At 43.5% G+C, this 247,690-nt stretch overlaps 23 protein-coding genes and 1 long non-coding RNA gene across 38 annotated transcripts; 23 read left to right on the top strand and 1 right to left on the bottom strand.

The window, feature by feature from the left end:
* The first annotated feature begins 5,263 nt into the window (after positions 1 to 5,263).
* On the top strand, positions 5,264 to 7,675 carry LOC139365804 (protocadherin gamma-A11-like). Its single transcript, XM_071102879.1, has one exon. The coding sequence runs from the start codon at positions 5,264 to 5,266 to the stop codon at positions 7,673 to 7,675; it is 2,412 nt and encodes an 803-aa protein (XP_070958980.1).
* A 2,985-nt stretch (positions 7,676 to 10,660) lies between these two features.
* Positions 10,661 to 14,501, top strand: LOC139365803 (protocadherin beta-16). Its single transcript, XM_071102878.1, has 3 exons — positions 10,661 to 13,075; positions 13,204 to 13,269; positions 14,493 to 14,501. Exons 1-3 carry the CDS (start codon positions 10,661 to 10,663, stop codon positions 14,499 to 14,501), a joined length of 2,490 nt encoding a protein of 829 aa, XP_070958979.1.
* A 10,597-nt stretch (positions 14,502 to 25,098) lies between these two features.
* Positions 25,099 to 27,525, top strand: LOC139365802 (protocadherin beta-16-like). Its single transcript, XM_071102877.1, has one exon. The coding sequence runs from the start codon at positions 25,099 to 25,101 to the stop codon at positions 27,523 to 27,525; it is 2,427 nt and encodes an 808-aa protein (XP_070958978.1).
* Positions 27,526 to 28,221: 696 nt separating this feature from the next.
* LOC139365801 (protocadherin gamma-A5-like) lies at positions 28,222 to 30,678 on the top strand. Its single transcript, XM_071102876.1, has 2 exons — positions 28,222 to 30,561; positions 30,673 to 30,678. Exons 1-2 carry the CDS (start codon positions 28,222 to 28,224, stop codon positions 30,676 to 30,678), a joined length of 2,346 nt encoding a protein of 781 aa, XP_070958977.1.
* Positions 30,679 to 31,594: 916 nt separating this feature from the next.
* On the top strand, positions 31,595 to 34,049 carry LOC139365800 (protocadherin gamma-A8-like). Its single transcript, XM_071102874.1, has 2 exons — positions 31,595 to 31,984; positions 33,272 to 34,049. Exons 1-2 carry the CDS (start codon positions 31,611 to 31,613, stop codon positions 34,047 to 34,049), a joined length of 1,152 nt encoding a protein of 383 aa, XP_070958975.1. The 5' UTR covers positions 31,595 to 31,610.
* Positions 34,050 to 35,013: 964 nt separating this feature from the next.
* LOC139365799 (protocadherin gamma-A6-like) lies at positions 35,014 to 37,575 on the top strand. Its single transcript, XM_071102873.1, has 2 exons — positions 35,014 to 35,497; positions 36,785 to 37,575. Exons 1-2 carry the CDS (start codon positions 35,116 to 35,118, stop codon positions 37,573 to 37,575), a joined length of 1,173 nt encoding a protein of 390 aa, XP_070958974.1. The 5' UTR covers positions 35,014 to 35,115.
* Positions 37,576 to 38,552: 977 nt separating this feature from the next.
* Positions 38,553 to 41,221, top strand: LOC139365798 (protocadherin gamma-A6-like). Its single transcript, XM_071102872.1, has 3 exons — positions 38,553 to 38,992; positions 40,280 to 41,048; positions 41,183 to 41,221. Exons 1-3 carry the CDS (start codon positions 38,613 to 38,615, stop codon positions 41,219 to 41,221), a joined length of 1,188 nt encoding a protein of 395 aa, XP_070958973.1. The 5' UTR covers positions 38,553 to 38,612.
* An 826-nt stretch (positions 41,222 to 42,047) lies between these two features.
* Positions 42,048 to 44,513, top strand: LOC139365797 (protocadherin gamma-A10-like). The gene is made up of 2 exons (XM_071102871.1): positions 42,048 to 42,427; positions 43,715 to 44,513. Exons 1-2 carry the CDS (start codon positions 42,048 to 42,050, stop codon positions 44,511 to 44,513), a joined length of 1,179 nt encoding a protein of 392 aa, XP_070958972.1.
* A 1,036-nt stretch (positions 44,514 to 45,549) lies between these two features.
* LOC139365796 (protocadherin gamma-A6-like) lies at positions 45,550 to 52,818 on the top strand. Its single transcript, XM_071102870.1, has 4 exons — positions 45,550 to 46,032; positions 47,317 to 48,092; positions 50,509 to 50,691; positions 51,757 to 52,818. Exons 1-4 carry the CDS (start codon positions 45,660 to 45,662, stop codon positions 52,816 to 52,818), a joined length of 2,394 nt encoding a protein of 797 aa, XP_070958971.1. The 5' UTR covers positions 45,550 to 45,659.
* Positions 52,819 to 53,781: 963 nt separating this feature from the next.
* Positions 53,782 to 56,266, top strand: LOC139365795 (protocadherin gamma-A10-like). The gene has a single exon (XM_071102869.1). The coding sequence runs from the start codon at positions 53,819 to 53,821 to the stop codon at positions 56,264 to 56,266; it is 2,448 nt and encodes an 815-aa protein (XP_070958970.1). The 5' UTR covers positions 53,782 to 53,818.
* A 1,145-nt stretch (positions 56,267 to 57,411) lies between these two features.
* On the top strand, positions 57,412 to 59,821 carry LOC139365794 (protocadherin gamma-A8-like). Its single transcript, XM_071102867.1, has 3 exons — positions 57,412 to 57,416; positions 57,469 to 57,756; positions 59,044 to 59,821. The coding sequence occupies exons 1-3, from the start codon at positions 57,412 to 57,414 to the stop codon at positions 59,819 to 59,821; spliced, it is 1,071 nt and encodes a 356-aa protein (XP_070958968.1).
* Positions 59,822 to 60,966: 1,145 nt separating this feature from the next.
* LOC139365793 (protocadherin gamma-A8-like) lies at positions 60,967 to 63,458 on the top strand. Its single transcript, XM_071102866.1, has 4 exons — positions 60,967 to 60,971; positions 61,024 to 61,311; positions 62,599 to 63,367; positions 63,453 to 63,458. The coding sequence occupies exons 1-4, from the start codon at positions 60,967 to 60,969 to the stop codon at positions 63,456 to 63,458; spliced, it is 1,068 nt and encodes a 355-aa protein (XP_070958967.1).
* Positions 63,459 to 64,551: 1,093 nt separating this feature from the next.
* On the top strand, positions 64,552 to 68,061 carry LOC139365792 (protocadherin gamma-A8-like). The gene is made up of 3 exons (XM_071102865.1): positions 64,552 to 65,063; positions 66,351 to 67,118; positions 67,966 to 68,061. The coding sequence occupies exons 1-3, from the start codon at positions 64,680 to 64,682 to the stop codon at positions 68,059 to 68,061; spliced, it is 1,248 nt and encodes a 415-aa protein (XP_070958966.1). The 5' UTR covers positions 64,552 to 64,679.
* Positions 68,062 to 68,220: 159 nt separating this feature from the next.
* On the top strand, positions 68,221 to 70,677 carry LOC139365791 (protocadherin gamma-A4-like). The gene is made up of 2 exons (XM_071102864.1): positions 68,221 to 68,598; positions 69,868 to 70,677. The coding sequence occupies exons 1-2, from the start codon at positions 68,221 to 68,223 to the stop codon at positions 70,675 to 70,677; spliced, it is 1,188 nt and encodes a 395-aa protein (XP_070958965.1).
* Positions 70,678 to 71,563: 886 nt separating this feature from the next.
* On the top strand, positions 71,564 to 183,171 carry LOC139366188 (protocadherin gamma-C5-like). Of its 14 annotated transcripts, none has more exons than XM_071103391.1 (5): positions 71,564 to 74,129; positions 170,739 to 170,797; positions 177,037 to 177,134; positions 180,351 to 182,404; positions 182,449 to 183,171. In XM_071103391.1, exons 1-4 carry the CDS (start codon positions 71,625 to 71,627, stop codon positions 180,650 to 180,652), a joined length of 2,964 nt encoding a protein of 987 aa, XP_070959492.1. In that variant the 5' UTR covers positions 71,564 to 71,624; the 3' UTR covers positions 180,653 to 182,404; positions 182,449 to 183,171. The 14 variants fall into 14 exon arrangements, with proteins under 14 accessions (XP_070959492.1, XP_070959486.1, XP_070959483.1 ...); XM_071103385.1 differs by lacking the exon at positions 71,564 to 74,129 and adding an exon at positions 81,141 to 83,540; XM_071103382.1 differs by lacking the exon at positions 71,564 to 74,129 and adding an exon at positions 81,141 to 83,540 and having other exon boundaries at positions 180,348 to 182,404.
* Positions 74,822 to 77,560, top strand: LOC139365759 (protocadherin gamma-A2-like). Its single transcript, XM_071102842.1, has 2 exons — positions 74,822 to 77,209; positions 77,555 to 77,560. Exons 1-2 carry the CDS (start codon positions 74,831 to 74,833, stop codon positions 77,558 to 77,560), a joined length of 2,385 nt encoding a protein of 794 aa, XP_070958943.1. The 5' UTR covers positions 74,822 to 74,830.
* LOC139365758 (protocadherin beta-16-like) lies at positions 77,965 to 80,462 on the top strand. The gene has a single exon (XM_071102841.1). It carries the CDS (start codon positions 78,048 to 78,050, stop codon positions 80,460 to 80,462), a length of 2,415 nt encoding a protein of 804 aa, XP_070958942.1. The 5' UTR covers positions 77,965 to 78,047.
* LOC139365756 (protocadherin gamma-A2-like) lies at positions 87,902 to 90,334 on the top strand. Its single transcript, XM_071102840.1, has one exon. It carries the CDS (start codon positions 87,920 to 87,922, stop codon positions 90,332 to 90,334), a length of 2,415 nt encoding a protein of 804 aa, XP_070958941.1. The 5' UTR covers positions 87,902 to 87,919.
* LOC139365755 (protocadherin beta-16-like) lies at positions 91,015 to 93,426 on the top strand. The gene has a single exon (XM_071102839.1). The coding sequence runs from the start codon at positions 91,015 to 91,017 to the stop codon at positions 93,424 to 93,426; it is 2,412 nt and encodes an 803-aa protein (XP_070958940.1).
* On the top strand, positions 99,105 to 101,888 carry LOC139365754 (protocadherin beta-16-like). Its single transcript, XM_071102838.1, has one exon. The coding sequence runs from the start codon at positions 99,468 to 99,470 to the stop codon at positions 101,886 to 101,888; it is 2,421 nt and encodes an 806-aa protein (XP_070958939.1). The 5' UTR covers positions 99,105 to 99,467.
* LOC139365937 (protocadherin gamma-C5-like) lies at positions 131,822 to 134,441 on the top strand. Its single transcript, XM_071102995.1, has one exon. The coding sequence runs from the start codon at positions 131,948 to 131,950 to the stop codon at positions 134,420 to 134,422; it is 2,475 nt and encodes an 824-aa protein (XP_070959096.1). The 5' UTR covers positions 131,822 to 131,947; the 3' UTR covers positions 134,423 to 134,441.
* On the top strand, positions 138,495 to 141,183 carry LOC139365753 (protocadherin gamma-C5-like). The gene has a single exon (XM_071102837.1). It carries the CDS (start codon positions 138,709 to 138,711, stop codon positions 141,181 to 141,183), a length of 2,475 nt encoding a protein of 824 aa, XP_070958938.1. The 5' UTR covers positions 138,495 to 138,708.
* Positions 150,054 to 152,683, top strand: LOC139365752 (protocadherin gamma-C5-like). Its single transcript, XM_071102836.1, has one exon. The coding sequence runs from the start codon at positions 150,215 to 150,217 to the stop codon at positions 152,681 to 152,683; it is 2,469 nt and encodes an 822-aa protein (XP_070958937.1). The 5' UTR covers positions 150,054 to 150,214.
* Positions 157,361 to 160,504, bottom strand: LOC139366190 (uncharacterized). Of its 2 annotated transcripts, XR_011626727.1 has the most exons (4): positions 158,337 to 160,500; positions 158,203 to 158,242; positions 157,997 to 158,115; positions 157,361 to 157,582 (listed from the first exon to the last, which is right to left on the bottom strand). It is a non-coding gene; the product is annotated as an uncharacterized lncRNA (long non-coding RNA). The 2 variants fall into 2 exon arrangements; XR_011626726.1 differs by having other exon boundaries at positions 158,203 to 160,504.
* Positions 183,172 to 247,690: the final 64,519 nt, after the last annotated feature.

Raw genomic sequence — 247,690 nt, 5'->3', positions numbered from 1 at the left:
CTACAGCAAAGCACCCCCACAACATGATGCTGCCTCCCCCGTACTTCACGGTTGGAATGGTGTTCTTTGGCTTGCAAGCCTCCCCCTTTTTCCTCCAAACATAACTATGGAGGACTGGCCAAACAGTTCTATTTTTGTTTCATCAGACCAGAGGACATTCCCCCAAAAGCACAATCTTTGTCCCCATGTGCAGTTGCAAACCGTAGTCTGGCTTTTTTATGGCGGTTTTGGAGCAGTGGCTTCTTCCTCGCTAAGCGGCCTTTCAGGTTATGTCGATGTAGGACTCATTTTACTGTGGATATAGATACGTTTGTACCTGTTTCCTCCAGCATATTCACAAGGTCCTTTGCTGTTGTTGATTGATTGATTTGCACTTTTCATCTCTAGGAGACAGAACACATCTCCTTCCTGAGTAGTGTGATGGCTGCGTGGTCCCATGGTGTTTATACTTGCGTACTATTGTTTGTACAGACGAACGTGGTACCTTCAGGCATTTGGAAATTGCTCCCCAGGATGAACCAGACTTGTGGAGGTCTACAATTTTCTTTCTGAGGTCTTGGCTGATTTCTTTTGATTTTCCCATGATGTCAAGCAAAGAGGCACTGAGTTTGAAGGTAGGCCTTGAAATACTTCCACAGGTACACCTCCAATTGACTCAAATGATGTCAATTAGAAGCTTCTAAAGCCATGACATCATTTTTGGGAATTTTCCAAGCTGTTTAAAGGCACAGTCAACTAAGTGTATGTAAACTTCTGACCCACTGGAATTGTGATACTGTGAATAATAAGTTAAATAATCTGTCCGTAAACAATTGTTGGAAAAACTACTCGTGTCATGCCCAAAGTAGATGTCCTAACCGACCTGCCAAAACTATAGATTGTTTACAACAAATTTGTGGAGTAGTTGAAAAACAAGTTTAGGACCCTGTCTTTCAAAGTTGATTCATAAAAATCCAAATATCTTCACAGATCGTCATTATAAAGCGTTTAAACACTGTTTGCCATGCTTGTTCAATGAACCATAAACAATTAATGAACATGCACCTGTGGAACGGTCGTTAAGACACTAACAGCTTACAGACGGTAGGCAGTTAAGGTCACAGAAAACTTAGGACACTAAAGAGGCCTGTCTACTGACTCTGAAAAACTAAAAGAAAGATGCCCAGGGTCCGTAATCATCTGCGTTAATGTGCCTTAGGCATGCACATTCTACCATTCCAGTGTTTAATAATTGCTATATTGTAATTACTTCGACACCATGGCCTATTTATTGCCTTACCTCTCTTATCCTACCTCATTTGCACATGCTGTATATAGATTTTTCAACTATATTATTGATTGTATGTTTCTTTATTCCATGTGTAACTCTGTGTTGTTGTATATGTCGAACTGCTTTGCTTTATCTTGGCCAGGTCGCAGTTGCAAATGAGAACTTTTTCTCAACTAGCCTACCTGATTAAATAAAGGTGAAATAAGAAGACGTTTCAAAATGCTGCATGGAGGCATGAGGACTGCAGATGTGTCCAGGGAAATAAATTGCAATGTCTGTACTGTGAGCGCTACAAGGAAACAGAAGCGACAGATGATCATCCTCGCAGTGGCAAACCACAGGTAACAACACCTGCACAGGATCAGTACATCCGAACATTACACCTGCGGGACAGGTACAGGATGGCAACAACACCTGCCCGAGTTACACCAGGAACGCACAATCCCTCCATCAGTGCTCAGACTGTCTGCAATAACGTTGCCTATGGGCACAAACCCACCGTTGCTGGACCAGACAGTACTGGCAAAAAGTGCTCTTCACTGACGAGTCACGATTTTGTCTGACCAGGAGTGATGGTCGGATTCGCGTTTATCATCGAAGGAATGCGCGTTACACCGAGGCCTGTACTCTGGAGCGGGATCGATTTGAGGTGGAGGGTCCGTCATGGTCTGAGGCGGTGTGTCACAGCATCATCGGACTGAGCTTGCGGTCATTGCAGGCAATCTCAATGCTCAATGCTGCGTTACAAGGAAGACATCCTCCTCCCTCATGTGGTACCCTTCCTGCAGGCTCATCCTGACATAACCCTCCAGCATGAAAATGCTGTGCGTAATTCTGCGCATAATTTCCTGCAAACAAGGAATGTCAGTGTTCTGCCATAGCCAGCGAAGAGCCCAGATCTCAATCCCATTGAGCACGTCTGGGACCTGTTTGATCAGAGGGTGAGGGCTAGGGCCATTCCCCACAGAAATGTCTGGGAACTTGCATGTGCCTTGGTGGAAGTGTGGAGTAACATCTCACAGCAAGAACTGGCAAATCTGGTGAAGTTCATGAGTAGGAGATGCACTGCAATACTTAATGCAGCTGGTGGCCACACCAGATACTGACTGTTACTTTTTACTTTTTTACTTTTTTCTGTTAGTCACATGTCTGTGAAACTTGTTCAGTTTATGTCTCAGTTGTTGAATTTTGTTATGTTCCTACAAATATTTACACATTTTAATTAAGTTTGCTGAAATGAAATACAGTTGACATTTAGAGGACGTTTCTTTTTTTGCTGAGTTTATTTAAACGTTCTTATTCTTATTCCATCCCTTTATATTTGTGTGTATTAGGTGGTTGTTGTGGAATTGTTAGATTACTTGTTAGATATTACTGGATTGTCGGAACTAGAAGCACAAGCATTCCGCTACACTCGCATTAATCTGCTAACCATGTGTATGTGACCAATAATATTTGATTTGATTTGTACAATAACCTTTTTTCCCCTGGATTAATTCAGTATTCTCAGAGGAGTAACCTAAGTCAATGCCCCAGTTTGCCCTTTTCAAGACAACTTGGAACTCGGAAAATTCGCACATTTCCTACTTGGAAACTCATTGTAGAAAGATGAGCTCCGAGTTTCCCACTTCGAAAGTATCAGAATCAACCAATAGGAAGCTCTACGCAAAGAACATACCAACATTTTTATTCAGAGGATCAGAGTTTCCGAGTTGTCTTGAAAGCACCATATTGATTAACTTGTTCATGCTTTAGGTTTGATTATATTTATGATAATGCTAATTGATGACAAAATTGAAGTGAAAATGTTTTATGCTAATCTATTTTGTTGATGGAATTCTTTTGATTTGAGTATGTGCTTTGAGCTGTAATGTCTATGATGTGATTGATTGATTTAGATGTTTTTTTTACATATGCCTACACGCTGTATGTTTAAGGTTAAAATGACTTAGTAGCCTTGTTTGCCCTGTTCGAGTGCAGGCCTATTTGGAAAGGGTTTACAAAATATAAATACGGTATGAAGAGAGCGACTAAGACAGAGTGATGAGAGAAGCGTGGAGCAGCGGCATGTGTATGTCGCTGTCCATGGTGCTGAAATGAAATTTTTACAACCTTTAGGGTTTACTTTTCATCGCATTTTGACTGTCATTACTTTCATTCATTGCCATACTCTCTGTTTTTGTATATTGCACCTCAAATATGATACCTGCAACGTAGACCTATACCTTTTTGGATATGTGTTCACTTTGCAACGTATTTCTTTCAATCTATATCTTAACTCGTGAAAATAGTCTGATATGGATTTTAATGCCTGGTAAATCCATTTGAACTCAATCACTTTTTGACGTCACCCGTTTTGATTTGAACGAAACCTTCCATACATATTTGCCTGTTGTAGAGGTGTTCGGTAAGTTACTTTTTGGACCGGAATTCCAAAATATTCAAGAGATAAATGTGCTCAAAGTTGACTGATGTTACATACCACGCCACACCATGAGACAACCATGTCTTCATCGCTGGAAAAGATCAACAAAAGGTTTAGATTGATATCATATATAAAAAGCTTACAAACAGGGTTGTTAAACTATATTGGGGGGGAGTAAAAAAATGATATATATTTTCTTAAACCTTTAACATTAATTATCTAAAAAACGCGTAAATTCAGAGTTTTTTCATGTTCACTTTTGTTGTATCTTAGACCCTATTTTGAATGTGGGTGTCATGTTTTGGCTGATAAATGTACAAAAAAAATTGCAATAACATTTACATTTCAACTTTGAAATAGTACCACAAAGATGGGTGGAGGCCCACATATCAGAGAATGTTGACTTGAATGGGAATATCTGTTGTTTTAAATTATACTGCCAATTCTCAATACACTGTAAACCTATTGATATCATAGAAATATAGATCATAGAATAGACATGACCATTCAAGTTGACATTCGACAGTGGCCTGTCTACAAGCTAAATTACTGTGGTTTGAAGGGATAGTTCCGTTCTATTAAATGTATGTCTATGATTGAAATGACACCCACCCAGTATTCAAGAGCATGTTGTATCTCAACCGATAGCGGGCACAGCGCAGAATATGGTCTGAGCTACAACATATGCAAATATTTTTAAAAATCACAGTTGACACATGGTTAGATACTTGATGTTAAAGGTTTATATCTAACAAAATCGAACAACTAAAGGCTATCCAAAACAAATATTATGGGTTATATTCTAGTCACTCAAAAATGCTATTTTACATGGGAATCAGAATGATTTAAAAATATATATATATTTTTAGAAATAATAACGTGGTTTGAAAACACTGTTTGTAAGCTTTTAAATGATTTCCAACTCAACCGTTTGTATCTTCCAGTTAGGAACTCATGGATGTCCAATGGTATGAAACATGAGTCAACTTTGAGCACCTTTATCTCCTGAATGTTATGGCCTTCAGGTCCAAAAAGTCCCTTTCTGACCTCTTCTCCACGGGAAAACATGACCAGAAATTTTTGTTTCAGGGATGCTGTCAAAAAAGGGATTGAAATCGAATGGATTTACCCTTCCGTGATTGATGTGTTGTGCGTTTTACTGCCGTTGACTGTTTTTCTATATATTTGTCTTATTTACGTAATTACAGTAGTAGTCTACCTATTCAATCATGCAGCCCCCTTATATAGGCTACAGATTCCTATGGTGACTTTTCGTGAAATATACTGTAGATTTAGAAGGTTTGTTACCATATGTCATTTCTAAAGAGTACTCACTGTGTCGCTATTCACCAGCTGTGTTTTTATAGACCCAGTTCTCCACCCACTTCGTTCTGTTTCCAGGCCAGTGTGCTCTGGTGCCATTTAGCGGAGGAAAAGATTTGGAAACGGTCAGATTTCTGCCACATTCAGTGGATATTATTTTAATCAGACTCCATATTTTTGTGGAACACTATTTCTTTACATTCCAGTATCTAATCATATGCTAGTTTGCAGTTTATAGTCCAAGGATGGGTCACAAAGGAATATCGGTGACAGGCCTGGTCTGCAGATTTGCTTTCTTTCTCCAAACGCTGGACACCGCCTTTGGAGACGTGAGCTATTCTTTTCCGGAGGAGATGAAACGCAGATCTGTAATTGGAAATCTAGCCAAAGATCTCGGTTTGAAAGCCAGCAGACTGTCCGCTCGTAAGGCCCGAATTGATACCGAGGGGAACTATGAACGTTATTGTGACATTAATCAGAGTACCGGGGATTTGATTGTTGCGGAAAGGATTGACAGAGAGGAGCTATGTGGAGATAAGGTTTCGTGTATGCTTACATTCGAGTTGGTTCTTGAAGGTCCTTTGGAATTGCATCGTGTATCACTACTGATTGAGGATGTCAATGATAATTCACCCATTTTCCAGAAGGACACAATCAAATTGGAAATTAGTGAGTTGGCAGTCAAAGGGGCTCGCTATCGTGTTAACGAGGCACATGACGCAGACATGGGACAGAACACAGTGCAAAGGTATACATTACAAAGTAATGAACATTTTGTGCTGTCTGTTCACGATTACACAGATGGAAGAAAGAACGTAGAGTTGGTTTTAGATAAAGAACTAGATCGTGAAGAAAAACAGGACATGAGTTTACTGCTAACAGCAATAGATGGCGGCACTCCGCAGAGATCAGGTACTGTAGTCATACACGTCACTGTACTGGATGCTAACGATAACGCCCCAGTGTTTAGCCAGGCCGTCTATAAAGCCAGTCTGCCTGAAAACTCTCCTTTAGGTACTGTTGTGGTTACAGTAAGTGCTACAGATGCAGACGAGGGAGTGAATGGGGAAGTGACGTATGAATTCAGTCGCATATCTGACAAAGCAATAAAGGTATTTTCTTTGGGCCACAATACTGGAGAAATTAAGGTGATAGGTCCGATAGATTTCGAAGGCGACCCAAAATATGAAATGCGCATAGAGGGTAAAGATGGCTATGGTCTTTCATCTGATTCAAAAGTCATTGTTGATATCACGGATGTAAATGACAACGCCCCTGTAATATATCTGAAATCTCTGAGTAACCCCATACCTGAGAACGCGTCACCTGGCACAGAGGTGGGCATCATTAACGTGCAGGATAGAGACTCTGAGAATAACCGACAGGTCCACTGCTCCATTCGGCAAAACGTTCCTTTTAATCTGGTGCCATCCATCAAAAACTACTATTCTCTGGTGACCACGGGCGAACTGGACCGTGAACTAGTGTCTGATTACAACATTACAATCATTGCCACCGACGAGGGCTCTCCACCTCTGTCCTCCTCTAAAACCGTTCAGTTATCTGTAGCTGACGTCAACGACAACCCACCTGTGTTTGAGGAACAGTCCTATAGCGCCCACGTGACCGAAAATAACAAACCAGGCTCCTCCGTGTGTTCTGTTACTGCTCGAGACCCAGACTGGAGACAGAATGGTACAGTGATTTACTCTATCTTACCCGGTGATGTGAACGGTGTCCCGGTGTCCTCGTTTTTATCCGTTAACGGAGACACTGGGATGATCCACGCTGTGACGTCGTTTGATTATGAACAGTTCAGGAGCTTTAAAGTCCACGTTGTGGCCAGGGACAATGGTTCTCCTCCGCTCAGCAGAAACGTCACCGTCAGTGTGTTCATAACGGATGTGAATGACAACTCTCCTCAGATACTATATCCCGCTCCGGAGGGGAACTCCTTCATGACCGAGCTGGTCCCCAAAGCTGCACACGGGGGCTCTCTTGTTTCCAAGGTGATAGCGGTGGACGCGGACTCCGGCCAGAACGCCTGGCTGTCCTATCATATAGTCAAATCCACTGATCCGGGACTTTTCACTATTGGTCTCCACAGTGGAGAGATCAGGACACAGCGGGACATTTCTGAATCTGACAGCATGAAACAGAACCTTATTGTGGCAGTAAAAGATAACGGACAGCCCTCTCTCTCTGCGACCTGTGCAATGTATTTAGTGATTTCTGACAACTTGGCTGAAGTGCCAGAACTGAAAGATATATCTTATGATGAGAGCAATTCCAAACTCACCTCTTATCTGATCATTGCGCTGGTGTCCGTCTCCACCTTTTTCCTTACCTTCATTGTTGTCATCCTGGTCGTGAGTTTTTGCCGCAGGAGAAAGCCTAGACTGTTGTTTGATGGAGCTGTCACCATCCCAAGTGCGTATCTCCCTCCAAACTACGCAGATGTAGATGGCGCGGGAACTCTCCGCAGCACCTACAATTATGACACCTACCTGACGACGGGTTCGCGCTCCAGTGACTTCAAGTTTGTCAGATCTTACAATGACAACACGCTGCCTACCGACCAGACTCTGAGAAAAACTCCAACTGACTTTGCTGAAGCGTTTGATGACTCTGATAGGTCCCCAAAGGTAGGTAAATAATAATAAATTACATTTGTTTTTGGCCTACATATGATAGAATAAAGGCTATACTTTCAATATAATAATTTAATTTCAGCTAAAATGCCTTGTGCAATCACTTTTTCCCCTGGAGAAATTACAAGGCTACACCCACGAATTTACTCATTCCCTATTAGGTATCGATTATACATGCTCCAGGTTTCATACAATTTGTGATGTTTTAGATCATTATTTCTGCCCCATGCAATATAAATGATAACCTTCAGCTTGATTTGATATTACATGTGTATTATTATTTTTATTTTTTTACTTACTTCTGATGTGGTTCGTTTATGTTTGTGATTGATACACTACGTGACCAAAAGTATGTGGACACCTGCTCGTGGAACATCTCGTTCAAAAATCATGGGCATTAATATGGAGTTGGTCCCCCCTTTGCTGCCATAACAGCCTCCAACTCTTCTGGGAAGGCTTTCCACTAGATGTTGGAACATTGCTGATGGGAATTGCTTCCATTCAGCCACAAGAGCATTAGTGAGGTCAGACACTGATGTTGGGCGATTGGGCCTGGCTCGCAGTCGGCATTCCAAATTATCCGAAAGGTCTTCGATGGTGTTGAGGTCAGTGCTCTTTGCAGACCAGTTAAGTTCTTCCACACCGATCTCGACAAACCATTTCTGTATGGACCTCGCTTTTTGCACAGGGGCATTGTCATTCTGAAACAGGAAAGGGCCTTCCACAAACTGTTGCCACAAAGCTGGAAGGAGAGAATTGGCTAGAATGTAATTGTATGCTGTAGCATTAAGATTTCTCTTCACTGGAACTAAGGGGCCTTGCCCGAACCATGATAAACAGCCCAAAGCCATTATTCCTCCTCCACCAAACTTTACAGTTGGCACTATGCATTCAGGCAGGTAGCTTTCTCCTGGCATCCGCCAAACCCAGATTCGACCGTCTGACTGCCAGATGGTGAAGCATGATTCATCACTCCAGAGAACCACGTTTCCACTGCCCCAGAGTCCAAAGGCGGTGAGCTTCACACCACTCCACCCGACGCTTGGCATTCTTAGGCTGCTCGGACATGGAAACACATTTAATGAAGCTCCCAACGAAAAAGTTATTATGCTGACATTGCTTCCAGAGGTAGTTTTGAACTCTGTAGTGAGTGTTGCAACAGAGGACAGACGGTTGTTACACGCAATGCGCTTCAGCACTCGGCGGTCCCATTCTGTGAGCTTGTGCGGCTGAGCCGTTGTGGCTCCTAGATGTACATAACAACACCTACAGTTGACCAGAGCAGCTGTAGCAGGGCAGAAGTTTGATGAACTGACTTGTTGGAAAGGTGGCATCCTAAGACTGTGCCATGTTGAAAGTCACTGAGCTCTTCAGTAAGGCCATTATACTGCCAGTGTTTGTCTTTGGAAATTGCATGGCTGTTTGCTCGATTTTATACACCTGTCGGCAACGGGTGTGGCTGAATAAGACGAATCCACTAATTTGAAGGGGTGTCCACATATTTTTGTATGTATATTGTATATTCGGTGGATATTTCACTCATGCTTCACATATTTGAGGTTACAGAAAATTAGTTGATAATCGGAATTTGGCACTTTTTGAATGAATGTTTGTTTGGAAAGGGTTTACAAAAGAGAATTGCTGTGTCTGGCTAGCTTTTTGTAAAATTATGAGAGAATCAGTGTGCGAGTTTTTAAAGTGCAGTGCCGCTGAAGGCCTCTCATTGTTTCTGTCCATGGTGCTGAAATGTGGAAAATGTCTATAAACCAGTAGGGATCATTCATCATTGATTGACTGACGTGTCAACACTTTCCTTTCATGCCATCTTCTCTGTTTTTGTAGATTACATTGGGTGTGCTGGCTGTAAAACCAGGATTACACATCGTACTTGCCTTGCACCTTATATTTCAGATGTGTGGTCCTAAACGACTCTTTTGTAATGAATGTATTTTTCGCCTGAGTATGCGGACTGTATTCGTGCGACGATTTATATGTTGTGGACATACATCGTGGCATTTCCTATCCGTCTATTTGGTTATGCTTATTTCGATAAACGCAGGGTAAAAGTTATTCCCAATAGCTATAAAGCAGGCTATAGGTATTATTCACGTTTTGTAAATCATTTTGAAAAATAGTTGCTGTGTGTCATTTTGAAAGGTATACTCAAAGTGTCGCTGTTCACCAGCAGTGTTTTAATAGATCCAGTTCTCCACCCACTGGTGTTGTCATAAAGCTCGGGTGCCGTTGAGCTGACGTGTCTTAACACTCAGCACATCGTATGCGATCCGACAACCTGATTGGTGCAGTTTGCACATGTGTAGGCTACATGTCTGTTGTTGAAGTGACAGTATAGACTTTTACAACAACTTGTTGACAACCTTACTTGTCGAACTACTTTGACATTCTCTTAGGACACAGTAATCAGAGGACATGACCTAATCAGTAACATGCAAACACGATAGACATTTCTAATGCAACGTATTTTGTAGATCAAGTCACATCATCAGATATTATATAATGCAATTATTACCTAGGTCTCTGGGTGACGCTATTTTATCGCGCTGAATTGGAATATGGCTTAATACAATCCAATGCTCTCCCTCCCCATCCGTATAATTGTTACAGGAATTGTGTGTGTGTGTGTGTGTGTGTGTGTGTGTGTGTGTGTGTGTGTGTGTGTGTGTGTGTGTGTGTGTGTGTGTGTGAGTGTGAGAGAGAGAGAGAGAGAGAGAGAGAGAGAGAGAGAGAGAGAGAGAGAGAGGGGAAGAGAGAGCAAGAGAGCGAGAACTTTGGTAGCCCAGTCATAGTGAGAGTGAGTGCACGCGATTGAGGCGGGAGGAGAGAAATCCAAACTGACACGAGCAGGCTCCGGAGTAGGGCATGCTCTACTCGGCTCGAGACGAGTATAAGAAGGTCACTGCGTCGCTTTGATGCTATATTTATTTTCAACCAAACTATATATTTTATAACTAATCTTAGTCGTGTTTAAACATGGTTTTACTACTAATAAATCGTATTACCAACAAGGGATTTACCATAGAGCAACTGTGCGTAAAACGGAGTAGCTGGCTGCGATTTTGGGGGATTGTGCTTCTCTTCGGCGCGTCGTTTGGAGATGTGCGCTACTCCGTACCAGAGGAGATGGAGCGCGGCTCGGTCATTGGGAACCTGGCTCTGGATCTGGGGCTGAAATTAGTTGAGATTGGTGCACGTCGAGCCCGCATCGTGGCGGAGGGCACTCGGCAGCTTTGTGAGCTTGACTATGGTTCGGGCTCTCTGTTGGTCAGCGAGAGGATAGATAGAGAGGAGTTGTGCGCGCAGGCAGCTGTCTGCGTCCTACAGTATCAGCTGCTGCTGGAGGATCCGCTCAAAGTATACAGTCTTGTTTTGGACATTCAGGATATGAATGACAATAGCCCTGCTTTTGCTACTGGGTTAATTGATCTGGACCTGGTCGAGTCGACGGTGCCGGGGAGACGCTTCCCTCTGGAGAGTGCGCATGACCCTGATTTGGGAACCAACTCGGTTCGTGATTATAAACTGAGTCACAATGATCATTTTGCCTTAGAAATGAACACTCAAGTGAATGGAATAGCATACCCAGAGCTGGTTCTGAAAAAAACTTTGGACCGGGAGAACCAGGCCGAATACACTCTGACCATCAGTGGGGTTGACGGGGGTAATCCTGCCAGGTCAGGTACCGCTTCTGTTCACATCCATGTTCTGGATGCCAATGACAATGTCCCCGTTTTCAGCCAGAGGACTTACAGAGCCTCTCTGATAGAGAATTCTGCCACGGGCATTTTGGTGGCGACGCTGAACGCCACTGATTTAGATGACGGTGCATATGGGGAGATAACCTACTATTTCAGCCACGTGTCTGACAAAACTAGAGGCATCGTGGAAATTGACCCTGTGAGTGGGGAGGTGAGGGTGGCGGGTCAAGTGGACTATGAGGAGGCGAGTGCGCATGAACTTGATGTCCAGGCTAAAGATGGCGGGGGTCAGGCATCACACTGTAAACTCATCATTGAAGTGATTGATGTGAACGACAATGAACCAGTTATTGCAGTGAAATCAGCCACGGCTATCATTTCTGAGGATTCTAAACCCGGTACCATGGTTGCTCTGCTTAACGTGTATGACCTGGACACTGGAAACAGTGGTCGGGTCAAGTGTGCCATCTCAAATGACATACCTTTCAAGTTGATATCAGAGGTTAAGAATTACTATATGTTGGTGACTGATGGTATATTAGATAGAGAGATGAACCCACACTATAACATCACAGTGACAGCTATCGACTCTGGTTCTCCCGAACTGTTCAGTAGAAACGTGATATCCATCACAGTGGGTGACGTGAATGACAACCCCCCTATTTTTACGCAGAGCGAGTACACCGCCAACGTTTGGGAAAACCAACACAGAGGCACGTTGGTGATAAGGGTGAGAGCCGAGGATCTAGACGCAGGACCCAATGCGAAAATACTGTACTCTTTATCAGAAGGCATGACCCCAGAAACATTCTCTTCCCTCTCCATTAACGCGGAGACCGGAGAGCTCTTCACCTCGCGCCCCTTTGATTATGAGCAGGCCAGTCACTATCAGGTAGGAGTGACAGCTCAAGACGGTGGTGACCCTCCTCTTTCCAGTACTTGCACTGTGAGGGTGTTCGTCGGTGACCATAACGACAACACACCTGTTGTTCTGTATCCTGTCCAATCATCTGGCTTCATCGCTGAGGACCTGGTGCCACTGGAGGCACCTAAAGGTTACCTGGTTACCAAAGTGCTTGCTGTAGATGCTGACTCTGGCAATAACGCGTGGCTCTCCTACCATGTGGTCAAAGCGTCACAGCCCAACCTCTTCACTGTGGGCCTGCACAGCGGGGAAATCAGGACTGTGAGGCCATTTGTAGAGCAGGACGAGCCTAAACAAACTCTTGTCATCATGGTAAGGGACAACGGGCCTCAGTCTCTCTCAGCCACTGCCACAGTCAATGTAGTCATTGGCGATGACATGCCTGTTTTAAATGAGCTTTTTGAGAACACGGACGATGACTCACAGGCGAGCTATAACTTGACGCTTTATTTGAAAATCGCCCTGGCGACCGTGTCTTCTCTCCTCCTTGTTCTGATCAGTGCGGTCGTGTACTTCAAGATGTGTCGACGCGGGTTTGTGTACCGCACGTCTAGCCTCCCAGTCTTCCCCGCGGCCTACGGCCCCCCGAGATACGCTGACGTCAGCCGGTGTGGAACTGTCCTGAAAGATGACCAATACGACTCCTTTCTGACCACTGGCTCGTGGAAAGGTGACTTCCGTTTCGGGCCCTCCATAGACACTGACCCATTGAGGAAAAGCGGCCTGGCCTATCAAAAAGGCACACTCAGACGCACAAGTCTCAAGGTGAGCTTTTGGGAATGGACTTCTGATGACGTAGTTCATTAAGTGTCAGCTATGGCAAAGCATTGCATCGGTTGAATGCGTTCAGTTGTGCAACTAACTGGGTATCCCCTTTCCCTTATATCTTATAGCTCTGCTCGTCTACCAGCAACTGTCTGGTTAAGTTGGTAGAGCATGGTGCTTTCATCGCCAGGGATGTGGGTTCGATTCCCATGGGGGAATTTGACCAGTATGCAAATGTATACACTCAAGTCGCTCTAGATAAGAGCATCTGCTAAATGACTAAAATGTAAATGTGAGAGTGTCATCATCTCTTGTGTAGGCTATCATTATACTGCCCTGTCTGTCCTTTCTGGGTACTCTGTTTCTCTGTGTGTGGTTGTCTATCAGGCTGATCTCTGTGTTAGTTGGTTTGTTTTGGGAGCTAAAACCAGTTTGCAAGCTGCTATTTCTTTTATCTTGATATCATCACACCTACAGTGGGTATGTCACACCTACAGTGGTTATGTCACACCTACAGTGGTTATGTCACACCTACAGTGGTTATGTCACACCGACAGTGGTTATGTCACACCTATAGTGGTTATGTCACACCTACAGTGGTTATGTCACACCTACAGTGGTTATGTCACACCTACAGTGGTTATGTCACACCTACAGTGGATATGTCACATCGACAATGGTTATGTCACACCTACAGTGGTTATGTCACACCGACAGTGGTTATGTCACACCTACAGTGGTTATGTCACACCTACAGTGGTTATGTCACACCGACAGTGGTTATGTCACACCGACAGTGGTTATGTCACACCTACAGTGGTTATGTCACACCGACAGTGGTTATGTCACACCGACAGTGGTTATGTCACACCTACAGTGGTTATGTCACACCTACAGTGGTTATGTCACACCGACAGTGGTTATGTCACACCTACAGTGGTTATGTCACACCGACAGTGGTTATGTCACACCGACAGTGGTTATGTCACACCTACAGTGGTAATGTTACATCTACATTGGTTATGTCACACTATGTCACCTCATATGACCTCTCATTGAAACGGTTATAAGGAAAGGTCAGAGGTTGCTACTCTGATGGCCTCTAATAGAGCTTCACTGTTGCTGTGTTCAGTTGTCCTGGTCAGTAGTGATCTGGCTGTACTCAGGTCAGAGGTTAAACGTTGTAATGGTTATCGTGTGTGTGTGTGTGTGTGTGTGTGTGTGTGTGTGTGTGTGTGTGTGTGTGTGTGTGTGTGTGTGACTGTGTGTGACTGTGTGTGACTGTGTGTGACTGTGTGTGACTGTGTGTGACTGTGTGTGACTGTGTGTGACTGTGAGTCCTCAACGCAGAGCGGAGAGCTTGTCACATTGGTTAGATTTCCATGTGAACCCATGTGTGCTCATGTTATGGCTGCAGGCTCTGTAATGGTCCACATTTCAGTCATGGGAGAAGAAGAAAAAATGTGAAGCATAAACAGCATTATGAAATCCCAATTTGTCTGCTATGCTGTGTTATACTGTAGCCATGGCCCAGCCAATGGGATATGCAGTGCGTTACAGGGATTTAACTAGTGCCCGAGCCTTTTCCTGCTCAGGTCATCAGGAAACACTCCTGGGCCTAAGTGTGTGCATTGTGTTGAGTTGTGTGGTACATTTCTGTTTACTTGCTTTTGATATCTCCACACTCTGGTTTAGTGATCACATTCAGAATAGTCCTATTAGATGTTGCATTGATCAGGAATCGACTGCAGTTCTGTTGAGAGCCTGTACCTGCGAATAAGGCCCCACTGTAGTGTTGGGTTCATGCAGATGCCCTGGTACAGAGACTATGATAATTCCTTCACAGAACACTGCTTTCCGATTTGTCTGGTCCAATTTTGTGTCGGCCAACAATATCAAATATCAAACGATCATAGGAATGTCTTCCTAACGGTTTGCTTTCCCCCCTCTCTTTCCCTCTCTCTCTCTTTGGCCTCCCTCTCCCTCTGAATGGACCTCCTCTACATATATGACAGGTGAGAAACGTTCACTTTTCTCTCTCCACTTGTCTGCCTTCAAAACGGCAACTACATTGTATTTTCCTTTGTATAGCTCCAAAGAAAGAACCGTGCATCAATCTAAACTAATTCCAAGTGGCTTTGTACTCACAACAAAGCACGTAAGGTCATTTTATTTAACCTTCAATTATCCAGGGTAGTCTCACTGAGATAAAAATCTGTTTTTCAAGAGAGACCTGGTCCAACCGAGACTGCAGCAGGGGGGGAACAATAACAACTTACAGACAGAGACACACCATGAACTACATGTTGATGTAGACACATACAATACAATTACAGAAACATACAAGCGTTGTAGATTTTTTTTTAATTGATCATATGTACCACTGCATCAAGTCCTACTGACAATCACATTCCTCAGTAACATGTGAGTCAACCAAACTTTTAAACAAGACCCTGGAGTTTCCAGCTGGTCTGGAGAGAATTCCAAGACCACGGAGCTGAGCAGCTAAAACACCATTTGCCATGATCTGATTTTAGGAACCGTTAAATGTAAGTAAGAGCCCGTGACTGGTATTTATTTTTAAGACCTTCAAAGAAGAACAGAGATAAAGCTGCAGTTTTCCAAAAATGGCCTAATAGATCATAGTAGACCAACGTTTAAGCCTACGTAGAGTCAACGAAGACCAGCCAACAGCACTTTAGAGATCACAGTGGTGTGTCAGATGCTTTTGGTTGGTAATAAACCTACCCATTATACATGGAATCAAGTGTCTTCAGGGTAGTGCTTGGGGTCTGCCCATAAACGACATCATTTTTTTAGCGTTGTAAAATACCATGCACTTTGTTTTTGAGGAATTCGGAACAAGCTTCAACTCGTACAGATTCTGTTGAATGATGGTAAAAGCTACAGTATGTTGAGCTTTTTCAAAAGCCAAAGTAAAACTGCTGCCACTTGAGTAGAAAACAGTGTCATCTGCAAGACAGTGTGGTCCACAGCGTCAAATGCCTTTGACAAGTCTATGAACACAGATGCACAATGCAACTTCTTATCCAGGGCACGGTGAATATCACCCAAAACATTCAACGTTGCTGTAACAGTGTTGTGGCTTTACCTGAAAGCTGATTGCGTACCACTCAATATATTGTTTTCCTGGTGGTAGGCTTTAAGCTGCTTATTGACTAGGGACTCCAATACTTTTGCCAAAGCAGAACATTTAGATATGGGCCAATAGTTGCTCAGTAGTGTGGGATCACCTCCGTTCAAAAGAGGTAGGTCAAATGCTGTTTTCCACAACTTGGGGATGACATGACATTCTAGGGTGAGGTTGAAGATGCATGTTCAAGGTTGTCTAGATCATCAGGGCCAGGGGATATGTATATACAGTGCCTTGCGAAAGTATTCGGCCCCCTTGAACTTTGCGACCTTTTGCCACATTTCAGGCTTCAAACATAAAGATATAAAACTGTATTTTTTTGTGAAGAATCAACAACAAGTGGGACACAATCATGAAGTGGAACGACATTTATTGGATATTTCAAACTTTTTTAACAAATCAAAAACTAAAATATTGGGCGTGCAAAATTAATCAGCCCCCTTAAGTTAATACTTTGTAGCGCCACCTTTTGCTGCGATTACAGCTGTAAGTCGCTTGGGGTATGTCTCTATCAGTTTTGCACATCGAGAGACTGAATTTTTTTCCCATTCCTCCTTGCAAAACAGCTCGAGCTCAGTGAGGTTGGATGGAGAGCATTTGTGAACAGCAGTTTTCAGTTCTTTCCACAGATTCTCGATTGGATTCAGGTCTGGACTTTGACTTGGCCATTCTAACACCTGGATATGTTTATTTTTTAACCATTCCATTGTAGATTTTGCTTTATGTTTTGGATCATTGTCTTGTTGGAAGACAAATCTCCGTCCCAGTCTCAGGTCTTTTGCAGACTCCATCAGGTTTTCTTCCAGAATGGTCCTGTATTTGGCTCCATCCATCTTCCCATCAATTTTAACCATCTTCCCTGTCCCTGCTGAAGAAAAGCAGGCCCAAACCATGATGCTGCCACCACCATGTTTGACAGTGGGGATGGTGTGTTCAGCTGTGTTGCTTTTACGCCAAACATAACGTTTTGCATTGTTGCCAAAAGTTAAATTTTGGTTTCATCTGACCAGAGCACCTTCTTCCACATGTTTGGTGTGTCTCCCAGGTGGCTTGTGGCAAACTTTAAACGACACTTTTTATGGATATCTTTAAGAAATGGCTTTCTTCTTGCCACTCTTCCATAAAGGGCAGATTTGTGCAATATACGACTGATTGTTGTCCTATGGACAGAGTCTCCAACCTCAGCTGTAGATCTCTGCAGTTCATCCAGAGTGATCAGGGGCCTCTTGGCTGCATCTCTGATCAGTTTTCTCCTTGTACGAGCTGAAAGTTTAGAGGGACGGCCAGGTCTTGGTAGATTTGCAGTGGTCTGATACTCCTTCCATTTCAATATTATCGCTTGCACAGTGCTCCTTGGGATGTTTAAAGCTTGGGAAATCTTTTTGTATCCAAATCCGGCTTTAAACTTCTTCACAACAGTATCTCGAACCTGCCTGGTGTGTTCCTTGTTTTTCATGATGCTCTCTGCTCTTTTAACGGACCTCTGAGACTATCACAGTGCAGGTGCATTTATACGGAGACTTGATTACACACAGGTGGATTGTATTTATCATCATTAGTCATTTAGGTCAACATTGGATCATTCAGAGATCCTCACTGAACTTCTGGAGAGAGTTTGCTGCACTGAAAGTAAAGGGGCTGAATAATTTTGCACGCCCAATTTTTCAGTTTTTGATTTGTTAAAAAAGTTTGAAATATCCAATAAATGTCGTTCCACTTCATGATTGTGTCCCACTTGTTGTTGATTCTTCACAAAAAAATACAGTTTTATATCTTTATGTTTGAAGCCTGAAATGTGGCAAAAGGTCGCAAAGTTCAAGGGGGCCGAATACTTTCGCAAGGCACTGTATATACAGTATATATGTATATATATTTTTGTACATAAATTGCTTATATGGCTCTATGCACCTCTGATACAGAGAAGGTGAGAATGAGAACCTGGAGAAGAAGTGCTCAGGAGTGTCAGTATTTTCGGTGTTACGTAGACCCTTGAGTTGATTGGACTTGGATGTCAACCAGTCGAGGTTCAGGTCACCCATTAGCACAAATTCAGTGATAATAATGTGATATTACTGTGATAATAATTTAAAAATACAATCCACAGAGCCAGCAATAGCAAATGGGGTCTTTATCAACAGGAGACAACACGATTCGAGGACGCGCAGAGATGTTTTCTAAGACAGATTTGCTCGGGTTTGGTAACTGAAGTCAGAATGACCGCAGAGAACATGTCTTTTATGAACATAACAACACCACCGCCAATGAACAGCTCCGGTGGTTGTCGTACAAACAGGGTTCTTGTTTCAGTGCAGTTCTAGACCTACTTTCATCTGGCATGAATATTTATCCTGCTGCCTCCCGATGTGTAGCCGCCAACTGAATAATACACCGTCGTAATGTTGTGAGTGTTGTGGTTTGCGGCTACATATCATGCTAATGCTTTGCTCTGTGCCACAGCAGAGCACAGCAGGACTGGTGAAGTCAGCTGTTTTAATGCTGACAGCCGGGGGGGGGTCCACCTGTGTGACCTACTAAAAGCACACTCTCCTAAATGTAGTTCTGTCCTTGAGTTGATAGTGAAGTATGTACAAATGTGTGACTGGTGGATGCTGCTGGGTGTGAATGTGGTACATTTGATTGATTGATTGACTCTGATCGTGGTGGCTGAGGTGAAAGCCTCAGCTAACCCGTCATGCATTCAGTAGCCTCTATGAATCACATGACTATGAAGGCATAAATGTAGGAAAGCGTGTATTCTGAATTGAAATGCATTTGCCTTGTGCTGTACTTGTCTGCTAATGTTCTGTATTATGTCATGTTTTATGTGGACCCAAGAAGAGTAGCTAAATACACATTAAGCTGATCAACCTTGTGCATACACACAAATCTCTGTGGTAGCTTTGAGATTAGAAGGCAGTATTAGTGTGATTTCTGTGTCAATAGGGCAGTGTTGAACTGGCCCTCTTTCTGCCGAATGATTGTGCTCCCATCTCAGATGTAGGTCACTGGATTTATCAGATTGGATCATGAATCATATTCATACAGGGATGACTACTGAACCACACATATCGAGAGAGAGAGAGAGAGAGAGAGAGAGAGAGAGAGAGAGAGAGAGAGAGAGAGAGAGAGAGAGAGAGAGAGTGATAAAGTGCGTCTCGGTGAGAGGTGTAGGAGTCAGGCGCAGGAGAGCAGGGACTTTTTGAGAAGCGTGTTTAATGTAGAGATCTGTACACATAGTCCAGCAATACAAATTTGGCCCAGATGAATGTCCAAACAACGCTCTCGAAGGAATGCAAACTCGTGTCAGTACATGGAGGAACAACCACAGTTCCGACACTACATACACATACGTCAATGCGAAAACAATAAAACAGCATAGAATACTGAAAGCTAATACTCACAAGCTTAATCCTGCATGAATTACGGCAGGTAACAGGGCCAGCATTGAGTTGCACCTCCTACATATAGGGCACCTATATACCCACAGAAATCAAAGCAATTGAAACCAGGTGTGAAAAGGAACACAGACAAAACAACCAGAAAAGGGATCGATAGCAGCTAGTAAACCGGCGACGCCGAGCGCCGCACGAACAGGGAGAGGAGTTACCTTCGGTAGAAGTCGAGAGAGAGAGAGAGAGAGAGAGAGAGAGAGAGAGAGTGAGAGAGAGAGAGAGAGAGTGAGAGAGTGAGTGAGTGAGTGAGTGAGTGAGTGAGTGAGTGAGTGAGTGAGTCGGACGGACGGACAAGACAGACAGACAAGCGACGTGCTTGTTTGCTATGGATTTTAGACCTGTGGCTATGTTTTGTTGTAGTTGTACATACAAGCGTGTTCATGTGGATCATACAAGCCATTTCTGAGGGAGGGAGGGTGGAGTGTGTCTGCTCACTGTAATTTTGTAGTGCCGAGATCTAAAACTGACCACACAATGGCTTTGTGACTGTGCTATAAATGGAACCTGTCTTAACAGGATTTGTTTTGCTGGTTGATTTGCTCTGCTCGTACATAAATTGAGTGCACAAAACATTAGGAACACCTTACTAATATTGAGTTGCACCTCCTTTTCCCCTCAGAACAGCCTCAGTTTGTCGGGCCAAGGTGTCGCAACCGTTCCACACTGATGCTGGCCCATGTTGACCCTGATACTTCCCACAGTTGTGTCAAGTTGGCTGGATGTCCTTTGGGTGGTAGAACATTCTTGATACACACAGGAAACTGTTGAGCGCACTTACACATACCACGTTCAAAGGCACTTCAATATGTTGTCACCCTGAATGGCACACATACACAATCCCTGCCACAATTGTCTCAAGGCTAAAAATCCTTCTTTAACCCGTCTCCTCCCCTTCATCTACACTGATTGAAGTCATTTAACAAGTGACATCAATAAGGGATTGTAGCTGTCAGTCTGTTCCTAATATTTTGTCCACTCGGTCAGTGTACATAGTGTCAGTGTACATAGTGTCAGTGTACATAGTGTCAGTGTACATAGTGTCAGTGTACATAGTGTCAGTGTACATAGTGTCAGTGTACATAGTGTCAGTGTAATATACATCAGTAGTCTATACTATGGCTGTTTATTGCCCTCCTGTGGTGGTTATTTACTATCAAACAAGCATTACCATGTCGTGGCTCAGTGGTATCCAATCTCTAACCCACTTGACAAATGACTTCATAAGCTGCTGTTTTACTACCAACAAGTCAATGTAAAATGTTTGAAATGTGTTGGTAACAGACATATTGCTAGCTCCCATTAGTGTCCCATTAGACACATTCAGGGCTGTGTGTACCTAGGTTTTGAGACAGCACTCACTTCTGATCTTAACCCTGAGGTGCTGCTCCCTTGACGCGATACGTTCTGTTTCATGATGTATGAGACAACATTTGGTGGGGTAATCATTCATTGGTTAATCATTTCAATAGAGGGTTCATCGGCTTATGATGTCGTTCTGAACACTCACTCTGAGTGGTGCTGTTGTCCAAGAGACCTATCTCGGCTCAGGCGCATATAACTGCTGCTCCAAGGCAACTATGCGTCAGTGACAAGACCAAGGAAGGATTATTGCGCACAGAACCATCGAAGCAGTTTTAACGGAGTACAACAATATCTTCTTGAGCTTTTCTGTTGTATGTGAGTTTTGGATTGCATTATATATTTCCCAGTTTTGGGTAACGTTATGGATATTTTTAGGAGGATGAGCGCTGGAGAGGCTGTGAATAGCGCAGTCTGGGGTTTGAGATGGCAAGTGCGAGTCTCCATGTTGCTTGTCTGCGTACTGAGTGCGGTGAATGGACAAATTCGATATTCTGTACCAGAGGAAATGAGAAAGGGCTTGTTTGTCGGAGATGTGGCGAAAGACCTGGGTTTGGACGTGAATAGGCTGATTTCAGGCCGGGCGCGGTTAGTTATAGACGGTAATAACCAATATGTAGAGCTGAATCAGAACAAAGGACATCTGGTTGTTAAGGAAAGGATTGACAGGGAGAAATTATGCGGTCAGAAATCTCCGTGTAGCTTCAGTTTAGAAATGATTCTTGAAAGCCCACTTGAATTATATTCGATTACCATCGAAATTGAAGACATAAACGACAACGCCCCGGTGTTTTCAAAAAAGGACATTCATCTGGAAATTGGGGAGTCTTCGCCGATAGGGACTGTTTTCTTATTAGATGGAGCCGCTGATCCTGACGTGGGTATGAACTCACTGCAAAGCTACACAGTTAAACCAACCGATCATTTTGTGCTCAAGCAACACAGTAGAGCTGATGGAAGTAAATACGCAGAAATGGTGTTGCAGTCTGGACTTGACCGTGAAAAACAGAGCGAACACTCCCTGATATTAACTGCAGTCGATGGCGGGGACCCACAAAGGTCTGGAACTGTTAAGATACATATCACTGTTCTGGATGCAAATGATAATGCGCCTGTGTTCACAGAGTCTTTGTACAAAGTCACTGTTGTAGAAAACGCTTTGGGAAGCACAGTTGTAGCCCAAGTAAGTGCCATCGATGCAGACCAAGGGTATAATGGAAATGTGACGTATTCATTTACGCATATGGAGGAGGGTACACCACCTTTGTTCCATATAGATCCACATACTGGGGAGATAAAGCTCACTGGTGACCTAGATTACGAAACTGTTCAGAATTACGAAATTAACCTTCAAGCTAAAGACCCGTGGGGTCTGACGGGCGCGAGTAAACTAGTCATTGAGATTCTAGACGTTAATGACAATAGTCCGATCATAACCATGACATCATTTTCTGGTAAAATCCCAGAGGATAGTATTCCTGGCACAGTTGTGGCATTGATAAGTGTCCAGGATGTAGATGCTGGGCAAAATGGACAGGTGCGTTTAAGAATCGACGAAAACCTCCCATTTAAGATAAAGACCTCTCTTAGAAACTACTACACGTTGGTAACTGAGAAGAGCTTAGACCGAGAGAAAGTGTCTCGCTACAACATCACCCTCACTGCCACTGATGAAGGTTTGCCGCCGATATCAAGCATGACAACTATTGTTTTAGACATCAGTGATGTTAATGATAACGCACCAGCCTTTAGTCAAAATGTGTATAGTACGCACGTTGTGGAAAACAATTCTCCCGGAGTTTCTGTGCTTGCGATCCAAGCAACGGATCCAGATAGGGGCCAAAACGCACGCATCTCTTATTATCTAATTGACAGTGAGCTAAACGGAAACCCAATTTCCACCTACTTTTCAATTAACTCAGAGAAAGGTGTCATTCACTCAGTGCGTTCACTTGACTATGAGCAGGTTAAAGAGTTCAAAATACTAATCAAAGCGCAAGATGGAGGCTCCCCACCCCTTAGTAGTAATACTACTGTTCTCATTTACGTACAAGATCAGAACGACAACGCGCCTCAGGTTCTGTACCCAGTCCAGACTAGCAGCTCTCTGGTGGCTGAAATGGTGCCTCGTTCAGCAGATGTGGGCTATCTTGTAACTAAAGTGGTTGCTGTTGATGTGGACTCAGGACAGAATGCCTGGCTCTCGTATAAACTGCAGAAAGCGACAGACAGGGCGCTGTTTGAAGTGGGATTACAGAATGGAGAAATAAGAACTATACGCCAAGTCAATGATAAAGATGCTGTGAAACAAAGGCTCACTGTTGTAGTGGAGGACAACGGGCAGCCCTCTCGTTCAGCTATAGTCAATGTTAACGTGGCGGTGGCGGACAGCTTCCCTGAAGTGCTCTCGGAGTTCACTGACTTTACGCACGACAAAGAGTACAACGACAATCTGACTTTTTACTTAGTCTTGGCTTTGGCTGTAGTCTCATTTTTGTTCATTACATGTTTAGTGGTTATTATATCAGTGAAAATATACAGATGGAGACAGTCTCGCATCCTCTATCATTCCAATCTCCCGGTTATTCCGTATTATCCACCACGTTACGCAGACACTTTGGGGACAGGAACTCTACAGCATGTGTACAATTACGAGGTGTGCAGGACGACTGACTCCAGAAAGAGTGACTGTCAGTTCGCCAGACCCTGTAGTCAGAACGTACTGATAATGGACCCCAGTTCTACAGGGACGATGCAGCGGATGCAGAACGAACAGAACATCCTGGATGAACCAGACTCTCCATTAGAGGTGAGTTTATTTGCACTTTAAATACAATTTTCACCTATCTTCGCCTGGAGCCTCGGGGCTCATTTTCTCAGTATCTTTAACCTTTTATATGGCATTTTTAAAGATGATGTGTTTTTAGTACCGTAAAAAAATAGCTCTAGGTTTGCTTTTTCCAATTATTTCCAACCGAGCAAAGGCTAAGTGCTGTAGTTGTTTCAGCACCACACCGTGTGGCCTGCGCCTATTTTTGTCTTGACAGCGACAAGTGGCCTGCTCCGCTCACTCATACAGTGTATACTTTGCCTCTTTTCAGCTGTCTATTGAGCAAGTGTTCTTTTTGAGTGATGTAGGCCTACTTCATACGTAAGAATGGCTACCCTACATAGCATGCCGTTTTCAAGCGTCTATGTAGTAGAGAAAGACTTGCATTGGTAGTTGGCGATTGAAATGAAAGCCGACGTACTAATACAGTTTTTTACAAGTTATATTTTCTTGTACAATGTACACAATCAGCCAACAACAACAAAAAATATTGGTCTTCCATTTTTACATTACAATCGCCATTGTACGTATAATTATTTTTTCCTTACAAACAAAAAATAAAAACAGACCAGGTATTTATGAGGAAATGGTATGTGGAGGTTATTTTGTATATGTGACTTGGAAACGAAAATATTGTCGTTGAGCTGGGGTTGCTCTGACACTTTTGATCAGTCGTCCTGTCGCTGTCCACCGCACTTGTGCTGGACCAGTGGTGCTTATAGTGCATTTACAATAACCCTACATAATCTGAGATTATATGATTCGGGTTTTTTTTTCAATTCATTATTTTGTCTTTTTCCTGAAGCACTGTAGAAATACTGTAGTTTCCAATACTTTGTTTTGTTATCAAATCTTAATTTCCCTGTGCTGTGCGGTATTGAACACCTATTGACGTTTTGGCGCATGTGAAACGTGGATTTGTGTGTTTCTGCATTGCGTTTGCCATGTTTGGACTCCGAGTGCCGCTGTTGATCAGTGATACACTCGATACGTTAATTAAATCTCTGAGTGGCGCAGTGGGGCCCTCCTATATTCTCTCTCTCACTGACAGACGCAGATAGACCTTCTGAAACGGACAGAGAGCTCTTGGCATAGACATCCCACGGATTATTTTCATTCGTTTCTTTCGGAAATACAGTCGTTTTTTTCTTCACTTCTGGATATACAGACGAGCCATATTGTATAAGTAAAGGAGTAAATATATCAGGTATCAGTTTTTTTCGGTGGAATGGGTGATTGGTGGTCGACAGGCCGTGGAGGCGGATGGCAAGTACTGTTTTTCATTCTTTGTCTATGCGCCCTAGATTCCGTGACTGGGCAGGCACGGTATACCATACCCGAGGAGCAGGCAGAGGGGTCGATCGTTGGAAACATTGGTAGAGATTTAGGCTTGGAGGTGAAGAGGCTAGTGTCCGGTAAAGCTCGTATTATAACCAGAGGAACTCGACAGTATGCAGATCTTAACCGAGACAAAGGGATTCTCGTTGTTAAAGAGCGAATCGACCGAGAGGAGCTATGCGGACAGACTACCCCGTGTAGCTTCAGCTTTGAGCTTATTATAGAAAACCCCATTCAGTTATATCGGGTTACAGTCGAGGTTCGCGACATTAACGATAATACACCATCATTTCCAAAGGAAGAAATCAGTTTGGAAATCAGTGAATCTGCCGTGTCAGCTACGCGCTTTTCCCTGGAGAGCGCCGTCGACCCAGACGTTGGTGTTAACGGTATACAACATTACTATCTCAAACCGACAGATCATTTCCAATTAGAGGTACACAGCCTATCCAACGGTGGTAAATACATCGAGATGATTCTACAACACCCCCTGGACAGAGAGAAGCAGGAGACCCTCTCGTTGGTGCTTATAGCTACAGACGGAGGCGAGCCTCAGAGGTCTGGTACTGTCCGCATCCATATTACAGTGCTGGATGCTAACGACAATGCACCAGTGTGTGGCCAACCAGTTTATAAAGCAGATGTTAAAGAGAGCTCTCCGAAGGGGACTTTGATAACCACCGTCAGTGCAAATGATGCAGATAAAGGAATAAACGGAGAAGTAACTTTTGCTATGGCTCATGTCTCCAAAGAAGCTAAAGAACTGTTTGAGCTGAACGTTAGCACCGGAGAAATTAAATTGGTAGCTAAAGTAGATTTTGAAAAGACAAACAATTATCAATTAAATGTACAGGCAAAAGACCACTGGGGTCTTGCCGATACTTGTAAAGTAGTTATACAAATTACTGATGAAAACGACAATGTCCCCACAATACAGCTCATGTCATTTTCTCATTCGATTTCCGAGGATTCTCCCCTTGGTACCACTGTAGCTGTTATTAACGTAGAGGATGCAGACTCGGATGGGAACGGTATCGTTCTGTGCTCTATTAATGCAGATATTCCATTCAAAATAGAATCATCGTTAACTGATTATTATACAATAGTCACCGAAAGTCCTTTGGATAGAGAAACGGTGTCGGAGTACAACATCACTATTAAAGTTTCAGATGAAGGCTCTCCGCCTCTCTCTAGTAGTAAGAACATAACAGTTAAAGTATCAGATGTCAATGACAACCCACCCAAGTTTGTTCAACCTGAATATAGTAAATCTATTCAGGAAAACAACTCGCCCGGGTTTTCGATATTTGCAGTGAGGGCAAGTGATGCTGATTGGGGCCAAAATGCTCGTGTTTCCTACTTTCTTGATGATAAACAGGTTAACGGGTTGGCTGTGTCCTCTTTCGTCTCAGTAAACTCAGAAAATGGTGCCATCCATGCTGTTAGGTCATTCGACTACGAACAAATCAAGTCGTTTGACTTCAACGTCACTGCACGTGATGGGGGGTCTCCCCCTCTCAGTTCAGTGGTGGCTGTCAGAATTTTGGTCCAGGACCAGAACGACAACGCGCCTCAGGTTCTGTACCCAGTCCAGACTACCAGCTCTCTGGTGGCTGAAATGGTGCCTCGTTCAGCAGATGTGGGCTATCTTGTAACTAAAGTGGTGGCTGTTGATGTGGACTCCGGACAGAATGCCTGGCTCTCGTATAAACTGCAGAAAGCGACAGACAGGGCGCTGTTTGAAGTGGGCTTACAGAATGGGGAAATAAGAACTATACGCCAAGTCAATGATAAAGATGCTGTGAAACAAAGGCTCACTGTTGTAGTGGAGGACAACGGGCAGCCCTCTCGTTCAGCTACAGTCAATGTTAACGTGGCGGTGGCAGACAGCTTCCCTGAAGTGCTCTCGGAGTTCACTGACGCTACGCACGACAAAGAGTACAACGACAACCTGACTTTTTACTTAGTCTTGGCTTTGGCTGTAGTCTCATTTCTATTCATCACATGTTTAGTGGTTATTATATCAGTAAAAATATACAGATGGAGACAGTCTCGCATCCTCTATCATTCCAATCTCCCGGTTATTCCGTATTATCCACCGCGTTACGCAGACACTTTGGGGACAGGAACTCTACAGCACGTGTACAATTACGAGGTGTGCAGGACGACTGACTCCAGAAAGAGTGACTGTCAGTTCGCCAGACCCTGTAGTCAGAACGTACTGATAATGGACCCCAGTTCTACAGGGACGATGCAGCGGATGCAGAACGAACAGAACATCCTGGATGAACCAGACTCCCCAATAGAGGTGAGTTAAACTAGTTTAAATTATAGCAAATTGCGTTTGAATACATCTCAACATGTCCAATTGTGTCCTAGGAAAACATCAGTGAATGTTGAAATGTCACTAAACTTCCTTTGGTCATCGGTGTCATCTGGCATTTTGTGCCTCCGGTTTGTAGGAACATTTGAGAAGTGGTATATGCTTTTTTTTTTACATCATCTATCCCTTTGTGTTATTTCTCCTCATGCAAATAACCTTTTTTTATTTGTAATATTTGAAAGGTCGGTTTCTGATTCATAACTTTGAGAAAATATGCATGCGTTTCTCACGTCTTCACATTGAGTGACGACCAGCTAGCTGTTCCTATTGTGGGCTCCGAGGGCCGCTGTTGGTCTTTAAAAGCAAACTTTAGTCGATTTAAATACTGCTATACTTCCTCTGTACCGCCCATATTCTCTCATTTTGTCAGTGATTGAGGGACCATCACGAATGCACTCTTGGATCTCCTTTTTTCAGTATTCTGTTTTGTCGACGCCAGCTTTTTACATTGATGGATTCTAAGACCCTCAACATTGACCAGCAGTGTTTCATCGCATTTGTTTACAGCTTGTGTGGACTTATTGTATAATGTGGATTTCGATGCGTTGGTTCGACGTCACGGCTTCTGCCAGAAATGAGCGCTGTATCAAACGGCAAGTACAGGCCTTTATTCTTGTTAGCCTTTTCCAGATGATGCTCGGGCAGATTCGTTATTCTATTCAAGAAGAGATGAGAAAAGGCTCGTTTGTTGGAAATGTGGCGGAGGATTTAGGAATGAATGCTAAACAAATGAAATCGGGAGGTGCTCGCATTGTTAGTGGTGATAGCAGCGAGTATATCAGGTTGGATGTAGACAAAGGGACCCTGGTCGTGGGAGAGAGGATAGACAGGGAGCAGCTTTGCGGGCAGACATCGCCCTGCAGCTTGAGCTTCGAGATGATTATGATGAATCCGATGCAGCTGCATAGTATTCTAGTAGAAATACTAGATGTTAACGATAATGCCCCCTTTTTCAACGAAAAGGAAATCAAATTAGATATCTCTGAGTCTGCTCTGCCGGGGACACAGATATTGCAGGAGAGTGCGACAGATCCGGACGTTGGTATCAACGCGCTTCAAGGCTACACATTGCACCCTACCGATAATTTCAACATTAAAATCCAGACTGGTCCCGACGGCAGTAAATATGTGGAGATGTATCTGTATGCGCCTTTAGACCGAGAGAAAAATGATAACCTGCCTCTGACATTGACTGCTGTGGATGGCGGGGAACCGCAGAGATCTGGGGCACTTAAAATACAAATATCAGTACTTGATGCCAATGATAATGTCCCCGTTTTTACACAACCTAATTTCAAGGCAACAGTAACAGAAAATGCACCTAAAGGAACTTTAGTGACAACCATCCGCGCAACAGACAGAGACGAAGGCTTATATGGTCAAGTTACTTACTATTTTACTCGCATGTCGAATAATTTTGCTGAGCTTTTTGCATTGCATGAAAATACAGGCGATATAACAGTCATTGGACCAATTGATTATGAAAAGAATAAACACTACGAACTTGGCGTACAAGCCAAAGACCAAGGAGGACAAAGTGCGTCCACAAAAGTAATAATTGACGTTATAGATGTGAACGACAATGTCCCCTTGATTACACTGACGTCATTCTCTAGTCCAGTATCCGAGGATGCGGTTAGTGGCACTACCGTGGCTATAATAAATGTCAAAGACATAGATTCTGATAAAAACGGAAAGGTAGATTGTTCGATAAATACTAAGATCCCGTTTGCCATCCAGTCGTCTTTAAAGAGCTATTACACCCTTGTCACAGATGGTGTTTTAGACAGAGAGCGCAATGCCGAATATAACATCACATTCACAGCCGTAGATGAGGGTACCCCGCCCCTCTCGGCAAGTAAAACCATCACACTGAGAATCTCAGATGTTAATGACAATGCGCCCGTTTTTGAGCTGAGTTTATACACTGCTACTGTGATGGAAAACAACTTTCCGGGGGTCTCAGTGTTTTCTGTGAGGGCCCACGACTTAGATTGGGGTCAAAATGCACGCGTGTCCTACCTGCTCATAGAATCTCAATTAAATGGAAATCCAATATCGTCTTACATCTCCGTTAATGCAGAGACAGGTGTCATCCAGGCGGTGCGCTCCTTCGATTATGAGCAAACTAAATCATTTGAGATGTATATCAAAGCACAAGATGGAGGCTCTCCTCCTCTTAGCAACAATGCTACAGTCAAAATTAGTATCCATGATCAGAATGACAACGCACCTCAGGTTCTGTATCCAGTCCAGACTAGCAGCTCTCTGGTGGCTGAAATGGTGCCTCGTTCAGCAGATGTTGGCTATCTTGTGACTAAAGTGGTGGCTGTTGATGTGGACTCCGGACAAAATGCTTGGCTCTCGTATAAACTGCAGAAAGCGACAGACAGGGCGCTGTTTGAAGTGGGCTTACAGAATGGGGAAATAAGAACTATACGCCAAGTCAATGATAAAGATGCTGTGAAACAAAGGCTCACTGTTGTAGTGGAGGACAACGGGCAGCCCTCTCGTTCAGCTACAGTCAATGTTAACGTGGCGGTGGCGGACAGCTTCCCTGAAGTGCTCTCGGAGTTCACTGACTTTACGCACGACAAGGAATACAATGACAACCTGACTTTTTACTTAGTCTTGGCTTTGGCTGTAGTCTCATTTCTGTTCATCACATGTTTAGTGGTTATTATATCAGTAAAAATATACAGATGGAGACAGTCTCGCATCCTCTATCATTCCAATCTCCCGGTTATTCCGTATTATCCACCGCGTTACGCAGACACTCTGGGGACAGGAACTCTACAGCACGTGTACAATTACGAGGTGTGCAGGACGACTGACTCCAGAAAGAGTGACTGTCAGTTCGCCAGACCCTGTAGTCAAAACGTACTGATAATGGACCCCAGTTCTACAGGGACGATGCAGCGGATGCAGAACGAACAGAACATCCTGGATGAACCAGACACCCCACTAGAGGTGAGTTAATTGGAATTCAAACGAAGTAGCTCATGTTGTTTGAGTAGGTCTTTACAATATGCCTTCATTTACACGTTAAACTATTTCCCCCGGTGTTCTTACTCTTTTTAGCGGTAACGCGGAGATTGGGTTACTCTCTCTTTGTAATTTTATAGGGGTAAAGCAAGGGTTATGTATGGTTTCTGCTAACATTTAAAAAGGTTTAGGTTCCTGTTGTATGTGTGCCGAGAGGTATGTCTGGTGAGTTTTAATAATTGTAACCTATTTCGAACAGAGCATAAGTACTTGTGTGATATTAATAATTCTGTAGCGCTGTCATGCCGTTTCACCACCTCCCTGTATGGACAAGAACACATGTCTTTATTGCAGCAGACCGCTGCTTCACTCTCTCACACTGTGTTATCCCTGGATCTTACCTTAGTCTATGATGTCGCTATAGATGTTAGCATTTACCAAGCATATTTCAGTCAGCATATATAGGTATTGGTTTGTTGTATTGAGTCATGGTTTGGATTGACTTGTTTTTACGCACGATCCAATCTGAAGTTAATGAGTTAGTATACTTTCCCACCCTAGGTCATAAAATGGCAGTTTATTTCTTTCGTTGGTCAAAGCTTTGGAGTGATGAACCTTCATGTATTTATATTGAACAAGTGAAGTGTTTAGTGATTTGTATATAGATACTTTTGGAAAGAAAATAATTCTGTCCAGTCTTTAATCAGTTCGGAAAAGTTTTAGATGTCCAAGTGTCTTATGATGTTCATGTTTTGGACTCTGAGGGCCGCTGTTGATCAGTGAAATAATTTATGTCCAGTGTTGTCAGTCAGTGGAGTCCACTCCCCCCCCTATTACTGCGCTTCACCAGAGGAGACGGAGAGACTACGCTTAATACAAGGCGCGGAGAGACAGACACACTCGTTTTGATCCATAGATAAGAAAAGGACAGTGAAAATAGTCTTGATTGAAACGAACCATCGAATAGTATTTGCTCACCATTTTTGAGGATATCATATAAGAAATATTCGTGTGGATGTTATTATTTGTTGGCTATGGAATTTAAAGGATTCCTTCAACCTACAACATGGCGTTTGTGTGGGCTGCAGTGGCAAGTACTAATTTTTCTCCTGTATCTAAGTCATATTATCAGTGGCCAAATCCGGTATTCCATTCCGGAGGAGATGAAGAAAGGCTCTCTTATCGGTAACGTGGCTCAAGACCTGGGGTTAGATTTGAAACGGCTCCGAGCGGGCCGGGCCCGTATCGTGACCGGAGAAAGCATTCAGTACACAGAGCTGAAGACAGACAAAGGGATTCTAGTCGTGAGTGAGAGAATAGACCGAGAGCAGCTTTGTGGCGACGTCACACCGTGTAGCTTCAGCTTCGAAATGATTCTAGAAAATCCAATGGAGCTCCATCGTGTGACTGTAGAAATAATAGATGTAAATGATCATGCCCCTGCTTTTCCAAATAAAGGCATACATTTTGAAATCAGCGAATCGGCTACCGTTGGATCACGATTTCTATTAGAAAGTGCAGAGGACAATGATGTAGGCCACAACGCTCTACAGAATTACATTTTGACTCCGAACGATAATTTCATTCTCAAGCAACATGCGAATCCTGACGGTAGTAAATATGCTGAGATGTTCCTCCAGAAACCATTAGATAGAGAGGAGCACCCTTTTCTCTCGTTAAAGCTAATTGCTGTAGACGGTGGAGATCCGCAGAGATCTGGCTCAGTAAATATAGAAATCACTGTCCTGGATGCCAATGACAATGCGCCTGTGTTTAACCAGTCAGTGTACAGGGCTGCTGTGGTGGAAAACGGTCCAAAAGGCACCTATATTACAACCGTGAATGCCAGTGACGCAGACCGCGACGCAAACGGACAAATAACATACAGTTTTTCGAAGTTGAAGGGTAGTATAGAGGATATGTTTGTCATAGATCAAAACTCAGGAATCATATCTGTTTCGGGCCCGATAGATTTCGAGAAAGATAAAAAATACGAAGTTAGAGTAGAGGCTAAAGATCAGGGTGGCTTAACAGACTCGAGTAAAGTTGTAATTGAAGTTATTGATGTTAATGACAACGCACCCGTTATAAACGTCATGTCTTTCTCCAGCCCTGTGTCTGAAGATGCTCCTCCCGGCACAACTATTGCTATTATAAATGTTAAAGATGCTGATTCTGAGAGAAACGGACATATTACATGCTCTATAGATACTAACCTTCCATTTAAGATCAAATCCTCATTGACTAATTACTACAATTTGATAACAGATTCGATTTTTGACCGAGAAGCGGTGCCCGAATACAACATAACAATTACAGCAACAGATTCTGGTTCGCCTCCTCTCTCTAGCGTCAGGACATTACACCTTAGAATCTCTGACGTCAATGACAATGCCCCATTGTTCGATAAAGGACCCTACTTTGCTTACGTCACAGAGAATAACTCTCCTGGAATGTCCATATTTACTGTCAGCGCCCGGGACTCTGATTGGAATCAAAACGCGAGAATATCGTACCTGTTGGAGGACACGCAGATCAGTGGAAGTCCAGTCTCTAGTTATATATCAATTAACTCAGAAAACGGAATATTACATGCGTTGCGCTCCTTTGATTATGAACAAATAAAACAGCTTAAACTCGTGGTTAAGGCGCAAGACGGAGGCTCTCCTCCACTCAGTAGCAATGTTAGCATCAACATCTTCATCCAGGACCAGAATGACAACGCGCCTCAGGTTCTGTACCCAGTCCAGACTAGCAGCTCCCTGGTGGCTGAAATGGTGCCTCGTTCAGCAGATGTGGGCTATCTTGTTACTAAAGTGGTGGCTGTTGATGTGGACTCTGGACAGAATGCCTGGCTCTCGTATAAACTGCAGAAAGCGACAGACAGGGCGCTGTTTGAAGTGGGCTTACAGAATGGGGAAATAAGAACTATACGCCAAGTCAATGATAAAGATGCTGTGAAACAAAGGCTCACTGTTGTAGTGGAGGACAACGGGCAGCCCTCTCGTTCAGCTACAGTCAATGTTAACGTGGCGGTGGCGGACAGCTTCCCTGAAGTGCTGTCGGAGTTCACTGACTTTACGCACGACAAGGAGTACAACGACAACCTGACTTTTTACTTAGTCTTGGCTTTGGCTGTAGTCTCATTTTTGTTTATTACATGTTTAGTGGTTATTATATCAGTGAAAATATACAGATGGAGACAGTCTCGCATCCTCTATCATTCCAATCTCCCGGTTATTCCGTATTATCCACCGCGTTACGCAGACACGTTGGGGACAGGAACTCTACAGCACGTGTACAATTACGAGGTGTGCAGGACGACTGACTCCAGAAAGAGTGACTGTCAGTTCGCCAGACCCTGTAGTCAGAACGTACTGATAATGGACCCCAGTTCTACAGGGACGATGCAGCGGATGCAGAACGAGAAGAACATCCTGGATGAACCAGACTCCCCACTAGAGGTGAGTTAATCGGAGTTTAAACAAAGTAGCTCATTTTTTTGGAGTACATCTCTACAACATAATTTATTTTATATTTGCAGCTATTTTAATCGGGTGCTTGACTCTCTTTTTTTCGGTGTCTCAGAGGTTGGGGTTGCTCTCTCTCTTTTCGCAATATTACAGCGTTAATTCAAGGATAATGTATTTATTTATTTTTTCCCATGCAAAGGATTAGGCTCGTGTTGTATGTCTGCTGAGTTGTATGTCTGCTGAGCTTGTAGAAATGTATTTCGAACTGAGCAGAAGTGCTTGTGATATCTTGGTCGTTCTGTAGCGGTGTAATGCTGTTTCAGCACCACCCTGTGAGGACAGCGACACTTCTGTCTTTATTGCAGAAGGGGGCTGCTTCTCTCTCTCAGGCATTGTATTATTCCAGGTTCCCTACATCAGTCTGTTGGACAAATGTTGCTATAGATTTTAGAATTTACGAATCATATTATTTTCAACATAGGCCCTATCAGTTTTGGTTTGTTGTGTTCTGTCGTAGTTCGGACGGTTGTGGAATCCTCTTTTCGCACGATCCATTCTGAAGTTGGTGGGGTGGTGGAATTTGTTAGTAGGCTATAAAATTGTAGGTATTTATTTTTTGTTCATATAATTGTAGAGATGAAACTTGTATTTATTTCGATTGCAGAAAGTGAAGTGTTAAGACAGTATAATTTATATACATTATTTTTTGGGGAAAAATACTGTACTTGTCTAATAATTTCTGAACGGTTTTACATGTTCAAGTGTCATGTGGTGTTCATGTTTTATACTCTGAGGGCCGCTGTTGATCAGTGAAATAAATTCTGTCCAGTGTTGTCAGTCAGTGGCGTCCCCTCCCCTATCATTGCGCTCTACCAGAGGAGACGGAAAAACTCTCTGCGCTTCATACGAGGCGGGGCAAGACACAGACACAGACACACTCGCTCTGATCAATATGAAATATTACGCAAAAATAGGCTAGGTTAAAGCGAAACATCTACTTATTTCCTCACCGTTTCTCTGGATCCAGTATAAAGAATATTCGTGTTGGATTTATTATTTCTTGGCTATGGCATTTGAAGGATTCCTTCAACCTAAATGCCTAAAATGGCGTTTGTGTGGACTACGGTGGCAAGTACTGGTTTTTCTTCTGTATTTTATTCATATTACCAGTGGCCAAATCCGGTATTCCATTCCGGAGGAGATGAAGAAAGGCTCTCTTATCGGTAACGTGGCTCAAGACCTGGGGTTAGATTTGAAACGGCTCAGGGTGGGCCGGGCCCGTATCGTGACTGGAGAAAGCATTCAGTACACAGAGCTGAAGACAGACAAAGGGATTCTAGTCGTGAGTGAGAGAATAGACCGAGAGCAGCTTTGTGGCGACGTCACACCGTGTAGCTTCAGCTTCGAAATTATTCTAGAAAATCCCATCGAGCTGCATCGTATTACAGTGGAAATTCTAGATGTAAATGACCATGCTCCTGCATTTCCCATAAAAGACGTACAATTTGAAATTAGCGAGTCAGCTACTGTCGGTGCGAGATTTCTACTAGAGAGTGCAGTGGATCCCGATGTAACACTTAACGCCCTACAAAATTACATGTTAACTCCCAACCATAATTTTGTTCTAAAGCAACATACGAATCCAGACGGTAGTAAATATGCAGAGATGGTTCTCCAGAAACCATTAGATAGAGAGGAGCATCCTTGTCTCTCTTTAAAGCTAATCGCTGTAGACGGTGGAAATCCACAGAGATCTGGCACAGTAAATATAGAGATCAATGTCCTAGATGCCAATGATAATGCTCCCGTGTTTAACCAGTCAGTGTACAGGGCTACTGTGATGGAAAAAGCTCCAACGGGCACTTATATTACAACCGTGAATGCCAGCGATGCAGATAGTGGATCGCATGGACATATTTCCTACTATTTTTCAAAGTTGAAAGGGAATATAGTTGATATATTTACCATTGATATGTCGACCGGTTCTATTTCTGTTTCAGGCCAGATAGATTATGAGAAAGATAAGAAATACGAGGTCAGAGTAGAGGCTAAAGATCAGGGTGGTTTAACAGACTCTAGTAAAGTTGTAATTGAAGTTCTTGACATAAATGACAACGCACCAGTTATAAACGTCATGTCTTTCACCAGCCCCGTGTCTGAAGATGCTCCTCCTGGAACTACGGTAGCCGTTATTAACGTCAAAGACGCTGATTCAGAGAGAAATGGGCAGATTACATGCTCTATAGATACTAACCTCCCGTTCAAGATCAAATCTTCTTTAAGTAGTTATTATACGTTGATCTCAGATATCGGTTTTGACAGAGAAACAACACCAGAATACAACATAACCATAACAGCGACCGATTCTGGTTCGCCTCCTCTCTCTAGCGCCAGGACACTACACCTTAGAATCTCTGACGTAAATGACAATGCCCCATTGTTCGATAAAGGCACCTACTCTGCTTACGTCACAGAGAATAACTCTCCTGGAATGTCCATATTTACTGTCAGCGCGCGGGACTCTGACTGGAATCAGAACGCGAGAATATCGTACCTGTTGGAGGACACGCAGATCAGTGGAACTCCAGTCTCTACTTACATATCAATTAACTCTGAAACAGGAGTTTTACATGCTGTGCGCTCCTTTGATTATGAACAAATCAAACAGCTCACACTAGTGGTTAAGGTGCAAGATGGAGGCTCTCCTCCACTCAGTAGCAATGTGAGTGTCAACCTCTTCATCCAAGACCAGAATGACAACGCTCCTCAGGTTCTGTATCCAGTCCAGACTAGCAGCTCTCTAGTGGCTGAAATGGTTCCTCGTTCAGCAGATGTGGGCTATCTTGTAACTAAAGTGGTGGCTGTTGATGTGGACTCTGGACAAAATTCCTGGCTCTCGTACAAACTGCAGAAAGCGACAGACAGGGCGCTGTTTGAAGTGGGCTTGCAGAATGGGGAAATAAGAACTATACGCCAAGTCAATGATAAAGATGCTGTGAAACAAAGGCTCACTGTTGTAGTGGAGGACAATGGGCAGCCCTCTCGTTCAGCTACAGTCAATGTTAACGTGGCGGTGGCGGACAGCTTCCCTGAAGTGCTGTCGGAGTTCACTGACTTTACGCACGACAAGGAGTACAATGACAACCTGACTTTTTACTTAGTCTTGGCTTTGGCTGTAGTCTCATTTCTGTTCATCACATGTTTAGTGGTTATTATATCAGTGAAAATATACAGATGGAGACAGTCTCGCATCCTCTATCATTCCAATCTCCCGGTTATTCCGTATTATCCACCGCGTTACGCAGACACTTTGGGGACAGGAACTCTACAGCACGTGTACAATTACGAGGTGTGCAGGACGACTGACTCCAGAAAGAGTGACTGTCAGTTCGCCAGACCCTGTAGTCAGAACGTACTGATAATGGACCCCAGTTCTACAGGGACAATGCAGCGGATGCAGAGTGAACAGAACATCCTGGATGAACCAGACTCCCCACTAGAGGTGAGTCTTTTGGATTTTAAATAACTTAGCACATTTTGTTGGAGTACATCTTAACAATGTGCCCATTTTCCATTTCCAACTATTCTCCTCTGGTGCTTGAATATTTTTATCTGTATCTCAGAGGTTGGGGTTGCTCTCTCTCGTTGCAGTATTATAGCGGTAAATCAAGGATTGTGCATTTTTTTTGTTACCTATGAAAAGGTTTAGGTTCGTGTTGTATGTGTGCCTAGTTGTATGTCTGCTGAGCTTCTAGACATGTATTTCGACCTGAACAAATTTGCCTGTGATAGAGGCCTATTCGTTACTCTGTTGCGCATTCATCTCGTTTCAGAACCGCCCTTTGCGGACAGCGACTTTATACAGCGGATGCCTCGTTCTCACGCGCTGTGCTCCTCCCTCCGTTGTTCTTATACCTCTGTCTATTGAACAAATGTCTCTGTAGATTTGAGTCTTTACGAAGCATGTTACTTTCAACCTACATCAATGTTGGTTTGTTGTGTTCAGTCGTGGTTTGTACGGTTGTGGAATACACTTTTACGCATGATCCAATTAGATGTTGATGGGATAGTGACATTTTTTTTGTAGGCTATAAAACAGTAATTTGCTTACTTTGTTGGTCATAGTATTGTAGCGATGAAACCTGCATTTATTTAGATTCCAGAAAATTAAGTGTTAAGACAATATTATTTGGATTATTTTGGAAATCAAATAATACTGTCCAGTGTTTAAAATAATTTATTAACGGTTTTGCATGTTCAAATTTAATCTGGTGTTCATGTTTTATACTCTGAGGGCCGCTGTTGATCAGTGAAATAAATTCTGTCCAGTGTTGTCAGTCGGGGAGTCCCCTCCCCTATCATTGCGCTCTACCAGAGGAGACGGAAAAACTCTCTGCGCTTCATACGAGGCGGGGCACGAGACAGACACACTCGCTCTGATCAGTTTATAAGAAAGATATAGTGAAAATTGGCCGGGTTAAAGCAAAACATCTACTTATTTCCTCACCTTTACTCTGGATCCAGTATAAGGAATATTCGTGTTGGATTTATTATTTGTTAGCGATGGCATTTGAAGGATTCCTTCAATCTAAATGCTTACAATGGTGTTTGTGTGGACTACGGTGGCAAGTACTGATTTTTGTCCTGTGTTTTAGTAATGTTGTCAGTGGCCAAATCCGGTATACCATTCCGGAGGAGATGAAGAAAGGCTCTCTTATCGGTAACGTGGCTCAAGACCTGGGGTTAGATTTGAAACGGCTCCGAGCGGGCAGGGCCCGTATCGTGACCGGAGAAAGCATTCAGTACACAGAGCTGAAGACAGACAAAGGGATTCTAGTCGTGAGTGAGAGAATAGACCGAGAGCAGCTTTGTGGCGACGCCACACCGTGTAGCTTCAGCTTCGAAATGATTCTAGAAAATCCTATTGAGCTGCATCGTATTACTGTGGAGATTCTAGATGTAAATGATCATGCTCCTGCTTTCCCAAATAAATATATACATTTTGAAATCAGCGAATCGGCTACGGTTGGGTCGCGATTTCTGCTGGAAAGTGCAGAGGACCCCGATGTAGGGCTCAACGCCCTACAGAATTATGTTTTAACTCACAATGATAATTTCATTCTAAAACAGCATGCGAATCCAGACGGTAGTAAATATGCTGAGATGGTTCTCCAGAAACCATTGGATAGAGAGGAGCATCCTCGTCTCTCTTTAAAGCTAATCGCTGTAGACGGTGGAAATCCGCAGAGATCTGGCACAGTAAATATAGAGATCACTGTCCTGGATGTGAATGACAATGCGCCTGTGTTTAACCAATCAGTGTATCGGGCTGCTGTGATGGAAAACGCACCGAAAGGCACCTACATCATAACCGTGAATGCAAGTGATGCAGACAGTGGCACAAATGGACAAATCACATATAGCTTTTCGAAGTTGAAGGGGAGCATTGCTGATATTTTCATAATAGACGAGAAAGCAGGAATCATATCTGTTTCGGGACAGGTAGATTATGAGAAAGATAAGAAATACGAGGTTAGAGTAGAGGCTAAAGATCAGGGTGGTTTAACAGACTCTAGTAAAGTTGTAATTGAAGTTCTTGACATAAATGACAACGCACCAGTTATAAATGTCATGTCTTTCTCCAGCCCTGTGTCTGAAGATGCTCCTCCTGGAACTACGGTAGCCGTTATTAACGTCAAAGACGCTGATTCAGAGAGAAATGGGCAGATTACATGCTCTATAGATGATAACCTCCCATTCAAGATAAAATCATCCTTAACTAGTTATTACAATTTGATCTCTGATAAAGGGTTTGACACAGAAACAACACCAGAATACAACATAACTATAACAGCGACAGATTCTGGTTCGCCTCCTCTCTCTAGCGCCAGGACTTTACACCTGAGAATCTCTGACGTAAATGACAATGCCCCATTGTTCGATAAAGGCACCTACTCTGCTTACGTCACAGAGAATAACTCTCCTGGAATGTCCATATTTACTGTTAGCGCGCGGGACTCTGACTGGAACCAGAACGCGAGAATATCGTACCTGTTGGAGGACACGCAGATCAGCGGAACTCCAGTCTCTACTTATATATCCATTAACTCTGAAACTGGAGTTTTACATGCTGTGCGCTCCTTTGATTATGAACAAATAAAACAACTTAAACTCGTGGTTAAGGCACAAGATGGAGGCTCTCCTCCACTCGGTAGCAATGTGAGTGTCAACATCTTCATCCAAGATCAGAATGACAACGCGCCTCAGGTTCTGTACCCAGTCCAGACTAGCAGCTCCCTGGTGGCTGAAATGGTACCTCGTTCAGCAGATGTGGGCTATCTTGTGACTAAAGTGGTGGCTGTTGATGTGGACTCTGGACAGAATGCCTGGCTCTCGTACAAACTGCTGAAAGCGACAGACAGGGCGCTATTGGAAGTGGGCTTGCAGAATGGGGAAATAAGAACTGTACGCCAAGTCAATGATAAAGATGCTGTGAAACAAAGGCTCACTGTGGTAGTGGAGGACAATGGGCAGCCCTCTCGTTCAGCTACAGTCAATGTTAACGTGGCGGTGGTGGACAGCTTCCCTGAAGTGCTCTCGGAGTTCACTGACTTTACGCACGACAAGGAGTACAACGACAACCTGACTTTTTACTTAGTCTTGGCTTTTGCTGTAGTCTCATTTCTGTTCATCACGTGTTTAGTGGTTATTATATCAGTGAAAATATACAGATGGAGACGGTCTCGCATTCTCTATCATTCCAACCTCCCTGTTATTCCGTATTATCCACCGCGTTACGCAGACACTTTGGGGACAGGAACTCTACAACACGTGTACAATTACGAGGTGTGCAGGACGACTGACTCCAGAAAGAGTGACTGTCAGTTCGCCAGACCCTGTAGTCAGAACGTGCTGATAATGGACCCCAGTTCAACAGGGACGATGCAGAAAATGCAGAACGAACAGAACATCCTATATGAACCAGACTCCCCAATAGAGGTGAGTTAATTGGACATTTTATAATTTAGCACATTGTTTTGGGATACATTTCTGGAATGTGTCTTTTTTCAACTATTGTGCTCTGGTGCATGGCTAATTTACTCAGTTGGCTCCCTTTCTGCTCATCTCTGTAGGGTTACACTTACATCAGCTACTACGCGTTTTATTGTTAGATTTGACTTGTGTATGTATGCCTGCTGAGTTGGTAGGAACTGACTTCGAACTGAACAAGAATACCAAGTGCTACAATAGTAAGGATGTAGCGTTGAAATGCCAATTCAGAACCACACTGTATGGACAGCGACACTTCTTTCGCACGGTGTATGCTATACCTTTTCCAACTGCTTTCTAAATTGATCAAGAGTCACTAAACATTTTCATCCGTGTTTACGGTTAGTCCTATACCAACCAAAAAGCTATCAATATAGGTATTTTACTGTATTTTTCAGTAGTGGTTTGTACGTCTGTTCCATGGAAAAGTTTTATGCACGATCAAATCTAGGGCTTAGAAGATATAGTCTCATGTTCCTGTATCAAATGATTAGGCTATGTTCCCTGTTGGTGTTATTTTAGTAAATTGGACATGGCATGTTTTTAGATAGTTCATGCACGTACCACATTGCTTTTAATTGTGACAATTTGGAAAGAAAATAGTGCTGGACAATGTTGAATCATTTCTACACAGCTGTACATTTTTTTTTACATGTTTTGGACTCTGAGGGCCGCTGTTGATCAGTGAAATAATTTCTGTCCAGTGTTGTCAATCACAGGAGTCCCCTCCCCTATCACTGCGTTCCACCAGAGGAAAGGGAGAGACTCTGCTCTTCATACGAGGCGGGGCTCGACAGAAAGATTTTCGCTCTGATCCATTATTAACATAGATCAGAAAAGGACAGTGAAAATAGGCTCGATTGAATCGAAGCGTCAGCCAGTATTTGCTCACTGTTTCTGAGGATACCCTTTACGGAATATTATTGTGGATTGTATTATTTGTTGGCTATGGAATTTGAAGGAATCATTCAACCCAAATGCGTAAGATGGCGTTTTAGTGGACTACGGTGGCAGGTACTCATTTTTCTCCTCTATCTCAGTCATACTGTCAGTGGACAAATCCGCTATTCCATTCCAGAGGAGATGAAGAAAGGCTCTCTTATCGGTAACGTAGCTCAAGACCTGGGGTTAGATTTGAAACGGCTCCGAGCGGGCCGGGCCCGTATCGTGACCGGAGAAAGCATTCAGTACACAGAGCTGAAGACAGACAAAGGGATTCTAGTCGTGAGTGAGAGAATAGACCGAGAGCAGCTTTGTGGCGACGCCACACCGTGTAGCTTCAGCTTCGAAATGATTCTAGAAAATCCTATTGAGCTGCATCGTATTACTGTGGAGATTCTAGATGTAAATGATCATGCTCCTGCTTTCCCAAATAAATATATACATTTTGAAATCAGCGAATCGGCTACGGTTGGGTCGCGATTTCTGCTGGAAAGTGCAGAGGACCCCGATGTAGGGCTCAACGCCCTGAGGAATTATGTTTTAACTCACAATGACAATTTCATTCTAAAACAGCATGCGAATCCAGACGGTAGTAAATATGCAGAGATGTTCCTCCAGAAACTATTAGATAGAGAGGAGCATCCTCGTCTCTCTTTAAAGCTAATCGCTGTAGACGGTGGAAATCCGCAGAGATCTGGCACAGTAAATATCGAGATCACTGTCCTAGATGCCAATGACAATTCGCCTGTGTTTAACCAATCAGTGTACAGGGCTACTGTGATGGAAAATGCACTGAAAGGCACCTATATTACAACCGTGAATGCAAGTGATGCAGACAGTGGCACAAATGGACAAATCACATATAGCTTTTCTAAGTTGAAGGGGAGCATTGCGGATATTTTCATAATAGACGAGAAAACAGGAATCATATCTGTTTCGGGACGGGTAGATTATGAGAAAGATAAGAAATACGAGGTTAGAGTAGAGGCTAAAGATCAGGGTGGTTTAACAGACTCTAGTAAAGTTGTAATTGAAGTTCTTGACATAAATGACAACGCACCAGTTATAAACGTCATGTCTTTCTCCAGCCCCGTGTCTGAAGATGCTCCTCCTGGAACCACGGTAGCAGTTATAAATGTAAAAGACGCTGATTCAGAGAGAAATGGGCAGATTACATGCTCTATAGATACTAACCTCCCGTTCAAGATAAAATCATCCTTAACTAGTTATTACAATTTGATCTCTGATAAAGGGTTTGACAGAGAAACAACACCAGAATACAACATAACTATAACAGCGACAGATTCTGGTTCGCCTCCTCTCTCTAGCGCCAGGACACTACACCTGAGAATCTCTGACGTAAATGACAATGCCCCATTGTTCGATAAAGGCACCTACTCTGCTTACGTCACAGAGAATAACTCTCCTGGAATGTCCATATTTACTGTCAGCGCGCGGGACTCTGACTGGAACCAGAACGCGAGAATATCGTACCTGTTGGAGGACACGCAGATCAGCGGAACTCCAGTCTCTACTTATATATCCATTAACTCTGAAACCGGAGTTTTACATGCTGTGCGCTCCTTTGATTATGAACAAATAAAACAGCTTAAACTCGAGGTTAAGGCGCAAGATGGAGGCTCTCCTCCACTCGGTAGCAATGTGAGTGTCAACATCTTCATCCAAGATCAGAATGACAACGCGCCTCCGGTTCTGTACCCTGTACAGACTAGCAGCTCCCTGGTGACTGAAATGGTTCCTCGTTCAGCAGATGTGGGCTATCTTGTGACTAAAGTGGTAGCTGTTGATGTGGACTCTGGACAGAATGCCTGGCTCTCTTACAAAGTGCAGAAAGCGACAGACAGGGCGCTGTTTGAAGTGGGCTTGCAGAATGGGGAAATAAGAACTACACGCCAAGTCAATGATAAAGATGCCGTGAAACAAAGGCTCACTGTTGTAGTGGAAGACAATGGACACCCCTCCCGTTCAGCTACAGTCAATGTTAACGTGGCGGTGGCGGACAGCTTCCCTGAAGTGCTTTCGGAGTTCACTGACTTTACGCACGACAATGAGTACAATGACAACCTGACTTTTTACTTAGTCTTGGCTTTGGCTGTAGTCTCATTTCTGTTCATCACGTGTTTAGTGGTTATTATATCAGTGAAAATATACAGATGGAGACAGTCTCGCATCCTCTATCATTCCAATCTCCCGGTTATTCCGTATTATCCACCGCGTTACGCAGATACTTTGGGGACAGGAACTCTACAACACGTGTACAATTACGAGGTGTGCAGGACGACTGACTCCAGAAATAGTGGCTGTCAGTTCGCCAGACCCTGTAGTCAGAACGTACTGATAATGGACCCCAGTTCTACAGGGACGATGCAGCGGATGCAGAGTGAACAGAACATCCTGGATGAACCAGACTCCCCAATAGAGGTGAGTCTTTTGGACATTTTTTTAACTTAGTACATTATTTTGGGATACATTTCTGGAATGTGTCTTTTTTCAACTTATTGTTCTCTTGTGCTTGGCTAATTTACTCGGTTGGCTCCCTTTCTGCTCATCTCTGTAGGATTACACTTACATCAGCTACTACGTGTTTTACTGTTTAGATTTGGCTTGTGTATGTATGCCTGCTGAGTTTGTTGGAACTGACTTCGATCTGAACAAGAATACCAAGTGCTACAATAGTAAGGATGTAGCGTTGAAATGCCATTTCAGAACCACACTGTATGGACAGCGACACTTCTTTAATCAAATTAAATCAAATTGTATTTGTCATATACACATGGTTAGCAGATGTTAATGCGAGTGTATTGAAATGCTTGTGCTTCTAGTTCCGACAATGCAGTAATAACCAACGAGTAATCTAACCTAATAATTCCACAACTACTACCTTATACGTACAGGTGTAAAGCGATAAAGAATATCATACGGTGTATGCTATACCTTTTCCAATTTGTGTCTAAATTGATCAAGCGTCACCTAACATTTTCATCCGTGTTTACGGTTAGTCCTATACCAACCAAAAATCTCTCAATACAGGTATTTTACTGTATTTTTCAGTAGTGGTTTGTACGTCTGTTCAATGGAAAAGTTTTATGCACGATCAAATCTAGGGCTTAGAAGATATAGTCTCATGTTCCTGTATCAAATGATTAGGCTATGTTCCCTGTTGGTGTTATTTTAGTAATTGGACATGGCATGTTTTTAGATAGTTCATGCACGTACCACATTGCTTTTAATTGTGACAACTTGGAAAGAAAATAGTGCTGGACAAAGTTGAATCATTACTACACAGTTGCACATTTAAAAAAACATGTTTTGGACTCTGAGGGCCGCTGTTGATCAGTGAAATCATTTCTGTCCAGTGTTGTCAATCACTGGAGTCCCCTCCCCTATCACTGCGCTCCACCAGAGGAAAGGGAGAGACTCTGCTCTTCATACGAGGCGGGGCTCGACAGAAAGATTTTCGCTCTGATCCATTAACATAGATCAGAAAAGGACAGTGAAAATAGGCTCGATTGAATCGAAGCGTCAGCCAGTATTTGCTCACTGTTTCTGAGGATACCCTTTACGGAATATTCTTGTGGATTGTATTGTTTGTTGGCTATGGAATTTGAAGGATTCATTCAACCCAAATGCGTAAGATGGCGTTTTAGTGGACTACGGTGGCATGTACTCATTTTTCTCTTCTATCTCAGTCATACTGTCAGTGGACAAATCCGCTATTCCATTCCAGAGGAGATGAAGAAAGGCTCTCTTATCGGTAACGTAGCTCAAGACCTGGGGTTAGATTTGAAACGGCTCCGAGCGGGCCGGGCCCGTATCGTGACCGGAGAAAGCATTCAGTACACAGAGCTGAAGACAGACAAAGGGATTCTAGTCGTGAGTGAGAGAATAGACCGAGAGCAGCTTTGTGGCGACGTCACACCATGTAGCTTCAGTTTTGAAATTATTCTGGAAAATCCAATCGAATTGCATCGTGTTACAGTTGAAATTGTGGATGTAAATGACCATTCACCTATTTTTAAGAATAATCATATCAAATTTGAAATCAGCGAATCTGCTACTCTTGGCTCTCGTTTTGTGCTGGAGAGTGCAAAGGATCCCGATGTGGGAGTTAATGGTCTACACGAGTATGTTTTAACTCAAAATGACAATTTCGTTCTGAAACAACATTCGAATCCTGATGGAAGTAAATTTGCAGAAATGATTTTACAAAAGCCTTTGGATAGAGAAGAGAATCCTCGTCTCTCTTTAAAGCTAATCGCTGTAGACGGTGGGAATCCGCAGAGATCTGGCACAGTAAATATAGAGATCACTGTCCTGGATGCCAATGATAATGCCCCTGTGTTTAACCAGTCAGTGTACAGGGCTACTGTGATGGAAAACGCACCGAAAGGAACCTATATTACAACCGTTAATGCTAGTGATGCAGACAGTGGTTCCTATGGTATAGTGATGTATTATTTTTCGAATTTGAAAGAAAACTTGGCAGATATATTTGACATTGATGAGACAACTGGCAAGATATCTGTTGTTGGACAAATCGATTTTGAAAAAGATAAGAAATATGACATTAGAGTTGAGGCCAAAGACCAAGGTGGTTTGACAGACCTCGGCAAAGTTGTCATAGAAATAGTTGACATAAATGACAATGCCCCAGTTATAAACATCATGTCTTTCACTAGCCCTGTGTCTGAAGATGCTGCTGCTGGAACCACGATTGCTGTTGTAAACGTTAAAGATGCCGATTCAGAGAGAAATGGACAGATTACATGCTCTGTAGATACGAACTCGTTCAAGATAAAATCGTCGTTAAGCAGTTATTATACGTTGATCTCAGATGTAGCTTTTGACAGAGAAACAACACCAGAATACAACATAACTATTACAGCGACAGATTCTGGCTCGCCTCCTCTCTCAAGCGCCAGGACACTACACCTTAGAATCTCTGACGTAAATGACAATGCTCCATTGTTTCATCAGAGCTCATACTCTACTTATGTCACAGAGAATAACTCTCCTGGAATGTCCATATTTACTGTCAGCGCACGGGACACTGACTGGAACCAAAACGCTAGAATCTCGTACATCTTGGAGGACACCCAGATCAGTGGATCTCCAGTCTCTACTTATTTATCCATTAACTCTGAAACCGGAGTTTTACATGCGGTGCGCTCCTTTGATTATGAACAAATCAAGCAACTTAAACTCGTGGTAAAGGCACAAGATGGAGGATCCCCTCCTCTCAGTAGCAATGCGACGGTGAAAATAATGATCCAAGACCAGAACGACAACGCGCCTCAGGTTCTGTACCCAGTCCAGACTAGCAGCTCTCTGGTGGCTGAAATTGTGCCTCGTTCAGCAGATGTGGGCTATCTTGTTACTAAAGTGGTGGCTGTTGATGTGGACTCTGGACAGAATGCCTGGCTCTCATATAAACTGCAGAAAGCGACAGACAGGGCGCTGTTTGAAGTGGGCTTACAGAATGGCGAAATAAGAACACTACGCCAAGTCAATGATAAAGATGCCGTGAAACAAAGGCTCACTATTGTAGTGGAGGACAACGGGCAGCCCTCTCGTTCAGCTACAGTCAATGTTAACGTGGCGGTGGCGGACAGCTTCCCAGAAGTGCTCTCGGAGTTCACTGACTTTACGCACGACAAGGAGTACAACGACAACCTGACTTTTTACTTAGTCTTGGCTTTGGCTGTAGTCTCATTTCTGTTCATCACATGTTTAGTGGTTATTATATCAGTGAAAATATACAGATGGAGACAGTCTCGCATCCTCTATCATTCCAATCTCCCGGTTATTCCGTATTATCCACCACGTTACGCAGATACTTTGGGGACAGGAACTCTACAGCACGTGTACAATTACGAGGTGTGCAGGACGACTGACTCCAGAAAGAGTGACTGTCAGTTCGCCAGAGCCTGTAGTCAGAACGTACTGATAATGGACCCCAGTTCTACAGGGACGATGCAGCGGATGCAGAATGAACAGAACATCCTGGATGAACCAGACTCCCCACTAGAGGTGAGTTAATCGGAGTTAAATTATATTGCACCTTGGCTTGGAATATATATTTATCTACTAGAAAGAGGAGGAAGGGAAGCGCTACTAAGGTAAACAATAGTACATTTTGGTAGATAGAAGGTGCTCTTTGGTAAAAGGGGTAAATTGGTCATCAAAAAGAAAGGAGGACCAAGGCACTCTTCATATAATTGATTAAAATGCCTTTATAAGTATGGCATGTTCAATAGAACAAAGTTTTTTTTAAACCGACGGGTTTCGGCTGCATGGCCTTCGTCGGGGAGTACAAAAAAAGAGGAATAGAAGGTCCTCTTTTAAACAGCTTATCAATTAGCCCTAATTGGAAGAGGGAGTGGTTACACAATTGATTGGATACACCTAGTAAGCAATACTATACACATTGAAATACTGTAGCTAAGTTATCATAAAAATACAACTCCAAACTAAAAGTATCAGAACACTAAAAGGTAGTTCTAACCTTAAATATGACTGGGAGAAGTGTCAAGAATAAGAAAGCTAAATATATCATAGTACACTAGAACACAGCAAAACATGAACAACAACAGTCTAACCACAGCTGAGGGCAATAGAGCAAAATGTTCACTAGATGACAGCAAATGGACCCATCACAACCCTACAGGAAGAGTGAGAAATCCATATCTTCATTTAAACCAGGGTATTTAGTGGCCTGTAGTTTGTAAATCCAAAGACGTTCCCTTTGGTTTAACTGTTTAAGACGGTCCCCTTTTCTAATAGAGGCCGGAATATGACCAATACCCATAGCTTGTAGGGTTGCAGGGTTGCCATGGTGTAGGGACTTGTAGTGCCTTGCCATGGGGTAGTCTTCATTAACTACCCGTCTAGTGGACATTTTGCTCTATTGCCCTCAGCTGTGGTTAGACTGTTGTTGTTCATGTTTTGCTGTGTTCTAGTGTACTATGATATATTTAGCTTTCTTATTCTTGACACTTCTCCCAGTCATATTTAAGGTTAGAACTACCTTTTAGTGTTCTGATACTTCTAGTTTGGAGTTGTATTTTTATGATAACTTAGCTACAGTATTTCAATGTGTATAGTATTGCTTACTAGGTGTGTCCAATCAATTGTGTAACCACTCCCTCTTCCAATTAGGGCTAATTGATAAGCTGTTTAAAAGAGGACCTTGTATCCCTCTTTTTTTGTACTCCCTGACAAAGGCCATGCAGCCGAAACCCGTCGGTTTAAAAAAAACTTTGTTTCTATTGAACATGCCACACTTATAAAGGCATTTTAATCAATTATATGAATAGTGCCTTGGTCCTCCTTTCTTTTTGATGACCAATATATTTATCTACATTGCCTTTTGTGAAAATGTCAACTATATTGTTCTGGTGCGTTTAGGTTAATGAATTATGTCTAGTCAACAGTGTACAGTGTAAGGCTGTAGTATCATTTCTGATTAGCTGCGGATTTTATACTATGCCTGCTGATTTTCTTTTTTTTACATGATTTTGAATTTATAATTCTAAGTTCTATGGTGTAATTTTAACACTCCTGCGCTTTATGAGCATTTCAGCACCACTGTGTGCTGACAGCGCTTCTTCTGTCATGAGCAGCAGAGGTCTGCTCCGCTCTCAGGCAGCGTATACTATCTCTCGTTCAAACTACTGTCTTTAGCTCAATAGTCATTGTAGAGCCAGTGTAGCCGTTTTTATAGCTAGTTCTGTACCAAGCAAAATACTCTCAACCAGTGCGACATACTGTATGCATGTTACCGTACTGTTCAATAATGGTTTTGTGCGCCGTATCCATGGAACATCTTTACCCACGATCTAAACTAAGGTTTAGATGATATGGTGGCATGTTTTACAATCAAGTGATTACCGTTCACCCTGATGGTCATCGTTATTTTAGTAATTGCACATGGCGTTTTTGTATTATTATAGATAGCAGTACAGTGCTGTACAATTATGAATCATTTCTACCCAGTTGTATATGTCCACGTATCTGGTGTTCATGTTTTTGACTCTGAGTGCCGCTGTTGATCAGTGAAATAATTTCTGTCCAATGTTGTCAGTCAGTAGAGTCCCGTCCCCCCCTCTCCTATCACTGCGCTCCAGAGTAGAAAGAGAGACTGCGCTCCATACGAGGCGGGGCACTACAGAGAATCACTCGCTCAAACAGATACGTTAAGAAATAGCCTGGATTAAAATAGCACTTTCAGTAATCAGTAATCTCTTTTCTCACCGTTTGAGGATACAGTAGGCTATAAGGAATATTCGTGTTGGATTTATCTTTGTTGGCTATGGCATCTGAAGGATTCCTTCGACCTAGATGCGTAAAATGGAGTTTGTGCTGTGGACTGCGATGGCAAGTACTTTGTTTCCTCCTGTATTTCAGTCATATTATCAGTGGTCAAATCCGTTATTCTATTCCGGAGGAGATGAAGACAGGCTCTCTTATCGGTAACGTGGCTCAAGACCTGGGGTTAGATTTGAAAAGACTCCGAGCGGGCCGGGCCCGTATCGTGACCGGGGAAAGCGTTCAGTACACAGAGCTGAAGACAGACAAAGGGATTCTAGTCGTGAGTGAGAGAATAGACCGAGAGCAGCTTTGTGGCCACGTAACTCCGTGTAGCTTTAGCTTTGAAATGATTCTAGAAAATCCAATCGAATTACATCGTGTTACAATTGAAATTGTGGATGTAAATGACCATTCACCTATTTTTAAGAATAATCATATCAAATTTGAAATCAGCGAATCTGCTACTCTTGGCTCTCGTTTTGTGCTGGAGAGTGCAAAGGATCCCGATGTGGGAGTTAATGGTCTACACGAGTATGTTTTAACTCAAAATGACAATTTCGTTCTGAAACAACATTCGAATCCTGATGGAAGTAAATTTGCAGAAATGATTTTACAAAAGCCTTTGGATAGAGAAGAGAATCCTCATCTCTCTTTAAAGCTAATCGCTGTAGACGGTGGGAATCCGCAGAGATCTGGCACAGTAAATATAGAGATCACTGTCCTAGATGCCAATGACAATGCGCCTGTGTTTAACCAGTCAGTGTACAGGGCTACTGTGATGGAAAACGCACCGAAAGGAACCTATATTACAACCGTTAATGCTAGTGATGCAGACAGTGGTTCCAATGGTATAGTGATGTATTACTTTTCGAATTTGAAAGAAATCTTGGCAGATATATTTGACATTGATGAGACAACTGGCAAGATATCTGTTGTTGGACAAATCGATTTTGAAAAAGATAAGAAATATGAAATTAGAGTTGAGGCCAAAGACCAAGGTGGTTTGACAGACCTCGGCAAAGTTGTCATAGAAATAGTTGACATAAATGACAATGCCCCAGTTATAAACATCATGTCTTTCACTAGCCCTGTGTCTGAAGATGCTGCTGCTGGAACCACGATTGCCGTTGTAAACGTTAAAGATGCCGATTCAGAGAGAAACGGACAGATTACATGCTCTGTAGATACGAACTCGTTCAAGATAAAATCGTCGTTAAGCAGTTATTATACGTTGATCTCAGATGTAGCTTTTGACAGAGAAACAACACCAGAATACAACATAACTATTACAGCGACAGATTCTGGTTCGCCTCCTCTCTCAAGCGCCAGGATACTACACCTTAGAATCTCTGACGTAAATGACAATGCTCCATTGTTTCATCAGAGCTCATACTCTGCTTACGTCACAGAGAATAACTCTCCTGGAATGTCCATATTTACTGTCAGCGCACGGGACACTGACTGGAACCAAAACGCTAGAATCTCGTACCTCCTGGAGGACACGCAGATCAGTGGATCTCCAGTCTCTACTTATATATCCATTAACTCTGAAACCGGAGTTTTACATGCTGTGCGCTCATTTGATTACGAACAAATCAAGCAACTTAAACTCGTGGTAAAGGCACAAGATGGAGGATCCCCTCCTCTCAGTAGCAATGCGACGGTGAAAATAATGATCCAAGACCAGAACGACAACGCGCCTCAGGTTCTGTACCCAGTCCAGACTAGCAGCTCCCTGGTGGCTGAAATGGTGCCTCGTTCAGCAGATGTGGGCTATCTTGTAACTAAAGTGGTTGCTGTTGATGTGGACTCAGGACAGAATGCCTGGCTCTCATATAAACTGCAGAAAGCGACAGACAGGGCGCTGTTTGAAGTGGGCTTACAGAATGGAGAAATAAGAACTATACGCCAAGTCAATGATAAAGATGCTGTGAAACAAAGGCTCACTGTTGTAGTGGAGGACAACGGGCAGCCCTCTCGTTCAGCCACAGTCAATGTTAACGTGGCGGTGGCGGACAGCTTCCCTGAAGTGCTCTCGGAGTTCACTGACTTTACGCACGACAAGGAGTACAATGACAACCTTACTTTTTACTTAGTCTTGGCTTTGGCTGTAGTCTCATTTCTGTTCATCACATGTTTAGTGGTTATTATGTCAGTGAAAATATACAGATGGAGACAGTCTCGCATCCTCTATCATTCCAATCTCCCGGTTATTCCGTATTATCCACCACGTTACGCAGACACTTTGGGGACAGGAACTCTACAGCACGTGTACAATTACGAGGTGTGCAGGACGACTGACTCAAGAAAGAGTGACTGTCAGTTCGCCAGACCCTGTAGTCAGAACGTACTGATAATGGACGCCAGTTCTACAGGGACGATGCAGCGGATGCAGAATGAACAGAACATCCTGGATGAACCAGACTCCCCACTAGAGGTGAGTTAATTGGAGTTTAAATTATATTGCACATTGGCTTGGAATATATCTTTATCTACATTGTCCTTTGTGAAAATCTCAACTATTTTGTTCTGGTGCGTTTAGGTTAATTAATTATGTCTAGTCAACAGTGTACAGTGTAAGGCTGTAGTATCATTTCTGATTAGCTGCGGATTTATACTATGCCTGCTGATTTTCTTTTTTTTACATGATTTTGAATTTATAATTCTAAGTTCTATGGTGTAATTTTAACACTCCTGCGCTTTATGAGCATTTCAGCACCTCTGTGTGCTGACAGCGCTTCTTCTGTCATGAGCAGCAGAGGTCTGCTCCGCTTTCAGGCGGCGTATACGAACTCACGTTCAAACTACTGTCTTTAGCTCAATAGTCATTGTAGAGCCAGTGTAGCCGTTTTTATAGCTAGTTCTGTACCAAGCAAAATACTCTCAACCAGTGCGACATACTGTATGCATGTTGCCGTACTGTTCAATAATGGTTTTGTGCGCCGTATCCATGGAACATCTTTACCCACGATCTAAACTAAGGTTTAGATGATATGGTGGCATGTTTTACAATCAAGTGATTACCGTTCACCCTGATGGTCATCGTTATTTTAGTAATTGTAGTTTAGTAATTTAGTTTTTTGTATTATTATAGTACAGTGCTGTACACTTATGAATAATTTCTACCCAATTGTATATGTCCACGTATCTGGTGTTCATGTTTTTGACTCTGAGTGCCGCTGTTGATCAGTGAAATAATTTCTGTCCAATGTTGTCAGTCAGTAGAGTCCCGTCCCCCCCTCTCCTATCACTGCGCTCCAGAGTAGAAAGAGAGACTGCGCTCCATACGAGGCGGGGCACTACAGAGAATCACTCGCTCAAACAGATACGTTAAGAAATAGCCTGGATTAAAATAGCACTTTCAGTAATCAGTAATCTCTTTTCTCACCGTTTGAGGATACAGTAGGCTATAAGGAATATTCGTGTTGGATTTATCTTTGTTGGCTATGGCATCTGAAGGATTCCTTCGACCTAGATGCGTAAAATTGAGTTTGTGCTGTGGACTGCGATGGCAAGTACTTTTTTTTCTCCTGTATTTCAGTCATATTGTCAGTGGTCAAATCCGTTATTCCATTCCGGAAGAGATGAAGAAAGGCTCTCTTATCGGTAACGTGGCTCAAGACCTGGGGTTAGATTTGAAAAGACTCCGAGCGGGCCGGGCCCGTATCGTGACCGGAGAAAGCATTCAGTACACAGAACTGAAGACGGACAAAGGGATTCTAGTCGTGAGTGAGAGAATAGACCGAGAGCAGCTTTGTGGCGACGTCACACCGTGTAGCTTCAGCTTCGAAATGATTCTAGAGAATCCGATGGAGCTACACCGTTTAACTGTTGAAATCCTTGATATTAATGATAATGCACCTATTTTTCGAAAGAATGAAATTAAATTTGAGATAAGTGAGTCGGTTATACTCGGGTCGCGTTTTATGTTGGCCAGTGCCGAGGACGCAGATGTAGGTAACAATGGTCTGCAGAAATATATTTTAATGCCGAATGATAATTTCGTTCTGAAACAACATTCAAATCCAGATGGAAGAAAATATGCTGAAATAATTCTTCAGAAACCGTTAGACAGAGAGGAGCATCCTCGTCTCTCTCTAAAGCTAATCGCTGTAGACGGTGGAAATCCGCAGAGATCTGGCACAGTAAATATAGAGATCACTGTCCTAGATGCCAATGACAATGCGCCTGTGTTTAACCAGTCAGTGTACAGGGCTACTGTGATGGAAAACGCTCCAAAAGACACCTATATTACAACGGTGAATGCCAGCGATGCAGACAGTGGATCGAACGGGCTCATTACATATTATTTTTCCAACTTGAAAGAGCACCAATCAGATATATTTCACATGGATGAGACAACTGGCACAATGACACTTGTAGGGAAAATAGATTATGAAAAAGACAAGAAATATGAATTGATGATTGAGGCTATGGACCAGGGAGGTTTAACCGTCTCCAGTAAAGTTTTAATCGAGATTGTTGACGTCAACGATAATTCTCCCGTTATAAACGTCATGTCTTTCTCCAGCCCTGTTTCTGAAGATTCCCCGCTGGGAACAACCATAGCGATAATCAATGTGAAAGACGCTGACTCAGAGAGTAATGGTCACGTTATGTGTTCAATAGACAACAACCTCCCATTTAAGATCAAATCCTCATTGACTAATTATTATACTGTAATCACAGATTCAGCTTTCGACCGAGAGACTATGCCAGAATATAATATAACCATAAAGGCGACAGACTCGGGTTCGCCTCCTCTCTCAAGCTCCAGGACAATACACCTTAAAATCTCTGACGTGAACGATAATTCCCCATTGTTCGCCAAAGGCACCTACTCTGCCTACGTCACAGAGAATAACTCTCCTGGAATGTCCATATTTACTATCAGCGCGCTGGACTCTGACTGGAATCAAAACGCAAGAATCTCGTACCTCTTGGAGGACACGAAGATAAGTGGAACTCCAGTCTCTAGTTATATATCAATTAACTCTGAAACCGGGGTTTTACATGCGGTGCGTTCCTTTGATTATGAACAAATAAAACAGCTTAAACTCGTGGTTAAGGCGCAAGATGGAGGCTCTCCTCCACTCAGTAGCAATGTGAGTGTCAACATTATTATCCAGGACCAGAATGACAACGCACCTCAGGTTCTGTACCCAGTTCAAGCCAGCAGCTCCCTGGTGGCTGAAATGGTACCTCGTTCAGCAGATGTTGGCTATCTTGTGACTAAAGTGGTGGCTGTTGATGTGGACTCTGGACAGAATGCTTGGCTCTCGTACAAACTGCAGAAAGCGACAGACAGGGCGCTTTTTGAAGTGGGCTTACAGAATGGAGAAATAAGAACTATACGCCAAGTCAACGATAAAGATGCTGTGAAGCAAAGGCTCACTGTTGTAGTGGAGGACAACGGGCAGCCCTCTCGTTCAGCCACAGTCAATGTTAACGTGGCGGTGGCGGACAGCTTCCCTGAAGTACTCTCGGAGTTCACTGACTTTACGCACGACAAGGAGTACAATGACAACCTTACTTTTTACTTAGTCTTGGCTTTGGCTGTAGTCTCCTTTTCGTTTATTACGTGTTTAGTGGTTATTATATCAGTGAAAATATACAGATGGAGACAGTCTCGCATCCTCTATCATTCCAACCTCCCGGTTATTCCGTATTATCCACCGCGTTACGCAGACACTTTGGGGACAGGAACTCTACAGCACGTGTACAATTACGAGGTGTGCAGGACGACTGACTCCAGAAAGAGTGACTGTCAGTTCGCCAGACCCTGTAGTCAGAACGTACTGATAATGGACCCCAGTTCTACAGGGACGATGCAGCGGATGCAGACTGAAAATAACTTATTGGATGAACCTGACTCCCCGCTAGAGGTGAGTTAATTTGAGTTAAAATGACGTAGCTCATTTTGTTGGAGTTAATCTCTGCCATCTGTCCTCTGTATCTATTCGTTTTCTATTGTGCTCTGGTGCGGATTTATTCGGTTTGCTCCCTCTGTGACTAACTAACTTGTTGGGCTAATTCAGCTACTGGGCATTCTTTATGGGCTTTCTTTTGTCGCTATATCCTTAAACGGCTCAGTTTTCCCCAAGGAACATGTTTTAATTATGGCAAAAAACAAAAACAATTAGAAGTTGAACATGATCTGCCCGTTGAGTTGGTGGGAAATTACTTCAAAATTATCATGAATGCTGAGCGCCACTATAGTAAGTAAGGCTGTATCGCTGTAAGACTATGTCAGCACTGCTCCGTGTGTACCGCGCCACTTTTAGTGCGCAACAGTATGCTCTCCTCTCTCTCACTCTCTATGCTGAGCCTGGTTACAACTTCCCTATATGGATCAAGAGTAACTGTACATTTGACCCATGTTTACAGGTAGTCATGTAACAAACAACATCACTTTTAATACAAGTATTTTGCTGTATTTATCAGTGATGCCTTGGACCGCTGTTTCGTTGGCATGTTTACGCACGATCCAAACTGGGGTTGAGAAGATAGGCTGGCGTGTTTTACTATGAAATGACGAGGCTACTATTTCCCTTCTGGTCATATTATTTTAGTAATTGAACTGTGCATTTATTTCGATTGCACATACCACAGTGTTTTTATTTGTGACACTTTGATAAGAAAATAGTGCTGGAAAGTGTTGAATCATTTCTGTGCAGTTCTATATTTTTACATAACATCTGGTGTTCATGTTTTGGACTCTGAGGGCCGCTATTGGTCAGTGAAATTATTTCTGTCAGGTGTTGTCAGTCAGTGGAGTCCCCTCCCCTAACACTGCGCTCTACCAGAGGAGCTGGAGAGACTGCGCTTCACACTAGGCGGGGCAGAGAGACAATCGTTCTGGTTCTTACATGTAGCTTACAAGTACGAGAACGGTTAAAGTAGACTGGATTAAGATAATACGTCGACTACTACTGTTCTCTTTGCTCCCCATTTACGGATACAGTATAAGGACTTTTCGTGTTGGATTTGTTTTGTTGGCTATGGAATTTGAAAGTTTCATTCAACCTATATGCATAAGATGGCGTATGCGTTGTGGACTGCGATGGCAAGTATTGGTTTCTCTTCTGTATCTCAGTCATACTGTGAGTTCCCAAATCCGGTATTCCATTCCGGAGGAGATGAAGAAAGGCTCTCTTATCGGTAACGTGGCTCAAGATCTGGGGTTAGATTTGAAAAGGCTAAGTGCGGGCCGGGCCCGTATCGTGACCGGAGAAAACATTCAGTACACAGAGCTGAAGACAGACAAAGGGATTCTAGTCGTAAGTGAGAGAATAGACCGAGAGCAGCTTTGTGGCGACGTCACGCCTTGTAGCTTCAGCTTCGAAATGATTCTAGAGAATCCGATGGAACTACACCTGGTCACTGTAGAAATATTAGACGTTAATGATAATGCACCCGTGTTTCAACAGAATGATATACAATTGAAAATCAGCGAATCTGCTTCTGCAGGGGCGCGCTTTGTCTTAGCAACTGCAGATGACCCTGATGTAGGCCTTAACGCCTTACAAAATTACATTCTAACACCGAATGATAATTTTGTCCTAAAACAACATACAAATCCTGACGCTAGTAAATATGCCGAGATGGTTCTCCAGAAACCGTTAGACAGAGAGGAACATCCTCTTCTCTCTCTAAAGCTAATCGCTATAGACGGTGGAAATCCGCAGAGATCTGGCACAGTAAATATCGAAATCACTGTCCTAGATGCCAATGACAATGCGCCTGTGTTCAACCAGTCAGTGTACAGGGCTGCTGTGGTGGAAAACGCACTGAAAAGCACCTATATTACCACCGTGAACGCCAGTGATGCAGACAGTGGCTCCAATGGCTATATATCGTACATGTTTTCTAATTTAAAAAGCACAGTTTCCGAAACATTCACTATTGATGCAAAGACTGGTGTCATTTCCGTGTTAGGGGAAATAGATTATGAAAAATATAAGAAATACGAAATTCGAATAGATGCCACAGACCAAGGTGGCTTGACTGATTCTAGCAAAGTCATTGTTGAGGTAATTGATGTAAACGACAATGAGCCTGTAATAAGTGTCATGTCGTTCACTAGTCCAATCTCTGAAGATTCACCTCACGGTACAACCATCGGAATTATCAATGTTAAAGACCTTGACTCGGGTGAAAACGGACAGGTGAGCTGTAGCATAGGCCAACACATTCCTTTCAATATAAAATCCAATCTAAGAAATTACTACACCTTGCTAACAGGCGCTGTTTTAGATCGTGAGAAGGTGTCAGAATATAACATCACTGTAGTCGCCACTGACGCAGGGTCGCCTTCTCTCTCAAGTAAGAGAACCTTTCACCTGAAGGTGTCCGACGTCAACGACAATGCCCCAGTGTTTCCACGTGGCGTGTACACCTCTTATATCGCAGAAAATAACTCTCCAGGTGTTTCTATATTTACTGTTAGAGCTAAAGACACTGATTCCAATCAAAATGCCCGTATTTCCTATATTCTAGAGGATACTGATGTCAGCGGGACTCCTGTGTCTGTTTATGTTTCCGTAAACGCAGAGAGCGGGGTCATAAACGCAGTGCGCTCCTTTGATTATGAACAAATTAAGCAACTAAGACTCGTGGTTAAGGCGCAAGATGGCGGCTCTCCTCCATTCAGTAGCAATGTGAGTGTCAACATCTTTATCCAAGATCAGAACGACAACGCGCCTCAGGTTCTGTACCCAGTCCAGACAAGCAGCTCTCTGGTGGCTGAAATGGTGCCTCGTTCGGCAGATGTGGGTTATCTTGTCACTAAAGTGGTGGCTGTTGATGTGGACTCTGGACAGAATGCTTGGCTCTCGTATAAACTGCAGAAAATGACAGACAGAGCGCTGTTTGAAGTGGGCTTACAGAATGGGGAAATAAGAACTATACGCCAAGTCAATGATAAAGATGCTGTGAAACAAAGGCTTGTTGTTGTAGTGGAGGACAATGGACAGCCCTCTCGTTCAGCTACAGTCAATGTTAACGTGGCGGTGGCGGACAGCTTCCCTGAAGTGCTCTCGGAGTTCACTGACTTTACGCACGACAAGGAGTACAACGACAACCTGACTTTTTACTTAGTCTTGGCTTTGGCTGTAGTCTCATTTTTGTTTATTACATGTTTAGTGGTTATTATATCAGTGAAAATATACAGATGGAGACAGTCTCGCATCCTCTATCATTCCAACCTCCCGGTTATTCCGTATTATCCACCGCGTTACGCAGACACTTTGGGGACAGGAACTCTACAGCACGTGTACAATTACGAGGTGTGCAGGACGACTGACTCCAGAAAGAGTGACTGTCAGTTCGCCAGACCCTGTAGTCAGAACGTACTGATAATGGACCCCAGTTCTACAGGGACGATGCAGCGGATGCAGACTGAAAATAACTTATTGGATGAACCTGACTCCCCGCTAGAGGTGAGTTAATTTGAGTTAAAATGACGTAGCTCATTTTGTTGGAGTTAATCTCTGCCATCTGTCCTCTGTATCTATTCGTTTTCTATTGTGCTCTGGTGCGGATTTATTCGGTTTGCTCCCTCTGTGACTAACTAACTTGTTGGGCTAATTCAGCTACTGGGCATTCTTTATGGGCTTTCTTTTGTCGCTATATCCTTAAACGGCTCAGTTTTCCCCAAGGAACATGTTTTAATTATGGCAAAAAACAAAAACAATTAGAAGTTGAACATGATCTGCCCGTTGAGTTGGTGGGAAATTACTTCAAAATTATCATGAATGCTGAGCGCCACTATAGTAAGTAAGGCTGTATCGCTGTAAGACTATGTCAGCACTGCTCCGTGTGTACCGCGCCACTTTTAGTGCGCAACAGTATGCTCTCCTCTCTCTCACTCTCTATGCTGAGCCTGGTTACAACTTCCCTATATGGATCAAGAGTAACTGTACATTTGACCCATGTTTACAGGTAGTCATGTAACAAACAACATCACTTTTAATACAAGTATTTTGCTGTATTTATCAGTGATGCCTTGGACCGCTGTTTCGTTGGCATGTTTACGCACGATCCAAACTGGGGTTGAGAAGATAGGCTGGCGTGTTTTACTATGAAATGACGAGGCTACTATTTCCCTTCTGGTCATATTATTTTAGTAATTGAACTGTGCATTTATTTCGATTGCACATACCACAGTGTTTTTATTTGTGACACTTTGATAAGAAAATAGTGCTGGAAAGTGTTGAATCATTTCTGTGCAGTTCTATATTTTTACATAACATCTGGTGTTCATGTTTTGGACTCTGAGGGCCGCTATTGGTCAGTGAAATTATTTCTGTCAGGTGTTGTCAGTCAGTGGAGTCCCCTCCCCTAACACTGCGCTCTACCAGAGGAGCTGGAGAGACTGCGCTTCACACTAGGCGGGGCAGAGAGACAATCGTTCTGGTTCTTACATGTAGCTTACAAGTACGAGAACGGTTAAAGTAGACTGGATTAAGATAATACGTCGACTACTACTGTTCTCTTTGCTCCCCATTTACGGATACAGTATAAGGACTTTTCGTGTTGGATTTGTTTTGTTGGCTATGGAATTTGAAAGTTTCATTCAACCTATATGCATAAGATGGCGTATGCGTTGTGGACTGCGATGGCAAGTATTGGTTTCTCTTCTGTATCTCAGTCATACTGTGAGTTCCCAAATCCGGTATTCCATTCCGGAGGAGATGAAGAAAGGCTCTCTTATCGGTAACGTGGCTCAAGATCTGGGGTTAGATTTGAAAAGGCTAAGTGCGGGCCGGGCCCGTATCGTGACCGGAGAAAACATTCAGTACACAGAGCTGAAGACAGACAAAGGGATTCTAGTCGTAAGTGAGAGAATAGACCGAGAGCAGCTTTGTGGCGACGTCACGCCTTGTAGCTTCAGCTTCGAAATGATTCTAGAGAATCCGATGGAACTACACCTGGTCACTGTAGAAATATTAGACGTTAATGATAATGCACCCGTGTTTCAACAGAATGATATACAATTGAAAATCAGCGAATCTGCTTCTGCAGGGGCGCGCTTTGTCTTAGCAACTGCAGATGACCCTGATGTAGGCCTTAACGCCTTACAAAATTACATTCTAACACCGAATGATAATTTTGTCCTAAAACAACATACAAATCCTGACGCTAGTAAATATGCCGAGATGGTTCTCCAGAAACCGTTAGACAGAGAGGAACATCCTCTTCTCTCTCTAAAGCTAATCGCTATAGACGGTGGAAATCCGCAGAGATCTGGCACAGTAAATATCGAAATCACTGTCCTAGATGCCAATGACAATGCGCCTGTGTTCAACCAGTCAGTGTACAGGGCTGCTGTGGTGGAAAACGCACTGAAAAGCACCTATATTACCACCGTGAACGCCAGTGATGCAGACAGTGGCTCCAATGGCTATATATCGTACATGTTTTCTAATTTAAAAAGCACAGTTTCCGAAACATTCACTATTGATGCAAAGACTGGTGTCATTTCCGTGTTAGGGGAAATAGATTATGAAAAATATAAGAAATACGAAATTCGAATAGATGCCACAGACCAAGGTGGCTTGACTGATTCTAGCAAAGTCATTGTTGAGGTAATTGATGTAAACGACAATGAGCCTGTAATAAGTGTCATGTCGTTCACTAGTCCAATCTCTGAAGATTCACCTCACGGTACAACCATCGGAATTATCAATGTTAAAGACCTTGACTCGGGTGAAAACGGACAGGTGAGCTGTAGCATAGGCCAACACATTCCTTTCAATATAAAATCCAATCTAAGAAATTACTACACCTTGCTAACAGGCGCTGTTTTAGATCGTGAGAAGGTGTCAGAATATAACATCACTGTAGTCGCCACTGACGCAGGGTCGCCTTCTCTCTCAAGTAAGAGAACCTTTCACCTGAAGGTGTCCGACGTCAACGACAATGCCCCAGTGTTTCCACGTGGCGTGTACACCTCTTATATCGCAGAAAATAACTCTCCAGGTGTTTCTATATTTACTGTTAGAGCTAAAGACACTGATTCCAATCAAAATGCCCGTATTTCCTATATTCTAGAGGATACTGATGTCAGCGGGACTCCTGTGTCTGTTTATGTTTCCGTAAACGCAGAGAGCGGGGTCATAAACGCAGTGCGCTCCTTTGATTATGAACAAATTAAGCAACTAAGACTCGTGGTTAAGGCGCAAGATGGCGGCTCTCCTCCATTCAGTAGCAATGTGAGTGTCAACATCTTTATCCAAGATCAGAACGACAACGCGCCTCAGGTTCTGTACCCAGTCCAGACAAGCAGCTCTCTGGTGGCTGAAATGGTGCCTCGTTCGGCAGATGTGGGTTATCTTGTCACTAAAGTGGTGGCTGTTGATGTGGACTCTGGACAGAATGCTTGGCTCTCGTATAAACTGCAGAAAATGACAGACAGAGCGCTGTTTGAAGTGGGCTTACAGAATGGGGAAATAAGAACTATACGCCAAGTCAATGATAAAGATGCTGTGAAACAAAGGCTTGTTGTTGTAGTGGAGGACAATGGACAGCCCTCTCGTTCAGCTACAGTCAATGTTAACGTGGCGGTGGCGGACAGCTTCCCTGAAGTGCTCTCGGAGTTCACTGACTTTACGCACGACAAGGAGTACAACGACAACCTGACTTTTTACTTAGTCTTGGCTTTGGCTGTAGTCTCATTTTTGTTTATTACATGTTTAGTGGTTATTATATCAGTGAAAATATACAGATGGAGACAGTCTCGCATCCTCTATCATTCCAATCTCCCGGTTATTCCGTATTATCCACCGCGTTACGCAGACACTTTGGGGACAGGAACTCTACAGCACGTGTACAATTACGAGGTATGCAGGACGACTGACTCCAGAAAGAGTGACTGTCAGTTCGCCAGACCCTGTAGTCAGAACGTACTGATAATGGACCCCAGTTCTACAGGGACGATGCAGCGGATGCAGAGTGAAAATAACATTTTGGATGAACCAGACTCGCCGCTGGAGGTGAGTCTGTGGAGTTTAAATGGTATTGCTCATTCGGTTGGAAAACATATTTGCAACATGTCCTTTGTAACAATTTTGGCTGCAGATGTAGGATCTTCATTTGATATGATCACACTGTTGGAGGACAACTTTCGTGTAGTGTAAATTGAGGTTTAAGACGTCTTCTGAAGTTTGTGATTTACTTATTTTTTTAAAGTGTATCAACCCAAAAACATGTTTTATGAATCATAACCCACATAATACTTCAAATGTCCTGTTTCTGCAGGATTTCTTTCCTGCTGTAGCAAATTGGCTCAAATGAAGATCCTACATCTATGTTGCCTTAAGGCTATTTTAGTCAGTATTTGTCTAGTTAAAAGTATGGGCATAACAGCTGTTACATATTGTTGTGGTTAGCTATGTTTTTTTTTTAATTGAATGTCATTGTCAGCTGACTGTGGTTTCGAATGCAGCTTACTCAGTGCTACAGCAGAAGCAATTACTTGTTTTCTGGTTAGTTTTGGCTTTCATATTATGCCTGGTGATTTTTTTTTTAAATGTAGCGCTCCAAGGCCATTTCAGCACCACTCTATATGGACAGCGCCTCTTCTGTCATGATAGCAGCAGAGGACGGCTCTCCCTTCTTCCAACTGCTGTGTTTTGATAAAGTCAATATAGAGTCACTAAAGAGTCGCTTAAGCAGTGTTAACTGCTTGTCATACGTCAAATAATTATCAACATTAATATGTTGCTGTGTTGTTCAATAGTGATTTAGAGTGAGTAACCATGGGCATGCTTTTACGCACGTTCAAATCCATGGCTGAGAGGCTAAGGTGCCATGTTTTAGTATCAAATTATTGCTGTTTGCCTTGCTGGTCGATTATAATATTATAGTGATTGAACGTTGCATTTATTTATATTTGACCTTGCACAGTGTTCACCTACCTGCTATATGGGAAGACGGAAGTGCTCTAAAGTATTGAAATATTTCTACCTTTTAATGAATTCAAATATAATCTGGTGTTCACGTTATGGACTCTGAGGGCCGCTGTTGATCAGTGAAATGATTTCTGTCCAGTGTTGTCAGTCAGTGAAGTCCCCTACTTTATCACTGCGCTCTACCAGAGGAGAGGGAGAGACCATCTGCATTTCATACGAAGCGGGGCATGACAGAGAAACACTCGGCTCTGATCGATGTTACAGATAACAAAAGGAGACGCTGAAAATAGCCAGGATTGAAAGAATAGGTCGAATATCAGTCTCAGATTTTTTTTCATGGTTTCTGAGAAAACAGTATAATACATTTTTGTATTGGATTTATTCTTTGTTGGCTATGGCACTGGGAGGATTCCTTAAACCTAAATGCGTAAAATGGCGTTTGTGTTGTGGACTGCGGTGGCAAGTACTTATTTTTCTCCTGAATCTCAATCATATTGTCAGTGGCCAAATCCGTTATTCCATTCCGGAGGAGATGAAGACAGGCTCTCTTATCGGTAACGTGGCTCAAGACCTGGGGTTAGATTTGAAACGGCTCCGAACGGGCCGGGCCCGTATCGTGACCGGAGAAAGCATTCAGTACACAGAGCTGAAGACGGACAAAGGGATTCTAGTCGTGAGTGAGAGAATAGACCGAGAGCAGCTTTGTGGCGACGTCACACCGTGTAGCTTCAGCTTCGAAATCATTCTAGAAAATCCAATGGAGCTCCATCACATAACTATAGAAGTCTTAGATGTTAATGATCACCCTCCGATATTTAAGAAAACGGATGTTAAATTGGAAATAAGCGAGTCTGCTATCCTCGGTGCGCGCTTTGTGCTAGAAAATGCAGAAGATCCTGATGTGGGAGTTCACAGTCTACAAAATTATGTTTTAACCCCGAATGATAACTTTGCCCTGAAGCAACATGCGAATCCAGACGGTAGTAAATACGCTGAAATGATTCTTCAGAAACAATTAGATAGAGAGGAGCATCCTCGTCTCTCTTTAAAGCTAATCGCTGTAGACGGTGGAAATCCGCAGAGATCTGGCACAGTAAATATCGAGATCACTGTCCTGGATGTGAATGACAATGCGCCTGTGTTTAACCAATCAGTGTACAGGGCTACTGTGATGGAAAATGCACCGAAAGGAACGTATATTACAAATGTAAACGCGTCTGATGCAGACAGTGGTTCTAATGGCTATATAACATATTCGCTGTCTAACCTGAAGGGAAATCTAGCAGATATGTTGACTATAAATGAAAACACTGGGATACTGTCAGTTGCAGGCCTGATAGATTATGAAAAAGACAAAAAATATGAATTACGGATTGAAGCTAAAGATCAGGGAGGTTTAACAGATTCGAGTAAAGTTATTGTTGAGGTCATTGACGTTAACGACAATGCACCTGTCATTAGTGTGATGTCATTCACTAGTCCAATATCTGAAGACTCTCCTCCCGGTACAACCATTGGTATTATCAACGTTAAAGATGTCGATTCAGGTGAAAATGGACAGGTTAGCTGTAACCTGGACCAAAACATTCCGTTCAAGATCAAATCAAATTTAAGAAATTACTACACCTTGGTAACAGACGCTGTTTTAGACCGTGAGAGCGTGTTAGAATATAACATCACTGTAGTCGCCACGGACGCTGGGTCGCCTCCTCTCTCGAGTAGAAGAACCTTTCACCTGAAGGTGTCTGATGTCAATGACAACGCCCCATTGTTTCCACATGTAGTGTACAACTCCTTTGTCGCAGAGAATAACTCTCCAGGCGTCTCTATTTTTACTGTTACAGCTAAAGACACTGATTCCAATCAAAATGCCCGTATTTCCTATATTCTAGAGGATGGTGATGTCAGCGGGACTCGTATGTCTGCTTATGTTTCCGTAAACGCAGAGAGCGGGGTCATAAACGCATTGCGCTCCTTTGATTATGAACAAATTAAACAACTGATACTCGTGGTTAAGGCGCAAGATGGCGGCTCTCCTCCACTCAGTAGCAATGTGAGTATCAACATCTTTATCCAAGATCAGAACGACAACGCGCCTCAGGTTCTATATCCAGTCCAGACTAGCAACTCTCTGGTGGCTGAAATGGTGCCTCGTTCAGCAGATGTTGGCTATCTTGTGACTAAAGTGGTGGCTGTTGATGTGGACTCTGGACAGAACGCATGGCTCTCGTATAAACTGCAGAAAGCGACAGACAGAGCGCTGTTTGAAGTGGGTTTACAGAATGGAGAAATAAGAACTATACGCCAAGTCAATGATAAAGATGCTGTGAAACAAAGGCTCACTGTTGTAGTGGAGGACAATGGACAGCCCTCTCGTTCAGCTACAGTCAATGTTAACGTGGCGGTGGCGGACAGCTTCCCTGAAGTGCTCTCGGAGTTCACTGACTTTACGCACGACAAGGAGTACAACGACAACCTGACTTTTTACTTAGTCTTGGCTTTGGCTGTAGTCTCATTTCTGTTCATCACGTGTTTAGTGGTTATTATATCAGTAAAAATATACAGATGGAGACAGTCTCGTGTCCTCTATCATTCCAATCTCCCGGTTATTCCGTATTATCCACCGCGTTACGCAGACACTTTGGGGACAGGAACTCTACAGCATGTGTACAATTACGAGGTGTGCAGGACGACTGACTCCAGAAAGAGTGACTGTCAGTTCGCCAGACCCTGTAGTCAGAACGTGCTGATATTGGACCCCAGTTCTACAGGGACGATGCAGCGGATGCAGAGTGAAAATAATATCCTGGATGAATCAGACTCGCCGCTAGAGGTGAGTCTATTGGAGTTTACATGGTATTGTTCATTGGGTTCGAATACATCTTCACAGTATATCCTTTGTAACTATTTTAACTTTTTTGCCTTAAGGTTCATTTACTTAATATTTCTCTAGTCAACAGTATGGGCACGTCAGTGTTACGTATTGTTGGGCTTTTATTGAATATCATTTCCATCTGAGTTCTTAGAATTGTGGTTCCGAAGTTAGCGCATAAGTGCTACAATACAAGCAGCTACTTATTTTCTGGTTAGTTTTGACTTTCATAGTATGCCTGATTTTTTTTTAAATCACGTGCAATAAAGTAGCACTGTAAGGCCGTTTCAGTATCCACTATGTGTGGACAGCTCCTCTTCTGTCATGATAGCAGCAGAAGTCTGCTCCGCTCTATCGCACTGCTCTCTCTTCCTCCAACTGCTATGTTTTGATTAAGTCAATATAGAGCCACTAAAGAGTCGCTTAAGCAGTGTTAACTGCTTGTCACATGTCAAATAATTATCAACATAAATACTTTGCTGTGTCGTTCAATAATGGTTTAGATTGCCGATCCATTGAAATGTTTTACGCACGTTCAAATCCATGGCTGAGAGGATAAGGTGCCATGTTTTAGTATTAAATTATGTATGTTTGCCTTGCTGGTCATCAGTAGTATTATAGTGATTGAACGTTGCATTTATTTAGATTTTACCCTGTACAGTGTTCATCTACTTGCTACTATATGGGAAGACAGTTGTGCTCTAAAGTGTTGAATTATTTCTAAATTTTTATGAATTCAAATTTCATCTGGTGTTCATGTTTTATACTCTGAGGGCCGCTGTTGATCAGTAAAATGATTTCTGTCCAGTGTTGTCAGTCAGTGGAGTCCCCTCCCCTATCACTGCGCTCTACCAGAGGAGAAGGAGAGACTATCTGCACTTCATACGAGGCGGGGCACGACTGAGACAAGCTCACTCTCCACATGTGTATGTAGATTACAGATACCACAAGAGGACGGTTAAAATATGCTTATTTAATATTATACATCGACTAACACTCTTGTCTTTCCCGTTTGAGGATACAATATAAGGAATATTTTTGTGGGATTAAATCATTGTTGGCTATGGCGTCCGATGGATTCCTTCAACATAAATGCGTAAGATGGCGTTTGTGTTGTGGACTGCGGTGGCAAGTTCTTGTTTTACTCCTGTATTTCAGTCATATTATCAGTGGCCAAATCCGGTATTCCATTCCGGAGGAGATGAAGAAAGGCTCTCTTATCGGTAACGTGGCTCAAGACCTGGGGTTAGATTTGAAACGGCTCCGAGCGGGCCGGGCCCGTATCGTGACCGGAGAAAGCATTCAGTACACAGAGCTGAAGACAGACAAAGGGATTCTAGTCGTGAGTGAGAGAATAGACCGAGAGCAGCTTTGTGGCGACGTCACACCGTGTAGCTTCAGCTTCGAAATGATTCTAGAGAATCCGATGGAACTACACTTAGTCACTGTAGAAATATTAGACGTTAATGATAATGCACCCACATTTCAACAGAACGATTTAGAAATGAAAATCAGTGAATCGGCTTCTGTGGGGGCGCGCTTTACCCTAGCAACTGCGGATGATCCGGATGTTGGCTCTAACGCTTTACAAAATTACATTCTAAACCCAAATGATAATTTCGTTGTAAAACAACATTCAAATGCACATGGAAAAAGATACGCAGAAATGGTTCTCCAGAAGCCTTTAGACAGAGAGGAACATCCTCGTCTCTCTCTAAAGCTAATCGCTGTAGACGGTGGAAATCCGCAGAGATCTGGCACAGTAAATATAGAGATCACCGTCCTAGATGCCAATGACAATGCGCCTGTGTTTAACCAGTCAGTGTACAGGGCTACTGTAATGGAAAATGTACCGAAAGGCACCTATATCATAACGGTAAATGCCACTGACACGGACAGTGGATTGAATGGTTTAGTACATTATTCTATTTCAAAAATGCAAAACAATGTGGACAATGTGTTTGATATTGACAAGAACACTGGCTTTATATCGCTTGTGGGACAGTTAGATTATGAAAAAGACAAGAAATACGAAGTGAGTATCGAAGCCACAGACCAAGGTGGATTGACTGACTCCAGTAAAGTTGTTGTCGATGTAATAGATGTAAACGATAATGCCCCTGTAATCAGCGTCATGTCTTTCACTAGTCCGGTCTCTGAAGATTCGCCACTCGGTACAACCATTGGTATTATTCATGTGAAAGATCTTGATTCAGGTGAAAATGGTCAGGTGAGCTGCAGCCTGGCCCAAAACATTCCTTTCAATATAAAATCTAATTTAAGAAATTACTACACCTTGGTAACCGACGCTGTTTTAGATCGTGAGAGTGTGTCAGAGTATAACATCACTGTAGTCGGCACGGACTCAGGGTCGCCTTCTCTCTCAAGTAAGAAAACCTTTCATCTGAAGGTGTCCGATGTCAACGACAATGCCCCAGTGTTTCCACATGGCGTGTACAACTCTTATATCGCAGAGAATAACTCTCCAGGTGTTTCTATATTTACTGTTAGAGCTAAAGACACCGACTCTAATCAAAATGCCCGTATTTCTTATATTCTAGAGGATACTGATGTCAGCGGGACTCCTGTGTCTGTTTATGTTTCCGTAAACGCAGAGAGTGGGGTCATACACGCCTTGCGCTCCTTTGATTATGAACAGATCAAACAGTTTAAACTCGTGGTTAAGGCACAAGATGGCGGCTCTCCTCAGCTCAGTAGCAATGTGAGTGTCACCATCTTCATCCAAGATCAGAACGACAACGCGCCTCAGGTTCTGTACCCAGTCCAGACAAGCAGCTCTCTGGTGGCTGAAATGGTGCCTCGTTCGGCAGATGTGGGTTATCTTGTCACTAAAGTGGTGGCTGTTGATGTGGACTCTGGACAAAATGCCTGGCTCTCATATAAACTGCAGAAAGCGACAGACAGGGCACTGTTTGAAGTGGGTTTACAGAATGGGGAAATAAGAACTATACGCCAAGTCAATGATAAAGATGTGAAACAAAGGCTCACTGTTGTAGTGGAGGACAACGGGCAGCCCTCTCGTTCAGCTACAGTCAATGTTAACGTGGCGGTGGCGGACAGCTTCCCTGAAGTGCTCTCGGAGTTCACTGACTTTACGCACGACAAGGAGTACAACGACAACCTGACTTTTTACTTAGTCTTGGCTTTGGCTGTAGTCTCATTTCTGTTCATCACATGTTTAGTGGTTATTATATCAGTGAAAATATACAGATGGAGACAGTCTCGTATTCTCTATCATTCCAATCTCCCGGTTATTCCGTATTATCCACCGCGTTACGCAGACACTTTGGGGACAGGAACTCTACAGCACGTGTACAATTACGAGGTGTGCAGGACGACTGACTCCAGAAAGAGTGACTGTCAGTTCGCCAGACCCTGTAGTCAGAACGTACTGATAATGGACCCCAGTTGTACAGGGACGATGAAGCGGATGCAGAACGAACAGAACATCCTGGATGAGCCAGACTCGCCGCTGGAGGTGAGTCTGTTGGAGTTTTAATGGTATTGTTCATTGGGTTGGAATACATCTTCACAGTATATTCTTCGTAACTCTTTGAACTTTTGTGCCCTAAGGTTAATTTGCTCTGTATTTCTCTTGTCATCACAGTATATCGGTCAATCAGTTAAGCATTGTTGCTGTTCGTTTGGGTTTTATAGAATTCCATTGCCAGCGGGTTTGGACAGTGGGTAGCAATACCAAGTGCTACAATAGAAGCACTAACTTGTTTTCTGATCATTTGGTTTTTTTATAGTATGCCTACTTTTTTCCCTCGTAACTCGGCCGTTTCAGTACCACTCTGTGTGGACACCGCAAATTCTGTCATGATTGCAACCGAGTTCTGATACGTTCTCTTACACTTTTCTCCCTAATTCCAACTACTCTGTATTTACTAAGTCACTATGGGGTGGCTTTTAAAGTTGACTGCTTTTCATTTCAAATAACTCTCAACATAGGTATTTTACCGTATTGTTCAATAATGGTTTGGATGGTGGATCCATGGAAAATATTTACGCACGTTCCAATCTAGCGCTGACTGGATAGTGTGACATGTTTTAGTAGGCTATCAAATTATTGCTGCTTGCCTCGCTGGTCGTAGTATCATAGTGATTGAACGATGCATTCACTTATATTGCACCACAGTGTTCAACTACCTGTTTGGAACGGGAGTAGTTCTGTAAAGTGTTGAAAAATGTATACGTTTAAATGAAATCAAATATAATCTGGTGTTCATGTTTTAGACTCTGAGGGACGCTGTTGATCAGTGAAATAAATTCTGTCCAGTGTTGTCAGTCAGTGGAGTTAACTCCCCTATCACTGCGCTCTACCAGGGGAGAGGGAGAGATTGCGGTTCATACGATGCGGGGCGCGACAGAGAAACACTCTGATCCATGTTTATTACTGTTAAGTGGAAGGGACGGTGAAAATAGCCTGGATTGAAACAAAACATGACATATTACTCCTCTCTTTGCTCAACATTTCTGAGGAGACAGTGTAAGGAATTTTCGTTGGCTATGGCAACTGAAGGATTCCTTCAACCTAAATGCGTAAGATGGCGTTCAAGTTGTGGACTGCGGTGGCAAGTACTTATTTTTCTCCTGTATCTCAGTCATATTGTCAGTGGTCAAATCCGCTATTCCATTCCGGAGGAGATGAAGACAGGCTCTCTTATCGGTAACGTGGCTCAAGACCTGGGGTTAGATTTGAAAAGGCTCGGAGCGGGCAGGGCTCGTATCGTGACCGGAGAAAGCATTCAGTACACAGAGCTGAAGACAGACAAAGGGATGCTAGTCGTGAGGGAGAGAATAGACCGAGAGCAGCTTTGTACTGACGTCACACCGTGTAGCTTCAGCTTCGAAATCATTCTAGAGAATCCGATGGAACTGCACTTAGTCACTGTAGAAATATTAGATGTAAACGATCATGCGCCCATTTTTCCAAATAAAGATATTAATTTTGAAATTAGCGAATCGGCCACAGTTGGAGCTAGGTTTCCACTAGAGAGTGCAGAGGATCCCGATGTAGGTCTCAACGCCCTACAAAATTACATTTTAACTCACAATGATAATTTCATTCTAAAACAGCATGCGAATCCAGACGGCAGTAAATATGCAGAGATGTTCCTCCAGAAACCATTAGACAGAGAGGAGCTTCCTCGTCTCTCTTTAAAGCTAATCGCTGTAGACGGTGGAAATCCGCAGAGATCTGGCACAGTAAATATAGAGATCACTGTCCTGGATGTGAATGACAATGCGCCTGTGTTTAACCAATCAGTGTACAGGGCTGTTGTGATGGAAAACGCACCGAAAGGCACCTATATCACTACCGTGAATGCAAGTGATGCAGACGGTGGATCGAACGGAGAAATAGCATACAGTTTATCAAAGTTAAAGGGCAGCATAGCAGACATATTTATCATTAATGAGAACACCGGAATCATATCTGTTTCGGGTCAGATAGATTATGAGAAAAATAAGAAATACGAGGTTAGAGTAGAGGCTAAAGATCAGGGTGGTTTAACAGACACAAGTAAAGTTGTAATTGAAGTTATTGATGTTAATGACAACGCACCAGTTATAAACGTCATGTCTTTCTCCAGCCCTGTGTCTGAAGATGCTCCTCCCGGCACAACTATTGCTATTATAAATGTTAAAGATACTGATTCAGAGAGAAATGGACAGATTACATGCTCTATAGATACTAACCTCCCATTTAAGATCAAATCCTCAATGACAAATTACTATAATGTGATAACAGATTCGATTTTTGACCGAGAAACGGTGTCCGAACACAACATAACAATTACAGCAACAGATTCTGGTTCGCCTCCTCTCTCTAGCGCCAGGACACTACACCTTAGAATCTCTGACGTAAATGACAATGCCCCAATGTTCGATAAAGGTCCCTACTCTGCTTACATCACAGAGAATAACTCTCCTGGAATGTCCATATTTACTGTCAGCGCACGGGACTCTGACTGGAATCAGAACGCGAGAATATCGTACCTGTTGGAGGACACGCAGATCAGTGGAACTCCAGTCTCTACTTACATATCCATTAACTCTGAAACCGGAGTTTTACATGCTGTGCGCTCCTTTGATTATGAACAAATAAAACAGCTTACGGTCTTAGTTAAGGCGCAGGATGGAGGCTCCCCTCCTCTCAGTAGCAATGTGACGGTGAAAATAATGATCCAGGACCAGAATGACAACGCGCCTCAGGTTCTGTACCCAGTCCAGACTAGCAGCTCCCTGGTGGCTGAAATGGTACCTCGTTCAGCAGATGTGGGCTATCTTGTCACTAAAGTGGTGGCTGTTGATTTGGACTCTGGACAGAATGCTTGGCTCTCTTATAAACTGCAGAAAGCGACAGACAGGGCGCTGTTTGAAGTGGGTTTACAGAATGGAGAAATAAGAACTGTACGCCAAGTCAATGATAAAGATGCTGTGAAACAAAGGCTCACTGTTGTTGTGGAGGACAATGGACAGCCCTCTCGTTCAGCCACAGTCTATGTTAACGTGGTGGTGGCGGACAGCTTCCCTGAAGTGCTCTCGGAGTTCACTGACTTTACGCACGACAAGGAGTACAATGACAACCTGACTTTTTACTTAGTACTGGCTTTGGCTGTAGTCTCATTTCTGTTCATCACGTGTTTAGTGGTTATTATATCAGTGAAAATATACAGATGGAGACAGTCTCGTGTCCTCTATCATTCCAATCTCCCGGTTATTCCGTATTATCCACCGCGTTACGCAGACACTTTGGGGACAGGAACTCTACAGCACGTGTACAATTACGAGGTGTGCAGGACGACTGACTCCAGAAAGAGTGACTGTCAGTTCGCCAGACCCTGTAGTCAGAACGTACTGATAATGGACCCCAGTTCTACAGGGACGATGCAGCGGATACAGAGTGAACAGAACATCTTGGATGAACCAGACTCGCCGTTAGAGGTCTGTTGTATTTTAATAATTATCTTGTCCCTAAAACTATGATTTCCGTGTGTATGTTTTAGGACTATCGTGTGATTTGAACTATTATAAATTGAACTTGCATATCTGGTAAGTTTCAATGGTCAGAAATGCTGTTTATTTCAATAATATGTGGCCATTTCAGCACCAAGGCCACGGACAGCTTTATTTCAATATGTTGCCTGTAATACATCTGTTTCACTCTTATAGTAGCGGTTATACTCAACGCGTATATCTTGTTTGTCCACATCTCACTTACATATTGGTTTCCGTTTGTCATTAATACATTTGGCTTATTTTTTGATAATAGCATAATATTATTTCCCAAATATGTTGAATCTTTTTTCTTATGAATATCAGTAGTTCAGTGGATTGAACTCAGAGGGACGCTGTTGGTCAGTGTCTTACAATTTTAGAGCGGATTGTAGCAGATCCTCCCCCAATATCTCGATGTATTAAGAGAGAGAACCTGCTGCACGCAGAGCGCAAAGTCCAGGTCACAGAGGACACCAAGCACGGAGACGATGCTGCGATTCTTTTGTTCCAGAATTTTTTTCAGGATTGTTGAGGCATTTACCTTTTCTTTTTTTTTTAAACTAAAAACGAATGGAATATTACTGACTTCTTAACGGACTATATGGTTTGTATTATTTGATATCATACGGAAAATATCGGACAGAACAATGGCTCGGCAAGTACTGTTGTTTATCTCGGTCCTCTCTCTCAGTTCAGTGCACGGGCAGGTCAGTTACTCCATTCCGGAGGAAATGGCGAAAGGCTCTTTAGTCGGTAACATCGCGCAGGATTTGGGTTTAGATATAAAAAGACTGAAATCAGGTAAAGCTCGTATTTATACTGGAGACAGCGCTGAATACATCGAGTTGAATAAAGAAAGGGGAGTTCTCCTTATCAGAGAGAGAATAGACCGTGAAGCTCTCTGCGGACAGACGACGCCTTGTGCATTGCATTTGCAAATCATTTTAGAGAATCCCATGGAATTTTACAGCATAACAATTGAGTTAACCGATGTAAATGATAATTCGCCTATTTTTGAAAAGAGTGAAATGAAATATGAAATAGGCGAGTCCGCTTTAACGGGAACCAGGATTGTCTTAGAAAGAGCAATTGATGACGACGTTGGCGTTAACGGCCTTCATAGCTATTCTCTGAAACCGTCCGATAATTTCATTTTAAAAACGCAATATTTGCCAGACGGTGGTAAAAATTTTGAAATGGTTTTGCAGAAAGCTTTAGATCGAGAGAAACAGGAGCAAATATCTCTGATATTAACAGCAGTAGATGGAGGAGAGCCTCAGCTATCAGGAACAATGCAGATAATCATCACTGTGCTTGACGCCAATGATAACGCACCTGTCTGTTCCCAAGCGGTTTACAAGGCCAGTGTATTGGAGAACGCAACTCAAGGCACTGTTTTAACCACAGTCACTGCATTTGACGCTGATCAAGGTTCATATGGAACAGTTACCTATCACGTTCCAAAATCTGGAGCAGCCCAACTATTTGAGATTGGTAAAGAGGATGGCGTAGTAAAATTAAACCTGAATGTTGATTACGAAAGAACTAAACATTATCAAATTGACGTTCAAGCCAGAGACCAAGGAGGTAACACCGATTCTTGTAAAGTAATTATTGACGTAATCGATATAAATGACAACAGACCTTCCATTAACATTATGTCAAAAACAAATATCATATCTGAGGATGCTAAACCTGGCACAGTCGTAACAATGATGAATATTCAAGACCCAGATTCTGATGGAAATGGTAAAGTGCAGTGCTCTATTGAGGACAATATTCCCTTTGTGATGAGATCGACCTCAAACAATTTCTATAGTCTTGTAACTGATAGTGACTTGGACCGAGAGAGAGTCTCTGAGTACAACATCAGTGTGACCTGCTCTGATGAGGGCGTGCCCTCGCTCTCCAGCAGCGTCACTCTCACATTACAGATATCAGATGTGAATGACAACGCGCCTGTCTTTGAGAGGAGCTCATATGAGGCCTACATTATAGAAAACAACACACCGGGCCTCTCTATATTCACAGTGAAAGCCAGAGACGCTGACTGGAACCAGAATGCCCGTGTTTCTTACATACTGGAGGACTCCTCGGTTAACGGAGTGCCTATCTCCTCATATGTGTCCGTTAGTGCTGACAGTGGAGTCATACATGCAGTGCGCACATTTGATTACGAGCAGATCAAGGATTTCCAGTTCCGTGTAAAAGCGCAGGATGGAGGCTCCCCTCCTCTCAGTAGCAATGTGACTGTGAAAATAATGATCCAGGACCAGAATGACAACGCGCCTCAGGTTCTGTACCCAGTCCAGACTAGCAGCTCTCTGGTGGCTGAAATGGTGCCTCGTTCAGCGGATGTGGGCTATCTTCTCACTAAAGTAGTGGCTGTTGATGTGGACTCTGGACAGAATGCCTGGCTCTCTTATAAACTGCAGAAAGCGACAGACAGGGCGCTGTTTGAAGTGGGCTTACAGAATGGAGAAATAAGAACTGTACGCCAAGTCAATGATAAAGATGTTGTGAAACAAAGGCTCACTGTTGTAGTGGAGGACAATGGGCAGCCCTCTCGTTCAGCTACAGTCAATGTTAACGTGGCGGTGGCGGACAGTTTCCCTGAAGTGCTCTCGGAGTTCACTGACTTTACGCACGACAAGGAGTACAACGACAACCTGACTTTTTACTTAGTCTTGGCTTTGGCTGTAGTCTCATTTCTGTTCATCACATGTTTAGTGGTTATTATATCAGTGAAAATATACAGATGGAGACAGTCTCGTGTTCTCTATCATTCCAATCTCCCGGTTATTCCGTATTATCCACCGCGTTACGCAGACACGTTGGGAACAGGAACTCTACAGCACGTGTACAATTACGAGGTGTGCAGGACGACTGACTCCAGAAAGAGTGACTGTCAGTTCGCCAGACCCTGTAGTCAGAACATACTGACAATGGACATCAGTTCTACAGGGACGATGCAGCGGATGCAGAACGAACAGAACATCCTGGATGAACCAGACTCCCCACTTGAGGTCTGTTATATATTTCCATTTGTATCCATTTACATCTTTAAATGCATCGTTCGAGTTGATTTCATTCCCACTGTCCGAAGAGCTCTTCTTTCCATTGTTATTGCACTTTCAGCACCACAGTCATGGACAGCGGCGCTTTGCAAATGGGGTGACTTGCATTGTAGCTGAATCATCGCCGAGGGTAAAGATAATACCGTCCTTATGCATATCAAGCAAGCATATAGTTTGTAGTTCATAACATTCTATGATAGGCTACGTGTATTTCATGCACAACATTCCATTCATTTCCGGTTTTACCTGCAGCCTAACATTGTGTTCTGTTGTATTGTAATTCCATGTGTGAAGGGATAGGCTCAGACTTTCTTTCTCCACATCTTTCCGGGATCTTGGTGTACATTTGGCCTACATTCATTGACCAAGATAATGAATTGACGTAGTCTAGATGGTTACCTTAGTACTCTCTCTTATGTGGGGCCCTAACATCCCCATCTCTCCTGGGGTGTTTCTCTTTCTTTGTTCAAGTCTGTCATTTAATAGTCTGAACTCTGAGGGACGCTGTTGGTCAGTGTGTTGCCGTTTTAGAGCAGATTTGCAGCAGTACCTCCCCCATCATCTCGATATGTTAGAGAGAGAAAGAGTCGCACGCAGAGCACTAAGTCCATGTTACGGAGAACACTCAGTACGGAGACACGGAGCTGCGATTCTTTTGTTCTGGCGGCACGATTTTTTTTGATTTTTTGGACGCGTTGCGCTTTGTTTATCAGCACTGATACCAAACTGAACATTACAGACTGTTTTACGGATTATAACGTGATTGATTTTTCATGTGCAGGGGAAAATGTCGGACAGAACAATGGCACGGCAAGTGTTGTTGTTTATCTCGGTCCTCTCTCTCAGTTCAGTGCACGGGCAGGTCAGTTACTCCATTCCCGAGGAAATGGAAAAAGGCTCTCTAGTCGGTAACATCGCGCAGGATTTGGGTTTAGATATCAAAAGACTGAAATCGGGTAAAGCTCGTATTTACACCGGAGACAGCGCAGAATACATCGAGTTGAGTAAAGAAAGGGGAGTTCTCCTTATCAGAGAGAAAATAGACCGCGAGGCGCTCTGCGGACAGACTACACCTTGCGCGCTACATTTTCAGATTATTCTGGAGAATCCAATGGAATTTTACAGCATCACAGTTGAAATAACGGATACCAATGACAATGCTCCGGTTTTTAAAAGGAATGCAATGACATTTGAAATAAGCGAGTCTGCTTTAACGGGTGCTAGATTCGTCTTGGAGAGAGCGATTGATAATGATGTAGGTATAAATGGCCTTCAAAGCTACTACATTAGACCCACTGATCATTTTATTTTAAAACCGAATAGTAAAATTGGTAGTAGTAAAAACGTAGAGATGGTTTTACAGAAACCTCTAGACCGAGAGGAACAGGAGCATATTTCTCTGACATTAACAGCGTTAGATGGAGGAGAGCCTCAGCTATCAGGAACAATGCAGATAGTCATCACTGTACTTGACGCCAATGATAACGCTCCTGTTTGTGCTGAGGCAGAGTATACGGCCAGTATATCAGAAGGTGCTCCCAAAGGCACCGTTTTAACCACAATCAGTGCATCTGATGCTGATCAAGGTCCTAACGGAAGGGTTACATACTCTATATCGAATACTGCTGAGGGTGCTGCTGAATTATTTGAGGTAGACGAAAAATATGGCGTTGTGAGATTAGTTGGGAATGTTGATTATGAAAAAATGAAACATTATGAGATAGACGTTCAGGCTACAGACCAGGGAGGACACTCTGACGCGTGCAAAGTGATTATTGAAGTAATGGATACAAATGATAACAAACCATCCATTAATACCATGTCAAAGACAAATAGTATATCTGAGGATGCTACACCTGGGACTGTAGTAACAATGATGAATATCCAAGACCCTGATTCTGGGGAAAATGGCAGGGTGCAGTGCACTATGAACGAAAACATTCCTTTTGCGATGAAATCAACATCGAATAATTTCTTTACTGTAGTAACTGACAGTGACTTGGACCGAGAGAGAGCCTCTGAGTATAACATTAGTGTGACGTGCTCTGATGAGGGCGTGCCCTCGCTCTCCAGCAGCGTCACTCTCACCTTACAGATATCAGATGTGAATGACAACGCTCCTGTCTTTGAGAGGAGCTTATATGAGGCCTACATTATAGAAAACAACACACCGGGCCTCTCTATATTCACAGTGAAAGCCAGAGACGCTGACTGGAACCAAAATGCCCGTGTTTCTTACATACTGGAGGACTCCTCGGTTAACGGAGTGCCTGTCTCCTCATATGTGTCCGTTGGTGCTGACAGTGGAGTCATCCATGCAGTGCGCTCTTTTGATTACGAGCAGATCAAGGATTTCCAATTCCGCGTAAAAGCGCAGGATGGAGGCTCCCCTCCTCTCAGTAACAATGTGACTGTGAAAATAATGATCCAGGACCAGAATGACAACGCGCCTCAGGTTCTGTACCCAGTCCAGACTAGCAGCTCTCTGGTGGCTGAAATGGTACCTCGTTCAGCGGATGTGGGCTATCTTGTGACTAAAGTGGTGGCTGTTGATGTGGACTCTGGACAGAATGCCTGGCTCTCTTATAAACTACAGAAAGCGACAGACAGGGCGCTGTTTGAAGTGGGTTTACAGAATGGGGAAATAAGAACTATACGCCAAGTCACTGATAAAGATGTTGTGAAACAAAGGCTTGTTGTTGTAGTGGAAGACAACGGGCAGCCCTCTCGTTCAACTACAGTCAATGTTAACGTGGCGGTGGCGGACAGCTTCCCTGAAGTGCTCTCAGAGTTCACTGACTTTACGCACGACAAGGAGTACAATGACAACCTGACTTTTTACTTAGTCTTGGCTTTGGCTGTAGTCTCATTTCTGTTCATCACGTGTTTAGTGGTTATTATATCAGTGAAAATATACAGATGGAGACAGTCTCGCATCCTCTATCATTCCAATCTCCCGGTTATTCCGTATTATCCACCGCGTTACGCAGACACTCTGGGGACAGGAACTCTACAGCACGTGTACAATTACGAGGTGTGCAGGACGACTGACTCCAGAAAGAGTGACTGTCAGTTCGCCAGACCATGTAGTCAGAACGTACTGATAATGGACCCCAGTTCTACAGGGACGATGCAGCGGATGCAGAACGAACAGAACATCCTGGATGAACCATACTCCCCAATAGAGGTCTGTTGTATTTGAGTCATTATCTTTTCGCTAATACCACTTCTCTAATGTGTATCCTATGTCTAAATGTGTTGTGCGATTTTTGTTTGAAATTGAATCCGTCACAAATGCTCTTCATTCCACCAATAAGTGGTTATTTCAGCACCAAGGCCATGGACAGCAACAGTTTCAAAGACGCTCTATTTCAATAGGTAGCCTGTAGCTTCCTACATTAACATAATATCACTGAACGTGTCTTTCGTTAGACATTCTTTCTCCACACCCCTCAGGCATGTTGATTTGCTGTTGTAATTCATTCATGAGGCTACGTGTGTTGATATAGCATCATAGTGCTATATTTGATCCCACGGACAATCAAACCATCTCAAATATGTTGGAATATTTCTCGTTTTCTGTAGTTCATTCCATTGAACTCAGAGGGACGCTGTTGGTTAGTGTGTTGCAGTTTTAAATTTACAGCTGTACCTCCCCCATCATCTCGATGTATTAGAGAGGGAAAGAGCCGCACGCAGAACGGGCAGTCCGGGTTACAGAGAACAGTAAGCACCCAGACACCGAGCTGCGATTCTTTTGTTCCAGAGATACGGATTATTGGCGGAAGATTGTGCTATTTTCTGGATTTACGTGAAACTGAATATTGCAAATTGTTTATCGGACCTTTGCGGTATTTGTGATTTAATTTTGCAGTGGGAAATGTCGGACAGAACAATGACACGGCAAGTACTGTTGTTTATCTCAGTTCTCTCTCTCAGTTCAGTGCACGGGCAGGTCAGTTACTCCATTCCGGAAGAAATGGCGAAAGGCTCTTTAGTCGGTAACATAGCGCAGGATTTGGGTTTAGATATCAAAAGACTGACGTCGGGTAGAGCTCGTGTTCACGTTGGAAACAGCGCAGAATACATCGAGTTGAATAAAGAAAGGGGAGTTCTCCTTATCAAAGAGAGAATAGACCGTGAAGCGCTCTGTGGACAGACGACGCCTTGTGCTTTACACTTTCAAATTATTATGGAGGACCCAATAGAATTTTATCGAATCACAATTGAGATCATCGATATCAATGATAATGCTCCTGTTTTCCAAAAGGATTCAATAAAATTCGAAATAAGCGAATCAGCTGTGACCGGAGCTAAATTTGTACTAGAAAGAGCTTTTGATTCTGATATTGGAATAAATGGACTTCAAAGCTACTCCCTTAACCCAACTGATCATTTCGTTCTGAAATTACATGGGCAAGATGACGGAAGTAAAAAGGTAGAGATGGTTTTGCAGAAGCCTCTCGACCGAGAAAAAAAGGAGCAGATATCTTTAGTGTTAACAGCTATCGATGGAGGTGAGCCTACGATGTCTGGAACAGTGCAGATACACGTCACAGTCTTGGATGCAAACGACAACGCTCCGGTTTTTACACAGGCAATATATAAGGCGGGTGTCGTCGAGAACTCGAAGAGGGGTACTTTATTAACGACAGTTCGTGCAACTGATATAGACAACGGATCAAATGGTTTAGTCACTTACTCAATATCAAGTAGCAAAGTTGGTATTTTGGACTTATTTAAAATAAACGAGAGTAATGGCGAGGTGCGTTTGATAGGCAAGGTCGACTATGAAACAGCTAAACATTACCAGATTGACATAGAAGCAAAGGATCAAGGCGGTCTTTCAGATTCCAGTAAATTAGTAGTGGACATTGCAGACGTTAACGACAACAACCCTTTGATTGACATGATGTCAACTTCTAAATCAATACCAGAAAATTCCCCTTCCCGGACTATTATCGCTGTAATGAGTGTCCACGACCCAGACTCTGATAATAACGGAGACGTGAATTGTGTTTTAAGTGAAAACATTCCCTTCACCATTAAATCTACATCTAACGGCTTCTATAGCCTAGTAACAGACAGTGATTTGGACCGAGAGAGAGCCTCTGAGTATAACATCAGTGTGACGTGCTCTGATGAGGGCGTGCCCTCGCTCTCCAGCAGCGTCACTCTCACCTTACAGATATCAGATGTGAATGACAACGCGCCTGTCTTTGAGAGGAGCTCATATGAGGCCTACATTATAGAAAACAACACACCGGGCCTCTCTATATTCACAGTGAAAGCCAGAGACGCTGACTGGAAGCAGAATGCCCGTGTTTCTTACATACTGGAGGACTCCTCGGTTAACGGAGTGCCTGTCTCCTCATATGTGTCCGTTAGTGCTGATAGTGGAGTCATCCATGCAGTGCGCTCTTTTGATTACGAGCAGATCAAGGATTTCCAGTTCCGCGTAAAAGCGCAGGATGGAGGCTCCCCTCCTCTCAGTAGCAATGTGACTGTGAAAATAATGATCCAGGACCAGAATGACAACGCGCCTCAGGTTCTGTACCCAGTCCAGACTAGCAGCTCTCTGGTAGCTGAAATGGTTCCTCGTTCAGCAGATGTGGGCTATCTTGTGACTAAAGTGGTGGCTGTTGATGTGGACTCTGGACAGAATGCCTGGCTCTCATATAAACTGCAGAAAGCGACAGACAGGGCACTGTTTGAAGTGGGCTTACAGAATGGAGAAATAAGAACTATACGCCAAGTCAATGATAAAGATGTTGTGAAACAAAGGCTTGTTGTTGTAGTGGAGGACAATGGGCAGCCCTCTCGTTCAGCTACAGTCAATGTTAACGTGGCGGTGGCGGACAGTTTCCCTGAAGTGCTCTCGGAGTTCACTGACTTTACGCACGACAAGGAATACAATGACAACCTGACTCTTTACTTAGTCTTGGCTTTGGCTGTAGTCTCATTTTTGTTCATCACCTGTTTAGTGGTTATTATATCAGTGAAAATATACAGATGGAGACAGTCTCGCATACTCTATCATTCCAATCTCCCGGTTATTCCGTATTATCCACCGCGTTACGCAGACACTTTGGGGACAGGAACTCTACAGCACGTGTACAATTACGAGGTGTGCAGGACGACTGACTCCAGAAAGAGTGACTGTCAGTTCGCCAGACCCTGTAGTCAGAACGTACTGATAATGGACCCCAGTTCTACAGGGACGATGCAGCGGATGCAGACTAAACAGAACAACCCGGATGAGCCAGACTCGCCATTGGAGGTCTGTTATATTTAAATAATGAATTTTCCCCTAAAACTATATTTTTTATGTGTAATGCATTCTATAATTGTCTTTGACTGTTTTTAAATCGAGTCTTTACTTTTGGAAGCTTTCCGTGGACAGAAATGCTGTTCATTCCCCTGATGTGGCCAAATCAGCACCACTGAGATGTACAGCGGTGCTTTGCAAACAGGGAGCTTTGACATAGGAAATGGTGAATTGTATTGACGTCTTCACCATTGTCAAGATCATGCAAACATCTAATATAATAAGAATTAATTTCATAAATTTATATAAGTATTTGTGTATTTGTATAATAAACCACGCTACCATGCGTCCAGTTTTCTGAAGTCGTGTTCGGTTGTGATGTAGGCCTATAGTTTCATAAACGTTTTTCTTATTTGAGATTACTTGTACACATCCTGTGGTATCTATGTTTACAGTTGTTCATGTGTTAATATTGCCCACATGACTGGGTTGTGTAAAACATGATTGGGCTGTACATTCTATTTTGGAGACTCAACCCTTCCCAAACATTTTAGAATTGTTTATTTTTTAAGAATAGCTGAAGTTCAGTGCATTGAACTCAGAGGGACGCTGTTGGTCAGTCAGTGTGTTGCAGTTTTAGAACAGATTGGCAGCAGTACCTCCCCGTCATCTCGATATTTTACAGAGAGAAAGAGCCGCACGCAGAGCGCGCAGTCCGTGTTATAGAGAACACCAAGCTGCGATTCTTTTGTTCCAGCGATAAGGATTATTGGAAGACATTATTGTTATTTTCTGGATTTGTATGGTGGCTGTGGTTTAATGGTGAAGGGAAAATGTCGGACAGAACAATGACACGGCAAGTACTGTTGTTTATCTCGATCCTCTCTCTCAGTTCAGTGCACGGGCAGGTCAGTTACTCCATTCCAGAGGAAATGGCGAAAGGCTCTTTAGTCGGTAACATAGCGCAGGATTTGGGGTTGGATATAAAACGACTAAAATCAGGTAATGCTCGTGTTCACGTTGGAAACAGTGCAGAATGTATTGAGTTGAATAAAGAAAGGGGAGTTATCCTTATCAAAGAGAGAATAGACCGTGAGGTGATGTGCAGACAGACGACGCCTTGCGCACTACATTTTCAGATTATTATGGAGAACCCAATAGAATTTTATCAAGTCACAATTGAGATTACCGATATCAATGATAATGCTCCTGTTTTCAAAAAAGATGCAATGAAATTCGAAATAAGTGAATCAGCTGTGATCGGTGCTAAATTTGTATTGGAAAGAGCTTTTGATTCTGATATAGGAGCGAATGGACTACAAAGCTACTCCCTTAATCCAACCGAACATTTTATTTTAAAATTACAAGGTCAGGCTGATGGAAGTAAAAAGGTTGAGATGGTTTTGCAGAAGCCTTTAGATCGAGAGAAACAGGAGCAGATATCTTTAGTGTTAACCGCCCTCGATGGAGGTGAGCCTAAGATGTCTGGTACAGTGCAGATACACGTCACTGTGTTGGATGTAAATGACAATGCTCCGCTTTTTACGCAGGCAATATATAAGGCCAGTTTGGTGGAAAATTCACAGAGGGGTACACTATTAACTACAGTTCGTGCAACTGATATAGACAACGGATCAAACGGTTTAGTCACTTACTCAATATCAAGTAGTATCGATGGTATTTTAGATCTATTTGAAATAGATGAAAGCAATGGCGAGGTGCGTTTGATAGGCAAGGTCGACTATGAAACAGCTAAACATTACCAGATTGACATAGAAGCAAAGGATCAAGGCGGTCTTTCAGATTCCAGTAAATTAGTAGTGGACATTGCAGACGTTAACGACAACAACCCTTTGATTGACATGATGTCAACTTCTAAATCAATACCAGAAAATTCCCCTTCCCGGACTATTATCGCTGTAATGAGTGTCCACGACCCAGACTCTGATAATAACGGAGTCGTAAATTGTGTTTTAAGTGAAAACATTCCTTTCACCATTAAATCTACATCGAACGGCTTCTATAGCCTAGTAACTGACAGCGACTTGGACCGAGAGAGAGCCTCTGAGTATAACATCAGTGTGACGTGCTCTGATGAGGGCGTGCCCTCGCTCTCCAGCAGCGTCAATCTCACCTTACAGATATCAGATGTGAATGACAACGCGCCTGTCTTTGAGAGGAGCTCATATGAGGCCTACATTATAGAAAACAACACACCTGGCCTCTCTATATTCACTGTGAAAGCCAGAGACGCTGACTGGAACCAGAATGCCCGTGTTTCTTACATACTGGAGGACTCCTCGGTTAACGGAGTGCCTGTCTCCTCATATGTGTCCGTTAGTGCTGATGGTGGAGTCATCCATGCAGTTCGCTCTTTTGACTACGAGCAGATCAAGGATTTCCAATTCCGCGTAAAAGCGCAGGATGGAGGCTCCCCTCCACTCAGTAGCAATGTGACTGTGAAAATAATGATCCAGGACCAGAACGACAACGCACCTCAGGTTCTGTACCCAGTCCAGACTAGCAGCTCTCTGGTGGCTGAAATGGTACCTCGTTCAGCAGATGTTGGCTATCTTGTGACTAAAGTGGTGGCTGTTGATGTGGACTCTGGACAGAATGCCTGGCTCTCTTATAAACTGCATAAAGCGACAGACAGGGCGCTGTTTGAAGTGGGTTTACAGAATGGAGAAATAAGAACTATACGCCAAGTCAATGATAAAGATGCTGTGAAACAAAGGCTTGTTGTTGTAGTGGAGGACAATGGGCAGCCCTCTCGTTCAGCTACAGTCAATGTTAACGTGGCGGTGGCGGACAGCTTCCCTGAAGTGCTCTCGGAGTTCACTGACTTTACGCACGACATGGAATACAATGACAACCTGACTCTTTACTTAGTCTTGGCTTTGGCTGTAGTCTCATTTTTGTTCATCACCTGTTTAGTGGTTATTATATCAGTGAAAATATACAGATGGAGACAGTCTCGCATCCTCTATCATTCCAATCTCCCGGTTATTCCGTATTATCCACCGCGTTACGCAGACACTTTGGGGACAGGAACTCTACAGCACGTGTACAATTACGAGGTGTGCAGGACGACTGACTCCAGAAAGAGTGACTGTCAGTTCGCCAGACCCTGTAGTCAGAACGTACTGATAATGGACAGTTCTACAGGGACGATGCAGCGGATGCAGAACGAACAGAACATCCTGGATGAACCAGACTCGCAATTGGAGGTCTGTTACGTTTAAATAATTAATTTCCCCCTCAACGCTGTATTTGTATGTCTAATTTATTGTTTAATCGTGTTTAACTGTTTACAATCGAGTCTTTTATTTTGGAAACTGTCCATGTACATAAATTCTATTCATTCCACTGATGTTGTAAATTCATCAACAACTGACATGGATTGTTCGCTGTTATAAGAATTCAATTCCTAAATTTATATCAGTCATGTGTATAGATTGTATAGAATGCACACTAGCGTCCATACATCCGGTTTTCTATTCTGTCGTTTCAGCAACGTGTATCTTGTTGGAGATTGCTTGTCCACATCCTCTGGGATCTATGTTTACAGTTGTTCTAAATGTGTTAATATATTCCACATGACAGGGTTGGGTTAAACTTGATAGGACTATACTTTTGATTACGAGCAGATCAAGGATTTCCAGTTCCGCGCACGATTCCCCAATATAAATCTGTTATGTTTTAGTCATTAGATTTTCCGTAAAACTATATTTTTTCATCTGTATCCTATGTTTACATTTTATTTTGTATCGAGTCTGTCAGAAATGCTCTTCATTCCACTGATATGTGGCCATTTCAGAACCACTATCATGGACAGAGTTGCTTTGCAAAGAGTGTGAATTTCAAAGGGGGGCTTGTTGTCTCCCACAGTAGTCTAGTTTCACGCAACGTGCTTTTCGTTATACATTATTTGCCCATATCCCCCTGACATATTGGTTTACATTTGTCATCATGCATTGGCCTATATGTGTTGATTTCACCTAATAGTATTCTGTATTCTATTCTACGGATACTCAAACCTTCTCATATACAATATGTTTCGATTCGTTTATTGTTTTAAAGTAATCTGTAGTTCAGTGGATTGAACTCAGAGGGACGCTGTTGGTTAGTGTGTTGCAGTTTTAGAGCAGATTTGCAGCAGTACTTCCCCCATCATCTCGATATATTAAGAGAAAGAGAGAGCCGCACGCAGAGCGCCCAGTCCGGTTACAGAGAACACCGAGCACGGAGACTCCGATATTGGATTATTTTGTTCCAGAGAGACGGATTATTGGCAGAGAATTGTGCTATTTTCTGAACTTACTTTTAACGGAACACTGCAAATTGTTTAATGGATTATATGGTGTTTATGGTTTAATTGTGAAAAGGATATGTCGAACAGAACAATGATACGGCAAGTACTGTTGTTTATCTCGGTCCTCTCTCTCAGTTCAGTGCACGGGCAGGTCAGTTACTCCATTCCAGAGGAAATGGCGAAAGGCTCTTTAATCGGTAACATAGCGCAGGATTTGGGTTTAGATATCAAAAGACTGAAATCGGGTAAAGCTCGTATTTATACTGGAGACAGTGCAGAATACATCGAGTTGAATACAGAAAGGGGAGTGCTCTTTATCAAGGAAAGAATAGACCGTGAAGCGTTGTGTGGAGAGACGACGCCATGCGCTTTACACCATCAAATTCTACTTGAAAACCCATTGGAATTTTACAGCTTAACGATTGAGATCACAGACATCAATGATAATTCACCGGGTTTCAAAAATAATGAAATGGAATTCGAAATAAGTGAGTCATCACAGCCCGGAGCTAGGTTCGTTTTGGATAGAGCAGTTGATAATGACGTTGGTGTGAATGACCTGCAGAGCTACACCCTAAAACCAACCGATAATTTCATATTAAAATCACACATTTTACCTGACGGTGGTAAAAATGTGGAAATGGTCTTGCAGACGCCTCTAGACCGAGAGAAACAGGAGCAGATATCGCTGATTTTGACAGCAGTAGATGGAGGAGAGCCTCAGCTATCAGGAACAATGCGGATAATCATCACTGTACTAGACGCCAATGATAATGCACCTGTCTGTTCCCAAGCCGTTTACAAGGCCAGTGTAACCGAGAACGCGCCTAAAGGCACCATTGTGGCTACAGTAAGCGCGACTGATGCTGATCAAGACTCATACGGAAAAGTGACATATTCTATGTCAAACATCGTCGAAGGCGGTGCTGAATTATTTGAAGTTGATGATGATGACGGTGTAGTGAGTCTATTAGGAAATATTGATTACGAAAGAATGAAAAAATATCAAATTGACATTCAAGCAAGAGACGCCGGAGGACTCATAGATTCTTGCAAAGTAATCGTCGATGTTTCTGATTTAAATGATAACAAACCAATCATTAATATTATGTCTAAGACAAATGCAATATTCGAAGATTCTGTGTCTGGCACAGTTGTAACAATTATCAATGTTCAAGACTCAGACTCGGGTGATAATGGTAAAGTAGAGTGTTCCATAAATGAAAACATTCCATTTACAATTAAATCAACGTCGAATCATTTCTATAGCTTAGTAACTGACAGCGACTTGGACCGAGAGAGAGCCTCTGAGTATAACATCAGTGTGACGTGCTCTGATGAGGGCGTGCCCTCGCTCTCCAGCAGCGTCACTCTCACCTTACAGATATCAGATGTGAATGACAACGCGCCTGTCTTTGAGAGGAGCTCATATGAGGCCTACATTATAGAAAACAACACACCGGGCCTCTCTATATTCACAGTGAAAGCCAGAGACGCTGACTGGAACCAGAACGCCCGTGTTTCTTACATACTGGAGGACTCCTCGGTTAACGGAGTGCCCATCTCCTCATATGTGTCCGTTAGTGCTGATAGTGGAGTCATCCATGCAGTGCGCTCTTTTGACTACGAGCACATCAAGGATTTCCAGTTCCGCGTAAAAGCCCAGGATGGAGGCTCCCCTCCTCTCAGTAGCAATGTGACTGTGAAAATAATGATCCAGGACCAGAATGACAACGCGCCTCAGGTTCTGTACCCAGTCCAGACTAGCAGCTCTCTGGTGGCTGAAATTGTGCCTCGTTCAGCAGATGTGGGCTATCTTGTTACTAAAGTGGTGGCTGTTGATGTGGACTCTGGACAGAATGCTTGGCTCTCTTATAAACTGCAGAAAGCGACAGACAGGGCGCTATTTGAAGTGGGCTTGCAGAATGGGGAAATAAGAACTGTACGCCAAGTCAATGATAAAGATGCTGTGAAACAAAGGCTCACTGTTGTAGTGGAGGACAACGGGCAGCCCTCTCGTTCAGCTACAGTCAATGTTAACGTGGCGGTGGCGGACAGCTTCCCTGAAGTGCTCTCGGAGTTCACTGACTTTACGCACGAAAAGGAGTACAATGACAACCTTACTTTTTACTTAGTCTTGGCTTTGGCTGTAGTCTCATTTATGTTTATTACGTGTTTAGTGGTTATCATATCAGTGAAAATATACAGATGGAGACAGTCTCGCATCCTCTATCATTCCAATCTCCCGGTTATTCCGTATTATCCACCGCGTTACGCTGACACTTTGGGGACAGGAACTCTACAGCACGTGTACAATTACGAGGTGTGCAGGACGACTGACTCCAGAAAGAGTGACTGTCAGTTCGCCAGACCCTGTAGTCAGAACGTACTGATAATGGACCCCAGTTCTACAGGGACGATGCAGCGGATTCAGAACGAACAGAACATCCTGGATGAACCAGACTCCCCAATAGAGGTCTGTTATATTTGAGTCATTATCTTTTCCATAAAACTATATGTTTCATGTGTCTGTCTAAATGCATCGGCGATTTTATCTGTTTAAAATCTAGTCTGTTTCGTACCTGGGGACTTTCCACGGTCAGAAATGCTCTTCCTTCTACATGTGGGGCCATTTCAGCACCATGGTCATGGACAGCGGCTCTTGGCAAATAGCGTTTATTTCAATGCTTAGCAAATAGTTTCCTATTGTAGAATATTTTCATGCAACGTGTATTTTACTAGACCCTGTTTGTTAATATCTCACTGACTTTGTTTTGTCATATTTACATTGGCTTAGTTGTTGATATAAGAACAATACGGTAGTTTTTCGTTTGTAAACTGAAACCTTAAGTATGTTGTACTGTTTTTATTTCATGTAGTTTAGTGCATTGAACTCAGAGGGACGCTGTTGGTCAGTGTGTTACAATTTTAGAGCAGATTTGCAGCAGTACCTCCCCCATCATCTCGATATATTAGAGAGAGAAAGACCCGCACAGGGCACGCAGTCCGGGTTGGAGGGAACACTAACACGGTGACTCAGGACTGCGATTCTTTTGTTCAACCTTGGTGGATTTTGGGACCATTTTTTTACGTTTTGCACTGGAAACCAGTGGAATATTACAGACTTCTATACGGATTATAACGTTTGTGTTGTTTGATATCGCAGAGAAAATGTCGGACAGAACAATGACACGGCAAGTACTGTTGTTTATCTCGGTTCTCTCTCTCAGTTCAGTGAAGGGGCAGGTCAGTTACTCCATCCCAGAGGAAATGGCGAAAGGCTCTTTAGTCGGTAACATCGCGCAGGATTTGGGTTTAGATATCAAAAGACTGAAATCAGGTAAAGCTCGTATTTATACTGGAGACAGTGCAGAATACATCGAGTTGAATAAAGAAAGGGGAGTTCTCCTTATCAAAGAGAGAATAGACCGTGAAGCGCTCTGCGGACAGACTACACCTTGTGCACTGGATTTTCAGATTTCTCTTGAAAACCCGATGGAATTGTACCCGGTAACTGTTGAGATCACAGATATAAACGATAATGCTCCCAGTTTTAAAAAGGCTGAGAGAAGAGTGGAAATCAGTGAGTCGGCGGTGATAGGCTCTAAATTTGTGTTAGAGAAAGCAGTAGATCCAGACATTGGTTTAAACAGTCTCCAAACCTACTCGCTGAAACCCACAGACAATTTTATTCTGAAATTACATAGTCAGGCCGACGGAAGTAAAAAGGTAGAGATGGTTTTACAGAAACCTTTAGATAGAGAGAAACATGAGCATATGTCGCTGTTGTTAACTGCTTTGGATGGAGGCAAGCCTCAAATGTCTGGGACGATGCAGATACACGTAACCGTGTTAGATGCAAACGACAATGCGCCGGTTTTTACCAAAACAATTTATACGGCAACAATAACAGAGAATTCACAAAAAGGAACGGTTGTCACTACAGTTAGTGCTTCTGATGCAGACAAAGGCACAAATGGTGAAGTGTCCTATCTAATTTCGAATAGTATGGACAGTGGTTCAGAATTGTTTCATATGAATGCAGATGGGGATTTGATATTAGATGGCCCAATTGATTATGAAAAAGCCAGAAATTATCAGATTGATATAGAAGCAATAGACAATGGAGGCCTTTCAGACTCAAGTAAAATAATAATTGATGTTATTGACGTGAATGACAATAGTGCTCTTATTAATTTGATTTCCAAGTCCGGTTCAATACCAGAGGATTCCCGTCTGTACACAGTAATAGCTATGATGAGCGTGAACGACCCTGATTCAGAAAATAATGGTAAAGTTCACTGTGGCATAAATGAGAACGTCCCATTCACTATTAAATCAACATCTAACGCCTTTTACAGTCTAGTAACGGATAGCGACTTGGACCGAGAGAGGGCCTCTGAGTATAACATCAGTGTGACGTGCTCTGATGAGGGCGTGCCCTCGCTCTCCAGCAGCGTCACTCTCACCTTACAGATATCAGATGTGAATGACAACGCGCCTGTCTTTGAGAGGAGCTCATATGAGGCCTACATTATAGAAAACAACACACCGGGCCTCTCTATATTCACAGTGAAAGCCAGAGACGCTGACTGGAACCAGAATGCCCGTGTTTCTTACATACTGGAGGACTCCTCGGTTAACGGAGTGCCCGTTTCCTCATATGTGTCCGTTAGTGCTGACAGTGGAGTCATCCATGCAGTGCGCTCTTTTGATTACGAGCAGATCAAGGATTTCCAGTTCCGTCTAAAAGCGCAGGATGGAGGCTCCCCTCCTCTCAGTAGCAATGTGACTGTGAAAATAATGATCCAGGACCAGAATGACAACGCGCCTCAGGTTCTGTACCCAGTCCAGACTAGCAGCTCTCTGGTGGCTGAAATGGTGCCTCGTTCAGCAGATGTGGGCTATCTTGTCACTAAAGTGGTGGCTGTTGATGTGGACTCTGGACAGAATGCTTGGCTCTCGTATAAACTGCAGAAAGCGACAGACAGGGCGCTGTTTGAAGTGGGCTTACAGAATGGGGAAATAAGAACTATACGCCAAGTCAACGATAAAGATGTTGTGAAACAAAGGCTCACTGTTGTAGTGGAGGACAACGGGCAGCCCTCTCGTTCAGCCACAGTCAATGTTAACGTGGCAGTAGCGGACAGCTTCCCTGAAGTGCTCTCGGAGTTCACTGACTTTACACACGACAAGGAGTACAATGACAACCTGACTTTTTACTTAGTCTTGGCTTTGGCTGTAGTCTCATTTCTGTTCATCACATGTTTAGTGGTTATTATGTCAGTGAAAATATACAGATGGCGACAGTCTCGCATTCTCTATCATTCCAATCTCCCGGTTATTCCGTATTATCCACCGCGTTACGCAGACACTTTGGGGACAGGAACTCTACAGCACGTGTACAATTACGAGGTGTGCAGGACGACTGACTCCAGAAAGAGTGACTGTCAGTTCGCCAGACCCTGTAGTCAGAACGTACTGATAATGGACCCCAGTTCTACAGGGACGATGCAGCGGATGCAGAGAGAACAGAACATCCTGGATGAACCAGACTCCCCAATAGAGGTCTGTTATATTTAAATAATTTTTATTTTCCCTGAAACTGTATGTTTCATATACACTGCTCAAAAAAATAAAAGGAACACTAAAATAACACACCCTAGATCTGAATGAATAAAATATTCTTATTAAATACTTTTTTCTTTGCATAGTTGAATGTGCTGACAACAAAATCACACAAAAATTATCAATGGAAATCAAATTTATCAACCCATGGAGGTGTGGATTTGGTGTCACACTCAAAATTAAAGTGGAAAACCACACTACAGGCTGATCCAACTTTGATGTGATGTCCTTAAAACAAGTCAAAATGAGGCTCAGTAGTGTGTGTGGCCTCCACATGCCTGTATGACCTCCCTACAACGCCTGGGCATGCTCCTGATGAGGTGGCGGATGGTCTCCTGAGGGATCTCCTCCCAGACCTGGACTAAAGCATCCGCCAACTCCTGGACAGTCTGTGGTGCAACGTGGCGTTGGTGGATGGAGCGAGACATGATGTTCCAGATGTGCTCAATTGGATTCAGGTCTGGGGAACAGGCGGGCCAGTCCATAGCATCAATGCCTTCCTCTTGCAGGAACTGCTGACACACTCCAGCCACATGAGGTCTAGCATTGTCTTGCATTAGGAGGAACCCAGGGCCAACCGCACCAGCATATGGTCTCACAAGGGGTCTGAGGATCTCATCTCGGTACCTAATGACAGTCAGGCTACCTCTGGCGAGCACATGAAGGGCTGTGCGGCCCCCCAAAGAAATGCCACCCCACACCATGACTGACCCACCGCCAAACCGGTCATGCTGGAGGATGTTGCAGGCAGCAGAAAACGTTTTCCACGGCGTCTCCAGACTCTGTCACGTCTGTCACATGTGCTCAGTGTGAACCTGCTTTCATCTGTGAAGAGCACAGGGCGCCAGTGGCGAATTTGCCAATCTTGGTGTTCTCTGGCAAATGCCAAACATCCTGCACGGTGTTGGGATGTAAGCACAACTTCCACCTGTGGACATCGGGCCCTCATACCACCCTCATGGAGTCTATTTCTGACCGTTTGAACAGACACATGCACATTTGTGGCCTGCTGGAGGTCATTTTGCAGGGCTCTGGCAGTGCTCCTCCTTGCACAAAGGCGGAGGTAGCGGTCCTGCTGCTGGGTTGTTGCCCTCCTACGGCCTCCTCCACGTCTCCTGATGTACTGGCCTGTCTCCTGGTAGCGCCTCCATGCTCTGGACACTACGCTGACAGACACAGCAAACCTTCTTGCCACATCTCGCATTGATGTTCCATCCTGGATGAGCTGCACTACCTGAGCCACTTGTGTGGGTTGTAGACTCCGTCTCATGCTACCACTAGAGTGAAAGCACTGCCAGCATTCAAAAGTGACCAAAACATCAGCCAGGAAGCATAGGAACTGAGAAGTGGTCTGTGGTCCCCACCTGCAGAACCACTCCTTTATTGGGGGTGTCTTGCTAATTGCCTATAATTTCCACCTGTTGTCTATTCCATTTGCACAACAGCATGTGAAATTTATTGTCAATCAGTGTTGCTTCCTAAGTGGACAGTTTGATTTCACAGAAGTGTGATTGACTTGGAGTTAAATTGTGTTGTTTAAGTGTTCCCTTTATTTTTTTGAGCAGTGTATGTCTAATGTAGGCTATCGGTGATTTTATCTGTTTGAAATCAAGTCTGTGTACCTGGCAAGTTTCCATGGTCGTAAATGCTCCATATTCCACTAATATGTGGTCATTTCAGCACCACGGGGTTGGACAGCGGTGGTTTGCAAATAATCTGTATTTCAATCAGTGAGCCTGCAGTTTTCTAAAGTAGCAGTTTCACTCAACGTGTATTATCTTTAGACCTTGTTTGTTCACATCTCAATGACATATTGGTTTTCATTTATCATTAATACATTGGCCTGTTTGTGTTGTTAGCATAGTTGTACTGTGTTTTATAGTTTGGAGACTCAAACTTTCTCAAGTGTGTTCGAATATTTTTTTTTTCAGTATATCTGTAGTTCAGTGGGTTGAACTCATAGGGACGCTGTTGGTTAGTGTGTTGCAGCTTCATAGCAAATGTGTCGCAGTACTTCCCCCATCATCTCGATATATTAGACAGAGACAGAGCGGCACACAGAGCGCACAGTCCGGTTTACAGAGAACACTAATACCAAGATACAGAGCTGCCATTCTCTTGTTCCAAAATGTTTCATTGTTGAGTCGTTTACCTTTGATGTTTTGAACTAGAAACGAATGCAATATTACTGACTTCTTTACGGATTTATAACCTGCTTGTTGTTTCATGGTGAAGTGAAAATATCGGACAGAACAATGACACGGCAAGTACTGTGGTTTATCTCAGTTCTCTCTCTCAGTTCAGTGCACGGGCAGGTCAGTTACTCCATTCCGGAGGAAATGGCGACAGGCTCTTTAATCGGTAACATAGCGCAGGATTTGGGTTTAGATATCAAAAGACTGAAATCAGGTAAAGCTCGTATTTATACTGGAGACAGCGCAGAATACATCGAGTTGAATAAAGAAAGGGGAGTTCTCCTTATCAGAGAGAGAATAGACCGTGAAGCGCTCTGTGGACAGACGACGCCTTGCGCACTGCATTTTCAAATTATTTTAGAAAATCCCATGGAATTCTTTCGAGTAACTGTTGAGATTACAGATGTAAACGATAATTCTCCTAGTTTTAAAAAGAACGAGAGACGTTTTGAAATTAGTGAAACCGCTGTTACTGGCTCTACGTTTATGCTGGAGAGGGCGATGGATCCTGACGTTGACGTTAACGGTCTCCAGACCTACATCCTTAAACCCACTGCTAATTTTCAGTTAAAACTAAAAAATCAACCTGACGGGAGTAAAAAAGTAGAGATGGTTTTACAGAAACCTTTAGATCGAGAGAAACAGGAGCAGATATCTTTAGTCTTAACCGCCCTTGATGGAGGTGAGCCTCAGTTGTCTGGAACAGTGCAGATACACGTCATTGTATTAGATGCGAACGACAATGCCCCGATTTTTACGCAGGAGATATACAAAGCAACCGTTGTTGAAAATTCTCCGAAAGGAACCTTGATGGCAAAAGTCAGCGCATCTGACGCGGATAAAGGATCAAATAGTCTCGTTAGCTATTCTTTGTCCAGCAGTACTGATCTGTTTGAGTTAGACAGCGACAGTGGTGAACTTAGACTCATTGGTCAAATCGATTATGAAAAAGCTAAACATTATCAAATGTTTATTGAGGCAATGGATGAGGGAGGACTATCCGATTCGAGTAAAATAATCATCGATATTATTGACGTCAACGACAACAGTCCCGTTATTAATATAATGTCAAAGTCTAGGTAAATAGCTGAGGACTCAAGCCCAAATATGGTTATAGCTATGATCAACGTTAACGATCCGGACTCTGACCACAACGGTCAGGTAAACTGTGGGATAAATGAAAATATTCCCTTCACCATTAAATCTACATCTAATAGATTCTATAGCCTTGTGACTGACAGTGACTTGGACCGAGAGAGAGTCTCTGAGTATAACATCAGTGTGACGTGCTCTGATGAGGGCGTGCCCTCGCTCTCCAGCAGCGTCACTCTCACCTTACAGATATCAGATGTGAATGACAACGCGCCTGTCTTTGAGAGGAGCTCATATGAGGCCTACATTATAGAAAACAACACACCGGGCCTCTCTATATTCACAGTGAAAGCTAGAGACGTTGACTGGAACCAAAATGCCCGTGTTTCTTACATACTGGAGGACTCCTCGGCTAACGGAGTGCCCGTTTCCTCATATGTGTCCGTTAGTGCTGATAGTGGAGTCATCCATGCAGTGCGCTCTTTTGACTACGAGCACATCAAGGACTTCCAGTTCCGCGTAAAAGCGCAGGATGGAGGCTCCCCTCCACTCAGTAGCAATGTGACTGTGAAAATAATGATCCAGGACCAGAATGACAACGCGCCTCAGGTTCTTTACCCAGTCCAGACTAGCAGCTCTCTGGTGGCTGAAATGGTGCCTCGTTCAGCAGATGTTGGCTATCTTGTGACTAAAGTGGTGGCTGTTGATCTGGACTCTGGACAGAATGCTTGGCTCTCGTACAAACTACAGAAAGTGACAGACCGAGCGCTGTTTGAAGTGGGCTTACAGAATGGGGAAATAAGAACTATACGCCAAGTCAATGACAAAGATGCTGTGAAACAAAGGCTCGCTGTTGTAGTGGAGGACAACGGGCAGCCCTCTCGTTCAGCTATAGTCAATGTTAACGTGGCGGTGGCGGACAGCTTCCCTGAAGTGCTCTCGGAGTTCACTGACTTTACGCACGACAAGGAGTACAATGACAACCTGACTTTTTACTTAGTCTTGGCTTTGGCTGTAGTCTCATTTCTGTTCATCACGTGTTTAGTGGTTATTATATCAGTGAAAATATACAGATGGAGACAGTCTCGTGTCCTCTATCATTCCAATCTCCCGGTTATTCCGTATTATCCACCACGTTACGCAGACACTTTGGGGACTGGAACTCTACAGCACGTGTACAATTACGAGGTGTGCAGGACGACTGACTCCAGAAAGAGTGACTGTCAGTTCGCCAGACCCTGTAGTCAGAACGTACTGATAATGGACCCCAGTTCTACAGGGACGATGCAGCGGATGCAGAACGAGAAGAACATCCTGGATGAACCAGACTCCCCACTAGAGGTTGGTGTTAATTAAAATTATTTGTACCATTTACTCAAGTGTTCTTGGTAACAGCCTTTTCGATGGTCTGAAATTCGTCATATGCCGGTTGCATTTTCAGATCGCCTACTCGTGTCCTTCTCAGCACCAGGGCTGTGGACAGCGCCGCTTTTCTTTCATTGCGCTCCAGTGAGATTTTCATTCAAACGTCAAAGTGTGATGTAGAACTAAAGTCAGAGAAGGTTCCCACTGCATAATTCACATCTACACGAGTGTGTCAATATTTTCCCGCTTGTCTAGAACTATTTAAATCTATTTTGAGCAACGACTGATAGGCCTATGTACTTGCAGTGTGTTATGTTGGTGACATGATTCAAGTGAAGACGTGTTGCTGTTTGACTCCGTGGTAACATTCAATCGCCCTACCTCACTCACATTCATCTCATCATACTCCTCTGATGTAGTGTGTTATCATTTATTTTAGATTCTGCATTAGCTTCTTGTTTAATATTTCATGTAATTTGCTTGCCATAGGATATGCTCTATATCATCGACGGTATCCTTATGTAATACATGTATCACTAGCCACTTTATACTATACTATGCCACTTTGTTTACATACTCATCTCATTTGTACATACTGTACCCGATACCATCTACTGTATCTTGCCTATGCTGCTCTGTACCATCACTCATTCATATATCCTTATGTACATATTCTTTATCCCCTCACACTGTGTACAAGACAGTAGTTTTGGAATTGTTAGTTAGATTACTTGTTATTACTGCATTGTCGGAACTAGAAGCACAAGCATTTCGCTACACTCGCATTAACATCTGCTAACCATGTGTATGTGACAAATAAAATTTGATTTGATTTGATTTGATTTGATTTGATTTGATGTTACTTTAACTTAATAGAAAGCTGAAGCATTTCAGAGTATATATGGCAGTCGATTTCAATTGACAGTGATGAGAATTAAGGTCGTGTACTGTTTGATATTTTCTGTCAGTGGGCTAATTTAAACTTGAAATTGCCATTGTTGACTGGAAATACCTCTACATTTTCTTGAATTCATTTTGTGTAGTTCATTGCATTGAACTCAGAGGGCCGCTGTTGGTCAGTGTGTTGCAGTTTTAGAGCAGATTTGCAGCAGTACCTCCCCCCCGTCATCTCGATATGTTAGAGAGAGAAAGAGCCCCACGCAGAGCGCACAGTCCGGGTTATAGAGAACACTAAGCACGGAGACAGCAGCCTGAGATTCTTTTGTTCCAGAATTGTGCATTTCTTTGTCAATTACCTTTGATGTTTTCAACTGGAAAACGAATGGAATATTGCAGTCTGTTTTACGGATTATAACCTGCTTGTGGTTTCATGGTGAAGGGAAAATGTCGGACAGAACAATGACACGGCAAGTACTGTTGTTTATCTCAGTCCTCTCTCTCAGTTCAGTGCACGGGCAGGTCAGTTACTCCATTCCAGAGGAAATGGCGACAGGCTCTTTAGTCGGTAACATAGCGCAGGATTTGGGTTTAGATATAAAAAGATTGAAATCAGGTAAAGCTCGTATTTATACTGGAGACAGCGCAGAATACATCGAGTTGAATAAAGAAAGGGGAGTTCTCCTTATCAGAGAGAAAATAGACCGTGAAGCTCTCTGCGGACAGACGACGCCTTGCGCCCTTGATTTTCAAATGATTTTAGAGAATCCAATGGAATTATATACAATAACGATTGAGATCACAGATATAAACGATAACGCTCCCAGTTTTGGAAAAAGTGAAATGAAATTTGAGATTAGTGAAATTGCAGGTACCGGAGCCAGATTTATGCTGGAGAGGGCAGTGGATTCTGATGTTGGTGTTAACGGTCTTCAAACCTACGCCCTTAAACCCACTGATCATTTTAAATTACAACTGAAAAACCAGCCAGACGGTAGTAAAAAGGTAGAGATGGTTTTACAGAAGCCAATAGATCGAGAGGAACAAGAAAATATTAAATTAGTGCTAACAGCAATGGATGGAGGCGAGCCTAAGATGACTGGGACGCTGCAAATCCATGTCACAGTACAAGACGCGAATGACAATGCTCCGGTTTTTACCCAGGAGATTTACAAAGCCACGGTTGTGGAGAATTCTCCTAAAGGAGCCGTGTTAACTACTGTCAGTGCATCTGATGCGGACAAGTGGTCTAATAGTCTTGTTACCTACTCTTCATCAAGTGGCACCGCCGGTGTATCGGATTTGTTTGAGTTAGACCATGACAGCGGCGAATTGAAATTGATTGGTCATATAGATTATGAAAAACAAAAACATTATCAAATATTTATTGAGGCAAAAGATCAGGGAGGTCTTTCAGACTCAAGTAAAATAATTATAGATGTTAGTGACATGAATGATAATAGTCCTGTTATCAATTTGATTTCCAAATCAAGTTCAATACCAGAGGATTCCCGTCCGAACACAGTAATAGCTATGATGAGCGTGAACGACCCTGATGCAGAAAGTAATGGTAAAGTTCACTGTGGCATAAATGAGAACGTCCCATTCACTATTAAATCAACATCTAACGCCTTTTACAGTCTAGTAACGGATAGCGACTTGAACCGAGAGAGAGCCTCTGAGTATAACATCAGTGTGACGTGCTCTGATGAGGGCGTGCCCTCGCTCTCCAGCAGCGTCACTCTCACCTTACAGATATCAGATGTGAATGACAACGCGCCTGTTTTTGAGAGGAGCTCATATGAGGCCTACATTATAGAAAACAACACACCGGGCCTCTCTATCTTCACAGTGAAAGCCAGTGACGTTGACTGGAACCAGAATGCCCGTGTTTCTTACATACTGGAGGACTCCTCGGTTAACGGAGTGCCCGTTTCCTCATATGTGTCCGTTAGTGCTGATAGTGGAGTCATCCATGCAGTGCGCTCTTTTGACTACGAGCAGATCAAGGATTTCCAGTTCCGCGTAAAAGCGCAGGATGGAGGCTCCCCTCCACTCAGTAGCAATGTGACTGTGAAAATACTGATCCAGGACCAGAATGACAACGCACCTCAGGTTCTGTACCCAGTCCAGACTAGCAGCTCTCTGGTGGCTGAAATGGTGCCTCGTTCAGCAGATGTGGGCTATCTTGTGACTAAAGTGGTGGCTGTTGATGTGGACTCTGGACAGAATGCCTGGCTCTCGTATAAACTGCAGAAAGCGACAGACAGGGCGCTGTTTGAAGTGGGTTTACAGAATGGAGAAATAAGAACCATACGCCAAGTCACTGATAAAGATGTTGTGAAACAAAGGCTCACTGTTGTAGTGGAGGACAACGGGCAGCCCTCTCGTTCAGCTACAGTCAATGTTAACGTGGCGGTGGCGGACAGTTTCCCTGAAGTGCTCTCGGAGTTCACTGACTTTACGCACGACAAGGAGTACAATGACAACCTGACTTTGTACTTAGTCTTGGCTCTGGCTGTAGTCTCTTTTTTCTTTATTGTGTCCATCATAGCCATCATGTCAGTGAAATGCTACAGATGGAGACGTGAGCGCATGTTTTACAAATCCAACGGGAATCTCCCAGTTATTCCGTATTACCCGCCCCTTTACGCAGACGTAGGTGGCACTGGGACACTGAGACACGTATATAATTACGAGGTATGTGGAACTACTGACTCCAGAAAGAGTGATATGAAATACGTCAGACCTTGCAGTCAGAGCATCATTAGTCTGGACGGAACTCAGACTCTCCCCCACGCGCAGAGGGACACACTGATCAATGATAATGAGGCTAACCAGGTGAGCATGATCAACTGGCTCTCATAACCTCAGAATATGAAGGATGTCACTGATTCTCATTTCATAACCTTACACTTCAATGATTTCAAACATGTATTCAATAATTGGCTGCAAAGAGATCTTTCTATACTTGGGAGAGTACTTCTGTCCAAGGCAGAGGGACTGTCTCGTTTTGTGTACCCCTCATTATCGTTATGTGTAAATCCTGCTACTTGTAAAGAGATCAATAAGACCTTTCTTGACTTCATCTGGAAAAATAAGTCTCACAGCCTAAAAAAGTCCTAGAAGAGTTGGATTTTGTTGACATAAATAACACTTTCAAGATAAACTGGTTGAAAAGATGTTTGATCAATACTGATTCAATATGGTATTTCATTCCAAATCATGTGATAAGTTGGGAGGGCTTCAAATTTTACTGAAATGTAATTATATTCCTGAAAGAGTACCTGCTAAATTGGCTAGGTTTCACCAACAATCTTTAGTGGCCTGGAAAATATGTTTCCTGCACAATTTTTCCCCACATAAAGCTCCTTTGTGGAATAATTCAGACATGACTGTAAAGAATAAGTCATTATTCTACCCCAGCTGGCATGAGAGGAATATGGACTTTGTCCTTGATGTTTTCAACAACAAGGGCAATATTCTCACATATGAACAGTTTATGACAATGAAAGACTTTCTAGTACCTTTCAGAGAGTTTATTTATGTGATCAAAGCTTTTCCCAGTGGCCTAACTACACTAGTGAAAACTCATCTTAGCTTTGGTAATGATCACAACGTTTATCCAGAACTCAGATTGGAAGGCGTGGGCTTACTTGAGAAATCTCATTGTAATAAATATATAAGACAAATGATTCATTCACAAAAAGAAAAAAAAAACACTTCAATGATTTCACAAGCAAATGTTACTATGGTTCTGTTGCCCTGTGGTTATATTTCAAATATTGAGCAGTGGGCTTCACTCTAGAATGTCTGAGCTGTGTTTCCTATGGATTTGATTAGTTCAACACTCTGACAGCTTTCCGTTGTGATCATGCCAGTATTGCGAATTCAGTGATAGTGCATAATGGCCTAATTGTAACCAGCATACAGTTCATGCTCAATAACCACCAGTTACTGTGTTGTGCATAACAGCTCATACATAAAAGTAAATGGTCACTGTCATCGTGCCTTTATAAAAGTGCATACGTATTTGGTTTTTGGATATGCGTATATTACGCATGGTTGGCGAGCGTATGTGCTTTGCATATTCTGTGTGTACTTTACACTCCTGAACTCAGAGGGCCGCTGTTGGTCATTGTGTTGCAGATTTGCAGTAGTACCTCCACCATCATCTCGATATATTGGAGAGGGAAAGCGCTGAGAAAGCGATATTTTTTATTAGCGCGGAAACTAATGGAATAATACAGAGTTCTTTGCGGATTATAATATGTCAAATCAAATCAAATCAAATCAAATTTTATTTGTCACATACACATGGTTAGCAGATGTTAATGCGAGTGTAGCGAAATGCTTGTGCTTCTAGTTCCGACAATGCAGTAATAACAAGTAATCTAACTAACAATTCCAAAACTACTGTCTTGTACACAGTGTAAGGGGATAAAGAATATGTACATAAGGATATATGAATGAGTGATGGTACAGAGCAGCATAGGCAAGATACAGTAGATGGTATCGGGTACAGTATGTACAAATGAGATGAGTATGTAAACAATATGTGTGTTGTTTGATATTGTAGAGAAAATGTCGGACAGAACAATGACACGGCAAGTACTGTTGTTTATCTCGGTCCTCTCTCTCAGTTCAGTGCACGGGCAGGTCAGTTACTCCATTCCAGAGGAAATGGCGAAAGGCTCTTTAATCCGTAACATAGCACAGGATTTGGGTTCAGATAGTAAACTACATAAATCAGGCGTAGCTCGTATTCATACTGGAGACAGCGTAGAACACATCGAGTTAAAGAAAGAAAGAGGAGTTCTCCTCATCAAAGAGAGACTAGACAGTGAAGCGCTCTGTGGACAGATAACGCCTTCACACATCGTTGTTGAGCAGTGGTGATTTGAGCATGTGTATCTTGGTGGGGAAAACTCCCCAACATTTTTTTAGACTCATGCCAGCAAAGCCACCCCACAACAAAATACTAAACAATACATTATTTGCACTATAGCGGTGACAAACGGGGCCTACAATCTGTTGGGGCCTACGTAAAGCTGTCCCAACAGCAGGGCTTTCTTTTCAGCACCATGGAGTGAATCCTTACCGCTGTTACACCTGGCTGTCAGCGGAGCCTTGTCTGGCAGCGAAACAGTTCATTCTGCCTCATTTACTGCCTTTAGAAAAAACATAGCTGATATGTCGGACTTGCTTAAACAAACGTGGATTCTACTGACAATTGAGATGTATAAACTATGGCATAAGAGGACGACAAGCGGATAAGAGCCAATCTGTAATTTCAATTAAGACGTTAATGAGCAAGCAAGGACAGACATAGTCAATTTAACTATTTGTTATGCACTTTGGAAATGTACAGCGACAGAATTCAGAACATGGGCCGTTCGTACTGTGTTCTACCTGTACTCCAAGTCAGAACCGTAGGATAAATAAAGGGGGCATGTAAGTAGACAATGAAAGCTAATACAATATTCGATGATGACCATTTCTCTAAAACAGGCGATAGGCTACATGTGCACCACCAACAGCTAACAGCTTACTACACAACATACACTTAGTATTACTTTCTTAGCTACAGTATACATATCTCCCTGGCATATTACATTATTTATACAACAGCATTCAAAACATTTTTGGACTCACCTTGTTGTGCTGTGCTCACTTGAACAGGAAGGTGGCTCGGCGGTCCTTTGTGGGCAAATTTTGTTATCAAACTTTATCATCAAGTCTGGCATTCTTTGGATTTATGGTGCTTTCAAGACAACTGGGTACTCTGAAAAAACTAGTTTGAATCATGACGTCAGTGATCTTCAGATCGGAGCTCTAGAAAGAGGCCCCAGTTCCCGACTTGGAATTCAGAGATTGGATGACCGTTCAAAACGTATTTTCCCAATCGGAGATCATTTTTCTTCGAGTTCCCAGTTGTCTTGAACTACCTGATGTCGGATATTTCCCAGTTCCTAGTTTCCACTTGTTTTGAACGCGGCAGAAGTCATGCTGGATTGACAGCATGGCCAATGTTGAATGTTTATCCTTTTAAGCTTGGAAAAGAGACACATTTAAACCCATACTTGGACCACACACCCACTCCACGCTTGCAGTTAGCCACTGACTCATTCCAAACCACTCATTGTTGAATTTGCGATTTCCAACTTGTTGTGTAATGTTTATGTCCAATGGCCAAAGAGCACCGATATGTTTATCTATTCTATCTAATTTATCTTCATATAACAACGATTGAAAAGGATTTGCCAGTAGATTGTCGACTTGATTCATAATAATGACTCTTAGCTTGCTAGCTAAGATTTTGAAAGTATGACGTTGACATGATCAGTCCTTTCAAATCTACGATAGATATGTGATTTGACGTCATTTTATCTGTGGCCAATGACCTTGAGCCTTCTTGTATTTAACTTCTAATGTAACTCTATGGCAGCATTCAAGGGGCTTACATTTTCCAACTCTCCCGGTAGAGAGCATTACTAACCCCTACGCTCCGTATTTTCCGCTGGCATGTCCCACCACCACAGAAAGCACTGAGCTAGGCTGAAAGACCTGCATTTTGGAGGTGCCTTACTCACGAAAGCAAAAAAGAGAATATGTTTGTATGTGGCTTTGTTAACTCAATTATTTATTTATTTACATTGTTAATGCCAAAATAACATGCAAAACAGGCAACCAAGAAAAAACTGATGGGGCTCACTGAATGATGGGTTGCCACTGTTCTGGAGAACCCCGTGGAGTTGTTTTGAATAACTGTAGAGATCACAGATATCAATGACAATGCTTCCAGTTTTAACATGAATGAGAAACCTTTTGAAATCAGCTGTGATTTCATCTAAATTCGAGTGTAAGAAAGCATGGTATCCAGACAGGTTTAAATGGTCTTCAAAGCTACTCGCTGAAACCCACAGACAATTTTGTCTTGAAACTCGAAAATCAGGTCGACGGGTGTAAAAAAATGTTTTTTTTTACAGAAACCTTTAGATCGAGAGGAACAGGTGTCTTTAGTCTTAACTTCTATAGATGGATGAGAGCCTCGGCTGTTTGGTACTGGGCAGATACACGTCACTGTTTTAGATGCAAACAACAATGCTCTGGTTTTTAGCAACCGGATTTTAAGGCAACTATTACAGAGAATTCCCCCAAAGGAACCTATTTGACGACAACTAATACATCGATTGCAGACAAAGGCTCAAATGCTCAAGTGTCTTATTCCATATCGAATAATATGGATAGTGTATCAGACATGTTTCATATACATGCAAATGGAGAGGTGATATTAGTCTGCAAGGTTGACTTTGAAAAAGCCAAACATTACCAAATAGATTTCGAAGCAATAGACAATGGTGGTCTATCAGATTCCAGTAGGGTAATAGTTGATGTTATCGATATCAATGACAATGCTCAAGTAACCAGTGTACTTTCGAAATCTAGTTCAATACCAGAGGACTCAATTCAAAATACGGTTATAGCTATGTTCAGCGTCCACGATCCTGACTCTGATAGTTACAGTCAGTTACACTGTGGTATAAATGAAAATATCCCAGTAACTATTAAATCTACATCAAATGTTTTTTTTACAGCCTATTAAGACACAGTGACTTGGACACTAAGCCTCGCTCTCCAGCAGCGTCTCTCTCACCTTACAGATATCAGATGTGAATGACAACGCGTCTGTCTTTGAGAGGAGCTCATATGAGGCCTACATTATAGAAAACAACATACCTGGCCTCTCTATATTCACAGTGAAAGCCAGAGACGCTGACTGGAACCAGAATGCCCGTGTTTCTTACATACTGGAGGACTCCTCGGTTAACGGAGTGCCCGTCTCCTCATATGTGTCCGTTAGTGCTGATAGTGGAGTCATCCATGCAGTGCGCTCTTTTGACTATGAGCAGATCAAATATTTCCAGTTCAGCGTAAAAGCGCATGATGGAGGCTCCCCTCCTCTCAGTAGCAATGTGACGGTGAAAATAATGATCCAGGACCAGAACGACAACGCGCCTCAGGTTCTGTACCCAGTCCAGACTAGCAGCTCTCTGGTGGCTGAAATGGTGCCTCGTTCAGCAGATGTGGGCTGTCATGTGACTAAAGTGGTGGCTGTTGATCTGGACTCTGGGCAGAATTCCTGGCTCTCATATGAACTGCAGAAAACGAGAGACAGGGCGCTGTTTGAAGTGGACTCAAAGAATGGGGAAATAAGAACTATACGCCAAGTCAGTGATAAAGATGCTGTGAAACAAAGGCTCACTTTTGTAGTGGAGGACAACGGGCAGCCCTCTCGTTCAGCTACAGTCAATGTTAACGTAGCGTTGGCGGACAGCTTTCCTGAAGTGCTCTCGGAGTTCACTGACTTTTACGCGTGGCAAGGAGTACAATGACAACCTGCCTTTTCACTTATTCTTGGCTTTGGCTAAAGTCTAATTTATGTTCATCACGTGTTTAGTGGTTATTATATCAGTGAAAATATACAGATGGAGACAGTCCCGCATCCTCTATCATTCCAATCTCCCGGTTATTCCGTATTATCCACCACGTTACGCAGACACTTTGGGGACAGGAACTCTACAGCACGTGTACAATTACGAGGTGTGCAGGACGACTGACTCCAGAAAGAGTGACTGTCAGTTCGCCAGACCCTGTAGTCAGAACGTACTGATAATGGACAGTTCTACAGGGACGATGCAGCGGATGCAGAACGAACAGAACATCCTGGATGAACCAGACTCCCCAATAGAGGTCTGTTAAATTAGAGTCATTATCTTTTCCATAAAACTATATGTTTCATGTGTCTGTCTAAATGCATCGGCGATTTTATCTGTTTAAAATCTAGTCTGTGTCGTACCTGGGGACTTTCCATTTTCAGAGATCCTCTTCCTTCTACTTATGGGGCCATTTCAGCACCATGGTCATGGACAGCGGCTCTTGGCAAATAGGTAGCCAGTACTTTCCTAAGGTAGAATATTTCCATGCAACGTGTATTTCATTAGAACTTGTTTGTAAACATCTCACTGACCTTGTTTTGCCATATATACATTGGCTTATATGTTGATATAATAGTAGTACGGTATTTTATCGTTTGTAAACTCAAACCTTCCCAATTATGTTGTACTGTTTTTATTTTATGTAGTTTAGTGCATTGAACTCAGAGGGACGCTGTTGGTCAGTGTGTTGCTGTTTTAGAGCAGATTTGCAACAGTACCTCCCCCATCATCTCGATATGTTAGAGAGAGAAAGATAGGCACGCAGATCCGCACGCAGAGCGCTTTAGTCCGGGCTATAGAGAACATCGAGACACCGAGCTGCGATTCTTTTGTTACATAGTTGTGGAGTTTGGGCACGTTTTATTTTGATGTTTTTCACTGGAATCTAATGGAACATTATAGACTTCTTTGCGGATTATAGCGTTTGTATTGTTTCATGGTGAAGGGAAAATGCGGCATAGAACAATGACACGGCAAGTACTGTTGTTTATCTCAGTCCTCTCTCTCAGTTCAGTGCACGGGCAGGTCAGTTACTCCATTCCAGAGGAAATGGCGAAAGGCTCTTTAGTCGGTAACATCGCGCAGGATTTGGGTTTAGATATAAAAAGACTGAAATCAGGTAAAGCTCGTATTTATACTGGAGACAGCGCAGAATACATCGAGTTGAATAAAGAAAGGGGAGTTCTCCTTATCAAAGAGAGAATAGACCGTGAAGCGCTCTGCGGACAGACGACGCCTTGTGCACTGCATTTCCAGCTAATTCTGGTGGACCCGATGGAATTTTACAGCATTATCGTTGAGGTAACCGATGTAAACGATAATTCTCCGGTTTTCAAAAAGAGTGAAATGAAATTCAGAATTAGTGAGTCGGCCGTTACTGGAGCGAAATTCGTGTTAGAGAGGGCGATGGATCTGGATGTTGATATTAATGGCCTCCAAAGCTATTCACTAAAACCGACCGATAATTTCACCTTGAAATTACAAACCCAGCCTAATGGCGGAAAGACAGTAGAAATGGTTTTACAGAAACCTTTAGATCGAGAGAAACAGGAGCATTTGTCTTTGATATTAACCGCAATAGATGGAGGTGAGCCTCAGATGTCTGGAACAGTGCAGATTCATATCACTGTACTAGACGCCAATGATAATGCACCTGTTTTTACACAGGGAATCTACAAGGCTACCCTAAGAGAGAACTCGGCCAAAGGCACAGTTGTAGTATCAGTCAGTGCATCAGATAATGATCAAGGTTCTAATGGTAAAGTATCATATTCGATTTCCAATTCCCTCGACGATGTGTCTGAATTGTTTGAAATGAACGTGGACAATGGTGAAGTTAGACTAATAGGAAATATTGATTATGAAAAGGCACGACAATATCAGATACATGTACAGGCCAGTGATGACGGGGGGCTCACCGAATCGTGTAAAATCATGGTCGAAGTCCTTGATACAAATGACAATATACCAGCCATTAATGTGATGTCGAAGTCTAGTGCCATATCGGAAGACATAAAACTTGGTACGGTTGTGACTATGATGAACATTCAAGACCCAGACTTCGGTGAAAACGGCAAAGTTCAGTGCTCAATAAACGAGAACATTCCCTTTGCGATGAAATCAACGTCGAATAATTTCTTTACTGTAGTAACTGACAGTGACTTGGACCGAGAGAGAGCCTCTGAGTATAACATTAGTGTGACGTGCTCTGATGAGGGCGTGCCCTCGCTCTCCAGCAGCGTCACTCTCACCTTACAGATATCAGATGTGAATGACAACGCGCCTGTCTTTGAGAGGAGCTCATATGAGGCCTACATTATAGAAAACACCACACCGGGCCTCTCTATATTCACAGTGAAAGCCAGAGACGCTGACTGGAACCAGAATGCCCGTGTTTCTTACATACTGGAGGACTCCTCGATTAACGGAGTGCCCATCTCCTCATATGTGTCCGTTAGTGCTGATAGTGGAGTCATCCATGCAGTGCGCTCTTTTGACTACGAGCAGATCAAGGATTTCCAGTTCCGCGTAAAAGCCCAGGATGGAGGCTCCCCTCCTCTCAGTAGCAATGTGACTGTGAAAATAATGATCCAGGACCAGAATGACAATGCGCCTCAGGTTCTGTACCCAGTCCAGACTAGCAGCTCTCTGGTGGCTGAAATGGTACCTCGTTCAGCGGATGTGGGCTATCTTGTTACTAAAGTGGTGGCTGTTGATGTGGACTCTGGACAGAATGCCTGGCTCTCGTATAAACTGCAGAAAGTGACGGACAGAGCGCTGTTTGATGTGGGCTTACAGAATGGGGAAATAAGAACTATACGCCAAGTCAATGATAAAGATGCTGTGAAACAAAGGCTTGTTGTTGTAGTGGAGGACAACGGGCAGCCCTCTCGTTCAGCTACAGTCAATGTTAACGTGGCGGTGGCGGACAGCTTCCCTGAAGTGCTCTCGGAGTTCACTGACTTTACGCACGACAAGGAATACAATGACAACCTGACTTTTTACTTAGTCTTGGCTTTGGCTGTAGTCTCATTTCTGTTCATCACATGTTTAGTGGTTATTATGTCCGTGAAAATATACAGATGGAGACAGTCTCGCATTCTCTATCATTCCAATCTCCCGGTCATTCCGTATTATCCACCGCGTTACGCTGACACTTTGGGGACAGGAACTCTACAGCATGTGTACAATTACGAGGTGTGCAGGACGACTGACTCCAGAAAGAGTGACTGTCAGTTCGCCAGACCCTGTTGTCAGAACATACTGATAATGGACCCCAGTTCTACAGGGACGATGCAGCGGATGCAGAACGAACAGAACATCCTGGATGAGCCAGAGTCCCCAATAGAGGTCTGTTATATTTAAATAATTTTTATTTTCCATGAAACTGTATGTTTCATATATGTCTATATGTAGGCTATCTGTGATTTCACCTGTTTGAAATCAAGTATGTATACCTGGCAAGTTTCAATGGTCATAAATGCTCTATATTCCACTAATGTGTGGTCATTTCATCACCACGGGGTTGGACAGCGGTGGTTTGCAAATAATCCGAATTTCAATCAGTGAGCCTGCAGTTTTCTAAAGTAGCAGTTTCACTCAACGTGTATTATGTTTAGACCTTGTTTGTTCACATCTCATTGACATATTGGTTTTCATTTATCATTAATACATTGGCCTGTTTGTGTTGTTAGCATAGTTGTACTGTGTTTTATAGCTTGGAGACTCAAATTTTCCCAAGTGTGTTGGAAAGTTTTTTTTTTTTTTTTAAGTATATCAGTAGTTCAGTGGTTTGAACTCAGAGGGACGCTGTTGGTTAGTGTGTTGCAGTTCCATAGCAAATTTGTCGCAGTACCTCCCCCATCATCTCGATATATTAGACAGAGACAGAGCGGCACACAGAGCGCACAGTCCGGTTTACAGAGAACACTAATACCAAGATACAGAGCTGCCATTCTCTTGTTCCAAAATGGTTTATTGTTGAGTCGTTTACCTTTGATGTTTTGAACTAGAAACGAATGCAATATTACTGACTTCTTTACGGATTTATAACCTGCTTGTTGTTTCATGGTGAAGTGAAAATGTCGGACAGAACAATGACACGGCAAGTACTGTTGTTTATCTCGGTCCTCTCTCTCAGTTCAGTGCACGGGCAGGTCAGTTACTCCATTCCGGAGGAAATGGCGAAAGGCTCTTTAATCGGTAACATCGCGCAGGATTTGGGTTTAGATATAAAAAGACTGAAATCAGGTAAAGCTCGTATTTATACTGGAGACAGCGCAGAATACATCGAGTTGAATAAAGAAAGGGGAGTTCTCCTTATCAGAGAGAAAATAGACCGTGAAGCGCTCTGTGGACAGACTACACCTTGTGCACTAGATTTCCAGATCATTCTGGAAAACCCGATGGAATTTTATAGCATCACAATTGAGGTAACCGATGTAAACGATAATGCACCTGTTTTCATAAAGAGTGAAATGAAATTCAGAATTAGTGAGTCGGCCGTTACTGGTGCAAAATTTGCGCTAGAGAGGGCGATGGATCTGGATGTTGATATTAATGGCCTCCAAAGCTATTCACTAAAACCGACCGATAATTTCATCCTGAAACTACAAAACCAACCTGATGGCGGAAAGACAGTGGAAATGGTTTTACAGAAACCTTTAGATCGAGAGAAACAGGAGCATTTGTCTTTGATATTAACCGCAATAGATGGAGGTGAGCCTCAGATGTCTGGAACAGTGCAGATTCATATTACTGTACTAGACGCCAATGATAATGCACCTGTTTTTACACAGGGAATCTACAAGGCTAGCCTAAGAGAGAACTCACCAAAGGGCACAGTTTTAATTTCTGTCAGGGCGTCTGATTCTGATCAAGGTTCCAATAGTAAAATACGTTATTCGATTTCGAATTCACAGGATGGTAATCACGAATTGTTTGAAATTAATGAGGATGACGGTGGGGTGAGATTAGTAGGAAATATTGATTATGAAAAGGCTCGACAATATCAAATACATGTACAGGCCAGTGATGATGGAGGCCTCACCGATTCTTGTAAAATCATGGTGGACGTCGTTGATGAAAATGATAACAAACCAGCTATTAATGTGATGTCGAAGTCTAGTGTTATATCAGAGGACATTAAAGCTGGTACTGTTGTGACAATGATAAACATTCAAGATCCAGACTCAGGTGAAAATGGCAATGTCCAGTGCGCGATAAACGAAAACATTCCTTTTATAATGAAATCGACATCTGTTAATTTCTTTACTGTAGTAACAGACAGTGACTTGGACCGAGAGAGAGCCTCTGAGTATAACATCAGTGTGACGTGCTCTGATGAGGGCGTGCCCTCGCTCTCCAGCAGCGTCACTCTCACCTTACAGATATCAGATGTGAATGACAACGCGCCTGTCTTTGAGAGGAGCTTATATGAGGCCTACATTATAGAAAACAACACACCGGGCCTCTCTATATTCACAGTGAATGCCAGAGATGATGACTGGAACCAGAATGCCCGTGTTTCTTACATACTGGAGGACTCCTCGGTTAACGGAGCGTCTATCTCCTCATATGTGTCCGTTAGTGCTGTTAGTGGAGTCATCCATGCATTGCGCTCTTTTGACTACGAGCAGATCAAGGATTTCCAGTTCCGCGTAAAAGCGCAGGATGGAGGCTCCCCTCCACTCAGTAGCAATGTGACTGTGAAAATAATGATCCAGGACCAGAACGACAACGCACCTCAGGTTCTGTACCCAGTCCAGACTAGCAGCTCTCTGGTGGCTGAAATGGTGCCTCGTTCAGCAGACGTGGGCTATCTTGTCACTAAAGTGGTGGCTGTTGATATGGACTCTGGACAGAATGCCTGGCTCTCGTATAAACTGCAGAAAGCGACAGACAGGGCGCTGTTTGAAGTGGGTTTACAGAATGGAGAAATAAGAACTATACGACAAGTCAATGATAAAGACACTGTGAAACAAAGGCTCACTGTCGTAGTGGAGGACAACGGGCAGCCCTCTCGTTCAGCTACAGTCAATGTTAACGTGGCAGTAGCTGACAGCTTCCCTGAAGTGCTCTCGGAGTTCACTGACTTTACGCACGACAAGGAGTACAATGACAACCTGACTTTGTACTTAGTCTTGGCTCTGGCTGTAGTCTCTTTTTTCTTTATTGTGTCCATCATAGCCATCATGTCAGTGAAATGCTACAGATGGAGACGTGAGCGCATGTTTTACAAATCCAACGGGAATCTCCCAGTTATTCCGTATTACCCGCCCCTTTACGCAGACGTAGGTGGCACTGGGACACTGAGACACGTATATAATTACGAGGTATGTGGAACAGCTGACTCCGGAAAGAGTGATTTGAAATACGTCAGACCTTACAGTCAGAGCATCATTAGTCTGGACGGAACTCAGACTCTCCCCCACGCGCAGAGGGACACACTGATCAATGATAATGGGGATAACCAGGTGAGCATGAACAATCGGCTCTCATAACCTCAGAATATTAATGATGTCACTGTTTTTCGTTTCATAATCTTACACTTCAATGATTTCACAAGCAAATAGTTTTATGGTTCGTTGCACTGATTATTTTCCAAATATTGTGTATTTGGCTTCACACTTGAACGTCTGAACTGTGATTCCTATGGTTTGCTTTACGCCAATTATCTTAATGGCCGCTTTCCGTTATGATCATGCATGTATTGCGAATTCGGTGATCGTGTATAATGGCCTAATTGTAACCAGCAAATAGTTCACGCTCATCAGTTACTGTGTTTTGTATAAAAGCTCGAATCCAATGGTGTAAAGTACTCAAGTAAAAATACTTTAAAGTATTACTTAAGTAGTTTGGGGGTATATGTACTTTACGATAAATATTTTTGGACTACTTTTACGTCACTACATTCCTAAGGAAAATAATGTTATTTTTACTCCATACATTTTCCCTGACACCAAAAAGTACTCCTTACATTTTGAATGCTTAACAGGACAGGAAAATTGTCCAATTCACACACTTATCAAGAAAACAACCCTGGTCACCCCTACTGCCTCTGATCTGGCGGACTCACATCTTCGTTTGTAAATGATTTCTGAGAGTTGAAGCGTGACCCTGGCTATCCATGGAAAAAATAATAACGAGAAAATGTTGCCTTTTGCTTAATATAAGGAATTTAAAATGATGTATACTTTTACTTTTGATACTTAAGTAAATGTAAAACATAATACTTTTAGACCTTTGTGCAAGTGGTATTTTACTGGGTGACTCACTTTTACTTAAGTAATTTTCTATTCAGGTAGCTTTACTTTCACTCAAGTATGACAATTGAGTACGTTTTCCACCACTGCTTAAATATAAGGTAAATGGTCACTGTTATCATGCCTTTTTAATAGTGCATATGTATTGGGGTGTGGATATGATTATATTACGCATGGTTGGAGAGCATATGTGTTTTGCATACTCTGTGTGTTCTTTACACTCCTAAACTCAGAGGGCCGCTGTTGGTCAGTGTGTTGCAGTTTTAGAGCAGATTTGCAGCAGTACTTCCCCCATCATCTCGATATATTAGAGAGAGAAGGAGCCGCACGCAGAGCGCACAGTCCGGGTTACAGAGAACGTTAATCACGGATACCCCGAGCTGCGATTCTTTTGTTCCAAAGTGGTGGACTTGTGGCACATCTTCCTTTGATTTTTTTATACCACGAAAGCCAATGGAATTTTACAGAATTACTTACGGATTATAACGTGTGCAATCTTTGAGAAAATGTCGGACAAAACAATGACACGGCAAGTACTGTTGTTTCTCTCGGTCCTCTCTCTCAGTTCAGTGCACGGGCAGGTCAGTTACTCCATTCCGGAGGAAATGGCGAAAGGCTCTTTAATCGGTAACATCGCGCAGGATTTGGGTTTAGATATAAAAAGATTGAAATCAGGTAAAGCTCGTATTCATACTGGAGACAGCGCAGAATACATCGAGTTGAATAAAGAAAGGGGAGTTCTCCTTATCAGAGAGAAAATAGACCGTGAAGCTCTCTGTGGACAGACTACGCCTTGCGCACTGCATTCACAAATCATTCTGGAGAACCCCATGGAGTTGTTTCAAATAACTATAGAGATCTCAGACATCAATGACAATGCTCCGAGCTTTAAAAAGAATGAGAAACGTTTTGAGATCAGTGAATCAGCTGTGATTGGATCTAAATTTGTGTTAGAGAAAGCCGGGGATGCAGACATAGGTTTAAATGGTCTCCAAAGCTACTCGCTGAAACCCACAGACAATTTCGCCTTGAAACTCGAAAATCAGGTCGACGGGAGTAAAAAAGTAGAAATGGTTTTACAGAAACCTTTAGATCGAGAGAAACAGGAGCAGGTATCTTTAGTCTTAACTGCTATAGATGGAGGAGAGCCTCGGCTGTCTGGTACTGTGCAGATACACGTCATTGTGTTAGATGCTAACGACAATGCTCCGGTTTTTACGCATCCGGTTTATAAGGCAACTATAACAGAGAATTCCCCCAAAGGCACCTATTTGACGAAAGTTAGTGCATCTGATGCAGACAAAGGCTCAAATGGTGAAGTGTCTTATTCCATATCGAATAATATGGATAGTGTATCAGACATGTTTCATATACATGCAAATGGAGAGGTGATATTAGTCGGCAAGGTTGACTTTGAAAAAGCCAAACATTACCAAATAGATATCGAAGCAATAGACAATGGTGGTCTATCAGATTCCAGTAAGGTAATAGTTGATGTTATCGATATCAATGACAATGCTCCCGTAATCAGTGTACTTTCGAAATCTAGTTCAACACCAGAGGACTCAATTCAAAATACGGTTATAGCTATGTTCAGCGTCCACGATCCTGACTCTGATAGTAACGGTCAGGTACACTGTGGTATAAATGAAAATATCCCATTTACTATTAAATCTACATCAAATGGTTTTTACAGCCTAGTAACTGACAGCGACTTGGACCGAGAGAGAGCCTCTGAGTACAACATTAGTGTGACCTGTTCTGATGAGGGCGTGCCCTCGCTCTCCAGCAGCGTCACTCTCACCTTACATATATCAGATGTGAATGACAACGCGCCTGTTTTTGAGATGAGCTCATATGAGGCCTACATTATAGAAAACAACACACCGGGCCTCTCTATATTCACAGTGAACGCAAAAGACGCTGACTGGAACCAGAACGCCCGTGTTTCTTACATACTGGAGGACTCCTCGGTTAACGGAGTGCCCATCTCCTCATATGTGTCCGTTAGTGCTGACAGTGGAGTCATCCATGCAGTTCGCTCTTTTGACTACGAGCAGATCAAGGATTTCCAGTTCCGCGTAAAAGCGCAGGATGGAGGCTCCCCTCCTCTCAGTAGCAATGTGACTGTGAAAATAATGATCCAGGACCAGAATGACAACGCACCTCAGGTTCTGTACCCAGTCCAGACTGGCAGCTCTCTGATGGCTGAAATGGTGCCTCGCGCAGCAGATGTGGGCTATCTTGTGACTAAAGTGGTGGCTGTTGATGTGGACTCTGGACAGAATGCCTGGCTCTCGTATAAACTACAGAAAGCGACAGACAGGGCGCTGTTTGAAGTGGGCTTACAGAATGGGGAAATAAGAACTATACGCCAAGTCAATGATAAAGATGCTGTGAAACAAAGGCTCACTGTTGTAGTGGAGGACAACGGGCAGCCCTCTCGTTCAGCTATCGTCAATGTTAATGTGGCGGTGGCGGACAGCTTCCCCGAAGTGCTCTCGGAGTTCACTGACTTTACGCACGACAAGGAATACAATGACAACCTGACTTTTTACTTGGTCTTGGCTCTGGCTGTAGTCTCATTTCTCTTTATCGTATCCATCATAGCCATCCTGTCAGTGAAATGCTACAGATGGAGACGTGAGCGCATGCTTTACAAATCAAACGGGAATCTCCCAGTTATTCCGTATTACCCACCCCTTTACGCAGACGTTGGAGGAACAGGCACCCTGAGACACGTGTATAATTACGAGGTGTGTGGAACAGCTGACTCCAGAAAAAGTGATATGAAATACGTCAGACCTTACAGTCAGAGCATCATTAGTCTGGACGGAACACAGACACTCCCCAACGCGCAGAGGGACAAACTTATCATTGATGATGGGGATAACCAGGTGAGAACATCATCAGCATATATTTTCTTTTCCAGTCATCAATGGCGTTTGATTTCAATCAAATGTGTAAGCCTCCCTGTGCCGATGTCAACAACAAAAAAATTATCATACAAAACTTCTGATGAAGGCAAGGGTTTTTGACGTTTGCACGGGTTTGGACATTTCACATTTGATCATTTTCATTTCTGCCTTTTATATATAATCTCAAACATCGTTTACAATTTATTTCACCCAGATATTCACTTGTGCAGATATTTCTGCAATATATATTCAGTGCTCTAAGGGTCGCTGTTGGTTAATGTGAGGATATAAGGCTCCGGCATAGGTAGACCCTCCCTCTCCTATTTCAATCAATAACACTGCAGCGGACTCCCCTTCTATGTTATAAGAACTAGCCTCTTAAAAGAGCACACACGGCCTTTGGGACGTGTGGGTGACACAATATTCTTTATTGTGAAAACGTGTTTGTTTTTTATCGTATTGTTTTCAGCCGGAGGGGTATGATGATGGACGTTCTTTGTTGTCATGGCGCAGGGAGAACCAGCTCGCGTACATGGAAATGGCAGACATGGCTCGTGCTTTTTATCTGTCTCTGTGGCATAGGGGTAGCGCGCGCCCAGGTCCGTTATTCCATCCCAGAAGAGATGGCGAAGGGCTCGCTCGTGGGGAATATCATGCAGGATCTGGGTTTGGATGTTAAAAGGTTGAAATCTGGTCGAGCTCGGATCTTTACTGAGGACGGCAGTGAGTACATCGGTCTGAATGCGGATAAAGGGACGCTGGTGGTGAAAGAACGGATAGATAGAGAGGAGCTGTGCGCCAAAGTGTCTCCCTGCTCTCTGCATTTCCAGATCATCGTTGAAAATCCGATGGAGCTTCATCGAATTGATGTGGAAATATTAGATATCAACGACAATGCTCCTGCTTTCGAGAGGAAGGAAATCAGATTCGAGATAAGTGAGTCTGCTCCTCCCGGTGCTCGGTTCTCGTTAGATAGTGCTAAAGACCCCGATGTAGCCATAAATACTCTCCAAACATACCAACTGAATCCCACCGATCATTTTAAATTGAATACCCTATCTCGTCCTGATGGAACAAAATATGTCGAAATGGTTCTTCAGATCGCTCTTGATAGAGAAAAGCAGGAAGAGCATAAATTAATCTTAACTGCTTATGATGGCGGGACCCCCCAGAAATCTGGCTCAGTCAAAATCAACGTAATTGTCTTAGATGCAAACGACAATTCTCCAGTATTCAGTAAGTCTGTATACAGGGTAAACTTACCAGAGAATGCATCAAAAGGCACCATTGTCTTGAGAGTCAGTGCAACTGATGCAGATCAAGGAGCAAATGGTGAGGTGACGTATTCGTTTTCTCGAAGTACTGGTAGCAGCGCATCAAGCTTGTTTAATATTGACACCGTTTCAGGCGACATTACAGTTAATGGTATGCTTGACTATGAAAAAGTAAAACATTATGAGATAGATGTGGAGGCTACAGACAAATGGGGTTTAACAGACACTAGTAAAGTGCTTATTGAAATGACTGACGTCAACGACAATGCACCAGTGATTAGCATAATTTCCTTCTCCAACCCTATTCCCGAGGACTCTGCCCCGGAGACGGTAATAGCCATGCTCAATATCAAAGACTTAGACTCAGGTAAAAACGGTCAGGTGAAGTGTTCTATTAGTCCTGGTTTACCGTTCGGCATAAAGTCGTCCTCTACTAATTTCTACAGTTTAGTTTCTGATCAGGCATTGGACCGTGAAACTGTGTCCGAATATAACATAACAATAACAGCCGCTGATGAAGGGTCTCCACCTTTTTCCACTAATAAGACAGTAACACTGAAAATATCAGATGTGAATGACAACGCCCCCGTGTTTCCACGACAGTCGTACACAGCTTACGTTGTTGAGAATAACTCACCTGGAATGTCAATATTTTCTGTCAAGGCCAGCGACAAAGACTCTGGCAACAACGCGCATATTTCATATCTGCTCGATGATTATCAAGTGAATGGATTGTCGGTGTCTGCGTGCGTTTCAGTGAATGCAGAGAGTGGGGTGATTCTTGCTGTGCGTTCTTTCGATTATGAGCAAATGAAAGAGTTCAAAATTCGCGTAAAAGCACAGGATGGAGGCTCCCCTCCACTCAGTAGCAATGTGACTGTGAAAATAATGATTCAGGACCAGAATGACAACGCGCCTCAGGTTCTGTACCCAGTCCAGACTAGCAGCTCTCTGATGGCTGAAATGGTGCCTCGCTCAGCAGATGTGGGCTACCTTGTAACTAAAGTGGTGGCTGTTGATGTGGACTCTGGACAGAATGCCTGGCTCTCATATAAACTGCAGAAAGCGACAGACAGGGCGCTGTTTGAAGTGGGCTTACAGAATGGAGAAATAAGAACTATACGCCAAGTCAATGATAAAGATGCTGTGAAACAAAGGCTCACTGTTGTTGTGGAGGACAACGGGCAGCCCTCTCGTTCAGCTACAGTCAATGTTAACGTGGCGGTGGCGGACAGTTTCCCTGAAGTGCTCTCGGAGTTCACTGACTTTACGCACGACAAGGAATACAATGACAACCTGACTTTTTACTTAGTCTTGGCTTTGGCTGTAGTCTCATTTTTCTTTATTGTGTCCATCATAGCCATCCTGTCAGTGAAATGCTACAGATGGAGACGAGAGCGCATGTTTTACAAATCCAACGGGAATCTCCCAGTTATTCCGTATTACCCGCCCCTTTACGCAGACGTTGGAGGCACAGGTACTTTGAAGCACGTGTTCAATTACGAGGTGTGTGGAACCACCGACCCCAGAAAGAGTGATGTGAAATATGCCACACCTTACAGTCAGAGCATCATTAGTCTGGACGGAACACAAACACTCCCCCATGCGCAGAGGGACAAACTGATCAGTGACATTTCAGAAAGTCAGGTGAGCATTGTTACTTACCAGTGGAAAAAAACGAATATCCTTGTAACATGCTTACAAGAACAAGAGGTTAGCTACGCTGTACATGTACCTACTATTTTACACAGATTTTTGTGTGTCAACTTTGATAACAGAATGGTGCCTGTACCAGGTATTAGGTCATCACAATCCTCTAAACTCACCCTGGAATAATACCTAATGTAATGTAGTGGTGGAAAAAAATGTCAATTGTTATACTGAAGTAAAAGTAAAGATACCTAAATAGAAAATGACTCAAGTAAAAGTGAAAGTCACCCAGTAAAATCCTACTTGAGTAAAAGTCTAAAAGTATCTGGTTTTATACATACTTAAGTATCAAAAGTAAAAGTATAAATCATTTAAATTCCTTATATTAAGCAAACCAGACAGCGTCATTTTCTTGTTTTTTATTTATTTACGGATAGCCAGGGGCACACTCCGACACTCAGACATAATTGACAAATCAAGCATGTATGTTTAGGGAGTTCGACCAGATCAAAGGTAGTAAGAATGACCAGGGATGTTCTTTTGATAAGTGTGTGGATTTTTACAATTTGTCTGTCCTGCTAAGCATTCAAAAGGTAAGGAGTTCTTTTGGGTGTCAGGGAAAATGTGTGGAGTAAAACATACATCATTTCCTTCAGGAATGTAGTGAAGTAAAAGTAAAAGTTGTCACAAATATCAATAGTAAAGTAAAGTACAGATATCCCCAAAAGCTACTTAAGTAGTACTTTAAAGTATTTTTAAGTACTTTACACCACTGAATATAGGCTACCGTAGTGTTGCCAAAGACTGCCTTGTGAACCAAAGCAGCAAACCTATTTTTACCGGTATAGAGACATAATCTTATGGAATACGGCAGGTAGCCTAGTGTTTAGAGAGTTGGACTAGTAACCGGAAGGTTGCAAGATCGAATCCCTGAGCTGACATGGTAAAAATCTGTCGTTCTGCCCCTGAACAACAGTTAACCCACTGTTCCTAGGCTGTCATTGAAAATAAGAATTTGTTCTTAACTGACTTGCCAAGTTAAATAAAGGTTAAATAAAGACATAGAGTGACATAGAGGGCAGTGCTGGTGAAGGGGCCACACACAGTAGACACATAAAGAACTATACTGGACTGTGGCTGGACTGGGTTGGGGCTGTGGAGAAGCATCACTGCACTTTTCTTCGCTCTCTCACACACATTGCACTATTTTTCACTGACCTAGTTTCCTCTCTCTCACACGCTGCTGTTATATTCCTGTCTTTGAACTGTGCAGAGGACGAGAGAGGGATGAAGGGCGGGAGAGGAGAACACATTGAGGGGTGGTAGGGAAGGAGAGAGGAAAGGGATTTAGAGGTGGAAAACGTGATGATAGAAGGATTTAGGATGGAGAGAGGCAGTAGCAGGGAGCCAGAGAGAGGGAGAATGCGGGGGAGGGGAGGAGGAGACGTGTTGTAGTTTACCTCATCCGCCGTTCATGCGCAGCAGCACCGGCGTTAGTGATGCACGGCAGCCATTTTGCACCACAAGCTGCAGTGTTTGCAGAGGAAGAGGTTATGAGAGCATAAGGTGGGAAGGGGTTGGCTAAATGACTATACATAATTGAAAGGGTTGAGGTTATACATAATGAGGCAGATAGAAAATGATATATGGGGGAAAGATGGAAAGATGGAAGAAGTGAGGCAAAGAAAGCTATATGAGAGCTCAGCAAAGGCAAGAGGAGGAGAAAGAATGAGGTGAGGCGCTGAAAGGAAAGAGTGAAGAAGAGAGGAGGAGGGAGATGGAGAGACAGAATGATGAGAAGACATTGCTCTGTTCCTGAATATGGTGCAGGTCACATGTTTGCATCACTGAGGAGAGTTTTTATTCATTTTCTTCTACCCCTCCTTCCCCCTTCTCACTGCAGACAGCATCATAAAGGGCTTATAATAGCCCCGTGCCTTATTGCTGTTATAAACTTATAAACTTACCAACGTAATGAGAGCAGTAAAAATACATGTTTTGTCATACCTGTGGTATACGGTCTGATATACCACAACTGTCAGCCAATCAGCATTCAGGGCTTGAACCACCCAGTTTATACGGTATAGGCACAGCAAGTGTGTGTGTTCACTGTTTATGTGTAGAAGAGTAGCACATGGCTCTCATAAACATCTGGCACGACACAGAAATGCTTGAGGTTTTATTGAGGAAACCTCTGTCCCTCTGGAAACAGTCTATCATCATTATCACCCCACATCTGTGTCCACTTTATCCATTTGAACCACATTTTACCGCTAAACCCTGGTTCTCAGGCTCATTAGCGAGGAAGGCTTTTACTATGGACCGTAAATCCGGGAACTCACTGTGTCTCTGTGTGGGTCAGACCCCACGACCCATACACCCCTATGTCCAGTCTGGTTCAGTTCAGTCCAGTGTATACATGTGGAAGACCTTAGGGTATGATTTCTTGCTTCTGGTTCTGATCCCCACTTGGATGAACTCTGAAATGTAGAACAGTGGTTTTCCCTCTGAGGAAGGATTTAGCAAACCGCTACCTTGACAGCCATTTTGGATCCCACCCTGAGCCAAGGGCCTGTAGTTTCCTGACCTTGTGATCATCCACACTGCTATGGGAAGAAGCTGCTTCCCCACAGCCCCAAGCTGTTGCTCATACTGTACTTCCTTCCTCCCCGGCCCAGCCGTCTGGTGTGCAGCTGTTTCTGCAGCAGTGCGTTGCTGTGTCTGATGATTAACGTTGGATGTTGGATTTTTGAGCAGTGTTTATGATTGGTGTGTATGGTGATCAGGATGCACTGAGCTGTGTGTGTGTGTTTCTTCACTAGTATTCTGGAAAGTGGGGTTGGAAGATCTAATCTGCTTCCCCAGCTTCGCCTGCCCCATTACAAGATCCTTGATTACAAATCAGGGATGTCTGGTAGATTTGCGATTGACCTCATCCTCTATCACACACGTCTGCTCACACTCAAACACTCTCACTCTCTTCACTGGGAATCTGCTAAGGGGAGTTAAAACAGCACTGCTGGTTTTTGATCAACTCTAGCCATAAGTCTGTGTAGTAACTTTGTGTGATCTGATGTAAGTAAAGAGAAGAGGGGAACAGGGAGTGTACATTTTCATTTTAGAGAAAGTGAATCCATCCATTATCCATCCCTTACACCCTCTGCAACTTTTATGGACTCGCTCAAACAGTATCATGTCATCTCAGTTCAGCTTTGGATGATGGAGGCCATTAGAGGGAGGCAACTCTGCCTGTACTGTTCTGTACCCCTGAATCTTAACATCTTTTCGCTCAGTCTATTTCAGTCATTACAGTAAACCCCCATACTCTTCGCCCTGGCCTGGTAGTAGAAGTGTCCTGTTTCCCTGCAGTGTCCTTGGATGTGTCCTACCGGCCCAGGCTGTTTCTCAGAAGTCCGGAGCAGCTTCCTCTCATTTGTCGGTCTGCACTGATGTGAAAGAGAGGGTCAAATAGCTGAGATATGATATACTGCTTTCACCTATCCTATGTTTTCAGGTCGCTGAGGGTGAAGGAGAGCGGCAGGTAGCCTAGTGGTTAAGAGCGTTAGACCAGTAACCGAACGGTCGCTGGTTTGAATCCCCGAGCCGGCTAGGGGAAATATCTGTTGATGTGCCCTTGAGCAAAGGCACTTAACCTGAATTGCTCTTGTAAGTCGCATCTGCTAAACGTAAGGAGAGAAAGCTACTTCAGACCTTTGCGGTGTACTCATAGAGATGTAATGACTGGTGGTATATCATGCTAAATATTTCCTCTGTGTGCAGGCTTGAAGAGAAGCGAGGCAGTCTTGGCTAACGCCCGATGTCCACCATATGCTTTTCTGTATGTCTAGCCCGCATTGTTTTTGTACTTGATGCACATGTGCTTCCCTAGCCAGTTGTATGTGTGTGTGTGTGTGTGTGTGTGTGTGTGTGTGTGTGTGTGTGTGTGTGTGTGTGTGTGTGTGTGTGTGTGTGTGTGTGTGTGTGTGTGTGTGTGTGTCTGTGTGTGTGTACTTCCGCTTGTGCCACCGCACGGTAAAGCAACGCACGAGTTGCACATTTTTAAGGAATGCTGTACACAGAACGCACTGCAGCCTAGTGCGGCATCCTCAATTTAACGGTGTGGACTACGCCATAGAACGAATGACTTCCGCGGGAACGCAAAGAGATTGACGCATCTGGTACACATGAGACCTAACATGCTGACCAGACCGGACACGTCTCGTGCGCGAGTGTCACAAAATAAATTTAGAAATCCATGTTATTCAATTATTGCACCCACACTGCTTGCGCGCGCCAATGGCTAAAATAGAAGTCGTTCCTATTTCTGTCGCAGATCGAGCTGAAAGTCATCTCCTCATTGGTTATACCCACGTGGGTGATTGAAAGACGAACTTTGTTGCCGGTTGTCGTGGTAATACAATTAAAGTTTAGATGCGATCACCATATAAGTTAAAAATGAAAAAGCCTGGAAGGAGGAGAGATGACTAGAAGCGATTTGGTTGGCCGTTTTATGTGTTTGTCGGAGTAGAGGACCTTGTGCATTTCAGGTAAAATAACAACTCAATGTTTATATCCCAGGACAAATTAGCTAGCAACAGCAAGCTAGCTAAATAGGACAAATTAATGTTAGCTAGCAAGTGCAAGCTAGCTAGCTAAATTGCCATACATGTTTAATGCTTTTCGACCTGTCCCCAAATTAAAGTAATTGGTTCAGAGTTTGTTTTGATATTTTAACCTGCGTGTTGTGATCGCGGTTGGTGGGCGGGGGGGGGGCAAAATAAATGTATGCACGATAGTGTACTATGGCGCACGCGCTCAGCCGGTTTGGGTTCCGTGTAAGGGCTCTAATCAGGCCGCATTGCGGAAGGTCAGTGTTACAGCGTGAACTTCCGCGTCAGCTGAGACTGCCTTTCACGGTAAACGTCGCATATGTCGGCTCAATCAGGAATGACCTTTCAAATTCTAGCGCGCAATCTGTACCGCTTCAGCCTGACCTATTGAGCAATGTACATGCAGCTGGACACTTACATACATTAAGGACAGGCCTACATACTTCATCCAAACACATATTATATTGTCGTAGGTCAGTGGTTCCCAAACTTTTTCAAACGGGCCGTTCCAAACATACATGGGGTGGAGAGAACATATTGCAGTTGAAAGCTCATCTGTGTGTTCAGGTGATATCTGATTGACACAAACGTTACAACAAAATCCACGAGTTAAAAAACCTAGCTAAGAAACGTTAGTGGACATGGGCTAGTTGACCTGGACATTTCCGACAAGTTGTGAAGAGCTCTCTAAGGTCTACAATGACTGATATAAGAAGAGACCTGCTGATGCGTCACCCAATTTCAAATTGCAACTTGTGTGTTGTACTCTTACAACTTTTAAGAGTAAATTGACTGCCCAAATGAGTTCCCTTTAAAAAAGAAAGTGTGGGGGGGGGGGGGGGGGGGGACTACACACCCCTCCCTCCTATTGATATCTACACACTGATTGTTTGTGTGTGGGTATATGGTTGTTGCTTTTCCAGTAGTGCATGAAGCCTAGTGAGTTTGTACAGGCTGATCCTCTGGAAAGGATTACACCGGGGATTATACAGGGCAGTGGAACAGTGGGGCACAGTCAGACTTGTCTTATACGTCACACACACACACACACACACACACACACACACACATACACGCCGTCTGAGTCCCACACCAATACACACTGTGACGCAACGCACGCACAATAGCGGCACGCGCACAGCACACACACGCAAAAACACACTGTGTGTGTGCGTAGCTGTGTATGACGCTGTTAGACTGGGCTGGGTAGACTCACCACTGCCATTTTTCTGTGGTCTGAAAACCAGGTCGAGTGATTCATTCAGTCAGACCCTGAGGCTGAGCCCTAACAACCACCAGCAGGAAAAAGGAGTTACTGTGGGGTCATGAACTATATGCTTATTGTGTATGTAATTGTGTATGTTATTGTGTATGTAATTATTGTGTATGTAAAGTGACTATTATGGTGGTCACAAGATGGTCATTGATGCCAGTATTATAGATGATGTCTATTGAGAAAGGTCATACCAATAGTGATGATTTTGATTCAACATGTACACTGAATATACAAACATTAGGAACACCTTCCTAATGAGTTGGCCCTCAGAACGGCCTCAATTCTTCGGGGCGTGGACTCTACAAAGTGTTGAAAGCGTGCCACAGGGATGCTGGCCCATGTTGACTCCAATGCTTCCTATAGTTGTGTCAAGTTGGCTGGATGTCCTTTGGGTGGTGGACCATTCTTGATACACACAGGAAACTGCTGAGTTTGGAAAAACCCAGCAGTGTTGCAGTTCTTGACACAAACCAGTGTGCCTGGCACCTACTACCATACCCCGTTCAAAGGCACTTCAATATTTTGTCTTGCCCATTCACCTTCTGAATTGCACACATACACAATCCCATGTCTCAGTTGTCTCAAGGCTTAAAAATCATTATTTAACCTGTCTCCTCCCCTTCATCTACACTGATTGAAGTGGATGTAACAAGTGACATCAATAAGGGATCATAGCTTTTACCTGGATTCACCTGGTCAGTCTATGTCATGGAAAGAGGGGGTTTAATGTACTCAGTGTATGTTTGTAGCAAGGAATGTTTGTTGGCGAACTGTATCCTTTATAAGGCATTGTGGATTTGTGTGTCCTCTTCCCTCCTCTTTCTTTCTGTTCTCGTTTTTTCTCTGCTTCCCTCCCCTCCCCCTCTCCAGCTGCACCATTCTGCTGCAGTGAGTGAGAGAGCGATGGAGGAGAGAGCGAAAGAGCTCTCCTCTGTTCTGTGTATAAACCCATGATGCGTTCAGGCGTCCAAAGTCGCATCTGTGTTTCACTGCGTTGTTTTAATCAGAAGAAGATGCTCTTTCTTCTTATGAACAGGACTCTTTATGTAACTAGTCAATATGGTAACACCGTTAGATATTCCACTAACTTTCTTGGTATCTTTGTGAGTGAAACATTATTATAAGAAAGGACAGGAAGGTTCATGAGTAATCTGTTCATTTTCTCTTCCTCCCTCCATGTTGTTTTTCTTAGAGCTCCTTTTTTTCATGGCTCTCTGGAAGAGAGGTGGGATGCGTTGCCGTAGCAACCAGCTGACTCACTGTCAGGACCGTACCATTGTGGTTTGGTCCACAGGGGGGCAGCAGCAGATGCAGGGTCTGGTGTCTGATAGGATACAGGCAGCTGTTGGTTTAAAGGGGGCAGACCACCCCTGTTTAGGACACAGAGGTGCAGTGTCCTCGGGCTCTGGCCTGGATTGGTAGGGGAGGGGAGGGGGGAGAGAGAGGGTGTATGACGGGGTGGGTCTACCTCTCTGTTTCCGTAAAATGGATGCGGTGTGGCTGTGTGTGTGTGTGTGTGTGACTGTGCACAAGAACTCACATGTACACATTGTGTATCTAACATAGTGGTTATCTGTGTTATTATAATGATCGCATTCATATAACTCCTATTCATATTCACTGTGACATTCCAGCTATAGGGTGTGTTGACCGCACGCGCGCGCACACACACACACACACACACACACACAGCGTGAAAGCATCTCCTTAATTAAGCATACAGCATCCCTGGGCATCGCCTCGAGTCCCTCTGCTGTTGCTGTGTAGGAGCTGCTCCTCTGCAGCATGGCAGTGTGCTGTACTGCAGTGTAGCGATGCTATCCTGCCGCTCTGGGAGCGAACACACCCCTCCTATGGACTCACTGCGTCTGAAATGTCAACTTATTCTCTATATAGCGTATTACTTTCAACCAGCTAACCATAGGGCTTTGGTAAAAAAGTAGTGCACTATGTAGGGAAGAGGGTACCATTTGGGGGACACCTTTAGTCTCCTTCAAAATGGTGCTATCATCATCCTGGCTGGGACATGCAGATGAGATAGTACACTGCTCATGCTCCTGTTACAGAGGAACTGGGCCAATTGTTGTATTTCTCTTTTATTAAGTATTCTTCTCCCTCACTCTCTATCTCTCCCCTCCCCTCTCTCTCTTTCTCTGCTCCTCTATCCCTATGTGTCACGCCCTATGCTCTCTACTTCCCTTTTTCTCCACAAATAAACAAGCACACCTCACACAATGCAACAGCAGACACAAGCGAAGACACACCGTGATATCGGGGATTTGCCTGAATAACTGTGTTGTTGTTTGCTGTTGCGTTTACGTTCGACCCACCTGTCTGTGCCACACACGCAAACAGACACCTAACGAGACACACCTATGACACATAACGAGCTCCGGCGACAGCATTCTGGGACGTCATCATTAGGGCACATATCGCAGGGATCGCAACGCAAATCAACACAGTCCCCACCTCCGGAACCAATCAAGGCTACATTATCAATGCAAGGTGAACGGTGAGTATTGGGGATGTCTCTGTCCCAGGACTCTCGTTTTGTCTGCTGACCATCCCTCTAAACCCGTGTCTCGTTTGTCTCTCTGTTCTTCTCTTCCATGTCTTCCCTTCGCTGCTGTTGCTGACGTGTCTCCTGTCATCCTCCGTGTCTCCAAATAAGGTAAGAAATACTTTCCGTAATAAGGACTCCACCACCACAAGACAATAGACTGTACACACGTCCATGACCTTACCGATTCTGACGGGAAGTAAGCCAATCAAAAAGACAACCGCTGTGATCCGTAGACACAAGCTCTCAGCCCGGAGTGACTGAGTGTTATTCCACTCACATTTGGGGGAGGCATCTGACTTAACCCTCCTGTTGTGTTCGTTTCATGTTACTTAATTCTGTGTTCCCGGTCCAAAATGACCGCCCCATTATAGCTGATTATGAATCCATAATAATACATATATTATCACCTAATGTTGTGTTAGATCCTTTTATCAACTTAAGTTCTTGTCAACGTTACAAGTTTTGAACTTCTATTTGCTATTTATGGCCTGTAGGCCTCATTGACCTGAGCTCATACAACTCATTTTTGAGTAAAAAAAAAGAAGCATAATGTATGGATTATTTTGACTGTAACAAATACTTAGATGAAGCATATTGTGCTATTTATCACAGACTACTTTATGTCAAAGTTTAAAAGGACTCTCTCCTCCTCACCAGTCATGATCAAAGGTATGATCAAGAGCCTCACATACAGTATATCGTTTGGTCATTGTGCTGCCACAGAAGGAATTGTGAGCAAGGCCTCAAAAAAACTTTATATACCAGAACTGGGAGAAAAGTTGAAACAATGTTGCAATTGTTTGTGAGACTGCCAAGAAGTGTGGTTCCCGTGGGGAAAATATTATATTGGGGAAATGTTCACTTGGGGGTTGACATGGAAGCCAAGAAGGGGAGTGAGGTGTGTGTGTGTGTGTGTGTGTGTGTGTGTGTGTGTGTGTGTGTGTGTGTGTGTGTGTGTGTGTGTGTGTGTGTGTGTGTGTGTGTGTGTGTGTGTGTGTGTGCTCAAACACCCATGCATGTGGGGGTCTGGGAGAAGAAGTGTGTCCATCTGATGAATGGGCATGTGCCTGAACTCAATTTTATACACTAATTGTAGTCTCACCCATTCATGACCAGTCATGACCGGGAACACCCCAGGTGTACAAAAGTTAAATAAAACACCCAAAATGTAATGAAAATCATCAAATGTATTTTTTGTGTTCAGATGCCCTGTGTGAACAAAGTCATGGAACCTTATGACAATCAGATTACATGAACTTGTAAATCGGTTCAATTCGACCAGAACACAGCAGGAGGGTTAACATAATATGCATAATGACATAATAAACTATGTATTTGAAGTCACACACAGTCAAGAAACAGAATATAAGGCTGGAGCTCTTAATGAATCTGGGTAACATTTTGTTTGTGGATGAGGTTTGATATGTGGGCTGATGCATCTGGTAGAGTTGACTGTAATAAATAAAACGAGAGAGAGAGAGATAGAGATGTGAGTTCTTGTTTAGCAGCCACCACGCGGTCGCCGCTCATTCCACCAGTATGCAGCAGCACGAGCTGGCTGCCTGTGTGGCGCTGTCCACCCGCGTGGTTCTGAAACACGCTCTAGAGCTCAGTGGCAGCGTGCCCACCCCCCCTCTCCCCATCTACATCCGTCGCCTTGACGAGCACGGATTTTATTTATTCTTTCACCTTTATTAACCAATAGCAAAGCTGATGCATTATTGTCTTCATATTCGTTGTAGTATTGGGATATGATGTAGGTTACAGCTTGTGATTGTGTATAATGGAAAATGGTATCGAGTTTATTTATATATGTCATCTCGATTCAGCTCTCAGGTAATTAGTTCATGTCATGGACATATTACAGTGGAGTGAGTGAGTTCCAGGGTCCCAGGGTCTAACAAAACTAACATATCAGATATTATTTACCAGTTCCTGGGTCCCAGGGTCTGTGTGAGAGAGAGATAGAGAGAGAGAGGAGCATGTCATCAGAGCAACCCTTTTCCTTTACTCTCCAGACCTCCATACGGGTATTTTTTAAACTGGGTGTGCGATGTATTATTATTCTGAGCCACGTGGGTTGCTTTGACGACATACTCCTGCTGCGCTTGCTTTCTTTTACCACAGGACGGCAACGGAGAGCCTTTGTCACCCACACAGATATCAGGAAGAATTGAAACGGTGGGAATGGATATAGAATACTTCGAGAATAATGTTGTGTTGTGTGTCTGTTGTGTGTTTGTCCTTACAGTCCCCGCGGTTCCATGAGTTGTTGCTTAATCCGTTTTTAAAAGGTAATTTTGCTGTTTGCTAGAGGAATCGGAGATGGAAGGGAGTTCCATGTGATCGTGGCTCTGTATAAATCTGTGCGTTGCCGTGAATTCGTTTTGGACTTGGGGACTCTGACGAGACCCCTGGTGGCATGTATTGTGGGGTATAGATGGGTGTCTGAAAGGCTACTAATACTAAGTGATATGAATAGTATAGTAGCAGTACTCATAGTATTACACATTAAATGAAGTACTGTTTTTCTCTCATGTTGAATTGTTATGGTGCTTCATATGTTCCCCAAGAGCTCGTATTTTCACTGTACAGCTTTAAATGACAGGTAAATCCTGATTGGTAGCTTGTGTTAGGCGCTGTGCACCAATAGCATGCCGAACTGTACAAAGAGATCTACTCCCTCCCCCCAGCCTCAGCCTCAGCACCGTAACCCTTACGATGCTCAGAGCTGGAGGAGAAAGAGGGATGTGCCGAGACACAAAGCGTCTCCATCACTGTAAAATATGAGCGACGTTGACATTCGATTACAGATTGAGTATCACCACTCCTGCGAAAGGGCGAATTTTGGGTGAAATAATATATTCGTTTTGATGTGTCGTGGAACAATGTGGAATAGACTGCCCGTGTGGCAGGTTCTGCTATGGTGGCATCATTTCTTTCTCTTGTGGACTACAATAGACGGACAGACTCGATACACCATCCCGGAGGAACTGAAACAGGGCTCTGTGGTAGGAAATCTAGCCAAAGATCTGGTTTTGGGACTATCTGAGATTTATCGTCGTAAATTACGAATAACCTCGGAAGCTGGTAAGCAGTATTTCAGTGTGGATCTGGGGAAAGGAGAGCTGGTCGTCAGTGAAAGGATAGACAGAGAAGAACTGTGTGGACAAAGAGTTCCGTGTATTTTGCCTTTGGAGGTAGTGATTGAAAAGCCCTTGCAGCTTCACCGAGTTGATATTGAAATACAGGATATCAATGATAATTCTCCCAGCTTTCTCACCAAAGAAAAAGTATTAAAGATTGCAGAGTCAATAAACCCAGGAGCAAGATTTCCACTCGAAAGCGCACTGGATCCCGATGTCGCTGCGAACACTATACGCTCATACAGCATTAACAAAAACGACCATTTCAAATTGAATGTCAAAAATCACAAGGATGGTAGCAAAAATCCAGAACTGGTCCTTGAAAGGTCTCTCGACCGGGAGAAGCAACCTGTTCATAAGCTTATTCTCACCGCTGTAGATGGGGGTGATCCAGTGCGTTCAGGAACCTCTGAGATTAGTATCATGGTACTTGATATTAATGATAACGCACCGCAGTTTGAGAGACAACTTTATGAGGCTAATGTTAACGAAAATGCTGCACCTGGCACTCAGATTTTACGAGTAAAAGCGACAGACCCGGACGAGGGATTAAATGGGGAGATAGAGTATGTATTTGGAGAACAGACGCCAGACTCAGTGACTGCATTGTTTGATATAGATTCTTCGACAGGAGTGATTGTAATAAAAAGACAACTCAACTATGAGCAGACGAGCTTATATAAATTTGACATAGTCGCTAAAGATAAAGGCAACCCGGAGATGGACGGACATTGTGATGTTGAATTTAAAATGATTGACGTCAATGACAACATCCCAGAGATAATTGTGACGTCTCTAACGACACCTGTTCCAGAAGATTCGCCTATCGGAACCGTGATAGCTTTGATAGGCGCCAAAGACTCCGACTCCGGGGACAATGGGAAGGTGCGGTTAAGCGTGTCACCAAAGTCTCCGTTCAAGTTGAACCCGTCGGTATCCAAGCATTACACCCTGGTAACTAATGCTCCTCTTGACCGCGAGCGTTACTCTCAGTATAGTATAGATATCAGTGCCAGTGATTCAGGGAAACCCCCTTTATCCAGCAAGAAAACAATCGTTGTTGACGTGTTGGATGTGAATGACAATCCACCGCTATTCTCTCAGCCCTCGTACACAGTGTACGTCAAAGAGAATTACGCACCAGGGAAACTACTGTGTTCAGTCTCCGCCACGGATTCAGACCTGGGGGACAACGCAAAAACCTCCTTCTCCATCTTAGACTCCAAAGTGCAGGACGTCTCTGTATCCTCCTATGTGTACATGAACTCTGACAACGGCAGCATCTACAGCATGCACTCATATGACTATGAGAAACTAAAGGTGTTTCAGATTCTGGTGCAGGCCAAGGACCACGGCTCTCCCTCTCTGAGCAGCAACGCCACTGTCCACGTTTTTATCCTGGACCAGAACGACAACGCCCCCGCTGTTATTTACCCCTCCGCTGCCCTGGGCTCGCTCTCTCACCAGAAGATGCCCCGCTCCGCTAAAGCAGGCCACCTGGTTACTAAGGTAACGGCTGTGGACGCAGACTCGGGCCATAACGCCTGGATCTCATATAAACTGGTGGAGGCCACAGACGCGTCTCTGTTCAGTGTCAATCTTTACACGGGGGAGGTGAGGACTAAACGCGCTGTGTCCGAGCAGGACGACTCCTCTCAGAGGCTGCTTATAGAGATACAGGATGACGGGGTGCCGGTCCAGTCCGCCACGGTCACACTGACCATACTGGTAGAGGACGGGCTCCACGAACCCATCTTGGATCTCCGGCAGAAAACTCCAGAACCCAGTAAGAAAAGCGGGAGAATCACCCTGTATTTGATTCTCTCTCTGGCCTCGGTGTCCGTGCTGTCGCTGGTGACTTTTGTCATCTTAGCAGTCAAGTGCGTTAGAAACAGCAGGAGCAGCGGTAGTTGCTGCATGAGACGGGACGACTTGGACGGCTACAAGAACCCCAACAGAAACCTGCAGATTCAGCTCAACACTGACGGGCCGATTAAGTACGTGGAGGTCCTAGGAGGGGACATGTTGTCTCAGAGTCAGTCCTTCAGGTCATGTCTCTCTCCCATGTCAGAGTTCAGTGATTTCACCTTCGTTAAGCCCAGCAGCACCACCGACTTTAAGGAGATGATCAACGTTCTAGACGCGTCTTTACCCGACAGCGCCTGGACCTTTGAGAGCCAGCAGGTGAGAAGTGACGTATGATTTATTGTGATGATTAAGATTATCGAATGTAGGCTGTTTTATGACGTCAACATACAGTTTTGTGTTGTAACATTAAACAAATCAAAGCTAGATGTTTTGGCAGTATTTTCATGACTCGGTATTTAACAGACTCCAATCTGTGAATAAATGTGCCACTGACGTTTGTATTCAGTTGTTATCATTTAAGCAATAGGTTATTTATTCAATTTAAAATAAAGAATTGTCAGTATTCATCAAAATGGTGCAATGTACAAATCAGTACAAATCATATTATCTTGTAATCATGTATCATTCAACATAGGCTACTGGTAATTACTAAAACCCATACTCATGCGGTTTGAATGATTTCAAAAATATTCTGTGAGGTATTTTAACCTGTTGGTTGTAATCCTCAGAGACCTTGTAATCTCTGTTGTTACTGTAGTGGGTCTTTTTGCGTGATTCTGTGACTATCTGACTGGCTAGTGGACGCCTGAGGGTTTTAGCACCATTGACAACAACACTCTGAATCAACTGTGTGGTTTTGTGTGCGCGATGACAGACAGCATTTGATATAATATATATGCACAGTACCAGTCAAAGGTTTGGACATATCTACTCAAGGCTTTGTCTTTATTTTTACTATTTTCTATATTGTAGAATAATAGCAAAGACATCAAAACTATGAAAAAACACATATGGAATCATGTAGTAACCAAAAAAGTGTTAAACAAGTCAAAATCTGTTTTAGATTTTAGATTTATTCAAAGTAGCCACCCTTTGCCTTGATGACAACTTTGCACGCGCTTGGCATTCTCTCAACCAGCTTCATGAGTCACCTGGAATGCATTTAAATTAACAGGTGTATCTTGTTAAAAGTTAATTTGTGGAATTTCTTTCCTTCTTACTTAATGTGTTTGAGCCAATCAGTTGTGTTTTGGGGAGGTATACAATAGTCCCTATTATGGCAAGAACCACTGAAATACGCAAAGATAAATGACAGTCCATTATTACATTAAGACATGAACGTCAGTCAATCCGGAAAATGTCAAGAATGTTGAAAGTTTCTTCAAGTGCTGTAGCAAAAACCATCAAGCGCTATGATGAAACTGGCTCTTATGAGGACCGCCACTCTGCAGCAGGTATCCTCTGCTGCAGGTATCCTCTGCTGCAGAGGACACATTAATTAGAGTTAACTGCACCTCAGATTGCAGCTGAAATAAATGCTTCACAGAGTTCGAGTAACAGATATCTCAACATCAACTGTTCGGAAGAGACTGCATGAATCAGGCCTTCATAGTCGAATTGCTGCAAAGAAACCACTACTAAAGGACACCAATAAGAAGAAGAGACTTGCTTGGGCAAAGAAACAAGAGCAATGAACATTAGAACGGTGGAAATCTGTCCTTTGGTCTGATGAGTCCAAATTTTAGATTTTTGGTTCCAACCACCATGTCTTTGTGAGACCCAGAGTAGGTGAACGAGGGGCCTCCCGAGTGGGGGGGGGGGGGGGGGGTAGGTGAACGGATGTGTGGTTCCCACCGTGAAGCATGGAGGAGGAGCTGTGATGGTTTGGGGATGTTTTTCTGATGACACTGTCAGTGATTTATTTAGAATTCAAGGCACACTTAACCAGCAGGGCTACCACAGCATTCTGCAGCGATACACCATCCCATCTGTTTTGCGCAAGTGGGACTATCATTTATTTTTAAACAGGTCAATGACCCAAAACACACCTCCAGGCTGTGTAAGGGCTATTTGACCAAGGAGAGTGATGGAGTGCTGCATCAGATGACCTGGCCTCCACAATCATCCGACCTCAACCCAATTGAAATGGTTTGGGATGAGTTGGACTACAGAGTGAAGGAAAAGCAGCCAACAAGTGCTCAGCATATGTGGGAACTCCTTCAAGACTGTTGGAAAAGCATTCCTCATGAAGCTGGCTCAGAGAATGGCAAGAGGGTGCAAAGCTGTCATCAAGGCAAAGGCGTGGCTACTTTGAAGAATCTAAAATGTCAAATATATTTTGATTTGTTTAACACTTTTATTATACAACGTAGAAAAAAGTTTTTAAAAATAAAGGAAAACCCTTGAATGAATAGGTGTGTCGACTTTTGGCTGGGACTGTGTATACAGTGGGGCAAAAAAGTATTTAGTCAGCCACCAATTGTGCAAGTTCTCCCACTTAAAAAGATGAGAGAGGCCTGTAATTTTCATCAAAGGTACACTTCAACTATGACAGACAAAATTAGGGAAAAAAATCCAGAAAATCACATTGTAGGATTTTTTATTAATTTATTTGCAAATTATGGTGGAATATAAGTATTTGGTCAATAACAAAAGTTTATCTCAATACTTTGTTATATACCCTTTGTTGGTAATGACAGAGGTCATTCACAAGGTTTTCACACACTGTTTCTGGTATTTTGGCCCATTCCTCCATGCAGATCTCCTCTAGAGCAGTGATGTTTTGGGGCTGTTGCTGGGCAACACAGACTTTCAACTCCCTCCAAATATTTTCTATGGGGTTGAGATCTGGAGACTGGCTAGGCCACTCCAGGACCTTGAAATGCTTTTCACGACGCCACTCCTTTGTTGCCCGGGCGGTGTGTTTGGGATCATTGTCATGCTGAAAGACCCAGCCACGTTTCATCTTCAATGCCCTTGCTGATGGAAAGAGGTTTGCACTCAAAATCTCACGATACATTGCCCCATTCATTTCCTTTACACGGATCAGTCGTCCTGGTCCCTTTGCAGAAAAACAGCCCCAAAGCATGATGTTTCCACCCCCATGATTCACAGTAGGTATGGTGTTCTTTGGATGCAACTCAGCATTCTTTGTCCTCCAAACATGACGAGTGTACCAAAAAGTTATATTTTGGTTTCATCTGACCATATGACGTTCTCCCAATCTTCTTCTGAATCATCCAAATGCTCTCTAGCAAACTTCAGATGGGACATGTACTGGCCTAAGCAGGGGGACACGTCTGGCACTGCAGGATTTGAGTCCCTGGCGGTGTAGTGTGTTACTGATGGTAGGCTTTGTTACTTTGGTCCCCCCGTGTGGTTCTGGGATTTTTGTACACTGTTCTTGTTCTCGCCCCAGATCGAGGGAGATTATCAGTGGTCTTGTATGTCTTCCATTTCCTAATAATTGCTCCCACAGTTGATTTCTTCAAACCAAGCTGCTTACCTATTGCAGATTCAGTCTTCCCAGCCTGGTGCAGGTCTACAATTTTGTTTCTGGTGTCCTTTGACAGCTCTTTGGTCTTGGCCATAGCGGAGTTTGAGGTGTGACTGTTTGAGGTTTTGGACAAGTGTCTTTTATACTGATAACAAATTCAAACAGGTGCCATTAATACAGGTAACGAGTGGAGGACAGAGGAGCCTCTTAAAGAAGAAGTTACAGGTCTGTGAGAGCCAGAAATCTTGCTTTGTAGGTGACCAAATACTTATTTTCCACCATAATTTGCGAATAAATTCATAAAAAAATCCTACAATGTAATTTTCTGGATTTCTTTTCTCATTTTGTCTGTCATAGTTGAAGTGTACCTATGATGAAAATTACAGGCCTCTCTCATCCTTTTAAGTGGGAGAACTTACACAATTGGTGGCTGACTAAATACTTTTTTTGCCCCACTGTATATATATATATATATATATATATATATTTCAGACTAATTGAAGCTCATTCAATATTTTATGTGAAGCAAAACATGTATAAATGCATAAATAAATAGTGTCTCGATCCACGGGGCTCTATTAGAATTGAAATGTTTTGAATGTTAGAATGTCTATGTGCAATGGAAGAATGGGCTTATATATTTTTTTATCCTCGTTTACGCATAATTCTCTATACTTCTGGCTGCCGTTAATATATTTTCACATCAAAATAGACAGTATGGGAAAATACAGGTACATTCTCCCCTCTCCCTGTGTGTTTTGTGTGAGAGATAGAGTGCTTATAGGGGCAGGCTGCTGTGGCTTTAAGGAGTCTGTTCTGTTGGTCTGTTATTGGATGGTAGATATGTGCTCTGTGCACCAATAGCATGCAGAACTGTACAAAGAGATCTACTCCCTCCCCCCAGCCTCAGCACCGTAACCCTTAGAATACTCCGAGCTGGAGGAGAGAGAGGGATGCGCTCACATTCACGGAGACACACTAGAATCTAAAAACAACATACTTTCTGCTGTACAAAATTAATCGAAAATGCTAAATGGAATATACATTCTGGAGATGTATTTTGGTATGAAGCTCTTTTTTATGGACAACATTTCAAACGGAATTGTGTTGTAACGGATCAGGGATGACAAAGAGAATGGGATACCGAAACTGGAGATGGTTGGCTCTTTGGTGGCGTCATTTCATTCTCTTATGGACTACAATAGACGGACAGACTCGCTACACCATCCCGGAGGAACTGAAACAGGGCTCTGTGGTAGGAAATCTAGCCAAAGATCTGGGTTTGGGACTCTCTGAGATTTTTGACCGTAAACTGTATGTCGCCTCTGAGGCTGGCAAGCAGTATTTCAATGTGGATGCGGGGAAGGGCGAGCTGGTCGTCAATGAGAGAATAGACAGAGAGACGTTATGCGGACCAAGTGCCAGCTGCGTTTTACCTCTGCAGGTTGTCATTGAGAACCCGTTACAGTTGCACCGTATTGAGGTGGAAATACGAGACATAAATGACAATTCTCCTAATTTCTTAACAAAAGATCGTGTTCTGAAAATGGCTGAATTGACAGCTGTAGGCGCGCGTTTTCCGTTGAAAAGTGCAGAGGACCCCGACGTGGGAAGCAATTCACTTAAATCCTACATTCTTAGTAAAGACGAATGTTTCAGTGTAAAAGTTAAAGACATTGAAGGAGGACGAAAAATCCCAGAGCTAGTGTTAGAGAAGCCACTGGACAGAGAGAAAAAAGCTGTCCATGAGCTATTATTGACGGCTCTAGATGGAGGCACTCCGGCTAGGTCTGGAACTTCACAGATCACGGTCACTGTCCTTGATAATAATGACAATAATCCCGTATTTCAGAAAGCTGTATATAATGTAAGGGTTAATGAAAATAGCGAAAAGGGCACTTCCTTGATTAAGCTTGAGGCTACTGACTCAGACGAGGGTGTCAACGGGGAGATAGAATATTCATTCGGCGAGCATACACTAGAGTCAGTGTTATCTGTGTTTGATATTGATGCAGTAACGGGGGAAATGTTTCTAAAAGGGGAATTAGATTATGAGAGTGCAGCTTATTATCGTATAGACATTACTGCAGTAGATAAAGGCATCCCAGAAATGGAGGGACACTGTCGGGTACAGGTCGAAGTAACAGACGTTAATGACAATGCTCCCGAAATTGTCCTCACCTCCAAACCTAGTCCAGTGCGCGAGGACGCACCGAGTGGCACGGTAGTGGCTTTGATCAGTGCCCGTGACCTAGACTCCGGGAATAACGGTAAAGTAACGTTACAACTTACAAAAGGACATCCTTTCAGTTTGAAACCGTCATTTTCTGATAATTATGCACTGGTCACCAGTGGTGTTTTAGACAGAGAGAGTTTCTCAGAGTATAATATTGAGATAACAGCCACTGATTCAGGTTCCCCTCCCCTGACTACCAAGAAAACTATACCAGTCAGCATCATTGATGTCAACGACAACCCCCCTAAATTCAGCCAGTCCTCATATAATGTCTATTTAAAAGAGAATGGACCACCAGGCTCAATGCTCTCCTCAGTATCTACATCTGACCTGGATTTCGGGGATAATGCCAAGATTTCCTACTCCATCTTAGACTCCAAAGTGCAGGATGTGTCTGTATCCTCCTATGTGTACATAAACTCTGACAACGGCAGCATCTACAGCATGCACTCATACGACCATGAGAAACTGAAGGTGTTTCAGATTCTGGTGCAGGCCAAGGACCACGGCTCTCCCTCTCTGAGCAGCAACGTCACTGTCCATGTTTTTATCCTGGACCAGAATGACAATGCCCCCGCTGTTATTTACCCCTCCGCTGCCCTGGGATCGCTCTCTCACCAGAACATGCCCCGCTCCGCTAAAGCAGGCCACCTGGTTACTAAGGTAACGGCTGTGGACGCAGACTCGGGCCATAACGCCTGGATCTCATATAAACTGGTGGAGGCCACAGACACGTCTCTGTTCAGTGTCAATCTTTACACAGGGGAGGTGAGGACTAAACGCGCTGTGTCCGAGCAGGACGACTCCTCTCAGAGGCTGCTTATAGAGATACAAGATGACGGGGAGCCGGTCCAGTCCACCACGGTCACTTTGGCCATACTGGTAGAGGACGGGCTCCACGAACCCATCTTGGACCTCCGGCAGAAAGCGCCAGAGGCTAACAAGAAAAACCCGAGAATCACCCTGTATTTGATTCTCTCTCTGGCCTCGGTGTCCGTGCTGTCTATGGTGACCTTCATCATCTTAGCAGTCAAGTGCGTTAGAAACAGCAGGAGCAGCGGTAGTTGCTGCATGAGACGGGACGACTTGGACAGCTACAAGAACCCCAACAGAAACCTGCAGATTCAGCTCAACACTGACGGGCCGATTAAGTACGTGGAGGTCCTAGGAGGGGACATGTTGTCTCAGAGTCAGTCCTTCAGGTCCTGTCTCTCTCCCATGTCAGAGTTCAGTGATTTCACCTTCGTTAAGCCCAGCAGCACCACTGACTTTAAGGAGATGATCAACGTCCTAGACGCGTCTTTACCCGACAGCGCCTGGACCTTTGAGAGCCAGCAGGTGAGAAGTGACGTCGGTCTATAATTTACTGTGGACTGTTCTGTGGTGTAGAGTATCAACATACAGGCCTACCAAACATCCTGCTTGGAACACACTGCTTGAATCAACGTCGATTCCACGTCATTTCAATGAAATTATGTTGAACCAACGTGGATTAGACGTTGAATTGTATGTCTGTGCCCAGTGGGATGCGTGTTTTGGGCTTCAACATTCAACGAATGGAAACTTGTCCTTTTGGCAGTATTTTTCATTGATGCATTATGACATAGGAATATTACTGCAAGTTAATGTTAAGACTCAGTATGTGACATACTATAGCCTGTAAATAAATAGGCTAGCGATTAATGATATGCAACTGACGTTGAAGTGCAATTTATAATTCAAGCAGTATTTTGTCATATTGAAATAGGGTTGCAAAATAATGGTAATTTTCCCCATTGTCTTCCAAAAAGATCCTGGTTGAATGATTCTCAGATTCCCTGCGTATTCCCTCTTAATTCCGGCAATCTTCCAACTGGGATTTCTGGAAAACCAGGGAATTTTGGGAAATGTACTGGAATTTTGCAACCTTAGGTTAAAATGATTTCAGCATTCAACAAAATGATGCAACAGTGCTTCCATTCAGATTCATAAAAAATGATCGTAACGCTTCATTTTACGGGGTCCTAAGTACAGTGTAGTAACATGTGTAGTTTACAACTAACAAGGATTGTCGTGAACTGTAACATCGCATAGTCACAGTGTAATAACAACATGTAACTGGCAGTAATTGCGGTATGCTATTACAGAGGTGAAACAATGAGTGCTTGTTACCATGCTTGTTACAAACGGGCAGGTTTCCACTAAATTCACCGACTTTGTGTTTTGCTTCTTCTCAGCTGCAGACAGTTACAACTGTCACCAAGGTTGTGATCCCTCGTGGATGCACTGGGCGCCTGAGGCATTATAGCCTGTGCTCAATGGGCTCTCATTACTTACCCTTGAATGTGCACTGTTCAAACGTTCTCTCTCTGGGTTGTTGCTTGTGCTTGCTCCCAAAATCAAGTGAAGCATCTGGGTTGACTCGGTTGAGCAGGTAAAAACAGATCAGTAGGTCAACCTCACTGACTGGGAATCTAATATGGGTGGAATCCCAGATTTGGAAAAATGCACTTTGTCAAAGCATAGTGCATGCATTGTTTGCCTAAGTGCAATGTAATTACACGTTGTTACACTAGATTTAGCTCATTAAAACAAAGTGTGTCGCGAGGAGTACTTATTTGTAATGAATGTGTACTTATACAGTACATTACCCATTCTGACAACCTGGCCCTCATTTTAAAGCTTCAGGACATTTCACTTAATTTCCCAATAAGGTACAGAAAGGAAGTGAAACGCCCAGAAGCTTTAAAATGAGGGCCAGGTTTTCGGGATGGGTAATGAACTGTATAAATACACATTAGTTAAAAGTAAGTACCCCTCAATATACACTTCCTTTTAACTAGCTAGATCCAGTGTAACAACAAGCAATTGCGTGGCACTTAAGCAAACATTACATGTGTTTTGGAACAGTGTCTTATTCCTCAGCTGGGATGACCAAGTTAACCCAGATGGAACACTTTATTTTGGTGGCAAGTGCTAGAAATAACGTTGGGTGGAGATATATTTTCAATATTGCACAATAATGGGCAAGCATGGTAACAAGCATTCATTGTTACACCTTTGTAATTACACATGCAATTACTACCAGTTACATGTTGTTATTACACTAACCCTGAGTTGTTACAGTTAACTACAGTACTTGTTACAGTGTAGTTACACATGTAACTACAATGTAATAAGGAACCCTTAAAATGAGGTGTTACCAAATGATCTTGGAATCATTTCAGCAGTGGACATATTGCCAATACTTGAATGATGTCAAAATATCATATGAATGATTTTGCTCTGTTGGTTGTAATCCACAGTCACAGATACAGTGTAATATATATTATTACTGGATTGGGTGATTTCCGTGATTCTGTTTCTATTTGGCCATAGGCCTGAGAGTTTCAGCACCGTGGACAGCGACACTACCGCGGAATCAACTGTGTTTCTTGTGGTCCTATTGTAGACAGATGCTGCGTCCCAAATTGGCACCCTATGCCCTATACAGTGCCCTTCTTTTGACCAGGCCTGTAAGATTTTCAAATAGATTGCAGCTCAATCAATATTTAATGTATAATAGGGAAAACAGGTGTGTCCTCCCAGTGGGCTCTTTGAGAATAGCAGTGTTTTGGATGATACCTGTGCGTAATGGGAGATTCTATTTCTGATCATTGTTTACACTTTCACGCAGTCCTATCTGTTGGCTATCGGCTGCCATGTCCATAATATATTTCACATTATTATTGTTGTGTAATCGAAAATAGTCATTTTATCATCTCTCTCTCTCTCTCTCTCTCTCTCTCTCTCTCTCTCTCTCTCTGTCTCTCGCTCTCTCTCTCTCTCTCTCTCTCTCTCTCTCTCTCTCTCTCTCTCTCTGTGTGCTGTGTCACCGTGCCTATAGGCCTAGCTACTGTGGCTTTAAGAAAGAAGACTGTTCTGTTGGCCCCTCATTGGATGTTACATGCAGACTGTGCACCAATAGTGTGCAGAACTGTACAAAGAGATCTACTCCCTCCCCCCAACCTCAGCATCGTAACCCTCACAATACTCCGAGCTGGAGGAGAGAGAGGGAGGCGTTCACACAGACGAATATATAATGTAATTTAAACACAGTATCCTTTCCGATATCCAAACTTTAGAAACATGCTAAATGGAATATGCGTTCTGGAGATGCATTTTGATATAAATCTCTTCGGTCTGGACAGTATTTTTGGAATTGCATTATAACGGATCAGGGATGACAAAGAGAATGGGATACAGAGACTGGAGATGGCTGGCTCTTTGGTGGCATAATTTCTTTCTCTTGTGGAGTACAATAGACGGACAGACTCGCTACACCATCTCGGAGGAACTGAAACAGGGCTCTGTGGTAGGAAATCTAGCCAAAGATCTGGGTTTGGGACTATCTGATTTTTTTGACCGTAAGCTGCGTGTCGCTTCTGAGGCTGGTAAGCAGTATTTCAATGTGGATGCGGGGAAGGGCGAGCTGGTCGTCAATGAGAGAATAGACAGAGAGACCTTATGCGGACAAAGCGCCAGCTGCGTTTTACCTCTGCAGGTTGTCATTGAAAACCCCTTACAGTTGCACCGAATTGAGGTGGAAATACGAGACATAAATGACAATTCGCCTAGTTTTCTTACAAAGGAGCTCACATTGAAAATAGCAGAATCGACAGTTGCGGGCGCACGTTTTCCTTTGGAGAGTGCAGAGGACCCTGACGTGGGCAGTAATTCCCTTAAATCCTATACTATTAGTAAAGATGAGTGTTTTACGTTGAAGGTAAAGGAGCTTGGTAATGGAAAGAAAATACCAGAACTAGTTTTAGAGAAGCCCTTAGACCGAGAGAAAAAATCTGTCCATAAGCTGCTGTTAACAGCTTTAGATGGAGGCAATCCTGTCAGATCCGGGACGGCAGAGATAACTATTACTGTGCTTGACGTAAACGATAATTTTCCAGTATTTGAAAAGTCTGTGTACAAAGTTTCTATCCACGAAAATAGTGCAAAAGGGACATTTATGAATAAACTTAAAGCGACAGATATTGACGAGGGTCAAAATGGGGAGATAAACTATTCGTTTGGTGAGCGCACCCCTGAGTCTGTGCTTTCTACATTTAATATGGATCCAGACACAGGGGATATTTTTTTGAAGGGGGATTTAGATTTCGAAAGAGCTACAACATATGACATTGACATCACGGCGAGAGATGAAGGCACTCCTGAAATGGAAGGACACTGTCGCGTGCAGGTAGAGGTAATAGACGTTAACGACAATTCGCCTGAAATTGTCCTCACTTCCCAACCAAACCCGGTGCGCGAGAACGCGCCCAGTGGCACGGTAGTAGCTTTGATCAGTGCCCGGGACCTTGACTCCGGTAATAACGGTAAAGTGACGTTACAGCTCCCACGAGGTTATCCTTTTAGTCTGAAACCGTCCTATTCTAATAATTACGCACTGGTCACAAGTGATGTTTTAGACAGAGAGAGTTTCTCAGAGTATAATATTGAGATAACAGCCACTGATTCGGGCTCCCCTCCCCTGACTACCAAGAAAACTATACCAGTCACTATCATTGATGTCAACGACAACCCCCCTAAATTCTCTCAGCCCTTCTATAATGTATATTTAAAAGAGAATGGACTACCAGGATCCATGCTATCCTCAGTATCTGCATCTGACCTGGATTTCGGAGATAATGCCAAGATCTCCTACTCCATCCTAGACTCCAAAGCTCAGGACGTTTCTGTGTCTTCCTATGTGTACATGAACACTGATAACGGCAGTATCTACAGTATGCACTCGTTTGACTATGAGAAACTAAAGGTGTTTCAGATTCTGGTGCAGGCAAAGGACCACGGCTCTCCCTCTCTGAGCAGCAACGTCACTGTCCATGTTTTTATCCTGGACCAGAACGACAACGCCCCCGCTGTTATTTACCCCTCCGCTGCCCTGGGCTCGCTCTCTCACCAGAAGATGCCCCGCTCCGCTAAAGCAGGCCACCTCGTTACTAAGGTAACGGCCGTGGACGCAGACTCGGGCCATAACGCCTGGGTCTCGTATAAGCTGGCTGAGGCCACAGACACGTCTCTGTTCAGTGTCAATCTTTACACAGGAGAGGTGAGGACTAAACGCGCTGTGTCCGAACAGGACGACTCCTCTCAGAGGCTGCTTATAGAGATACAAGATGACGGGGAGCCGGTCCAGTCTGCCACGGTCACATTGACCATACAGGTAGAGGACGGGCTCCACGAACTCATCTCGGACCTTCGGCAGAAAGCGCCAGAGCCTAGTAAGAAAAGCGGGAAAATCACCCTGTATTTGATTCTCTCTCTGGCCTCGGTGTCCGTGCTGTCTCTGGTGACTTTTGTCATCTTAGCAGTCAAGTGCGTTAGAAACAGCAGGAGCAGCGGTAGTTGCTGCATGAGACGGGACGACTTGGACGGCTACAAGAACCCCAACAGAAACCTGCAGATTCAGCTCAACACTGACGGACCGATTAAGTACGTGGAGGTCCTAGGAGGGGACATGTTGTCTCAGAGTCAGTCCTTCAGGTCATGTCTCTCTCCCATGTCAGAGTTCAGTGATTTCACCTTCGTTAAGCCCAGCAGCACCACTGACTTTAAGGAGATGATCAACGTCCTAGACGCGTCTTTACCCGACAGCGCCTGGACCTTTGAGAGCCAGCAGGTGAGCGCTGTAGTGACTTATAGTTTAATTGTGACACTTGGATATTGATAACAACCTATTTTTTGTATTCTGCTCTGTGATGCTTGTTAATTTGTGACGGATAGGCTTTCAGCCTTATAATTAGGAATTAGAAAACTAGGATATCTTTACTGAAGCCACAGTATTGTAATTTAAATTGGATATCTGTGCTATCCAACCATGAAAAGTTTTCTATTTCATAAGTCGAAGTTTGCCTTTCCCGTGATATTTGGTTCTGGTCTTTCTGATTTATACGAATTATATCTTGACAGTAATTGGCTACAAGGTTATAATTGAAAACATGTATTTATTGTAGTATCGTGAGCTCAGCACAGAATAAAAAATGCTCAAATGGTGTTTTGTTTTTAGATGAATCCAAGTTCGCATGTGTATTATTTAGAAGCTGACATATGGCCGAGTTTATATTGGGCCTGTGCATGACGTTTGCTCTATCAGTCATCCGTTATCTACAAGGCTCAGCATTTCAGCACCATTGTTGTGGACAGCGACACACCCTGGTTGCTGAATCAGCTGTGCGGTTTTGTGGAAGCAATTGCAAACAGTTTGAGAGGTAGAAACAGAGAAGGTAGACAGAGACATTTATTTTTTCAGAAATAAGTGCTGCTCAGTTAATATTTATATAAACTCTGCATATATAATGTTCACGTAAATATTTTTTGTATATTTGTTTTATCTTGTTTTACATCTTTACTCATTCTTTAGGCCGAACTAAATGATGTCCTTACTAATGTATTTATTTTACCACCAATATTGACAGTAGGGGAGAGTGGGGTAAATTGAGCCATTTTTATATTTCAGCATCACTCCGTAAATAAAAATAAAAAATAGTATTATTTCTAACGACGATACGGTATCTACACATATTTCAGGATGCTGTGTATCGCTGGAAATCATCAGCATTCATGTAAATATGACAACTTTTAAAACATAGCTTGTCCAAAAATGTTGGTCTCCTGGCAAAACGTAGTTGTGTAAGTTGAGCAGCTGGACAGGGTATGTTAAGGCGCCGATACACATTTCTGTACTGAATGAAATATTACCACTACCACTACCTTTTTAAAACCAAATCCACAGACGATGCAATCGCCATCACCATGAACACTGCCCTATCCCATCTGGACAAGAGGAATACCTACGTAAGAATGCTGTTCATTGACTGTAGCTCAGCATTCAACACCACAGTACCCTCCAAGCTCATCATTAAGCTTGAGGCCCTGGGTCTCAGTAATGCCCTGTGCTATTGGGTCCTGAACTTCCTGACGGGCCACCCCCGGGTGGTGAAGGTAGCAAACAACATGGACAAACTGAAATAGTCCACCCACACAGACAGTGTGATGAAGAAGGCGCAACAGCGCCTCTTCAACCTCAGGAGGCTGAAGAAATGTGGCTTTTCACCTAAAACCCTCACAAATATTAACAGATGCATAATTGAGAGCATCCTGTCTGGCTGTATCACCGCCTTGTATGGCAACTGCACCGCCCACAACCGCAGGGCTCTCAGAGGGTGGTGTGGTCTGCACAACGCATCACAGGGGGAAAACTACCTGCCCTCCAAGACACCTACAGCACCCGATGTCACAGGAAGGCCAAAAAGATCATCAAGGACAACAACCACCCGAGCCACTGCCTGTTCACCCCGCTACCACCCAGAAGTCGAGGTCAGTACAGGTACATCAAAGCTGGGACCGAGAGACTGAAAAATAGCTTCTATCTCAAGGCCATCAGACTGTTAAACAGCCATCACTAACACAGAGAGGCTGCTGCCTACTTACAGACTTGAAATCATTGGCCATTCTAACAAATGGATCTCTAGTCACTTTATTAATGCCACTTTAATAATGTTTGCATATCTTGCACTACTCATCACATTTGTATATACTGTATTTTATACCACTTATTGCATCTTGCCTATGCTGCTCGGTCATTGCTCATCCATATATTTATATATACATATTCTTATTCAATCCCTTTACTTAGATTTGTGTGTATTAGGTAGTTGTTGTGGAATTGTTAGATTACATGTTAGATATTGCTGCACTGTCGGAACTAAAAGCACAAGCATTTCACTACACTCGCAATAACATCTGCTAACAACCATGTGTATGTGACCAACAAAATGTGATTTGGTTTTATATATTTTTTTCCCAAAACACAGTTCAATAAAATCAGTTTTTTTTTTTTGTCTTTTGAAAATTTTTAAGCATCTTTTAACGCAGACGCAACACCTAATAAACACTTTGTACTTTTTTTTTTTTTTTTTTTTTTGCGTAGGCCAGGTGCCTCGTTTATAAAAATGTTCTTAGATTTATACTTGAACTTAGTCGTAATATCATTTCCGACGGTGTGCTTGCGTTCAATTCATAAAAGATACTGAGCATAAAAAAACTTGCTTGCGCAGGTTCTAAGAAGCCCGTTTGTAACGTACGCACCTGTGATCTATAAATCTCAAATGAACTTAAAATTGACGGCACATGAACGCGCCTTACAATCAGCGATTTCCCCTTATAGAAACTACTTATATGTGGTTTTCTGCGTAAGTCATACTTAAGATCAAAATGGATCGTAAGTCCGTTTTAAAAATGAGGCCCCAGGCCCTGTTGTTACCTCTTACCCCAGCAATAATGCTGTGCATTACCCCTCAACTTACCCCAAGGCAAACATTTTGGACTATATTAGCCTACACAGCTACTGTAAAAGGATGCACTTTCATGTTAAGTTTAGGACCTCATATTGCAGCTTATAGAGACCCAACTGATGTATAGAACAATTTTAAAAGTTTCTACTTTTGTTTAGATACAAGTATCATGAACCTCTAACACAACAAATTAATTTGAATTTGTAAAAATCCATTTATTGGACATAAAATGCTTACCACTTTATCTATGTGGTTTCTTCCTTCACAGACTCCATGAAATGATGACCTTTTCTTAAGCATTTGGTCGAATTATGCATTTTGTGTATGGTTTCCTAGAAACAAGGGCAGCTCAACTTACCCCACTCTCCCCTATGCTATATTGTATATTATAGACTGGGTGGTTCGACCCCTCAATGCTGATTGGCTGACAGCCGTGGTATATCAGACCGTGGACCATGGATATGACAAAACATTTATTTTTACTGCTCTAGTTACGTTGGTAAGCAGTTTATAATAGCACTAAGGCTTCTCAGGAGTTTGTGATATATGGCCAATATGCCACGGCTAAGACCTGTATCCAGGTACTCTCCTTTGCGTCGTACATAATAACTATTCTTAGCCATGGTATATTGGCCATATACCACACCAACTCGGGCCTTATTGTTTAAATGAAAAATACAGTCACTTTATCCACTCCCTCTCTCTATGCCAGTTAAAGTGCTTTAAGCAGAGCCTGGCTGCTGTGGCTTTAAGAAGTCTATCCTGTTGGCCCCTTATTGGATGCTAGAGCTGCACGCTGTGCACCAATAGTGCGCAGAACTGTACAAAGAGATCTACTCCCTCCCCCCAGCCTCAGCACAGTTACCCTTACAATACTCAGAGCTGGAGAAGAGAAAGGGATGCGCTCACACACACGGAGACACAATATCATCTAAACACTTTAACATTACCGTGATACAACATTTATAGAAACATGCTACATGGAATATGCGTTCTGGAGATTCATTTTGATATGAACGTCTTTGTTCTGCACAGTAGTTTTGGAATTGTGTTATAACGGATCGGGGATGACAAAGAGAATGGGATACCGAGACTGGAGATGGCTGGCTCTTTGGTGGCATCATTTCTTTCTCTTGTGGACTACAATAGACGGACAGACTCGCTACACCATCTCGGAGGAACTGAAACAGGGCTCTGTGGTAGGAAATCTAGCCAAAGATCTGGGTTTGGGACTATCTGAGTTTTTTGACCGTAAGCTGCGTGTCGCCTCTGAGGCTGGTAAGCAGTATTTCAGCGTGGATGCGGGGAAGGGCGAGCTGGTCGTGAATGAGAGAATAGACAGAGAGACTTTATGCGGACAAAGCGCCAGCTGCGTTTTACCTCTGCAGGTTGTCATTGAGAACCCGTTACAACTGTATCGTGTTGAGGTTGAAATACAAGATATAAATGATAATTCTCCAAGTTTCCCTTCCAAACAACACCCGTTAGAGATAGCTGAAACAACTGCGGCAGGTGTACGTTTTCCCTTGGAAAGCGCACAAGACCCAGATGTGGGGAGTAATTCTCTAAAGTCATACATTCTTAGTAAAGATGAATGTTTTACTTTAAAGGTAAAAGAACTCTCTGGCGGCAGAAAGGTACCAGAACTAGTCTTGACCAAAGCTCTGGACCGAGAGAAAAAAACTGTCCATCATCTATTGTTGACAGTTGTAGACGGGGGCAACCCAGTGAGATCCGGAACCTCGCAGATAACTATTACAGTTCTCGATGTAAATGATAATGTGCCCGTTTTTGAAAATGCAGTGTATAAAGTTTCTGTAAGTGAAAAAAGCGCAGAGGGCACTTTCATAGTTAATCCTAGAGCAACAGACGCCGATGACGGACAGAATGGACAGATAGAATATTCGTTCGGTGTCCATACGTCAGACTCGGTGCTATCTGTTTTTGAGATTGATTTTCTAACAGGAAAAATCATTTTAAAAGGGCAATTAGATTTTGAGAGCGCTGCAAATTATGAAATTGACATCAGTGCGAAAGACAAAGGTAGCCCTAGAATGGAGGGACATTGTAGTGTGCAGGTAGATGTAGCAGATGTAAATGACAACTCTCCCGAAATAATTTTAACCTCCAAACCAAGTCCTCTGCGTGAGGATGCACCGAGTGGCACGGTAGTAGCTTTGATCGGTGCCCGGGACCTAGACTCCGGTAATAACGGTAAAGTGACGTTACAGCTCCCACGAGGTTATCCTTTCAGTCTGAAACCTTCCTTTTCTAATAATTACGCACTGGTCACAAGTGGTGTTTTAGACAGAGAGAGTTTCTCAGAGTATAATATTGAGATAACAGCCACTGATTCGGGCTCCGCTCCCCTGACTACCAAGAAAACTATAACAGTCAGTATCATTGATGTCAACGACAACCCCCCTAAATTCAGCCAGTCCTCATATAATGTATATTTAAAAGAGAATGGACTACCAGGCTCAATGCTATCCTCAGTATCTGCATCTGACCTGGATTTCGGGGATAATGCCAAGATCTCCTACTCCATCCTAGACTCCAAAGCGCAGGACGTTTCTGTGTCTTCCTATGTGTACATGAACACTGAAAACGGCAGTATCTACAGTATGCACTCGTTTGACTATGAGAAACTAAAGGTGTTTCAGATTCTGGTGCAGGCCAAGGACCACGGCTCTCCCTCTCTGAGCAGCAACGTCACTGTCCATGTTTTTATCCTGGACCAGAACGACAACGCCCCCGCTGTTATTTACCCCTCCGCTGCCCTGGGCTCGCTCTCTCACCAGAAGATGCCCCGCTTCGCTAAAGCAGGCTACCTGGTTACTAAGGTAACCGCAGTGGACGCAGACTCGGGCCATAACGCCTGGATTTCATATAAACTGGCGGAGACCACAGACGCGTCTCTGTTCAGTGTCAATCTTTACACGGGGGAGGTGAGGACTAAACGCGCTGTGTCCGAACAGGACGACTCCTCTCAGAGGCTGCTTATAGAGATGCAAGATGACGGGGAGCCAGTCCAGTCCGCCACGGTCACATTGGCCATACTGGTAGAGGACGGGCTCCACGAACCCATCTTGGACCTTCGTCAGAAAGCGCCAGAGCCTAGCAAGAAAAGCGGGAGAATCACCCTGTATTTGATTATCTCTCTGGCCTCGGTGTCCGTGCTGTCTCTGGTGACTTTTGTCATCTTAGCAGTCAAGTGCGTTAGAAACAGCAGGGGCAGCGGTAGTTGCTGCATGAGATGGGACGACTTTGACGGCAACAAGAACCCCAACAGAAACCTGCAGATTCAGCTCAACACTGACGGGCCGATTAAGTACGTGGAGGTCCTGGGAGGGGATATGTTGTCTCAGAGTCAGTCCTTCAGGTCCTGTCTCTCTCCCATGTCAGAGTTCAGTGATTTCACCTTCGTTAAGCCCAGCAGCACCACTGACTTTAAGGAGATGATCAACGTCCTAGACGCGTCTTTACCCGACAACGCCTGGACCTTTGAGAGCCAGCAGGTGAGAAGTGAACTGTAGCATTGTGACGAATTGGATTGTTGGATGGAAACGGTTTTATGACGTTTGATATTAACACACAAACAATATGCGTGTATTTTTGTGTTTCAACATTCCACAACTCTAAACATTGTTCTTTTGGCAATGTTTTCATTTACTGAAGATATTAATATTATGGTAGCTTATCCTTTAGACTATGTCTGATACAAAAGTCTGTAAATAAATAATGAATATTTTTACCATTGAAGTCGCAGTGAAACTTTGAATTCAAACGGTACTTTTTCCGATTCTAATATTTTCCCTTTTGAACCAAATGCTGCAATGTTGCTTCCCTTCAGATGTATAAAAATGATATAATATTCGAAATATTGAATTCATTATCTAACCTGATGATTGTAACCATTAGAGAGCTATTGTGTAATCTATATTGTTACTATAGTTGCTGTGTAGCGTCATTCTGTGTCTTTTTGACTGGCTCGTGGACGCGTATGGGTTTCAGCACCATGGACAGTGACCCGGCTGAATGAACTGTGTGGTTTTTGTGTGTAGGAGGGCAGACAGAGATTCTTATACAATTGCTGTAAAATACATATTTTTCAGATCGACTGAAGCTCAATCGATATTTTATGCAAACTATAATCGTCAAAAATGTGTTTCTTCCACAGCCTCTTCTAGAATGGCAGTATTTTGCAAGATATCTGTGCGCAATGGGAGACTATATTTTGAAACATGTCTTACACTTTTACCTATTTTTAACTACAGGATATGGGCTGCCCATAATATATTTACAACGAGACAATGTTAACAGAGTGATTGTATATTGGAAAACAGTCTTTTTAACCGCTCTCTTTGTTATGGTGCATCAGAAAGACCTCTACGTTTAGTCTGGCTGCTGTGGCTTTAAGAGAAATATTCTGTGAGCCCCTTATTGGATGCTAGAGACACACGCTGTGCACCAATAGCATACAGAAATGTACAAAGAGATCTACTCCCCCCCCCCCCCAGCCTCAGCACCTAACACTTACAATACTCAGAGCTGCAAGAGAGAGAGAGAGCGAGTGATGCGCTCACATACACGGCGATAGAATACAATCTCAACACAACATTATTTTTGTTGTACAAAATGTATGGAAACATGCTAAATGGAATATACACACTGGGGATGTCTTTTGATATGAAGCTCTTCGTTCTGGACAGTATTTCAATGGGAATTGTGTTATAACGGATCAGGGATGACAAAGAGAATGGGATACCGAGACTGGAGATGGCTGGCTCTTTGGTGGCATAATGTCATTCTCTTGTGGAGTACAGTAGACGGACAGACTCGCTACACCATCCCGGAGGAACTGAAACAGGGCTCTGTGGTGGGAAAACTAACTAAAGATCTGGGGTTGGGACTATCTGAGGTTTTTGACCGTAAACTGCGTGTCGCCTCTGAGGCTGGTAAGCAGTATTTCAGTGTGGATGCGGGGAAGGGCGAGCTGGTCGTCAATGAGAGAATAGACAGAGAAACGTTATGCGGACAAAGCGCCAGCTGCGTTTTACCTCTGCAGGTTGTCATTGAGAACCCGTTACAGTTGCACCGTATTGAGGTGGAAATACGCGACATAAATGACAATTCACCTAGTTTCTTAACAACGGAGCTCACATTGAAAATAGCAGAATCGACAGTTGCGGGCGTGCGTTTTCCTCTGGAGAGCGCAGATGACCCAGACGTTGGAAGCAATTCGCTCAAGTCCTATACTATTAGTAAAGATGACTGTTTTAGTTTAAAAGTAAACGAGCTTCGTAATGGAAGAAAACTCCCCGAACTGGTCATAGAGAGAGCACTTGATAGAGAGAAAAAAGCTGTCCATCAGCTGCTGTTAACAGCGTTAGACGGAGGTAATCCCGTCAGATCCGGGACTTCACAGATAACTATCATAGTGCTTGACAACAACGACAACGTTCCCCTATTTGAAAACAATGTATATAAAGTGTCCATTAACGAAAATAGTCCAACGGGTACCTTCATGGTTAAACTTAAAGCGACGGATAATGACGAAGGACAAAATGGTGAGGTAAAATATACATTTGGTGAGCGTACACCCGAGTCCGTGCTTTCCACATTTGATATTAATCCAGTTACGGGGGAATTGTTTTTGAAAGGTGAATTAGATTCTGAAAGCGCTGCAAATTATGAAATTGATGTAGCTGCTAAAGATGAAGGTATTCCGGAGATGGAAGGACACTGTAGCGTGCTGGTGGAAGTAGTAGACCTAAACGACAACCCTCCGGAAATTGTCCTCACCTCCAAACCGAGCCCGGTGCGCGAGGACGCTCCTAGTGGCACGGTAGTGGCTTTGATCGGTGCCCGGGACCTAGACTCCGGGAATAACGGTAAAGTAACGTTACATCTTACAAAAGGCCATCCTTTCAGTCTGAAACCGTCCTTTTCTAATAATTATGCACTGGTCACCAGTGGTGTTTTAGACCGAGAGAGCTTCTCAGAGTATAATATTGAGATAACAGCCACTGATTCAGGCTCCCCTCCCCTGACTACCAAGAAAACTATACCAGTCAGCATCATTGATATCAACGACAACCCCCCTAAATTCACTCAGCCTTCCTACAATGTATTTTTAAAAGAGAATGGACCACCAGGATCCTTGCTATCCTCAGTATCTGCATCTGACCTGGATTTCGGAGATAATGCCAAGATTTCCTACTCCATCCTAGAGTCCAAAGTGCAGGATGTGTCTCTATCCTCCTATGTGTACATTAACTCTGACAACGGCAGTATCTACAGTATGCACTCGTTTGACTATGAGAAACTAAAGGTGTTTCAGATTCATGTGCAGGCAAAGGACCATGGCTCTCCCTCTCTGAGCAGCAACGCCACTGTCCATGTTTTTATCCTGGACCAGAATGACAATGCCCCCGCTGTTATTTACCCCTCCGCTGCCCTGGGCTCGCTCTCTCACCAGAAGATGCCCCGCTCCGCTAAAGCAGGCCACCTGGTTACTAAGGTAACGGCCGTGGACGCAGACTCGGGCCATAACGCCTGGGTCTCGTATAAGCTGGCTGAGGCCACAGACACGTCTCTGTTCAGTGTCAATCTTTACACAGGGGAGGTGAGGACTAAACGTGCTGTGTCCGAGCAGGACGACTCCTCTCAGAGGCTGCTTATAGAGATACAGGATGACGGGGTGCCGGTCCTGTCCGCCACGGTCACATTGTCCATACAGGTAGAGGACGGGCTCCACGAACCCATCTTGGATCCTCGGCAGAAAGCGCCAGAGCCTAGCAAGAAAAGCGGGAGAATCACCCTGTATTTAGTCCTCTCTCTGGCCTCGGTGTCCGTCCTGTCTATGGTGACCTTCATCATCTTAGCAGTCAAGTGCGTTAGAAACAGCAGGAGCAGCGGTAGTTGCTGCATGAGACGGGACGACTTGGACGGCTACAAGAACCCCAACAGAAACCTGCAGATTCAGCTCAACACTGACGGGCCGATTAAGTACGTGGAGGTCCTAGGAGGGGACATGTTGTCTCAGAGTCAGTCCTTCAGGTCCTGTCTCTCTCCCATGTCAGAGTTCAGTGATTTCACCTTCGTTAAGCCCAGCAGCACCACTGATTTTAAGGAGATGATCAACGTCCTAGACGCATCTTTACCCGACAGCGCCTGGACCTTTGAGAGCCAGCAGGTGAGCGGTGAGCTGTACCATTGTCACAATTATGATTCCTGACTCTAGTGCCTTTAATATGATGTCCTATCATGAGGATTCAGAGTTTAGTTTTCCTATAGGCTATGATGTCATCATCAGTGAGTGGAGACCAACCCACCTCGAGACGTTTAAAGTATCAGGGTGCAGCTTATGTACAAGATAAACGCTCTGTAGCCTATACTGCCTTGGAAATAATTGCTGGCGCAGCAGGACGAGGCGGAGCATATCAAACAAAAGGCTACAAGCTATAATTACATTGAACAAAAATATAAACGCAACGTGCAACAATTTCAAAGATTTTACTGAGGTACAGTTCATATAAAGAAATCAGTCAATTGAAATAAATAAATTCAGCCCTAATCTATGGATTTCAGATGAATGGGAATACAGATATGCATCTGTTGGTCACAGATACCTTAAAAAAAGGTAGGGGCGTGGATCAGAAAACCAGTCAGTATCTGGGGTGACCACCATTTGCCCCATCCAGCGTGACACATCTCCTTCACATAGAGTTTATCAGGCTGTTGATTGTGGCCTGTGGAGTGTTGTCCCACTCCTCTTCAATGTCTGTGTGAAGCTGCTGGATATTGGCGGGAACTGGAACACGCTGTCGAACATGTCAATCCAGAGCATCCCAAACATGCTCAATGGGTGACATATCTGGTGAGTATGCAGGCCATGGGAGAAGTGGGACATTTTCAGCTACTAGGAAATGTGTACAGATCCTTGTGACATGGGGCCGTGCATTATCATGCCGAAACATGAGGTTACGGCGGCAGATGAATGACACGACAGTGAGCCTTACACTGTAAAAATCAAACGTTTTTTGATAAATTTAAACTGTGGGGGATCCCCTATAAGTTCTTTGAATAACCCCTTTTAATGGTTCCTCAAAGAACCTTTTGAATAAGCTTTTGGGGTAAATGTTTTAACTACCCCCCCCCCCCCCCTCCAATATTATTATACGCATAACAATAACAACAATGATCCAATATTTTAGTTGTCAGTGTTTATTATGATTTTAGTGGCAAAGCAGAATTAAAACATCCAAATATGAGAAACTCCCAGCAGAGCCCCAAGTATAATGGGTATATCCTCTGGCGTGTTGGTGTTAGTGTTCTCCGTATCTGTAACGATTCTCGTCCTCGTCTGATGAGGAATATGAAGGATCGGACCAAAATGCAGCGTGGTACGTGTCCATGTTAACTTTGTTAACCTGAACACAAAATAACAAAGGTGAAAAAACAAAACAGTCCTATCAGGTGACAAAACACAAAACAGGAAACAACTACCCACAAACACAGGTTACCTAAGTATGGTTCTCAATCAGAGACAATGATAGACAGCTGCCTCTGATTGGGAACCATACCAGGCCAAACACAGAAGTACAAAACAGAACAAAAACATAGAATGCCCACCCCAACTCACGCCCTGACCAAACCAAAAAATAGAGACATAAAAAAGGAACTAAGGTCAGAACGTGACAGTATCCATCGCCAGAATGATTTTTCCAGTGAATGGTGATCGAACAGGGTTTCCTGTTATATTCATCAGTGTAGAGAGGTTCAAGTTTGTGAATCCCCCAAATATGACTAACAAAACATGCACACGACAGTATTCTTACACATACCGTGTCCATAATGTAGAAGCCTATGGGGTATTCATTGAAGAGGTAAGGGAGGTAAGTGGGCTCTGCATAACACACCAATAGCAATTGATATACCTTTGTATGCCTCCTCGTCGGTATACCTGTAGACACAAAAGTGAGCCGTTCAGTCACCTGCACCCAATACAGCTAGTATTCAAACAGTATTCTTAAAGAGTACATATTCTCACCTCTTTGTTGATTTGATATCCAATGAATTGTGTCCATTTTCTGTTTTTTAGAAAGATTTGCACAAATATGAAACGATAGACGGTATCATCATAAAACAATATTGATAGATTTCACACAAGGGACCAAAACTTACCTTTAATTGAGGGGATCTTTACATTTTTTTCGGTTAATTGCCTGCACCTGCTGTCCTTTCAAATTCAAATCCAAATGTTTCAGTTGGGCAGTTAGGTTCTTTCAAGAAACCCCACCAACTAAAGAGATTCCCTCGATGAACCCCACCTCCCATGGTGGTCTTGGAATAACCTTTTTGGGGGCTATTTTCTGTGCCAAGTACTGAACATAGGTTAGTCAAAGAACTGTGAGGATCTTAGAGGAACCCTTGTTGAATCCTTCATTTGTAGAGTACAGGATCTCGTCACAGTAGCTCTGTGCATTCAAATTGCCACCAATAAAATACAATTGTGTTCATTGTCAATAGCTTATGCGTGCCCATTCCATAACCCCACCGGCACCATGGGGTACTCTGTTCACAACATTGACATCAGCAAACTGCTCACCCATACAACACCATACACGCTGTCTGCCAGTTGAACCTGGGATTTATTCCGTGAAGAGCACACATCTCCAGCATGCCATCGGAGGTGAGCATTTACCCACTATAGTCGGTTACAACGCCGAACTGCAGTCTGGTTAAGACCCCGGTGAGAATGACGAGTATGCAGATGAGCTTCCCTGAGACGGTTTCTGACCGTTTGTGCAGAAGTTCTTCAGTTGTGCAAACCCACAGTTTCATCAGCTGTCAGGGTGGCGGGTCTCAGATGATTCCGCAGGTGAAGAAGCCGGATGTGGAGGTCCTGGGCTGGAAATGGTTACACGTGGTCTGAGGTTGTGAGACCCGGTTGGACGTACTGCCAAATTCTCTATAACAACATTAGAGGTGATTATTGGATTATGGTAGAGAAATGAACATTCAATTCTCTGGCAACATCTCTGGTGGACATTCCTGCAGTCCGCATGCCAATTGCACACTACCCTCAACACTTCAGATATCTGTGGCAGGGGGCCGGAGAAATTCATGTTCATCACTCACCACATTAGTTCATCAGATGTACCAAAAAATATATTTTTTCTGCAAAAAACAAATCAATGCTATTTAACTACCTACATTTTTCCTTGTTGGACCTGGGTTTACAATGTATCCAATTTCGGTTTGTGTTGTTTTGTAGCAAGAGCGTTTGGCACGTGTCGGCACATATTGCGTCATGATTGCAAGGTGTCCCGATATATTTTCAACTGTCCAGATATCTTTTCCAACTGTCCCGTTGTCTGGTTATAATGTCCATTCTGGAATGCCCTTCTAGCCAATCAGAAATGAGTATTCAACAATGCTGTGGTATTAGATAGAATGTCAGCCTAATATTAGCACCAAAACATTCTTACCCGTATCTCCATTCACCTTAATGTTGTAGCCTATGAGAATGGATGATATCTGGATCTGCAGGTTAATAAATGTTTGCAAAGTAGTTCAGAAAAAGGATTAACGGTTCACACTTATCAACAGCTCATCATTTCTTTTAAATGTGAAATATATTTGGCTATTCATAACAGTAATTACATGTAGGTTTATCCAAATATGGAATTTACATCAGTCAAATGATTACTTCGTTAGCTTACCAGTGAACAATACGGATTTCTTTAGGCCTATATCATAGCGTTATACTTTCTCATTAAAGTATTTTGTCAATAGGCCTACAGTAGAAATTGCACGGGATCAAACGTGATAAGTTCATATGTCATTCATTATCTGTTTAAGCAGGCCTAATACATACAAAGAGATGTAAGTAGGCCAAAGGTTGTTATGTTGGTTATCAATGGCATTGCTGCCTCCTTGCCAAGACCCAATCTGTGGTTTACATCATGGCACATGGTTCAAACGGTATCAACACCTCTGGAAAGTAAATCATTTGATAACCATGCCGCCTTGCGGCTACGTCCATCATTGCAATTTGATCATGAGTCCATCAGTTACTTTGCGTAACTTTGAATATAAGCAATGTAAGTAGTTCTGTTCATTGACAAAACATAGTAACAAGTTCATACTTACTCTTGTGGTTTTATACCCACCCTTCGTGCCGGTCTGTGCTTTAAGCGCTTGGAAATGGCATAAGTCGCTTTTTTTAAATGATATTATTTTATAAGTTCCATGGCCTCGTCGTCGTGAATTCTGAGTTGTTTTGCTCTAAAGGTAATGTCTTTAGCGTGTAACATGTCTCTCTCTCTACCTTGATGGTAAATCCAAAATGAGTGCCCTCTAAGTTTTCACTCACTCTCTGCTTTGTGAGAGAGTTCTGTGTGGGGAGCGAGTCCCGGCTTCTCGGCCAATAGGAAACGGGTGTCTGTGTCCCCGCCCCAGAGAGGAGCAGAGCAGGAGGAGACGAGTGTGGAGAGTTTTAGCCGATCCTTCATGGAGTTTTACTTTTCCTCTTTTTTTATTTTCATGATAACTTCTAAACTTCCCACCGCACTTTTTCTTAAACGGAAGTGTTTACCGACTGCCTGGTAGCGTCGTTTTCCCGAGACTATAGATGAGTTACGGTAAAATATTAACTTTGAACATTTTCCATCCCCCGGACCCCGCGGATCCCTCATAATGGAATCCAGACAGAGGAAAGGCTACGGAGGGTGGCCAGTGCTGAGTCTATGGTTTTCTCTGGCGTGCTTTACAGGCGCGACCGCGCAACTCAGCTACTCTATTTTGGAGGAGCTAAGACCCGGGGCTGTGGTCGGGAATATCGCTAAGGATTTGGGCCTCACGGTTCAGAGGATAATTCAGAGAAAATTGCGGGTGATCTCGGAATCTAACGCACAGTACTTCGAGGTAAACCATGCGACTGGGGATTTGGTTATTAGACAGACAATTGACAGGGAACACATGTGCGAATTAAGTTCAACGTGTTCACTACATCTTGAGATTGTACTTGAGAATCCTTTAGCAATACATCGGGTTCTTGTGGATATTGTGGATGCGAATGACAATTCTCCGCAGTTTTCCACTAAGAATATTTCCTTGGAGATATCAGAGGCGGCCGCGCCGGGCACTCGGTTCCGACTGGAGAGTGCGCACGACCCAGATGTGGGTATCAACTCTCTGCGCACTTATCACCTCGCACCCAACGACTGCTTTGTTTTGAATGTGGAAACGAAAAGTGACGGGAGTAAGTTCCCGGAATTAGTTTTAGAGAAGGCTTTGGATAGGGAGACGCAGGCCTCGTTTCGCCTGTTGCTCACCGCGGTAGACGGGGGAAAGCCGGAGAAGTCTGGATCCACTCTTTTACTCATAAAAATTCTGGATGTCAATGACAATGCGCCCGTCTTTGAAGAGCCGGTGAAAAAAGTTAGCATTTTGGAGAATGTTGAACCGGGCACTTTAGTAACGAAACTGAACGCGACCGATGCGGATTACGGTCAGAATGGGCAGATCTCTTTCCTGTTTAGTAAATACACGCAGGACCGGGTGCTCAAGCTATTCAGTGTGGATTCTAAAACCGGGGAGATCCGTGTAAATGGCCAGGTGGACTATGAGACAGCGAATGAATATCACATCACCGTGCAGGCCAGGGATGGGGGAACCCCCGCCATGGAGGGTTCCTGTAACATTATAGTTGACGTCACTGATGTGAATGACAATTCTCCAGAGGTAACGTTGACGTCACTGACCAGTCCCATCAGAGAGGACGCAGCTCCTGGTACAGTCATCGCCCTCATCAGTGCAAGGGACCTGGACTCTGGTAAGAATGGGGAGGTGACATTAAAGGTCCAGTCCGGCCTGCCCTTCAAACTCAACTCTGCCTTTGGTGAGCACTACAATCTCGTCACGGATGGCAACCTGGACCAAGAGACCATCGCAGAGTACACTGTGGTCATCATGGCGACCGACGCGGGCTCCCCTCCCCTGTCGTCGCGGACGACCTTCGTGGTCAAGCTATCAGATGTGAACGACAACGCTCCTTCATTCTCCCAGCCCTCCTACTCAGTGGATGTCCCCGAGAACAACGATCTCAGCACCCCCATCACCATGGTGACGGCCTCTGACCCGGACACAGGGGACAACGCCCGTGTCTCCTTCTCCATCCTGCCCAGCATGGTTCAGGGCTCCCCCATTTCCTCCTATGTCTACATCAACCCAGAGACTGGACATATCTACAGCATGCGTTCCCTAGACTATGAGACCCTCAATGCCTTCCGTATCGAGGTGCAGGCCCGAGACGCCGGGGCGCCACCCCGGACTGCCAACGTCACCGTGCATGTGTTCGTAGTGGATCTTAATGACAACGCGCCCCTCATCGTATATCCCCCCTTCCCCCAGGACACGGGGCTGCTGCTGAGTGTACCCCAGTCGGCTGGGCCGGGTCATCTCATTAATAAACTAGTAGGGGTGGACCCTGATAGTGGACATAATGCTTGGCTGTTCTACTCCATCGCCCCAGGGCCACACGCTGGTCTCTTCCGCATCGCCCCCCACACAGGGGAGCTCCGCACCGCCCGCAAACTAGCCGAGGAGGAGGGCGGCTCCGCCTATGACATCATCGTGGTCGTCCAGGACAACGGCGAGCCCACTCTCTCCACCACTGTGGCCATCACAGTAACCGTGGAGGAGAAGGGTGCCAGCGACGCCGCTACGGACAACCGGAAGACGTCTGGGATGCGTCGCACCGGCATGCCTGACATCACCCTGTACCTCATCATCTCGCTGGCCTGTGTCTCGGCCGTGTTCTTCCTCACCTTCCTCATCCTCATGGTGCGATGCCTCCGCCACCGCAGCGACCTCGGAGGGACAGGCTGCTGCTACAGCCGCCACAGGCCCAGCAGGGCCCACCATCAGAGACCCAGCAAGGACCTCCACCTGCAGCTCAACACAGACGGACCCATCCGTTACATGGAGGTGGTGGGAGGAGCTCAGGACCCCCCAGGAACACGGACCTACAGACCCTGCTACTCCACCATCTCCAGCCGAAGTGACTTTGTGTTTGTCAAGACGCCCATGATGAGTCACAACAACACCCTCAGCATGACGCTCAACAGGAAGCACCTAATGAACTCAGCCATTGAGGTGAGGGCCCTGGGGGAGGAGGCGGGATACTGGCCAATCGAGTATTGTGAAAATCACTTGACCAATGACATAGGTCTGTAAGTACTAGGTTATGAGCATTGACATTGAAGGTTTTATCCTAAGATCCTGGTCTTTATTGACTTCGCTTACCCAATTGAGCCTGCTGACCTAGACTGACTAAGTCACGTAGCAATGCAATATTTATCCTAAAGCCTAGTGTTGTTGACCCTCAACCCTCTCTTCATGATGTGTGTGGTATAGTAGATAGCTCATATAACTGTCACCCTGCTAGCCAGTGAGGGGAGGAAATGAAGGAGGGGAGAATTGCTTTAATATTTCATAGGAGATGCAGTCTCCCTCGCTCTCTCGGACTTCCAATTACTAAACGAGATCAGCAGGGAAGCACTGTTCTACAAGAGAAAGAGGGAGAGAGGGAATGGATGGATTGGAGTGCAGAGAGGGATAGAGGGGAAGAGGGGATGGGTTGGTTTTGACAGATGGAGAGGAGGAGAGTAACGACAGATGAAAAAAGATACCAGAGCTTAGAGTAATAGCATAGTGAGATAGGAAGTGGAGGGGGACCGGATGACAGAGAGCGAGGAAGAGAGAGGGGGGTGGAAAAGAGGAGGGGGTGTGAGGAAGGGGGAGGATGGAACAGAGGGAAGGAAAGAGAGAGAAGGGGGAATGGGTCAAAGAGTAAAGTGGTGGCTGACAAAAAAGGGAATTCCAGGGGTCAGCACGCGACCTCACTTCCTGTTGTCCTCTGAACCTTGATTGGTTCCATGCCATGTCTGAGTCACATGGTCAACCGTGACCTCACCCTGTGTGACTGTCTGTGTGCCTGTGGCTGCAGCTCTAGTCAAACATTCCCAAACCTCATTCCCAGAGCACTTGTTAGGAAATACCATTTCACTCTGTGTTCCGGGGTGTGGATGAAAAGTCATGTTCTGACTCTCCACATGCAGTACATGCAGAGGACCCCTCCCTGTTCACTGACTAACTGTGTATATCTTCATTTCCAAGATGGCTGCCAGAGCTCTAGTTTTGATGATTCATGTAGAGCGACTCAGTGGCCTCTTTCTCCTTTTCATTTGTTTAATCCCTTTTTCATTTAGCCTAGCTAGTGATTATAGTTTTGGTCAAGTCCCTACAGGAAGAGGGCAGTGGGTAGTGTGCTGGTTTAGTTTGTCATAATGCCTGTTGTCTAGGCTATGTGTCTCTGGTGAATTACACAGCTTATATCTCATGATGGGAGAGCACGGGTGTTTTCCTGGTTATCTGATTTTCTATTGGTCTGTTTTTCCTTTTGTGACTGTCATGGTCATCATGACTCTCTCTCTCTCTCTCTCTCTCTCTCTCTCTCTCTCTCTCTCTCTCTCTCTCTCTCTCTCTCTCTCTCTCTCTCTCTCTCTCTCTCTCTCTCTCTCTCTCTCTCTCTCTCTCTCTCTCTCTCTCTCTCTCTCTCTCTCTCTCTCTCTCTCTCTCTCTCTCTCTCTCTCTCTACACCGGGGTCGTTAGGGTACCATCTGTCTCCCTGCTCCAGTGACACGTGTAGTACAGGAACGATAGAGGGAGGGCGAGAAGGATGGAGGGAAAGAGAGAAAGACAGTGAGGGAATCACATTACGCACGTGTGCCGCAGTGACAGACAGATTGGCCTCTAATGGACTAGCGCCACAGAGGGGACACAATCAGCGTGTGTGTATACAGTGTATAGTCAGGCGCTCCAAGCCCTACAGCAAGATGTAATCTTAGCAAGGCCCTATGTCCCCAGGGTCCCATTGTGGCAAACAGAGTGACTTCTCCTCTCATTTCAATAGCAGTGTGTAGTTCCTCCTCAAAGGCCTTTTGTATATGGAACCGTCGGAGTGTGTAGTTGTGAGCGTGTAGTACTGAGTGTGTAGTACAAACCCCCACATTGAGCGTATGTGTGTGCGGTCGCATTTACATTATGTGGCTAGATCTGTATGTCAGGGTCTGCGCACGCTGGTCGCAAGAAAGAGACGTCGATTTTGGACGTTTGTAAAGGTCCTGAGGACGTCGACAGGTGCCTTCGTCGGGCACTCCCCAAAAACAAAAGACGGCACAAGCTCTTGGCTCAAACTCGGCAGGCTCAGAGCCAGAGCGCGCTGCTTCAGTTCTCGAGCGAGCAAGGAGAGTACTGGAATGATACTTAATGGAAGCCGCGTATTGTTTTGTTTTAAGCCTTCGCCAAGCCATAGCCCTTTACCTTAACCACTTGGAGTGAATTCCCAAACTTAACCCTTCGAGTCGTTTCTGTCTGAACCCTGTAACCTTTCGGAGTTAACCCATTCATTCTGTGTGGTTACAGAGTTATCATCGAATTGCGGCAAATTCCCGAAATGGAACTATGAAATCAGGTTACATGGCGCGTGGTCACGTGCAACAACTAGATGTGGGAGCGTTTTGTAAATACTCTGTTCTCGCGGATGAAGAAGCAGCACACGCTCCCAATCGGCCCGCGTGGCTCGGTGAACCCGTCCCGGAGTCATCTACAGGATCATATGGCGTGTGACTGTGACTCAGTGTGGTCCAGTGTGTCAGTATAAATCTCACCAAAAGCCTTTCCTCTTGTTTTCGTCTCTCATGTTGTCTCCAGTCCTGGACTTATCCTCCTTGCGGGTCCTGCATTGTCGACTCTGTCTCTAGGATCCGTATAGCTTTCAGTATTAGGATTCATGATAATCTGTTTCCCCCCCCAGTGTCATCATCTGAATGGCTTAGGAGGACAATGGAACTGAAAAGCATTTATTGTGATAGCCGGGAGAATATTGTGTGGGAGTTGGTGTGTGGGGATGTGGGTTGGGAGTCTGTTAGGACTTCCTCTTTCAGACAGAGCACCAGGTGCAGTCTAGCCGCAGTTCTGTCAATGCCAAGAGGTGTGGGTGTGAGCGTGTGTATTTTTGGTGTGCATGGGTGTGTGTTTGCGTTTGGAAACCGTAACTTCCTCACACGACACACAGCACCAGGTGGGGCCCGGCCTGTGTGAGAACCATGCCAGTGGAAGGTTTGTGTGTGAAGTGTGTGTGTGTGTGTTTTTCAGCGGGAAGAATCCTGCCGATGAATGTCCTCCCATTCATCAGATTATGGCCAGTGCTCAGAGTTGTCCTCTCATTCATCCACTGAACCAGATGTGCTTTCTTTTCCGGGTCGGACTCGGGACGCACACTGGGTTGGAGCCCAGATGTTCATGTCCCAGCGATTAGCGCCTTTTTCTCTTGTGTGTGTCCAGAGCTTTCACTCTGTGATCGTCCTTCTTTATCAGATATGGACTGAGATAAATCCTCAGTCCATACAATTCTCTGCCGTTGTCTGTACAAATAATACGGTTTTCATGTAAACTGAACAAAAATATAAAGGCGACATGTATTCTGAGTTATTTGTAAAAATATTTTTGATTTAACCTTTTTTTAACCAGGAAAAGCCCATTGTGTCCCAGAGTCTCTTTTTCAGTATACATGACCAAGTAAATTAGTCAACTGTAATACATTGATTAGGCCCTAATCTATGGATTTCACATGACTAGGATGCAGATATGCATCTGTTGGTCACAGACACCTTTTTTTTTTTAAAGGTAGGGGCGTGGATCAGGAAACCAGTCAGTATCTGGTGTGACCACCATTTGTCTCATGTAGCATGACATATCTCCTTCACATAGAGTTGATCAGGCTATTGATTGTGGCCAGTGGAACATTGTCCCACTCCTCTTCGATGGCTCTGCCAAGTTGCTGGTTATTGGTGGGAACTGGAACACGCTGTCGTACATATCAATCCAGAGCATCCCAAACATGCTCAATGGGTGATATGTCTGGGGAATATGCTGGCCATGGAAGAACTGGGACATTTTCAGCTTCCAGGAATTGTGTACAGATCCTTGTGACATGGGGCCGTGCATTGTCACGCTGAAACATGAGATGATGGCGGCAGATGAATGGCACGACAATGGGCCTTAGGACCTTGTTGCGGTATCTCTGTGCATTCAAATTGCCATCGATAAAATGCAATGGTGTTCGTTGTCCGTAGCTTATGCCTGCTCATATCGTAACCCCACCGCCACCATGTTGACATCGGCAAACTGCTTGCCCACACAACGCCATACACGTGGTCTGCGGTTGTGAGGCTGGTTGGACGTACTGCGAAATTCTCTAAAACAACATTGGAGGTGGCTTATGGTAGAGAAATTAACATTCAATTCTCTGGCAACAGCTTTGGTGGACATTCCTGCAGTCAGCATGCCAATTGCACGCTCCCTCAAAAGTTGAGACATTTGTGGCATTGTGCTGTGTGACCAAACTGCACATTTTAGAGTGGCCTTTTATTTTCCCCAGCACAAGGTGTAATGATTATGCTGTTTAATCATCTTCTTGATATGCCACATCGGTAAGGTGGATATATTATCTTGGCAAAAGAGAAATGCTCACTAACAGGGATGTAAACAAATTTGTGCACAAAATCTGAGAGAAATACACTTTTTGTGCATATGGCACATTTTGGGAATCTGTCATTTCAGCTCATGAAACATGGGACCAGCACTTTACATGTTGCGTGTATATTTCTGTTTAGTGTAGTAGTAGCTTAGGGACATGAACAGGTTGTAAGGCAGTAGGTTCTCTACCTATTAAAGTAACTCTGTCCAGTGATAGTGGTAACTGTGTTAGAAGCAGTAAGTCTGGTAAGTCTCTATGGATCAGAACAGGAGAACCATAATCCCTATCTGACCTCAGAGCAGACAGAGCTTCTCACTGAGGGAGTTCAGTGGGTTTTTCATCTACTCTGGTCACTTTCTGGTTTCTACCCTTAAAAACTGACTCTGGATCATCTATCTGGAGCACTGCACTGATCCCTATCAGGAGTATTATGGGTGGATTTTTAAGGGCAGAAAGTAAGAACACATTTACTTGAGAACTGTTGATGTTCTAACAGAAGGTTGTGCACTTGTAACTTGACCCTATTCATGTGTGATCTGTGAACGCACCTCAGTAACAGTAACAGTATAGGACATGCTTACTCAGATCTCAGAGCGTTCCGGTGGCGGTGGAACGTCAGCCGAGCCGCGAGTCTGTATCCTTTTGTTCCCTACATGCCTGTGGCGGGACCTGACCTTGGGAATGACCTCTGTGAGTGAGACAGTTTTTTTATTTTTTTTATGTGGCTGCAGTGAGCGTCACACAGCTGGAATGTTGGGTCCCCTACTCGTTTTTCAGATGAAAAATCACTTGTTCTCTTTACTCTTTACCTTTACTGCCATGTTGACTGCCGCCACACCAGCAGAGCGAAAGGGGGAAATATACATCTGTCAGTCTGTCTCTCAGATTGAGACAAAATACCCACTGGACGAGCGGAGAAGATTAGATTCCACCTGTTTCTTCCCTCCCAGTCATCATTCTCTAATTTAGAGGCCTAGTCCTAGTTCAAAGACCTGGGTGTTCCTGTTTTATTTACATTCTTGCAAATAATATGTAACCAGATAGCCAACCATTAAAGATGGCTGCTTCGAGTCCATCTGCTCGTCTCAATCCATCTACAGAATCCTTAACAGGATAGAATTTGCACAAAGAGCGAGTGATGTGTATTATTGTGTTACATGCGATGAAATCAGAGACTCTGGAGTAGACAGAAATGTAAACCCGTAGTGGGTCATTTTGGCGCAGCTTATAAATGACACGTTGGTGGTGAAGGTGTTATTGAAATTGGATAGCGTGTTTCTCGCTCTCTCCCCATACCCTCTTCTCTCTCTTCCGCCCTCTCCCTCTCTGGTCTCTCTGTGGTAGAACACTTGTGTTAATAATGCAGGGGAGGCGGGAGGTGGGCGGGCTAGTTTGTCTGGGGAGCCTCTCTCTTCTCTCCTGTTCTCTCCTCCATTGTCGATTAGGAGACTGGAGTCTGGAACACAGCCAAGGGTCTATTCACCGCCTCACTGCCAAACCACAGAGGGAGGGAGAGAGAGGAAGGGAGAGGGGAAGGGAAAGAGAGGAGAGACAGGGGATGGGACAAGAGGTAGAGACGGAAGAGAAATGGATGTGGGTTGGGACTTTAGGAATAAAGAGAAGGGGGTCAGAGATAGGCTTTTATCTCTTCTAAAAAACAAATCTTCCCTCTCTGGTCAATTTCGCACACTGTATCTGTTCATATTAAAACAACAAACAGCTGCTATATTCAGCTGACACTTATTTTCTATGATTGCTCTCTTCCATGTTTCTCTCTCTCTCTCTCTCTCTCTCTCTCTCTCTCTCCCCTCTCTCTCTCTCTCTCTGTCTCCTCTCTCTTTCACTCTCTCCCCCCTCTCTCTCTCTCCCCCTCTCTCTCTCTCTCTCTCTCTCTCTCTCTGTCTCCTCTCTTTCACTCTCTCCCCCTCTCTCTGTCTCCTCTCTCTTTCACTCTCCCCCCCCCTCTCTCTCTCTCTCTCTCTCTCTGTCTCCTCTCTCTTTCACTCTCTCCCCCTCTCTCTCTTCCCCCCCCCCCCCCTCTTTCTCTCCTTCTCGTTCCCCCTCTCTCTCTCTCTCTCTCTGGCTTCTGTTGAAAAACACAATCAGGTCTTTATGAGTGGGCTGTGAATTACACAGGCAGAGCGTGAGGAGTCCTTGGGGCACTCAGTCATGGCCCTGGGGATTTTAATGATTCTAGCATCATGTCAGAGTTCTTATCGCTGTGAATCAGCCAAGACCACATTTTAGACCAGCACTGTTTATGTGTCACCTATTTGTATTGACCCTGGTGAGTCAATGTTAGGGAGCTTCTCATCAATGAAGCCCTCGTCTTGTCTGAATCTGATAAACAAAGACGTTGATCATGTAAAAGCTTCAGTGGAGGCGTTGTGAAGTTAGATGCACCATATTGAGGATAGAATCATCAACAAGGACAGATCTCTACTCCATATCTTGTGGAATCCCATACATTTAGTTGAGTTTTTGTTTTGTGCCTGTAATTGGGAGCGGAGTCCCTGTCCCTGTGTGTGTGTCCCTGTGTGTGTGTCCCTGTGTGTGTCTCTGTGCGCTTCACTGACGTTTTCTGCTCCATGGATTCCAGAACAAAATGGCCACCCATCCAGGCTGAGAGATGTACAGTATGCCTTTTATTCAGCCCCCCCGACCACAGGCGAAAAGACTACACGCCAGAGGAGGCTGGCCGGAGGAGCTATATGAGGACAGGCTCATCGTAATGGAATGGAGTTAATGGAACAGAGTCAAACATTTGGTTTCCATATGTTTGATACCGTTACAGTGATTCCATCCCAGCCATTACAATGAGACAGTCCTCCTATAGCTCCTCCGGCCAGCCTCCTCTGGTACACACACACACACACACGGGTGGACAGAGACAATACACACATAAGACAGGCAGTCCCGTGGTCCTGTTGGTGTGTAGAAACAGAGATTTGACGTTGTATTTTGTGTTCTCTTCACAGCAAAAGCCTCCGAACGCTGACTGGCGCTTCACACAAGGACAGAGACCTGGACCCAGTGGGTGAGTACATAGACTCTTCTATATACGCACGCACGCACGCACGCGCACACACACACACACACACACACACACACACACACACGAGATGGGGAGACATAGATTGAGCGATGGCTAGGAAAGAGAGGGAGAGATGGGATTAAGGAGAAGCTGTGGTCCTGTGAGACTCAGTCGGTAGAGCATATGGGCCAGCCGTACATAAAATGGATGCACGCATGACTGTCAGCCATTTTGGATTATTTAGCATCTGCTGAATGGCATTGGGCTCCTGAGTGGCGGAGCTGTCTAAGGCGCTGCGCCACTCAGGAGTGCAAGAGGCAGTCACTGCAGTCCCTGGGTCGAATCTAGGCTGCGTCACATCCGGCCGTGATTGGGAGTCACATAGGGCGGCGCACAATTGGGCCAGCAATCGTCCAGGCTTGGCCGGGGTAGACCGTCATTGTAAATAAGTATTTGTTCTTAACTGACTTGCCTAGTTAAATAAAGGTTAAATAATACAATTTTAAAAATACATTATATTAGGAAGCAGTAGGAACATACTTTGCTTATGGGCCCATTGTGCGCAGCGGAGGTGATATCAACAACTGAGGCACAGAGACTTTGTGTAGATGAGAATCTGGAGCTCCTGAGATTCCATCTGAGCCCTGACTCCTCTGAGTGAACAGGCTGCTCTCTGCCTCACACACAAAATGGCCACCATTCCTCTCCCTCCCTCTACTCTCACAGAGTCTGTGTGCCATCACTCAGTACTGCTGAGGAGAGTAGGGGAGCAGAGTGAGGGGGGGAAGGGAGAACATAAGTGCACTAACATATACACATTCTAGCTCATTGATCGCGTTTGTGTTTCCATCTGGGTGATAGCATCTGATTGATCACTTGTGATTTACTGTTTGGACATCAGTGATTGGCTGTTTCATGGTGGTAGAGGGGAAACTGCATCTACTGACATAAATCAGTTTGTGTGTGTGACTGTTTCTCCATCGGTTATTTGGCCTACATTGTGTGCCAAACTGCTGATCACGCCGCAACAGTTTCCACAACATAACTTTTACACAACACATTCCATGAGTCAAGAACCATCTGAGTGGGTGCGGGGTGGGCTCTCCAGTCCTAGCTTGCTTCTCCTTCCACTTGGGACACACACACACACACACACACACACACACACACACACACAGTTTTAACAAGGAACAAAAACATGAGAGCTTTCCATGTTGGAGAACCTGACTTCTTCTTTTGAACCATTATGTGGATGTCACAGGCTCAACACTTCCCACAGACACGCGGAGCTCCGCTGAGTTGATGTTGCCTGATCTTTTCCTGGCCTGTAGATCCAGATGGAATAGTGTAACACTCCTCTTGTGTTTCCCAGTCTCTACAACCACAACGGTGATCACATAAGATGGACGCCGAAGCGAGGCACAAGGTATCAACGTGTGTATTAGTATAGAGAGTGTGGTCACTTTATGGCCTCGACAACTTGTTCTGGATCGGGTTTTTTTGTTTGTTGAGGCACCCGTAAATAGGTCATGTTGAAACTGTTGTAAGGGAAACTGATCTAAAACCAGTTGTTAAGGGCAGAGAGTAGCTACAGTGGTTCTTCCTGTAGGTAGGTAGAGCTCTGCAGCGCTGTGTGTAGATACCCCTGACCCTTTAGCTATAGCGCAGATTCACTAGCCTGTGCCGAGCTGGGCTATTGGTCTCTCTGTGAAAGTCAGACTTTGATGAGGACCTCCGATTGGTTCACGTCGGTGCAGTGTGGTTTTTAGTTTGTGCGCTGTGTGTATTTCGTGGTCGTTTTACTTAGCGTGGTGTGGCTGTGTAATCAAAGACTGTAGAATATTTGTCCTTTTTTTAGTTTGGTGTAAAATGTGTTTTATCCCAAGTATAGAGTGTGCGTTGAGTTTGCTGTGCTTCCCCAGACACAATGCCACTTGTAGATCTCCTATAGCTCTATGTGGTCTTCTTCTCATATGCCTTTTCCTGGTGGCCAGAAAAGGAGGGCTTTGAAACAACTGTCCGATGAGAGATTGGACCCAGCTGGCTGAGAGGGCATTGAACAGGAACGTCTAAAGAAGGACTGGAATGCAGTCGACTTTATAGAAGGATTGGACAAGAGTTCCCATAGTTGAAGTGGACAGTAGAGTTTAGGAAGCGGAATGAAAGGCTTCCTCCTAGATAAGATGCCTGTTTCATGCATGGTTACAGATGCAGCTCTGACTGACCAGTTAGATTGATCCCTCTGGACATGACCAGTCATCATCTCAGCCACAGGAAGAGATAGTCCTGAATGCAGGAAGTGATTATTCAAAGTGATTATTCGGACCACAGGAAGTCAAAAAGCAGGGAGATGCTAATTAGTGATAAACAAGGCGTCCTCTTTGTCTCTCTAGTCCACAAAAGGAAGCCAATCAAAATGGCGGTCCTGCTGGCTCCGCTTACCACACTTTAACCTGGTCTGGTTCTCGTTTGGGATGCTGGCACTGGTCAAGGACTCCTTCGCACTTTGGCACATAAGTAATACCCCCTTTAAAAAATGTGGCTGAACATTTTGGCAAGCTGGACCGCACCACTTCTTAAAAACAAAAATCTTGATCTCTCCCTCTCTCTCTCTGTCCCCTCATCTCTCCCTCTCCAGCCTGGTTACTTTCCCAGTCCATATGCCTTTGTCCAGTGGGTTTTTAATTGGTTCCAAGCAGAGACCAAAGGGAGGGCAGTTGCTTATTTATTTTTTTACTGCAGCCAATAACACACACGCACACACACACACACACACATACACACACACACACACACACGCACACACACGCACACACACACACATTCTTTTTTACTGCTGCTCATAGAAGGCAGTAAGCTGGATGTGAGACTCTCACGTCCTTTTAACCCCTCGCGTGCCATTCTGTTTCTTCTCTGGCTCTTCAAACAGGGGGCACAGCCTTTACCCACAACCCCCTGGTGCTACTGCTTTAGGCCATCAAACAGCTACTGAAATGGTCCAATCACTGAGGGACTGATGTGGATCAAAACCATCAGTAGAAATGCCAGACCTATAAGTGTGTGTGTGTGTGTGTGTGTCTAAGAGGTATGGGAGTTGGTGAGTGTAATCAAGAGCAGGTCTACTCCTTTTCTTCCTCTGCATGCAAAATTAGACTTTAAACAAAACAACCCTTTGAAGATTTACGCTGCCCATATGGAAATGTTCAACGCTCCGTGTGTGTGTGTGTGTGTGTGTGTTGTTGTGTAGCCAGCTGTTCCCTTTTACTGTGGTGCCATTATGTTTCATCACATTTACTACATTGTGTTGTGCTGGTGGCCATTGTTTAAATAGTGAGCCAATGTGTTTCAGGCACTTTTATTTCCATTTCCAGCAGACATTTTGAGCAAAATGTTTGTAACATAAAATCGCAGTATCGAATCACAATACATTTCGTATCGACACCTACAGTACCAGTCAAAAGTTTGGACACACACACTCCTTCCAGGGTTTTTCTTTATTTTGGCTATTTTCTACATTGTAGAATAATAGTGGAAACATCGACACTATGAAATAACACACACAGTTGAAGTTAGAAGTTTACATACACCGTAGCCAAATACATTTAAACTCATTGTTCACAATTCCTGACATTTAATCCTAGTAAAAAATTACAGTTTAGACCACCACTTTATTTTAAGAATGTGAAATGTCAGAATAATAGTAGAGAGAATGATTTATTTCAGCATTTGTTTCTTTCATCACATTCCCAGTGGGTCAGAAGTTTACATACACTCAATTAGTATTTGGTAGCATTGCCTTTAAATTGTTTAACTTGGGTCAAACATTTCGGGTAGCCTTCCACAAGCTTCCCACAATAAGTTGGGTGAATTGTGGCCCATCCCTCCTGACAGAGCTGGTGTAACTGAGTCAGGTTTGTAGGCCTCCTTGCCCACACACACTTTTTCAGTTCTGCCCACAAATGTTCTATGGGATTGAGGTCAGGGCTTTGTGATGCCCACTCCAATATCTTGACTTTGTTGTCCTTAAGCCATTTTGCCACAACATTGGAAGTATGCTTGGGGTCATTGTCCATTTGGAAGACCCATTTCCAAAAAGTATACCAAGCTTTAACTTCCTGACTGATGTCTTGAGATGTTGCTTCAATATATCCACATAATTCCCCTCCTCATGATGCCATCTATTTTGTGAAGTGCACCAGTCCCTCCTGCAGCAAAGCACCCCCACAACATGATGCTGCCACCCCCGTGCTACACGGTTGGGATGGTGTTCTTCGGCTGGCAAGCCTCCCCCTTTTTCCTCCAAACATAACGATGGTCATTATGGCCAAACAGTTCTATTTTTGTTTCATCAGACCAGAGGACATTTCTCCAAAAAGTATGATCTTTGTCCCCATGTGCAGTTGCAAACAGTAAACAATTGTTGGAAAAATAACATTTGTCATGCATAAAGTAGATGTCCTAACCAACTTGCCAAAACTATAGTTTTTTAACAAGACATTTGTGGAGTGGTTGAAAAACGAGTTTTAATGACTCCAACCTAAGTGTATGTAAACTTCCGACTTCAACTGTATGGAATCGCGTAGTAACCAAAAAAGTGTTAAACAAATCAAAATACATTTTATATTTGATATTCTTCAAGGTAGCCACCCTTTACCTTGATGATAGTTTTGCACACGCTTGGCATTCTCTCAACCAGCTTCATGAGGTAGTCACCTGGAATGTATTTCAATTAACAGGTGTGCCTTGTTAAATGTTCATTTATGGAATTTCTTTCGTTCTTAATGTGTTTGAGCCAATGAGTTGTGCTGTGACAAGGTAGGGGTGGTATACAGAAGATAGCCCTATTTGGTAAAAGACCAAGTCCATATTATGGCACGAACAGCTGAAATAAGCAAAGAGAAACGACAGTCCATCATTACTTTAAGACATGAAAAGCACTCAATCCGGAAAATTTCTTCAAGTGCAGTCGCAAAAACCATCAAACGCTTTGATGAAACTGGCTCTCATGAAGACCGCCACAGGAAAGGAAGGCCCAGAGTTACCTCTGTTGCAGAGAAGTTCATTAGATTTACCAGCCTCACAAATTGGAGCTCAAATAAATGCTTCAGAGTTCAAGCAACAGACACATCTCAACATAAACTGTCCAGAGGAGACATGGTCGAATTGCTGCACAGAAACCATTACTAAAGGACACCAATAATAAGAATCGACTTGATTGGGCCAAGAAACACGAGCAATGTACAATTTGGACCGGTGGAGTCCAAATTTGATATTTTTGGTTCCAACCGCGTGACTTTGTGAAAAACAGAGTAGGTGAACGGATGATCTCTGCATGTGTGATTCCCACCGTGAAGCATGGAGGAGGAGGTGTGATGGTGCTTTGCTGGTGACACTGTCTGTAATCTATTTAGAATTCAAGGCACACTTAACCAGCATGGCTACCACAGCATTCTGCAGTGATACACCATCTGGTTTGCACTTAGTGGGACAATCATTTGTTTTTCAACAGGACAATGACCCAAAACACACCTCCAGGCTGTGTAAGGGCTATTTGACCAAGAAGGAGAGTGATGGAGTACTGCATCAGATGACCTGGCCTCCACAATCACCCGACCTCAACCCAATTGAGATGGTTTGGGATGAATTGGACAGCAGCGTGAAAGAAAAGCAGCCAACAAGTGCTCAGCATATGTGGGAACTCATTCAAGACTGTTGGAAAAGCATTCCTCATGAAGCTGGTTGAGAGAATGGCAAGGGTGTGCAAAGCTGTTATCAAGGTAAAAGGGTGGTTACTTTGAAGAATCTAAAATATATTTTGTTTTGTTTAACACTTTTTTTGGTTACTGCATTATTCCATATGGTTCATTTCATAGTGTTGATGTCTTCACTATTCTACTACAATGTAGAAAATAGTAAAAAATGTTTAAAAAAAACTTGAATGAGTAGGTGTGTCCAAACTTTTGAGTGGTCCTGTAGGTTTCAGCATAATATTTTATTGTGAGGTCCCCTGGACCGTGTGTGTGTGTGTGTGTGTGTGTGTGTGTGTGTGTGTGTACACGCCACCTTCGTTTCCATGCGTTGCCTGCGGGCTGTGTCTGCTAATCATCAGACCCTGTATCTTGACATCAAAGACCACCAACCGTCACACCAGGGACCAGCAACACACAATAACACAAGCAGTACAGTTCTAAAATGGCCGCTGGTTGTTGACGTATGTATCCTCTCTCTCTCTCTCCCTGCAGGGCTGGAGGTCCCCCTGAGATGGCCATGGGAACAGGACCCTGGCCCAACCCCCCCACCGAGGCCGAGCAGCTCCAAGCCCTGATGGCCGCAGCCAACGGTGAGTCCAACACTTCTCCATTCATCTCTCTGTTTTTCTATCAGTTGTTCCCATCCTCTACCACTCTCTCAAGCCCTCTTTTTTTATGGTCTACCTGCAGACCCATATCACACTCTATCCCTCTCTTTTCGTCATCACCACATGCCTCTGACATTCAATAATTTCCGCTCTCTCTCTCGCTCTCTGTGGTGTTGTATAATGGGGGGACATGGGAAGGTAGGGAGGGGTCAGGGTTTGTTCCTGTTTGGTTAGAGGGCATGAAGCCAGACTCATTGATAAAGCCCTCTATCCTCATTGATGTTTCTATGGCCCATTGTACACACACACACACACACACACACACACACACACACACACACACACACACACACACACACACACACACACACACACACACACACACACACACACAGCGAGTGACTCATTCTTGGGCTGTTGCTGCAGATTGCCTTCTAATCACTCTAGCACAGAAACACATCAGGTTGGCCTTGAGAGCAAGGCCCACCAACACACATACACACACATACACCTCTGTGTGGTAAGACCTCCTACCACACAGACTCCTGTCATTGTTTCCATTGTTATTATTACCATTGACACATCAAATGAAACCTATTTTTATTTGTCACATGCTTCCTAAAATAACAGGTGCAGACTTGCAGTGGAATGTTTAATTCCGGGTCATTTTCCAACAATGCAGAGTTTAACTTAATGAGATAAAAAATAACAATAGAAAAATATGGACACAAGGAATAAATACACAGTGAATAACTATAATGAATAACAATAACATGGCTATATCCAGGGAGTACCAGTACCGAGGCCATGTGCAGTGGTACGAGGTAATTAAGTAGCAGTCTTTTTAGCAGTCTTATGGCTTTGGGGGTAGAAGCTATTCAGGGTCCTGTTGGTTCCAGACTTGGTACACTGGTACCGCTTGCCATGCTGTAGCCGAGAGAACGGTCTGTGGCTTAGGGTGGCTGAAGTCTTTGACAACTTCTTGGGCCTTCCCCTGACACCACCTGGTATAAAGGTCCTGGATGGCAGGGAGCTAAGCCCCAGTGATGTAGTGGGCTGTACTCACCACCCTCGGTGGCGCCTCTTGCGGTCGGATACCTTGCAGTTGCCGTACCAGGCGGTGATGCAGCCAGTCCAAATGAACTTCTTGAGGATCTGAGGGCACATGCTAAATATTTTATGTCTCCTAAGGGGGAAAAGGCATTTAGTTCCCTCTTCCCAACTGTGGACCATGTTAATTCCTTAGTGATGTTGACACCGAGGAACTTGAAGCTCTTGACCCGCTCCACTATCGCCCCGTCAATGTGGGTGGGGGCGTGCTCGCCCCTCCATTTCCTGTGTTCCACGAACAGCTCCTTTGTCTTGCTGATATTGAGGAAGAAATTGATGTCCTGGCACCACACTGCCAGGTTACTGACCTCCTCCCTAAAGGCTGCCTCATCATCATCGGTTATCTGTCCTACCACTGTTTTGTAGTCAGCAAACTTGATGAAGGTGTTGGAGTCGTGCGTGTCCATGCAGTCCTGGGCGAACTGGGAGTACAGCAGGGGACTAAGCACGCACCCCTGAAGTGCGGCCCACTTGTTGATGGTCAGCGTGGAGGATGTGTTGTTGCCTACCCTCACCGTCCGAGGGCGGTCCGTTAGTAGGTCCAGGATCCAGTTGCAGAGGGAGGTGTTCAGTTCCAGGGTCCTGAGCTTAGTGATGAGCTTGAAGGACACTATGGTGTTGAACACAGAGCTGTAGTCCATGAATAGCAATCTCACATAGGTGTTCCTCTTGTCCAGGTGGGGGAGGGCAGTGTAGAGTCCAATAGAGATTGCGGCATCTGTGGATCTGTTTTGTCGGTATGTCAATCAGAGTGGGTCCAGAGTGTCTGGGATGATGCCGTTGATGTGAGCCATGACCAGCCTTTCAAAGCATTTCATGGCTATAGATGTGAGTGCTGCAGGGGGTGAGTGCTAAAGATGTGAGTGCTATCTTCTCCCTCAGACACACACACACACACACACACACACACACACACACACTACTTCCTCCTAGACACTGCTCACACACACACACTCCTTCCTCCTAGACACTGCTCACACACACACACTCCTTCCTCCTAGACACTGCTCACACACACACACTCCTTCCTCCTAGACACTGCTCACACCGAACATGAGCCTGAGGTTTCCATTCGGAGAGTGATAGAACGTTCTGTCTCTGGCTGGATGATGTCTATTGGTCATCACAATGAGGTAGAGGAACCACTCCCTCAGACAGAGCCGGAGCAGACGAGTCACGATGACAACTGGAAACAGAGGGATCAGAATGTTATTCAAGGCAGCTAGATGTTTATGCAGTAGTGCCATCAGTGTCTGCTTTTCCTTGACACTACCAAACAGCGGTTGCACAACCAGGATAGCACAGGCAGTTAAAAAGCAGAAACAACGTTGTGGAAGAAGCTATTGTCCCAGATTTTTGTTCTCTGAAGTCTAATTATACTAGCTTGAGTGTGTGTGTGTGAGCGTGAGCATGTGTGTGAGCGTGAGCGTGTGTGTGAGTGTGTGTGTGAGCTTGTGTGTGAGCTTGTGTGTGTGTGTGTGTGTGTGAGTGAGCTTGTGTGTGTGTGTGTAAGTGTGTGTGTGTGTATAAGCATGTGTATGTGTGTGTGTGTTTACGGCTGCCTGCGCTGTGTGTAGCAGAGCCAGAGAGCAGGGAATAGTGGAGGGGACGTGTGTGTGTGTGTGTGTGTGTGTGTCTCTGTAGCTCTGCAATGCAGGGGCTGGGAGAGAATTACGAGCTAGAAGCTACGTCACCCGCACACAGCCAGAGCACACATAATGGAAAAACACACACACACATTCAGCAATGAACACAGATGCACACCATAAATGCAAAATGTTCTCCACTTCGACAAAATGTCAGCACACATTCACCATTTTGTAACACCAGTCTCTCTCTGCCTTTCTCTCTTTCTCACTCACACTCTTGCAGTCTCTCTCAACTCTCTTATTTTCAGTCCAATTAGCTTTACATAAGCATGCCAACAGTTTTACTGTAGCATATATACAAGTTATAATGGATATGTAACAGACCGGGAGCATCAATGTATACTGCAAGTCATCACTGCAATGTCAGAACACCTTATTCATATGTTCCATCTCTCCCCTCCTCTCCTCCTCCCCGCTCTGCCCCTCTTTCCCCCAGAAGTGAGCGAGGCGACCGCAACCCTGGGGCCGGGCACCATGGGACTAAGTACCCGTTACAGCCCCCAGTTCACCCTGCAGCACGTGCCCGACTACCGCCAGAACGTCTACATCCCTGGCAGCACCGCCACCTTGACCTCCAACCCCCAGCAGCAGCAGCAGCAGCAGCAGCAGCAGCAGCAGATGGCAGCCCAACATCAGGCCCTGCAGGCCCAGCCCTCTGAGGCCGCCCCTCAGCCTGAACCCCCCAAGGCTGCCCAGACCCCCGCCTCCAAGAAGAAGTCCACCAAGAAGGACAAGAAGTAGGATGGGTGGAGGATGGATAGATATGGAAAATACGATGAGAAACGAGAAAACCAACCCAATGAGGACTGAAATCCCCCCCCCCCCCCACCCCCTACGTCTCCTCTCAATGCGTTTACTCTAATCAGGGTCTGGATTCTATTGGCTACGCTCATATGATAACACAAAATATGGAGATGTTTGCGAATGTTTGTCTTTGGGCTCTTGAATCTGGAATGGTTTAAGGTTTAAGAGCGAACAGCATTGACATTTTGTTTTTTTCTGAAAGCTATCTAGAAACAGTTGTTTTTTTTTGGAAAGTCTGTTCTAAAAAAAAAAACAAGTATTAACAGTATTTGCAGATACGGAAGACTGGGGGTTCAGGGGGGATTGTGTTTTGGTTAAATCAATACATTTGGATGCACTTCAGACAACAGATTGAGCGTAAACAACTTTGCTCAGATAACAAGGATTTGCCCAGTGATGTATTCACAGGTGGATATTTTAACGATGTTCCATAAAATGTTTCATGTTGGATTATAATTATAATTCCTTATTTTCCTGAGACTGAAAGTAGATCCTTGTTTGACTTTACTAGATTGCCATGATAAGATTCCTATATAGGATCAGCCTTATAGGATCCTACACCACAGCTCTTTGGGACACGGGAATGGGCATTCCATTGTACTGGTACAGTAGTATTCCGATCTGCATGTCCCTATGTGTTCAAACCACAGACCTTCCAGAAGATTCAACTATGCATTGAATTAGTGTTGCAACGAGGACGACCACCTTAAAAAAATACAGGTCGACAAATGCCCTCGTAGCGTTTACCTGATGTGGTATCTAAAAACTATAAATATTATTTTGTAAGCGTAGTTAAATGGTAAGATTTGAATCTTTCACTGTTTTTATGACCTGAGCATGAACCCTATTAGAAAACTAGCACCGAGGAGGAGGGGCATGTTATAGTACTATCAGCCCTATTTTCTGGCTTGTTGGCATAGTAGGCGCTGCCCCCCTTTTAAAACTACCCAGATGGGTATAGAGACCCTCCTGCTGTCCACCCATGCACCTCTATCCCCTCCTCAACCAGATGATGTGCCCTCCCCTCACTGGCTATCCCACTTTGAGAGCCAGACCATAGAGATGCACTGTTCATACTATAAAGATAAAGTAGAGATCTTTTCACGGCGTGCTTAGGAGTTAGACACTTCTTAGGCCGCTAGAGTCTAGATTGAGTGTTCATCCCTTGCTACGTACCCTGAAGTGCTGATGACTATATTTCTTGACGTGGGAAGTGTTTTTTGATGACTCAGTAGTATAAGATAAGTATGAAGTCTTTTCTTTGCCACCAGTCCATCCGTCTGTCCGGCAACTAGCTGGACACCACTGCATGAAGAGGCAGCTTGCAGGCTGGGTTCAAGGGGGAGTGGAGAGGGGTGGGCTGAGTGGTACGTCTGGGTTTGTACAATTAGATTGACGGGGAGGGGGGGCAATGACCTTGGCTCTACTCACTGAATGTACACAGGCCCCACTGTTGACCCTCCCTCCTAGTCCACCCCGAAACGTCCTCTAATGCACTGACCCAGGTTAGAGGTCAACAGAGCCAAGCACATCCCTCCATGTCACAGAGGAGATACCACTTCAGAAGCAGGGAGGAGGGACAGAGTTAGATCTTCGCTGTATCTATCCCCTCAGTGTAAATCCATTCTGGCAACGCTAACCTCAGACTCTCCCCTTGCTTCCATCCCTCCACCCCCTGGTCCTGTGAAGGCTCTCCCCTTGCTTCCATCCCTCCACCCCCTGGTCCTGTGAAGGCTCTTCCCCTCTGTAAATAAACACTAGTCCTGTCGATGGTATGAGCCAATTGTTTGTATAGTACGGACCACATCCAGAATTTTCAAACTAAAAGTCCTCTCTCCTCAAGGTGTGGCTTACTGGAATGTGTTGTATTTGTTTTTCAAGAAAAATAAGAAAACCACAGCAGGGGGAAAAAAAACCATTTCTGAAATGTTCTTCAACAGTTTGTGTTGCAATGTAGTAACTAAGCACCATGAAGGCCAACTAACTAACTCTTCAGTGTAAATATAAAGAAAGTTGCTAATAACTTTAGACGATAAGTAAACAGAGTGACACACACGTAGACTAGTTAACTTGTGATATGTGTTGCGCATATTATTGTGTTCATTTTCTCTCTCTCTATTTTACTACCCTGTAAAAGAAACTAAACAAAAAAAAGTATATTGAAAAAAATGTTTCTATCCTTCTGTAACTTTTTTTTTCTGTGCTTTATCTTGTGCATTTGCGCAAGAATGCCTCTCTGTCCATATGAGCAAATTATTATAAATATGTGTGTGTGTACGTCCGTCCGCTGCTGAATTAATCCTCTCTCGTGCTGTAATATCTTTCTTATGAAATGCTTAGACCTCCTACGCTCCTCCCGGTGTTTAGTCTCTTCATTTTTATGCTAATATTTATATTGCTGTTTTATTTTCTCTTGAACACTGACATTTCAAATAAAAGGCTCTGAAATCATTAAACGCTCACCTTCCGTCTTTTCTAAACATCCGTCTTGGTTTGTACGGTAACTAAAATACATTCACTTTATTTTTCCCAAGGGAACTTAAAGATGGGGTCTTTTGTTTTGTATAGAATCACAATACAAAAAGTCAACACAATTCACAGTGCAGAACGATACAGTATTCAAGACAAACACAAAGTCCCTATGAATATAATTGGGTTTCCTTGAGTGGTGCAGCAGTCTAAGGCACTGCATCTCAGTGCTAGAGATGTCACGACAGACCCTGGCTTGAGCCCGGGCTGTATCACAACCAAACGTGATCAGGAGTCCCATAGGGCGGCACACAATTGGCCCAGTGTCATCCGGGTTAGGGGAGGGTTTGGCCGGGGTAGGTCATCACTGTAAACAGGAATTTCCAGATCTTAAATTGTAGCGTAATCACGTATCATGACTATAGATGGGCCTACCCAAGAAATTACAGTACATCAAATAAGTAAGAATTCCAGTCTTGTTTGCTAGGGGTTTTAAGTGGCAGTAGTTCTGCATCGGTTCACTGAGGGGTTGTAGTGTTGCTCCGTTTTAACTGAGGCCCACATCCACCAAGCTTCATCAGCACCACGCTCTCCCACAATCCTCTGCTCCCAGCAGACTCCGCTCCCTCCCACGCCCGTTTGAAGTATCTTCTGCGGTGTGAATACGGAGGGAAATGGGATGAGGGGAGGGTGAAAGAGACGATGTTTCCTCAGCAGAAATGCGTTATTCTCCTACAGCCTTCCAAGTGCATGTGGACACACATTATGCAAAACATATCTGTAGACTCATTTGGGGATTTAAATTAATCACATTCCATACGTATGTAAGGCAATCTATGGAACTATGCAGAACAGTATACAGAAATGTGTGGGGAGAAGGTAAAATGTTGAGCTTTTAGGTACATTAGCCCAGTGCTATATAACCCCTACACTTTTACACTAGGCTACACAATTCTACGTAATTGTTGAACTACTTTAGTATCACAGTGATATAATTAAGCAATAAGGCACGAGGGGGTGGGGTATATGGACAATATACCACAGCAAAGGCTGTTCTTAGATACAGCCCGTAGCCCTGTCCTTGAGCTGTTCTTGTCTATTGATGTTCTGTATTATGTTTCATGTTTTGTGTGGACCCCAGGAAAAGTAGCTGCTACTTTTGCAACAGCTAAAGGGGATCCTAATAAAATACCAAATACTGGCAATATAACACAAACCCGCGAGGTGCCTTATTGCGACTATAAACTGTTCACTAACGTATTTAGAGCAGCAACAATAACTGTTTTGTCAGCCAATCAGCATTCAAGGCTCGAACCACCCAGTTTATAATACAGAATCAGTCATACGATAACACGTCACGGCTTCTTCTTGACCAGCATCAGTGGGATCCTAGGGGCTTCGATCCGGGACCGCAGAAGATCCGTGTTCTAGCAGGATGGACATTTCAAGGAGCTTGCTGATTCAGCAGACATGCAGCGTTTACCATTCCTTGGCCCATTTTGAATCTAGGCCTTAGGCGACACCTCGCGGAACCCAATTGAGAAACACCTTGAGCTCTGGTGGTGTAGACAGAGCTGGGGTGTGAATCAGAGGGATACGGCTGTTGTCCTGCGAGCGTGATTCAATTCCTCCGACAAGGGTTCAAATCCCGCTCGTCTTTATCTGTTATAGCCTGACGGGATTGTTTGAATATGATGAACAGGTAGGTGTCATCAGGGCACTAGCGGGGCTCAGAGAGGTTAATGCATGTGGCCAGCACCAGTGTCATTATGGCAAACACAGATTCAAGTCCCATCCGTACTCGACTGTTAGCCTGTAATATGACGAACAAGCCCGCGATCAGAGGCGTCAACCACGACAGGCTCTGTTCCTGCAACATGGGTTTAATTCCCGCTCTTACTTAAAGGAAAATTCCACCTAAAAATGATCTTTCGGGTATTTCTTTCGCTAGTCCATTGTTGGCATAGTGGCTAAAACGTGTTGCTTGTCAGCAATCCAAAACACAGAAATCATCCTCCGCATGACGCATTTTGCGTCGCATCTGACGATGCAAAATGCTTCCTACGAAGACGATCTCTGTATTTTGAAAGTTGCATAGCTTGAAAACTGGATTGCTGACACGCAAAACTTTTTAGGCACTATGTCAACAATGGACTAGCGAAAGAAATACCGAAAGATCATTTCTGGGTGGAGTTTTGCCTTTAACGCTGTCAGCCTAAACTGTTTGGTTAAGGAGAAGAAATGAGCAGGTCGGTTCAGAGGTCAGGTGCAGCAAGGGGGGGGGCAACACCACTAGAGAAGCAATACATTTTAAAAAAAAGTAAAAACAAGAGGGAGATTGTAGTTCTACAGATGCTTGAATTATGTGGTTGACTGCACTGCAAGTAGTTGACGTTGCAACGAGATGACTAGAAATTGGTTGCACACTGACAGTCAGTTGAATGTCAAAACAGAGACACAGGAAACCTCTATTGTACGGCACAAGAATAAAACACCGGGCAGTACCAGTATTACATAAAGAAAGAGAAGTCCTGTTTCGCTGTCCATCATAGCAGCAGGGCCTCTTTTCCTGGTTTGCGTTCTCTTTGCTCAACTCCAGAAAGTCGGGTTGTGGGCAGGCGTAGGTTTCAAGGCCTTATACAAGAGCTTACACAATAACAAAACATCTATAAATATCCGGTGCACATCGCTAACCAAAACCAAGGGAACGGGTCCCGACTCAGGGAGGAAGGACTAATGTGAGCCAGGCAGGTGAATCAGGGGTCGAGTCCTTCCCCACGAGGGGAACTCATCCTTCTATTGTGATGATGACTTAGCTAGCCTGCAACAGTGGATGTACCTTTAAACCCAAAATGACCATTTCGTTCCCTCGTGCTACACCACTCCTGTGTGCTGTTGCCAAGGCAATGGTCGCTCTAGTGTTCTGAAAGGGCCCCGGTTCTGTTTCTCAGCTTCTTCATGAAACCCTTCCAGTCGACATCATTAGCTCTGCCCCAATGAATTCTGGGTAAACTGGCAGAGAGAATGGGCTATGGAAAACAAGCATATGCTGTTATTAGTCAGTCTTGGCACGGCACAGGACCATGTGCAGGAAACATGCTAGAACGTGCTCCCCACACACTCTCACAGACACAAACATGAGTCAATAGCATAGCACTTGATTGTAACCCAAGCGAAAATCTGTAAAAGTAGATGTCGGGTTAAATTGGTAATTCGGAGGTGGGGGGAGCCATCCCTCTCTGTCAACCTGTCCCCCTTGCACACGTTTATACCTGGTGCTAACATGCATCCTTTTTCCTGATCTTGTCCATATTCTGATTGTGCCCACATTTTCAGACACATTGCATTAAAACGTATCTCTTATTCGTCCACACGGAACGGGCCTCCCTGTACGCAAATTATTTTACAGATATTCTTTCAAAAATAATATGTATTTATGTTAAGACACATATTGATGCCACAAGACAATGGTGCCCCCTGTCAATTATTTAATAGGATGGGCTGTAGATGATTTAAATGGAAGATGTGATCACAATCAGACCACAATGCATAATCGTCTACACCTGCCCAAAAATGTGGGCACAATCAGACTGTGGACAAGATCTGAACAAAGGACGTATGTTAGCACCAGGTATAAAAAGGGCTCCTGATTCTCCCAGTGACAGGGATCGTGACGGTCCTCGTGGCAGTCCTCATGTGACACAGACTTCCTGTTTCCTGTGACTGTGCAACAGGAAGTGATGCGTTGCCTTGGGTGGAACACAACAGAAAGGGGGGGATTGTTATTTTATTACCCCCCTCATCTCCCTTCACACATTCCCACCAATCAGACACAAAGACATGTAGACAAAAAGGTATGTACACTTACAAGACACACACACACACACAGATCAGGAATGTACAGCCGGGTCATCCATTGGGGAGAGCATTAGGGAAAACCCAGGCCTAGCCAGTCTGACAGTAGCCTTGACAATAGGCTGTCTTTGTGTGGTAATCACGTTAGTCTGACATTCTGGGCACAGGACATCCCACATCGTCATACCCTGAGTGACACACACACCAGGCTCACACACACATTGAACACAAACACACACACCAGGCTCACACACACATTGAACACAAACACCAGGTGCAGGCTTCCACACAGACCTTATGGCTCCGTCTGAGGAAAAAAACAAATGTGGGGTAAGATAAAAGTGGCAATATGGAACAAACAAAAAAATCTAGCTTGCATGGATTTCTGAGTCCATCTTAAACTGCTCGAGAAAGACCAAATGAACAAAAAATAAACAAAATGTACACCGAAAGCAGAGGCAGGAACAACAGTAACAACTTCTCCTCACCTAAACCAACCAGGCAGCAGCAGAAGAGGTGTAAGAGGGGAAGGGGAAGACAGAGGAGGAAATGAAGGCTCGGGAAACAGGGATCTGATTTCATGGACAGCCGTCTGATCCATGTGAGGAAAGCAGGATGTGATGCGATATGTGTATGGCGGGACAGGAAATACATTTACACGCCTTTTTAAGCTATTTACATTACAGCTCTGGCCCATCCAGGGGCCAGGAATCGCCCCTCTACCCAGCATCCTACCCAGCATCCTACCCAGCACCCTACCCAGCTGTCCCACTGACACAGGATGAAGAGCCACAATGCTTTTATAGAGTAATATAGGGGAACACAAATAGAAATTACAGCTCTGGACAGACACAGGATTTAATACAGGGAGAAAGTCTGTGTTGCGATATAAAGTCTATGTTATGTCTAAGTCTGGTAGAGTTGTATGTCTCCTCCAGAGCATCAACAGGTAACCCGAAGAGAAATGTAAGATGATGATATCTGTGTAATGATGACTGCAGCAGAGTTATGGGTTCATCTCCGCTCGGAGACACCAGCCAACATAACAGAACTGGCAGAGGGAGCGAGATTTATGAAGATTTAAGCAGAGGGGAAATGCAACATCTGTTTCTGGTGTTGGCCCCTGAACGGGGGATGCAGGGGAGCAGTTTAGTGTCAGACCATTCACACAGAGAAACACAACACCGTACATGGTCAAACTCACACACACCTCTAAACACACATATGGCTTTGCACTTACGCATATTTGGTCATATAGAATACAGGACACACGCGCAGAGGTTTGAACAAGTTTATGCATACAACTGGTAACAAAATGTCCTTGTAATTCGCTCATGCAAAGTGACTCCGGTGATGTAAAGGAAAAATGGTGGGAAGTGAACTTGACCTGTGATGGACTGAGGACATGGAGAAAGCCATTGAGTGAACGCGCTGGGACACAGTCACCGCGTTGCTAAGGCTAACCTCTCTGCTATAGAGAGGCACGGTACTGCTGTGGGTGCTAACTCAGCTAGAGCCGAGAGATGTACCCTAGCCCAAATAGCCCAGTGAAAGGCTAACACAATGCTCTCTTTCACTGCAGCAAACTCTCTTCTCTGGCCGTCGGAAAAGCCCTCTCCTTGTCTCCTCTGCCAAGAGTCCCTGCCCCTGTTTTCTCAGCTGGGAGGAAATCAGACCGAGAGAGAGAGAAGAAGGAAGGAACTGAGGAGGGAGAGGAGGAGGAGAAAGGTATTCTCACTCCTCCTTGAGGCTGTCCCAATTTAACCCCAACAAGAGCACAAGTCAAAGATCCAAGTTGTGAAACACATTCACTCAGCCGATTGCAGCGCTACACGAGGTAGCTGATGCGGAAACGGAAGGAACTCGATTATGAACTTGGTTATGAAAAGCTCCAAACCGTGAGTCTAAATTGCATAGAACAGCACTGAACTAAATCAAATGGAGTAGAATTGCATTTGTTAATCATGATGAAAGAGAGACTCATTTGTGGGATCAAAAGCTTCCATCTGGTGCTGTGGTTTTGGGGAAATCGCCCGCCCCCCCCCACACTCCCAGTCTGTGTCCAATCTCACTCACCCCTCCCCAGCCCCCCCCCCCCCCCCCAATCCCATTCCAATCCCCCTCCCCCTATTCCCAGTTTCTCTCCCTGTTCAAGCTGCAAAACACATCATCAGCACTCCGCACAGCAGAAATCTATTTCCTCCAGCTCTGCCGTTGACATGGAAACGCTGCATTCCCCCCCCCCCCCCCCCCCCTCTGACAGCGGAGGAAGAAGGGAGCGGGGGAAAGGAGCTGGAGAGGTAATGAGGAGGAGAGGAGATAAAAACAACAAAGGGAGCGATCTTCCCTGAAGGATTCGAGGAACAGACCAAAGTCTCTGAGTGCTGTTGTGTAGCTGTGTCTTTAGGAGACAGAGGAAATCATCTATCAGAGAACACTGGTCCCTCATACACACACACCCCCACACCCACACCATTTTCTCACACACCACATTCCAGCCTCACACATTGGCCAGGTGTTGAACTGACTGCTGTGACCGTGTCTGTCTGACCGTGTCTGTGTGTGAATGGGGTTTGACGTTACTGTGTGTTCTACATGTATTCATAAAGCTAGAAGGGGAGGGTGTTGACAAGTGGATAGAACTGGTGAACGTTTTTATGCATCCTAACGTCTTTGTGTAATGGAGAAAATACGTTTGTGTGTTACAGGCGGCTGGTGGCACCTTAATTGGCGAGGATGGGCTCATAGTAATGGCTGGAACGGAATCCGTGGAATGGTATCAAACACATCAAACACGTGGTATCCATGTGTTTAATGCCATTCCATTCCAGCCATTATTACGAGCCGTCCTGCCGTCAGCAGCCTCCTGTGGTGTGTGTGTTTCTCACCCGCTCATCGGCCAGTGAATGCAGAGCGTGTTAGACACGCAGACTTTGACACGGAGGCATGTCGCCATGGCGACAGAGGTTGCCGAGGAAATGGGGCAGCTGTTGCATGGATATTTGAGGATAATAAGCGCTCAATATAAACCCCTTCTCTTTTACCCAAAACCAAACCTTCCCTGGATCAGAGACGAACGCATTCAGTGGAGAAACTATCCTAAGCATTTATCTGACTTTCCTAAGCTACAGCCGTGGAACTAGACATCAGCAGTAGGCTATATTTCCCCAGGCCTGACTACTAATAACTATAAAATAACCTTCATGATACAGGCTTGTATTAGCCTAAAGCCCTTTTAACGTCACGCAAGACTTTGAAGTGGCTTATAAAAGACAAGCTAACAACGGAGGTTATGGTTGATCAAATCAGATCCTTATCCTGCCACGCCACCTAGTCCAGCCATCAGCCAGATCTTAAACAAACACAAACCCTGCCATCCCCAAAAGTGAATGATGGCTGAAGAGTCAAATTCGGTAGCCCCCCCCCACACATACACACAACTCCTCTGATAATTAACTGCCTTGTGTGAAGTCTGTGTTCCTGCTTGCATGTGTTTGAGAGAGAGAGAGAGAGAGAGAGTTGGTCTGAAACTACTTCTGAAGCCAAAAAGTAAAAGACAATTTTGTTATGTTCAGTTGAAGTCGGAAGTTTACATACACTTAGGTTGGAGTCATTAAAACTCGTTTTTCAACCACTCCACAAATTTCTTGTTAACAAACCATCGTTTTGGCAAGTCGGTTAGGACATCTACTTTGTGCGTGACACAAGTCATTTTTCCAACAATTCTTTACAGACAGATTATTTCACTGTATCACAATTCCAGTGGGTCAGAAGTTTACATGCACTAAGTTGACTTTGCCTTTAAACAGCTTGGAAAATTCCAGAAAATGTCATGGCTGTAGAAGCTTCTGATAAATGATGTCAATTAGCCTGAGTCAATTGGAATTGTACCAGTGCCTCTTTGATTAACATCATGGGAAAATCAAAAGAAATCAGCCAAGACCTCAGAAAAATTATTGTAGACCTCCACGAGTCTGGTTTATCATTGGGAGCAATTTCCAAACGCCTGAAGGTACCACGTTCATCTGTACAAACAATAGTACGCAAGTATAAATACCATCATACCGCTCAGGAAGGAGATGCGTTCTGTCTCCTAGAGATGAACGTACTTTGGTGCAAAAAGTGCAAATCAATCCCAGAACAGCAAAGGACCTTGTGACGATGCTGGAGAAAACAGGTACAAATGTATCTATATCCACAGTAAAACGAGTCCTATATCGACATAACCTGAAAGGCCGCTCAGCAAGGGAGAAGCCACTGCTCCAAAACCTCCGTAAAAACGCCCGACTATGGTTTGCAACTGCACATGGGGACAAAGATCGTACTTTTTGTGTCCTCTGGTCTGATGAAACAAAAATATAACTGTTTGGCCATAATGACCATCGTTATGTTTGGGGGGAAAAGGGGGATGCTTGCAAGCTTGCAAGTCCCACAACTGCACCATCCCAACCTTGAAGCACGGGATTGGCAGCTTCATGTTGTGGGGGTGCTTTGCTGCAGGAGGGACTGGTGCAATTCACAAAATAGATGGCATCACGAGGAAGGGGAATTATGTGGATATATTGAAGCAACATCTCAAGACACCAGTCAGGAAGTTAAAGCTTGGTCGCAAATGGGTCTTCCAAATGGACAAGCATAATTCCAAAGTTGTGGCAAAATGGATTAAGGACACCAACATCAAGGTATAGGAGTGGCCATCACAAAGCCCTGACCTCAATCCTATAGAAAATTTGTGGGCAGACCTGAAAAAGCATGTGCGAGCAAGGAGGCCTACAAACCTGACTCAGTTACCCCAGCTCTGTCAGGAAGAATGGGCCAAAATTCCCCCAACTTATTGTGGGAAGCTTGTGGAAGGCTACCTGAGACGTTTGACCCAAGTTAAACAATTTAAAGGTAATGCTACCAAATATAAATTGATTATATGTAAACTTCTGACCCACTGGGATTGTGATGAAAGAAATAAATCACTCTACTATTATTCTGACATTTCACATTTTTAAAATAAAATGGTGATCCTAACTGACCTAAGACAGGAAATGTTTTTACTACGATTAAATGTCAGCAATTGTGAAAAACTGAGTTTAAATGTATTTGGCTAAGGTGTATGTAAACTTCAACTGTATAGCTAATTAAATACGTATACTAAGCTACCAAGCTGCTAGTACAGAATAGACCTGGCAGCACCTTCAATTAGCACTGAAGAGTGAAGTTAAATGTGTGGAAACTCTAAAGCCCAACAATAGCAGGAGAATTTCACAGCCCACCACCCACCCAAATGCAGAGTCACCCAAATGCAGAGTCACCCAAATGCAGAGTCACCCAAATGCAGAGTCACCCAAATGCAGAGCCACCCAAATGCAGAGCCACCCAAATGCAGAGGCCTTTGAAGCCCCCATGGCTTATCCCTGTCCAGAGGTTCATTACAATAAGTACCCCATGGATATGAAAAATAACACTGCAAGGAATAAGTACAAAAAAAAGCTCCTCAAGGACAATCCAGAGACACTATTTGCTGGCTGCTACAAAGAGGGGAACATCAGCAACTTCATTTTCCACGCAGACCATCCCCTGGCACAGTGCTATATTAACACAGACCATCCTCTGGCATGGCACAGTGCTATAAGAGCCCACTACCCCTATGTCAAGAGAGAGGGTATTGACCCAGAGTGGAAACTCAGAATACTAGACATTGAGGAAATTGAAACAACCTCTGTCAACATGTACAAGTCTGGGACAGTAATGGTACATCCTCAAGCAGTTCCAGCAGGACTTTTACGGGATCAAAGAGAGAGCACAGCAGGAAAAGCTGTCCCTCTCTGTGACGACTCCACCACCCTCAGTGAGTCTGATCACACCTCTTCAAACTGTCCTGCAGACATTGTCATCCTACAAGAAACATGGTATAAAGGAGATGGACCCACTGGTTGCCCTCTAGGTTACAGAGAGATGGTAGTCCCATACAGCAAACTACCAGATGTGAAACAGGGAAGAGACTCAGGGGGGTATGCTAATTTGTTATAGAGCAGACCTAACCCACTCTATTAAATTAGTCATAACAGAAACATTTTACATCTGGCTAGAAATTAATAAGGAAATTCTCAACAGAGAAAAATATCCTTGTGTGCTACCTATATCCCCCCAACAGAATCCCCATACGTTAACAATGTCAGCTTGTACATAAATGAAAACAGAATATCATCAATTTCCAGGCTCAGGGACATGTACTTGTCAGTGGCGACCTAAATGCCAGAACTGGACAAGAAACACACCATCAGCACACACCATCAACACCTATCCGGAGTTGACAGCATTCCCTCCCCCATATGCCCTCTAGACAACTACAACAACATAACAGGGTCATATCTCCTGCAGCTCAGTCGGACGCTGGGTATGTACAAAGTCAATGGTAGGCTTCGAGGGAACATATGGAAGGTACACCTATAGCTCATCTGTTGGCAGTAGTACTGTAGACTACTTTATCACTGCCCTCAACCCAGTCTCTTAGAGCGTTCAGTCAGTACACTGACATCCCTATCAGATCACAGCAAATTCACACGCTACTTGAACAGAGCTATGTGCAATCATGAGGCGCCAAAGGAACTGACTAATATTAATAAATACTATAGATGGAAGGAGAATAGTGAGGAAATCTACCAAAAAACAATTAGTCAACGGCAAATTCAATTCCTTCTAAGACAATTACCCAGACAAAGGGTTTCACTGTAATAGTGACGGTGTAAACTTGGCAGTAGAAAACCTAAACAGTATATTTGGCCACTCAGCTTCCCCATCAAATCTAAAAATGTCAAGTAGACAACCTAACAAAATTAATAACAATGACAAATGGTTTGATGAAGAATGCAAAAACCTAAGAAAGAAATTGAGAAACCTATCCAACCAAAAACAGAGACCCAGAAAACCTGAGCCTACGCCTTCACTATGGTGAATCACTAAAACAATACAGAAATACACTACGGAAACAGAAGGAACCGCAGGTCTCAAATAGGCTCAATGTAATTGAAGAATCCATGGAATCCAACCATTTCTGGGGAAATTTGAAAACTCTAAACAAACAAAAACACAAGTTATCTATCCAAAACGCAGATGAATAAACCACTTCTTAACAAAGAACAAACAGCAAAAACATATCCCTGATCAAATACAATAATAGTCTTCAGAATCAACTATTAAAGACTACCAGAACCCACTAGATTCTCCAATTACATTGAATGACCGACAGGACAAAATTACAAACCCTCCAACCCAAAAAGGCCTGTGGGGTTTGTTACGTTCCCCAGTTTCTGGGTTGTTGTGGGTTTGTATGTGTGTGTATTTCAGGAAATGGAATCCTGGATTCCTCAAGCAGCTGATTGGTCGGCCCCATCGATGATCGGAGCTCTGACCCTCCCTCTCGTCAGGGGAAACAGCTGTCTTCAATTACCAACTCCTTCTGCAGCTGGATAAAAGCCAACGTTCCTTTGTCAGGAGGAGAGTGCTTATTTGATGTCCTTTGTTGGTTTTTAGTCAGTGAAAGTTTTGTTGAAAGTGTTTTGTAGCCACTACTGCTGAGGTATGTGTATGCCAACAGGAATGAGTGTTTATTGAAATTGTTCACTTAAAGTATTAGTAATTATTCTGTTTGATTTCCCCCACAATACCGTGTTAGGAATAATAAATTCCCTGGAAATTCAAGGAACAGCAGTACCTTGATCTTCTGCACAGATTCTGTCAGACCTGGGCCCCGACAGTAAATCTCAGTAAGACAAAAGTAATGGTATTCCAAACGAGGTCCAGTTGCCAGGACCACAAATACAAATTCGATCTATACAGCGTTTCCCGAGAGAAAGTCTGTTTCCTCTCCAGCCATGAGAAGTACTGACTGCCTGCCGAGAGGATTAATTAGAAAATGCTACAAGATCTTCCAAGAAATGAAAGGAACGAAAAAAAGAGAAGAAAAAAACCCAGCTCATCACAGCCAGGGCAGCTCCATTGCCCTAGTTTACTGGTCTCAAAGCTCTTTCTCGCTCTCCAACCCCTCCTCCTCCCCTGTTCCCCATCCATCTTTCTCTCTGTGACTCCTCTCATCCCTCTTCACTTCCTGCTCTGGCAATTTGTGTGCCTCTTTATCCATATCCCCCTCTCATCCTCCTACATCCATTCTCCTAACAATCATTTTCTCCATCTCTCTCTCGCCCAGATGAAATATTTTTAGTTATGTGACTTATTTTTTCAACCTTCCTGTTCTCTTTCCATCTTCCTCCTCTTACCTATTTTCCCAGATGAAATGACAGGTTTGTGAATCGGCGTTTTGCTGGCGAGTGCCGTGTGTCGGTGTAAATCAAGCTCAATAATTCATGTGCCTGCTGGGTGCCGCCGAGCGACAGATGATGTTGTTTCTCAGAGTGAGGCCACAGCCTTAGTTTCCATGGTAACCCCACCATTTCCCCAAGACTCTGTGTATGGTTATGACTAGCTACCTTAGCGATATCATGTATGGGCAGGTGAAACCAAATAGACCATCAGAGTTACTCAGATGTGGCCAGGACCTTCTGTATGCACAGACTCTACTTTACTTAACAGAGAGAGAGACAAAGAGGACAAGGCAAAAAGCTAGGAGAGGATGGATTGAGAGCGGTAGAATAAGTACGAAAAGACAACAGATGGAGAGGGATAGAGAAAGCGAGAGGTCCATATTCTCTTGCCCTCCCCACCCTGCCTTCTCCGTCCCATGGTCTCCACTCCTGTGGCTGGGCTTTGTCCTATCCCTCTCCCTCTCCAAAAGACCAGGCCTGCAGAGGGACTGTAAGCTGCTTACTGTAAGACAGCTGCAGAATGGGCTTTAATACAGCATTATACCTGCTGCCCTATTAACACGGTCTCATCCTTCATTTCACTGCTCCTTACCATCTGCCTTGTCTCCGTTTTACTGGCCCTGTTGCCTTAGCTTCCCCCTTTCCTGTCCTATCCTTCATCTCTATGTCCTGGACTAGAAAACCTCTCTCCCATAAAGGTCCTATAAATAATTGATTGTATATGCAATATAAGAAACTGTCTCAATGTTCATCCCTCCATATATGGTCCTCCTAGCTCAACTACCTGTCTGTCTTTTTTTTATTTTATAGTCTTTCATACACTTCTGTTCTGGAACTTTTCTCTCTGCCTAGAATTAGAGGATGTCTGTCTCTCTCTCTCGTAGCCCTGTTTGCTTTCTGTCTGGTCCCAGTGCGACCTTGTGGCCAGGCCACTGACCGTTTTCACTGTCCTATCCGTCTTGTCTCAGTACAGCCTTTGAAAGGTCATGGCGTTTCACTCGGCCAGAGAGCTGTTCTGCCTGCTGCTCTCTGTTTCCTCCATTACTGACTGCTCCACTTCATACACAGGGAGACGGAGAGAGAGAGAGGATGGAAAACAGTAGGAGAGAGGGAGAGACATGTTGGAAAGGAAGGAAACTGAGAAAGGTGGAAGAGGAAGATAACAGAGCGACAAGATTGAAACAGAAAGAGAGAGATGGGGAGAGAAAGGTGAGCGAGAGAGGTAGGAGAAGAGGAAGACAGCGGGAAGAAAAAAGGTGAGAAAAGGGGTGTGGCTGATGTTCAGTAGAGAAAGGGAGGCAATGGTAACCATGGTTACTGAGCCAAAGTGGTGATGTCATCCCCTGTGAATAGGTCCATCACAGGCCGGGTGTATTTTAGGGTTTGCGGTGTGAACGTGTCTGTGCACTCAGCCTTTCATTTGGGAGTCTAATACACCAGAGAAAATATACAATTACTCTCTCGTTCTTACTCTTTAAACCTAGCACATTCAAATTCACAGCTAAGAGTCCTCCATTTTCCTTTTGCTAGTTAATAACAAAAATAGTGCAACCTTTCCTTCTCTTCATCTGCCCCCCTTTCTCCCCCAATCTCCTCTCCCTTGCCTTTCTTTCATCCCTCTCTCAGCAGCTCTGAGTGGACTTCTCCCTTTAAGTCTACTGCCAGAATGTTCAAATGAAACGTGAACAGGGACTCACCAGCCAGGCTGCCACAGAGTGTTAATTTACACAAAGAACAAGGAGAATAATTAACACCGAGCAGGAAAAAAATGAAACCCATCTTAAAGAATATTCTACGTGTGAATGGGCAGATGAGGTAAGGAGGCTCATCTGGAGGCTGACATCTATATGGAAGCGGGTGCCATTTCAGATGCAGCCTGGGACTTCCTTCAGCCTATGAATGAAGCCAATGTCTCTGTGAGTCAATCTCACTTCAGTTTAACCCCTAAATGTCACACTGGATGTATTTATGGCCCTCATATCCCCTTCTAAACCCGAACCAATCTCACAATAATTGTTATGCCCCACATACTCTCACACACAAGACCCTATACTGACTACACACACGCGTGCAAACACACACACTAGAGGAATTCATTACCACCAGTCACAATCACTCTGCTGCAGTCGCAGCTGATGTGGGTCAATCGACTGGTGACTCCCTCGCCTTCATCAATATAGAGTTACAGAGGGCAGGAGGGAAGGTCACACACGCAAAAATACACTCACACGACAGATCAGGGATAATGGGAGAAATGGGTCAGGGGTTCAGAGTCGTATGACTAAGGCCTGACTACAGACACAACAGCCCCAGGGCCTCACACATAGATACCACTGGATTTATCAAATGCATCATGTGTAGCACGACCACTATAACACCGCCAACATCAGTAGCGCTACCACTATAACACCGCTAACATCATCAGTAGCACTACCACTAACATCATCAGTAGCCTACCACTATAACACCACTATCATCATCAGTTGCACGACCACCATAACACCACTAATATCATCAGAAGCACTACCACTATAACACCACTAACATCATCAGTAGCACTACCACTATAACACCACCAACATCAGTAGCACTACCACTATAACACCACTAACATCATCAGTAGCACTACCACGATAACACCACTAACATCATCAGTAGCACTACCACTATAACACCACTATCATCTTCAGTTGCACGACCACTATAACACCACTAATATCATCAGAAGCACTACCACTATAACACCACTAACATCATCAGTAGCACTACCACTATAACACCGCCAACATCAGTAGCACTACCACTATAACACCACTAACATCATCAGTAACACTACCACTATAACACCACTAACATCATCAGTAGCACTACCACTATAACACTGCTAACATCATCAGTAGCACTACCACTATAACACCACTAACATCATCAGTAGCACTACCACTATAACACCGCCAACATCAGTAGCACTACCACTATAACACCACGAACATCATCAGTAGCACTACCACTATAACACCACTAACATCATCAGTAGCACTACCACTATAACACCGCTAACATCATCACCACTATAACACCGCTAACATCATCAGTAGCACTACCACTATAACACCGCCAACATCAGTAGCACTACCACTATAACACCACTAACATCATCAGTAGCACTACCACTATAACACCGCTAACATCATCACCACTATAACACCGCTAACATCATCAGTAGCACTACCACTATAACACCTCTAACATCATCAGTAGCACTACCACTATAACACCACTAACATCATCAGTAGCACTACCACTATAACACCGCTAACATCATCAGTAGCACGACCACTATAAAACCGCCTCCATCAGTAGCACTACCACTATAACACCACTAACATCATCAGTAGCATTACCACTATAACACCGCTAACATCATCAGTAGCACTACCACTATAACACCGCCAACATCATCAGTAGCACGACCACTATAACACCGCCAACATCAGTAGCACTACCACTATAACACCACAAACATCATCAGTAGCACTACCACTATAACACCGCTAACATCATCAGTAGCACTACCACTATAACACCGCCAACATCAGTAGCGCTACCACTATAACACTGCTAACATCATCAGTAACACTACCACTATAACACCGCCAACATCAGTAGCACTACCACTATAACACCGCCAACATCAGTAGCACTACCACTATAACACCACTAACATCATCAGTAGCACTACCACTATAACACCGCTAACATCATCACCACTATAACACCGCTAACATCATCAGTAGCACTACCACTATAACACCACTAACATCATCAGTAGCACTACCACTATAACACCGCTAACATCATCAGTAGCACGACCACTATAACACCGCCAACATCAGTAGCACTACCACTATAACACCACTAACATCATCAGTAGCATTACCACTATAACACCGCTAACATCATCAGTAGCACTACCACTATAACACCGCCAACATCATCAGTAGCACGACCACTATAACACCGCCAACATCAGTAGCACTACCACTATAACACCACGAACATCATCAGTAGCACTACCACTATAACACCACGGACATCATCAGTAGCACTACCACTATAACACCACGAACATCATCAGTAGCACTACCACTATAACACCACTAACATCATCAGTAGCACTACCACTATAACACCACGAACATCATCAGTAGCACTACCACTATAACACCACTATCATCATCAGTAGCACGACCACTATAACACCGCCAACATCATCAGTAGCACTACCACTATAACACCGCCAACATCAGTAGCACTACCACTATAACACCACGAACATCATCAGTAGCACTACCACTATAACACCGCTAACATCATCAGTAGCACTACCACTATAACACCACTAACATCATCAGTAGCACTACCACTATAACACCGCCAACATCAGTAGCGCTACCACTATAACACTGCTAACATCATCACCACTATAACAACACTAAAATCATCAGTAGCACTACCACTATAACACCGCTAACATCATCAGTAGCACTACCACTATAACACCGCTAACATCATCACCACTATAACATCACTAACATCATCAGTAGCACAACCACTATAACACCACTAACATCATCTGTAGCACTAACACTATAACACCGCTAACATCATCAGTAGCACGACCACTATAACACCGCTAACATCATCAGTAGCACGACCACTATAACACCGCCAACATCAGTAGCACTACCACTATAACACCACTAACATCATCAGAAGCACTACCACTATAACACCTCTAACATCATCAGTAGCACTACCACTATAACACCACTAACATCATTATTAGCACTACCACTATAACACCTCTAACATCATCAGTAGCACTACCACTATATCATCAGTAGCACGACCACTATAACACCGCCAACATCAGTAGCGCTACCACTATAACACCGCTAACATCATCAGTAGCACGACCACTATAACACCGCCAACATCAGTAGCGCTACCACTATAACACCGCTAACATCATCAGTAGCACGACCACTATAACACCGCCAACATCAGTAGCACTACCACTATAACACCGCTAACAACATCAGTAGCGCTACCACTATAAAACCGCTAACATCATCAGTTGCGCTACCACTATAACACCGCTAACATCATCAGTAGCGCTACCACTATCACACCGCTATCATTAACATCAGTAACACTACCACTATAACACAGCTAACATCATCACCACTATAACACCACTAGCATCATCAGTAGCACTACCAATATAACACCACTATCATCATCAGTAGCACTACCACTATAACACCGCTAACATCATCAGTAGCACGACCACTATAACACCACTATATCATCAGTAGCACTACCACTATAACACCGCTATCATCATCAGAAGCACTACCACTATAACACCACTAACATCATCAGTAGCACTACCACTATAACACCGTTAACATCATCAGAAGCACTACCACTATAACACATCTAACATCATCAGTAGCACTACCACTATAACACCGCCAACATCAGTAGCGCTACCACTATAACACCGCTAACATCATCAGTAGCACTACCACTATACCACTGCTAACATCATCACCACTATAACACCACTAAAATCATCAGTAGCACTACCACTATAACACCGCTAACATCATCAGTAGCACTACCACTATAACACCGCTAACATCATCACCACTATAACACCACTAAAATCATCAGTAGCACTACCGCTATAACACCACTAACATCATCAGTAGTACTACCACTGTAACACCACTAACATAATCAGTAGCACTACCACTATAACACCGCTAACATCATCAGTAGCACTACCACTATAACACCGCTAACATCATCAGTATCACGACCACTATAACACCGGCAACATCAGTAGCACTACCACCATAACACCGCTAACATCATCAGTAGCACTCCCATTATATCATCAGTAGCACAACCACTATAACACCACTAACATCATCAGTATCACAACCACTATAACACCACTAACATCATCAGTAGCACTACCACTATAACACCTCTAACATCATCAGTAGCACGACCACTATAACACCGCCAACATCAGTAGCGCTACCACTATAACACCGCTAACATCATCAGTAGCACTACCACTATAACACCACTAACATCATCAGAAGTACTACCACTATAACACCACTAACATCATCAGTAGCACTACCACTATAACACCACTAACATCATCAGTAGCACTACCACTATAACACCTCTAACATCATCAGTAGCACGACCACTATAACACCGCCAACATCAGTAGCGCTACCACTATAACACCGCTAACATCATCAGTAGCACTACCACTATAACACCACTAACATCATCAGAAGTACTACCACTATAACACCACTAACATCATCAGTAGCACTACCACTATAACACCACTAACATCATTATTAGCACTACCACTATAACACCTCTAACATCATCAGTAGCACTACCACTATATCATCAGTAGCACGACCACTATAACACCGCCAACATCAGTAGCGCTACCACTATAACACCGCTAACATCATCAGTAGCACGACCACTATAACACCGCCAACTTCAGTAGCGCTACCACTATAACACCGCTAACATCATCAGTAGCACTACCACTATAACACCACTAACATCATCAGAAGTACTACCACTATAACACCACTAACATCATCAGTAGCACTACCACTATAACACCACTAACATCATTATTAGCACTACCACTATAACACCACTAACATCATCAGTAGCACTACCACTATATCATCAGTAGCACGACCACTATAACACCGCCAACATCAGTAGCGCTACCAATATAACACCGCTAACATCATCAGTAGCACGACCACTATAACACCGCCAACATCAGTAGCGCTACCACTATAACACCGCTAACATCATCAGTAGCACGACCACTATAACACCGCCAACATCAGTAGCGCTACCATTATAACACCGCTAACATCATCAGTAGCGCTACCACTATAACACCGCTAACATCATCAGTAACACTACCACTATAACACAGCTAACATCATCACCACTATAACACCACTAGCATCATCAGTAGCACTACCACTATCATCATCAGTAGCACTACCACTATAACACCGCTAACATCATCAGTAGCACTACCACTATAACACCTCTAACATCATCAGTAGCACGACCACTATAACACCATTATATCATCAGTAGCACTACCACTATAACACCACTAACATCATCAGAAGAACTATCACTATAACACCACTAACATCATCAGTAATACTACCAATATAACACCGCTAACATCATCAGTAGCACGACCACTATATCATCAGTAGCACCACCACTATAACACCGCTAACATCATCAGTAGCACGACCACTATAACACCGCTAACATCATCAGTAGCACGACCACTATATCATCAGTAGCACTACCACTATAACACCGCTATCATCAGTAGCACTACCACTAAATCATCAGTAGCACTACCACTAAATCATCAGTAGCACTACCACTATAACACAGCTAACATCATCACCACTATAACACCACTAACATCATCAGTAACACTACCACTATAACACCGCTAACATCAGTAGCACTGCCACTATATCATCAGTAGCGCTACCACTATAACACCGCTAACATCATCAGTAACACTACCACTATATCATCAGTAGCACTACCACTATATCATCCGTAACACTACCACTATATCATCAGTAGCACTACCACTATATCATCAGTAACACTACCACTATATCATCAGTAGCACGACCACTATAACACCGCCAACATCAGTAGCGCTACCACTATAACACCGCTAACATCATCAGTAGCACGACCACTATAACACCGCCAACATCAGTAGCGCTACCACTATAACACCGCTAACATCATCAGTAGCACGACCACTATAACACCGCCAACATCAGTAGCGCTACCACTATAACACCGCTAACATCATCAGTAGCGCTACCACTATAACACCGCTAACATCATCAGTAACACTACCACTATATCATCAGTAGCACTACCATTATATCATCCGTAACACTACCACTATATCATCAGTAGCACGACCACTATTACACCGCCAACATCAGCAGCGCTACCACTATAACACCGCTAACATCATCAGTAGCACGACCACTATAACACCGCTAACATCATCAGTAACACTACCACTATAACACCACTAACATCATCAGTAGCACTACCACTATAAACACCTCTAACATCATCAGTAAAACTACCACTATAACACCACTAACATCATCAGTAGTACTACCACTATAACACCACTAACATCATCAGCAGCATTACCACTATAACACCGCTAACATCATTAGTAGCACGACCACTATAACACCACTAACATCATCAGTAGCACTACCACCATAACACCACTAACATCATCAGTAGTACTACCACTATAACACCACTAACATCATCAGTAGCACTACCACCATAACACCGCTAACATCATCAGTAGCACTACCATTATATCATCAGTAGCACAACCACTATAACACCACTAACATCATCAGTAGCATTACCACTATAACACCGCTAACATCATCAGTAGCACGACCACTATAACACCGCTAACATCATCAGTAACACTACCACTATAACACCACTAACATCATCAGTAGCACTACCACTATAAACACCTCTAACATCATCAGTAACACTACCACTATAACACCACTAACATCATCAGTAGTACTACCACTATAACACCACTAACATCATCAGCAGCATTACCACTATAATACCACTAACATCATCAGCAGCGCTACCACTATAACACCGCTAACATCATCAGTAGCACGACCACTATAACACCGCTAACATCATCAGTAACACTACCACTATAACACCACTAACATCATCAGTAGTACTACCACTATAACACCACTAACATCATCAGCAGCATTACCACTATAATACCACTAACATCATCAGCAGCATTACCACTATAACACCACTAATATCATCAGTAGCATTACCACTATAACACCGCTAACATCATCAGTAGCACGACCACTATAACACTGCTAACATCATCAGTAACACTACCACTATAACACCACTAACATCATCAGTAGCACTACCACCATAACACCTCTAACATCATCAGTAGCACGACCACCATAACACCGCCAACATCAGTAGCGCTACCACTATAACACCGCTAACATCATCAGTAGCACTACCACTATAACACCACTAACATCATCAGAAGTACTACCACTATAACACCACTAACATCATCAGTAGCACTACCACTATAACACCACTAACATCATTATTAGCACTACCACTATAACACCTCTAACATCATCAGTAGCACTACCACTATATCATCAGTAGCACGACCACTATAACACCGCCAACATCAGTAGCGCTACCACTATAACACCGCTAACATCATCAGTAACACGACCACTATAACACAGCTAACATCATCACCACTATAACACCACTAGCATCATCAGTAGCACTACCACTATAACACCACTATCATCATCAGTAGCACTACCACTATAACACCGCTAACATCATCAGTAGCACTACCACTATAACACCTCTAACATCATCAGTAGCACGACCACTATAACACCATTATATCATCAGTAGCACTACCACTATAACACCACTAACATCATCAGAAGAACTATCACTATAACACCACTAACATCATCAGTAATACTACCACTATAACACCGCTAACATCATCAGTAGCACGACCACTATATCATCAGTAGCACCACCACTATAACACCGCTAACATCATCAGTAGCACGACCACTATAACACCGCTAACATCATCAGTAGCACGACCACTATATCATCAGTAGCACTACCACTATAACACCGCTATCATCAGTAGCACTACCACTAAATCATCAGTAGCACTACCACTAAATCATCAGTAGCACTACCACTATAACACAGCTAACATCATCACCACTATAACACCACTAACATCATCAGTAACACTACCACTATAACACCGCTAACATCAGTAGCACTGCCACTATATCATCAGTAGCGCTACCACTATAACACCGCTAACATCATCAGTAACACTACCACTATATCATCAGTAGCAATACCACTATATCATCCGTAACACTACCACTATATCATCAGTAGCACTACCACTATATCATCAGTAACACTACCACTATATCATCAGTAGCACGACCACTATAACACCGCCAACATCAGTAGCGCTACCACTATAACACCGCTAACATCATCAGTAGCACGACCACTATAACACCGCCAACATCAGTAGCGCTACCACTATAACACCGCTAACATCATCAGTAGCACGACCACTATAACACCGCCAACATCAGTAGCGCTACCACTATAACACCGCTAACATCATCAGTAGCGCTACCACTATAGCACCGCTAACATCATCAGTAACACTACCACTATATCATCAGTAGCACTACCATTATATCATCCGTAACACTACCACTATATCATCAGTAGCACGACCACTATTACACCGCCAACATCAGCAGCGCTACCACTATAACACCGCTAACATCATCAGTAGCACGACCACTATAACACCGCTAACATCATCAGTAACACTACCACTATAACACCACTAACATCATCAGTAGCACTACCACTATAAACACCTCTAACATCATCAGTAAAACTACCACTATAACACCACTAACATCATCAGTAGTACTACCACTATAACACCACTAACATCATCAGCAGCATTACCACTATAACACCGCTAACATCATTAGTAGCACGACCACTATAACACCACTAACATCATCAGTAGCACTACAACCATAACACCACTAACATCATCAGTAGTACTACCACTATAACACCACTAACATCATCAGTAGCACTACCACCATAACACCGCTAACATCATCAGTAGCACTACCATTATATCATCAGTAGCACAACCACTATAACACCACTAACTTCATCAGTAGCATTACCACTATAACACCGCTAACATCATCAGTAGCACGACCACTATAACACCGCTAACATCATCAGTAACACTACCACTATAACACCACTAACATCATCAGTAGCACTACCACTATAAACACCTCTAACATCATCAGTAACACTACCACTATAACACCACTAACATCATCAGTAGTACTACCACTATAACACCACTAACATCATCAGCAGCATTACCACTATAATACCACTAACATCATCAGCAGCGCTACCACTATAACACCGCTAACATCATCAGTAGCACGACCACTATAACACCGCTAACATCATCAGTAACACTACCACTATAACACCACTAACATCATCAGTAGTACTACCACTATAACACCACTAACATCATCAGCAGCATTACCACTATAATACCACTAACATCATCAGCAGCATTACCACTATAACACCACTAATATCATCAGTAGCATTACCACTATAACACCGCTAACATCATCAGTAGCACGACCACTATAACACTGCTAACATCATCAGTAACACTACCACTATAACACCACTAACATCATCAGTAGCACTACCACCATAACACCTCTAACATCATCAGTAGCACGACCACCATAACACCGCCAACATCAGTAGCGCTACCACTATAACACCGCTAACATCATCAGTAGCACTACCACTATAACACCACTAACATCATCAGAAGTACTACCACTATAACACCACTAACATCATCAGTAGCACTACCACTATAACACCACTAACATCATTATTAGCACTACCACTATAACACCTCTAACATCATCAGTAGCACTACCACTATATCATCAGTAGCACGACCACTATAACACCGCCAACATCAGTAGCGCTACCACTATAACACCGCTAACATCATCAGTAGCACGACCACTATAACACCGCCAACATCAGTAGCGCTACCACTATAACACTGCAAACATCATCAGTAACACTACCACTATAACACCGCCAACATCAGTAGCACTACCACTATAACACCACTAACATCATCAGTAGCACTACCACTATAACACCGCTAACATCATCACCACTATAACACCGCTAACATCATCAGTAGCACTACCACTATAACACCACTAACATCATCAGTAGCACTACCACTATAACACCACTAACATCATCAGTAGCACGACCACTATAACACCGCCAACATCAGTAGCACTACCACTATAACACCACTAACATCATCAGTAGCATTACCACTATAACACCGCTAACATCATCAGTAGCACTACCACTATAACACCGCCAACATCATCAGTAGCACGACCACTATAACACCGCCAACATCAGTAGCACTACCACTATAACACCACGAACATCATCAGTAGCACTACCACTATAACACCACGGACATCATCAGTAGCACTACCACTATAACACCACGAACATCATCAGTAGCACTACCACTATAACACCACTAACATCATCAGTAGCACTACCACTATAACACCACGAACATCATCAGTAGCACTACCACTATAACACCACTATCATCATCAGTAGCACGACCACTATAACACCGCCAACATCATCAGTAGCACTACCACTATAACACCGCCAACATCAGTAGCACTACCACTATAACACCACGAACATCATCAGTAGCACTACCACTATAACACCGCTAACATCATCAGTAGCACGACCACCATAACACCACTAACATCATCAGTAGCACTACCACTATAACACCGCCAACATCAGTAGCGCTACCACTATAACACTGCTAACATCATCACCACTATAACACCACTAAAATCATCAGTAGCACTACCACTATAACACCGCTAACATCATCAGTAGCACTACCACTATAACACCGCTAACATCATCACCACTATAACATCACTAACATCATCAGTAGCACTACCACTATAACACCACTAACATCATCTGTAGCACTAACACTATAAAACCGCTAACATCATCAGTAGCACGACCACTATAACACCGCTAACATCATCAGTAGCACGACCACTATAACACCGCCAACATCAGTAGCACTACCACCATAACACCGCTAACATCATCAGTAGCACTACCATTATATCATCAGTAGCACAACCACTATAACACCACTAACATCATCAGTAGCACTACCACTATAACACCACTAACATCATCAGTAGCACTACCACTATAACACCTCTAACATCATCAGTAGCACGACCACTATAACACCGCCAACATCAGTAGCGCTACCACTATAACACCGCTAACATCATCAGTAGCACTACCACTATAACACCACTAACATCATCAGAAGTACTACCACTATAACACCACTAACATCATCAGTAGCACTACCACTATAACACCACTAACATCATTATTAGCACTACCACTATAACACCTCTAACATCATCAGTAGCACTACCACTATATCATCAGTAGCACGACCACTATAACACCGCCAACATCAGTAGCGCTACCACTATAACACCGCTAACATCATCAGTAGCACGACCACTATAACACCGCCAACATCAGTAGCGCTACCACTATAACACCGCTAACATCATCAGTAGCACGACCACTATAACACCGCCAACATCAGTAGCGCTACCACTATAACACCGCTAACATCATCAGTAGCGCTACCACTATAACACCGCTAACATCATCAGTTGCGCTACCACTATAACACCGCTAACATCATCAGTAGCGCTACCACTATAACACCGCTATCATTAACATCAGTAACACTACCACTATAACACAGCTAACATCATCACCACTATAACACCACTAGCATCATCAGTAGCACTACCAATATAACACCACTATCATCATCAGTAGCACTACCACTATAACACCGCTAACATCATCAGTAGCACGACCACTATAACACCACTATATCATCAGTAGCACTACCACTATAACACCGCTATCATCATCAGAAGCACTACCACTATAACACCACTAACATCATCAGTAGCACTACCACTATAACACCGTTAACATCATCAGAAGCACTACCACTATAACACATCTAACATCATCAGTAGCACTACCACTATAACACCGCCAACATCAGTAGCGCTACCACTATAACACCGCTAACATCATCAGTAGCACTACCACTATACCACTGCTAACATCATCACCACTATAACACCACTAAAATCATCAGTAGCACTACCACTATAACACCGCTAACATCATCAGTAGCACTACCACTATAACACCGCTAACATCATCACCACTATAACACCACTAAAATCATCAGTAGCACTACCGCTATAACACCACTAACATCATCAGTAGTACTACCACTGTAACACCACTAACATAATCAGTAGCACTACCACTATAACACCGCTAACATCATCAGTAGCACTACCACTATAACACCGCTAACATCATCAGTATCACGACCACTATAACACCGGCAACATCAGTAGCACTACCACCATAACACCGCTAACATCATCAGTAGCACTCCCATTATATCATCAGTAGCACAACCACTATAACACCACTAACATCATCAGTATCACAACCACTATAACACCACTAACATCATCAGTAGCACTACCACTATAACACCTCTAACATCATCAGTAGCACGACCACTATAACACCGCCAACATCAGTAGCGCTACCACTATAACACCGCTAACATCATCAGTAGCACTACCACTATAACACCACTAACATCATCAGAAGTACTACCACTATAACACCACTAACATCATCAGTAGCACTACCACTATAACACCACTAACATCATCAGTAGCACTACCACTATAACACCTCTAACATCATCAGTAGCACGACCACTATAACACCGCCAACATCAGTAGCGCTACCACTATAACACCGCTAACATCATCAGTAGCACTACCACTATAACACCACTAACATCATCAGAAGTACTACCACTATAACACCACTAACATCATCAGTAGCACTACCACTATAACACCACTAACATCATTATTAGCACTACCACTATAACACCTCTAACATCATCAGTAGCACTACCACTATATCATCAGTAGCACGACCACTATAACACCGCCAACATCAGTAGCGCTACCACTATAACACCGCTAACATCATCAGTAGCACGACCACTATAACACCGCCAACTTCAGTAGCGCTACCACTATAACACCGCTAACATCATCAGTAGCACTACCACTATAACACCACTAACATCATCAGAAGTACTACCACTATAACACCACTAACATCATCAGTAGCACTACCACTATAACACCACTAACATCATTATTAGCACTACCACTATAACACCACTAACATCATCAGTAGCACTACCACTATATCATCAGTAGCACGACCACTATAACACCGCCAACATCAGTAGCGCTACCAATATAACACCGCTAACATCATCAGTAGCACGACCACTATAACACCGCCAACATCAGTAGCGCTACCACTATAACACCGCTAACATCATCAGTAGCACGACCACTATAACACCGCCAACATCAGTAGCGCTACCATTATAACACCGCTAACATCATCAGTCGCGCACCACTATAACACCGCTAACATCATCAGTAACACTACCACTATAACACAGCTAACATCATCACCACTATAACACCACTAGCATCATCAGTAGCACTACCACTATAACACCACTATCATCATCAGTAGCACTACCACTATAACACCGCTAACATCATCAGTAGCACTACCACTATAACACCTCTAACATCATCAGTAGCACGACCACTATAACACCACTATATCATCAGTAGCACTACCACTATAACACCACTAACATCATCAGAAGAACTATCACTATAACACCACTAACATCATCAGTAATACTACCACTATAACACCGCTAACATCATCAGTAGCACGACCACTATATCATCAGTAGCACCACCACTATAACACCGCTAACATCATCAGTAGCACGACCACTATAACACCGCTAACATCATCAGTAGCACGACCACTATATCATCAGTAGCACTACCACTATAACACCGCTATCATCAGTAGCACTACCACTAAATCATCAGTAGCACTACCACTAAATCATCAGTAGCACTACCACTATAACACAGCTAACATCATCACCACTAACATCATCAGTAACACTACCACTATAACACCGCTAACATCAGTAGTACTGCCACTATATCATCAGTAGCGCTACCACTATAACACCGCTAACATCATCAGTAACACTACCACTATATCATCAGTAGCACTACCACTATATCATCCGTAACACTACCACTATATCATCAGTAGCACTACCACTATATCATCAGTAACACTACCACTATATCATCAGTAGCACGACCACTATAACACCGCCAACATCAGTAGCGCTACCACTATAACACCGCTAACATCATCAGTAGCACGACCACTATAACACCGCCAACATCAGTAGCGCTACCACTATAACACCGCTAACATCATCAGTAGCACGACCACTATAACACCGCCAACATCAGTAGCGCTACCACTATAACACCGCTAACATCATCAGTAGCGCTACCACTATAACACCGCTAACATCATCAGTAACACTACCACTATATCATCAGTAGCACTACCATTATATCATCCGTAACACTACCACTATATCATCAGTAGCACGACCACTATTACACCGCCAACATCAGCAGCGCTACCACTATAACACCGCTAACATCATCAGTAGCACGACCACTATAACACCGCTAACATCATCAGTAACACTACCACTATAACACCACTAACATCATCAGTAGCACTACCACTATAAACACCTCTAACATCATCAGTAAAACTACCACTATAACACCACTAACATCATCAGTAGTACTACCACTATAACACCACTAACATCATCAGCAGCATTACCACTATAACACCGCTAACATCATTAGTAGCACGACCACTATAACACCACTAACATCATCAGTAGCACTACCACCATAACACCACTAACATCATCAGTAGTACTACCACTATAACACCACTAACATCATCAGTAGCACTACCACCATAACACCGCTAACATCATCAGTAGCACTACCATTATATCATCAGTAGCACAACCACTATAACACCACTAACATCATCAGTAGCATTACCACTATAACACCGCTAACATCATCAGTAGCACGACCACTATAACACCGCTAACATCATCAGTAACACTACCACTATAACACCACTAACATCATCAGTAGCACTACCACTATAAACACCTCTAACATCATCAGTAACACTACCACTATAACACCACTAACATCATCAGTAGTACTACCACTATAACACCACTAACATCATCAGCAGCATTACCACTATAATACCACTAACATCATCAGTAACACTACCACTATAACACCACTAACATCATCAGTAGCACTACCACTATAAACACCTCTAACATCATCAGTAACACTACCACTATAACACCACTAACATCATCAGTAGTACTACCACTATAACACCACTAACATCATCAGCAGCATTACCACTATAATACCACTAACATCATCAGCAGCATTACCACTATAACACCACTAATATCATCAGTAGCATTACCACTATAACACCGCTAACATCATCAGTAGCACGACCACTATAACACTGCTAACATCATCAGTAACACTACCACTATAACACCACTAACATCATCAGTAGCACTACCACCATAACACCTCTAACATCATCAGTAGCACGACCACCATAACACCGCCAACATCAGTAGCGCTACCACTATAACACCGCTAACATCATCAGTAGCACTACCACTATAACACCACTAACATCATCAGAAGTACTACCACTATAACACCACTAACATCATCAGTAGCACTACCACTATAACACCACTAACATCATTATTAGCACTACCACTATAACACCTCTAACATCATCAGTAGCACTACCACTATATCATCAGTAGCACGACCACTATAACACCGCCAACATCAGTAGCGCTACCACTATAACACCGCTAACATCATCAGTAGCACGACCACTATAACACCGCCAACATCAGTAGCGCTACCACTATAACACCGCTAACATCATCAGTAGCACGACCACTATAACACCGCCAACATCAGTAGCGCTACCACTATAACACCGCTAACATCATCAGTAGCGCTACCACTATAACACCGCTAACATCATCACTAACACTACCACTATAACACAGCTAACATCATCACCACTATAACACCACTATCATCATCAGTAGCACTACCACTATAACACCACTATCATCATCAGTAGCACTACCACTATAACACCGCTAACATCATCAGTAGCACTACCACTATAACACCTCTAACATCATCAGTAGCACGACCACTATAACTCCACTATATCATTAGTAGCACTACCACTATAACACCGCTAACATCATCAGAAGCACTACCACTATAACACCACTAACATCATCAGTAATACTACCACTATAACACCGCTAACATCATCAGTAGCACGACCACTATATCATCAGTAGCACCACCACTATAACACCGCTAACATCATCAGTAGCACGGCCACTATAACACCGCTAACATCATCAGTAGCACGACCACTATATTATCAGTAGCACTACCACTACAACACCGCTATCATCAGTAGCACTACCACTAAATCATCAGTAGCATTACCACTAAATCATCAGTAGCACTACCACTAAATCATCAGTAGCACTACCACTATAACACAGCTAACATCATCACCACTATAACACTACTAACATCATCAGAAGAACTATCACTATAACACCACTAACATCATCAGTAATACTACCACTATAACACCGCTAACATCATCAGTAGCACGACCACTATATCATCAGTAGCACCACCACTATAACACCGCTAACATCATCAGTAGCACGACCACTATAACACCGCTAACATCATCAGTAGCACGACCACTATATCATCAGTAGCACTACCACTATAACACCGCTATCATCAGTAGCACTACCACTAAATCATCAGTAGCACTACCACTAAATCATCAGTAGCACTACCACTATAACACAGCTAACATCATCACCACTATAACACCACTAACATCATCAGTAACACTACCACTATAACACCGCTAACATCAGTAGCACTGCCACTATATCATCAGTAGCGCTACCACTATAACACCGCTAACATCATCAGTAACACTACCACTATATCATCAGTAGCACTACCACTATATCATCCGTAACACTACCACTATATCATCAGTAGCACTACCACTATATCATCAGTAACACTACCACTATATCATCAGTAGCACGACCACTATAACACCGCCAACATCAGTAGCGCTACCACTATAACACCGCTAACATCATCAGTAGCACGACCACTATAACACCGCCAACATCAGTAGCGCTACCACTATAACACCGCTAACATCATCAGTAGCACGACCACTATAACACCGCCAACATCAGTAGCGCTACCACTATAACACCGCTAACATCATCAGTAGCGCTACCACTATAACACCGCTAACATCATCAGTAACACTACCACTATATCATCAGTAGCACTACCATTATATCATCCGTAACACTACCACTATATCATCAGTAGCACGACCACTATTACAGCGCCAACATCAGCAGCGCTACCACTATAACACCGCTAACATCATCAGTAGCACGACCACTATAACACCGCTAACATCATCAGTAACACTACCACTATAACACCACTAACATCATCAGTAGCACTACCACTATAAACACCTCTAACATCATCAGTAAAACTACCACTATAACACCACTAACATCATCAGTAGTACTACCACTATAACACCACTAACATCATCAGCAGCATTACCACTATAACACCGCTAACATCATTAGTAGCACGACCACTATAACACCACTAACATCATCAGTAGCACTACCACCATAACACCACTAACATCATCAGTAGTACTACCACTATAACACCACTAACATCATCAGTAGCACTACCACCATAACACCGCTAACATCATCAGTAGCACTACCATTATATCATCAGTAGCACAACCACTATAACACCACTAACATCATCAGTAGCATTACCACTATAACACCGCTAACATCATCAGTAGCACGAACACTATAACACCGCTAACATCATCAGTAACACTACCACTATAACACCACTAACATCATCAGTAGCACTACCACTATAAACACCTCTAACATCATCAGTAACACTACCACTATAACACGACTAACATCATCAGCAGCATTACCACTATAATACCACTAACATCATCAGCAGCGCTACCACTATAACACCGCTAACATCATCAGTAGCACGACCACTATAACACCGCTAACATCATCAGTAACACTACCACTATAACACCACTAACATCATCAGTAGTACTACCACTATAACACCACTAACATCATCAGCAGCATTACCACTATAATACCACTAACATCATCAGCAGCATTACCACTATAACACCACTAATATCATCAGTAGCATTACCACTATAACACCGCTAACATCATCAGTAGCACGACCACTATAACACCGCTAACATCATCAGTAACACTACCACTATAACACCACTAACATCATCAGTAGCACTACCACCATAACACCTCTAACATCATCAGTAGCACGACCACCGTAACACCGCCAACATCAGTAGCGCTACCACTATAACACCGCTAACATCATCAGAAGTACTACCACTATAACACCACTAACATCATCAGTAGCACTACCACTATAACACCACTAACATCATTATTAGCACTACCACTATAACACCACTAACATCATCAGTAGCACTACCACTATATCATCAGTAGCACGACCACTATAACACCGCCAACATCAGTAGCGCTACCACTATAACACCGCTAACATCATCAGTAGCACGACCACTATAACACCGCCAACATCAGTAGCGCTACCACTATAACACCGCTAACATCATCAGTAGCACGACCACTATAATACCGTCAACATCAGTAGCGCTACCACTATAACACCGCTAACATCATCAGTAGCGCTACCACTATAACACCGCTAACATCATCAGTAACACTACCACTATAACACAGCTAACATCATCACCACTATAACACCACTATCATCATCAGTAGCACTACCACTATAACACCACTATCATCATCAGTAGCACTACCACTATAACACCGCTAACATCATCAGTAGCACTACCACTATAACACCTCTAACATCATCAGTAGCACGACCACTATAACTCCACTATATCATTAGTAGCACTACCACTATAACACCGCTAACATCATCAGTAGTACTACCACTATAACACCACTAACATCATCAGCAGCATTACCACTATAATACCACTAACATCATCAGTAGCACGACCACTATAACACCGCTAACATCATCAGTAGCACGACCACTATATTATCAGTAGCACTACCACTATAACACCGCTATCATCAGTAGCACTACCACTAAATCATCAGTAGCATTACCACTAAATCATCAGTAGCACTACCACTATAACACAGCTAACATCATCACCACTATAACACCACTAACATCATCAGTAACACTACCACTATAACACCGCTAACATCAGTAGCACGTCCACTATCTTCATCATTAGCACTACCACTATATCATCAGTAGCACTGCCACTATATCATCAGTAGCGCTACCACTATAACACCGCTAACATCATCAGTAACACTACCACTATATCATCAGTAGCATTTCCACTATATCATCCGTAACACTACCACTATATCATCAGTAGCACTACCACTATATCATCAGTAACACTACAACTATATCATCAGTAGCACGACCACTATAACACCGCCAACATCAGCAGCGCTACCACTATAACACCGCTAACATCATCAGTAGCACGACCACTATAACACCGCTAACATCATCAGTAACACTACCACTATAACACCACTAACATCATCAGTAGCACTACCACTATAAACACCTCTAACATCATCAGTAACACTACCACTATAACACCACTAACATCATCAGTAGTACTACCACTATAACACCACTAACATCATCAGCAGCATTACCACTATAATACCACTAACATCATCAGCAGCATTACCACTATAACACCACTAATATCATCAGTAGCATTACCACTATAACACCACTAACATCATCAGTAGCACTACCACTATAACACCACTAACATCATCAGAAGCACTACAACTATAACACCGCTAACATCATCACCACTATAACACCACTAACATCATCAGTAGCACGACCACTATAACACCGCCAACATCAGCAGCGCTACCACTATAACACCGCTAACATCATCAGTAGCACGACCACTATATTATCAGTAGCACTACCACTATAACACCGCTATCATCAGTAGCACTACCACTAAATTATCAGTAGCATTACCACTAAATCATCAGTAGCACTACCACTAAATCATCAGTAGCACTACCACTATAACACAGCTAACATCATCACCACTATAACACCACTAACATCATCAGTAAGACTACCACTATAACACCGCTAACATCAGTAGCACGTCCACTATCTTCATCATTAGCACTACCACTATATCATCAGTAGCACTGCCACTATATCATCAGTAGCGCTACCACTATAACACCGCTAACATCATCAGTAGCACTACCACTATATCATCAGTAGCACTACCACTATATCATCCGTAACACTACCACTATATCATCAGTAGCACTACCACTATATCATCAGTAACACTACCACTATATCATCAGTAGCACGACCACTATAACACCGCCAACATCAGCAGCGCTACCACTATAACACCGCTAACATCATCAGTAGCACGACCACTATAACACCGCTAACATCATCAGTAACACTACCACTATAACACCACTAACATCATCAGTAGTACTACCACTATAACACCACTAACATCATCAGCAGCATTACCACTATAATACCACTAACATCATCAGCAGCATTACCACTATAACACCACTAATATCATCAGTAGCATTACCACTATAACACCGCTAACATCATCAGTAGCACGACCACTATAACACCGCTAACATCATCAGTAACACTACCACTATAACACCACTAACATCATCAGTAGCACTACCACTATAAACACCTCTAACATCATCAGTAACACTACCACTATAACACCACTAACATCATCAGTAGTACTACCACTATAACACCACTAACATCATCAGCAGCACGACCACTATAAACACCTCTAACATCATCAGTAACACTACCACTATAACACCACTAACATCATCAGTAGTACTACCACTATAACACCACTAACATCATCAGCAGCATTACCACTATAATACCACTAACATCATCAGCAGCATTACCACTATAACACCACTAATATCATCAGTAGCATTACCACTATAACACCGCTAACATCATCAGTAGCACGACCACTATAACACCGCTAACATCATCAGTAACACTACCACTATAACACCACTAACATCATCAGTAGCACTACCACTATAAACACCTCTAACATCATCAGTAACACTACCACTATAACACCACTAACATCATCAGTAGTACTACCACTATAACACCACTAACATCATCAGCAGCACGACCACTATAAACACCTCTAACATCATCAGTAACACTACCACTATAACACCACTAACATCATCAGTAGTACTACCACTATAACACCACTAACATCATCAGCAGCATTACCACTATAATACCACTAACATCATCAGCAGCATTACCACTATAACACCACTAATATCATCAGTAGCATTACCACTATAACACCGCTAACATCATCAGTAGCACGACCACTATAACACCGCTAACATCATCAGTAACACTACCACTATAACACCACTAACATCATCAGCGCTCTCTTTTGACGACTTCTGTAACCGTAATAGCCTTGGTTTCATGCATGTTAACATTAGAAGCCTCCTCCCTAAGTTTGTTCTATTCACTGCTTTAGCACACTCTGCCAACCCGGATGTTCTAGCTGTGTCTGAATCCTGGCTCAGGAAGACCACCAAAAATTCAGACATTTTAATTCCAAACTACAACATTTTCAGACAAGATAGAACTGCCAAAGGGGGCGGTGTTGCAATCTACTGAAAAGATAGCCTGCAGAGTTCTGTCCTACTATCCAGGTCTGTACCCAAACAATTTGAACTTCTACTTTTAAAAATCCACCTCTCTAAAAACAAGTCTCTCACCGTTGCCGCCTGCTATAGACCACCCTCTGCCCCCAGCTGTGCTCTGGACACCATATGTGAACTGATTGCCCCCCATTTATCTTCAGAGCTCGTGCTGCTAGGCGACCTAAACTGGAACATGCTTAACACCCCAGCCATCCTACAATCTAAAATTGATGCCCTCAATCTCACACAAATGATCAATGAACCTACCAGGTACCTCCCCAAAGCCTTAAACACGGGCACCCTCATAGATATCATCCTAACCAACTTCCCCTCTAAATACACCTCTGCTGTCTTCAACCAAGATCTCAGCGATCACTGCCTCATTGCCTGCATCCGTAATGGGTCAGCGGTCAAACGACCTCCTCTCATCACTGTAAAACGCTCCCTGAAACACTTCAGCGAGCAGGCCTTTCTAATCGACCTGGCCGGGGTATCCTGGAAGGATATTGACCTCATCCCGTCAGTAGAGGATGCCTGGATATTTTTTAAAAATGCCTTCCTAACCATCTTAAATAAACATGCCCCATTCAAGAAATTTAGAACCAGGAACAGATATAGCCCTTGGTTCTCCCCAGACCTGACTGCCCTTAACCAACACAAAAACATCCTATGGCGTTCTGCATTAGCATCGAACAGCCCCCGTGATATGCAGCTGTTCAGGGAAGCTAGAAACCATTATACACAGGCAGTTAGAAAAGCCAAGGCTAGCTTTTTCAAGCAGAAATTTGCTTCTTGCAACACTAACTCAAAAAAGTTCTGGGACACTGTAAAGTCCATGTAGAATAAGAACACCTCCTCCCAGCTGCCCACTGCACTGAAGATAGGTAACACTGTCACCACTGATAAATCCACCATAATTGAACATTTCAATAAGCATTTTTCTACTGCTGGCCATGCTTTCCACCTGGCTACTCCTACCCCTGTCAACAGCACTGCACCCCCAACAGCAACTCGCCCAAGCCTTCCCCATTTCTCCTTCTCCCAAATCCATTCAGCTGATGTTCTGAAAGAGCTGCAAAATCTGGACCCCTACAAATCAGCCGGGCTAGACAATCTGGACCCTTTCTTTCTAAAATTCTCTGCCGAAATTGTTGCCACCCCTATTACTAGCCTGTTCAACCTCTCTTTCGTGTCGTCTGAGATTCCCATAGATTGGAAAGCAGCTGCGGTCATCCCCCTCTTCAAAGGGGGGGACACTCTTGACCCAAACTGCTACAGACCTATATCTATCCTACCATGCCTTTCTAAGGTCTTCGAAAGCCAAGTCAACAAACAGATTACCGACCATTTTGAATCTCACCATACCTTCTCTGCTATGCAATCTGGTTTCAGAGCTGGTCATGGGTGCACCTCAGCCACGCTCAAGGTCCTAAACGATATCTTAACCGCCATCGATAAGAAACATTACTGTGCAGCCGTATTCATTGATCTGGCCAAGGCTTTTGACTCTGTCAATCACCACATCCTCATCGGCAGACTCAACAGCCTTGGTTTCTCAAATGATTGCCTCGCCTGGTTCACCAACTACTTCTCTGATAGAGTTCAGTGTGTCAAATCGGAGGGTCTGTTGTCCGGACCTCTGGCAGTCTCTATGGGGGTGCCACAGGGTTCAATTCTTGGACCGACTCTCTTCTCTGTATACATCAATGAGGTCGCTCTTGCTGCTGGTGAGTCTCTGATCCACCTCTACGCAGACGACACCATTCTGTATACTTCCGGCCCTTCTTTGGACACTGTGTTAACAACCCTCCAGGCAAGCTTCAATGCCATACAACTCTCCTTCTGTGGCCTCCAATTGCTCTTAAATACAAGTAAAACTAAATGCATGCTCTTCAACCGATCGCTACCTGCACCTACCCGCCTGTCCAACATCACTACTCTGGACAGCTCTGACTTAGAATACGTGGACAACTACAAATACTTAGGTGTCTGGTTAGACTGTAAACTCTCCTTCCAGACCCATATCAAACGTCTCCAATCCAAAGTTAAATCTAGAATTGGCTTCCTATTTCGCAACAAAGCATCCTTCACTCATGCTGCCAAACATACCCTTGTAAAACTGACCATCCTACCAATCCTCGACTTTGGCGATGTCATTTACAAAATAGCCTCCAATACCCTACTCAACAAATTGGATGCAGTCTATCACAGTGCAATCCGTTTTGTCACCAAAGCCCCATATACTACCCACCATTGCGACCTGTACGCTCTCGTTGGCTGGCCCTCGCTTCATACTCGTCGCCAAACCCACTGGCTCCATGTCATCTACAAGACCCTGCTAGGTAAAGTCCCCCCTTATCTCAGCTCGCTGGTCACCATAGCATCTCCCACCTGTAGCACACGCTCCAGCAGGTATATCTCTCTAGTCACCCCCAAAACCAATTCTTTCTTTGGCCGCCTCTCTTTCCAGTTCTCTGCTGCCAATGACTGGAACGAACTACAAAAATCTCTGAAACTGGAAACACTTATCTCCCTCACTAGCTTTAAGCACCAACTGTCAGAGCAGCTCACAGATTACTGCACCTGTACATAGCCCACCTATAATTTAGCCCTATCAACTACCTCTTTCCCAACTGTATTTAATTTATTTATTTATTTTGCTCCTTTGCACCCCATTATTTTTATTTCTACTTTGCACATTCTTCCATTGCAAAACTACCATTCCAGTGTTTTACTTGCTATATTGTATTTACCTTGCCACCAAGGCCTTTTTTGCCTTTACCTCCCTTCTCACCTCATTTGCTCACATTGTATATAGACTTGTTTATACTTTATTATTGACTGTATGTTTGTTTTACTCCATGTGTAACTCTGTGTTGTTGTATCTGTCGAACTGCTTTGCTTTATCTTGGCCAGGTCGCAATTGTAAATGAGAACTTGTTCTCAACTTGCCTACCTGGTTAAATAAAGGTAAAATAAAATAAATAAATAAAAATCAGTAGCACTACCACTATAAACACCTCTAACATCATCAGTAACACTACCACTATAACACCACTAACATCATCAGTAGTACTACCACTATAACACCACTAACATCATCAGCAGCATTACCACTATAACACCGCTAACATCATCAGTAGCACGACCACTATAACACCACTAACATCATCAGTAGCACTACCACCATAACACCACTAACATCATCAGTAGTACTACCACTATAACACCACTAACATCATCAGTAGCACAACCACCATAACACCGCTAACATCATCAGTAGCACTACCATTATATCATCAGTAGCACAACCACTATAACACCACTAACATCATCAGTGTCACAACCACTATAACACCACTAACATCATCAGTAGCACTACCATCATAACACCTCTAACATCATCAGTAGCACGACCACCATAACACCGCCAACATCAGTAGCGCTACCACTATAACACCGCTAACATCATCAGTAGCACTACCACTATAACACCACTAACATCATCAGAAGTACTACCACTATAACACCACTAACATCATCAGTAGCACTACCACTATATCATCAGTAGCACGACCACTATAACACCGCCAACATCAGTAGCGCTACCACTATAACACCGCTAACATCATCAGTAGCACGACCACTATAACACCGCCAACATCAGTAGCGCTACCACTATAACACCGCTAACATCATCAGTAGCACGACCACTATAACACCGCCAACATCAGTAGCGCTACCACTATAACACCGCTAACATCATCAGTAGCGCTACCACTATAACACCGCTAACATCATCAGTAACACTACCACTATAACACAGCTAACATCATCACCACTATAACACCACTATCATCATCAGTAGCACTACCACTATAACACCACTATCATCATCAGTAGCACTACCACTATAACACCGCTAACATCATCAGTAGCACTACCACTATAACACCTCTAACATCATCAGTAGCACGACCACTATAACTCCACTATATCATTAGTAGCACTACCACTATAACACCGCTAACATCCTCAGAAGCACTACCACTATAACACCACTAACATCATCAGTAATACTACCACTATAACACCGCTAACATCATCAGTAGCACGACCACTATATCATCAGTAGCACCACCACTATAACACCGCTAACATCATCAGTAGCACGACCACTATAACACCGCTAACATCATCAGTAGCACGACCACTATATCATCAGTAGCACTACCACTATAACACCGCTATCATCAGTAGCACGACCACTAAATCATCAGTAGCACTACCACTAAATCATCAGTAGCACTACCACTAAATCATCAGTAGCACTACCACTATAACACAGCTAACATCATCACCACTATAACACCACTAACATCATCAGTAACACTACCACTATAACACCGCTAACATCAGTAGCACGTCCACTATCTTCATCATTAGCACTACCACTATATCATCAGTAGCACTGCCACTATATCATCAGTAGCGCTACCACTATAACACCGCTAACATCATCAGTAACACTACCACTATATCATCAGTAGCATTTCCACTATATCATCCGTAACACTACCACTATATCATCAGTAGCACTACCACTATAACACCACTAACATCATCAGTAGCACTACCACTATAAACACCTCTAACATCATCAGTAACACTACCACTATAACACCACTAACATCATCATTAGTACTACCACTATAACACCACTAACATCATCAGCAGCATTACCACTATAATACCACTAACATCATCAGCAGCATTACCACTATAACACCACTAATATCATCAGTAGCATTACCACTATAACACCACTAACATCATCAGTAGCACTACCACTATAACGCCACTAACATCATCAGAAGCACTACCACTATAACACCGCTAACATCATCACCACTATAACACCACTAACATCATCAGTAGCACTACCACTATAACACCTCTAACATCATCAGTAGCACTACCACTATAACACCGCCAACATCAGTAGCGCTACCACTATAACACCGCTAACATCATCAGTAGCACTACCACTATAACACCACTAACATCATCAGAAGTACTACCACTATAACACCACTAACATCATCAGTAGCACTACCACTATAACACCACTAACATCATTATTAGCACTACCACTATAACACCTCTAACATCATCAGTAGCACTACCACTATATCATCAGTAGCACGACCACTATAACACCGCCAACATCAGTAGCGCTACCACTATAACACCGCTAACATCATCAGTAGCACGACCACTATAACACCGCCAACATCAGTAGCGCTACCACTATAACACCGCTAACATCATCAGTAGCACGACCACTATAACACCGCCAACATCAGTAGCGCTACCACTATAACACCGCTAACATCATCAGTAGCGCTACCACTATAACACCGCTAACATCATCAGTAACACTACCACTATAACACAGCTAACATCATCACCACTATAACACCACTAGCATCATCAGTAGCACTACCAATATAACACCACTATCATCAGTAGCACTACCACTATAACACCTCTAACATCATCAGCAGCACGACCACTATAACACCGCTAACATCATCAGAAGCACTACCACTATAACACCACTAACATCATCAGTAATACTACCACTATAACACCGCTAACATCATCAGTAGCACGACCACTATATCATCAGTAGCACCACCACTATAACACCGCTAACATCATCAGTAGCACGACCACTATAACACCGCTAACATCATCAGTAGCACGACCACTATATCATCAGTAGCACTACCACTATAACACCGCTATCATCAGTAGCACTACCACTAAATCATCAGTAGCACTACCACTAAATCATCAGTAGCACTACCACTAAATCATCAGTAGCACTACCACTATAACACAGCTAACATCATCACCACTATAACACCACTAACATCATCAGTAACACTACCACTATAACACCGCTAACATCAGTAGCACGTCCACTATCTTCATCATTAGCACTACCACTATATCATCAGTAGCACTGCCACTATATCATCAGTAGCGCTACCACTATAACACCGCTAACATCATCAGTAACACTACCACTATATCATCAGTAGCACTACCACTATATCATCCGTAACACTACCACTATATCATCAGTAGCGCTACCACTATAACACCGCTAACATCATCAGTAACACTACCACTATATCATCAGTAGCATTTCCACTATATCATCCGTAACACTACCACTATATCATCAGTAGCACTACCACTATAACACCACTAACATCATCAGTAGCACTACCACTATAAACACCTCTAACATCATCAGTAACACTACCACTATAACACCACTAACATCATCATTAGTACTACCACTATAACACCACTAACATCATCAGCAGCATTACCACTATAATACCACTAACATCATCAGCAGCATTACCACTATAACACCACTAATATCATCAGTAGCATTACCACTATAACACCACTAACATCATCAGTAGCACTACCACTATAACACCACTAACATCATCAGAAGCACTACCACTATAACACCGCTAACATCATCACCACTATAACACCACTAACATCATCAGTAGCACTACCACTATAACACCTCTAACATCATCAGTAGCACTACCACTATAACACCGCCAACATCAGTAGCGCTACCACTATAACACCGCTAACATCATCAGTAGCACTACCACTATAACACCACTAACATCATCAGAAGTACTACCACTATAACACCACTAACATCATCAGTAGCACTACCACTATAACACCACTAACATCATTATTAGCACTACCACTATAACACCTCTAACATCATCAGTAGCACTACCACTATATCATCAGTAGCACGACCACTATAACACCGCCAACATCAGTAGCGCTACCACTATAACACCGCTAACATCATCAGTAGCACGACCACTATAACACCGCCAACATCAGTAGCGCTACCACTATAACACCGCTAACATCATCAGTAGCACGACCACTATAACACCGCCAACATCAGTAGCGCTACCACTATAACACCGCTAACATCATCAGTAGCGCTACCACTATAACACCGCTAACATCATCAGTAACACTACCACTATAACACAGCTAACATCATCACCACTATAACACCACTAGCATCATCAGTAGCACTACCAATATAACACCACTATCATCAGTAGCACTACCACTATAACACCTCTAACATCATCAGCAGCACGACCACTATAACACCGCTAACATCATCAGAAGCACTACCACTATAACACCACTAACATCATCAGTAATACTACCACTATAACACCGCTAACATCATCAGTAGCACGACCACTATATCATCAGTAGCACCACCACTATAACACCGCTAACATCATCAGTAGCACGACCACTATAACACCGCTAACATCATCAGTAGCACGACCACTATATCATCAGTAGCACTACCACTATAACACCGCTATCATCAGTAGCACTACCACTAAATCATCAGTAGCACTACCACTAAATCATCAGTAGCACTACCACTAAATCATCAGTAGCACTACCACTATAACACAGCTAACATCATCACCACTATAACACCACTAACATCATCAGTAACACTACCACTATAACACCGCTAACATCAGTAGCACGTCCACTATCTTCATCATTAGCACTACCACTATATCATCAGTAGCACTGCCACTATATCATCAGTAGCGCTACCACTATAACACCGCTAACATCATCAGTAACACTACCACTATATCATCAGTAGCACTACCACTATATCATCCGTAACACTACCACTATATCATCAGTAACACTACCACTATATCATCAGTAGCACGACCACTATAACACCGCCAACATCAGCAGCGCTACCACTATAACACCGCTAACATCATTAGTAGCACGACCACTATAACACCGCTAACATCATCAGTAACACTACCACTATAACACCACTAACATCATCAGTAGCACTACCACTATAAACACCTCTAACATCATCAGTAACACTACCACTATAACACCACTAACATCATATGTAGTACTACCACTATAACACCACTAACATCATCAGCAGCATTACCACTATAACACCGCTAACATCATCAGTAAAACGACCACTATAACACCGCCAACATCAGTAGCACTACCACCATAACACCGCTAACATCATCAGTAGCACTACCATTATATAATCAGTAGCACAACCACTATAACACCACTAACATCATCAGTATCACAACCACTATAACACCACTAACATCATCAGTAGCACTACCACTATAACACCTCTAACATCATCAGTAGCACGACCACTATAACACCGCCAACATCAGTAGCGCTACCACTATAACACCGCTAACATCATCAGTAGCACTACCACTATAACACCACTAACATCATCAGAAGTACTACCACTATAACACCACTAACATCATCAGTAGCACTACCACTATAACAACACTAACATCATTATTAGCACTACCACTATAACACCTCTAACATCATCAGTAGCACTACCACTATATCATCAGTAGCACGACCACTATAACACCGCCAACATCAGTAGCGCTACCACTATAACACCGCTAACATCATCAGTAGCACGACCACTATAACACCGCCAACATCAGTAGCGCTACCACTATAACACCGCTAACATCATCAGTAGCACGACCACTATAACACCGCCAACATCAGTAGCGCTACCACTATAACACCGCTAACATCATCAGTAACACTACCACTATATCATCAGTAGCACTACCACTATATCATCCGTAACACTACCACTATATCATCAGTAGCACGACCACTATAACACCGCCAACATCAGCAGCGCTACCACTATAACACCGCTAACATCATCAGTAGCACGACTTCTATAACACCGCTAACATCATCAGTAACACTACCACTATAACACCACTAACATCATCAGTAGCACTACCACTATAAACACCTCTAACATCATCAGTAACACTACCACTATAATACCACTAACATCATCAGTAGTACTACCACTTTAACACCACTAACATCATCAGCAGCATTACCACTATAACACCGCTCACATCATCAGTAGCACGACCACTATAACACCGCTAACATCAGTAGCACTACCACCATAACACCGCTAACATCATCAGTAGCACTACCATTATATCATCAGTAGCACAACCACTACAACACCACTAACATCATCAGTATCACAACCACTATAACACCACTAACATCATCAGTAGCACTACCACTATAACACCTCTAACATCATCAGTAGCACGACCACTATAACACCGCCAACATCAGTAGCGCTACCACTATAACACCGCTAACATCATCAGTAGCACTACCACTATAACACCACTAACATCATCAGAAGTACTACCACTATAACACCACTAACATCATCAGTAGCACTACCACTATAACACCACTAACATCATTATTAGCACTACCACTATAACACCTCTAACATCATCAGTAGCACTACCACTATATCATCAGTAGCACGACCACTATAACACCGCCAACATCAGTAGCGCTACCACTATAACACCGCTAACATCATCAGTAGCACGACCACTATAACACCGCCAACATCAGTAGCGCTACCACTATAACACCGCTAACATCATCAGTAGCACGACCACTATAACACCGCCAACATCAGTAGCGCTACCACTATAACACCGCTAACATCATCAGTAGCGCTACCACTATAACACCGCTAACATCATCAGTAACACTACCACTATAACACAGCTAACATCATCACCACTATAACACCACTAGCATCATCAGTAGCACTACCAATATAACACCACTATCATCAGTAGCACTACCACTATAACACCTCTAACATCATCAGCAGCACGACCACTATAACACCGCTAACATCATCAGAAGCACTACCACTATAACACCACTAACATCATCAGTAATACTACCACTATAACACCGCTAACATCATCAGTAGCACGACCACTATATCATCAGTAGCACCACCACTATAACACCGCTAACATCATCAGTAGCACGACCACTATAACACCGCTAACATCATCAGTAGCACGACCACTATATCATCAGTAGCACTACCACTATAACACCGCTATCATCAGTAGCACTACCACTAAATCATCAGTAGCACTACCACTAAATCATCAGTAGCACTACCACTAAATCATCAGTAGCACTACCACTATAACACAGCTAACATCATCACCACTATAACACCACTAACATCATCAGTAACACTACCACTATAACACCGCTAACATCAGTAGCACGTCCACTATCTTCATCATTAGCACTACCACTATATCATCAGTAGCACTGCCACTATATCATCAGTAGCGCTACCACTATAACACCGCTAACATCATCAGTAACACTACCACTATATCATCAGTAGCACTACCACTATATCATCCGTAACACTACCACTATATCATCAGTAACACTACCACTATATCATCAGTAGCACGACCACTATAACACCGCCAACATCAGCAGCGCTACCACTATAACACCGCTAACATCATTAGTAGCACGACCACTATAACACCGCTAACATCATCAGTAACACTACCACTATAACACCACTAACATCATCAGTAGCACTACCACTATAAACACCTCTAACATCATCAGTAACACTACCACTATAACACCACTAACATCATATGTAGTACTACCACTATAACACCACTAACATCATCAGCAGCATTACCACTATAACACCGCTAACATCATCAGTAAAACGACCACTATAACACCGCCAACATCAGTAGCACTACCACCATAACACCGCTAACATCATCAGTAGCACTACCATTATATAATCAGTAGCACAACCACTATAACACCACTAACATCATCAGTATCACAACCACTATAACACCACTAACATCATCAGTAGCACTACCACTATAACACCTCTAACATCATCAGTAGCACGACCACTATAACACCGCCAACATCAGTAGCGCTACCACTATAACACCGCTAACATCATCAGTAGCACTACCACTATAACACCACTAACATCATCAGAAGTACTACCACTATAACACCACTAACATCATCAGTAGCACTACCACTATAACAACACTAACATCATTATTAGCACTACCACTATAACACCTCTAACATCATCAGTAGCACTACCACTATATCATCAGTAGCACGACCACTATAACACCGCCAACATCAGTAGCGCTACCACTATAACACCGCTAACATCATCAGTAGCACGACCACTATAACACCGCCAACATCAGTAGCGCTACCACTATAACACCGCTAACATCATCAGTAGCACGACCACTATAACACCGCCAACATCAGTAGCGCTACCACTATAACACCGCTAACATCATCAGTAACACTACCACTATATCATCAGTAGCACTACCACTATATCATCCGTAACACTACCACTATATCATCAGTAGCACGACCACTATAACACCGCCAACATCAGCAGCGCTACCACTATAACACCGCTAACATCATCAGTAGCACGACTTCTATAACACCGCTAACATCATCAGTAACACTACCACTATAACACCACTAACATCATCAGTAGCACTACCACTATAAACACCTCTAACATCATCAGTAACACTACCACTATAATACCACTAACATCATCAGTAGTACTACCACTTTAACACCACTAACATCATCAGCAGCATTACCACTATAACACCGCTCACATCATCAGTAGCACGACCACTATAACACCGCTAACATCAGTAGCACTACCACCATAACACCGCTAACATCATCAGTAGCACTACCATTATATCATCAGTAGCACAACCACTACAACACCACTAACATCATCAGTATCACAACCACTATAACACCACTAACATCATCAGTAGCACTACCACTATAACACCTCTAACATCATCAGTAGCACGACCACTATAACACCGCCAACATCAGTAGCGCTACCACTATAACACCGCTAACATCATCAGTAGCACTACCACTATAACACCACTAACATCATCAGAAGTACTACCACTATAACACCACTAACATCATCAGTAGCACTACCACTATAACAACACTAACATCATTATTAGCACTACCACTATAACACCTCTAACATCATCAGTAGCACTACCACTATATCATCAGTAGCACGACCACTATAACACCGCCAACATCAGTAGCGCTACCACTATAACACCGCTAACATCATCAGTAGCACGACCACTATAACACCGCCAACATCAGTAGCGCTACCACTATAACACCGCTAACATCATCAGTAGCACGACCACTATAACACCGCCAACATCAGTAGCGCTACCACTATAACACCGCTAACATCATCAGTAACACTACCACTATATCATCAGTAGCACTACCACTATATCATCCGTAACACTACCACTATATCATCAGTAGCACGACCACTATAACACCGCCAACATCAGCAGCGCTACCACTATAACACCGCTAACATCATCAGTAGCACGACTTCTATAACAGCGCTAACATCATCAGTAACACTACCACTATAACACCACTAACATCATCAGTAGCACTACCACTATAAACACCTCTAACATCATCAGTAACACTACCACTATAATACCACTAACATCATCAGTAGTACTACCACTTTAACACCACTAACATCATCAGCAGCATTACCACTATAACACCGCTCACATCATCAGTAGCACGACCACTATAACACCGCTAACATCAGTAGCACTACCACCATAACACCGCTAACATCATCAGTAGCACTACCATTATATCATCAGTAGCACAACCACTACAACACCACTAACATCATCAGTATCACAACCACTATAACACCACTAACATCATCAGTAGCACTACCACTATAACACCTCTAACATCATCAGTAGCACGACCACTATAACACCGCCAACATCAGTAGCGCTACCACTATAACACCGCTAACATCATCAGTAGCACTACCACTATAACACCACTAACATCATCAGAAGTACTACCACTATAACACCACTAACATCATCAGTAGCACTACCACTATAACAACACTAACATCATTATTAGCACTACCACTATAACACCTCTAACATCATCAGTAGCACTACCACTATATCATCAGTAGCACGACCACTATAACACCGCCAACATCAGTAGCGCTACCACTATAACACCGCTAACATCATCAGTAGCGCTACCACTATAACACCGCTAACATCATCAGTAACACTACCACTATATCATCAGTAGCACTACCACTATATCATCCGTAACACTACCACTATATCATCAGTAGCACGACCACTATAACACCGCCAACATCAGCAGCGCTACCACTATAACACCGCTAACATCATCAGTAGCACGACCACTATAACACCGCTAACATCATCAGTAACACTACCACTATAACACCACTAACATCATCAGTAGCACTACCACTATAAACACCTCTAACATCATCAGTAACACTACCACTATAACACCACTAACATCATCAGTAGTACTACCACTATAACACCACTAACATCATCAGCAGCATTACCACTATAACACCGCTAACATCATCAGTAGCACGACCACTATAACACCGCCAACATCAGTAGCACTACCACCATAACACCGCTAACATCATCAGTAGCACTACCACTATAAACACCTCTAACATCATCAGTAGCACAACCACTATAACACCAATAACATCATCAGTGTCACAACCACTATAACACCACTAACATCATCAGTAGCACTACCACTATAACACCTCTAACATCATCAGTAGCACGACCACTATAACACCGCCAACATCAGTAGCGCTACCACTATAACACCGCTAACATCATCAGTAGCACTACCACTATAACACCACTAACATCATCAGAAGTACTACCACTATAACACCACTAACATCATCAGTAGCACTACCACTATAACACCACTAACATCATTATTAGCACTACCACTATAACACCTCTAACATCATCAGTAGCACTACCACTATATCATCAGTAGCACGACCACTATAACACCGCCAACATCAGTAGAGCTACCACTATAACACCGCTAACATCATCAGTAGCACGACCACTATAACACCGCCAACATCAGTAGCGCTACCACTATAACACCGCTAACATCATCAGTAGCACGACCACTATAACACCGCCAACATCAGGAGCGCTACCACTATAACACCGCTAACATCATCAGTAGCGCTACCACTATAACACCGCTAACATCATCAGTACCACTACCACTATAACACAGCTAACATCATCACCACTATAACACCACTAGCATCATCAGTAGCACTACCACTATAACACCGCTAACATCATCAGTAGCACTACCACTATAACACCTCTAACATCATCAGTAGCACGACCACTATAACTCCACTATATCATTAGTAGCACTACCACTATAACACCGCTAACATCATCAGAAGCACTACCACTATAACACCACTAACATCATCAGTAATACTACCACTATAACAACGCTAACATCATCAGTAGCACGACCACTATATCATCAGTAGCACCACCACTATAACACCGCTAACATCATCAGTAGCACGACCACTATAACACCGCCAACATCAGTAGCGCTACCACTATAACACCGCTAACATCATCAGTAGCGCTACCACTATAACACCGCTAACATCATCAGTAACACTACCACTATATCATCAGTAGCACTACCACTATATCATCCGTAACACTACCACTATATCATCAGTAGCACGACCACTATAACACCGCCAACATCAGCAGCGCTACCACTATAACACCGCTAACATCATCAGTAGCACGACTACTATAACACCGCTAACATCATCATTAACACTACCACTATAACACCACTAACATCATCAGTAGCACTACCACTATAAACACCTCTAACATCATCAGTAACACTACCACTATAACACCACTAACATCATCAGTAGTACTACCACTATAAACACCTCTAACATCATCAGTAACACTACCACTATAACACCACTAACATCATCAGTAGTACTACCACTTTAACACCACTAACATCATCAGCAGCATTACCACTATAACACCGCTCACATCATCAGTAGCACGACCACTATAACACCGCTAACATCAGTAGCACTACCACCATAACACCGCTAACATCATCAGTAGCACTACCATTATATCATCAGTAGCACAACCACTATAACACCACTAACATCATCAGTATCACAACCACTATAACACCACTAACATCATCAGTATCACAACCACTATAACACCACTAACATCATCAGTATCACAACCACTATAACACCACTAACATCATCAGTAGCGCTACCACTATAACACCGCTAACATCATCAGTAGCACTACCACTATAACACCACTAACATCAGTAGCACGTCCACTATCTTCATCATTAGCACTACCACTATATCATCAGTAGCACTGCCACTATATCATCAGTAGCACAACCACCATAACACCGCTAACATCATCAGTAGCACTACCATTATATCATCAGTAGCACAACCACTATAACACCACTAACATCATCAGTGTCACAACCACTATAACACCACTAACATCATCAGTAGCACTACCATCATAACACCTCTAACATCATCAGTAGCACGACCACCATAACACCGCCAACATCAGTAGCGCTACCACTATAACACCGCTAACATCATCAGTAGCACTACCACTATAACACCACTAACATCATCAGTAGCACTACCACTATATCATCAGTAGCACGACCACTATAACACCGCCAACATCAGTAGCGCTACCACTATAACACCGCTAACATCATCAGTAGCACGACCACTATAACACCGCCAACATCAGTAGCGCTACCACTATAACACCGCTAACATCATCAGTAGCACGACCACTATAACACCGCCAACATCAGTAGCGCTACCACTATAACACCGCTAACATCATCAGTAGCGCTACCACTATAACACCGCTAACATCATCAGTAACACTACCACTATAACACAGCTAACATCATCACCACTATAACACCACTATCATCATCAGTAGCACTACCACTATAACACCACTATCATCATCAGTAGCACTACCACTATAACACCGCTAACATCATCAGTAGCACTACCACTATAACACCTCTAACATCATCAGTAGCACGACCACTATAACTCCACTATATCATTAGTAGCACTACCACTATAACACCGCTAACATCCTCAGAAGCACTACCACTATAACACCACTAACATCATCAGTAATACTACCACTATAACACCGCTAACATCATCAGTAGCACGACCACTATATCATCAGTAGCACCACCACTATAACACCGCTAACATCATCAGTAGCACGACCACTATAACACCGCTAACATCATCAGTAGCACGACCACTATATCATCAGTAGCACTACCACTATAACACCGCTATCATCAGTAGCACTACCACTAAATCATCAGTAGCACTACCACTAAATCATCAGTAGCACTACCACTAAATCATCAGTAGCACTACCACTATAACACAGCTAACATCATCACCACTATAACACCACTAACATCATCAGTAACACTACCACTATAACACCGCTAACATCAGTAGCACGTCCACTATCTTCATCATTAGCACTACCACTATATCATCAGTAGCACTGCCACTATATCATCAGTAGCGCTACCACTATAACACCGCTAACATCATCAGTAACACTACCACTATATCATCAGTAGCATTTCCACTATATCATCCGTAACACTACCACTATATCATCAGTAGCACTACCACTATAACACCACTAACATCATCAGTAGCACTACCACTATAAACACCTCTAACATCATCAGTAACACTACCACTATAACACCACTAACATCATCATTAGTACTACCACTATAACACCACTAACATCATCAGCAGCATTACCACTATAATACCACTAACATCATCAGCAGCATTACCACTATAACACCACTAATATCATCAGTAGCATTACCACTATAACACCACTAACATCATCAGTAGCACTACCACTATAACACCACTAACATCATCAGAAGCACTACCACTATAACACCGCTAACATCATCACCACTATAACACCACTAACATCATCAGTAGCACTACCACTATAACACCTCTAACATCATCAGTAGCACTACCACTATAACACCGCCAACATCAGTAGCGCTACCACTATAACACCGCTAACATCATCAGTAGCACTACCACTATAACACCACTAACATCATCAGAAGTACTACCACTATAACACCACTAACATCATCAGTAGCACTACCACTATAACACCACTAACATCATTATTAGCACTACCACTATAACACCTCTAACATCATCAGTAGCACTACCACTATATCATCAGTAGCACGACCACTATAACACCGCCAACATCAGTAGCGCTACCACTATAACACCGCTAACATCATCAGTAGCACGACCACTATAACACCGCCAACATCAGTAGCGCTACCACTATAACACCGCTAACATCATCAGTAGCACGACCACTATAACACCGCCAACATCAGTAGCGCTACCACTATAACACCGCTAACATCATCAGTAGCGCTACCACTATAACACCGCTAACATCATCAGTAACACTACCACTATAACACAGCTAACATCATCACCACTATAACACCACTAGCATCATCAGTAGCACTACCAATATAACACCACTATCATCAGTAGCACTACCACTATAACACCTCTAACATCATCAGCAGCACGACCACTATAACACCGCTAACATCATCAGAAGCACTACCACTATAACACCACTAACATCATCAGTAATACTACCACTATAACACCGCTAACATCATCAGTAGCACGACCACTATATCATCAGTAGCACCACCACTATAACACCGCTAACATCATCAGTAGCACGACCACTATAACACCGCTAACATCATCAGTAGCACGACCACTATATCATCAGTAGCACTACCACTATAACACCGCTATCATCAGTAGCACTACCACTAAATCATCAGTAGCACTACCACTAAATCATCAGTAGCACTACCACTAAATCATCAGTAGCACTACCACTATAACACAGCTAACATCATCACCACTATAACACCACTAACATCATCAGTAACACTACCACTATAACACCGCTAACATCAGTAGCACGTCCACTATCTTCATCATTAGCACTACCACTATATCATCAGTAGCACTGCCACTATATCATCAGTAGCGCTACCACTATAACACCGCTAACATCATCAGTAACACTACCACTATATCATCAGTAGCACTACCACTATATCATCCGTAACACTACCACTATATCATCAGTAGCGCTACCACTATAACACCGCTAACATCATCAGTAACACTACCACTATATCATCAGTAGCATTTCCACTATATCATCCGTAACACTACCACTATATCATCAGTAGCACTACCACTATAACACCACTAACATCATCAGTAGCACTACCACTATAAACACCTCTAACATCATCAGTAACACTACCACTATAACACCACTAACATCATCATTAGTACTACCACTATAACACCACTAACATCATCAGCAGCATTACCACTATAATACCACTAACATCATCAGCAGCATTACCACTATAACACCACTAATATCATCAGTAGCATTACCACTATAACACCACTAACATCATCAGTAGCACTACCACTATAACACCACTAACATCATCAGAAGCACTACCACTATAACACCGCTAACATCATCACCACTATAACACCACTAACATCATCAGTAGCACTACCACTATAACACCTCTAACATCATCAGTAGCACTACCACTATAACACCGCCAACATCAGTAGCGCTACCACTATAACACCGCTAACATCATCAGTAGCACTACCACTATAACACCACTAACATCATCAGAAGTACTACCACTATAACACCACTAACATCATCAGTAGCACTACCACTATAACACCACTAACATCATTATTAGCACTACCACTATAACACCTCTAACATCATCAGTAGCACTACCACTATATCATCAGTAGCACGACCACTATAACACCGCCAACATCAGTAGCGCTACCACTATAACACCGCTAACATCATCAGTAGCACGACCACTATAACACCGCCAACATCAGTAGCGCTACCACTATAACACTGCTAACATCATCAGTAGCACGACCACTATAACACCGCCAACATCAGTAGCGCTACCACTATAACACCGCTAACATCATCAGTAGCGCTACCACTATAACACCGCTAACATCATCAGTAACACTACCACTATAACACAGCTAACATCATCACCACTATAACACCACTAGCATCATCAGTAGCACTACCAATATAACACCACTATCATCAGTAGCACTACCACTATAACACCTCTAACATCATCAGCAGCACGACCACTATAACACCGCTAACATCATCAGAAGCACTACCACTATAACACCACTAACATCATCAGTAATACTACCACTATAACACCGCTAACATCATCAGTAGCACGACCACTATATCATCAGTAGCACCACCACTATAACACCGCTAACATCATCAGTAGCACGACCACTATAACACCGCTAACATCATCAGTAGCACGACCACTATATCATCAGTAGCACTACCACTATAACACCGCTATCATCAGTAGCACTACCACTAAATCATCAGTAGCACTACCACTAAATCATCAGTAGCACTACCACTAAATCATCAGTAGCACTACCACTATAACACAGCTAACATCATCACCACTATAACACCACTAACATCATCAGTAACACTACCACTATAACACCGCTAACATCAGTAGCACGTCCACTATCTTCATCATTAGCACTACCACTATATCATCAGTAGCACTGCCACTATATCATCAGTAGCGCTACCACTATAACACCGCTAACATCATCAGTAACACTACCACTATATCATCAGTAGCACTACCACTATATCATCCGTAACACTACCACTATATCATCAGTAACACTACCACTATATCATCAGTAGCACGACCACTATAACACCGCCAACATCAGCAGCGCTACCACTATAACACCGCTAACATCATTAGTAGCACGACCACTATAACACCGCTAACATCATCAGTAACACTACCACTATAACACCACTAACATCATCAGTAGCACTACCACTATAAACACCTCTAACATCATCAGTAACACTACCACTATAACACCACTAACATCATATGTAGTACTACCACTATAACACCACTAACATCATCAGCAGCATTACCACTATAACACCGCTAACATCATCAGTAAAACGACCACTATAACACCGCCAACATCAGTAGCACTACCACCATAACACCGCTAACATCATCAGTAGCACTACCATTATATCATCAGTAGCACAACCACTATAACACCACTAACATCATCAGTATCACAACCACTATAACACCACTAACATCATCAGTAGCACTACCACTATAACACCTCTAACATCATCAGTAGCACGACCACTATAACACCGCCAACATCAGTAGCGCTACCACTATAACACCGCTAACATCATCAGTAGCACTACCACTATAACACCACTAACATCATCAGAAGTACTACCACTATAACACCACTAACATCATCAGTAGCACTACCACTATAACAACACTAACATCATTATTAGCACTACCACTATAACACCTCTAACATCATCAGTAGCACTACCACTATATCATCAGTAGCACGACCACTATAACACCGCCAACATCAGTAGCGCTACCACTATAACACCGCTAACATCATCAGTAGCACGACCACTATAACACCGCCAACATCAGTAGCGCTACCACTTTTACACCGCTAACATCATCAGTAGCACGACCACTATAACACCGCCAACATCAGTAGCGCTACCACTATAACACCGCTAACATCATCAGTAACACTACCACTATATCATCAGTAGCACTACCACTATATCATCCGTAACACTACCACTATATCATCAGTAGCACGACCACTATAACACCGCCAACATCAGCAGCGCTACCACTATAACACCGCTAACATCATCAGTAGCACGACTTCTATAACACCGCTAACATCATCAGTAACACTACCACTATAACACCACTAACATCATCAGTAGCACTACCACTATAAACACCTCTAACATCATCAGTAACACTACCACTATAATACCACTAACATCATCAGTAACACTACCACTATAATACCACTAACATCATCAGCAGCATTACCACTATAACACCGCTCACATCATCAGTAGCACGACCACTATAACACCGCTAACATCAGTAGCACTACCACCATAACACCGCTAACATCATCAGTAGCACTACCATTATATCATCAGTAGCACAACCACTACAACACCACTAACATCATCAGTATCACAACCACTATAACACCACTAACATCATCAGTAGCACTACCACTATAACACCTCTAACATCATCAGTAGCACGACCACTATAACACCGCCAACATCAGTAGCGCTACCACTATAACACCGCTAACATCATCAGTAGCACTACCACTATAACACCACTAACATCATCAGAAGTACTACCACTATAACACCACTAACATCATCAGTAGCACTACCACTATAACAACACTAACATCATTATTAGCACTACCACTATAACACCTCTAACATCATCAGTAGCACTACCACTATATCATCAGTAGCACGACCACTATAACACCGCCAACATCAGTAGCGCTACCACTATAACACCGCTAACATCATCAGTAGCACGACCACTATAACACCGCCAACATCAGTAGCGCTACCACTATAACACCGCTAACATCATCAGTAGCACGACCACTATAACACCGCCAACATCAGTAGCGCTACCACTATAACACCGCTAACATCATCAGTAACACTACCACTATATCATCAGTAGCACTACCACTATATCATCCGTAACACTACCACTATATCATCAGTAGCACGACCACTATAACACCGCCAACATCAGCAGCGCTACCACTATAACACCGCTAACATCATCAGTAGCACGACTTCTATAACACCGCTAACATCATCAGTAACACTACCACTATAACACCACTAACATCATCAGTCACTACCACTATAAACACCTCTAACATCATCAGTAACACTACCACTATAATACCACTAACATCATCAGTAGTACTACCACTTTAACACCACTAACATCATCAGCAGCATTACCACTATAACACCGCTCACATCATCAGTAGCACGACCACTATAACACCACTAACATCATCAGTATCACAACCACTATAACACCACTAACATCATCAGTAGCACTACCACTATAACACCTCTAACATCATCAGTAGCACGACCACTATAACACCGCCAACATCAGTAGCGCTACCACTATAACACCGCTAACATCATCAGTAGCACTACCACTATAACACTATAACACCGCTAACATCATCAGTAACACTACCACTATAACACCACTAACATCATCAGTAGCACTACCACTATAAACACCTCTAACATCATCAGTAACACTACCACTATAATACCACTAACATCATCAGTAGTACTACCACTAACATCATCAGCAGCAACCACTATAACACTACATCATCATAGCACGACCACTATAACACCACTAACATCATCAGTATCACAACCACTATAACACCACTAACATCATCAGTAGCACTACCACTATAACACCTCTAACATCATCAGTAGCACGACCACTATAACACCGCCAACATCACTACCACTATAACACCGCTAACATCATCAGTAGCACTACCACTATAACACCACTAACATCATCAGAAGTACTACCACTATAACACCACTAACATCATCAGTAGCACTACCACTATAACAACACTAACATCATTATTAGCACTACCACTATAACACCTCTAACATCATCAGTAGCACTACCACTATATCATCAGTAGCACGACCACTATAACACCGCCAACATCAGTAGCGCTACCACTATAACACCGCTAACATCATCAGTAGCACGACCACTATAACACCGTCAACATCAGTAGCGCTACCACTATAACACCGCTAACATCATCAGTAGCACGACCACTATAACACCGCCAACATCAGTAGCGCTACCACTATAACACCGCTAACATCATCAGTAGCGCTACCACTATAACACCGCTAACATCATCAGTAACACTACCACTATATCATCAGTAGCACTACCACTATATCATCCGTAACACTACCACTATAGTAGCACGACCACTACAACATCAGCAGCGCTACCACTATAACACCGCTAACATCATCATAGCACGACCACTATAACAGCTAACATCATCAGTAACACTACCACTATAACACCACTAACATCATCAGTAGCACTACCACTATAAACACCTCTAACATCATCAGTAACACTACCACTATAACACCACTAACATCATCAGTAGTACTACCACTATAACACCACTAACATCTTTAGCAGCATTACCACTATAACACCGCTAACATCATCAGTAGCACGACCACTATAACACCGCCAACATCAGTAGCACTACCACCATAACACCGCTAACATCATCAGTAGCACTACCACTATAAACACCTCTAACATCATCAGTAGCACAACCACTATAACACCAATAACATCATCAGTGTCACAACCACTATAACACCACTAACATCATCAGTAGCACTACCACTATAACACCTCTAACATCATCAGTAGCACGACCACTATAACACCGCCAACATCAGTAGCGCTACCACTATAACACCGCTAACATCATCAGTAGCGCTACCACTATAACACCGCTAACATCATCAGTAACACTACCACTATATCATCAGTAGCACTACCACTATATCATCCGTAACACTACCACTATATCATCAGTAGCACGACCACTATAACACCGCCAACATCAGCAGCGCTACCACTATAACACCGCTAACATCATCAGTAGCACGACCACTATAACACCGCTAACATCATCAGTAACACTACCACTATAACACCACTAACATCATCAGTAGCACTACCACTATAAACACCTCTAACATCATCAGTAACACTACCACTATAACACCACTAACATCATCAGTAGTACTACCACTATAACACCACTAACATCTTTAGCAGCATTACCACTATAACACCGCTAACATCATCAGTAGCACGACCACTATAACACCGCCAACATCAGTAGCACTACCACCATAACACCGCTAACATCATCAGTAGCACTACCACTATAAACACCTCTAACATCATCAGTAGCACAACCACTATAACACCAATAACATCATCAGTGTCACAACCACTATAACACCACTAACATCATCAGTAGCACTACCACTATAACACCTCTAACATCATCAGTAGCACGACCACTATAACACCGCCAACATCAGTAGCGCTACCACTATAACACCGCTAACATCATCAGTAGCACTACCACTATAACACCACTAACATCATCAGAAGTACTACCACTATAACACCACTAACATCATCAGTAGCACTACCACTATAACACCACTAACATCATTATTAGCACTACCACTATAACACCTCTAACATCATCAGTAGCACTACCACTATATCATCAGTAGCACGACCACTATAACACCGCCAACATCAGTAGAGCTACCACTATAACACCGCTAACATCATCAGTAGCACGACCACTATAACACCGCCAACATCAGTAGCGCTACCACTATAACACCGCTAACATCATCAGTAGCACGACCACTATAACACCGCCAACATCAGGAGCGCTACCACTATAACACCGCTAACATCATCAGTAGCGCTACCACTATAACACCGCTAACATCATCAGTACCACTACCACTATAACACAGCTAACATCATCACCACTATAACACCACTAGCATCATCAGTAGCACTACCACTATAACACCGCTAACATCATCAGTAGCACTACCACTATAACACCTCTAACATCATCAGTAGCACGACCACTATAACTCCACTATATCATTAGTAGCACTACCACTATAACACCGCTAACATCATCAGAAGCACTACCACTATAACACCACTAACATCATCAGTAATACTACCACTATAACAACGCTAACATCATCAGTAGCACGACCACTATATCATCAGTAGCACCACCACTATAACACCGCTAACATCATCAGTAGCACGACCACTATAACACCGCCAACATCAGTAGCGCTACCACTATAACACCGCTAACATCATCAGTAGCGCTACCACTATAACACCGCTAACATCATCAGTAACACTACCACTATATCATCCGTAACACTACCACTATATCATCAGTAGCACGACCACTATAACATCGCCAACATCAGCAGCGCTACCACTATAACACCGCTAACATCATCAGTAGCACGACTACTATAACACCGCTAACATCATCATTAACACTACCACTATAACACCACTAACATCATCAGTAGCACTACCACTATAAACACCTCTAACATCATCAGTAACACTACCACTATAACACCACTAACATCATCAGTAGTACTACCACTATAAACACCTCTAACATCATCAGTAACACTACCACTATAACACCACTAACATCATCAGTAGTACTACCACTTTAACACCACTAACATCATCAGCAGCATTACCACTATAACACCGCTCACATCATCAGTAGCACGACCACTATAACACCGCTAACATCATCAGTAGCACTACCATTATATCATCAGTAGCACAACCACTATAACACCACTAACATCATCAGTATCACAACCACTATAACACCACTAACATCATCAGTATCACAACCACTATAACACCACTAACATCATCAGTATCACAACCACTATAACACCACTAACATCATCAGTAGCGCTACCACTATAACACCGCTAACATCATCAGTAGCACTACCACTATAACACCACTAACATCATCAGAAGTACTACCACTATAACACCACTAACATCATCAGTAGCACTACCACTATAACAACACTAACATCATTATTAGCACTACCACTATAACACCTCTAACATCATCAGTAGCACTACCACTATATCATCAGTAGCACGACCACTATAACACCGCCAACATCAGTAGCGCTACCACTATAACACCGCTAACATCATCAGTAGCACGACCACTATAACACCGTCAACATCAGTAGCGCTACCACTATAACACCGCTAACATCATCAGTAGCACGACCACTATAACACCGCCAACATCAGTAGCGCTACCACTATAACACCGCTAACATCATCAGTAGCGCTACCACTATAACACCGCTAACATCATCAGTAACACTACCACTATATCATCAGTAGCACTACCACTATATCATCCGTAACACTACCACTATATCATCAGTAGCACGACCACTATAACACCGCCAACATCAGCAGCGCTACCACTATAACACCGCTAACATCATCAGTAGCACGACCACTATAACACCGCTAACATCATCAGTAACACTACCACTATAACACCACTAACATCATCAGTAGCACTACCACTATAAACACCTCTAACATCATCAGTAACACTACCACTATAACACCACTAACATCATCAGTAGTACTACCACTATAACACCACTAACATCATCAGCAGCATTACCACTATAACACCGCTAACATCATCAGTAGCACGACCACTATAACACCGCCAACATCAGTAGCACTACCACCATAACACCGCTAACATCATCAGTAGCACTACTATTATATCATCAGTAGCACAACCACTATAACATCATCAGTGTCACAACCACTATAACACCACTAACATCATCAGTAGCACTACCACTATAACACCTCTAACATCATCAGTAGCACGACCACTATAACACCGCCAACATCAGTAGCGCTACAACTATAACACCGCTAACATCATCAGTAGCACTACCACTATAACACCACTAACATCATCAGAAGTACTACCACTATAACACCACTAACATCATCAGTAGCACTACCACTATAACACCACTAACATCATTATTAGCACTACCACTATAACACCTCTAACATCATCAGTAGCACTACCACTATATCATCAGTAGCACGACCACTATAACACCGCCAACATCAGTAGCGCTACCACTATAACACCGCTAACATCATCAGTTGCACGACCACTATAACACCGCCAACATCAGTAGCGCTACCACTATAACACCGCTAACATCATCAGTAGCACGACCACTATAACATCAGTAGCGCTACCACTATAACACCGCTAACATCATCAGTAGCGCTACCACTATAACACCGCTAACATCATCAGTAACACTACCACTATAACACAGCTAACATCATCACCACAATAACACCACTATCATCATCAGTAGCACTACCACTATAACACCACTATCATCATCAGTAGCACTACCACTATAACACCGCTAGCATCATCAGTAGCACAACCACTATAACACCTCTAACATCATCAGTAGCACGACCACTATAACTCCACTATATCATTAGTAGCACTACCACTATAACACCGCTAACATCATCAGAAGCACTACCACTATAACACCACTAACATCATCAGTAATACTACCACTATAACACCGCTAACATCATCAGTAGCACGACCACTATATCATCAGTAGCACCACCACTATAACACCGCTAACATCATCAGTAGCACGACCACTATAACACCGCTAACATCATCAGTAGCACGACCACTATATCATCAGTAGCACTACCACTATAACACCGCTATCATCAGTAGCACTACCACTAAATCATCAGTAGCACTACCACTAAATCATCAGTAGCACTACCACTAAAGCATCAGTAGCACTACCACTATAACACAGCTAACATCATCACCACTATAACACCACTAACATCATCAGTAACACTACCACTATAACACCGCTAACATCAGTAGCACGTCCACTATCTTCATCATTAGCACTACCACTATATCATCAGTAGCACTGCCACTATATCATCAGTAGCGCTACCACTATAACACCGCTAACATCATCAGTAACACTACCACTATATCATCAGTAGCACTACCACTATATCATCCGTAACACTACCACTATATCATCAGTAGCACTACCACTATATCATCAGTAACACTACCACTATATCATCAGTAGCACGACCACTATAACACCGCCAACATCAG

The sequence above is a fragment of the Oncorhynchus clarkii genome, chromosome 14 (assembly GCF_045791955.1).
Source record: "Oncorhynchus clarkii lewisi isolate Uvic-CL-2024 chromosome 14, UVic_Ocla_1.0, whole genome shotgun sequence".
Classification (NCBI taxonomy): domain Eukaryota; kingdom Metazoa; phylum Chordata; class Actinopteri; order Salmoniformes; family Salmonidae; genus Oncorhynchus; species Oncorhynchus clarkii.
This window is presented reverse-complemented; position numbering and strand designations above follow the sequence as displayed.

What these genes read in the sequence shown, in the direction of transcription:
- LOC139365796 (XM_071102870.1), top strand. Translation starts at nt 45,660, where the DNA reads ATGGAATTTGAAGGATTCATTCAACCCAAATGCGTAAGATGGCGTTTT. An exon ending in AACCAGACTCCCCACTAGAG is followed by an intron (nt 48,093 to 50,508) that starts GTGAGTTAATCG and finishes TCTATTCCGGAG; the next exon opens with GAGATGAAGACAGGCTCTCT. An exon ending in GAGAGCAGCTTTGTGGCCAC is followed by an intron (nt 50,692 to 51,756) that starts GTAACTCCGTGT and finishes TTGTTTCATCAG; the next exon opens with AGCTCATACTCTGCTTACGT.
- LOC139365802 (XM_071102877.1), top strand. Translation starts at nt 25,099, where the DNA reads ATGGGTGATTGGTGGTCGACAGGCCGTGGAGGCGGATGGCAAGTACTG.
- LOC139365758 (XM_071102841.1), top strand. Translation starts at nt 78,048, where the DNA reads ATGTCGGACAGAACAATGGCACGGCAAGTGTTGTTGTTTATCTCGGTC.
- LOC139365791 (XM_071102864.1), top strand. Translation starts at nt 68,221, where the DNA reads ATGGCGTCCGATGGATTCCTTCAACATAAATGCGTAAGATGGCGTTTG. An exon ending in ATCCGATGGAACTACACTTA is followed by an intron (nt 68,599 to 69,867) that starts GTCACTGTAGAA and finishes GGCTCTCCTCAG; the next exon opens with CTCAGTAGCAATGTGAGTGT.
- LOC139366188 (XM_071103391.1), top strand. Translation starts at nt 71,625, where the DNA reads ATGACATATTACTCCTCTCTTTGCTCAACATTTCTGAGGAGACAGTGT. An exon ending in AACCAGACTCGCCGTTAGAG is followed by an intron (nt 74,130 to 170,738) that starts GTCTGTTGTATT and finishes TTCTCTTCACAG; the next exon opens with CAAAAGCCTCCGAACGCTGA. An exon ending in CCTGATGGCCGCAGCCAACG is followed by an intron (nt 177,135 to 180,350) that starts GTGAGTCCAACA and finishes TTCCCCCAGAAG; the next exon opens with TGAGCGAGGCGACCGCAACC.
- LOC139365801 (XM_071102876.1), top strand. Translation starts at nt 28,222, where the DNA reads ATGATGCTCGGGCAGATTCGTTATTCTATTCAAGAAGAGATGAGAAAA.
- LOC139365792 (XM_071102865.1), top strand. Translation starts at nt 64,680, where the DNA reads ATGGCACTGGGAGGATTCCTTAAACCTAAATGCGTAAAATGGCGTTTG. An exon ending in TGGAGCTCCATCACATAACT is followed by an intron (nt 65,064 to 66,350) that starts ATAGAAGTCTTA and finishes GTGAGTATCAAC; the next exon opens with ATCTTTATCCAAGATCAGAA. An exon ending in AATCAGACTCGCCGCTAGAG is followed by an intron (nt 67,119 to 67,965) that starts GTGAGTCTATTG and finishes ATTTCTGTCCAG; the next exon opens with TGTTGTCAGTCAGTGGAGTC.
- LOC139365753 (XM_071102837.1), top strand. Translation starts at nt 138,709, where the DNA reads ATGACAAAGAGAATGGGATACCGAAACTGGAGATGGTTGGCTCTTTGG.
- LOC139365804 (XM_071102879.1), top strand. Translation starts at nt 5,264, where the DNA reads ATGGGTCACAAAGGAATATCGGTGACAGGCCTGGTCTGCAGATTTGCT.
- LOC139365752 (XM_071102836.1), top strand. Translation starts at nt 150,215, where the DNA reads ATGACAAAGAGAATGGGATACCGAGACTGGAGATGGCTGGCTCTTTGG.
- LOC139365754 (XM_071102838.1), top strand. Translation starts at nt 99,468, where the DNA reads ATGTCGGACAGAACAATGACACGGCAAGTACTGTTGTTTATCTCAGTC.
- LOC139365756 (XM_071102840.1), top strand. Translation starts at nt 87,920, where the DNA reads ATGTCGAACAGAACAATGATACGGCAAGTACTGTTGTTTATCTCGGTC.
- LOC139365793 (XM_071102866.1), top strand. An exon ending in ATGGAACTACACCTGGTCAC is followed by an intron (nt 61,312 to 62,598) that starts TGTAGAAATATT and finishes TGTGAGTGTCAA; the next exon opens with CATCTTTATCCAAGATCAGA.
- LOC139365937 (XM_071102995.1), top strand. Translation starts at nt 131,948, where the DNA reads ATGTGTCGTGGAACAATGTGGAATAGACTGCCCGTGTGGCAGGTTCTG.
- LOC139365794 (XM_071102867.1), top strand. An exon ending in ATGGAACTACACCTGGTCAC is followed by an intron (nt 57,757 to 59,043) that starts TGTAGAAATATT and finishes TGTGAGTGTCAA; the next exon opens with CATCTTTATCCAAGATCAGA.
- LOC139365797 (XM_071102871.1), top strand. Translation starts at nt 42,048, where the DNA reads ATGGAATTTGAAGGAATCATTCAACCCAAATGCGTAAGATGGCGTTTT. An exon ending in ATTGAGCTGCATCGTATTAC is followed by an intron (nt 42,428 to 43,714) that starts TGTGGAGATTCT and finishes TGTGAGTGTCAA; the next exon opens with CATCTTCATCCAAGATCAGA.
- LOC139365795 (XM_071102869.1), top strand. Translation starts at nt 53,819, where the DNA reads ATGGCATCTGAAGGATTCCTTCGACCTAGATGCGTAAAATTGAGTTTG.
- LOC139365803 (XM_071102878.1), top strand. Translation starts at nt 10,661, where the DNA reads ATGGTTTTACTACTAATAAATCGTATTACCAACAAGGGATTTACCATA. An exon ending in TCAGACGCACAAGTCTCAAG is followed by an intron (nt 13,076 to 13,203) that starts GTGAGCTTTTGG and finishes TATATCTTATAG; the next exon opens with CTCTGCTCGTCTACCAGCAA.
- LOC139365799 (XM_071102873.1), top strand. Translation starts at nt 35,116, where the DNA reads ATGGCATTTGAAGGATTCCTTCAACCTAAATGCCTAAAATGGCGTTTG. An exon ending in CGAGCTGCATCGTATTACAG is followed by an intron (nt 35,498 to 36,784) that starts TGGAAATTCTAG and finishes TGAGTGTCAACC; the next exon opens with TCTTCATCCAAGACCAGAAT.
- LOC139365759 (XM_071102842.1), top strand. Translation starts at nt 74,831, where the DNA reads ATGGCTCGGCAAGTACTGTTGTTTATCTCGGTCCTCTCTCTCAGTTCA.
- LOC139365755 (XM_071102839.1), top strand. Translation starts at nt 91,015, where the DNA reads ATGTCGGACAGAACAATGACACGGCAAGTACTGTTGTTTATCTCGGTT.
- LOC139365800 (XM_071102874.1), top strand. Translation starts at nt 31,611, where the DNA reads ATGGAATTTAAAGGATTCCTTCAACCTACAACATGGCGTTTGTGTGGG. An exon ending in ATGGAGCTCCATCGTGTGAC is followed by an intron (nt 31,985 to 33,271) that starts TGTAGAAATAAT and finishes TGTTAGCATCAA; the next exon opens with CATCTTCATCCAGGACCAGA.
- LOC139365798 (XM_071102872.1), top strand. Translation starts at nt 38,613, where the DNA reads ATGGCATTTGAAGGATTCCTTCAATCTAAATGCTTACAATGGTGTTTG. An exon ending in ATTGAGCTGCATCGTATTAC is followed by an intron (nt 38,993 to 40,279) that starts TGTGGAGATTCT and finishes TGTGAGTGTCAA; the next exon opens with CATCTTCATCCAAGATCAGA. An exon ending in AACCAGACTCCCCAATAGAG is followed by an intron (nt 41,049 to 41,182) that starts GTGAGTTAATTG and finishes TCATCTCTGTAG; the next exon opens with GGTTACACTTACATCAGCTA.